We start from the raw sequence: 288,358 nt of genomic DNA on the forward strand, positions 1-288,358 counted from the left end.
CAACATAGCATAATTTATCTTTGGTAGGCGTCTACTGGTATTTCATTTGTTAGTTAATCTTTCTTCCAACAGATCTACACAAAGTTCAGTGTCCGTGTATAATAATGCCAAAAAAGGTCAGCTACCCCTAATCTCACTGCTAGAAACAAAGAGCTTAAAAACTTAGCAACATTACTTCATGCAAAAAAAGATACAAGAAACAACTGGCCTTGGAACATGAGCCACTATGTAGATCCATAACAATAAGATCATTTAGAGAGATTGAAAAAAATTGCCATCTCAAAATTATGACACTATTTATCTAGAAACAAAATAAGTTGAAATGTCCCGTCAGCCTTTGATACGTTTTGAAGTTTGTGGCAGGAAGTATCATTGGTCACTATTGTTGAGCTAAGAAAACACAATTTAGTTGCATACAGCTACTTGCCCTGGAGTGTGCAGTGAGGCTATAGCAAAATTTACTGTGTTGTCCTAAATCATCTTTAACTTTCCCTCAGCAAATCCCAGGTTCCAGCCCCTCTCTAGTTATGACCTTTTGTTCTGCAGGATAGTAACTTCAAAATTACAAACATGCGCTGGGGCCATGCTGCTATGGGCAGTCTGCTATTTTCAGTCTGCTACTCATGATGTTAATGGAAGCATAATAATATGGACAACTGGCTGAAAATTACATTCCTTTGTGAACTCCACACTCTCACCAGGTCAATTTAATTATTCAGATAAGATTAGCAAAGAGAGAAAAAAGTCCCATCACTAGAACCGAAACCATGTACCAACCCCATCCTTCTGTCAGGAGAGAGGACGACTTTGACTAAAACAGAGCAGACAGGCTTACAGTGGGACTCTGGACGTCCTTCATGACATTGGGTAAGTCATTTGAGTGCTTTGGGCCTCAGTTTCCCCACCGGTAAAGTCTCCATCATGATAGTACACACAATCACAGACTCATTCTGAGACTCTTAGATCCTTAGGTGAGTGTTGCTAGAAACTATTATTGACTCAGTAAATATGTTAAGAAGCAACAATTCTGATTTTCAGCTGAGTCAATAAGGCTGCCCCTCATATAAAGCTCTCAGCATAGTTCCTGAGTTCCCAAGGGTTCCCACAGTTCCTAAGGACTTAAAGAGCCTGAGTTACAGCCTTGTTGAGGTAGCTTGGAAAAACAACGGCAATCCATACAATCAGTGTTGACACACTTGTCACTGGAAGCCAGTAGATTTAAGTGAACATGAAGGTGACAGCAGACAGATACCTCAAACCCTGACAGAACTTAGTGGTAGGAAATGTTTCAGTAAAGATCTAGCATTTGCCTACAGGCCCAACACTATGGAATGCAGGGCACCATTTCTATGACAGGCATTCAGCTAACCCTCAGTACTGATTCACTCAAAGCTGCCTGAACAGTCTAAAACATTATCCCTACAGCTATACAATTTCTTTAGTAAATTTCTCAGGCCTGAGCTCATATGAAATCCAAGAGAAGTCACCAAAAACTTGGCATGTAACCTGCAGACCAATGCAATATGTTTGACTGTCTTCCTGCTAGGCATGCATAACTCCTGTTGTCCAGTCTTCTCTAGAGAAAGAGGGCAAGAGGAAAGTTCACTGTTTCCTCAACAATTTGCAAGAATATCTGAATCAAAAAATGAAGTTTTGTCATTTGCATGGCAAAGAGAGCAGGGAAAGAGAGGAAGTATTGTTAGGTATTGGTAATGTAAAAACATAAGTATGCTGTTATTTATGTAATTAGTTATTGCTTTCATTATGGGTGCAGTCTTAATGGTTATAGTATTTATGTATAATTACCTTAATATTCACTGAAATTTCCAAGTAGCTCCCTAATTAACTGTCTCAAATATATAATTACATTGCATCTTTACGCAAGACTTGCCTAATTAATGTAGTTACACCACTTCTTTGTGAATGTGCATTATTAAATGCTCTTCGCATCATTCTTCTGACTTCTTGTAATTCACTCTTTACAAAAATTAAGACCCTGAATTAGAAACCTTCGTGAGCAACCAGCTCCAAAAGCAAGCGCCAGATGATCTTTTCTTAACAAAAACAAATCTTACTAAGCCTCATTACCACTCCTTTTATCAAAAGCTTTCCATCTGGATCTGAAAGAAGTCCCAGGTACCATTGTCTTTTAAGAGGGCATAGAAAACATGTTACACATACATTTAAAGAGAAGAAGACTTTGCTGCCATCAAGGGTCCAAACCCCTGGACTTCCTAACTCATCCAACAAGCCCATCTAGCAAAGGGATCAGGTGACTGTTTGATAGCGCCCCAATCACTTGGCAGCATCAGGTGGCATTTTCAAAATACAAAAAGGTAACAAGAGATTTTGGGAGACTGCCATTATCCTCCAAATCTATGTGTGACATGGTTCAAATCAAGAAGTTTGAAATCCTTTTCCTCAGGTGTTCCACCTCTGTGCTTGGCACACCGCAAGCCACTCTGAATTGCCTTGCATGTCACAAGTTACCAGTGTCTCACAGCTTGGGGGCTCTTCTCTTGAATTCAGCTCATAGCTCCAAGGGTAAAGGACTGAATCCCACCATCAAACCACAACGCATGTGAAGGAAAAGTTTCTGCTGTGAAGAATTTAATTGCATCTATAGATTTAATTCCTCTGATCCTCTGCATCTTGGGTAGCCCAGGTAGTGACCAGAGAAGATGATTAAGAAGAAATTCTGGGATCTTTTTCTGTGGCAAGGTTTTTCTCAGGAGTCATTTATGCCCATGTTCAGTTGAGCACATTCCCAAGCTACTGATGTGACCAAGAGGTTAGGCCAGACACAGTTTCTCTAGCCAGGAGTAGGTGCACTGGTAAGTGGCAGAGCCATGGGTCAAACTTTGGATTTACTGCACGCAGAGAATCTAGTTGGCAATAAGAACATGACAAGCCTTGCAATGTCCTCCAGTAGCAATGGACTCAACCTTGTTCAGCTTGTTCAAAGGCAGCACATTTTTCACACCCTGGGTCTTTTGAAGAACAATAGGGTATTTGCAACATTTTTCAAGTCTGTACGTACTAGTTAAAGTGTTACTCCAACAGTTGGGATATGGAGAAAGTCTTCCCAAGTGTACTTGTAGACACAAGTGCTTCAGCAAGTGACATCCACCCGTAAAGTGAGTGAGGTGGGGGAAGAAACGTGCTTCAAGGACATTTAATACGAAATGTTCACTTGCAGAACTGAGGGGAAGGCTGACAGAACTATGACAAAGATAGTTGCTGTCAGTTTCAAATAACCTGGTTTTTACATTAGTTATCCCTTTCCAATGTGAAATTTGATTTGACACATATTCATGGCAATTAAATCTCAGAGGCAAACTGGCAAAACCTCTGGAGATTAGGACCCAGGCTTATACGTACTTACCTTTGCAGAGTTTTCAGCAACAGGCTGTCAAATACAAGCATTACAGGTATGTAAAACTAAGCAGCTCATCTCTTTTCAGCTCCAGGCAGTCACTACATACTAGCAGCAGGATATACCACATATAAACTATGCCATACAGGAAGAGAACCTGACCCTGATAAGTCTGCTTGGATATGGGTATAATTATTTTGGTAAGCAAAGAGCTGGCATGGCTGAGCTTTACAAGGCAGGCTGATACTTTCAAGTGTAGAAATACATAATTAGTCACCTTAATAGATAAGCTGACTTTCAGAAGTTAAAATAAGAGTTGCTGTGTGCATCTTCAAATATCCTGCCCTACGCCTGTGTATTTTGGCCATTTAATAAGTACATCTTGTTTTTCCATAGAAGTCTACAGTCCTAAACTACTTATATCAAACAAACCTGTGCCTAAACAGGTTCAAGCACTGAACAAATACTAAATCCATCATTGCCAGCAAATCGTGGCTATTTTAAAAGGGCCTTTTGCTTTTCAGAATAGCAGATGCCAACTCATACCCTAAATGGATACAATAATTAAGCCCTTTGTAGAGCAGTATTTTAGATAGATGTTTAACGTATCAGTCGAACACGTTTCAGCCAGCGTGTGACACGCGCATGGAAAATGTGCTATCATTCCAATGTGGGGTTTTTCCACTTGCCTTTTTTTTTTCAGTTCTGTAGTACACAAAGAGTTACTGAAATAGCCAGTCATACAACATCTGGGAGAAAAAAACACACACAGGAAAATGCAGCAGAAGGGCAAGATTCATGAAAACAGGAAACATTAAGAGGAGAGTGAAAATATGTCAAAACAAAGGAGGCAATAGACTGTCAAAACGAATGAGTTCACCAATCGGCAGAAGTTCCTCAAGAGCCTTCAGAGACCAGCCAGGTGACGTCTGCCACTCCTGACACAACAGGACAGCAACCTTTTTAACCTCCATTTTGCACATATACGAAGGATGGCGGTCTGCCTATAGACATGCTCATTCCACACAAAGATCCATTTTCTAAGCCTGTGCCTCTGATGGGAAACAGTGGCATTTAAAGAGTACTGCTAACAGCAAATTCAAATGGTCACAGGTGCCCAGCATAGGTGTTTAGACCTAGTTAAAGCACCATTTACAACATGCACATTGCAGAGGCCTTTTGCTTCCGACTGTGTCCATACCCTTTTCACCAGTGTTGGCACAAATAGCCTTTTATTTGCCCAAAGTTTTGCCAGTGCTTCTTGCCTTCCAGGCACACAAGAGTATTCATTTGCATCCTTCATCTTCCCTCCTGTTTCCATTCAGAACAGCTTAGTCACTCACTCAGATGCTATCAATAGTACTCTGTGCATTGGGATAGTTTCACAACAGAATAAAAAGTGGTAAATACCCAAAGTGAGCAGCCCTCACTCAGACTGAGCACTGTTCACCCAAGTTCAGGCAATGTTTCATTGACAAATACAAGTGTAGAAATCAGGACATGGTGCAACATGAGGAGCTGTGAAAGCAGAGGCCATTCTGGAAGAGATTACACAGACTTTAAAGCCTGTCAAAGGAAATCTCCCCCCGCCTTTCTAAGGGGACCCTCGGATAGAGGGAGCCTTTGTAAGACATCATCAGCTCTTGAATCTCTATAACTTTAGACAGAAAAGCAGACAGGTATCATCTGTACAAAGACAAGTTCCTTGTGTGGATTTTCTCAGTCTTCTTATCACAAAACTATCTAGGAGGATTTGGACTGAGGAGATGAGGTATCTCAGTGCTTTGTAACAAACCAATTCCTAGCCTGTGAGAAATGAAGGATGTGAAGGCAATTTAAAAAACAAAAAAAGACAAAAAAAACCCACAAAAAAACAGTTCAGTGTAGCCTCACCCACTGGCTTTCTTTATCACTTGCAACAGATATGTGGTGTGGGCTCTACCCATTTCACAGTATTTCCCTCACACACAAAGGCCATTTAGATGTGTAACTCCTGTTGACTTTCAAAAGAGAGTAAGCACTTAAATGCAATTGTGCCTTCAGAAATCTCCCCCTAGTGACACAGCAGTAAAATTAAGCCTTAAGACTTGCAATAAAATCTGTTCACCGGTGCCCTATGAAACACCCCAAATAAAAACCACACTTGATCATGGGAATGAAAGCAGTGCATGGAACAGAGCATTACTTTTGGTTTTCCAGCATAACTAGCCCTCTGTCTTCACTGACAGGAAGGAGAAATGATCCTGGCACAGGATTTGCCCTGCCCAGGACAAGGGGCACCATTGTTTGGGCCCCACTTCTCCCCAGGGGCATGGTTCTCCTTCCTCTCTGGCACAGGGGGAGGAGTGGGGAATCCTTGGGACCAAAGCCACAGTGAGCCATGGGCACTGTTGGGGGACTGAGGGGAGGGCAAGGAGGACAAGATGGACACTGGCAGTTGTGCAACAGAGGTTCTGGCCTAAAAATTTCATCAGCTTCAGTCACAAAAGTTGCCATCTGAAGGGTTCACCATCTCCATGAACCTCTATCATGAGTCTCTAAAAAGACTACAGGAGATAGGTTCTTTGGAATAGCTGCCCCCAGGGGCAATGCAAACCGTTGTTAGATGCCAGCCTTGGCAAGAGGTGTGTCTCCAGTTTATCTCCTTGGAAATTTTGAGCTTGAGCTCTCTCTCCAGCATTGCAGCTACACTGCCATTGCCATGGATGTTTCATTTTACTTTGAAAAATATTGAAGACTTTCACAATCTCCAATTTTGGCTTCAAAGGTACCCAAAAATTCTGTGCTGTAGTCTCAAGACATAAACATGATTGCAGAGTAAAGTATTCCTGGGCATCTGTCAGGTTGCAGCAGATGTTGGGCCAAAAGATAAATGGCTACAGACCCTGAAAGTTCATTGTAATCCAGGACCATGTCGTATTACATAAAGACCTGCCCCTCTCTAACCACAGATCCCCACAATTATCAGGCAAACAAGGGATACCCCAACTGCCCCAGATGAAAGGCCAATAGCAGCTGCCAAGGCTGCCCTACAAATGCACAGAGAGCAGCACACACTTCAGACCCAGCCATCAGGAGGATGTGTGACCTCACTCCAGCCCCTGCGAGTGAGCAGTACTGCGGTGCAAGACTGTGCTCAGCAGGGCATTGGGAAGTGAATCCCTAACCACACATTTCATTTTTACAAAGTTAATGTTAACCATTACCTGAAAGACAACTCTTCCACAAAGTGTTGATCATTCACAACAACAATGAATTCAGGAAACATACAGGGGGTTAGGGGGGAAAAAAAAAAAAAAAAAAAAAAAAAAAAAAAAAAAAAACCACAGAAAAAAAAAAAGCCTCTTAATTACATACAGTGCTGCATGACTTCACAGAGCAAAGCTTTTCTTTAAGATCTTAAGACCACCCACAAGCAGAACACATGGCCTGGAACCTGAAGAGAATATCTGAACAGGGGTCTCAGCATAAGGATGGGAGGGGGGTAGTTTTGCTTGGGCATATGCAAATGTTTGCTTCTATGGGATCAAATAAAAATTAACTATTTGTTGTGTCTGGTTATCATTTGTCAGAGCTGGGAGCTGCTTGGTAAAACGGGGGAGAAATAAACCTTTAAAACCTGTGACACAGGAGGATTATTTGTCTGTGCAAGGCTTTAGTCACGGGTTTTGGTGTTTTATGTATGGATGTTGTGCGGGAACAGGACAACAAGGGCTTTGTTCAACTTGATCATCTCATCAAACAAGGCTAAAAGAATAAAAGTTGGGATGCAAGACTAAATGGATATGATCTGAATGCATATTTGTGTAACATCTAATACAACTAGCATCATAGATGAACAAGATCAAATAAATGGTAAAACCTGACAAAGAGAAGAATAGATGGTGTGTGGAGCCATCTGTTTTGGAGGACACCCAAATCTGTCTGAATCAGGAAGGCCAAACTACCAGCTATTCTAAGATCCTCCATTCCAAGAGTGGCCTAATACGCAACTACACAATCAGCTTCTCTCACCATCACTTTGGCTGCAACTTTTTTGTGCAATTAAGTAATTTATTCCTTTCTTCATCCTCCTGATTCTAATGAATCCAAGCCACAAACAAGCCCCAGTTGCTCCTATTCAAGGAGTCTGATTGCATCTGGCAGTAATTGCTGAAAATCCTGAAGAGGAAACAGGGAAGGAAAGCATATTGTTTGTGGGGGTAATAGGTGAAGACCTGCCTCTCTTGACCTATAATACATTAGTGTCAGTGAACATTTGGCAGCCTTCAGATGATTAGCAATGAAGATGAATCAAGCAAAAAAAGAGGTAGAAATCTGCCTCATCTGAATCGCCAGAACTGCATAAATTTGCATGTTGATTAGCTGTTCTTTTGTCTGTGTTCCTAATTATTATGACACATTATGTCTTCATCATGCAAGATTCTGATCTGTCTTGTTCAAAATGCATGTAGAAAAAAGTGCTGTTTATTGATTCAACATGTAACTTTAATTTTTATGTTTGCTTTAATTAAATACATATTTGATTGCCTTTGACTGGTGTCTCCGATTTTTTTAACTCTTATTTACTTCATCCTGTTGACAAACAAACAGGTAACCTTTCTTTATTCTCAGATCACTTGCTGATTGAAAACCTCCCCGCCCCCACCCTTGTCTTCACTCACAACAACCTTTGCTTCCTTGTTTGAGCAAAGATTACCAAAAAAACTCCTTAGGTGGCGAAGTGTGATATCTACAGCACAGAGCAGGATTGCAAGGACCTTAAAAGCGTTGCAATAGGAAAGAAGTGCACACACCACAGGGTCAAGGTAATTTTCTTATACCACAGATTCATTAGCAACAAGCCCAGGAAAGTACCTCAGTCTGCAGACTTTCTGATTCCCAAGATTAGCTACAACAGGACAGATCCTGCACACATATTTTTCCACTGACTTTCATGGCAGCCAGCTTAAACTCCAAAGCTCCTGAGCCCAGAGACATTGAAGCCCCCACCATTCCATTGGCTCTCCTACCTGGTTCCAATAATCAGAACGTTTTACCTGTTTCTGGGAACTGGGAAACTTGAAATTGACATTTCTTCCTTCAAGCTTTATTCAAGGGGCTATAAGCAGCGAAATCTAATCAAAGACAAATCAAAAGGTAATATGTAATCATTAATTGCTTTGGCCCAAAATAAGTTTCCAGAAGTTTTCCTTTGTTTAAAAAAAAAAAAAAAAAATTAGCAAATTATACCATTCCAGCAAAAAATTTTATTCACTCAGAATAGTTTAATTTATATTTAATCTCTTTTATTTCATTTTTTTTAATAAACTGGAAGTAATTTTGAAAATTAGATAACATTTGTAGTTGTGAAATCAAAGTATTTCATTGTAGAACATATTGGAATATTTAGAAATGCTGAAATGAAACAGGTTTTTTGGCCATTTTTTAAACTTTTTTCCCCAAATTGAAACAATTCCCTGCAAGCAGCAAAAATTCATTACTCTCTTTGTTTGACAGAAAACTGCATGTTTTAACGAAGAAATCAGTTTCAGATCAAACATTTGACCCTCTCTTCTGCTGGCTAATATTAGTTTACCTTCATTACATGTGTGCTCATTGTGAGCTCTGACCTGTTTGTAATGGGGCAAACAATACTTCGTTGGAATTTTTGTTTGTTAAATAAAAATAAACATAGTATTGTAATTTAGAAAACTAAATAGCTCACAGATCTTTTCAAATAATTCTTCAGATTCTGGGTCAGATATGACGATCACCAACATTGACTGACTTCTAAATATAAACATTAGGTAATTTGAAAAAAAAAAAAAGTCCAAAATTCACCCCTTGGAGAAAAATAGTGAACAACCCATGAAATTTTCTCTAATGGCAATAGGAAAATGCCAGTCAGTGTACAGATATTAATCAAAGCTGTGCTGATAAAGATGCCTGAAGGTGAAAAAACCTGTATATTCAAGCAATTGATTTAGCTGTTATTTTTTACCATCATACCCTTGCCAAAGCAAATGAGATTTGAAACAACAGTGCCTGCCATTTTTCACTGTTAATGGCACAGGATTGGCTGCAAGTGTAATCAGTTGCTTGGTACCCACTAATCATCTTGAAACACAGGTAAATGTAAATCCACATTTAAAAGAATACAAACACATAATTAACGTGTAGCTGCAGAAAAATTACTCAGACATAAAGACTTAAAAGTTTCGACAATGATCCTTAAGGTAGGAAGGAAAAAGTTGTTCCATATTCAGGCTCTTCAAGTTTATTTTTGTTCAGTGCCAAGTGCATTTAGTCCCAACCTGATGGTACACAGTAACCACCCCCATGGACCTCCATTACAGGACCAATAGCCAGAAGGAACCAAGCAGCCAAAAGAAATCTTACACATAGACACAAACAATCACAGGGAGCTCAAATGAGACAGAAAATAGACTTTCCCTTTTCTGTAATTCTCTTCTTGAGGCACTTTAGCAACACTGATCTGCACAGAGGCATGACAGCTCTGGGCTTACCCAGCCTCCACAGCAACCAAGCAGAGCCAGAACAGCTCAGTGTGCTGCAAGTTGGGGCAAAGTGCAGTGGACCAGTGGGCGCTCTTTTACATATGGCCAAAGTTACCTTCATTTTAAAATCCTGGAAAATGCTCCCACCCTCTTGATCAGAGGAAAAAGTGTTTACCAGTGTGTTGACAGGATAGGGCTTTTGGGGGCAGCGACTACATCTCAGAACTCATTCTTGTCCTGGATTTAACCCAGCAATGTTGCCTGGCTTCCTCGTGCTACCATCTGCCCAAGACTGTTCCACACCCCAACCCAGAAGGTCAAAGTCTTGAAAGAGAAGATGGGGAATTACCAACATGTTGGGAATTGACAGTCACCTAGCCTTGAGAAAATCTACCCTGTGGACATGTCTTCTTCCTAACCAATATCCAAGAGGGTTCCCAATTACCAGGAAATTTCCTATGGTTTCTAGCAAGAGGTGGAACTAAACCTGCTAAAGGTGAATCTTTTAGATCTGTCACAGTCTGGACTGAAGCCAGGACATGGAACCGGAGCTGTATAAGTGACATTGATGGATGACACCCTCCTGTCAGTGGGGAGAGGGCAGGCATCCATCCTCACCCTCCTTGACTTCAGCATTTAGTCTGAGATATTGTTGTCTCACCTGATGTGTGGCAGAAGTCCAGGGTAATTTACTAAAATTATTTTGTATCATTCCTGTTGGTACACATCTCCTGACTTATGAAGAAGTAATATCACCAGCACTACACTCCTCTCTCCCGTGGACTACATGAAGCTGCTGAATGATACAGCGCTGACTGAATTGCCAGAAATGGGCAGGTGAAATACAGCTATACCTAAATTTCTCTGTATATACACACACTGCTACCACCAATGTGGCAATGAAAGAAAAACAGCTGGTTAAATCCAAGCAAAACAAAGGTAATACAGAAGGGAGACAGGAAAGCTTCTCTAAGAGCTTGTCAATTGAGTACACTATGCCTGGATGGATGGTGTATTTCACCAAGTGATGTGTTGGTTTCATAATTTAGGTGTGCTCTTGGATTTGCTACTGATGCTAAGTTTTCCCATGGCAACCTTGCAAGAAACACTCCTTTTCCATTGGTTAGAAGGCTCTGTGCCACCCTGGCAGGTGATGACCCTGTCTCCGTTATTCATGGCTATGTCACTTTTCAGCTGGACGGTAGTCATTTGGAATATGCAAACATGCAGCATTCATGCTTAGAAAACTTCATTTACTGCTGCAACGCATCTCTTCAGTGACAAAGGCATATCAAACCTGGCATTGGGCCTGGCACCAGCTTCCTGTGGAATTCCTAATTGAGTTCATGGTCTTCATTCTTATCATCCTCATCACATCTAGCACTGCATGAAGCTGCAGTGAAGGAAACATTTGACAGATTAACTCCACCAGTCCTATGAGCTCTCTGCAGAAAGAATCACACACATCTGTCCAGAGCCCTCAGCTTGTAGACTGAACACCTTCAGGGAATGTAAACCCTCACCAAACTTCCCCTTCATAACATGGCAGATTTGACTTGCATATATAATAACATCAGAAATACAGAAACAAGATGCTCCATTTCATCCACTTCTCCCTTGGCAGGAAGGTGGGAGAGAGAATCAGTGAGCAACTGATGAATGGGTACAAGGCTCACTGTATGGTGCAGGGAGCTGGTTGTTATGAGCATGACCCATATGAGCTCATTCCCCACCAGTACTAGTGACCTCAGCCACCAACAACAATTTCATAGGCCTCTCTCCCTGTAAAAGTCTCCTTCTTGTGCTGCGTGATTCTGCCAGAATATCTTTTCCCACAATGCTTGTTCCCCATGAAAGACTCTCTCTCTGCAGGTAGCATCAGTCCCACCAGCCAGGCCAAAGCTTGGTGGGCATGATACAGCTGGCTTGGTGTGACCCAGGCATGTGCTCACCCTCACAGGGAAAGGTGGGCACTCAGGGGGAGCCAGTGTGCAGGGCACACACTCGGGTCAGGAGTCCCTGTTGGGCCTGTCGTGCCTGGGATTTAGCTTGGATCTGACTGGAAGAAACCAGATCTGTCTCGCTCACAGTACATTCACTATTTCTATTTCTATTGGAAATATTGTTCTAGTTCAAATAAGGAGTTAGCATTAATTCCATACTTTGCCAGTTCCTTGGGATGGATATTGTAATTGTTTAAACTGAGAGTTTGTACATTCTTCTCAGCATATTAAACATGGTTTTAAATGAGGTTGGCAGGTTATTTGGCCTTTAAAAATGATGTGTTCTTCTCTGAACCTTAATCCAAATAAGGCCTTTTAAAATTAATTTTTCAAGTGCTGCAGTATTTTTAAAGCAGTATTGTAAATCCCATCGTCAAATACTGAGCTATCTCTGAGTCCTGAAATCTAAAAAAGTCACGGCAGATGATGGTAAGATGGCAGTTACCCTATCAAGAAGCACATGGAAATTTTTTACAGTACAAAAACTTGTAAATATAACGAAGACCTGCATAAGGGCTGGAAGCACTTTGCTTAAAAGCACTTTTCACTGAAATTCACACTGATTAAATTATTGTGGCAACAGTCCTTTGTTCTCCCCCACAGGCTTCTTCCCCACAGCTAACTTACAAGTCACACATAATATGGTTTTTCCTAAATATGTTTATATCTGGGAAACTGAGTGTTATATTGCACCTACTTTTTTTCTGCTGTAAATACTCTTTACCTTCAAGAAAGATTGACACTTGTTCCACGCTGAGATTTCTACCAATGTAATGGTCAGTCAGACATACTTATTTTGCCAGTGTATTCGAACTGGTACAGTTCCTAATGTACACCAGAAGAGAGTATTTACACAGTACAGATCTACTTGTGTTGTAAGTAAGAAATCGCTACCATAAAGCATCTTTCTATCTACTAAATTGCACTCAAACAATAGAGGTTGTTTTAATTTAATGATCTAAGACTGATTATGCAAGGCTTGCCCAAAGTCACTGCAGCTACCTACTTGTGGTCGTCTTAGGGGAAAGGTTCAGGTTAGCTGGAGCAATTTCAACTATTCTTGTTAGTGTGGCTTGCCTGTATTTCAAAATCAGATGGGGAGGAAGACCAAAGGATCTCTCCTCTCAAAGGTGAAGAGACCTGTGTCAAAACTTTGGGAAGCAGGAGTTGGCCAGAAAGTTTGCCAGATATGATCTACCCACTCAGCAGAAGACAGCTCAGGGTCTGGGGTCTTCCTGACCTTCCCGTATGCCTGCGTAAGGGCCTTACCTGATTTTATCCACCATTGTGCTGACAGAATCCCACCACCTCCTGCTCCATTCCTTTCCCAAAACCTCAAACAGATCAAAGAGCACATGGCTGTTTCATTCTCCTTATAATCTTACTATTTTTTTCCTGAGGTGAGACCTCCAAAAATCCGCACCATAGTCCATGCCCTGCCGCCCCTGGCCCTCAGGCAGCTGGAGGGGCCCTCATCTCCACCAGGGTCCATGGCCCCACTGGGGTGGGGACAAGTCAACAGGTTCACTCAACCCCACCCTCCTTTTCTGAAGTTTTGGAAGGAAAGGGAGAAGTATAAACCTGAATCTGCTCAGGAGCTGATGAGCGCAATTGCCCCAGGCAACTGTGCAGGTGTTGCCTCCAGAGTCGGGGCAGTTAAACATTCTGAGAGAAAGAGTTACAGACAGAAATATACACCAATAGGTGGTTGGCAAATTCCTTGAAAGTGAGGATTTGCAGGGCACTTCGGCTTTTCTGCCCTCACGGGCCCTGGGCAGCCCTGAAGGAAGGTCACCTCAGTGACCCACAGCCATGTCCCCAGACAGGAAAGAGACGGTGACATGGCTTCTGCCATCAGCAGTGGTGAGAGAAACACTGCTTTGGGGTACAGATTATTGTTCCTCATATTCCTTTGTTTGCCATTGTAATCTCGGCAGTCATTCTCCTTGATAAACAAACAAGTGAAAAGATGCAATGAGGTGTAAGAATAGATTTGCACAGGGCAGACAACTGAACATTTAATTTATTTACCTCTCCTAACAGATACCTGGGGTGACATTTATTAATAAACGGCATTATCAGGTGTCTGATATGTAGCTCACAGAAATTAATTACCCAGCCCATGGTAAAACCATAACAAGCCTGCAGTGCTGTAACATTTGTGCTAATTGAAAATGAGATAAGTGCTGTGGGTGCAATTTGCATTCAATGCAGTGTATTAATTATCTTCAGTTCTCTTCATGATAAATGTACCTGACTGAACCACTCTGCTAATTTACTGGGTAATAGAGTCATAAGTGGATTCCCTTAGGTGACCAACTACAGGCATTGGGCTCTTTGGAACATCAAGGCCTTCCCCTTTCCTGAGCACTTATATGGGTTAGCAACCATGAATGACTTTTCTTGCAGGCTGGGCTGGAAATGCGTGGCAGCAAACACTTCTTGTGACCACAGGGCCACTCAGTACAAAATTGGGAAACAACACCCCTCACCCTGAAACTTCTGCCCTGAAGAGGAGGCAGCTTGCCTCTGTCAATAGCACACCATGGTCTCTGATGGCAGCTCCATAAGAGAAGGATTTTCCCACCCTTCTCCTCACTCCCCCCCTCCTCATTTCACAGTCAGGTTATCGTGGGATTTAATTACATTTTGTGTGAAATATAAATTAATTGACTCTTGTAATACCCATAATGATCAGGAAAATTCAGATTTAAAGATACTGTGTAGTTCCAGTAGATTAAGGCACTAATTGTTTTGCTCTCACCAACTATGATTTATGTGGGGATCAGGTTACAAAACCAATATGTGCTCAAGTTAAAGCTCTGTGGTACCATACAATTAGGGCTAAAGCTTTTTGTAAATGGGCCCAATAATGCAAAAAAGCTCTTTGCTAATCCTGGTCTTTTAATTCAGAGGTCACGCATTGTCTAAGGCAACCGCTTATACAGTACACAACCACTGTCCTTTATTCACCCTCCCCGTGTAGCTTGGGTATCTGAATTTGCCACTAACCTTGGACGTACTGTTACTAATTTCAGGGTAGGTGATGGCTATGCAAGAAGATCAGGGCCAGCGCTTTGCTGTGCTGCCCCCGGAGCAGCCTGGGCACGTTGTGACTGAGAGGTGATATCTGCCTCCCCCAGCTCCCCTTCAGTGCTCAGGCTGCAGATGGGGTCAGCTTTTGGGCTCTGCTGTCAGGCAGGGAGACATCCGGGGCAGCAGACGGATGGAGGTGACAGTCACTCTCGCAGCTGAAGGGGGCAGGAGGTGGTGCAGGCAAGGAGAAGGGGCAGCAACCGAGGAGGGGGCACAGGCCCTGCTCCTCTTCAACCCGCCTACCCCACAGCCAGCGGCACTTTGTTGTCTTCGTGCAGACGAGTGCTTTTCCATCATTTTGTCCTTGTCTGTGGGGTGCTAAAATCCAGCTTAGTTTTCCCTGCTGAGCATTACTGGGACAGCTCTCCACCACTGTCCATCAAGTACTGGATACCCGTGTAGTGAACGTGTGCTCACAGGGCAGGAGGTGGCATGGGATGAGCACGTGGTCAGTGTGCCAGAGGAATTAAAAGGTGAGAAAGATCAATTCAGTGCCAGAAGAATCGGTTTGCTTTTTCAAAAGATAATCTAAGTATGAGCAAAAGAACTGGAGGGAAGACAAAGACAGGTTCGCATGTTCCAGTTTAAGACAGAGAAAGCTCTCTCAGCTCTTACTCTGTCCGTTTCTAAACACAACAACAAACACAACTTACTTTCCCAAAACATTTTGTGTGGCTGCCCAAATACTTCTTGCTTCTTGAGTTTGGTCAATTTAATATGAAAGGAGCACTGTAATATTTTGAAACTACTTTTAAGGTGCTGATAATATCTATGCCAGGGACCTTAGCAGTGACATCTACAAAGGAGGCATCAAATATATCTCCTCATCCCTTTCTCATTCTTTAGTAAGGAATTCTTCGAAAAGATACAATCAAAGAAATCTTATTTCTTTGAAAACTCTGTGTGTTAGCTTAGCAGTATCACTTGGTTCAAATGGTAGCCCAAAACCAGATTTCTTATTTTTCCCTTCACTGGGCAGAGAAAAGGAAAACCTGGTGGAGTACTGGTTCTCCCAGTCCAAAACTTTCATAATTATCTCACTACAAGGACAAGGGATGAAGAGGGATCTTGTAAGGATGGAGTACTGGGGTAGTCCCCAACCCAGAGCAAGGGCAGGGTTATCCCACTGTCAGCAGAGCTGTCTGACATCACTGACTTGTGGAAACAAGCAGGCATGGGACAACAATCGTTGCAGCCACCCTTGCTTTACCATCCACTCCTTATTATCACCCAGGTCCAAGCTAAGTTCTTCTCAGCTGTAATTCCTCATGTGGATTATACATTCTTTTTCTGGAAGGAGAAAAAAGCTCAGAGGGGAAGGAGAACCACAGCACATCTGCACTGCCCAAGGACCCCCAACACAGATGTCTGAGCTGGCATCCCTTCCTGAAATGTGCTGCAACACCTGCTTCTCTCAGCACCAAGCAGCCCACCTGCATCTTTACCTCCATGGAGTCCACCAGCAGCTTCAGCAGTGTCACAGCCCCTCCTGGGGCAAGCAGGACAGCTTCTGTGCTGTGCTGGAGGGTGTCAGCATCCTCACCCCTTGGGCAAACAGGACACAGCAGAGTGCAGGCACACAGCTTGCCCAGGGGTGCTTGGAAGGCTGCACCAGGGCTCAGGCAATGCCCTGCCCTGCTTCGTCCTTGTTTTGTTCTCAACATGCCAGGCCTCACTGCCTTTGCACAGGTGCAGTGGATAAAACACTTTCCTGCTCTTTCAGGCAAGCCAGAACTGCACAGAATAGGACATGAGATGCAATCAAAATCATGGCAGGGAAAACATGAACAAAAAAAGTCTTAACTTTTAGTGTGAAGCACACATTTGCTAAATAGAATCCTAATGGCATTATTGTAGCTAAAAACAGAGACTTGAAAATGCTGTATACATTATTATGTTCATTATCTACCAACTGCAAGAATGCTGTACTAAAACTAACTCAAAACACCTCAGGTAAGGTAATTGCTACTAATGGATTTGAAGTGTGCAAAATTGAGCATTATTACACAGACATCACATTCTCAACTTGGTGAAGCCGTTGGATATTGCAGCTACCAGCTCACTCATCCCTCGATCAGGGAGAGATTTGAGGAAAAGGGCAAGCTCTCTTTCATTCGGCACTGGAAGGAAAATTCAACAACATGATATTGCAGCAGCCTGTTTGTACCTCTGTGGTTAAGAGGGGGTCAGTGCTTGCTTTCTGAATTAAGGCTTCAGAAAAACATCTACAAAAATTTGCTCCAGGATTCAATATATCAGGAAAGACCTGAAAGTAGACTTTGCATTTATAAACTTTTGCAACTTGTAGGTCAAAAGAAAAGAATGGAAGAGGAGCCTGCAAAATTATGAGGGGATCCATAAATCCTATGTCACATTCTGATGCAAATTAAGGGCTGGCTCTTCCAGATATTCCAAGATATCCCAAGCCACTATAAAGACCTCCTGCCTATGGACAGAAGACAGAAAACAATTTTAGTAGATTCCCTCCTATGCTGGGATATCTTAGTGGGTCAATCACAGCCAATCTAAACTTCAGCAAAGTCCGGGTGTGTTTGAAACAAGATACTTGATTCACCTGCTGGAAAAGTTACATACAATAATAATAAATAATAACACATACAATAACTAATACATTTAGTTTGTTTGATATCTTTGCTTTCAGGAAGAGTAAGATTAATTTTTTAAATTAGTGACTCTGTATAAAAATCCATGATTCCAATTTAACTGTTTGTAGCTCCATCAGTAGTCCCCAGGTTATCCTCAAAAAGGGCCTCCCAGGAGTTTATCTCTCTTTCATGAAAACAAAAATTGAACCCTACAAGAACAGATGCTTTTCTAATCTTTGAGAAGCTAAGTTACTCTTCTTATAAATTATTTTATAATTTTATAATAATTTATAAATAATTTAATAATTATGTGTGAATTGGTGTTTGGATAAAATTATTTAAACCATTGTCATTTCAGTTAATATGTAGAAAAAATATGTGGCCAGGACCTAGTAAGTTCAATTCCTTCTGATTATATTGAAGAAAAGAAATTAAAAGGGCCATGCATGTTCAAGATTAAAGCAGTCTCTATCCGAGTACAGAAAGCACAAAGAAATTTGAACTCACAGCTGCAACCGAAGGCAATGGGAGCTGTGCTTTGAACAGATAACAAACTAAGTCCTCTGAAAAATCAGACCATGCATCTCAGATGGGGAACTTAAAATTAGTGAATACTTTTGTACTTAATCTCTTTCTGCCTCAGTTCTTCATCATGAAATGGGGATAATACTACCACCCAATGCCTCACTGCAGTGCAGTGAAAATAAGTTCATTAATGTTTATGAAACATTCAGTTACCATAGTGATGAGTTCTATAGAAAAGCCCATGTGGAAATTAATATTTCTGTCTTCAGAGCAGGGTTTGAATAGAACACATTTAGTAAGGCCTGGGGCCACACAATGGGGAGAAAAGTAAACAGTAAATAACTTGCCATTGAAAGATAAAAACAATAATCAAATCAAAATGGCCTGTTAAACAAAATATTTTTAAAGAGAATTTTTATTTCTATAAAGTGAAATTTTATTTCCAAGTTATTACCAGTTTCGTGGTAAAAAATCCAAATTGTTTTGCTTTTCAGTTTCACTGCTCTAGTGTTCTGCTTTTGTCTTCCTAGCCTGGGATAGAGAGTTTTTTTAAAGAAGATTATTTAACCACTATCTTCCACTTTTCACCACTCAAAACTTTTACCAATTTGCTTTGGCAAAATATCTGAAAAAGTAGAGTGTCATTGGTGGCCTCAAGATTGCCAAGATGGGTTCCTGAACAATCCTGACCCATTCAATCCAGCAATTCTTCTCATCAAGTCAGTTTGCAAAGTGGAGGCCATGGGGTTTATATTTTGAACCAGAAACCCAGGTACTTGGTTTGGGTTGGTTGCTGGCATATCAGGTGCTGATTGGGATAGTGAAGCTATCATGGCAGTCAACACAACTATCTCTGAATTTGAGTCATTAATGTCTTGGTGATAAGTATATCACAGGCAAGGACAAACTGACTCTATATAACCGGTACAGATAATTATGGAGATGAGAAGACACCCCATTTTAAGAAGAGAGTTGGCTCTGTCAGGTGAAAAGTCTAACCAAGAAACTGTCCCCCTGGCCAATGGCAAGTTCCTATGACAGGTGCTGGGTGGCCCACAGGAAGCACAGATCAGGGATAAGTTTGTCCAGGAGTACACTTTCCATTATTTCATGAGCTGCTTTTGAAACTAGATCCCCATTTTTCCCTTCAAGCTGTTTTGCACTCAAAGGCATTGTCTTTCCTTAATAGGAGCACATTTGCCAAAAAGCAAAGAAGAAAAAACTGAATACACCTACCATTCATTGAAATCAATTATTCAAGTCTTTCTCCCACTTGTGTGCTTTAGTCATTGCCTCCTCACACATTTCTGCCATTGTGTCCAATAGACATATCACAGAATTGTAGAATGCTTTGGGTCAGAAAGGGCCTTTGAAGGTCATCTGATCCAACAGCCCTGCAATAAGCAGGGACATCTTCAGCAAGACCAGGTTACTCAGAGCCCCATCCAATGGAATCTTGGATGTTTCCAGGGGTGGGATACCCGCCACCTCTCCAGGCAACCTGTTTCACCATTCTCATTGTAAAAAAGTCTTCCTTCTATCTAATCTGAAGCTCTTTTAGTTTAAAACCTCTACACCTTGACCTATCACTACATGTCTTTTCAGAAAGTTTGGCCCCTTTTCTCTTGTAGCCCCTTAAGGTACTGGAAGGTGCTATAAAGTCTCCCCAGAACCTTCTCTTCCCCAGGCTGAACCCCAACTCTCTCAGCTTGTCTGCACAGCAGAGATGTTCCAGCCCCATGAAAATTTTCATGACCCTCCTCTGGACCTCCTCCAACAGTTCCGTGCTTTTCCTGTGCTGAATATATTGGTAGAGCCTTCAGCCACAGCATTACTTTCATTTAGCAACAATGCTTTTTTCTCGAAAATGAAGTTTCAAAATGTTGTAGAGTGACAAGATTGAGGAAGGGATAATAAACTGCTGGAATTATTTATTGTGCTCCTTTATTGAATTTGATACCAAGCTGGGTTGCTCACCTGCTTTTTTCTTTCTGATGAGTAACACTGTTGTCCTGTTAATTACCAGTTATTTTAAAGCTATGATTAATAGTTTTTAAATATGTAATAATGGAATTAATAGAATATATTTCTATTGTTCCTATGTAGGAAACAAAGGAACCTGTTCACTCATGCAGAGCTTCCACAAAGCCGAAACTCCAAGGTGTGTGGCTGCAACTGCTCTGAAATCCTTGTTGTCCTTAGCTGTGGTGGGAGGTGCTTCTGTCCCCTTCATTAGCACAGGGTGACTCTCCTACCACACAGGAATTGCTGTGGAGCTGAGCCTGGGAGGCAGTGCTCCAGGCAAAAGACAGCATTTCTAGTTAAGCACAGCATCAAATGGGCTTGTGCAATCCACAGTCACAAAATCCCCCTAAAACCAAGACATTAATGGGATTTTAAAAACAATAAATAAATATTTAAAACCCAATAAATTTTAACAACAGTTCAAGCAGATCTAGTTAAAGCTGTTCAAGTAAACAAAGGTAAGACGGGTATAATCTTTTACATTTCAAAGCGAAGTCTGAAACTAATTGGACTTTGCAGGGAACTCCACCTACAAGAAAGTTATGTCACGGTTCCTTATTAGAGAAATGCAATTCTCAGGCAGGGCTAGTGCTGAAAAAGCAAAGAGAAGGCACTCAGGGCAGTGAGTACTGATTTTATTTCAGAATGCCTGTGTTTCTATATGGCACCTAAAGCTGGGGATGCCGCAGCATCACTGGTGCTGCGTGTTTGCTGGGACGTGCAGGGGGAGAAAGAGCAGCTGTGCCTGGAGCCTTCAGTATCCTGTTACAGGAGTGGCCCTGCCTCACAGGCAAGGACCAAACCAGCCCACTGTTATGAACCTGTCCCTCTGCGACAGAGAATCATGTTCTCCTTTTTCACACACTTTAGGGAGCTGCACCAGGATTACAGAAGTTTTCAGGTTTCCTTTAGGAAAAGCTCTTCTAAACTGAGGTAGTCTGATTATGAGACCTGAGTCTGCTACACAGACCTCTCCTACCAGAAATGATGTGAGGGCCAATTGCCAGGACTAAACATTTACTGCATCAACAGGTGTTACATGTTATGCATCAATGAAGTGTACATCACCGAAACATAAAGACCCAGCAAGCCAACAGCACAGCTATCAACCAAAACAACACAGCTATAAAATCCTAATTAGCCTCATACATGCGTTATGGACATTTTTATTTATTGACATGGTCAAATTAACAGGCAGCAGCATTTATTTTTAATGATAGCCTTGAAATCAGCCCAGGAAGAAAGTTAGCATTAATGTTCAGAATATTGTATGCCATCTACATTTTTTCAGATGAAGGTATATTTTAAAATAATAACTAAATATTGTCACCCTAATTAAGTTACCTTGAGCAGGTGAGAGAAATCCAGTTGTCAATCAATGCAAATCATATTTGTCCTATTTTCAAGCTGTACAGGAAAACTACCCTGGAGGAGAAACTCAGCAAGCTCCGTGGTTTTAAGTGTGCACTTAATTTAGTTGAATGATAAGCTGTGTCTGCAAAGATTTGTGTTGGTCACCACGGAGTGGAAGATTCCTGTGAAGCAGACGAGATGTAATTACCAGGAAATATCAGTGCTAGCTTGGCCACACAACAGTTACAAAGCAGGAGGGAATATCTTGGGGGGGGATTTTGATAGTCACCCTAATCACTCTTTGAGACAGGTAAAGAGAAAGGAACTGGGCAGCAGTACAGTTATCAGCTGGGTAGGGAAAGCACAGAGAGCAAAGGAGAACGAAGAGCATTTCACAAGGTATTTTAAACATGTTTACATTTGGATGAAGATATTAGGTGATTTTGGAAATTATGTACTTGTGGAAATTAAATCGTTGCTTCATGCATTTAAAATTTACTCGCTGGAAGTACCTTCACAAACCGGACTGCCCACTTTAAAACTTCTGATTTACCCATCTTAAACAAGAATATTCCATAAATTGCAAAGAAAGACTGGTAAATGATCTGTGTGTAATAGCTGAACCAAGCAATTTGCATATTTTCATGAATTACTGTAATGTGCTCTGCTTGTTGGTAATTTCACTTGTATACAAAGGATTACAGTGGCAAAAAGTACCAACATCTCATGTTCAAAAGCAATTCAGGAGTCTAATTTCATAGTCCAAACTGCTGAGACACTTAAAAATCAAAAGTTGAAATCATTGTTCTCTTCATTGCACTTTAGAGTTTTGCACTAAATCCTGCTCAGTGGCTTAGATATGGGCTGAAAATTGCAGGAAGAGGAAAGCACCATTACAGGCTCCTTGGTTCTTTTGACTTGGCATTCACACATGTGCATGCAGACAAACCCGTCTCAATCTATTTAAAAAAAAAAAAAAAGAAAGAAAGAAAGAAAGAAAAACCCAAAACCAAAACAAAAGAACTAGAAAAATCAATTTTTGCTGAAAGACTCTGTTTTTTTCAGGGAAGAAAATGTCTATAAGCTTACCTGAGTAAAAGTTTCCACAACAATTTTATTTAAAAAAAAAAAAAAAAAAAAGAAAAAAAAAAAAAAAAAAAAGGTGATGAACGACCCACAGTGAAGGTGGGAGAAGGATCCAATTTCTGCCCACAAGGGAGAAGAGTGAGGGCATGGTAGGCATCTAGATAGCAAGAACAGGCACAGGACAGGCCATGGGCACGCCGGGCAGCTGCCTGTGACTCCTAGCCAGTCTCAGCCTCTCAGGGGTCTCTGAGAGGGCCTGAATTATTGTTCCCAGGGAACCCCCCTCCCATCCTGGCCAAGTCGGGATACATTTTTATAGCCATTCTTCAAGTGATAGAAATATGGGGGGGGAAGGCAAAAAAATAGGGGAGGGGGGAAAGGGAGACAGTTTCCAGTATTTGTCATTATTATAGGTTATATATACAGGAAGAAAGTTAATTAAGCTTTAAAAAATCCATCACACATCAATGGGTGCATTTTAATGAGTACAAAAAGTTGAGATGTTTACTGCCAATTAAAGTGGTTTTTAAATAAGCATTAATTAACACGGAAATTCAGAAGAAAGTTATACCTTGTCAAAGAAAGGCCAGTGCAGTCTATGCCCACTTCTGCTCCCATTCATACTCAGATAGTAATTACCACCAACCCTATATTTTCCATAATAATGAGGAGAGGCTGTCATGGCTGTCAAACAAAAACAAAACAAAAAAAAAAAAGGTGCTGCACAAAAATACCCTCAATCTGAAGTAAACTTTTTTTTAGTGCCAAAGCCACAGGAGACAGCAGTGTGGAGCAAGGCAGTGAGTAGGGAAGTCAGGCAGCCGTGCCAGGGGCAGCTGCACACACGTGGCTCCTTCCCAGGAAGCAGGGACTTTGGAGCATAGGAGGAAGCTTTCCCAGCTGAAGAAAGACTGAAGAAAAGCCAAAGAGCAAGCAGTTGTTTCATCCCTAGCACTATAACTCATGGAGGAGCTGATTCCCCTGTGAAAGCCAGAGGAGTAGGTTTTTCCACAAACAAGTGCTGACAGACCCACTCCGTGCTTCCCAAAGTCAGGTCAAAGCAGCCACTTGAAATAAGTTCAGCTTGCATGTGCACTTCCAGCTGGTGCCACTGGTGACATGGAAAACGGTATGACCATCAATTCTGTCACTCCTCCATTCTTAAAGGATTTCTTAATAATTTGCAGGAGTTTCAACTCTACTTCAGCTAGTATCAAATCCTGAGTGGAGAGGAGAGGAAAGGAAGTGAATTCTCCCACTGTTAGTCAGGTGAACATTTAAATATATTAGGAAAACCTTCCCTTCCCCAAATGCATCTTAGGCACCAAGTGAGATTTTCAAACTACCTTACAGAGAATGGCTTCTCTCCTCACTTCCCCAGCTGTGGAGGGATAAAAACCCCACTGCCTTTCCAGCCAACAGAAGAGGCAGATCCCATTCACAGCAGCCTAACAAATTTTGGACAAATCTTTAGTGTAGTGTTTTTAAAGTTAATTTAAAAACACAAAAACAAAACCCAAAAAAACCAACAAAACACAGAAAAGAAGGCTGTAGATATGCACAGACTCCTGTTCCTAACCCTTGGCATGTCACTCACTCAGTGTGCAACCTCTCTGTAGAGTCCATAACTTGTGTTTATCGGGTAGTATCTGAGAGTCTTTTTCCTACTCCATGTCCACAGGCAGTGAAATAAAAAAGGAGAGCATTAAAGGCCATGGAAGTTTTGTTGAATTCACCTGGACAGGGCCTTCAGATCTTGCACTAATCTTTCTAACACATCTGATGGCACTACAGAGGAATATTTTATTGCTAGAAATAGTTGAGCGATTACTTCAGAGAAAGGACGGACGTAACACAAAAGAGTTTCCAAGTGCCGACAGGAAGGAGTGTTGCTCATGCAAAATTCCACATTAGGTGTTACAAAAATAATAAAAAAAACCACCGGCCCTTGTGAAGTCGGAACTCCCTGACACTGATATATGGACAGGGGAACAGTGGAGGAAAAAGACAGGGAGAGAAAGCAAATACACTGGGATGCTTACGAGCAGAATACAGGAGCCAAGTGTCACAAGTTGACCCTCTGTGTTCGCACTGAAATTTGACCACTGCAGACAAAATTCCTATAGTGGTTTTTACCTGGTTTGAGTTCAGTTGATAATGGCTATTTCTTACAGTATTGTGACATTAATGCTGTTGAATCAAGACTTCAGAGAAGGAGTTACCACTTTAATTCCTACAAAAACCATTGTAAGACTTTTATGTTTTCCTTAGAGAGATTTGACCCAGCTCTGATTAAGGGCTGGAATAAATAAGCATTGTGCATAGAGTGGCACACCAGGAACACAGATTGCTTTGTAACAAATGAGCTACACACGTCTAAGGAAAACACTCTCTCCATGACGACTGCAGAAAAAAAACAATTGAAATTGTTGTATTCCATGCTAGAAAATCTCTGACTTCCTGCAGCAGAGCTGCCCAGTGCTCAGGGTGGATGTGCTGAACACCATCCTCTGGGTCTCCCGTGGACGCAACACCTGGACACCAGAACAGGGGGTGCTCATCGTTCAGAAGCAAGGAAAACAAGCAAGAAAATTGTGGTGGATATAAATCATCTACCCCTTTCTTACTAGGGTGACCATGGTACTGTGGGCTGGGGAGCATCTGGGAAATATCAGGCAGCCAAAGAGAGACTGAAGAGCTCAGTCCCTGCTCCTGCTGGTACCAAGCACTGTGGCTTCAGCCCCATTTTTTCCACATCATTCTGATGTGAGGCCATTTGAACAATAAGTTCTCTGGGGCTGAGGATGTTCCCTCCTTCAGGCTTCCACATGGGTTGTATGCAACGACAGCATAAAGACAGAATAGTGCTACCTCACTGAACACAGGAATTTTTTTCTCTCATCCATCAGACTTTTGGGTTGGTGTCCTTCTCCAGCTGGTCCAATTCACTCTTAGTTGGAATGGGGACTTAACCAGCCCCACTACTGGCAGAAATTCTTGGTGCTTTGAGTTTTGCATAATAAAAAAAAAGTTAGCCTCCAGCCAAAAATCTTGCTATCAATACTATCAACAGCAGGGTTAAAAGGTGGAAACCTGAAGAAACCTGATCTGCTTTCAGTCATCTTCTGGAAGCTGTACTGACCCAGCTCTGAAGGTGGACTCCGAATTCAACTGACTATGTCAGAGCTCTGCAGTTAGTCTCTCAAAATGATGAAAGATGAAGGACAGAAAGAAAGCTTTTGTTTAAAAAGGCCTCTAGCTGAAGGTTGACTTATGCTCTAAGCCAAAAGTGCTTCTAATTCTTCCAAAGCTCCTAATGTAATTCACAGTTTGGGGATTTTTTTTTTAATATTTCTCATTCATCTAGAAATATTTTAATAGCCACATAAACTTGTACAGCTCTCAACATATAAGCTATAAAGATGTACTAAAAAGAAGGGAGTATGCTTTTAAAATGTTAGAATGGAATGGAAGCCAACATTTCTGCAGCAAACCACCCTTTTGGTGGCTAGGAGACGAGTCAGGACCAAGTCCATCTAGAAAAAGACTGAAAAATAAATGAAAGTCAAAACTGCTGTCATGTCAATGATAAAAACATTCAATGAATAACTTGGTTGTAAATGGAATCCCTTCAGGAAGCGCATTTATGGAGAGAGGAGGAGGAGGAATTCCCTTGGAAGTAATATACGAGCTGTCCAGGCTCCTAAGGCTTCAAGTGAGGGTGCCTGGTCTAGCAAATAAGAAAAGCTGTGCTATACTCCTAAGACTGTATAATTTTTTTTTTTTAGCTGGGTTGTTGGGGTTTTTTTAGTTAAATCAATGAAAAAAAAAACAAAACAACCTGGACTCTCTGAAATCAGTGGAAACCTGATTTCTTCGCATGCTGATCTCTGCAGCCTCATCAGACACAGCTGGCCAGGTAAAGTGTCCTTCCATAGGGCACAAGCATCATGACACAAGTGTAAATCTCAATATAACCAATGTCTTGCACCAACACCAAGACTTAAAGAAATGAAAACATCAGACAATGTTGACTTTGCCTGCACTTGCCAGGAAAGTGATAAAAAGTCTCAAAATCCAGCAGCACCACCAGGTTCCAGCTCCATAAGTAGTTACAGCCACAGGACAGACAGCTTGCCTGTGCCAATCACTTCAAGCATGCACAGCTTTGTGATCCTGAAAGAAATGCACATCTCCTTCACTGCCACATAAACAAACAGTGACCCATCCCTCTAAAAACCAACTTGACAGTTTTACGTTTTTTGTATAACTGAACAATAGGTTCCCATTTCAGTGAGGCTTTCTCTTTTGGTCACCACTCAATAATACACCTTTTGATCAGAAAATCACTCACACACCAGAAACATTTTGAAAGGACTAAAGAGATGCTACACTGCAAAGAGGGTCCAAAGAAAATCTCAAAAGACATCTCTCTTTTTTCCCATGGACTGTGTGTCAAGAGCCCTGATTTACACCTCTCTACCTTGTTCAAGTGGCAAAGGTCAACAAAAAATTTCCAAAACGGAAACAAATCTTTAATTTTAGATACTACATTTCCAGAGATGAGGCCAACAATGTGACAAGATGGTATACTGGTATGAAGGGGGATATTATTGTGAAATGGGTGGGAGGTCAAAAAGCTACGGACAGGAGGTGACCAGTAGCACAGGTTCCATATCCCTGTGCCAGAAAAGCCAAACCAAAACACAAATCCTCACGTGCCTTTGCACACATGCTGCAAATCAAGGTGTGGGACTTCTAAAGGGGCCGTGCCAGTGCTGGTGTCATATCGCAGACAGGACCTAAGGTCTGCCAAGAGAGCTGCTACCTCCATTGTAAAGACAGCTTGCCAGATTTTTTTTATTTGAAAACTAAAAGATTACACATTTTCGAGAGAGAGGAAAAAAAAAAAAAAAAAAAAAGAGGAGAAAAAGAGAAAAAACTAATCGACATAACAAAAACAAAAACCAAAAAAAAAGAAGAGTACTGTGTTTCCAAGAGGGTCTAAATAAAAAAACACCCTGAAAACCTCACGTGAAACAGCTCTGACCATTTAGAGGTTTCTCATGCATTGTATTGTAAAACAGCAGCTCATTCTTTTCAGAGCAGCAGAGGTAAGAGCACACAAATGATTAAACAAGCAGGTTTAACTATCTTGCACTGACGAGGAATTTGTCAACACGGGCTCGGTATTTATGCAGCTCTGCAGCAAATACTGTATGGCTGCAGGAGTCAAACAGCTGTCTGTCAATAAAGCTATTCTCCTCTCTGGAACATAATAGCACAGACTCAACATGACCCTCAGAGGCCTCTTTAAGCTGCCTGGCTGTCTCCTCCTTCCCCATCCCTCCAGAGTCCTTCACCAGCAAGCTCTGAATTAAAAGGGGGGGGGGGGGGGGGGTGGGGGAGGAAAGAAAAAAAAAAAAAAGAAAGAAAAAAAAAGTATTAAGAGTCTTTTCTATCCATCTTAATATTAAATGTGACTTAACCCTGGGCAAGTCAGTCTACACACACAAGCCTGAGCTAAAGCAAAGTTAGGGAAAGACAGCTTTGATTCACCGCACATGAAGGGCTACTGACAATCCCTTTTAATAGAGCTTGCAACATTAATGTAGCCAGAGCCACATGTGACACCCATTAGGGCCAGGGAGAGCTCCCACGCATATATTTCAAGGAAGCAGTAGATTCCTCGGTCCCAGAAGCTGTCTTCATTACAAAAGTCTAATGCATTTTTTATTATTCAGCCTTCAGTGGAAATGTCACCTTTCTAAAGCAAGCTGTTATCGTGTGTTTCCCATGCCAAACACATGGCCTCAAAGGAGAGGGTTTTATCTCTACATTTTTAGTGATTTGTATTTCTCTTTCAAGGAGCTCCATGCCTTAAGGCACCTGAAACGCTCACAGCACAAGAAGGTGAGGTTACACGGGATGCTGCCGACGAGGACAAAAAAACACCCAGGGCCGGGAGCCGGGGCAGCTTCCAACAGTAGCCGCCCTAGCCGATAGTTCACGTCCTTTAGCAGATTTAATTATTATCCCTGCTCTTGGTTGGGACCACATCCTCAAAGAAGCAGGGCGCCCACCAAGCGCCGCCACCGCCGCCTGACAGCACAGCCAGCACCACTGCCCGGCGCCTGCCAACCAGCCAGATGCTGCCACATATTGGCATCTGGGGCCTGGAAAAGCAACTGCGGGCTCCGTTTGGCGGCGAATCCTGACCCCGACAACTGAAGGAGACAAAAGGAAGATAGACGGGAGGGGGGGGGCGGCGGAAATCTCTCCTGACAATTTCACTGGTAAAGATTTAGACAAAAACCTATTGTTTCATTGCTCTCCAAATGAGTAAGTTTCAGAGAGGAGAAGAAAAAAAACACCCACCCAGCATATTCTAAATGCTGTCAGAGTCCAGGGTGCAAGGACAAGGGATTATTTATGAAAAGAAATAATGAGGAAAGCAGATGCCTGCCTTTCTCAGCCCTCTGCGCTCCAGTCACCCTAACGGGGCATGTGCAACCCTGCTCATCAAAGACTTCTCAGCCTTAAAGCACTGGGCAGGCTCTCACTAACTCTTCCCCATCTCTGCCACCATGCAAAATGCCCTCCCCGTTTTATAGGGAGGCCCCCACAGTAAATCAGAGGCACAGCAAAGGCTGAGGGAAGACTAGCAGACCTCACCCCAGCCAGGGAGAGTAACTGAACAGCCAGACTGACTGCACCCACCAGAATAGCAAATAAACCAAAACAACACTAAAAAAAAAACAACCAAACAAAAAACCCCCACGCCTATTTCACTAACACCAGGACTGAAACTTCACGGGTTTGCTTGAAGTAGGAAAGCAAACAAGCTTTCTATACCTGTTTCTATGAAATTGGCTTCTCTCTGTAATTGAAGGGTAAGCTCCCGACCCCAGAAAAGTCAACGGGAAAACTCCCAGTGATACTAATGGGGCTGGGACTTCACACTGTGCAGCTGCTTTACCCTGGAAAGGTGATTGACTCAGGACTCTGCAGTATCCCAGAGCACCTGTCGAGGGGCCTGCAAGGAGTCAGAGCAGCCAGGATCCTTCTCAGGGGAGGTCCCCTCTCACCTCACCCTATTGTGTTTGCTGGGCCTGGCAGAGGCTGGTCACAGGAGAGTTCTCTGGGGCCAAAGAAGACATGAGGCTGGAAAGGACAGAGATCAAGGCAGCAGAGTAGCAAATTTTAAAATCTGGAGAAAGGGTATGTGCCACTTGGCTCGTGATCCATGCTGTTGAAGTAGCTCTTCTCCATGCCTGGTTTGTAAAGGAAGATTATGAGCTGGCAAATGTCAGACCATAGAGCATAAGCAAGACCCCAAGTGGAGCATAACTGGCCAGAGCCATGCTGTAAATCATGGCACACCACCAGTCCCTCTCAGGGAGGCTCCTTCCTCGTTATCCTACCACTGCGTGAGGTGCTATAAAACTCTTGTTAATCACACACTTCTTGGGGACCAATTTCCTAACGCTTTTCCAATCCCTGTACTTTCATATTGTGGGAGTAATCCTCTCTCTTTGCTTCACCAGTATTTGGGGATAACAGCTGCATTTAATAATCTGCTCCTGTGTACCAGCATTTTGGGGCAGCATTTCAGAATCAAGGGCACAGAAAGAGCAAGAAAATCTGTGACCGAAGCTGAAGGATGTAACATAGGACATGGATGGAGAGAGCTGAGCAAACCTAGAAAATACCCTGGAAATAAATGGCTCTGCTCACAGAAGGGGATGGGAGAAACTGGCACAAGTGAGGTTTTAGCAGGGCAAAACGTCTCCTCTCCAAGGCAAAGCAAAAAGAGGTTGGCAAGGCTCTGCTAAGGAAGATCTCTGACCTCAACAACTGCTCGTTCCTTGTCTGGTCCATCTTCATCCAGCTCCACCACTTGGCAACAGCCTAGCCTGTCTTATTACCCTGAAAGGACTTCTCTCAAACTTGCCACCCTTAGGATCTCAACAGCAAAGCATCAAGGTGACCACCCACACCCTACCCAAGACAACACCCGTTCCCCACTGCCCAGAGCTGCACGTGTCCCCAGCTCTCCTTTGCATTACAGAGCCACTGCAGTCCTCTGGCAGCAGCACTAATCCCTCCTGATGGGTCTCTGGGCCAAGAAGATGGAGACAGAGCGGCCTTTGGAGAAGGAGAGACTCTGATCTGCCAAGAGACAGTGAGGTCCTGTTGGGGCAGCACATCAAGCTGTCACCCACTGCCAGGAGTCTGGAGCATCCTCTCTGCTGTACCCTGATTAGCCTCCTGTGCCCCGCAGCGGGGGTGCTGGAGATTTCACTGCACAGCACTGGCAGGCAGCGGGATCACTTCCACAGCTTTGCCACTCACAAGTTGGGATTTTCTTGAGGACACAACAACCTTTGGGCCAGGGCTCCCCAGCTCTGCTCACGCAGATGGCTCAGGCAGCAACCAGCCTTCCACCGGCCCCGCGGCGCAGCAGCCAGCCCTGTGCTGCCAGTCTCAACCCCTGCTGCCAGCAGCAGCTGCTCGGCACCTTTAAAGCAAGTCCCATTCCCCCTCTGGGAGTTGGCTCTGCCACCCCTTCCCAAATGGCAGCTGGAGCCACACGAGGCACCCTGTCCTGGGGGCTGCCAGCAGCCCTGCTCCTGCTTGGCCCAGTCCCTCACTCCCCCCTCGCCCCTAGACCCATTCCCCAGAGCAGGAACTACGCCCCAGCCTGGTGACCTTCCACAGTCCTGGTCCCCACGCAGCGCCACGGTGTGACACCCACAGGGGGCCCAGCCCTGTAGGCACAACCATATGGAAGGTCCTCGGGCACCAGGGTGGCCAAAGCCCCAGATCTGGTCCTCACCACGCCCCAACCTACCCTTTGTTGGTGGGCACATGCCAAACTGCCACTATTAATGCACGTGGTGCCACGAACCAGGGCAGAGCAGAGCCCACGGGAGGCTGCTGGGCCGGAGCATGGCTGAGGGAAACAACGGGCCCTGGCCACAGGAGGGGCCTCTCCAGCAGCATCTCCCAACAGTCCCCCCAGGACACCACGCAGCAAGCGCAGCACTCCTCAGGGAACAAGTCACTGAGGGGAGGGAATGGGCAACATCCAACAGGGTGCTGCTACAGGCAAACAAATCCCACACACCAAACTTCTTGGGGCCTGCAAAAGGCTGTGGGGCTCTGACTCGGAAGCCACGGGCGGCTCAGCAGACGCTCAGAGCTGAGGGCCGGCTGCCAGAGGTGCTGCCGACTGGAGGAGGACATTGGGGTGCCCAGCCACAGGACGGCACATGCCAGGCCCAGGAAAAGGCCCCTCACATGGAGCACAGGACCGGGCAGCAGCCAGGACCCACAGCACTCAGCTCACAGCACAGCCCTCACAGAAAGCACAAATCCAAAGAAACAACAATTGTACCTTTTAATTTTATTGCTAAAATCCCGACCATAAATCTCACCACGGAGAAAGTTTCTGTTTCTCCAGCTTCCTACTCAGTGTCCTTGAGAAAACAAATGACACCACATGTTAAAAAAAAAAAAAAAAAAAATTCCCACAGTGGTTTACTTTGCACTTCTCTGTACCTTGTTATGCTGAGTGCTTCGTTTAGAGAGGGCTGACCTCCCTATCCTTCTTCATCCCAGTGCCCTTCGCTGCGGGGACACACCAAGGAACAGGTTAGCACTGGAGAGAGGAGCCGGGTGGATGTTCCGGCACAGGTAACCCTGCCAACTCAGCATCCCAAAGGTGCGCCCAGAGTCAGCGTGACAGTGCCTGCTGTCTGTGAGGTGATTTTCACAGGAGACACAGGAGCTGTGCTACAAGAACAGAAGCTGTGAATACAGCCATTCAAAGTTATGCCCCTTGTATTTCATAAGATGCAGTTTCTCCTGTAGGTCTGGGCAGAGGCCCAGGCTCACCTCATAGCAATTCTACCGAGGGCAAGCCTTCAACATTCTGTATCTCAGTTTTTCTTAGTAGGACACAAGTGCTACAGGGCAGTTCAACAGGGTGCAATGAATTACCACTTTGAAGCGCCCCAAGTGTGTAATCTGCTGTACCTGAACAGCCACAGGAGAACAGGAACATCTATAGGTTTATTTTACTGTGTTTTACATAGACCGTCACTAATTCCTGCGGGGGAAAAAAAAAAAAAAAAGGCACTGATTTGTTCTGCTGTTAGCCATTAGGTGTAACAGAAGGAAGTGGGAATGAACAGTCATCCAAATGGAGATGTGCATCACAGAGCTTTGTAACAGGCACCAAAAAGAAGGTATTTAGAGCATTTCAACTCATTAAAGCAAAGGACAAAAAGCACTGATCAGGTAAGGTCAGTCATCAAGAACTACATGAGAAGTTCAGAAAGGCAAGGTCTGAATTAGGTTTGAAAGGTTTTGTTTATTAAAGGAATACATGTAAACACCAATACAACATAATACATGTTCAAGGGAAAAAAACAAAGATAGAAGCAGGATGGGTTCTGTGCAATTAACTCCAGACCGTGCTTCCCTTGACAAAACAATTATCTGAGTCAATGGTAATGTTACAAATACTTGTAGCATCTCAAAGGCTCATTTCTGGCAAGTCATACTGCCAGTCCTTCCACTCTCCAAGATCGAGATTTCCTTACTCATAACATACTTGAAAAAAAAATATTTTGGTGTCATTAACTAAACCGAATGCTTTGCAGTGAGAGTGACTGATCATCTGGTTTCTGCCAGAACAGGGTTTTCCTTCTGCTGCTCACAGAAACCAGCTTGTGCTCCCGTGCTATCTTATCCTGCCTTTGCTTACAGCCAGCACATGGGCACAACCTGAACACAACAGCATTTCAAAGCAACATGGAAAATACCTTTTTGTACAGCTATCGCCAGGCAAATGCAATGCAACAGATCAACACAGGCAGTGCATTATCTGGTGGCTGGGCTAGAGAGCCCCAGGGAGGGAGTCAGGTGGCCAAGGGGAGGGAGGCTTTCCTTGAGCAACGAGCCCTCTCCAAAGTCACAGCCAGGGCAGTGCTGGAAGGAAGCTCGGGATCAGCTTGGTCTCTGCATTAGAGATTTCCGACCCGCTCGGCACAGGAAGTTGTTCCTGTGGCTCACCTGAGGGAGTTCCTGTTATGAAGCCAGAGGGTGGCGGGTTGAAACGCAGTTTCTGCAAGTGATGTAATCTTGGACGGCACCGGGTAGGCAGTGATACTAGTGACCTGGTTACAACCTGCAGTGTTGTGACAGCCCCTCTGCTGGTCTGGCTATCACAAGAAAGGGAAGAAAAAAAAAAAAAAAAAAAAAAGAGGGGAGTGGAATAATTTTAAAAGGAAAAAAAAAAAGTTTCCAGATTTCCTTTGTTTAAGTGAAGCATTTTCCTTTTCCACTTTATTTGAATACATCGACCTGGTGTCTAACAGATGGAGACTGTACAGATGCACTTTTGGGAGTGCCCATAAAATACACTGCTAAAGTACAAATGGAAGGATACTTTTTTTTTTTTTTTTGAGTTGTAAATTCAATAATCGTTCCTGTCACCTCACTTTCCCAAAGGAATTTGCCCTTTGTTCTCCGGATAAAGCTGGACAGAAGAAGAAAAGGGGGGGAAAAAAAGAGTGGAAGCAAAGGGACTATTTAGGAAAAAACCATGGATCCATAATCTGTACATTGCAGTGTACAGCATTTGTACATCAGGAGCCCATACAGGCATGGCTGCTCAGCAGCACTCAGCAAAATATTCTGCATGTCTTATATTCTACTCCCATTCTCCAGACGTTTCTAGCAAACAAACAGGTCAGCTAATTGGCTCCTGTCCAAGTCTTACCCACTAGGGTTTGCTCAGAGATGTCACTTAGTCATTTGGCATGAGTAAATCCTAGGCTTCTTCCTGTTCAAGCAGCAGAGTGGGTGAAGGCTTTCTTTGATTTATTAAGACTATTAACAAACAAACAGGGCAGTTCAGAAGCTTCCTTAAGCACAAGAACACGAGCAGAAAGGCTTTTTTCCTGAAGTAGCAGCTAAAAATAGGACACTTAGAGGAAGTAAAGTTCATTAAGTGATAAAGCAGTAGCTGCGGCGATGAGAGAAGAGTTTTTCCTTTTTTATCTATATATGTATTTAGTGTTATGTGTTCTTGCTCCTTATTAGAGTGCTAAAGCAGTGTTTATCCAGCTGAGGAAAAGAAGATTTCCCTTTCTGTAGTGACTTTAACATGTAGCTCATCAAATACAACAAAGTCAAGAGTTTTAAAAAGACATTGCCAGCCAACAAAGTACATTTGACAGCATTATTTGCGTTTTATATGCTCTTTCCAGAATGGGAAATGATATGCTATTTTCAAGACACATTCCACAGTATTATGCAACAGCTTTCTTAATTTTTAATGGATATATTATTTTTAATGTGTCAACTTTTGCATAAAGCATTTTAGTATTTTATTTAGTATTTTCTTTAGCATATACCATGAATAAATTATTTGCTTTTTCCTTCCCTTTTTATGCTCCAAAAGCTGCACTTAGCATAGGGAAATGGTCCATTGACACAGTAAAAAAGTACTTTCGACTGGCACAGTCTATAGACATTTCCATCACCAGACAAAGCACCAGGAGGACATTCCTGCCCCTGCTTATCTGGAGAGCTGGCAGTGCCAAACAGGGTGCCCAGGAGTTGCCTCACAAACCTTCCTTTGATGAAAGGACTCACACACACGTAGCAACCAGCTGTGGTAAAAATAAGCCAGCACCCTGTACAATCAGTGACTCCTGTTAAAAGTGTTCACTTTTGGCTCTGTTGCTCCAGCATCCTTCAGCCATTACGTCCAAGTGGTTTGAGACATCCAAAGGACGCAAGTCAAGGTGCTCCTGTGCCAGCGAAACTTGTCCAGTTGACCTGAGTTTGTTCAGAGGGCACATGTCTCTCATCTCTGCAGATCTGCCCATTCTATAAGGGCAAAAAATGGATGAGATTTGATGTCTTCAACACCAGCAACGCCAGCACCAAGACGCTCCGCAGGATTAAACTGCAAAAGCTTGACATAAAAGAAAAATACACATGATTCAGTGAGTAAGAACAAAAACAACCGCTTAAAAGTTCCAGAAAGGTCTAAGGTAAGGGACATCCTACCGTTTTCCTGCTCTATGAATTACTTTCAAGAGTGCAAAAGCATACTTGAAATTCCTAAAATCCAGTAAATGGAAGAAGACTCTCCTTTCCTTGAGTCTCAGTCTTACAGTCTTCAGAGACTACTGATCACAGCATGCAATTCCCTAAAGCACTGCACACTGGGACTTCATTTTAAGTGTAACCTCATTTTAAAAAGAGACAGCAGCAGCCAGAGCCTGCATCAGTAGAACTCTGGACGCTGCATTTGCTTCATGTTAACCTTTGCTCATACCACTGTGTTATGGCTACATCAGGGATAGTGGTCTGTAACTTTCCGTTTCATAAATTTTGAGTTGGTCCCAAAAAATATCAGGATAACATAGCCCGCTCTCCATTTCCTTAAAAAAAAAAAAAAAAAAAAAAAAAAAAAAAAAGTTTTAAAGAGTCTTACAAATGGCCTAAAACTGAAGAATAAAAACCCCAGTGAAAGAAACAAAACAGCCTAATGGCTTCATGGAAATTTCCTAAAATTCAGCACCTCATTTGCTTTTTAGTTGTACATCACATGCTGAATTCATGTGAAAAGGAAATCACAATATTTACATCTGTTTAAAGATACCAATCCATATAAAAGGGAATGCGAAGGTAAACTCCAAAGAGACTAATAAAGACACACAAACTTATTTTGCAGTTTTCAAGAACTGTTTATACTCTATTCAATTACAGCCAGTACAAAGGCATGATCTCATGCTTGCTTTTTCTGCAACAGCTAATAGGGTAACTTCTCCCAGTTGTCACTTGGAAAACTGTGTATTCATATCTTGATGCAGTCAACATCTAAGTGAGCCCACATCCATAAACATAGGAATTTACACATTTTAAGATGGCTCTGCTATTTGCAGTCATAGTGTCACACAGTAAATGTAGCTTGCTGACAGTGAATGGTGCTGCCCTGGAATCTCCCACAAGCCACAGATGCAGCCAGGGTGTCTTTGGCTTCCCTGGAAATACAGGCAGCACCAGCAGAGGGAAATCACACATGGTCACTTATTTTCTGGAGTTTGTCCTTCCAGAATAACTTTTAATCTCAGAAAACAAAGGTAAACTGAAGCAGACACCTATTGAAAAGTCACACTGCCTATTTTGTTGGTAGTAGAACTTGAAAGTTCCTGAATAAAACCTGAGTGCAAAATACCAAACCAACATCAAAAAACAACTTTATCTTTCAGCAGAAATAAACAGATCTGTTTTTTCAATGCTGGCTAAATGAAGAAGATGTTTACAACGAAGTCACCTGGACTGGAAGCCACAGCAGGAGACAACGCCTGACAGAATTTTCTCTATAGCTGAACACTGATCCCAGAGAGTTACTCTGTGATGTTTTGACCTGTTTACCCTTGGCAGTGGGGGGAAGGAAAGTCACAATGACAAATTGCTATCCATGCCAAGAGAGCTCTCTTCCTTTTCCTGACAAGGCTTCCTCAACAATGAATGGCAGCTTCCTTGGATAGTCACACAACAAAAATGTGATTTACTGCTTCATATAGACAAACCTCCACCAGATAAGTCACCACCCTACACCAGACAGCTTGACCTAACAGGCACTGGGGAGACTGTTCTCTGAACAGACATGGCCTTGTAACACAGCTGAGAGTGGCAGAAATACATTTGCCACTTAAACCCACCAGTGGCAAAAGAGACATTCTTTGGCATATTTGAAAATAGGCAATACATTAGTCTACACCAAGAAAACAATCCTGCACTGGCAAGGACACATGGACTGGATGACTTCATTTGTCTTCCAGTCTTAATGGGAAGAATTCCCTTCATTAAATGTGATTTTGCTTTCCCTCAGTTATTTGTCTCTTACGGCATCTGTAGGTGAGGATAAAAATTTGCTACCATCCAACTACATAAGTGCAGATTATATAAAAATCGGATTTTTCTTCAGTCATTTCCCTTTCTGCCTTTGACAGAAATACATAGATGTGTACTTTCACCTTCAGTGACTTCACGTCACTCAGTCAAAATAGGTGGTATCCACACATACAGTAGCATTTCCACTAATCATTTCACAGTAACAGCACAGGAATCAATCTGTCCCTGGGTCTTTTCACTCACTGAATTTTCAAAATCTGTTTTCTTTGTTTTCTTCAAGAAATACTTTGTCCATTCTTCTCTGTTGAAAACTACATCTAAGTCCTGCCATTATTTATACATCCACTAGCAATATCCTCTTCAAAGCTGAACAGCACAATTCACATATATCACTTATTCTTCTCAAGTGGAACAGGTCAGATCTAGGCACCACTTCCACAGTTACGTCAAAATTAACTAGAAGGAAGATTGCATTAATTGAATTTCAAGACCCTCTTGTAAGTTTAGTTATGACTACCTAAAGTTAAGAGTAAACTAAAACCATCAAACAGTACTATTCCCATTAATTTAAAAATGGTGTATCAGTCTGGAAGCTTGTCTATATTTTACAATTTTGCCTTTTGTCCAACCTACCACTTATCTTCTGACTACAAAAGCCATTGGATTCACCATTTAAAGTACTTTTCTTAACAAATGGCATCCAGAAGGTTTCCTGGAGGACAGCTACAGACTTTCAACCACAGCGAGGTCATAGCTTCTAATCAGTGCGTTACAGGTTTCATAGTACTTTGAGCTATCTTGCTGAATTGGCATCAGCATTTTTTACTTCAGTTCATTACAAATGTTTCCATGAACATTTAGGGCAGAATTCCTAAAATGTTCATGCATCACCAGCAGGTATTTCCAAAGCATTTGCCAAACTTGTACTCTGAAGAAATGGCAAAGCACTCCAGTTTTCTACAGACCCAGCCGGCAGCAAAAGTCAAAGTTTGCAAATGCAACAAGACAACAGGGCAAAATTCAAAATTCATCAGTGCTGACAAAAGAGCCATCCACATTCCTACCAGCAGCTTCCTGGTTTTACATTTACTTCACCAGAACAAGTTAGGTGGGTAAGTATTTGTCCCATTCACACATGCACATTGAGAAAACAACTTCTCCCCTCACCTACCTGCTGAATCAGTGATCTGGCCTCCTTCGATACATGGTCTGGTATACTCAAAGAAGTGTGAGTGTTTATTCCTGATGGATGGCACTCAACCAGAGACTGGAGGAGAAAAGGACAACAGGAAAAAAATAAATCAAAGCAGGAAGCCATATTTATTCATTTCAAAATTGCAGTGTTGGATTATGTCCTAATATCCACGCAAATTTAACGCACAAAACCAAAATTCAGTGCTTCCTAGTATGAAGTACTGGTTCTGGGAGGAATGTCTACAGGTGTTGATGAACACCCGGAGGTAGAGCTTTAGGACATTTACATCTTAAAGCTTCTGTTCTGTTGCTCAAATTTGGGAAAAGAGCCTGGGAATTTGGTGGACTTCACTTTCTTCATGCAGAGCGGTCAACCAATCAGCAGTTTGATTTGGCCGAGCACCCTTTGTCTCAAAATACTGAATTAATGTGTAACAGCAACATATAGCTTCTATACAGTCTCAGGAAATAATACTGGAAGTATTGGGGCAAAAGTTTGGCACATGTAGCAATAGAATGTTTAGAGAACTTGGACTTCACTGTAGCTAAGAGGGCAGCATAGTTTTGATTTTTAGTCCTTAGCTTGGTACAGCTCTATTAAGTTGTTCTGCTGAAGGCTGAGCATGTTTTCTTTCTCTGGTCCCATGCAGACTAAGCAAATTGAGAGGGCTCAGGTTGACAAAGCTCATCTGAGAAAGACAATCAAGGGAATATCACCTGGGCACACCACTGGTGAGTGACTACTGGCCAAGAAGTCACTCTTATCAAGTCACTTGCCCCCAGCCCTACCTTCCCAGTGAGGAGTTCAAAAAGAATGGCACCCAGGCTCCACCAGTCACAGGCTTCTGTCTCTTCTAGGATAGCACCAACCTCTAAACATGAGACATTTCAATTAATATTAAAAAGGTCAGTTACACCTTCAAAATTAACATATATTTACAAGGTGACTGTTTAATGCTGACAGAACATATACTAAATACCACAGAGCTTTCATTATGCCTGCAATTTAGTTAGCCCTTTAGCCACCTACAGATTGCATTGTTCAAGCACAGCAACACCATACTTTCATGCATAATTTGTCTTTTCCATGCACACATAGGCACTTTCGAGACTTGTAGGCTTCACAGGTATGATTTTTCTATACTGGAAAAAACTGGACAATGACAGTCAGTAAAGCAAATTGTATTTAGAGAATTTACCCTGGCCAGAAGAGCAGGAGAGATCAGAGTGGCCTAAAACATCCAGAAAAGCAGCACAAGGCAGGGTGCAGTAGTCTACTGCATTCCTCAGTTTTGTCTTAGAGGGCAGGACTTGTCTCATGGTTAACCCACGCCCTTTACTGGGAATACCATAGGAGGCTTTTCACAATGGTCTCACAGAGAGATATCAAATCTACTTCCCACAGCATAACCACAGTCAGTAACTGTGTATTGCTCCAGCCCAGCCCAAACTGTACACTGGGATGAAAATTTGTTTCCCCTTGCATCCAACCCAACACTGGTATTGCTGCACAGGCACAAAGGACAGCAGGGAGGGGAGATGGGGGTGACAGTCCCTGGCCATACACACACACATATTAAGTAGTATGATGCACGCAGAAAATCTGGCCTTCACTGACTCAGGCTTTAAACTACAAAAATTATTAAACACAAACAGACCACGCTGTCTGCTCTAAAACAGGCAGAAAACCAGATTGCAATGAAGATGAAATCTTCATTTTCACTGTCAAAAAAATGCAGAAGCTGCACTAAAATAGCTTTGGTGGCAAAAGCCACACCAGCTCCCCAGCAGAGGACAACAATTAGCATACAGTCACATAGCTGTTGCTGTGAAAAGCAGTGCAGCATGGGCGGAAAAATCCTGCTCATCATTTTATGGAGCTTAGCATGAGCATGGCCAAGGAGAGCTCCAGATGAATCCCAGCTCAGGGTCAGGGAGAGGGAGGCAACACCCCAGAGCTCCCCAGAGGCAGGGAAGCACAGCCACACTGAGCTCAGGGATATGCAGAGGGCTGCCCCTCAGGCAGCTGCCAAACAAGCTGGAAGAGGCTCAGCACCTCACAGAACTAAGCTCAGGCTGCTGCTGTTGCAAGAGCGACAAGGAAGGATTGCTCAGACATCGTTTCCTGAGGTAGCACATCCTTCACACTGAAAAGCTTACTACACTTAATGGCCTTGGAATGACCAATACATCACTATATACCACACATCAGAATTTATTTCACTCCTTACAGATTAATACTCCCACCAGCACCAAGAAACTTTTACAAAGATGCAACAGCAACCACATGAGGAGTTGTGTCGGGATAATTACATGCATTTTTAAAATGTTTTAAGATCCCATGCAAGCAGCCGGATGAAGCTGAAATTACAGTAAATCGAGAGAATTTGTGTAAAAATCAAAATTTGTTCTTGCAATTTAATTTTAAAGCCCTTCAGAAAGGTAGACCTTCTAGGTAACTATCCTTTAAAAAAAAAAAAAAAAAAAAAAAAAAAAAAAAAAAAAAAACCCAAAGTTGGGCCTTTCCACACAAGCCAACTGGTGAAAGGTTTTCACAGCATTTCTCAGTGAAACCTACTAAATGGAAATGCCTTTTCAGTTCAAGGGAGCTTTCTCCCCAACAAGTAAAGATTTTACTTTTCAATTAAATTACACACTTATTACAAAATAAGGACAGCAAAGCCAAGAATTAATATGATTGACTACTACATCCTCACTTCCACTAACTATCCCATATTGACACACCTTAAATTTTAGAATAATGCCACAGAAGGAAAAATTCCATTTTTCCCAAAGGCATTCAGTGGGAATGGGCCTCATGAGTTACAGCCCAACAGAAAAAAAAATTACCTAAATGTGGAAAAAATGCATCATTCAAAGCACAGGGAAAAGAAATTCTACCAAAAACAATTTTTTGCTCAGTTTTGGTGTTGGCAATCAGAGATGGCTATCCAATTCTCAAAAGAACCAAAGTTACACTGTCTTCTTTCACAGAACTGTTCATTACAGGAAGCAGTACTGATGAAGAAAATGGACATATATAGGATAAGAGTCAAAATGCAAACCAGAGTCCACTTCCTCAAAATCCAAGCTCATATTTTCAATTGGAAGAACACTTTCAATATATGCCAAGCCAAAACAAATGTTACTGCAGTTCTCTGACAAGAGCAGCACGGAACTCTTCCACCCACTTTTGGCCACAACCAAAATGACACGAGTGGAATAAATTAAGAACAGGCAAGTAACACAGATTTCTCCCAGGGCTGAAGGGCTCTGCCTGGGTTCTCATGCACAAGCAGAAGCTGCATGACAAGTCATCTGAACCAACACAGAGCAGAAAATGTAAAACTCAGCTGAGGGCAACACCTGAGTCCCCTTTTTTACAAAATCTAAATTTTAGCTCAACTTTTTTCCTGTTATGCAATGTCTGTCTTCTGGCTGATTTCCCTAGGTTCCAAAGTTTCCTTATTTCAGGTTTAAATAAATGTCTTCCTTAAAAAAGAAAGAAAGAAAATTTTAAAATCACTGTGTATACTACAAATAAACATGTGTTGTTTACATTTCCTTACTTTGAACAGGTCACATGACTTCTGATGCAATACTAATCATAATAAGTCCAGGATACCACATCAATATTACTGCATTTTATTTTGACTAAACATCATGGGAAAATTTAGAAACTGTAGATTATGAAGTGCTTTTGAGGGACACAGAGTAGCTGGCTAATGTAATATACCACACAGGGCATATGCTTTTTTTTAAAGCTTCAATATTGCAATAAATCTGAACTACAATATCTGCCTTCCCTAAGAAAACATTTTCATCTCAATCCATCAGCAAAGTAATTTAGACAATAAATGGTAGTGACACATAAGCTTAAGTGAATAACATGGGGATATTTGTGCCAAATCTTTCCTTCATGAACCTTGAAATCAAGGACCTTACCCGGATTTGTACGAAAATAAACATGTGTACACATGCACACAGTGTTGGTGCCTCTAGGACTGGCAGAAAAACATTTTCAGAAAATAACATTCATATCACCGTCAAATAGAGAATCAGAGAAATAATAAGGTAGGGTGAAAAAAAGTCAATAGCTCTTCCAACTCTACTGCAATTTCATTCAAGAGAGAGCTTTCCTCTTTCCCCCTTCCCAAAGCATGGCCACGACATCCAGCACCAAGTAGCACAAGTCACTGCTGAATTCCAGCACAAAGCAATTCCAACAGCAGCCGCTGGGATAACTGAAGGGAAGGAGATTTGTAAAATGCTATCAGGTTTAGACAGAGACAGATGGTGTGGGTAAACACCTTCACCACCCTACACTGTCCTCCTTCCAGAGCAGCTGGTCTCAACTGAAAGGCCATTTCTTTACGGTTTCCATACTTATCTCAATATTTGCATTATACACAGCAATACTTTACTTCCTGATAAGGGAGACATAGCTGACAACACTCTGTATTTTAAACAGAGGTGCCAGTTCCAAAGAAAAAGCAGAATTTCCCCTCTCCTGTACACACAGTCTCAATAAAGCTATCAATGGCAAACCAAGGCTTATTCTCTCATTCTTCACAAACCACCTTAACTTGAAATATATACCCTTCCCGCTGAAGGATTTCAAAGGCTTTTAGTACCACACCTGTCACATTTTCTTCCAAAAACAGTTTCCTCCAGGGCTGACAATAATGCCTCATGACCAGCACACAGAAACAGCAGTTAACATGGAAGAAGCCAGGTTTACAGAAGGCCTTAGACATTCACTGTGCAACTCAGGCCAGATGGCTTGTGAATCACCAAGAACAAAAACTTAATCAAAAATTTTGTAGGACAAACTGTATTACCAAAATAAAAATGCATCTCCAGCCAGCTCACAGGAAAACTGGCTCCAGGTGGATGTAGTGCTTCCCCAGACACCTAGGAGTCAGGAAAAGCTTTGCACTGAGATGGCTTCTCGGAATTAAGAAGGGCAGATTGATAAGAATTTCAAAACCTGAGGAAGCCCATTCCCTTACCCCAAACTCCAAGCAGAAACAGCATACTCCCAAGTATCATATCTGTACTGATAAGAACATAAAGAGACCCATCTGAACAACCATCAGGTGTCGTAAACTGTTCATGAGAAATTGGACTTGTTCAACATCCTGAAAAGAAACACCATATTTTCCCCTTCTGTGGCCATTAAGATAAACATTGCATGAAAAACCATTAGAAATTCTGTTTACTTTACACTCACTTAATTTTAAAAGATTACTCTTTTATCATATTTTAATATCTACATATGTAAAGAAACATTTGCAGAGAATCAAATAAAGTAACTTCAACCTAATTCACTCTCATCAGACTCAGTCAGCCAAGATACCGTAAGATACAGTCACTAAATAAAGCATCCCACAAGCAATCTGGCAATAATGCTTTGCCTAAAATGCTTCAGCAATTTATAAAGCACAGTACTGAACCATCTATATTGAAGTATAGGAAGTTTATCATGGTCTTTAAACAATAAAGTAGTGAGGCAAGTCCAATGAACATTTGCTAAGATCAAACGGAGTATGAAAATAGGAAGTTTCATTTAAAAATTATTCAAAAACATATGAACATCTATGTTTCTCTTTGCAAAAAAAAAAAAATAGAGTGAACTATGTTCTTTTTCTTCTAGCAGCCCAAGATGGAATCAAAACTTCCTCTAAAATAATCATATGACAAAAGAGACAAAGTTTTATTACTGTTCTGTTATCAAAACAAAGCAAACATTATTTAACCTCACAGCTAGCACCATTTATTTTCACAAAGCATCTTGTATACTATCTTCAAGGTTTAGTCCCATCTGTAATAATAATAATAACACTAATAATAATAGACATAAACAAACACAGGTAAAGTACAGTTCCTTCTGGAGTTAACAACTGGCTTTTATGACAGCCAGATTAAAACATCAGATTTTTCCAAATCAACAGCTTGGGTACATATTATTGTTTATTCTAGTTACAGAGACTAAGAAAAACCACAAGACCATGTACTTTACCTGAAACACGCAGTGAGTTACAACAAGCCTGAGATCAGATTTTTTTTTCAGAAAGTATCTGATGCTCTCCCCAAACCTATGCTTTCAATTATCAACTCCAAGTTCATGACATTTTGCTCTTCTGGGAGCAGTCAGTTGTCACTGTTTCCTGTGGGACACTCTGGGGTCTTTAGAGAGCTGTCCCACTCCAAATGGTTGTTGTAAGACTGTTACTCCCGGCCTCACACGAATCAGTACTTTTTCTGCACCTCCAGACCTTATTCACACTTGCCATGTATTTTTCATGTTAATGTTTGATCCTGTTTCCTATTGCCAGGGCTTTTCAAATAAAGCTAGCCCATCCCTCTGATTTTGATGTCCAAAGTTCCTTCACCTATCCAGATTTTTTCTTTTCTCTTTAGGATAATCCTGAGACATTAATGTCACACAAAAATCTAGGACAGAGTCAGAGATAAAAAGCAGGAAGTCCAGTCATACACTATAACCATGAGACCAGCCCACCCCTCGACACCTCTCAGGGTCAATGGCACTTTAATCTACCACAGTTATTTTGCTTCTTAAACAATCTACTCAAATTCAATTACTAGAATACAGAATAGCAGATTTAATGAGTGCCTGCAAACTCCTACTGAAAAACACATACATGAATAATATGCAGGTTTTCCTGCATCAAATGTCTATTTGGTAAACAGAGGCAAAGAATCTTTTTCCTTATTCTGTAAATAAAAATTATAGCATGCAGGCTAAAAATATCAACTAGCAATTTTTATTTTCATGCCATATATTTTAGGTGACCAGCTGCACTTTGCATCTGTATTTTCAATTGTGTAAGAGAAAAAGTGACATCTTCATTTGGGAGTACAAAAATCAGGTTGCACATTGAAACATTTTTGTCTTTTTTTTTAACCAAAATCCTTTACACACAAAACCTTTTTTTTGCTTAGGTTTTGCACTATGCACAAGTAAAAGCAGGTTACATAAAACCAAATTTACCATATATTTATGTGTAGGCTTCTGTGAATGCTAGTTTGTGTAAATAAGGCTTGATTATAGCACACAGCTTATGAAAGCATCAGAATAATACGATGCATTACTGATGGCCAGTTTCCTACTTACATTTTCTATGAAGCTAAGCTCCCTTTGGCTTTAGGATCTCAAGCAGCAAATCTCCAGTTTTTAGTAAACACAGTCTGGTGAAAACTTGTTGTTTAAACAAGAAAGAAAAAAGACTCTAAAGGCAGCCCAGTTCTGAAACCTCGTCCTCCAAAAACACTACAGGGATGCAACAGAAAGCATCCCCACTGCTGGAACAAGAACTCGGGGAGTGTAAATAAAACATCTCATTCACACATCATATTTACACAAGATGTCAGACCAGCAAGCTGCTTCTACAACATGACACTTCACAGGTTAGACTGAAAAAGTACCCTAAAGATTTCTCTTCATGAGATAATCCTTGACTTAAAACTATTTTACCCTTGACTAGGCAATGGCTGTAGACAACTCTGTCTTTCTCACAGGTATTAAGCATACTGAAAAGGGTTTTTAAAAAAAAAGTTACCAATTTTATTTTTAAAATTGTGACTGTCAAGAATGGAATACAATTATTACTGTATTTAAAAGTTAACTCTTTATATTTAAGATCACAAATGTTGGCAAAGCCAATACCTAAAATAACAGAAGGTGATAATTTGCATTTCAAAATTCATCTATCTTGCTTTTCTCTCAATTAGACCAAAACATGTTGATTCACAGGTTTGTGTGTGTGTGTGTGTGTGTTTCTTTTTTAAACTTATTTATAGAGCAGAATAATGGCCCCCCTGCTAGGCTGGCATTTGCTCAAGTTTCTGTCCATGTAAATTGAATCTGTTACTGGAATTTTCCCCCCTTCAGAATACCAAGGCACATTAACCAAGAGATAAAGAGATACATTGCTGATACTATCAGCCACCAGGCAGGTGGATAAAGCAAGGGATTTTTTTGTTAGTTTTTGTGGGGATTTTTTGGACAAATATGTGATAAGAGTTCTCAGGGGGCATGGAGAGCAAAGGGCTGTATAAACAGAAGTGAATCATTCTCATCTGATCTGCTAATAACTTTGTATTCAGACATCAGCTGCTCAGCACACTTTAAAACGTACAGAAAACAGAATTACTATAAAGAGGACGAAAGTTAAAGGAAACAAAACTCATAAACCTCACAATAATCACCTTAGCCATATTAACACAGGAGAAACTCTCAGTTACAAGTGTTTAGTTTTTTCTTTAAAAGCAAACAGGTTGTTCTTGGCTAAACCCCCCACAGTTTTACTTGGTGTTGAGTTTATATGGTATGATTTATAATCCAACGTTTCCCTTGTGAATTAAAGAAACAACATTTGACTTATCATAGGTTAACAGCAAAGATTTTGTTTGGCCATTAAACAAAGTATAGCACAAGCACTACTTTTAAGCATCTGCAGACAGCTTTGTTGGTGCCAAAGTTGGTTCAGGAACTTTTGGTTTTTTAAACTGAGCAGAACTACACAGCAGCAAAGAGTTACCCAGCCATGCCAAGAGATTCAACAGCACCGTAACACACCACGAGCTTGCGAGCACAATTCCTGATGTGCAAATCATCACAAACGAGCCGCATCTTCCGTCTCCAGTTCTTAGGAGAAGTTAAGCAAATTAGGGGCAGCCAGTGCGACAGCAACATCCATTAATGGTACAATGCCACCTCCCGTCGGCAGCCGGGAAGTGCCACTCCTGCAGCAGATGCAGCCCTGCTCGCAACTTACGCACGATGTAAAATGACAATTGCTATTTCATACAAAACGAATTATACTGCTCGCTGGGAGCGGGATGCAGCTTTTTAAGCCATTCCCTTCCTTCGTCTTTTTGACACTTCTGCATTTATAATCGTTGCAGTTGTTCTCCTACTTTATGCATGCACTGCATAATGTCTTTTTGACAGATGCAGTCAAATTGCCTCTACTTTTCGTAGGACATGAGCTGAACAAGTCCCTGTACTTCACCAGCGCAGGGACCTGATCACTGTTGCTGTACCGACACTGCCTTGCATTACCTTAATACAAGGTTACACTCTGGTGTACAGAAAGCCTTAAACGCAAAATCCTACATCCCACAGGCGAGTTCCACATAGGTGGACCTCTGTTCTCCCTCGGCTCCGAAAAGCTTCTACACTAATACATTACTATCCCTAGCCCATCCAGCAATTAGTTTCCAATATATAAATTGTAGAATTTAGATGTCATGTTTTTCTTCAACAAAGAAAACAGATTAAGATTTTTTACATCTTCATGCATTTCACTGCGAATCACTTTATAACTTACACTGTAGAAAAGCAACATCTGAAACCTCAACAACTAGAAAAACACAACTGTTTCAAATTCATGTTTAAAGTTTTTATATAACCCTGCAATACGATTTCCTACATATTTGAAGCTGAAGCTATCCTGCAATGTGTTTACATTTCCCATTCATCCTCCCCTTTTTCTGCCTCCAAAATTTGTTCCTCAAAAATCAATGCAGAAAAAGAATTGCAGTGCTGAACTCATTATCTGTTCTCAGTTTCCAAGACCAGACCCCAAAAAGCGATGTTTATTGATAGACACCTTCCATTTCTTGCATACATTCAAAGAGTGCACTAAATTGCTGAAATCAGGTAGCATATAAATTATCATATACAAATCTATTCTACCTTGAACTCTATTAAAAACACACAGCGAGCTAAACACAAAATTTTTACAAGCCAAGTTCCACTGCATCCTTCAGCCAGGAGAGAAAAGGAGAAGAAAGGCTGACTACCCAGAGGCAGGGCAACACAGCACATAATCCTGAAAACACCAGGAAAATTCAAAACAAGATAAAGACTCACTTTGAGTCACTTATTTTAGACACTGTGTTTTATAATGGTAAGAAATCGTAAGACCTGATACAATTTTGTGAAGATAATTGTTCACCTCTACAAAACTACAGCATTTCCCTCAGCAGGAAAAAAAAAAAAAAAGAAAAAAAAAAAGTTGTAAGAAACACATTAAAAAGAAACTTAAAAATAATATTAAAACCTCAAAACTTGTTCCTAGTGTACTGAACTGAAGCACAAATATCATTTCAAAATCCTTACTCCAAGAAGCAGGTTGAGGAGCAATGCTTTCATCATAAAGGGGTTCCAGGGACATGGTATACTCCTCAAAATGAAAAAAAAAAAAAAATCATCCAAATGTAGCTTTCCACCACCCCCCCCCCCCCCCCGTAATATTGGAACCTGGAGAAAGCTTATTAATGTGATTATTTTTTTTAACACTGGTCAAAAGTTCTAAAGCAACATTTACCAGCAGCAGTAGCCCTAAGAAAGCTGCTGTGGACTCGGCTACACACCATTACTGAATCATTCGTCATAACAGAATGGCACTTGACTCCAAAATATATTTTGTGCTGCTAAGTTATACCAGGTATTACTCTCCTACAAAAGATTAACACGTAACAGCTACACTGAAGGACAAACATGCTTCACAGAGGTAACACTAAGATCAAGAAATATGAAAGGCAAGAATCATGAAGCAGTACCAGCTTATCCGCCTTGAATATATCTAATACTTGCATTTGCAAATCTTCACCTTGCAGCTCACCAGTTGCAGACACACAAAGCAAATGCAGCCTGGGGTAGGGCAGAGAGGGCAGAGAGGAGAGGGCAACTTCAGCAAAAGAAGCCCGGATGGGTACCACACCTGTGCTGTGAGGTGGAAATAACGACGGTGTGGAAAACTTTATTCTTGCATTCGGGGACTTCTAAAAATTACTTCAACTGCTCCCTAAACACTTAATTACTGCAGGAGTTGACTGGTTGGGGCTTAGGGGGCAAAAAAAGCCTCTCTTTGGATCCTCATTAAAGTACAGAAAAATTAAGCTTTGACTTTCACAGCTCATTAATGATGACAGGGTGGGAAAAGGCTGCACTTCCATCTTTGCTAGAACTCAGCCGGGGAGTGCTTTGTTCGAGGCTGGCTTAGGGAGGCAGGAAAACACCTCTCTCTAACAGGTTGTCACACATGTTGGCAACGAGGACAACCATCTATTTAACAAACACAGTAATTGCTGGGATTCCCCAATTATCTTGCTCTTGAATGAAAGTGGCATCAGGGTAGAACGAAGGTGTTGGATTTACTTTGATAGGTGAAAAGAATTATTTTCTGTAGTACCTGCCCTTTTGACTTGCATAGAAAAGATTTTTTTTATTTATCTCAAGAAGCTGACATTCAAAGTTTGTTGAGACCCTATCACCTTTATTCACAGAGGCAGTTCCTTGCTGCATTTCACTTGCACAACAAAAACACAGAAGAAACACCTGTTGCCAAACTAAATTCAGAACTTCTACGGCTGGTAAATCTTATTCTAATTTTTTCTAAGCACATTTGCAGACTCTGAGCTTGAGGACTACCTGTATGCCAAGTTGCAATGTCTGGCCAGACCACGCACTAAGCAGAAAGTTATGCTGGCGTTTCAAAGTCGGAATAAAAATGTAGTAATTTCAACTCCAAACGTAGTTTTCATAAGTTAACTATGAAATTTTTAAAATATGAAGCTGTATGTGAAACACCTGAACTTCGGCTGTCACTGCCAAAAACCACACACCAGTATATTAGCAAAAAATAAACTGGATAAAGGAAAAGAGGGAGGACTCAGTTTCAAGTGCCATCCTTGCTATAAAAACCCAAGGGATATTGATTTTATCACCCTCACAATTGATGAAAGCGGTTCTAAGGAAAGAGCTCTCTAAACTATTTCAAAGCCCACTGTAGCTCATCAAAAATGTCAGAGGCATCTCTGAGCCTGTTAGGCTTGTATTTTTCGAACCTCTGTGGTTCTCCCCCCACCATCCATGTTCTTTGCATGTATAAATTATTGTATTTTTAAGGGTCTTAGTGCCACCTTTTCAGTCTCATTTGCTCTCTTCATTTACCAAGATGTACTCGCACACAGGAAATAACTGGAAGAAAACAGAACATTCCTAACCTGTTTAAACAAGACATTCAGTACAATTACACGTTATGGAAATGACATAACAAACACCACCACAGTTAAACAATAAAGCAGTTATGAGCCCTGTAGCTTTTTAAGACATTAAGGAAAAGAAGCAAAGAAAACTCAGATATTGCATGGTCTCAAGCTGTATGCTACAGAGACTAGATGAGAAAATGAAATCTGCTAATCTACTTTCCAAGTGAAACATTGTAGGTGATTGCTCTAACCTGGGGCACAGTACATTCTCTCTATGGCATCGTTGTCACAGGAATCTTCAACCTCCCTCCACCTGCTAAAATACGTTAGCTGAATGTGTCCTAAAAACAAAACGACAGGAGAAATCAAAACATTTTTCCCTTCCATTTTCTGCAGAAGTGAACTGTAATTACTCCTTTTGTAGCTAAAAACAGTATCATTAAGAATAATGGCATCATTAAGTACTAGAAGCTATTACTGGGGGTGAATTTGCTGCACTGATAATGAAGCTCTAGACAGGAAATGAAGATACTAATTACAAGATAAAACGCCTACTCAGTTAATTGGAAGCAACAGCGAATAAAAAGAAATGCATTTGCAAAAGTTCCTGACCTCTATCATTCAATAAGATGTTGTTTGGGTTCAAATCGCGGCACACAATTCCTTCTCTATGTAAAGCATCAAGGGCTACCACCATTTCAGCTGCCCATCTTTGAATGCAATCCTCTGGGATGTTAAACCTGGAGGTTAGCGCTAATCTTTCGTCGAGGTCCTGAAAAATTTGATGTATTTCCTTCTGCCCTGCTCCTGCTATTTTGTTTTCCTTCTTTGGTGCAGTCTTTTTACTTTCAGCTGCTGGTGACACAGCCCAGTCTGTCTCCTCTTTCCCGCTGTCTTCAGCTTGATTGGAAAACAGCGACACTCCTTCCTTCCTTAGCTCGTCTGTGTCCAAGCTAACCTCGTGAGCACCTGAGAGCTGGTTGGAAATACATGAACTTTCCTCTTTGCTCGCCATGCTTAAGGAGCAGGCCCCAAGTTCTTGGAACAGAGCCCCATCTTCTGAAGCACCTGCCTCTTGGTCAGAGGTGAAGAGGGTCCCAAGTGCTCCCTGAGTGACACTGCTTTGCTCATTCGCTTCCTTGTCGGCAGGATCGCCCACTGCTGGTGCCACGTGATTTGGCTCTTGATCGAATGCTTTGCATGGCTCTGCAGAATTATTTAATTGCAAGACATCAGGTGTTTCTAACAACTTAACTTCTGATATGTCCCTATCAGATTTTGTAAACTTGGCTGGCCTTGACACGGCTGGTTCCTCTGCTTCATCAGACATGCCTGGTAAGTTTATTAGGAGATCAGGCCTTCCTTCATCAATGCTATTCACATCATCAAAAGCAGCATCCTTAAAGGAGATAACTGGCACAGAGTCATTTGAACCCCTGCTCACGGTGTCATGAGCTTTCACACCCATTTTGCTCTCCAGGGCATCCAAGCTTCTGTCATGATCTGGGACAGAAAACAATGGCTTTAAAGGCTCTGATTTCAGGCTATGTAATTTTTCTCCAAACTCAAGCCCCAGGAGCTCACTGGTGCTATCTTTGCTGTCTATCCTGAAGAGCTCCATAGGGCTGTTCTTGGATCTAGTTAACGAGTCCAATATCCTAGTAGGGCTGGCTATTTCCGGCTCGGCATCGTCGATGAACAGCTTTCGTTCCTGAGGCGCAATCTGGGAGGTGAAGCTGTCACTACCAACAACACCGCACTTCTGCAAGGAACTCCTCTCTTTGGTATGCAGCCCTTCACTCTCTGCTTTAGCCACTGGTTCCTCATTTAGGGAGCCAGAGTCAATTTTTTCCTGCCCGTATTCATTGCACAACGTTAAATAACTAGTGGTGCACTCTTCTTCTGAGCTGGATGCCGAGTCCATCCACTTGGAACTCTCCTGACCATCTTCCTGGATGCTGCTGTCATCCTGAGAGCTTGGTGTCAGGCTGCTCCTCAGTGGGACCACCTTCAGCATGCTCTCCCCATAGCTTTCTCTGGAATCAGTGCTGCTACCAGTTTCTTTAGGACTAGGCGTTGGTTGCTCCAGGTAAATTTTAGTTGAACTGGGTGTTCTGGATTCAGGGATTTCAAAGCTCTCTTCAGGACTTCTGTTTAGGAACTTACTGACATAAGACCACAGTTTCCCTCCTGAAAAAAAAAAAAAAAGAAAAAAGGGAGGGGATCTCTTAATTTCACTCAAAATAGAATTCTTTTTTATGAAGCAGGAAAATATCCTCACTGTCACTATAAACTCTACCTTTATGTCCACAGAGTTATTTGGATCCGCTGCCTCAGCAGGAACTAATTACAGAGACCACAACTTGCCTTTCACGTAGATTTGTATTATTACATAAATATTTAAAGAGCTGAGATTAAGTTGCTGCTTGTTTTTAAACCTCAGTAAAGTCTCATTTCAGAGTGTGTCTCAAGTTGCACAGTGGTCACTACTCTCCACCTGCTGCCTCAAAAGAAGCTAACACTAGGGAAGATCAAATTGTTTAGTGCCCATCACCACTTCTGCCTACACTGAGTAATTCTGTATCACAGCTCTAAACTCATCAGCAACATTAGTGGAAATGGACTGAAAACTAAACAGCAAGTTCAGTAAGGGAAATTACCATATTAGCAGGATATTTATTTTAAGGGTCTGTGTATGTCTTTGAAGAAGTTTTTAGTTAAATATTGGTATATTTCTTCCATTAACTTTAGGATTCAAAAAAAAACTTTTTATGCTCTGCTGCGCCACACAAGAATTTATCAATACTTTAAGTTACACAGGCAAACAGCTCCTCCACAGCATCTAAGAAAACTGTATCTCCAAAAATAAGTTACATTTTAAAAATACAAACGAGGACTCTTCATGTTTCCTAATGCTGCACATATTAAAAAAAGCTCACAGATTTCAAAACACAATTTTAGCAAAATAAATCAGGAAGTTACTGTACCTCTTATATGTGCTAAAGAATTTGGCTTAAAGCTAGAAAGTCTCCTTTGATAACTTAGGGAGAAATGCAATGTCAAGACATTTCAACTTAAAAGACTGTACAGAAACTCTGGAAAATGCAGGAGTTTGAACAAAATCTTTGTAAAAGAAAAAATAAGTATCCATCCCACCGGGCATCTGCAAAGTTGGTGGGTCTTTTGTTGGGTTTTTTTTTTTACTCATTTGGATAAAACAGAGTTTTATATTTTTCCAAAATACATTCTTTATTAGTTTGGGGTTTTTGTACTCTCTTCATCGGGAAAAATTCCTTTAAAAAGTACAATAAAAGAGGAAACTATTTATCATTGCCTAGGAACAGATTTTCTATACTCTCAGGTATTTCAAATAAAACTTATCAAAGACAGAAAAACCTTGACACTTTAAAAAATTAATTTGAATAATATAATGTGAAGTTTTCCTGCCCTCCATCCCCCTGGCTAAGACAAGTCTTGTTTTTCAAGGGGAAAAAAATATCTCACTGGTTGTGGTATAAGTAAGTATTAAAAACACTAAGAGGGAATTCTAGCAGCTTGAGTCCAATGGTAAAAATGAAAATTTAGGTCTGTTAATCCACATGGTTTCTGCCACAAGCACAAACACAGTTAGCACCAGGTCAGGGTAACCCTTGCCACCTTCTAGAATGTGATGAGAAAGGATGCCAGGTAAACCAACAGGAGCAAAGGGAAGCAACGCTCACAGAGAAAGGAACAAGAACTGCTATATTGACCACTGTATGGCATAATCACTTTAAATTCTTACCCAGAGGTGCATTCAAAACATGCACCCCAAAGTGTGCCCTGCCACAGCAGCAAGGCACAACCCCTGTGTGGGAGTCCCCCCCCAGCAAAGCAGCAGCCCCTCAGCCCAGTGAGGCATGGCAGGGACTGACTCTGTGCCTGCCTGGGCACAAGTGACCCCAGGCCTTGTGCTGGTGACACCAGGGGCCCTGGCCCTGCCAGACCTGCCTCAGGAGTAGGATTTCACCCCTGTGAGAAGCAGGGAGTCCCTGCAGGCTCTTCAGGTGGGGCCACTTGCTTTCAACACAACATGTCACACAGCAGTGCAGCAGGGCAAAGGCACTCTGCCCTCTGAGCCCTGCAGCTTGCACTGCACTTCAGGATTACTGCTCTGCAGCTGATTCGGTGAAAATAAAAGCTGTCGATCCCATAACCACCAGTAATTCTTTTCTAGTGTTATACTTCTACATTTATTCACATTTTTGCTCTGAAATGGCTGGGAGATAAAAAAAAAAAAAAGAATAATAAAAACATACATATTTTTTACATATGTATGAAAGAGGCTATGTTATTCTCTTTTCCACACTTTTATCCATAACAATTAATTTCCTTTCCTAAAAATTCAATTAAATTACTTTAAGTACTATAATAAAACAACAAACCTTGCCCAGTTTATTAACTAGCCATGGAATGATTCAGGTCCATTTCATACCAAACAGCAAAATCTAATTTGAGAACCACACCCTTACTGCATTTAATAAAACACATAATTTAATAAAAAACATTACATAGTCTCCTCATCTCACTTGCATTAAGATTAATTAGTACAAGTTAAATATTTTCATCTACATATTATTAGAGTTTATTACCTGTGCTTCACAAACTTCTTATGAAAACACAAATCTCAGGTGTCAAAGCGTGCTCACAGACCATGACCCATGAAGATTCACATAAGATTTCTGGAGCTTTGGGAAGTGCCTGGCACAACATCACCTCAGCCTCCAGGCTTGGCTTTAATGCAAGTATGAGCACCATCAGCGCTTCCTCTGAAGGAAGTTGTAAGGAAAGGTCTTTCTCACAGAGGCCTGCCTTGAGCTTTGACCCAGGGAGGCAGAAAGCTCAAAACCTTCTTCCTGTGATCTTTTGTCACGTCTTTTTTCCCTGTGCCATTACTGGACACCAGGTGTGCTTTTACATGTGACACCTGAACAGCTCTCACTGACCCAGATGTTTTGTACCCCTACACTAAGGTAAGAAAGGGGTTGGGCTGTCCAGCAATATGAAAAATGCAAGAATTATCCTTGCACAACTTCAGTTTTTCACCTATTGACATGTCAAGCTGCAATCAGGACAACTCCTGTCTTCTGCTCCCTCCACCTCACTTCATGCAAGATTTCATGCAGCCTCCACTAGATTTGGGATTCTGTTTGGTTTACTGCAGCTTAAGAAGGGAGACCCAAGAAAGATTAAGGAAGGAAAAAAAGACATGTTGGGATCAATACTTCAAAAATCCACAGAAAAATCACTGGCAGATTTGAGAGGTTCAGTAAACACTAAAGTTGCAAGAGACAAAAAAAAGAAATTAATTTATTCTTCCAGTGTTCAGGAATTCACCACTGTCCACTTGTGAACACAGGGACAACTGCAACGATTCATTAGTTTTTGCAAATCTATTATCTTAAGTTTTCAAATAGAAGTTATTCATTATTAATGACTTGTATTTAAAAACCACAGTGGAAATGACTACTTACTGCAACTTCAACTTAAGAGTTAAACACAAGTAAACAAAATGAAAAAATTATGTCCAAATATGTTAACATACAAATATTTCAAGACTGGCCTCCTGGTCAAGTGGAAATACGTAAATAAATGCCATGCAATAATTGTGTTCTATAGTGAAAAACAACAATTTTATTCCTTTTTGAAAACGTCCAATCCAGGGTCAAACAAAAGTGATATTTGTATCTGCGTATGTAATTATGCCTTTATGAATGACATACTAATAATCTTTCCCCCTCTCCCCATGTGTTGTGTAAGATCAAGAAAACCCATTAGCAAGCCACACTAATATAGTATCAGGAATCCATAAAAACTAAAATTACAGAAATCAATCCAAACAAGTAAGCTTCAGTCATTGTCAAATAGCCCAACAGACTAAATAACTATAAAAGCTACGGTATTAAGCTAAACTTTATTAGTGTGTAATACAATTTCAGAACTATATTATTAATGTAATTAATTATTAAGTTTGTTTTCTTCTACCATCATCTGATTCTACAGTCAGCCTAGTTGAATCTTTCTGGTTTTATAAGCACATGAAAATCATCAAGTTCCACAATCTTCTGCAGTTATTCAATGAAAAACTTCTTATTAGCAGTGCCACACTTGGCCACATTTCCAGCATTCTGGAGCTTATACCTCTGCTTCTAGAGGTAGAATCTAAAAAGTTAGTGTCCAAAATAATCAACAGGTAATTCAGTATAAAGTGACCAAGTGATGAAGCTGACTAGGAGTCTTTCACGTTCTTTCAAACATTGCTGCAGCTTTTTTATTAACAGCACTTGATGTAGAAACACCAAAAAAAACCCAGAGGCTACATAGTATATATGACAGGCTAAAATGAAACCTAAGTGATCAGCAAATTTAGTCTCCTAAGCATGTTTTTGTTCCAGCTGACCAGAAAAATTCATGACCAGATGGATTCTTCCTCACCCAGTGCTCAGGCACTTCCCATTTCAGCTTCACATCCTGACAGACTGGCTGACTAAGGAGACATATTCCAAAATAAATCAAAAGCTCTTGCTAGCTTGGCCCATGAGATAATTCCCAAGGATGAAGTACGACAATTCTCACAGAACTGGAATGCAGCTAAGAATGCAGCAGTCACTGTATTTAGGAAATCCCAAACAAAGTCAAAGTGAACAACCCGGGCTTCCAAATAACTGTAACGTGATAGGGAAGAAAAACAGAGTACTGAAAGACATATGCTTGAATTATTCTCCAAAACTGGGCCCAACTCTCTACATCACTGCATAAGAATTTGTGTATGGCCCAGACTTCCAATCCTAAACCATGCACCTCATGAGAATTAATAGCCTTCCTTGCTAGAAAAGGAACGATTTCATGGTTTTCAAAGAACCACTGTCCTCCTTTTGAACAGAGACATGCCTACTGGTAAACTTCACTTCAATGCAATGGCTACAAAAAATGAGGCTTGCACAGCTCCTAGGCCAAAAGCAAAACAGACACACAGGCACTGCCATGGTACAACAACAATATTCCACAGCACTCACAGTAGAGTTGCAGCTCCACGTGAACGGGAAGCTGACCTCCTGCCTAATCTCTAACATGACAGTAGTTACAAGCACCAGAGTCCTGCATCTGCAGTCCTGTATTTCCAGTGCTGCTGGTGAACCTCTGCTGCAAAGTTTGCTAGTTTAGGCAAAGCTCCCACTTCCCAATGCACTTGGAGCCAAAGCTATTATTCCAAAGCAGCCTCCTGAAAAAGTCACTTGCCAAGGAGCGTATCACCTTCCCTACATTTTCTGATTGCTGTCAAATATTTACAGCTAGAATTATCTCCTCTCCTAACAACAAATCCCCAGCTTTGCAAGCCAGAGTGCTACTGTGGTGTTGTCTATCAATTGCTGCGTGCAACAAGCCTCTTCAGCAGGAAGTTTCTTGAGTGCTCTCCAGATTGATAGGAACTCCAGCTTGTTTATGCTTAAAGAGATTTGACAGCTTCTAACAGCCACTTAAACTTTGATGTCCCATGGAAGCCCCCCAGCCTATTTTTGAAGCATCTGTTTCTAAAATTTCTGTAGGTAGTAGTGCCAGGAAGAAGCGAGGCCTTATTAACATCAGATTGGCTCTCTCCCACACTAGAACTTGCCAAGTGCTTTCCAACAAAGCTACAAGATAACTTTATGGACTTTTGTGCTTCTGATGCATCCTTGAAGCCCCTCACTGTGGCCAGGAGAAAAATCTCTAAGAGAACCCCAAGACCTCACTCACCAATTCTAGGCATGTGATTATGATTTACCAAAACAACCAACCAACCAAAACCGTCTTCTTGAGTCTGTGGTCAAGCTTGCAGAATTCCACAGAAAACCTAATAGTGCTGCACTTAATAACACAGTTAAAATCTACTATGAGCAGGAAACAGTGAGCAGCTTAGCAAACATACACTGTCCATTCATAACATCAAAACCTCTGAATTTGCTACAATACAAGCCACTGCCCATTTAAATTAATATTTTACCCTTCAAACTCACAATGGTATAGCTAACATACCTAACATCACAAATCAGCCCCACTTAAAAATTTGACTGGAACAATCTTTCTTTCTTATTGGAATACAACTACTTGGAGTAGGAATATTTAGAGCATTCATAAGTCATGAAATAAAATCTCAAAACACTTATTAAAAAGTACTGTCTTGGAAATTTTTATCCTTTCCCAACATCAACTACAAGCACCTTCTCTATTCATTATCTGGTCTGAGATGGTCAAAATTTTAAGATAGGTTTGTCTATAGGGATTCCTGGTATTACTATCCTTCTAATTCTTCTAATACTACTAACATAAGACTGATCTGATCAAGACCATTGTCAGTGGGCTGAGCAAGCCTAGTCTGTATATGGCGCAGCATAATTTTAGCCCTATTTTTATTTATCCTTTATTCACATATATTTAAAAATATTTCTCCTGAATCACTTTTCAGCATCAGTCTCATAGCGGGCTGGGGTACAGAGGCCATAGCCCCAGCTCAGGATTTGGGATCAAGCTCCACACCTGCACTACACTTATTGAATACATTCTCCAGCAATTTATTCATCACTGTGTACCCCAGCTATCCCTCTTTACAACAGAATATATCACTCTCCTTCTCCCTTTGTGTGTTCTGAGCCCACGCAGTAGGTTCATGAAAACGAGAGAGCTCTGATCATGCAATGTCTCTATTTTTCTCACTGTTACCACAATAAAATTAACACTTCCAGAAGACTGTCTTTGTCGGCTGCTCACATTAGGCCTTCCTTAAAATTTCTGTTCTTACATCTGACCACTACTGCCAAGAAATTCCACTACTACTCCACGCACTTTTCCATCTGTCTCAAGGAAGAACATTCTTCCTAAAGAGAATAGCAAAACCATAGGACTTCAGAAACTGCAGAAATATTAGAAAGAGATTTTTAAATTATGTAATTATGCTAGCCTTAAGGGCAGCTGGTATCTGACGAGGGTTGTGGGTGGGTTTTGTGTTTCATTTGGGGTTTCTTTGGTTGTGGGATTTTAAAAATACTTTTTCTCCCAACAAAATCTAACAGCTTATGTGGACACTGCAGCTCAGGTGAGAATCTACCAATTATCCTGTGCATTATTATATACACACCTCAAGGAAAAGTGCTGCACTGTATAGAGCAGCACTGTAAACTCCCAAGATCACCATCAGGCACTGCTGTAACGTGAGGCTTTTCTTCCTGCATCACTGCTCATGGCAAAACCAAGTCACATATTGCAGAAATATTCATTCCTGTTGCAAAGCTAACTTTAACTGGCCTCAAATGACAAATTATTCATGAAAAAGCCAAAATCTAAGTTATCAGGGGGAAAAAAGAAATAATATTTCATGTAATAAAATTATCTTCTCTATCAGTCAGCTTAGTTCCTTCACATCATCCATTCTGTCTGAGTTATTAACACTTCTGAAAAAAAAAAGAACTATTAGCAATCCCAAAATTTATATTCTGCACTCATTCTAAACAAATATGGGTAATTACATTTAGGGGATATTTAAATCCAGGTGTTGGACAAAAAAAATCAAAATGCAATTATTTTGTGCCACCTGTTCCCTGTGCATTTAACAGGAATTTTATAAATAGTTTGAAGGCACAACTCTGTGGTTCTGCTTTGAACCCCTGTGTGATGCCACTAGCTATTTTCTTAAAAATCTAGATCAGTGCAATATTAACCAACAGGAAAATGTTCTTGGTTTTTAGCAGAGCTATTGAATTCTTGTGCAAATGCTTGACATTTTAACTAGAAGATGATGAAAAGATTTACTAGTCAAAGTTTACAAAAGTAGCCAAAGACTTTATCTCTGAGAGATAACTGTAAATAATGCAGATAGTTGTTGCAGTCAAAGCACTCCTCTCCAGCAGAAAATAAACAGTTGGAAGCTTTCAGTATTGCTACAGTTCAAGCAACCCATCAGGATTTGAGGCCATTAGAAGCAGGAATCAGACCCACCGCAAAATGAGAGGGGAAAAAGGACAGGGACAGAGGAACGGAGTGGGGTGTCTTACATGACATCTCTCTGGCACACTAAAAATATTTTAACTGGACGTATGAGAGATTAATTTGACAATGAAGTGCACCATTGATTCAAACTGAAAACCTTTGGCTCTTTTCAACAATATGCTTAAAGGAGAGACAAACCTTCAGCGTGCTGCAGCACGAGGAAGACAGACTCCTCGGAGATGATGTACTTGTGCAGACACACCATGTTGGGCACGCAGCGGGGGATGATGGTCGTTCTGCTCCTGCTGCACTCACTACTTTTCCTTAGACCCTGACAGAGAACAAAAAGGTCAGTTGTACCCTCAGTTGCCTTTGGAGCCTGCTGTGCTCTGTGTTTATCAACCAAACTAATCTATCCGAGTTACTCTGGGCTTCAGAGAAACCACTCATCTGCTGCTCTATGCCCCTCGGTCCCCCGAGGCTGTGCTGATGGCATCTGGCGCGTTTCCAGAGAACAGAAGATGGCACAAAGCTGCCATTAAAATCAATTACATGGGTCAATGTTTTTATTAGAATCTCTCTCAAACTAAGTCATCAGGATGACACTCACTTATTTCCCTGTGACCCTTTTTTAAAATTTTATTTTTGCGTGTGACCAAAAGACACTATTAAAAAAATTCAGTTCAAGTCTTAAAGACAAAAGGATGCCTTTGCCTCACAGGTAATCCTCACATTTCCATTTTACTTTACAAAAGACAGCAACCACCTCAATAAAAAGGAAAGGAAAGGATTAGTCTCCTTGAGAGGCAATGATTTTTGGGAGGTAGTGCAGGGATGAAGTTGCCAGAAGTGAAAAAATTGATGTGGGAGGGTGGAAGGGAGGGGAGAGAGAAAGAGAAAAAAAAAATTATGTCAATAGTGTGACCTATTACAATATTGATAAACATAGGCAGTTACATGGGAAATTCAATGTTACCCTATCTGCCAGTAGATAATGTGAGGTTCTAATACACAATATTCACAAATGAACCTTTATGAGAAACAAACAGGTTTGCTGTATCCTGCACATAGAATTTCAAAGGCCAATGCACAAAGTTAAGGTGGGTTGTAAGCCAGATCTGAAGCAAAGTTACGAAGTATTAACAAGTAATTAAAGCTTCATGTTTGGGACACAGCTTTTTTTTTTTTTTTTCTATCCTTCCTGCCACTAGCAGTGGAATTCATGCCAAGGGGAGCCTGAAGTAAATGGCCACAAAAACAATACTCATAACTAAACCAATTCTCAGCATCACAGATGCTCTAAGCATAGTGGGGGGTCTTAATCGGAACACTTTCTGAAACATAAAAGAGTAATGCAAAAAATTTTATTCTGATCAAATAACTGTTCATAAATGTAACGGGTTAGTAACATTAAACTCATTTATCTCAGACTATTGATGTAAAACGTAAGGAAACAAATTTGAAGAAGGCCAGTTGTGCATTTCATCCAGAACCCACTTTGGCCAGCAGGATATTCCTCAGCTAAAGAAGACTAAACACGAAGTGCAGTGGATGTGTTTAGACTAAGGAGAGTTTTCACCTTTGTCAGAAGTCCTGAGTCACCAGGGTGTTATAGATGTTTTAAGCAGCCCATTAAAAGTGTGACTCTTTACCAAAGCCCACAAAGGTGTTGGCCTCAATAACAGAGGCATCTCAGCTGACTAAACCAGCACATCTAAGCATTAGGAATATTAGAGAGAAAGGAATGCAACCAAATACTGACAAAAAGAATTCCAGAGCACTTAATATACGTACTACCACAATAACAATATGTTGCAGGGATATCTCTATAAATTACATACAAATTGATCTTTGTGTGGTGGTGTAATTCAGGAGGCCAAATAATAAAAGATTATTAATAAATAATAAAATATTTTACTCACCTTCAATATAAAAGTCTGCTGTGTTCTAGTGTCCATTACAAGCAAAACCTAAGCAAGAAGTAATCAGAATTTATTTAAGATTCACATGAGTAAGCTAACAAAACATTAAAAAAAAGCTGACTATTCTTATAAAGAAAGTGATATAATAAACTTAAAAATTAAACCCCTGCAGTATACAGACTTGACAACCAGTCTCTTTTAGCAAAGAAATGACTGTGGATATAGATCTCTAAAATTAGGGTAGCAATGAGAAAAAAAGAGTATTTTCTTAGAGGGAAAAGTGTGGATGGGTTTGCTGCAGAGAGAACACCTACAGCTGCAAAGAGCAGCTCTGTTAGCAGTGCATCACCTCTACTGAAAGCACTTTAAACACAGCAATGAGAGAAGCGCTAAATAGCAACTACACTCCTAGCAAGTTCCATTTGTTCATGTGTTGAAAACAAAACAAAAAAACAAAAAGATACATGTGTATATACTTTTAGGAAACGGCATCTTCAGAAAGCTGGAACCCTCAGCCTTTAACTCACCCTGCTCAGGGAGTGTTTCCAAACTAAGAACACAGATGTGCTTGAAAAGCACCAGCTGCAAGACAGCCACATGAGCAGCACAAGCTCAACCCTCCTCTAGAAACAAGAGTGTGCCCCCATTGTTTATTTACAGCAGACATTGTAAGCTTCCAGTATAAATATTCACACACAGTTACACCAAAATATTTAGGCTGCAAAATCAAACTCCTAAAGGGCTTCTTTCCCATGCCAGCCCTGGGGTTACCTAACACTGGGTTTAATAGACAAGATGCAGCAACTCCGAGTGAACAGACAAGGTGCAGTGAAGATCAAGTCAGCTTGCATCCAAAAAGACTTCTTGCAGAGGAATGACATGTTAGGAGCAACAGGGTTCATCTGGTGGCAGAAGGAGACCACCACACAGCCTTCCTTAGTTCCCTGCTGTGAGGGGTAGCAATGCAGCCATGCTCTGCTGTCTCTGGATGGCAGCATGCAAAACCTACTGCTCTCCCCATTGCATCTCGAACACGAGAAGAACTGAAGTCTTTCCTAATCATTTCTCTCTCGCCACATTTCACCAAAATAAATGAAGTCACAGACTCTCTCCCATGTCAAAGACCTCCTCTTTTTTGCTAGGGTTGCAGACAATTTTAAAAGCTTTTCTGTATCTTTGGGAGGAGGCGGGGGAAATCAACAGAAGCTGGTGCTACTGAGATTATTTTGACAAAGGAATGACACACAGTTTCCATGTCAAGGGCACGGTAAGGAAAGGCAAATATTCCCAGACTATTGCGTTTGCCAAACAACTTTTCAGCCTCTTACATAAGGCTTCCAGAAACAGTGGAAACCAATTCAACAAGTAACAACTGTAAAACTGGTTTTGTTATCCTTGCTTAACCAAAAGGTGTAAAATTAAAATTAAAGAAAAACCCCAAACAACACCAACCAACTGAAGAAAATCAAGAGAACATGAGAAAAATAAAAGCCCCTTTACAGGAGGTGCCAAAAGAAGATAAAAATGGTTTGGAAACATCTATGTGTTTACAATCACTCTCCTTCCTCTTCTCCCAAGTTTGTTTGCAACTAGACACTGTTCACATTGAGGCAATAAATACGAGAACATATGTGATTTTTTTTTTTAAATGTGCCCTTTGACTGTCAATATCTCCCAAACAGGTGTTGGCTAAATGATTATAAATTGGCCTCTGGATACACCTCTTCAACTGAGCCGTACAGGACTGGCGATAATATAATTAGACCTAAAAACATCAGGCTGGTGAATGCTTTCCATCTGTTTGGCAATAATGTTTAGTTAACAATAGTCTTTAAAAGAAGCACCTTCAACTTCAGTTCTTAAAGTTATTTATAGGGCCATTCTTAACACACCAGCACTCTTGCTAACAAGAGCTTTAGCCACTTGGAAATTATTAGCCATACGGCTGTATACGAAAAGGAATGGCAGCATTTAACATCTGCATCTCTCCAGATTTACAAGCATCAACCTCATTTAAAGTCATTTCTTAATGAACAGTTCCGTGGTCTGTATTAATATTATAGTAGCATGCACAAAGATCATAAGGAGCCAAACATTTTTTTAATACCAACAGTAGGCCAATCAGTAATGAAGCTGTCAGCATAAAGGACAGAATAATGGCTTCTTTAACCCTCAAACAGGATTTGTTCATTTGTAGAGTAGAAGACACCAATTTAAAAACTGCTCATGGGTTTGCTCACCTTTATAAAGACAAAAATCTAATTTGGTACTAATTTGATACAATTGTCTTTCCAATAAAAGGCTCCTAAAGCCATCTTTTATTCCATGATAAAACAACTGCTATTCCTAAAACTGTCATGAAATAATTACCTTTGATAGCATACCTTATTGCACAAATACAATTAATGTATTCCTCCCTTTCATTTTTCACACTTGCTTATCAGCACTGTATTAGCATATGGTGCAACAGAAGAGATGACTGAGCCCTCTCCCCGTAAGTTGAGGTACAGAACCACGACCACTAACGCCAATAAAGCAGGCAGCGGGTCCCTGTAGGGTAACTTCATCTGCTGTTATATTGCAGCATCAACATGAAAGCAGCAGCCACAGTTTTACGCCTGCAATAACAACAACTAATATCCCTGTGCCTTTGAGGTTAACTACCGTACATGGACTACCCAGTCCAACTAACCAGCTCCTTTCTTTTTGCTTCCCTTTAAGCCTAGTACCTTCCCCGAGTGATTAACACCTCCTTTACAGCTCCACTTCATTTTAGGGACAATTATTTCTTTGTTGATTCAGTACCAACCTTTTGGAAAGACTGTTTACTTCAAAAGGGACTCCAAGAAGCCCAGGAAGAGCCTTGGAAGTAACTTCAGAAATTGATGTACGGATGGTCCATTTGGCCCTGGCAGACTGCAGACTTTACATGGGCCCACCAAAACAATAACTTGTTTCAAGGGAAAGCAGCCTGCATGCATTATTACAAAGATGTGGTTTAACCAGATTCTCCCAAATAATTAAAGGACAACATGAATGGGTAAGTCACTATCAGAAAGCTATTTCAGGAAGGGATAAGTCTAGGCAAGAGAGGGTCACAAGTATATTTGCTTGACTTTTTATCACTCACACAGAGCAGAGAAAGGTCAGCAGCTCTTGGATGCATTACAACGCTGCTGCAGAAGGGCAGAACTGACCCAGGTGCCAACTTACTCTCCTCATCTCATGCTTTTCAGCCAACTTATAGACAGCAGTGCACCAAGTCTCCTGTTCGCATCCCTTCACACTTCTCTCCCGTGGCAAAAGTGGTTTTGTAACTCTAAGACTCCTCTTTTTAAAATGCAAAATGACAAGCCCTCACCCTAAAGGCACAATGGGGCAAAACAGGGCTCCGAAGAGCATTCCCGAGGACAGAACTCTGCTATTCTCCGGAGCAGACCACACAGAAATGCTGGCATTAGCCTAGGCTGCTTCTAGCTCACATGAGCTGACAGAACCTCTTCCACCATGTAAGCTGTAATATTTAACATCTAACAACGAGCTGGAACACCCAGCATCCTCTCTAAGAGAGGAGGGAGAAGAAGGCACAGCAGGGCACTCCTGGGCACTGAGCAACTAGACTGTGACACAAAAGGAGACAAGGCAAAAATCCTATTTGGAATACTAATGGACCAACAGAATCAAGGTCCACATATCACGCTGGCTCTTACGGCTCTGTTGCCTACTCATTCTTTCTCTATTTTTTTTGCACTGATGACAACCACAACATGGCCAAAACCACTGACACACAAATAGCAATTACCACAAATAAATATCTAATGTAAATAAGTGCCTTCAGCAGCACAGATATCCTAATTTTGTACAAGCACTGGAGCTCGCAGGAGCATCCCAAAAAACAAGTGAACGCAGCAGCAGTGCATGGCAGCGTTTTAGTAAAGTGCAGATAGCAATTCCCCTCCATGACGCCAAACAGGATTTCTTACTTGCGAATTCTTTTTTTCTTTTCTTAAGTCAAGGGTTAATTCTGATGCTGACAGCAGCTACTTAAAAAAATTAGCTTCTTAGATTTGATTTACAGTGTATCCAGCAGCTTAGAGGGAAATAAATTAAATTCAATTCAATATAGTAGGTACAATTAATTGGAGAAAAATAAAATAAAACCTGCTTGGTAAATAACCATAGTCTAGCTTTAAGAAAACAGTTAATTTTAAGATCCCTTAAATGCACAGGAATTAGCAAATGTTTCGGTATGCTAATTTTTTTTAATTAAAAGATATTTCTGCAGTAAAAGCTCTTTTATATGCACTACTGATTCTTCATCAAACGTTAAGTTTCCAACTTAACACCAGTATAGCCGGTGGCAGCCTGAAGGTTTACCATCTGCTGCCACCCAAAGTCACGGTGGCCACCTTCAGAACATATGCATCAAAGCCCTGAGATAAGAGACTGAAGGAATACTGCAGAAGTCAGCATAAGGGGGAGCACAGACCCAGGGGCAGGCAACAGGCAAGTCACCAGGAAAAAAGAACATGGTGAACCAGCAGCCACCCCACGGAGCAGCCAGCCAAGGTCACGGGGGACAGCCCTGGGAGAAGCGAGGGCTGTTCTGAACCGCGCTGCTCTCCTGCGGGCAGCTGTAACACCAACACACAGATCCTGTCACGCTGCAGACGTTTGCGTCCACAGTTCCCCTTCCTTTTCTGGGATTATTTTCCCTCCTCCCTTCTCCCCTGCCCAGCATCTCAATACTGATTTTTTTCCTAGTTTCTGTTCTTTCAGGACATAGCACAGAACATACCTGTGGTTTTTATTTACTAGAGCAGCTTTTAACACTAATCAAAACAAACACATCAACACTTTTGCTTACAAAAATGTGACTTTAAGTTCACTATCACAAGTGAAAAATAGCTCGTGCCTGATCAAAGAAAATGGAATAAGATCTCTTACTGCACTACCAGACAGCAGAAAGGCTTCCAAGACAAACCACAGCTAAGGGATTACTTTAAAACCAGCTCCATTCTGCTATTAAATTGCTGCTTTACACTGAAAATACATCATGTATATATTGTCACCAGTGGGACACCTATTAACTCTGGTCCTTATCTGCTCAACAAATGTACCCTTATCATAGAATAGATACTACAGCAAAAGTCCTACAAACTTGAATTTATGATCACCTGGGATTTTTTTTCTTGTGTTTACCCGACCAGCTTGAAAATGCTGTAGTGACAGATGACAAGGAACAAGAGAAGTCGTCCACCTGATCCCTGGCACAAGTACTTGGGACTGCAAGAAAACCTCAGCCGGGGCTGGAGCTCAGCTGGGTGCTGCACTCAAGACACGGCTCTGTTGATGGGCAGGAGCAGGGGTGCAATTCCTCCTGCTCCCCTCAGCTGTGCCGGCTGTCACAAGGCTATCAGGATTAAAAGATCTACTTAACACAGATTTATTCTTGTCACTTTTCAGATTACACCACCCGCACTCTCACTCGTCTCCCTCTGTCGTTACAGAAAGAGATTACATTTGGCTAATATGTATGAAAAATGTGATTATTCCTTATCCTTGTACCTGTGCAATATGAATTATCTTCGGTTTGCAATTATTCCCCTTTTCAAACCATTATTCTAAGGAACTTACAGCCTGTATATTCTATGACTTGGAATGATAGTGTACTTAGAAGACAAACGAGGCAGCTTTAAATAATGAAAATGCTAAGAAAGCGGCATAAATTCAAATTCGAATTTTTAAATACTTTGAGTTGGTTGGTAACAGAGAGGAAAGTCCATTTTCTTAAAGTAAAGTAAAAACTGGCCAGTAAATTACAAATGGTGAAATATTAACCTAGAAAATATAACTGGCAGGTTTTACTTGTGAAAGCATTTTACAATATGAAATGCCACTGGCATCCCAGAGTAATTGCCTGGTACAAATTATGTACTAAGCAACTTAGTTAGGAAGACAAACTTAAATGATTTTGTCTTAAAAGAAAATATCTCAATAATTTTTTTCTTTCTGAAGGCCAGAAGACATACAGTACAGCCTGCAGAAGAATGTTCAACAAGATAACTTCTCTTTTCTAAAGGCAAAGGCAAAATCTGCATTACTTTATCAAATCTCACTCAAGTCAAAAGAAATTTTAGCGAGACAAGAAAGAAGCTACAGAGAAACTAAGGGTTACAACAACAAACACTCAGAAATGTTCAGATTTGCATAAATGGGAAGATTTCAGGAAAACAAGTGGCAGGTGTTTGGGGACAGGGAAGAAGGGACAGGACACTTTCTAGCTGGCAGAGAGACTAGGTTTTAAAGTTGAGTAAGCTTTGTTACTTGGGGCTTGAAACCTGACAATAGCTTAGGAATAACCCCACAGCAGTAGGGAAAGGAAGGTAGTGAGCCAAGAAATCAGTTTCGACAATAACTCTGTAGTTGGTTTGATTTTCTAGGAATTGTCAAGCCACTTAAGAAACTAAAAGGTTATCGAAACATAAAACCAACTCTTAAAAGTTTATTTGTATGAATAGTTACTATTATTACTCAGTTTCAGATTTTCAACGTTCTTGCCACTCCTATTCTCCATTATGCCCCGTTTGTACGTACATTCCGGCTCCCTTTCCCTTTCCCCTTTCTTAGGCACACGCAGCCACTCATTCAAATCCGTAAGATGATCTAAAGATGCTCAAAAGAGTGCACCTGAGAGCCAGGGGAGAGAGAACATCTGCTGTAGTCAACTCAGTTTCACAGCTGCAACAGTCTTTAATCTCACCTCACAATAAAAGGCTGAATATTTAAGTTCCTAACAAACACTAACAGGACACAGTTAGCTATGTCTGTTGGTCATGCACAACAACACACATGCTGCCAGAAGGGCCTATTCCTCCTACCCCTCTGATTAAATTTCATTAGAAGAAGCCATAACCTGTTTGAATTCAACTCTGGGTCTGCAGATTATGCATGTGAAGTTGACATATATTCTACCTATTTCTGTTTTTTGGCACTTTCCCTCATTAAGCAGACAAGTAGTAATCACACTTTATAACTAATCAGTAATATTAATTTGGTTCTCCTGCCTATTTTTAAAGTTGCTTCACCAAAAGGTACTGTCACTAGAGTTAGGACTTCTCAGGACAGCATGGGAGACACAAAAAAACCCCTGTATTCACAATCAACAGAATTGCTTCTATTTTCTAAAAAAAACTATCTATCTCAGAAACTACACAAATAATTTCACCACAAGACCCTGATGAGAGCATGTGATTTTATTAGGTTTCATACTAAAGCTTAACAAACAAAACAATGCATGGACAGCTGCGGAAGAACTGAACACAGCCAGTGCCAGAACTGAGAGTATGCCTTGATGGGGGACCAGGGGAGGGGACAGAAGAGACATAAAAGACAGCCATTGGTTACAGAGGCACGGTTATTACTTAATGCACTCTGCTTTCAAGATGAATCTTTAAACTGAATGAATCTAAATAACAGAAGGTTCTAAAGAATAAGAAATTGGGTTTGAAACAGCATTGTGAAGGTATCCAGCAGCACCATAACAAAGTCGTTTCTTTAGGGGCCAGTTGTAGCTTCAAAGGAAAGATTTGCCTAGGGCAGAAACTCAGCACAGAACCTGCAACCTTGATTTTTAATTAGGCAAATTTTGAAAGCAAAACTCTTCCCTACTGAAAAAAAAAAAAAAAAAAAAAAAAAAAAAAAAAAAAAAAAAGTTTTCCACTTTAAGGTACATGAGCTGATAAAATAATTGATAATTCGTAGTTGGTGATAACAACAGCTACAATATTTAGGTATTTGTTTTCAATGCAGTATCTCTGGTAACATTAATAAGAGCTTTGTTGCCCAAACAGCAGCACCTCACATTCCACAACCTTTGCAGGACAAAAGCCACCTTTACAATTAGATTACACCTATATTTTCAGAAACCTACTCACAGGCAGGCTCTTCACATATTAAACATATAAAATACCACCTCGTTAACTTTTGACACCATGAAGTGAGCAAACACACCAGCAGAACTCAAAAAAAAAAAAAAGGCTTCTTCAAGAAAAACCTAAGTCCCCTTTGGTCTACTAAAATAGTCAGATTTATACTACAGCCTTTGCATGAGAGCAAAAGCAGAACGATGGGAGGCAAGATACGGGCATTCTTCCCTGAATTTTCACAATAATTCAAGGAGTTTAGTAACTTAAATTAGTAGTAATTTAGTAATGCTAAGATCTCTAACTCTCTCAGATTTAGCAGGAAAGGGTCAAGGCAACAAAAATTATTGAGGTGACAAGGAAGGTGAAAGGGCAGACAGGGAAAGAAAGATTGTACATTGGGAATAAACTAGGTTAAAATTAAATATGTAATCATGCTGCCTTAGTCTAAAATAGTTTGAAAAACCCAGAGTTTCAGGTAGCAACAAGCATTTTGTCCGTGAAAATGAAGCCAATTCAAAACACTTGAAGAGGCTTCAAAAGAAGAACAAAGAGTGACATTACTCTAAGGGAAAGCACTGAACCTTTCAGCATTTGAATGAGGGAAGGTTAACAGCTGGTTTTCTCGAGGCAGCACTGTAGCAGGCAGACACCACTCTGGGCTTCAGCAGTGGGAGAACAAGTCTGCAAACCAACCAACACCATTTTTAAGTCAGTGTGTTTAAGCCAGCATTGCACAGGGTTAGTCAAGCCAGCAGCTACAATGCCAGTGGCTCATTACTACCCACACACCCATTTTCTGCTGAAACCAAAGCAGCTACCTTAGGGTTAGAATGGAAGATTATTTTCAGGCAAAACTCTGCATGGTGCTGAATCAGTTACAGCCTTGTGCCCAAAAGCATAGCATCTTCAATGCTGGCCCTGAAAACCAAAATCCATTTTCAGGAACAAGCAAGCTTTGTCATCTGCTTGGCTGCATCAAGGATACTTACACATTGATTGGATTTCTCCATGATGTGAGCTTTAGGGCATGGAAGCAGAGAAGGAGGGAAATGACAGCGATGGTGAGGAAGGAAGGGAGATGGTGCTTTAAACCAAAGGTAGGGACATCATCTCCAGCCCACAGATGCATCTGCACACTTTTGTTTCATATTCACACGCGTTTTGTGTACGCATCATAAAACCAAATAAAATATTTTCTAGGCTTAGAGCAGGTGTTCATTTCCCTCACAACTTTACAAGCACCTAGACATATATGCTAAAAAGCAGCATACTCAGAATAAGGCTAAGATTGTGACGAAAGAATCTGGAAGTAGGAACGCAGAGTACAAAGACACCTGAAAGAACCCGGCTCCCTTTTCTACACAGTAACTAAACATGAACTCTGAGACCTATGTTTACACAGGAGCATTCCAGCTGTATGCACACGCCCGCTACTCCTTGCATGCATCTCCAGCTCTAAGAATCTTGTATTTTTGTCATCATGAGAACCCTGATTTTCCCCAGCTATGCTTCAAAGCATATTCAGCTCACACCTGGGACGCTTATTGAAACTGCTCACAGAGAGCTAAGGAGATCTGGTTACCAGCAAGGACTGGTATCACCAAAAGCTTCATTCTGATCAAGCATCTTTTCCAGTAGCTGTTCATTAGCATTACACAAGAACGGAGATCCTGAGAAAGTCTTTCTTGATCCATTTCCAGCATTTCTGCAGGCTCACTCTGTCAGCGTAACTCACAAACCCCACGCACATTGCATCCATTTAGTGGCTACTAATTTAGTTAGCACCTACTAACGTGCTACAGATTGGTGGTCTTTCCAACATGTCTCTCTGATATGCATACAGAGTGGAATACAGGCTAAATTCTGCACTTACAACTGAGGAGAGAAGATACAATGAACATGAAGTCAGAGCTCAGAAAACCTTCTGTGCTATAAAAACAACCATACCTAATGTATACAGCCCTCTAAGGAGAAGTTATCAACTTATGCACACAATTACAACAAAACAAAGAAAAACAAAAACCAGTCCCAATAGCTAAGTTCAGTCCAACAAGAAAAAGAAACCACGAAACACAGACCTCAAGGGATGAGCCACAGGGTTTTGGTGCACGTTACAAATGCATAAATTGACCATGCATCGGTGGCTCATGCACAAACCAGGGACTACATAAGGAACTATCAAAAGGCACAAGGGATTTGGCACAGCAAAAAGGAAACGAGCCGTTACAGTCTGCATTAGCCACTGTCACACTGCTGAATAATGCATCATCTTAAAAGTATTTGGTAAGGTGGTAACTAATCAGCATTATCAAAACAACCCAACAATTCTTCTGGTCTCCTAATTAGGCTTGCAGAAAAATCCGTATGGTCCTTTACTGTTTACAGACGGGTATTATCCTGGGATTTTGGAAGACATTATTTGCATGACTCAAAAATAAGCTTGGCTCTATTGAATCTCTGTCTTGGCAAGGGATTTCAAGTCTGAATTCTCAGGGAAGGAAAACAGTTGTGTGTGTCCCCAGTTCCCATTTCAAGTAAGAGTTCAAAAGTAAGAATTTCTAACCTTCTATTTTTCCAATATCCACCAGATTGTTCAACTGAAAACACATCAACTTGTCCTTACCCCAGAACAGCAATCATGATTTCATTTTTGAAAAACAGGCCTCATCCTATTGAATACTACCAAACATGTACCTTATTCTTTAGCTCAAATACATTTTGCATGACCTTACATGAATTGCTTAGATAAAAGCCTTTTTTACTTCTACTTTTGTTATTTTAAAGTGCAGATGCATTTGAGTCATTTTCCCCTTTTGTTTCATATCCTTAAGATCCACAGCTTCAAAGACAAAATGTCAGCATGCAGTCGATTTATGACTGAATTCTTGAAGAGACACTGAAGAATTACCTTGTCAATCACCCCAAGGACTCTGAAGGTCTTCAGTTCCTCGGCAGGGCTCCTTAGGTTCCAAGAGGGCCTTGAACTTAGTGATCCTGGAGGCTAATGGAAGATATCAAAGATTATACATCAATCAGGGTGGTACTTGAAGGAAGACTGCCTGCTGAAGCAAATGCCAGGCCGAAGGAAACTAAATTTATCATAAATCAGAGAGACTGAAGATGAAAGGAGAAGTTTTCTGTTTGTCCTTAGTGGGGGGGAAAAAAACCAACTTGCAAGTAAATAAAAGTCAAGATAACACTGAAAACAAAAATTTAAAAAACAAAAAAGCAATGAATTTTTATTCTTTCTATGCTTAATGGAACCCAGCAATTGATTACTTAGTTCTTACCACATAATAATAATCAATCAAAGCCTTACAGGTATTCTGGGTACAAAATAATTCAAAGATCACTGAGGAGGAGAAAGCAAATTAGAGGCTTTTTAAGTCTGAAGAACATATAATATAGAATTATAAACAGGCTTCTCTTGCTCTCTGGTGGGCTTTATGAAATCCTTTTAATAATAACGTGCACAACAGAAATGATTCCTGAAACTGCCTTAGAAAAAAGTAGCTAGCTATATATCATTAAAGTAGAAATTAACACCACAGCAAGAAAATTGGAAGGTGCTAACTATTCAAGTAGTTAATACGCTAATATACATAGATGTTTGTCCACACTATGTTTCGTAGTTTCTCAGAGCAAACTCGAAGCTTGAATGTCAGAGAGGGGAACAACGTTTCAACTGGAAGTCTTTTGGGACAAAGATCAACCTTTTAAGCAACCCAGATACCTCTGGCACATGAACAAATATTTTCAGCAGTTTCTAGTGGCCAACTGAGAGAATTCATTAGATCTTCCTCCAAAAATTCAACACGTAGCTTCTAGTAGAGCCACAGACCTGTATTTCTTCCTCACAAATAAGGTAACTTCATTTGCAGAGCTACTGAATGCCAATCTCCTTTTAAGCACAACCTGGCCTCCCCAAATAGATTTCTATCACACAAAGGTGCAAAGGAAGAGGAAGGTCAGCATTCTGAGGCAATATATAGCACCTATGTCACAAAGGAAAATGGTTGGCAAGCAAATTTGCTGTGGATGAAATCCTTAACTATCAGGAAAAATCAAAACTTTCTCCCTTGTGATGAGAAACTCCAAGATCCTGAACTAGGCAGAGCAATTTCCTGCCCCGCCTATTTTTGCCCCCCCTAGACATCCTTACTGTGCTATCCTCAAAGGCCAAAGCAACTCCCCGAAGCCTTTCTCAAAACTGGGCCAGTTCACTCAACAACATTCTCTCCTTCCAAATTCCTTCCTAAAAATCAGTACTTATTTAAGTACTGATTGCAGACAAAATCCAAAAGAAAAGGCCATAAATACATGTGGAAGCTTGGAGAAAAGTGTGCTTTTCTGGGCTCAGTGTTTAGGAGTTTATTAGTTTTCTTCATTTTTTTTGTATGGATGTGATAATTGTTTTGTCACGTAAACCCTGCCAAGCAGGAATACCAACAGCAGTTAAGAGAAAACAGCCCAGATTCTACAACCTAAAACTAAAGGCTTTAACAGGAAGAAGAATCTAAAAAAAAGGGAAACTCTACATGAACTTTTTTCTCCAAACCTAATTTCTGTTCCACATTCCAGCAAGCTGTTGAAAGTATTGCAATTTTGCTGCAATAATGGAATACTTCCTTTGAAACAAAGAGTTGTGCTAACACAGTTTATTCATGACAAGATTTCAAAAGCGTTCTAAGGAATACATTTAAAGGAAGAGAACATTTCCTAATCCTCTAGACTACTAGAAAAGATTTTCACTTCTATCTGCTTGCTATTACATTTTATAATCATTCCTCAATAATAACGCTTTTAAAATGTTCTCTTATGAATAACATTTCAACCATGAATTCAGTTCATACATCTCTACAGAAGTTAATAGTTGTCTAATAATGCTATACAATCAGATTTCTGCACCCATCCTGTCCAAAGAGCCAAAAAAACTCAGTATATATATTTCAGGTCCCTCTCTAAAATGTGACCAGTGGCGGCACAGTTGGTAATACTATGGATACACACTGGTTTTTATACGTGTGCTCTACAGTCACTTCTTACCTTAAAGGGATTTACAATCACATCCACAGCTCCCAGCAGGCTCTCCATTTTTATCAGTTTTGCTCTTTACAGTACTTTGGTTTCACAGTTTCAAAGTCTAATAGAAGAGCCCAATGATGGGGAGGCATCACATTCTGTTGTGAAGCAGGCTGGAAGCAAACTCTAAATTCCCAGAACAATTCCCAAAACTACAGCAATTAAGCACTCTATGAAACAGCCTGCTCCTCTGAATAGATTAAAAATCCAAGCTCAGCATCTAGGCAACAATAAGAAAAATAACTAAAAACCCTCGCTCTCATCAAAAAACAGAGGAACAAAAAAAAATACAGGAAGGAGGATAACAAAAAAAAAAAAAAATCAAAAGCTTCATTTGCCTTTAGAAATGAGGCAAATATTCTGAACAAAGTGTCAGGCTACCTCTGCCTGCAGAATGCCTTCAGCAGCCTGTCCAAATGCTCAGCATGCTGTTCAGGTATCCCAGGATCTTCTCTGTTGTGGTCAAGCCCTCTCTATTTCCAGACTACAACAGCTGGATTTATCCAGAGTCAGGATAGGCACCACTAGTTCCTTTCCCACATCACCTTTTACCACGGGTAAATTTCAATTAGAAAAGGCTGATGCTGATTGTGATGCTTCTGTGAAGACCCAGCAGCCTGTGGCCTCTGCTTGCCTTTGGAAAGCTCTGGTTTTGCAAGCTACACAAGGAATATGGCAATAGCCCTTGCCTCAGCTTTGGCAACACTGCCAGCACGTAGAAGAGCAGAGGGAGACATAGGAGTACTCCACCAGTCAGGTAAGAGAAAGGGCATTTCATATTAACCTCATTCAAGGCAAGAGCACTATCCCTAGCCCAGTGACACAAATACCATTTGATGGGAAATCACAGAATATCCTGAATTAGAAGGGACCCACAAGGATCCAGCTCCTGGCCTCGCACAGGGAAACCCCAAAAACCACACCATGTGTACATCTCAGGCTGGGGGCACCCCAGCTTCTGTTGTGGGGGTTCCTTGCACCCCTTTACTTCCTGGGATGCAGTGAAACATGAGGAATGCTGGAGTCCTGGCCCTTTCTTGGCTGCTCAAAGCAGTCCACGTGCTCAAGCAGTGATGCCCCTCACACTGGTCTCTCAAAGCTTACCCAGCACAACTGCTATTTTCCCTGGATTTCCCTCTAATTAAATATTTGATCTTTACTTTCCCCTCTTCATTCTTTCACCCAGAAAGCTCTGCTAATATAACTACTGCTAATGTTGCCACCTTTGACATCAGTCACCACAGATCCTCAGGATAAGAAAAGAGAATTTTCATGAACACCAGTGCAGATGTGCACATCAAAATGCCATTTCCCCTTGCCACTCAGAGGTCTGAATCTGATGATTTCAGTAACTGTCTACCTGCAGCATAGACAGAGCTTCACTTGCAGCAAGGAGATGCCTTGTTTTGATGCAGCTACACTGGTTTGTGCCTCATGGGTGTGCCAGTGCTTACAGCTCTCCTGGTCTGGCAAACATCCTGCCTCCTTCCTCTCTCTGCGCCAGGAGAAAACCAGGTTGGATTTCTGCCTGCATCTGAACCAGACAGAACTACAGTGTGCTTCAGAAGGCCCTCAGTGAGCCCCACCTGGGGAATGCACCTTTCCTGAAGCTGGGACACACCTTGGATGTGATCCTAGAAGTTGAGACTGAATCTCTTATTTTATGTTAAATTTATATCTCACAGAACTACAGCAGTGCATTTTATTTATACTTCATGTAATTTTTATGCACATTTAATGAGAATTTTAGGAAGATATCTTATGGAAACCACAAAGACTGCTCCTTGTGTTTGGGCATCAGGCTTGCATGTACCTCTTGTTACTAAATTGCTTTGAAAATCAAAAATAATTGACATTTTAAAAGACAACCGCTTTCATAACGGTGCAAAAAGAAACAACTCTGAATATACGAAGTTAGGTGCAGTAAGTAGAATCAGAACTAATTTCAAAGAGGGAAAAAAGTGCTTTATAAAAACTACCGAAGTTAAAACAGCCTCACAGCCTGTACAAGCAGCTGTGCTGGGCTTTGCAGCTGACAGCTATGCAAGACTCCAGCCTTCTGATGGTCAGTCCAATGTGATTCAGAGGCTGTTGCTGCAGCTCCCACTCAGGCTTGGAGGTGGCTCCCCAGAGATGCTACAGAGGAGAAAATGCAGCTTGAGAGTCTCCAAAATGACCCAGTGCTGCTCTTCCACAGCGCTCTGCAGCACTTGTCCAAGAGACAGTCCTCAAGGCTGCTGTGCTAGACCAAAGGAAGAAGAAAAGGACAGCATTTGCTGCAGTTTGTTTTTCCAGAAGGTCCACATGCCTGCTTAAAAGCTCCAGAAGCTGTCTCCACATCTCCTACTCTTATGGGTCACAGCAAGGTTTTCTTCAATGTTTACAAGACACTCAGATGAGTTCTCAGCCCAAGGTCACAGTTGTGTCAGTTCCCTATTTTTTTTTAAGCCCTCTCCCCAAAACCTTTCTTTAACAATGCCAAGGATTCTCCAACCATCACCTTCTTGTGTTCCTCTCTTCAACGCCTGCACTTGAAAGCAGCAGGGCGGTTGCTAAGGATGCTATCCTTGAGAGTTACCCTGCTGAAAAGTAACAAAGTAGTTGTTCTTCATTTGGTTTCCATGACATCAAAGACAATTTTGCTTCTCAGCTCTCAAATACCAGACTTCTGCCTCTTCAGGGAAATCTGGTCTTGGAGGAAGTGAGGGCCTAGCATCTCCAGCCATGAAAGAATGGCTCACTTCCTCCTGCCCAGGGCCCCCAGAGAAAAGCCAGCCTCTACTGTTACCTTCATGAGGTGTTCAGATGGCACAGGGGCAGCTTGGAGCACATTTAGTGGGCAGTGTCTTTTGAGACTGCTGCAGGTGGCTCAGCACATGGCTGGCACCCCAAGAGGCTGAGAAGTGCAGGACAATATCTGAACCTGCACTTCTGAGCTTACCCCTTCCCTTGCTGGACAGTTCTCTGGTCTGGTGGAGGAGAAGGAAGTAAAATTCCATGTGGAAGAAGGACAGATCAGTCTAGTTCTGATGCTGCTGCCCATGACTGCTCCTTTTAAGGGTACAATAGGAAACACAAAGCCACCTACAGCAGACAGAGATGACAAACCTGTCCTGCCCAGGCCATGAACAAGAAAGAACACTTTGCCTTAAATGCTCACACCCACTTAGTAGCCAGACCTGTTCCTCCAAGGTGCAAATGGTCTCAGCACCACCACTGTCCATGACATTCCCTGCACTGAACCATGCTTTCCATAACAAACCTGCACTCTGCCAGCCCTAACAGGGGCCCAGGTACTGCACTAACCCTGCCCATCATGCACTTAATATCTTGAGGAGAAGGACACAAAGTATCTGCAAGTTGCTACTGGTATCTCCCAAGAATCACACTGTATATAGATGTATATATTCTTTCAGTGCAGTTATCGCGGCCCATATGGGGTGGGATAATTCATGCAAACTCCAATATAAACTATCTTGGGCTGCAAAAATAATAAGCAGTAATTAAGGTGCAAGAATTCAGGTCTGCTTAGCAGCCAACATACAAGAACAGTGACATTCCTCATTTTTCTTAGTACATTAAGCAAAAGCACAGAGCATGCCAATTCCTTGTTGTCCCTACCATTACCCTCACAATAATTTTGGGAGTTAAGTCCTTCTCCCAGGTAACTTTCAGCTATGAACAATAGACAAGCTGTTCGTCACTACAACCATCATAAGCACCATCCACCCTCGATATCAGCAAATTCCAAAGTTCTAAGATAAAAGTAAAATTTATGCATTATGAAGAGCAGCAAATAAAGGACATTAAAATACATGTACTAATTTAGGAAAAAAAAAAAGGCTATATCATGGCTGCATGGCCTTTTTTTTTGTAAACAGGAGAATCAGCCATGCGCAACACTTTGTACAAAACAAGATTTGCCATAATTTGTCAATTCTGAGCTGGAAGGAAACAGAAGGAAAATGTTTTTTTATTCTGTCCGCCTTTTTTTTTCTTTGTCTTATCCCAATTAAATCTACTTTTCCTCGGATCTGCAAAGAAGGCATGTCTTATTCAGTATAGCATAAAAGAGGAAATACTTTACCTCTCAAGTTCACACAGAAAAAGCAACCTATTTCTTCCTCCTTCCCAACCACAGTTAGTTTTTAAACTTATAAAAAGGCAAAAATAGGTTGTTCGTGGATTTTTTTTCTCTTGTTCTTCAGTTTCCAAACACACTGAGGATTCAATTCAATATAGCTTCTTCCCCATTTTCAGGGGTGTTTGACCCAAAGAAAGAATACCTAGTAGGAGCTCGTATCTGTCCAAAATATTAAATTGTTCAAAGTACAGTTCATAGCAACAGCAAGACTCCAAGCCTCACAAAATATATCCCATTTGGAACATCCTCAAAATTGTACTTGTGGGCTCTCAACATGAAAAAAATCTACCCTTAAAAAATCACTGTCTTTGCTTTTTAAAGTTACTTATTAGATGGAAAGCTTTTAGAAGGCTTCCAATTTTTGCAGCAGTTGTCTCCTTAAAGCATTTTTAGATCTGTGCAAAGTAAGAAGCAATAATCTTCTATCCCTTTTGTTATCCCTTGATATTAGAGAGTCAGGAAGTTCGTAGCTTTTATACTTACTGCAATAGGACAGTCATTGACAATAACACAGTTTAACAGGACTGCAGTAAAAGTCTAAAGTAGAAACAGATAAATCCCAAAGGAACTGTTTAAGGAAGGGCAAGTTACATGTTTATTGAGGGTATCTTAGAACAAGCTCTGTTTGTCTTTGGTACAAGCACAGAAAAGGGTATTCTGTTCAAGAAAGTGGAAATTAACACAGAAACTTCTCAAAAATCAGGAAGGAGCTGATCCCACATATCCAAGAGAGACATTTGAAAGGACCAGGGAGAACCTTTGCTCTATTAAGAACTTGTTCTGTGGAAAATTAATCTGATCCCCTCTACCCTGCGCTTGACTCACTTGTAATACATCACTATGTGCTCGGCTAAAGAAACCAACAGGTTTCTCACTCCCTACAGGACAAACCAAGAATCTTATGGAAAAGTCAAATGAAATGTTACATTCTAGTATGCTTTTTTGCTTTACCTTTAGCTTCTTCAGCATGATGAAAAATGTCTACATTATCAATCACAAGCAGTAGGAAAGCATGTGAAAAGCTGTCCTGTATCAAACGAGGTACTCCTCATAACATTATGAAGAATCAGAAAGAATGGCAACTTAACGGAAACACAACATCAAAATACTCTACAGGGCTCCCAAAAGAGAAATTCTAGACAGCTTTTCAACCTTAAGCTTGAATATGCTTTGCTACTTAATTATACCAAATACTGAAAAAAATTAATTCAGAAAAATATTAATTAAAGCCTACCATAGAAACAGATGCATCTTCAGCGGTTTTATGGTAGAGACTGGAAATTTTTTCAGCACGCATAAGGTATTCTGCAGTCTTCCTTTTCACTGCTTCTCGACGAGTTGGACTTGATTCACCTCAATGGAGAAAAAAAAAGTTATGTTTTCTATAAAGAGAGATACTAAGTAATCAAAGCACACAACTACTTTGATTCTACCTTTTTGATTTCCTTTGGGTTATTCATAATCAAACCAAAAGATATGCATCTTCTAAAAATCCAGTGCTATGACCTCAGAGTTCTACAAAAATAACAAATTAAGCCTTGCTATAGACTAAGGCAAATAAAAAGCCTATCCCAACATTTCTGTGATTTGGTATATGTTCCTATGGTAACATAAGTAAAAACTGAGAAAAACCACTGATCCAAACCCTGTACCAAAATGCAAAATCATTTAGGAAAGGCAGAATGAAATGTTTACAACAAAACAACAAACTTATTTTTTCCTCAGGTTTTCAGTATCGATTCTCCTAGTTATAGATGAAGTCTAGAAATGCTATTAAAATCAAGAAGGCAACTGAGGAGAGACACTAAGAACTCCTGCTCACAGCTTTTCAATGCTAGACATTCCTAGCCTCTTGTCTTGGGGTAACATGGAAAGAAAGCAATAAGCACTTGCACCAACTACTTCACTTCCCAGATGGCTAAACGGCCACTGTATTACTTCTGATCTACCCAAACTCTCGGTGAGAACCACAAGACACCACACAAGCTCTGAATTCACTCTCAAGTTTTCAGTTTGGTTTAGGCATTCGCCCCCTGAGCAATATGAATATGTACTGTTGTAACAGACTCAACCTGTGACGGCAACACCCAACCAGTCAACCGCCAAGCAAAGATACGAGACTGTGAGACACAACTGTTGATAACAGAGAAATGAGATTACTATGCTGAAAAAAGGACAGAGACAACTGTCCCAGAAGAAGACTGAATGACAGCAAAGACTTAATATGGCCCTGACAGTCTCCCCCAGCCCTAAGTGAGGCCATCCAAGGCTTGCAGAAACAAAGACTTGACTGTGACAGGCTCTGCCCTGCCAGGTGCCAGCCAGCACCTCTCAAACCAATGCTCAAACAGGGCAAGGAACTGCAAGGATATCTGCCCAACAGCTACTCGGCATGAAAGACAAGGCAAGGAACAGGAGAGGCAATAAATAAAGCACACAAATACACAAGTCCCAACCAACGGCAGATAACAGACATTAATGAGGACTGAAACTCATAAGACACAGATCACTGGGCCTTGAAAGGAACCCGAGTGTAACCTTGAAGAAGTTCAACCAGAAACTTTGTAACTGATAAGGAAAAAAACAGGATTACTGTGGGTTATCAAGAACGAGTCTCATAAAAAAAGGGCAAGCTTATTATGGAATTTCTGATAGAGAAGTTACCGTGTGAATGCTGCAGGAGCTTTTCAGGGGGCAATTATGGCAATGTGTAAGACATAGTGAGATTTTCAAGGGCAGAATTAAAGGTAGGGGTCAAGGTGGATTGTTTTAAAACAGAGACTCCCATTCCTTTCATACCATGACTAGAGACTACTCAAACACACAACCATCACACCCAGACTCCATCAAAAGTAAGCAGAAGAGACTTTGGGTCTACTCCAAGTTCTGTAAGTGATCTCTTGTAAATTCTACTATCCACCTCACAGCAGGAGGGAAAAGTGTTTGTCCCCTCCTTGGATATAGACACAAGACTGCTCTACAAAAATCTTTGTCTACATTCGGTTTGAGACAGACAGAAATTCAGTGCACTTTCAGCATACAATACTGTGGATATTTATCAATATCTCAGTAATTTCTCTCATTCTAAAAATGTAGGGGAATCTTTGTAAAAAGATCCCTTGATAAGACTGCCAGTCTTACTCACATCTAGGATAAAAAAAATAACATCACTCAACTCTTTGAAGTTGAAGTTGGCATTATCAAAAGACAGTAGATACACAGTTGGTTTTTTTGTTGTTTTTTTTTTTTATAAGCGTGTGTTGCAATTTCCTAACACACCGCTAACTCTTGCTTTCATCTCTGCACATAGTGTTAAAGCACCACGAGACTTCCTCGTGCCAATGCACTGGTGAGCACCCACGTTCCCTCAGACACACCATGTGGCAGCCACCCAGGGAAAACAAGACATCTGCACTGCAACAATAAATTCTGCAGCCAGCATTTCCTTCAAGCTGGCTGCTAGAAAACTGCTAGGTTAGTGGCTAAGGCTATCATAAAAGTCAAGTTTACTGCTTAATTGTTAGTTATGCGTATTTAGTTTGGATGTTTCTTGCTTTTTTCCAATGCTTCAGTAATTTTACAGTAATTAACAAAAACCATCCAGGATGTCCCCTTAGAGCTCTCTTTGTTCTCCCTACATTCACAAGACATTAATTTCAGTTTTCCTTCTACTTTTCCTTCCCGAATAATTTGTTAAAAAACCTTTGTAAACTGCTCCCCTCATTAAAATCTTCAGCCATAAAAAGGGTGCGGATTCACAAAATAAAATTTATTCAAGTTTTCACATCATATTCATGGATAAGATCGTGAACAGTTCAGTCTCCAAATACTTTGACAGGTGGATGATTGAAAATTAGGTTTATGGAAATAGTATTTTGGCTTTTTATTTTTAGCGCATTAGTTTAACCAAGAAAATGTAAAAAACTACATTGCAATACAAATTCCCATTTAAACAGCCAATATCTCACAAAAATCTGTAAATAAATACAGGATATAAATTTAACAAACAAATAAATGCTACTTAAAAAGCCTCAAACACCGAGAGTAACAATAAAGACCCCATTAAGCTAAAAATAATCTTTGGCATTTATGCCAAATTCGAGGTCATAGAACTGTTCACTTAAAACCAAATAAATCACTAAAAGAGAGTACTAGAACAAATCCTTATATCTGACAGATGTCAAAGCTGTGATTCAGACTTCATGGATTTTTTTAAATGCAATGTTACATTTTGCCATGAAATATTGGTTTTAGTTATGCAAAATGTGTATTTTCAAAGACATCAATTTTATTTTATAATAAATTAGGAATAATCATTTATTCCTAGTTAAGAACTTTTGATTTAAATATTGTGTGAGCATATTGAGTTCCTATTTCCATTCTGCGGTTAGCCCATAATAATCTAAAGAGGTATCTCTCTAATTACAATTTAAACTTGAAAGGCATTTTTCTTTAAATGGCAGCAAACAGGAAATGTTTAAACTGTGTCAAAGCCTTTGATGAATCTTTACAACTGCTCATAAAAGATCATCCTGCTTAAAATAATATTGATTTTTCATTTATTTTCCTAGATACTAGAAGATTTATGTTGCATCTGATCAGGATCAAAGCTTCTCCCCCCTCCTGATCACTGGGATTAAATCAGCAATGTCATTTTACACTTTTAAAAACTACGCTGCTAAAGCAAGATATAAAAGTGCAGCAAGGCTGATCATAGAGACCTCAGAATAAAAACCCCTCAAGATTCCCCGTCTCTCTTTCTCCCTCTGCGTTTGCTGCAGAGCAGCTGTGCCTCACACAGATTCACATGAATGAAAATATTAAGGCGAGAAACCACCCACTTAGTTTATTTTCCATATGACTTTCCTGTAATTATTTTGTAAACTGTTCACACAACAATATATAAAAACATCTGCAAAAACAGGTAATTAATGTGTCAAGCCAAACTAATGCATTTTTTATGGTGTCCATGCTTCGTCAACTGTAATTATAACTCTTTTTAAGCAAATGATGATGTGTTTGTTGCAATGTGCAAGTGGTTATTTTAGATGCTCTGTTTACTATTACTGCAAACAGAATATAAAAACTCTAGAGCTACTTTGTTGCACATATAAGCCTTCATCCACACGCACAAGCATAAGCAGGCTGCTCCCTCTTTTTCCAAAGGCTTTGCCTGTTTCAAAAGAAATAAAAAAATATCTTAAAATGAAAATTGGCTTTGGAAAGGCTGACCAGGCCACCCGCTGACCAAAGTAACAGTAAGCCAGGACATTAGGACAGCAGCCAATGATTTAGAATTTGTTCTTTAATTTACTTTTCGAAAGACAGCTCAGCTACAATATATTTACAAAGATGAATATTCTTAACAACATTCAAATGATTTTGAGGGTTGGATATAAGAAAACCACAAATATCAGAATAATTGTGCCATTGAGTTCTTCTGTCACTTGTCTGATTGTCTGCCCACAGTGCACTGATTTGCATGAAAAACAGAAAGAAGCAGCACTTCCACAACACACAGCAGTGGCATCTGGAAAACAAGCAATATTTTTGTTTGTCTTCTACTCAGAGTCTTCACTCACACTTCACAGTACCTCAGAAGAGGACACACCTTTGAGAGATCAGCTAACTCAATGCTGAACTGTTCAGCTCAGTAAACTGCTTATTCACACATCAAGTCTTCTGCAATTCTATCCTATAGGAAAATTATTTATGTTTAGGTAGTAACAACAAAAAGCTATTGAAAGGGAGCCATATTCAACAAACCTAGACAGATTTTTTAAAATGGTCAGTAAAGACCATGGACAAAAACCTGTCCTTTTTCCTCAAATAATCTGGGATATTACAAAGATAACACATCTCAGATGCTGAGAAGTGCTGTCAAACTTGTACTGGTGTGTAACTGTTCTCCTCCAAGGATTCAGGATGAAGTCATGGTGAAGCTCTGTTTCTCTCTGGATGATAAAGATAGTTCTAGTTGCCACTTGCTACTAAGATATTTTAAAAATAAAAATAAAAATAAAAAATCAGTAAATCATGACATGCAGCACCCACTCAGAAATTCTTGATATCCCTTCCTTTGTTTGTGCCTGACCACTTCCAAATCATCCCCCTTAAGGTGGTAAGAGGTTTTCCTCAGCAAGAGTTAATCTGTCAGAGCAACACAGGTGTGCTCCATACCAAGTAGGTGCTTGGCCAGGACAGGGAGATTTTCACAGAAAAAGTAAGGCCATAAACTTAGTATTACCTGTCCCAATCCTCTGTGACCTCTTCTTCCTGCTTTTCTCTCAGACTCACTAAAAATATATGTGGGCTGCCTTCCTTTAAAGAAGATATCAGAAGAGATTTGTTCCAGGAAGGAATATCCTCTTGCAGAACAAGCTACAAGGAACTTGTGCGAGACTGCCTGTTGTGCCAGCCCCAAACTCCATGTTCTTAACAATTTAAACAGTAAAACTTTCTCTAAATACTGAAATCTTCAATGAAACATTTATAATTGCCAAATCTAACAGCTATAATACCATTTTTTATTTTTAAAAGTTTCTTTATCTTCTTCACAGTCTTCCTGCACGTATCACCCAGCTGGATTGCTGAATTTTTCAAAGAATTGCTCTCTATAAAAATGCAAGGGAGTAAGCCTTAAAAGATTTATTTCTTCTCACAATGAAAAGAGGTTTAGCAGCACCTTCCTTATTAGTGGGTAGCCCAGCTGTTATTTTTGCCTAATTGGTTCAAGAGGACCTCTGTTCTTCTTAGGGCAAACACTTCTTACATCATGTGAAGCAGACTCCTTTGTCCATATTAGCCAAACAAAAGCTCAGGCACACCGTAAGTGACAATGCACTCATAATCCAGCACAGGTTTGTGATGACTTTGGAGACTGTTTTATAACCCCAAAATTTATTTCAGGAAGGGGAAAAGCTGCTGATTTTGGAACGAGCCTCCACCAACTTTCACAGGAGGGTGGGTAACCTTTAATTTTCAAACAATTACTTAAGTGAAATGTGGCAGGTGCTGGGGTAGACAGATACTGCAGCATTAAGGAAAGAGCTATAGATTTTAGCAGCAGGTGGGGGTTTGGAATTGTGAAATAAGACCACCACTTCATCAGCTCTAGTATGCTTTACATTATATTAACAGCGAGTTCCTTTGAGGTGCTGATCAAATTCTGCAGCTGAAAAAAAAACCTGTAAATATTTAAAAATAAGACAAAGGTTAAGCCCATTATGATAAAATAGCTTGAAGTGATCTTTTTCCCTCTTTTTTTTTTTTTCTTAACATTCTGAGAGAGCTGAAATTTACTAAGACGCAACACATGTGTCAGAACCCTTCTTTCTTGCTTTTCTGAAGATTCAGGACAGTACTGCACTCTATCAACCAAGAAGAAAAGCCACTAAGAAGTTAAGCCTACGAATTCTTCTTCCAATTTTCCAGTGTGCTGGTTAACTGCTATGTCCATATGTTACATACATCATCTTCATTGCGGGTCGCCTGACACCATTAGAAATCTTCATTTCCTATGAAGTAGCCAGTTCTGCATCCTGTAGAAAATCTATACATACACACCTGTCGTGTAAGTGTCTGGGTAAACATCTCACTGGGGGGAAAAAAAATCTTGGTGTATTTGCCAAAGTTAAGATTACACAGAAGAATGGTGTGGGTGAAATGTCTGAGTGACCAGTAAAACAGGAGTCAATAACTGAAGATAAGAAAGGTAACTTGCCAGAAATGTTAACCAACAAACATCTGCTTCTAAAGAAACTCTCATGTTAAATACACAAGGGGGTGGTAGCTTTTCATGTGCATGTGCAACTACCCGGAAAAAAATGAAATGAATGGTCACAGCACCCAGTATTTCAGGGAGGAAAGTCTTAACTTCCCATCTATCTGCTAATACTTGTAAGTCTTAACTGTAAGATATTTCACCAAAATAAGACTTAATATGACAAATATTCTTGAACATTTTTCTACTGAACTACTTCAGAAGGCAATAAACACAGTAAGTGTTTCAAGACAGAAGGACAAGCAGTGACATTCTAGCACAGAGGGAGCAACATGGTCACAGCAGCAGCAAGCCCTCCAACACAAGCACTATGGGAAGAGGGGAAGAGCACTGAGAGTCACAGCAAGGAAAGAAGTTATACAGACCACCAGCACAGGAGCAAGGAAATTTCCAAGCTCTCTGCACTCTTGACTACCTCTCTGCACTCCTTGACTAAAAGGACAAGTTTAAATTAGAATTTGCATCCACAAACATCCCTTGCTTCAGAGAAGAGGGAACCTAGGCACACAGACCCCTACCCCTTCAAGTAAAAACAGTTTGAAGTAAAGTACTGCAGGGAAAAAAAAAGAAAAAGGCAGATTTAAAAAACCCAATTATGAGATTCATAAATTCTGACAGTCTAATACTATTCATATTTATGTATTAAATGCAATTCATATGTACTTTTATATACTACTATGGGAAATGGTATTTTTCCCCGAGCAATCACAAAAATCTCTAAAACAGAAGAGCCAGCAGCAGACCTTGTAGAGATCAAACCTACACTAGTCCTTCTACAGAGCTCTGAACCTAAAGAGGCTATTTTAAGATACTGGAAGAGTTAAGAGGGGAAAAGGACAGGAAAAGAGAAAAGGAGAATGTGAAAAGAGAGAAGCTGTATATGCAAGAACTGTTTGGGAGAGAATGAGAGCACTGATTATCATGCAGCTTCATGCCCTTAAACCTATCAATGCAGTTTTTCTATCCCAGCTAGTAATTTGCCTCAATTCACCTACAGTGCCTAAGGCATTGAATTCTGCAGCCAGAGACTTCAAATTTCTCACCTGCGGACAGCAGCGGCACTGTAACCTAGATCAGTCTGCCCTGTCTACCCTGCATGCTGCCAGAAGTGTGGCAGCCCTACTGGGTCTTCTGATGGGAGGCAGAAACCCCACACAGCTACAGTCAAAAAAAGATTCCTGCACTTTGCAGCTGAGTGTTATGGCTAACAACAGCGGAGATAAAAGGCAGCGCAGGCTGGAAGAGGTGTCTGTCAAAGAGGCCAGGCACAGGCAGCAACCTGGCAAGGAACTGCTATGAGGAAAGACTCAAATCTTGGAAAGGTCAGAACACGACCAAGTCAATGGAGCTAGCTGTGTCCCAAGAGGGGAAAAAAAAAGAGATTTCTAAGGCTGACCTGGTCGTGTATTTATTAATTATTTAACAGCCACACACTAAGTAACCACATTCAGAGTCATCTCTGCATCACACCCTACACACTGACTTGCAGGTACTGCTACAATTCACATCCACATGTATTACAAGGCTCTAAGCTCTGCAGCATGTACTAAACCTCAGACCTTTATCAGCCTCCTGGTGCAGAGAAACCTTACAGTCTGAATGGAACTCTGCCTTGAGTGCTTCTTTACATAGCTGAATCTGGCTCTATTTATACAGTAACCAGCTTCTGGCAGTAACTACATACATTAACCACACTTTACTGGCACACGCTGTATTTTACTGCTTTACCACAACAAGGTGTCTAAATCCAGCACTTTCACATAGGGAATGACATCACTCAGGGTAGTCCATCCAGCATCTACTGCACAGTGAAGGATCCTACAGCACTAATCTGCTCTGAAGCTCTGTATGGTCTGCAATGGGCTTGGAAGACAACACATTCCAATTATGAACAGTTCATAGTCCATACTAGCATGTGCTTCAGCATCACTGGCAACACGGTGAGATATGACTTTTTTTTCCTAACTAACCACAGTACTGCCACCATCCATTCTTAATCCAGCTGCTGATCAACAGACAAAGTCTGTCACACACTTTTCTTCGGAAGCAGCAGCTGATTTCAAGGTTGTATGAAGCACTAGGAGAGAGGGAGTACTTTGTATCATTGTACAGAAAGCTCAGCCCAGACAGTTCTACAGCATCCTCACAGTCCAAGAGTAGGAAACAGAAATGGTTTTCAGCTCCTTTGGTAGGAACCAGGCCAGGAAGTTTTTGCCTTGACTGGTTCTAGCCTTAGTGGAAGTATAACACTACAACAGCAAATGGGTTGAGTGATAATACACCAAAGGAACACAGAAGCCTAAGATCAGGGCAGGGAGACTTACAGTTCCATCAGTCACCCCATCACCAACCTTTCATCACCAACTCTGTGGAGTCCAGCAAAACTCTGAGGGTTTCCCTGCAGACATCAGCTCACACCCCAATTCACCTTCTCAGAAAACAGGTCTGTTGTTTCCTTAAAGACATTGCCACAACCAGACACATCTGTTGGATAGCTCAGAAACTGTTAACATCAATGAGGAGGCCTTCATGAGTGAAAGGAATTTAAAATAGCTACTGTGTGGTAACAGAAGTTGTCTTCATAAGTGCCATTCAACAAACAAGCAAAGGAAGCCAGAAATACGCTGGTGGAACGCCATGGCTGTTTCCCGTTTCATAAAGTACTGTCTTCTTGGCACTCTGTCAAGCATGCTCCTGTTTGCATCCCTGGCTTCATCACAAGTTCAAATCATAGCCCATCATAATCCCAGTAATTAGCCACAAGTTGGTTTGTTTTCAGTATATCCAAAAATATCATCTAGTTGTCCAAAGTATTCCCAGCATTTCATTGTATATGCATTTCTGGGTTAAAAGTCAAAGTCATTTTAGCAAGGTTCCAGTAATTTGTGTAATTTTTGTTCCAGCTCTGTTTACTGGATAAACATTAAAATAGCACAGAGCAGTGCAAAACTGACATTCACAGCCTGCTTACAAAGACACCAGCAGCTTATTCAGAACTTGTAGACCCCTAACACAAAACAGAAATACCTGGAAAACAGTTTGTGGCTGCTGACACTCCAGAGGCATCATATACTTCATGCAACAAGGTTCATGCTGCCTAAACTAAATCAGTATTCATTCTGCCCAGCCACAGATGCTACATGTGTGAAAATAAACATCCCAGAACTCCAACAAAGTAAATGGATCACCTCCCTTCAGATGTTAACGTGCAACATGGACAGACCAGCAATGAACGCATTTGGTTTCTAAAACACATGGAAGAGATCCTGTACTTTTCTACATTAATTAGGCCGGCCAGGTTGTGCAGCATTCTTGCTTCTTCACATGCCTGAAGTTACTGAAACACAGCAATAAGCAGCAGCATTAACTCTGTTTATCACACACCTCAGACTGCCCAGATCCATAATGGATATAACTGAAGAATGGTTGCAGTTGTATACAGAGAAGCAGTTTATACAAACAGGACTCCTTTATTACAAAAAACCTCTCCATAATTTCAGCCTCATGATCTGCTTGTTCCTAACATAAACGATGCCCTATACCAAAGTCAGAGAATGCACTACTTTGCATAAAACAGAGTTAACTTCCAGCTAGAAGTTGGTGGCTTGCTATTGATTAGTGCATTTTTTTCCATCACTGGGCCTGAAGCAATGCACTGACCTCAAAGTGCTCTGACATGCTAACAAAACAAAGGAACAGCTGTAATTGTGAGCCAAAGTTTCTATTAGTTAGCATACTCAGTATGCTTAAAAAGGCAGAAAACCTTGAATTCTAGGTTTCAGCTCCTAGAGAATCATTGAACCATCCTGCACAACCCTTACAGACCTGTACTCCAAAAGCTTCCAAACCCATCACGCAGCAATGCCCAGAAAAGACAAGAGAAGCAGCAGAATTGCTACATATTCAGAAAAAAAATAAAATTATGGCAGCTACTCCCTGTCACTACAAGCAAGGCAGCTCTTAAATAAATGGAACAGGAAGACACAAAAGGTGCAGTCCAAGGGCTACACTACAAGTCCAAGATTACATTCTTCTTCCCACTGACAACTGGTTAATATTAAAGATATGTATGGAGCAGAAGTAGGCCAAACACGTATAAGGAGCAGATGCCCAGAGTCCAAGGTATACATCAGTCTCTGAGCACACAGGCAGCAGTCATTCCCCAAGGGACAAAAATTGGGTCTCTTGGTAGGACTACCAATAGGACATGAAAGGATTTAGCAGTAACCTCTGCAAGAGACTAGCAAAGAAAATACATATGCACCTTGCCTGGAATAATTATCACCACTGCACATCTGAGAGCACATGCATACAACTGAAAACAAAGTCAAGGTGGCCATTTCTCAAACATACAACACCTGCCTTGCCCAACACTAGTGCCAGCAGCTCAGAGAGGTGATCAGGAATGTAACAGGCTCAAGTGTGCTCAAAGTGCCTTTAGGGAAGCCACCTACTTCAAACTAACCGGCACGGGTCTATAAACCTGCAGCACTGAACTTTCTCACCCATGGTTTTGACGAGCCTTGAGCAGCAGATCTTGTGCCGAGCCCAAAGGAGCGACTGGTACCAGATCCAGCCTCACCCTTCCCACCCACCCAAGCAGCTCACAGAGGAAGTGCAGTGTCTCAAACCCCAGGCTGGAAGCACAGAGGATGGGTGGCATTCCTTCCCCCATCTCCGCGCGCTGCTGCTACAACGGCCCGATGCCAAGACTCGGGTGGCAATTTCTGTTTCCTTGGCGCCACCTCGTGGCCAAAGCCTGCATTCCCGTACTTACTGTGTTTCCCAGGGATAAAGCCACCTGCGGCCCGTTCCAGAGGCCACGCGGTCTGCAGGGGCTGCGCACAGAGACAAGGGCACTGCACAGGCGTGTAAGGATCGGTGAACACTGTGCTTCACTCTCAGCTGTCACGGAGTCTTATTTACACTGAATAGGTGCAAAAGAATCAGTGGCAGAAGACCAGAAGCGTTTTGTAATAATTGCACCACCCTTATCTTTGAAAGGAGTATGTTATTATCCATGTGAAATAGGTAACTAGGGGTGTTTAAATAACTGAAGTGATTATGGAGAAGATTTGTGGTTTTTTACTGCAATACACATTAAATGTTCACATATTAACACTAAACACACTACCTTCACAAAGCAGCCACATTAAAAATTTTTGTTTGGGGGTTTTTGGGGGGTTTTTTTGTCTTTTTTTACTGTCCTCATAGATCATGAGATGGCACATTTTTAGGAAGACACTTGGACTAGCCCAGTCATCATGAAGAGGGCAACAGTGTCTCTTTGCCAGCTTTCAGGAGCTTCAAGGAGAATGGGACACAAAACGAGCTGGATCTACCCAAATCTACTGTGAAAGCCCAGAAGAGAATGAGCATTCCTTCACAGCCATGCAGAGTAACAGAGATAACTGAAAAAAGAGCTGACTGCTAGGAACCACCCTGTGTACAATTATCCCAAGGGATAAGATGCCACCTAAAATGCAACTCATTCCCATTACTCCCTCTTGTGTGCTATACAGTTGCAATGCCAGGGACTGCAAAGAAGAAGGTGCCAATGCTGATTACTTGTTTCTTTGTCTATCAGGTACGCTGACACACACCACACAAGTACCAACACTAAAAATTTATTAGTACTTCCCACTGCACTGAGTGGCATCAAGAAAATCGGGCAGAATATCACAATTTTCTACAAAATTCCTTTAATTTCTTCCTAGCCTGAAAAGCAGGGATAAGTGGATGAGAGAAAAGGATTAACAGTTATCTGAGGCTGCTGGAAGAGTGGCTAGTCAACAGCAAAAAAGAAAAAATCCTTGGAGGAAATTTTGGCAAATATAAGAAGTTGAACCCACTCTGGTTTAACAAGTTTGTAAGCGTGAGTTGAGCGAGTCACCTACATGCAATAAAAGTCTTTCACAACTTTAAAGCAAATGTATTACCCTAAGGATTACCATGAATTCAAAGCCAACATGTTTAACCACTGCCACAACTCAAGTATACATGATAATTACCACAGCAAAACTGATGTGCAATAGACTGACTTGTTTTCATGCCCTAACAGTTTGAAACTGTTTAATAAAGAAAGCTTTTGAAGTTGAAGTTTGAACTGTCAGTTCAAAACAGCATCATGGCAGCCTTGCATCATGGCTGGCAGACCGAAGTATTTCTGACAAAATAGGATATCCTTCAGAAGATCACAACTGAATGGCCCACAGGTCTATGAAGAAGTGTGCTTGCAAAGAAAGAATAGCTGGGCTCTCCAACAGAAAACTGCCAGCACATTCAACACTAAGAATGAAAAACATTTTGACAACACAGGCAAGGAAAGGTAGGATGCTATTGAAAAGCCACAAGCAGCAAAGCAGCAACCCTACTGACATCACTGAGACTTGAAAAGAGGCGGATTTACTTTTGCCAAAAAGTGTAAGACATTTTAAGCAAAGACTATGCACACATCTTGACTCACACCTCTAGTTCGCATCAGTAACCTACCCATTATTTTTTGCCAGGTCCCATTAAATCAGCTCAGCAGATAACTTCCATTGCTAGAGCTGTTCAGAAGCTCTGGACCACTGCTGTGCATCCCACTGGGATGCAGCAAAGGCTTCTTGCTTGTGTGTGTTTGGTACATTCATGTCCAAGTCCAGATCTGGAGCAGCAAAATGCACCTGTGCTGTACACTGTCAGACAAAGGCACAATTCTAATCTCACTCATTTGATCTGTGTGGGACTGAAGCACAATACACAGATCCTTAATTCACTCCGGGGAAGAACAAATCTTCCCCTGTACTTTTTAGTTTTAAGCCACTGTTGGACAAAATGCAAATTTTATGAGGTAGAAAAGGGAATGAGCTAGAGAAGGGAAGAAATTTTCTCCCTTACTGACAAGGTGCAAGGAGGCAGAAATTTGCATGTAGTTGCATCCAGTCTATTAACAACAGCTTTTGCAGATATATACTGACAGACTAAAGTCTTTTGAAGATGAAAAAAAACCTGGTTCTTCTCTAGCAATGCAAGCATGTAAATTTCTATGCATCCTTTAGCTAGAAAAGGAGAATAGTTTAGTGGAAGAAGCCAGAGACTGCGAGGCAAGAGCAGTTCTAATCCTGTTGTGATTGGGAAGTTAACCTGAGTCTGCCTCTCCCCATGCGTAAAATGGGGATAATTAATCCTCACTTAACCATGTAAATTAAATAATGTTTCAACAGTGCTGCAAGTGCCACATATTAATTAATGTCTAGGCAATAAAAAGGAAAGAGGCAAAAGTGAAGCACTTTGCTACTTACCTGCAAGTTGAAGGTTGTGCTGCAATTTTAACAAAGGAGATATTGGGCACTTGGAAGATGAGACCCTAAATTATCATTCAGTCTTACAGAGAAAGGCTTTGCTCTCTCTCACATGCACACAGCTATCAAGTACATGAAAGCCAAGCACATGTAATTCTGCATTTCAGATAACTTCTTTGCAATGCAGTAAGCTGATGCTAACCACGTATATGCCATAAACAAACACACATAACCAAGGAGAAAACAAACATCATGGGAAGATCCATACCTTGAACACCTTCCAGAAGCAGATCAACTCCCTTTCTATAAAAGCTTAAGGCAGTTTCATAATCTTCCTCCTCCTCCTTCTTCAAGGCCAGTTTTATTAACTCGCCTGCTTTCTCCAAGTAATCTTGTTTGCCTGGCTTGGATTTTAAGCTTTCAGTAAACAAGCCATGGCTTTCCTTTTCTCCTTCGGGTTTGCTCCACTCCTGCTCAGACGCCAGCGTGCTTTGGACTAGGGCTTCAGAAGTAGCACAAAGGCCAGCAGCTCTACTGGGAGAACTTTGGTTGGATGCCATTCCATCATCTACCTCAGCAAGAGAATCTACATCGACTGTCAGAGAGATCAGGTCGCTGTCACTGGAGAAGCCTGGAAGTCAGAACGACATCCATTACTATAGATTGCTCATATACCTTAGGAGCCTTCAAAATTCCTCATCCCATTCAAAGATTTAGCTCTTTTTTCCCTTATGCACTTTCCTAAGAATACCCACAGAAACTCCGATTGCAACGCTGCCTCTAAAAAATTTTAGTACCTATAGAAACATATTTTTAAAAACTAACTATGAACTCTGCAGAACAAACTGGTCTTCATTTCAGAACTGGGAATGAAGAGACCAACATCTAACATCCAACTTAAAACTTCCAAAGCAGCTAATCATTGGGCTCCAGGAAATTACTGAACTAAACCTGTGTGAGTGCCATTAGAAAATTCAACCACCAGGAGCCAAATTACTGTTGCAAGAAAACTCAACATACTGTTTAAAATCAGTAAGATGAAGCATGCTCAAAACAGTAAATTAGGAGTTTGAATTAACACGGAGTTATTGTCATCTTATGTATCATGCAGCACTCAGTTCACACATAAGACATATAATCTTTCTTCATTGCTAGCACGTCGTAAAATAAATTACTTAACACCTCTTTCATCAATCAAATCTGAGCTAACACATTTTATTTTACATTTGCCATAAGTCACTACACCCTTACTGCAAGCTGACCTTCAGTAACTAAACCACAGGAACTTTTCATGGTTATTTGGGAATAAATGACAACGAAGGTATTTTACATATATAACTATTTCAATCCATAAGGATTATCATGTACAAAAGGCTTTCACTCAATTATGATTTTCTAATGATTTAATTTCCAGAAATGTAATGGAAACAACTTCTAGTTCTCACCTCCACATTCCGTGGATTGGCTCGTAAGTGTCACATCATCAAGCCCACTTAAATCCTTTCGAACTGAAAAGGAGAAAGACAAAAATGTTTCTGACATCCATGTGTACAACAGATTACAAGTCCCCTTGCCATCAGAATGAAAAAGCATGACCCTCCTACAGGTAAAAGTATATAATATGAAACTGCTCTTTGACTGGCTATCACATATATCCATTTGTTAACACTCCATTAAATTTGGGACAGTGGAATTAGGTTTGCCATTTCTCAATGCTTCCAAGATTTGAAAACAAAACATCACACTCCAATCCACCTCATTTCAACAGCCGCAGGACTATGGAGATAGCTCCTATCTCTCTCTGCTAAGTTTTCTGGCTAAGGAGACATAAAACAGGAAAGTTTTCAAAGCTGAGACCTACACACCAAGGGAAAAAAACAAAGCCAGCTTTCAGTCTCAAAAACGTCATTCCAGAATAGTACCCTGCACGAGACATATGGAGCAAGCCACAAATTTGGCAGTGCCACCTGGATATCAAGTAGCAGTTTGTTTTATCACCTTGGCACATGTACCCACTGAGGTAATAAAACGGGCAACAAGGTCAAGACATTTAGCTGTTTGCATGCACAGAGAAAGTAAATTCTGAGCTAAAACCTGGTGTCTGCTTTCTCCTATACTATTGTCAGAGTGAAGAGTTTAACCACATTTCCAGGTAACATGTTCTGACTCATTTTCAAAAAGCATGTGGCAGCAGTAAGAAGCTGACTCCAAGGCAACTAGCTTAAACTTTTTTTTACGTTTTGCAGCTGTCGAATTATGGGAGTTTACAATTTATGGAAGAAGAGTAAGAACGCACTGTAGAAACTGTGCTTTTCTAAAAGCCAGCAGTTTTTTAACACAAGTGAGATGAAAAAGACATGAAGGAGAACAAATTACCAGCCACTCTGTCTGAAAAGCAAGGGACAGTGATATTTATGACCTAGACTACATGAGAGGAAGGGACAGGGTGCATAGATGACAATGCTCCCGATCTTCTCATGGAAGGGACATAAATGAAGTGTTCATGCATAGAAGAAAACCGCCTCTGTAGCCCCCAGTTCTGCAAGAAAGAAGGAAAACTTGCAACAGAAAAGTTGGAGGAAGACAGAGGATTCATTAACTAGCATAATAATAACGGGCCATTCACCTACTCAATTTAGGGGCAGCAATATCAAATTTGGGGTGGAGAACTGAGCATTTATTAAACACCGTTTAGAGGTATCAGGTGGTGGAAGCAGACCTGATTGAAGGACAAAAGGTGCAGAGAGAAAGCATGAATGGAAAGCTGGGGGTTTTGGAAGAGTATTCTGGCCACCCAGACGAGATGAATTAGAGCCCATCCACACAGCAGACTACACACAGATTCAAGTTCCCCTCCCTACAGGCCAAACAAAACCAGATTTGCCCTTGTCTTGTAGCCAACTGGACCAAAAGCTGTAGGAACACAGCTAACATGGCACACAGCCTGAGCTAATAAACTTTTCTTTAGGTCAGGTCTAGAGCCCAGAGGTGGCACCACACAACAGCCATGGGGTTTCCAGTCAGCTTATGGGGTAGGAAGCATCCCAAGTGCACAAGGCTTATTTCTGGGAAGATAATGTGTACATGGAAAAACAGAAGGAGAGAGGAAAAAAGAGAATGAAAAAAAAATTATTTCCTGATGAAATTCTCTAAACAATCTGCTAAGATAATTGATATAGAAACACTTATGATAAGAAAGTTGGACATATGAACATCATCCCATGTACTCAGAGAAGATAACAAAGTAACTGCTTGTGAGGAATACAAGATGACAACAATGATGCTGAAATTGAACACAAATCTCTGTACTTGTCTCTGCCTTGTGCAATTTCACCAGGTATCTGAAAAGTAAATACAGTTTCCAAAAATCAGTGAAAAGCATGGGTAACCTGGCCTCTTGAAAGGCAGATTCCTATGAAAGGATCAACAGCCAAACTGCTTTCACAAGCAAGATACGTGTCGCATATTTTGGTACAAAACATTTCTATTACTGTCAGTTTGCACCTTCCACCATTAACGTGCACACCTTCCGCAAAATGAACTTTGTCTGGAAAGAACAGATAAAAGTGAGAAAACACAACCCACCCTTAAAGGCAAACAGCAGCACCTGCGGAGGGATGAATTTGCTACTTCTCAGCACAACAGCCTGAAGGAGCAGTGCCCAGCTGGAGGCCCTTGGATGCCCACAGAAAGAAACACAGTGACCCAGCCACAGTTAACTGCCATAATCAGACTGGGAGAAATCAGAGGCAGGCAGGAGGATGTGAGGAGAGCCAGGGAGAGGACTCAAGGCTGAGTATTGCCACTGCCATCTAGAGGTTTTAAAGACAGATGTTTCCTTCTATCCATAGCCTCCCCCCCACCAAAATCTGCTTTCAAACATAAGAAGATATGAGCTGGAAGACACACAGGATTTCAGAAAATGTAACTCCATAAAATTCACATTCAGCATCTCCAAATCCTGTGCTCACAGGTTCCAAGTATCCGGTAAAAGCCCTCCAGCCGATTCAGAAGGCTATCAAAGAATTTTTCTACTTTACAGCGTTTTTTTCTTTTTAGTATTTTATCTGACATAAAGGAAGTGGTTTTCTTCTGCTAAAAATGAGGCCCTTGTGAATAATGAATAGAAACGTTCACATTAAGCACTTTTAGAAGCACTCTTTATTTTATAGGGCACAGTGTAAAGTGAGTGCATTGTCAGAATCTGAAATGTTAAATTTTACAGAAATCATTAAAACCGTTTAAAACTAGTTAGTGGTATTTATCATAATTCCCCTCTTCAACTAAACAACTACATATAAACATATGTTATATATAAAAACAACAACTTGTGTACCTTTCCCTTCCCAGAACAAAATACTGTGGGGACATTAGTTCATTAACATCATAGAAGGTCCTACAAAATAAAATGTAAAGCTCCCTTCCTATGTAGAATATATTGTACAACTAAGCACAAAGTTATTGACATAGAGAGATCCCAGTGACAAGTCATACAACCTCAAGAAGAAACAATTAACCTGTTAGAAGAGAAAATCCATTTTATGTTATGCAAGGATTGTTTTATCAAAGCAAATTCTATGCCAGAAAGATCAGATCCCTTCCAAAACTTGGGAATTCCTAAATAAGCTTAATAAGTGTTTGTATAATAACATATTTATACATGAGTGCTAAGCTATTCCAAAGGAAAACTTAAAAGTTGGAGAAGAGTTCCCTAGAAATCACAAGGACCAAGCATAACTCAGAAATACATAAATATCTAAAAGATTGCACGGTTCACAGAAATGCTTAAGCTGATTCAGCCTAGAGGCAGGCAAGAAGCTCTAGTACAGAATTTTTTTGGGCTGGCTGACCCTTCCTTACAGCTATAGTATTATTTAGTGCAAGTGGAGTGCCACTAGAAGTGCCACTAAAATTACACCACATGTGGGATCCAAGCCAGCACGCATACCTTTAGAAGAAAACTTCCAGAAGTGCAGACAGCTCTGCTGAGCCAAATTTCTCTCTTGCCAATCGCAGCTCAGCACTTTTGCCACAACAAGCAAACAGAAACTGGAGGGCAATGCTCCATGAAGAAACCTGTCGCTTGTCATTTACTAGCTGCTTTAAAACAGATCATGCTATGAGGTTATGTGGGAAGAGAAAGCAAACCTTCAGAGCTGCAGTCAGACAGGTTGTCAGTCAGAGCGTCAGACAGAGGCTCAACAGGACCAATCAATTCAGAGCCATCATGCACCTCTGCACCCTGAAAAGAAAGAAGGAAAGGAATTACTCAGCTGTTGTGCTCTATGGAACTTCTCATTGTACAGAAGTGATACCCAAAATGATATTTCCTAATTGGTGAGTGCTCCATTATCTTAATGAATTGAATTAAACCATATAAACCTGCAAAATTAAACAAGGACTTTCGGTTAAGCCATGTTTGGTTGCCACAGTCTGCCTAGATATCTGAATGTTTAGCCTTCTGCAGATTCAGAATTTTGAACCACTGACCTGCACACCCGAGTCTAACAGGGAGAGAACAATAATCCTCCTGATCTCTTGTGTCACATATAGTCTGTGCCTTCCAGTGGTGCTCCCAAGCACAGGACTGTCCCACTCATGACCCACAATCTTGAGTTCAGTCAAGGTGAGACTTAAATATACATGGAGGATATTCCTAGCCAGGCCTGAAAGGAATCAAAGCTAAGACAAGTAACAATAGCAGTAGAAACCACCCAAATGTTTTTGGTGTTTTTTCAATTCCTGCTTCACATCTCAGGTGCACACTTTCCATGCCACTTTAACAGAAAGTGTACCCCTTTCAAGGCCGTATTACAAACGGGCATTGCTAACCTGTCTTGAACCAGCCCAGCACATTTTCACACAAGCCAGCTCATTCTTCTGGAGTTTATAACACACAGATGCAGAGAACACTCCCTTCAGATGTTTCTAAGAATTCATTGTCCAAGTCTCTCTCTCCACAGCTATTTGCACAAAAATCTGAAAAGGAACAAAACCACTCATGGGCAGAGCTAAAAGCACACAGGCTGAGCTGGTGACAGACCAAACCTAAGGCTCTCTTACAGGAAAGCATGACACCACATCAGCTAACAAATGAGCCTAAATTATTGCATTTGCATAACCTCCCATTGAAGACGCAGTTTGTCCTAAAAAAAACATTGTTTTCTTGTTTTATTCATTTCCCTGCAGAGCTAGAAAAGGTCCATTGGGAGACTAAAACTAATACTTTTATTAAGCAAAAGAGGGAAAGAGATGTCTGAAAAAGTACCCAAAACCACAGAAGTATTTCCAAAGAACTGAAAAAATGCAAATGCAAATAAACCAAAAAGTAGAGCAGTCCAACTCGGTCTCCCATTCATTTATTGACACCAAAGCTTAAAGAAAATTATTTTCAGTAAAGAACACTGCTATAACTTTATCATGAAAACAGGTGAAGAATTTTAAGCTTTGATAAAATTTTGCTCTTGCATACATATACATATATATCATTAAAATATACTAAACACGTTAATATGCTTAAGTCCCATCTCAGCCAGATGAACATTTCCTTAATTTCAAAGAGTTACTCTCATGGGTACATGTAAATTTATGCTTATGAGTTTGCAGAACGTTAGACTAGCTACTGAAAATAAAGAGGTTTGAAGGAACTATTGAAAAGAAACTGCTTCAGCTGTAATAAAGAGGAAGTCCGTATCAATGTACTGTCCTAAAATTTGTTATGGAGACTGGTTCTTACAACACTGTACAAGCAGCACGTTGGACTAGTTACATGCCAAATTGGTTGCCGAGGACCTGAGTCCACAAAAGACCCTAAGAAAAGTGTAAACAGTCTTCACTCCTTTGGTTTGAAACTACAAACACCTACTGAAAATATAGGAACATTGATAATATTTTTATTACTTCCCATTGGAATTTATCATCACAAGTTTTGCTCATCACTCAATTAAAAAAAATTCAAATCCCTTCACCTGAAGTTCCTGGAAAACTTTCTGCCTTGTAGAGGTGTGGCATGGGGTTTTTTTTAAAGCCACATTTCCAGAGTGAGCGGAAAACCCCCAGTCCCTCCACAAAGCATATCAGACCAGCTCACTGTCATTTCGTGGTTTACAAAGTAAAGCAGAATCAGCACTAAACTTCAGGTGTGTCGGTAAGAAGCAAATACTTCTGCAAATACTAACCAACCTTAAAAAATTCTTCCAGCTGTTTGCTGTTATAGAGAGCAGGGATATTGGCAGAAAACTGCAAGAGATCTTCAGCACATTGCCTTCTTTCTTCAATCACAGTTTCATCAAATCGCCCTGGAACAGACACGTAGATTGACAGTTTTAGAAATAACTACACATTTATTTAGCAACAGTAACTACAACGAAAGAAAACAAACGAGACAAAAGCAACCTTCTGGAGACAATGCCCTGAGTCTATGAAAGTCACTCCAACGCTTCAGGAGAACATAGCAAATCTTCAAACTTCCTATTCTCAATTCTCCCTAGAGTCCCGTCTTCTGCAATCCGCTCGGATGATGAAAGCTGGCAGCTACGACAAGAATCCTTCGCCCTCTCATCGTAAGAATATGTGAGGCAACACTCTTGATTAGCCAAGAGACACTAACGGATGTCCAGTGTTATCTGACAATAAATGATACATGCACAATTTGACAATATGCCAGTCAGTGTCAGCCTTGATTATGGCCCAAATCCTGTAAGGAGCTGAGCAATCTTCACATATTCTCAAGAACAATGCACAATATGAGCGGGTAGTAAACAAAGTATTGCTAAAAGCCCCCAAACAGATCTTCAATTCCAAGGTGCCATTTATGGAGGAGACAAAGTGTAGGGGAGATGGTGAAGCCCTGCTACCAGGCACTGAAGCTTTCCTCTGAAGTAGCTCCATGCAGACAGGGTCTCATCTCCTTCCGGATTCAAGAGGTAAACAGAGCTGGGAAGCAGCTCATTTACTAAAATGTATAAACCTTCCTTTTTCTCTACCCAGCACCCAAAACATTCCAATTAGAAAAAACATACTTAAAAAACAATCCCACAGTTCACCTGAAGAGATTTGCTTCTCAGGAGAAAACCCTTGGATTGCTACCTTAAATTCACGTCCTTCACAATTGCACGCAACTTATTTTAGCTTTTTATATCAACATCACTTTGTTGTTGAAATAGTTACAAGTTTACAAAAGAAAAAGGGCAGAGGTTAACAGTAATAATTGGAGGAGAATGGAACAGATATTGCAACAGCTATACAGAGGGGAAAAAAGGACTGGGAAGACAAGTTCAAGAAACAGTACTGCTATAACAGCATGACCAGAAAAATAAGAACCACCTGTGACAGCTCTGTGGCATTAACCTTTGAAGAGGACAAAAGAAACATTGAATACAAAAGCAAAATTCATTTATACTTAGAGCAAGCAAAAAAATAATCCCAGAAGAAAGTATCAAAGCAGGATTCTTTCCAGAAATTCTTCAAGTAAATAGCTCCTGCCCATGCGGTATCAGAAAAAAGAAAATAAAACTAAAAAGACACACACATACTCATAAGATCACAAACAAAGCTTTTGGGGCTTATTTTTCCCATGAAAGAAAAGAAAAGACACCATTGGGCTAATTTTCAGCTGGACTGGTTCCGTGCCTTGCTCACCCTGCCGTTTCAGCTGTACAAACAGGAGCAGCTGTACAAAGGAGTGAGCAACAAGCAAGCAGAAAGAAGGCAAAAGCAATGCTGCCACGGTGAGTGGTCACATTGAAATCAGGCCCTATTAAACTGCTCACCAAACTTCCTAAGTCTTCAGAGCAACACTGGGGGTGCATTAGGGCTCTTGGTTCATTCCATGCAAAATTGGACACCATGGAAAGAAAACAACTTCCCTCAGCAAAGCGCAGCAGCATGGGCCAGCTAAATGAATCTACAAACTCACACAACTGCTGTTACAATGCAGTAGAAAATCAATTGTGAAGAAGCAAACACCTAACAATACCAGAAACAGAAAACTTTTGCAAGAAAGAAATTCTGTAAGATTTTTTTTTCCTCACTTCTCAAGAATCTCTCCCTATTTCATTTCATCAAACTCAATAAAAACTTATTTTCGTCATCCACATCTTCTCAGTATCTCCACTGGGCACCAGATAGGACACATCAGGACCAGCCCTGCCAGGCTGACCAGCGTGTATTCACTGATTGCCAGGCAGCTGCAAACCTCACAGGTATGAGGCGAGCCTGCCTGGCCCCCAGCAGCACCAAAACACATGCTCTCTTCTTACTCAGCTGCCATTTCACAGACTTTGCAGAAGCATAATTACATTTGCAACCACCTTCACTCTCAAATTTAGCTGATATTAGCCACATCAGTAAGGGGTTCGACTTTCTAACGGCACAATTACACAAGCCCTAGGTTCTTAGGAAGCTGAGCTAAAAAAAAAATAAAAATACATGTTTGAACAGAGCTGTTGAAACATTAGTCACTGTGGCATTTTCCAGCCCATTAGCATCATGATACACTATCAGGAAAACTGCTTCTAGAACTAGAGGGCTTTAGGGGAAGGCAGAACATTATTCAGTACTGGTTCAGTTCACAGACCTCCTGGCATCTTGCTGGCAGTTTAATTCCCAGGCAACCCTGACTAACTCCTTCCTCCTTTTCCCTTTCTCGTACTTTCAAGCAATGTTGCATTGCTCAACACTTTCCTTCTCGCTCTTCTCAAGGAAACGCTCAAAAGTGCTTACACAGCCAGCTGACTCTTCAAACATTGCTATCAGGATGTCATTCTGCATCTAAATCTACATTAGTTCTTTACAATTCTCAGACATATACAAACTTCATTATAGGGACCACGTCTTTCTGGCATTTTTAAGAAGTGTCAACTACAGCATGCAACACAGTTGATACTCCTCCAGTGATGATCCATCCAAAATTTCCTATTAACATAAAAACCAAATGTAAATTCCTGTAAAAAGAATCCACAATTAATTTTGTGGAGCAGACCTGAACAACTGAACACCCAGCAAAGTGCATGTTCATGTTTCAGTTAGTTTCTCACAAGACTTCCTACTGTACAGGACACAAAACTCATAAATAGGTTATTTCATTCAGTGTCTTCAAATACAAAGGGCATCCTTATGTGAGCTTTATTATGTAAATCATTATTCTGACTCACTACTAGCAAGTTTTCAATATCTGGAGGGGTTTTGTTTCTTTTTTGGTGGGTTGGGGGGTGTAGTATTTTTTATACTACAGTACATCTCTGCAGTTGCTAGACACAACACATGCAGATTTACCCATATTTTGGTAAAATGCGTGGATGGTCAACATATGGAAATACTTACAAATGTCCAACAACAACAAAAACAAAGTAGCCTGAAAGTACTGAAGAAAATTATGTGGATGCATTCTAGAATAGGGCAGTAATCATGTCCCAGATATAGGTATCATAATTCTAGCAGCTGGATATGTTAGGGCATTTTAGATTTCCACTATCACTGAGGTTTTTCCTACAAAGCAAATGGAAAATGTTCAAGTGAAGTGCAGAGAAAGTCAGATGATTTCTTTTTCCCATCCACAGCAAGTTTTCTGCTTTGATACAAGCAGCTCTACTGCAACAGCATAAAAATACACACCCTTTGTGGGAAGTCTTTAGTTGCACGAAATATGGAAGCACAGCATGACACATTTGTTTTTAAATACACCTCACTTCTCCACACCATCTCCTGAAACTCTGAATGCTGAACTGGAGATGCTCCTCAGGTTTAACACTTCTACTACAACTAAGTTCAACAGAACCACCAACGCCCATTTTGCAAACCGCACCCTCTGCAAATAATAGGTACAGAGATTATTTAAAGCATAGGTATCCAAAAAAAATTAAAATAAAATAAGAAACCCACCAGTTGCCAGCAATTCTACTCACGGTGTAATTAGAAACTAGTCTAAAAGTTGCAACAATTGTAACATCACCACAGGGAAGGAACACTGCAGAAATGGTTCATCAAAGCGGCATGGAAACAAAAGATCCGGAGAGAGATGGACCTTGCAGGTCATCACTAACAGAATGAGACTGAAAACGAGTTTGTACCAAAACCCTGTTATCTACTAAGACTGTATTTTTCCTCTAGTACAAAGAAAATTAGTATTTTTATTTTAAATTAAAATTAATTATACGGCAGTTACTATGTGTAGAATTGCAATGGAAGGATACACAGTAAAATTTTATGTCCTAAGTACAAAAATAATTCTTAAATTGGAGACTCAGATAGGGCTGTTCCTTTCAGCTATGCACCAATCATTTAAAATTTGTTTTTACATTACCTCCACTTTTCTGTATTCTTCTGTGTCTCAGTTTCATTTAAATGTAGTGGGTTTGTTTCCGTCCAGTTTTAATTTCAAAGAGCCTTTAAATAAATAACTGCATCAAATGTTTCTGTGGATTTCCTTCTCTCACAATGTACATTTCAGTCACTTTTGTTCACGAAATACAATAGAAGGAGGATGTTTCTCAGAAGGGATTTCACTCAATTCTTCCCTTGTTTACAGAGCTAGTGTAAAAACAGTCAATTTGCATTTATAGCAATTTTAAATTATTTAAGATATTAGACACCTACACTCTCTTCTACCCTGATTTTCTTTTACGCTTCTCTTTTCTCCCCAATGAATAGCTATCATATCTTCTACCTGAAATTAAATTATGCTTTGCAAATACTAACTTTGTAAATAATTTGTCCAGTGAGAACTCTACTCTGTAAATCAGATTTAAAATAATCTCAGAATGAAACTAATACTACGTGCTTTATTTTAACCATTCTTGCCCATGCTCTGGCATAGCACCAAAACTTACCCCACTTCCAACTTCACAAAGAAGCAAAAATGAAATTACATAAAACTTGGATACAATTTGGCGGATGTGAAATACAATTTAAATCGGGAATTTCAACCAGCTCTGTGCAGAGAACCACAAAATCTGCATCAGAATTTAGCTTCACAGATGCAGGCCAACAAATGTGAAACATACTGGATGCTAAAACATACCAATCTGAGACACACAGAAAATTTGGGGAAATAGCCTCTCAATGACTGCCCAACACTGCTAAAAAATGCCACACAAAGAAAACCTGCAAAAATCAGCACCAGATATGCACCAGAAACCACCACATACTGTCTAGGTGCTAAAATGTGCACAGCACATCCAAACCATGCAAAAACATGTATGGCAATAAAAAAAACAGACACAACACATGGAAACTGCAAATACACATAAAGCATGCACTAGAGGTGTGGCAAAAAATGCCAAACAAGCTCAACACTAAAAATATGGGGGGAAAGAAAGAAAAAAGGATGTGGTAGCAGGATGCAAAAGGAAAAAAACAAAAGGCAAATCCACGCTGAAGTGTGCTGTATGTTTAAAAAGCCACCAAAACATTTTTATTTGAAACACATAGCAATGGAAAGCAACACTGCAGCAATGCCTAAGAAACAAAAAGCGTTTTTTAAAAAGTGCAAAAAGCTTAGCAAAAAGAACAAGCACACTGGAAATTCATGCCAAAAGATGCCAAAACATACTGGACACTGAAAACATCACTGCAGTATGCCAAACATATTGGGACAACACGGTGAGAACCAAAACCCACACCAAAAAACACATGGGAAGCCCAGACCAGAAACAAGAGCATATGGCAGATGCACCTAAAAAACGCCAAACATCCTGGACACTAAACCCCAGACAAGGTGCATGGAGAAACCATAAACACAAACTGAATGCAAATTGAAAGAAAAAACAAAAAAAAACAACCACTAAACTAAACCAACTTGTAAGCACCGTCAAAAGGCTTTAGTAACCCCAAAAGGCCTTAGGCTCTGACAAGCCTGCCCAAAAACACCTCAGAAACCAAAAACTTTGCCAAAAAAGCACAGGGAGAGAAAAGAAAAATCTTGCAGGCACATGCCCAAAAAAATCCCAAATGTTCAAAGATTAAAAACCATTAAAATGCCCAAAGGTAAACTGCACGTGGTAAATTCATGTGAAAAAGGCCCAGCAAATATACTGGATACACAAAAAAGCCCACTGGATAACTCATAAAATAACACACTGAAAAATAACACTGTGTATGTGTGCAAAAAAAACCATTAAAGAAATCTTGGACAGAAATAACACCATAGCCATGCCCTAGGGACCAAAACCACACCTAAAAACAGCCCAAATCCACACTGGAAACCTTGCCAAAAAAGAGAGCACGTGCCAAAAAGCACCAATCATGCTGGATACTAAACATCACACAAAGTTTGTACAAAACCAACACAGGCCAGATGCTTATGAAAAACATTACCCCAAACCAATTTGAAAACTCCCTGGAAATGCCTTAGTAACCCCAAAAACACCTGATAAACCAACAAGTCCAACAAAAATGCCTTAGAAGACAAAAAGCCTGACAAAAACCACACCAAAAACACTGTGTTGTAGATTCATCCCAATAAAACACCAAACACATTGGAGACTTAGAACCTGTTAAAATTCCCAATAATTCTCTCTTGTAGATGCACACAAAGCCCAAACTCATGTTGGACACTAAAAAAAGCCCATCAAAAGACAGCTCCCAAAACCCAACAAATTAAAAAGCACCATCAAAACCATTCCAGAGTTAGAAATGCCTCAGAAACACTTGCAAAGCACACAGTAGGTGTATGCCAAAGCAAAGCACACAGTAGGTGTATGCCAAAAGAACGTCAGGCATACTGGACTCACTAAAAAAATGCTAAAAACTGCTTAACAACCTGCAGTACATGCATGAAAAAGAAAAAGCTACACCTAAGAAATGCTGGATCCAACAAAATAATCCCACACCAAAATGCTGCAGCAATGCATTAGGAACCAAACACCTTGCCAAAAGAACAAAGAATTCACACCAAAAACCTTGCCAAAGATGTGAGTACATGGTAGATATTTACCAAAAAACACTTAACATGCTAGATGCTCAGAGCTATGCAAAAAAACCCAAAACAAAACCAACACACTACAACCACCACAGACTGGGTGCTTCAAAAAAACAAAACACACTAAAACAACAAATAACTGCCATGGCAATGCCTTAGCAACTCCAAAAGCACTTCAGAAACCAAAATGCTCATCCTAAACCAGACCAAATGCACATGATAGATACATGTAAACAAATGTCAAACACTTGCTGGACACTTTAAAAAGGCAACTTTAAAATTCTTGGGAAAAAGGTTCAAAAGCAGGTGGCGAATGCACACTAAAAATCAACAGTCAGCAACACCTCAGAAATGCCTCAGAAACACTCTGAGGAGATGCATGCAAAAAAGATGCCAAACATGCTGAACACACTAAAAATTTGTTGAAAAATGCCTAAAAATGCAGTGGATATTGTGTGATATACACGTACCCCAAAAACATAGCACCAGTTTGTGCTGAACACAAAGAACACACACTAAAAAAAGGTGATGTCATAAACACAACACTGGTAAAAAAGGTGTGGTAGGTGAAATTCTACACACTCACACCACTGCAAGTCCACCAACACCTCATTCATGAGGACATACACATCAGGATGAAGTTAAGACCTGTAAGAGGTAATTCTTTCGTGTCACCTGTTTCTCCTGTAGAGTCACAATTCTCTTGCAGTTGTTCAGTGAAATATGTAAAACTGATCTCAAAAGTCTAGTTAGATAAAACTGACAATTGCAATCAAATTCCCATAATAATTTTTTTTCTGTAACAACCATTTAATACTTTAACACAGCTCATCACTAAAAATCAGACTGCTCATATATAAAATAATTTGTTTACTGTTCAAAAAGCTAGTATAGACTTTATACTCCTGAAAAGAGGGAATGCATGTTGTAAAGATACAGAACATATGCATCAATAAATATCTCAACTATTATGTCTAACATGGAGGCAAGGACATAAATAACTCCTAAATATTACAAAAATAAAGAAACATATCAAGTTATGATACCAGCACACCTACAAGTTGAGTAATAAAAGCACAAGGAAAATTTTCCATCCAGCTACAAAACAAGATGCATTTATAGATACTGAGTTATCAAAGAATTTCAGCAGGTCAGGAGGAAATTATGCTTACCAAACACTATTGCTTTGGCAAAAGGTGGAAAGAGCTCTGTGTGTCTGCATAAGTTTTTATGAATTTGCCAAAGATCTTTGTGCAGTTTCTTAAAGTCACTGTATCTCTTCCAAACGACTATCTGAAGCAAAGAAACCAGAGAGAAGTATTAGTGAGGTTCATTGTTTGTATTACATCACACCACAAATCCACTGGTTTAATCACATCAGACCATTAACTCCAGAAAACTTGTTTAATAAAAATATGCAGTCTGAACTGCCATCTGTAACAAGCATAAAATAATGGTCATTATCTGTCCCCAACCCACATTTTGGTGAACACAACAGTGCATAGAAAAAAATTAAGTAAAAGCTGGAAGGAGGGCAAAGGCAGGACTGCTTCAGTCACTCTAAGAACCAGACCTACACAGGGAGCCAGTAAGAGAGAAAAAAATGCTGACCAGGAGCGTTGCAGTATCCAACATTCAACAGCACACTGTGCCTGGTGCAGCTCAGGTGTGGGGAAGAGACACAACAGCAAAAGAGAAAAACAGGGAAGAGAAATCAATACAAGCAAGGGATTTTTAGGGATGTTACATTAAGCACTCAGGCCTACAAAACAGCTCCTAAGCTGTGTTTGCAAAGTGTTGATCAGATATAAATGCAAGTCCCCATCTTAAATGATTTTTTTGTAATAACACAGGAAAAAAAAGTATGTTCCTTTTGTAATCTAGACAAAAACTCCATCTTAGGAATACAAAGATGTCATTGGTTCATTGTACCAGCTATTCCTGATCTATCCTTTCCAGAAAGTAGTCATCTCCCAGTCAGGTATCTACCTTATACTTCTACCATCCCATCTTTCCATTCAAGAAAGGAGGAGAACCCAGGAGGAAAATCAAACCAATGAAAGGAGTAAACAATAAAATTTACACTTGACTGCTACTGGATTTCTTATCAGGATGAAAAGATATTAACAAAGATTTTTTTATATCCTGACCTCATTTTTTGTTAGACTCGCTAATCCATCACAATAAACCTCAACACTAATGTAAAGTGATTAATGTAGAACAGTACGGAAAAAAACAAGGAGAGAGAGTGAATACATTCAGCAGTTGATTCCATAGTTACACCAGCCAAATGTCTCAGTTAACTTAACACAACTAACCATAACTTTAGGTATTCCACATATTTCTGAATGATTTACCAGGTTGCCTTCTCATGAGCAATTGTAATTGAAAAGGTTGAATTGTTTTTTCAAGCAAACAAGATTTAGAGCTAAGCAAAAGGTTTAGATTTAGAGCATTTTTGTGTTTGGGTTTGGTTTTTTTTATACTGCAATCAGAGGCCTTCTAAGTTTCAGCAGATGCAAGTCCTACCTACAGAACGATAGAGATACAAGGTAAGAGGATTGTTAACAATGGATATGCAAAGCTTTAGTGTGGCAACACTCTACCCACCTATAAATTTAGCTTCAATGGAACCAGCAGTCCTGATTCAGACTCCCTTATTGGCACACATTTTCATGACTTAATTACAGCTGGTACTCAGTGAAGTGTAACACACAAGTGAGGAATCTCAAGAAGGCAAACTAGTCATTTTGCTATCAGAAATAATAATTTTTCAATGCTATACTTTTATCTAAGCCAATAGCCAGAGAGTGGATGATTAGCACTTCTTGAGCACTGTGCATACAGAACATAAAATTGCTTAAGATGGTGAATTCTTTAAATATTAAGTTACTGTACTGTCAGTACTTGGAGACAACATGAAAAGCTGCCAGAAAATAAGAGCATGAGATTTCATTCCACTAAAAAAGCATCATTTTTCACTGCTACAAGCGATCACTCAATAGTCAAGAGGAAAAAAATAAATACCCCTAAGTAACTTGCATAGCAAAAGCAGTCAAGGTGATCCTAAAACCTTTCAGAAGCTCATGGAAAACATGCCTTTGCATGCATGTGGCCCAGCAAAGTTAGCAAAGTTCCCACTCTAACATCCTCATTAGAAATTAGATTTGGAGGAAGGACACATTGTACTTTGAGGCCCAATGAAGCACAGCAAGTATATCGTAAAACATATGTTAGACTGGTAATGCAATAAGGTGCCTGTCATGGCGAGAGCCAGTAGATCTCTATTAACTCATGCAACTCATCTGTTCCACAATGAATAAGCCTTTCTCCTAAATGAAAAGGAAAAGAACCCACAGGACTACCTTACACACCACATTGCCACCATCAGTCCCCAGAAGCAAGGACATTAAAGAAAGGTCCACTGGCCTTTCTGTATCTACTATCCCCACACAAAACTTCAGATTGATTTCTTTCATTCTTTTGAGAGGGAAGCCCTTACAAGGTTCTCTTCCTTCCTGCCCCAGCAACAACAGCTGTGACTACATTGAGTTCTAGCTGGCTGCAGTGGGAGAGGTGCTGTAATGAAGACTTGTATCCCAAAGGGCAGCCAAAAGATGTGACAGAAAACTGGCAAGAGGAGTTGAGGTCACAGCACACAGCCTCATGAGCAGCTGTACATATGTAAAGAATGTACTAACATCACAGCAGTGGCATTAAGAGATACCTGGAGGAGGAGGCAGGCACAGCTACATGGATGTGGGAAGGGGTCGCACGAGACAGATCCTAAAGCAACGGGGTGGCTATGTGCACAAAATTTCCCACGGAATTCCCCACTGAGCATTCTGGAAAACTGAGGAGAATTTATTTTCAGTGGGAACAGGTTAGGGGCATATTCTTTTTCTTTCAAAGGCTCCCCACAGTTCATTTTTTACTGTAAGAAGCCATGTAACAGAAAAGCTCTCAACATAGGGGGGCTTCTGACTACAATTCCCCCTTACGGCAACTACCACCTCGGATATTTCTTGTAATAACCAACTATTTTCAGATAATGCTTATAACAGAATCACCCTGCACCTAACATGCTATCACATGCAGAATAACTAATATGGTACAATGCAGGGTGGAAAAGGGCAACTATCAAGAAGTTCATCTCATATTTATATCCTTTTATTGTCTAGAGCATGTGAAACTCTGCATGGGTAACCTACAGCCACAAATCAAAGCAACAACTAAAAGATATGGTTTTGCTATTGTGTCAAAACTACTTAACACATATTCATGCAATGCTCTAGCTGAAAGACACTTACAATATATTTTTCTGATGAATGGACACATCAACAGCTCTTATAAAGTGCTTTTCCTCACAAATGAAGACTAAGGTAATGGCAGAATGTGCTCACGGATAGGTTCAATTCAGGAGTCTCCCTGGAAAAGGTGAATATCAAGCTAGAAACTACAGTAATGAAGTTCTAAACTAGATCCGTTATGATCTCTGATTCTGATAGATTATTTTAATCTCCTAGAGATTTTAAAAAAAAATTGCAAAAAACACAAATGCTCATGCTTGCCTGATTCTCAAGATTTCAAAGAAGGATGCAGTAAAGGGGTGTTAGACGTACTAGCCAATTCTCACCTCTGCCAAGCCACTAATCAGCAGCTCATGTTTGACCATACAGAGATGCAACTGAATTCAGTTATGAGCTCTTCTTTCACCAACTATGCAGGTTCTCCTCAACTGTAGTAAGTGACTGCGCCAGAAACTGAACACATGCATGTATTACACAATGCCTGAAAAGCCATAAGGTTGTGCTTTTAAGGAAAGATTTTGCAGGTACATAGTATAATAGTAACCATGTCAAGTCATTAGTCCAGAAAAAAAATCAAGGGGGGGGGAGGGGGGGGGAGGTTTCTTAATTAAGAAGAAAAAAAATCCACAATGCATGCAGACGTGGTGTATTTTTCTCTCTCGATAAATGACTCCTGTGACAGATTTTTGAGGTATTTAAGAGGCACAAGAATTATTCATAGACTTATTCATAGACTCCTCAGAAGAAGCAAAGAATAAGCAATTTTAAAATGCATATCACTGGAAAATACTAAAGGAGCCTCAGAGAGATAGGCATAATATATATGACTTGCAGTGTAATCTCTCTCAATGACTCCTAAACTTCTCCATTCTCCCTCTTCACTAACAGACAGTAATGGTGTTGTAGGCTTTGCAGTGAAGTATTGGTTAAAGAGGAAAGGGTACCTACAGCTGAGACCTAAGACTTGAATTGTGGACTGATCTCCAATTTTACCAGTAGGAGTTAAGTAACCATCAATTTGCCAATTCCAGCCCCGAGAAAAGAGCCTGCAAAGTTATCAAAGCAGTTTTGTCATCAAAAGACACTTCACTCCCTAAGACTTTGTTTCAAGTCACCATTCATCACTGAGGGATGAAATGCATCATGTTACACTAGCTACTGTTTTTAACGATGAAAGGTAAAGACAAATGGAAACATACGAAAATTGTTAGCTCAATTACAATGACAAAACACACAGAAACTGCTAAATTACACCAAAGATGCTTCAAAAGGTGTAGTGTGATACATAAAGACATTTGCAGAAGTTTAAACTGTTACCTCCTGGACATCCTCTGGATTTTTTCTTGAAACAATCTGAAAAGCAAAACAAAAATGAAACCAAGTAAGTCCTTGGATTTTTCAGTTTGGAAGTTAAAGAGTAACAAACAATGATTTGTTGCTTAAGAGAAAAATCTGGAAAAAGGCAAACAGCTGCACGGTCCTGTGCACTCAGAAAGTTTTCAGGTACTTTTAGAGAAGTCTAATACCCAAAGACAACACAGTGAGTGATTTCAGCAGCAGTCAGCTGCGATCACACACAAAGACAGACGTACATTCCAGGATGGGTGGCACAAAAGGTATCTCTCAAAACAAAGCTATGTAGAGCACATCTCCTATCATCTTTCCAGTCTCTTCCTATTAATTCATATTAGGGCCACATTACTCTCAATAAGAGGAGCTCACTAAGGCTACTTGGCTTAATATAAGCTGCACACAATCTCACTGAGATTGTGAGGATTTGTATTTAGTAAGACAGTATTTCCACTTTACTTACAATCACCAGAGCGCAGACACGTCTGACTATCCTTGCGTGTTTGTTTCTCCTTAAAAACTCTTGGCCTAATTAATTATAAATGACTTTGTCCAGGGGAAATTGCAGTGAAAATCAGGCTTGGCTGCACACCATAAAGAAGCCTGTATTTCGTCAAGATTTTTTAATTTTTTCTTTCAATAAATATTGATCACAGAAGCCTTTGTAATCCAAGTTTTGTACTGGTCTTATAAACAGCAGTAAGAGCATATCCCCACAAACACACAAACCAAATAGATACATCTTTAATTCATAACTACAATTATCTTGTGCAAGTCAGTAAATCCTTCATCGTTAGAGCCAAAGCTGTTTAACAAAATAATTAGCCTATTGTTACCTAAAGCAAAATAGGGCATTCTTAATCCAACTGGGACTGTCCTCATCGACACACCCCGGAATAATTGATACCCTGAAGAGATGATGCGTGTAAGGAAGCTCAGGGAGCCCTGAGTACTTTGCACCCCAGGGACACGCACACTGTCCCACCGCACCGCAAGCACCATGCAGCTGCTTCTCTGAGATGGAAGCCATCAAATCCACACTTTCCTCTTGCTAAGTGACAATAGCACAGCCCTTACATTTCCCACAAACTTTAGCTCTCTTCCTCCCTTCCATCTTGCAAGAATCCTTGCCAAAGCCTCCCAGATTTTGTACCATCCATTTACTACAGCCCAGCCACTCATCTTCTCACACATTTTGGAGGAGACTAGATGGAAAAGAGAAGCGTTTCCTTCTCTAGCAATCTCCCAAAAGACCTGAAACATCTCCTTCACAGCTCAATGTTCTTTTTCTCACCTTGCACACCAAAGTCCTCTTCTTCCAGCGTAGTCTACATTGATAAAACCTTTCCCAACTTTTTCTCACTCTCGAGTAATCAAACATTTGGCAACTTTACCAGATGTTAACCTTGGTGGCTGTTCGTCTTTCACTCACTACCAGTTTATAAGTACAGTTGGTGAAATAATTCTAACCTCCTTTTCTAAAGGCTGGCATACTTGATGCAAGGAGTCTGTAGAGCTGGGGGAAGAAAATATCACAGGCATGGCTACACATCACAGAGAACACCAAAGGGCAGACACCAACTGCTCTGCTTTGCAGTTCACCTTTAGTTAAAGCCTTGCATCAGTTTTGGCAGCTAGGTAAATTACCAGATGGGCAGAAGGAGACCCAGAGAGATGAGTAATTACCCAGCCAGTTAGTAAGAATCTGGAATAAAACCCAGAGGCCCTGTTTCACACTTGTTCTTATGTTACACCGCCTTCTATATCTCCCAGCCATGCCAACTTTAAGTCAGTATGTAATAATTTATGTGTTGTCCTACTTTGTTCTTCATATCCTTTTCTGAAGGTCAACAGCATAAGAGGTCTGCCCCTTCCATCCAACCCACAGCCAACCCAGAGACTTAGCAAAGATGACCCAACCCCAAAGCAGATTTTCCATGTACTTTTCTTAATCCTTCCACAAGGATCAATGCAGTCAGTTCCTTCTGCAAATCTGTAACACGAGCAACTTTAACCTATTTTCAAAAATATTAGGATACCCACCAATGAGCTAAGCAGTGGGTAATTACTACACTAGACTCTGAAAACAGAGATCCTACAAGGATCCTCAACATCGAGAAAAGTATTTCAGATTATCCCATTCTTCATCTGACCTGCAGATATCCAATATAATTCATTAGAATTTTAATTATCATTAATAATTGAAATCTTTCAAATTCTCTAAACTTTTATTAGTGGCCTATATTTTCGGGTATTATTAAAGAACACTCCTCATACCACAACTTGCTAACATCTATCTGTTTCTTAGCACTTGAAATGGGTATTAAAAAGCCAATATTCATTTAATCTTGCCTGCATTTACGATTATGTTACAGTTTAGAAGTAAATAAAATGCATATTCTCTGCTATACAAACAAAATTTTTAAGAAAAAAGCAGCAATAATGATAGACCCCCTTAGCACTCAGGAGAGACTGCATGGGTAGTTATGCCTCGGGACAGATGTCTAGGACACATTAAACAAGTGCTTTCTTATCCATGATTATTTATCTACACTACACTGAAACAGAAAGTTCCTTTAACTTAATTTCACAAAGATTCACTGTCATACTGCAGTGAGGAAGCACAAATCTCCACTAACACGTACTGACTACCCTAGATCTCAGACAGAGTGATATTCAACACAACGGGAAGGTCCACCTCACTTTTTTCCTGGCGGTCCCCCAAAGTTGCTGAGCTGATGCTCAGCAAATACAGCTGGAGTGCTGTGATATCAACCATGGAGCCAGATCACCACAGGAGCAGTAGGGAGGAATAGAAGGAAAGAAACAGAAAGGGTACCTGATATGCACACTGAATCCTTTTTAAATCATTCTTTTCAATTTCCCAAGTCCTCACTTCAATTACTACACAACAGATTACCAGACAGAGCCCTGCTGAAACAAAAGTTATTTATATTTCTGCGCCTGTGAGTCCAAAGCATACTTTACTGGAAAAAAAAAAAATCACTTTGAGGATTTTAGCTATCAAAACACTGTAAAGAACTAATGATCTCAGTTTAGGTCAGTTGAATTTGGACAGCTCACAGACTGATGAGCTCCTTGCTCTCTGCTAAATCAAGGGCACCATCTGATTCTGCACTGCCTCACGTGGAAAGGCACCAGAGCACCCACAGTTTATGGGACAAGGAGAGAATGGCATCCTCAACTAGTGAGCCTCAACTTGATTTTGAACAATTCTACAGAAACCAAAACATCACAGGGAAATGTAACTGGCTTTAGCCAATAAGAACAAAGCACCAGAGCAAAACAAGCGGCAGAGGTCTTGGCTCATTCCTATTAGTCCTTATTTCACTGACACAGCTCTTCAGTACACACACACACTTGGGCCATCAAGAGCAACTGCAGAAAGATGTGATGGCACTGTTTTCCTCTCTGCATCTATTTCAGGAAAGGCTTTTTTAAATTGCAGCATCAGAGGAAAAGGCAACTCTTTTTTTCCTCTTCACAAATACTAAGTTGTGCTGGACTAAAAAGAACAGCTTAAACATATTTGTTCCATATTTGTGTTTGGTTTTACAAGTCATACAAACTAGGCTAACAACCTGACATTATAATCTCCATACCTATACAGAATGCTGTATTCTTTGAATTAAGAGGAGGGTCTTTATAAGCATACCTTGCTCTTACAGGCAGGGTGTCTACAGCTGCAGTAACTACGAGATCACGGGTCATTTAAAGAAACTCTGTCTCTCTGTGACACTTTCTGATGCTCTCAATATATCCCACCACACCTGCGAGCTAAACTGCCACTCCTCTTGAACCTATCTCCACGTATTTACTTATTCGCCTCCCTTCTTTTGGTTTAATAGGAAAGTGGAAAAGAAAGCAAGGAATTTCCCTAGGAGAACAGACGGAGCTTTCATCACAGCCAGCACCACAGCAGCTCTCCCAACATCTGCAGCGGCTTTCCTGCTTCTCGTGCTAGGCCTGACCGATGCAGGGCGCAGTGCCCGCCCGGGCCGGACCCCCGTGGGCAGGCTCCGGCTCCCTGCGCGGCTCGGGCACCCGGCGCTGCCGGCGTGGGCGGGCACGGCCCCGCACTCCGCTCGGTCCCGGCTCCTCCCGAGCGCGCTGCGCTGCGGGGCTGCCGGCAACGCCGGGCAATCCCACCGCAACCTACCCACCAGAGCTGGGGCGGAAGAACGGGGAAAAAAAAAGAGAAGGAGCTGTTTGTCTTTAAGCTACTCTCGCATGCCCTGCAACGCACAGCAAGGAAATGGAGAGTCAATTGCAAAGCGCGTCTGAGGCCATTACAACGTTGCGAGCCTACAAGTTTGCAGGAGGCGACCGGGGCTCGGCTCGGGAGTGGCCGCCGTGTTCCATCTACGCCCCATCCCTCCCTCTCTCCCACCCGTGTCCCGCACAGTGGCTTCCACGTCGCGGCCGGGCACGGCAGCCGCGGGCGCTATTCCGCACCCAGCGGTGGCTTTACAGCCGGAACGCGGGGCAGGCCGGGCGCGGGGAGCCGCGGGGGCGAGGGGCTGGGCGGCGGCCGCCGACTCACCCGCGCCGTGACCTTGTAGACGGTGTGGCCGCGGGGGTGGCGGCGCGGCTCCGTCACGGTGTAGAAGCGGGCCAGGTCGGCGCCGCGCTCCCGAGGGCTCAGCATCCTGCTGCTGCCCCCGCCGCGCCGCCCGGCACAGGCGGAAGCGGCGCCCGGGAACGCCCCGCCCCGCCCGGGCGGTACCGGGGGCCCGGCCCGGGGAGCCCCGCCCGGCCGCCGCGGGATGCTCGGGTGCGGGGATCCCCGGCTCCCGGTCTTTCCCCGAGGCTGAAGGTCCGCGCCGCAGGGATGAGGCCGAGCTGTCGCGGCCCAGACGTGGCAGCCCCGTTCCAGGTGCTCTGCAAGGGCACGGCCGTGGGGGGTTTACACTTGGCGGGGACTGACCGCCGAGCCCCTCGCTCACACAGGAGCCCGTGGCCTCTACAAATCCGTAATGAGCCCCTGGTACGCCGCTCCCAGCGTCTGCCGTGGGCTATTTTAAGCTATGCTGCCCTAAATCCATAGGCCTGTAACGCAGAAATGACTCACGGATTTTAAAGAGGAACGCTGCCGGAAAGGCAAGATTGATGGTTATCGAGTCACCATGCTCCGTGTGTTGTGTCTCCTCCAGGTTCTTTAAGCTGCACCTGGACTTGTCCCTGCGGATGGGCTCTCGGGCGTGCACAGGTCTGCAGAACACTTCGATGTTAGGAAAACCTCCAGGGTTTGAGGGGCATTGCTTCAGTTCTAAGGAGCATAACTTTGTGCCACAGGACATTGTCCGTTTGTAAGATTACCTTCAGTTTCTCGTCTGTAGCGGGGTCTGTACCAATGAAGATCTCACAGCTCAGATTATATAAACTGTTTCGATTTTTTTTTTTTTAATCACTGTGCTTTCATTCATTTAATTGCAGATGTTAAAAAGATAGCTTTTCCTTACGAGGTTATGAATATCTCTGCTCTCATGCAGGTTTTTGACATAAAGTATTTGACAATACTTAATTGCATGTCTTTGTGAAAGATGAGAGTCTCTTGTACTGAAGTTCATAGTAAGCAAATGCCTCTCCTTTGAGGAACATTTTCTTAAGGAAGAGGGAAGAAAGAGGATATTGGTTGTTAGAAGCTCACTTGTCATTCTCACTTATCTTCTGAGAGGGGAAGAATATGTCTTTTATATCTTGTGCTGGTACATAGAACTTAATGGAAAATCTGTAAGTTAGCAAAAGTTTGCAAATTCAAGTACTGGAGGGAGAGAGTCAGTGAGTAACTAAAGAGACAAACACATCAGGCTTAGGAAATGCATGGAACTGAAAACAGCAAGAGGCAGGGAGAGTGTTCATTTGAAGTTTGCCCAGCCCCTGCACATTTCTAGGCAGCTGCTGCTAACCACGTTTAGAAAGCAGGAAACTGAGCTCAGTGGACCATTGATCTGAGCCACCGTGGCTGTTCTTATGTGCAGCGCAATCAATCAAAGCATCCCTCAGTGAGTCAGGAGCCTTCATTCACTAGGGAGTTTCAAAAGCTCAAATGACTCATAAAATAATTTGGCCTCTACTTACTAACCAGAATTTGAAGATACCTTATTCTGCAAAATATCTTTCCACATGGTATAGCCAACATAAAATAGTAATTAGACGGGAATAAAAAATCCACAAATAAGTGTTAACTGGCTCATTAAGACTTCTCTAGGTCAAGGAAAATCTAGCAACACTGAGATGTGAAACGATTTGCCTCATATTAATAGTTTAGTCTTTTTCTTCTGTTTTGTCTATTACGCAACTTCCATGCTTTTCAGCACATCTTCATTTTCATTGAAACCCAAAGCTTCTGTGATTTCTTCTTTTCCAGCATCACTGCTGAGATTACTACTATGTAAAAACCTTTGAAGTGACAGATCAATTTGGGTGTCCCTGTGCAGGTCAAAATACAGAAAATAACTGCATGTTATGTGTAGATTCTGCTCCTAGAAATAACAGCAGTTGTTGTTGCTATAGCTATGGCTTACTGTCGTCTGTCCTAGAAATACATCTAAAACACAAGAATACAAAAATTCAGAAAAGAACAAACTACCAAAACAAGATGGTTTTGAAAATGCAGTTGGGAGATCCTTTACTTCACATGTGTTATGGGGCTAGTAGTTTCACTCTCATATGCTGAAGAAACAAAGAGAAAATGGATGGGTATTTTTACCTTTCACCAGTAAGTTCTGTCCAAGAAATGGAAAACCCAAAGTGGGTCTGACACGTTGCCTCACTAGCGTACTCATCACTGCATTATTTCAATTCCAGTCTTCCCTACCACTCCTGGGAAAACTTCAAATGTTATTTAATGTCACTTTTATGACTGATATAAAAGGAATGCAGAGAAACAGTGTTTTACTTGATTACAGTTCCTGCACAGCATCTGCACTATTTAGCATTATAATTTTTCATATGCATTGAGCTACATTTCCTTACAGTAAACAGGGCCAGCATTTCCCCTGTCCTGAGAAGACCTCAAGAAAGCGTTCTCTAAGTGCTCATTCAAGCAACATCGGCAGAGGCAGAGGATTTTTTCTACAGCTGGTAAGCAGCCGTGGGTCTGTCAGCAGGGTCTGCAGGGTGGGCAGGTCTCCCCAGCAGAGCACCCTCAGCTGCATTTTAAAACCTGTCAATGTTGGAATATTTGCTTGGGTGAGTGGGGTTTGGTTTTTTTCTGCAAACACAAAGCAAGGTGCTGCTGCCTTTGAAATATACTACGGCACCTTGAAACGTATGACAGCTCTTTCTCAGCCCCTCTGAGCGTGCAGGAACACGCGGTGATCCCAGGGTGAAGACCACGTATGGAAACTATCACCGAATATGCTGAGTCGGAAGGGACCCACAAGGATCATCAGAGTCCATCTCCTGGCCCAGCAAAGGACATCCTCGAGGCTCACACCATGTGCCTGAGAGCGCTGTCCAAAAGCCTCTTGAATTCCGCCAGGCTTGGTGCTGTGACCGCTGCCCTGGGGAGCCTTTTGCAGTGCCCGACCACTCTCTGGGTGCAGGCGCTAGTGCACGAACCCAGTGTTCCCGGCATTTAAACGCTCCCAACGCCCGCAATCGGGCCGCCGCCGTGCCGCAGTTGCGGCGCTCCGCAGCGGGCGCGGCCCCGGCGGGCTGCGCGGGCTCGGGGGCGTCACCCGCCCGGGGCCGAGATGGCGGCCGGGCCGCGGCGGCGGCTGCCCGCACTAGACATGGCCGCGGGCCCGGCCCTCGGACTACAAGTCCCAGGAGCGAGCGGGAAGGCGCGGCGCGGCCGCAGCCCGTGCGGGGTATGAGGCGGCGGCGGGGCGGCCGGAGCGCGGCGGCCGGAGCTGGCGCTGCCCTGGGCTGACCCCCTCGGGGGGCGCCGGGGCTGCGCGGGGCCGGTAGCGGGGCCCGGGCCCGCCGGGAGGTAACCGGGGCCGGGGGAGCTGCTGTTGAATGCCGCCATTAGGCCGAGCAGGGCCGCGGTAAAGAGAGCACGGCGCGGCGTGCGGCGTTCTGCTGCCGGGGCTGCGGGGCCGGGGGCTTAGGAGGGAGCAGCTTCTCAGTGCTTTTCTGCAAAGCAAGGGTTTCGGGGGGTTTTTGTAAAGGAGCGATGCCTCTTTTTGCTCCATAGTAATGCCGTGGTGTCCGCGGGAGTGTTTTGTTTTTGTGTCTGCCGGGCTACATCTGGTGCGCTGTGGCGGAAGAGGGTCATGTCAGGACAAGCGGGTTTTGCTCAAAGGTGTATTAGCGATTAGAGGGTGTCCAAAGGAGGGCAGTGAGGATGGTGAAGGGCCTTGAGGGGAATCCACGTGGGGAGCAGTCGAGGTAATTTTCATCCTAAAGGAGAGTGAGGGGAGACCTCATGGCGGTCTACAACTTCCTTGTGAAGGGAAGAGGAGGGGCCGGCACTGATCTCTTCTGCGTGGTGCCCAGTTACAGGACCTGAGGGAATGCTCTGAAGTTGTCTCAGGGCAGGTTTAGGCTGGATATTAGAAAAAGGCTCTTCACCCAGAGGGTGGTTGGGCACCAGAACAGGCTCCCCAGAGAAGTGGTCACAGCACCAGCCTGACAGTTCCGGGAGCCTTTGGACAATGTTCTCAGGCACATGGTGTGACTCCTGGGGTGTCCTGTGCAGGGCCAGGAATTGGACTTGATGATCCTTGTGGGTCCCTTCCAGCTCAGCATGTTCTGTGATTCAATGATTCTGTATTTCGGTGTATTTGCTTGGCTGAATGGCAGCTGGAAGGTTCACACTTCAGTGCAACTTCAGGCGTAGCAAGCTTTGTTATCTTTTGCTTATAAGCTCAAAATACACCTTATTTAAACAGGGAGGAAGCTGAGATATTATTGTCACGCAGCCTTTCTTCCCGTGATTTTGTTGAGAAACAGATTTCTTTCTTCTTCTAAAGGAAAAGAAAAAAAACAAACATGTTTTTTTCATGGCTTTAGTTGCTGAACTGTGGTTTGCTCTCCTGGAAAAGAAATAAGAATACAGATTTAATCTTAAGCTGATGCGAGTGATGCCTTGAGATTTAGTACCTTTATTTCCCTGTTGTGTTGGCACTGGGATTTGAGCCAAATCAATGGCTTTCCAAACAAAGTTCTGACTGCTTGCAGGAAAGTGATCTTCTCATTCCTTACAAATAGCCTTATGATAAAGTTAATGCAGCGTGCGAAAATGACCTTTTGTAAAGGTCCTTCCTCTGAGTGCTTGAAAGATCTGACACTTGAATTGAACAAGGCAGAAAATAATTTGTAAATAGTTATGAGATGGATAGGGTTTGGACACTAAATGGCACTTGTAAATCTGAGGGGGGGAGGAGGATGCAAGAGCCCTTTGCAAAGTCCCATTTTGCATATCATTTAGATAAACATTTAAATACCTTGTTTGAATATCTTGTACGCATTTACTTGTAGAGAGGGAGTATCTTGTGTAAGTCCTGACCAGGATGACTTTGCCTTCAAAGTCACAGCTTTCTATAGGCAGATGTGGTTGTATGCCAGTAATGAAACTTGTGCTCTTTTTGACAGACACTCCATGCTGCCCCGCCATGTGCAGAGGCTGGGCAGAGACTGGATCGCTCACTGGAGTGGCTCCCAGATACTCACCTTCAACAGCTCAGTTTCCAGCTGTGTGAGATGGGCCGGACACTTTCCTCCCTGGGCCTCATTTCCACTCCCTGTTTCAGCTGATTTTTCAGCAAACTGGAGATTCCCTCCATTTTTTGGACCTTGGAGGCAATTTCAGAACTCTAATTGGTATCTTGATAGCTACACACAAAGTTGTTGCTTTCACCTACCCAACCCCAGTATGAAATCTGAGGGAGAAGAACCATTGACAAAGAAGAGGAGACTCAGTGGCCAGGATGATACTTCAACTCCTGAACAAGAAACAAACTTGTCTAATCAGAAGGAAGAATCTTGTCTTTCTGTAGCACAGAATGAAGAAAAATGTGGCAGCAAGAAAGGTAGAAGATGCTCTTTGCTCATTTTCTGTGTTTATTTGTAATGCTAAATACACCAAATGAGTTAGACTTGTGAGCAGTAGTGCTTGCTCCTTTTGAGTTACTGCTTTTCTTGGCACCCCTCTCAGGAAAATGTGTCTTAAAAATAGTCCAGTTTTGTAATGCTGTTTAGTCTGCACACTTGTGTTTTGTGCTGTCAAACAGTCTACCAGAACTAGGTTCACTGCACTTGGCAGTAGAACACAGTCAGTTGTGTGAGGGATTGCCCAACCTGGGGAGTCCTGAGCTTGTTTCAGACAACACTCTCTCATGTCTCTGTCACCAGGTCATGTCTGTTAACTTGGAAGCTCTAAAAAGCAAAAAGATTTGGCTGACTTGCTGCAGGGCTGAGCTGGGCTGGCAATTGTATAACTTCATTCCTTGTGCTCTGCCTGAGCTCATAAACCCTAGTGGACATGAACTGGTTTCTTTCCAGACCAGTTGAGTTATCTGTGACCTAGAAAACTGAGAATTACTGGACTGAGGTTTTAATGGTGCTTGCTTCCAGTGTGATTTTGTTCTCACAGCTGTATTCTGCCACTGGCATGTTAGCAAGTTTTGTGTCAGATCACCTCAGAGAGCAAGCAGCACGTGTGCTTATCCAGATAAATACAGGAAGAAGTGCAGATTTGTCTGCTGGACTCAGTAACAAACTTGCATGAAACTTCAAAGTGTCTGTGTTAGCTTAATAGAGATACAATCTTGTACATAGTATCCAAATATTTCACTGAGTCTTGTGTATATTTACAGTTTTGTCTAGTGTGAGACAAATAGAGAGACACAGTCAAAATTGTTGCCCTCTTGCATAAATCACTTCCTTAGCAAAATAAACTGGAAATTCTATTATGACTAAAAAGGGCAATGGATGCTATCAGCATCCCAAAGGGATTTTTGGACACAAATACCCATAAGGCTTAGAAACATCATACTCATCTTCAGGAGCCAAAAGAATGGCCTTTGCTTCATGCCTTTATTACTGAGTCCTCTCTTTACTCTGCTCGACAACCCTTTATCTGAGAGTGTGGTTGGCATTGTGGTCCCTCCCAGCCACCCTTTGTAAGGTGATGCTAATTAATGATACTGCTGAGGAGCAATGTGGCTCCTCTCCCACCACAGAAACAGAGCTTAAAGCCTTGCTGTATTCACTGCAAACACTGTAAAGTCCTGAATAATCTAAGCACAGCAATGACAATTACTACCCAAACAGGACAGATGGTGACAGCTGTAGCTGCAGTCTGCCACTGGTTGTTAGCACAGGTAACTGGACCTCAGCTTGCTCTCACATGAGGTCAGATATAAAGGGTGAAAAGCATCTTTGTGAGTTTTTAAGTGGAAAAATATATTTCTTAAAAAGTAATTGGATGCTGAATGATGGGCAGATATGTTATTATGAATTTTCCTACTAACAGTAAGTACAAAATTAAAAATGGCAGAAAGGTGAAGGAAGCTTTTTCAGAAGTTCTTGGTAATTCTGAGACTTAATAATTTCTTGATTTCTCAACTCACTGAGGAAAATTGGGTTCATTATTTGTTTTGGGTCTCCTGTAGTTTTTTGGGTCTCCTGCTCTGTTGCAGCTGATGGCTGAGTTTTACAGACTGTACATGGGCTGGAGGTGACTGATGGGTTCCTAACCCTTTGTTAGTCGTGGATACGGAGATCAACAAGGTGCCCATATGCTGCCCGAAGGAGCGTGTCGCAGACTGGCATGCACCATCTCTGCTGAGGAGGCAGTGGCACAAGGCACCGTAAGACTCCCAACAGACTGGATTTGGCTCACCAGTTTGGCAGCCCTTCTACACGAGCAGAGGGTGCAGTCTGATTGCAACAATCTCCTTAGAACATGCCAGTTCCCCAGTTTCAAACCAGTTGAAGTCCAGGGCATATAATGGTTTTGTGCTGTTTGTTTTGAGGTTGTTTGTTTGATTTTCTTTTTACCGATTTTTATATAAAATCCATCTTAAACAGAGGGTGTGAATCTTGGCTAATTGAATAAGCCTTTAGAATTATTTAAGAGATTTGAAAGACAAACAGCTGTCAGTAGAATGATTTCTAAGAGCAGTAAGAAGTCATGTGATCCATAACATAACTTTTTTCTGCTTCTTGTGCTTTTCACAGGAACCATCAAAAGACACTGGGAATATTTCTGTCAGCAGAGTAAAACAATGAAAAGCGCTAAAAATAAAGGGTCTGACCAAAGCAGTACAGGAATTGAGGCAACATTTGATTTTACAGTCATGTCCTACAATATTCTCTCACAGAGTTTGTTGGAAGGCAACTCTCACCTGTACAAACATTGCAGGCAGCGGTTGCTGTTCTGGACATACAGATTTCCCAACATCCTACAAGAAATCAAAGAGCTGGATGCAGATGTGAGTAGAAAATGAGCGTGTGGATATTTCTTAAGATCTGATAAACTGAAGTAGCAAATTCTGCTACTCTCTACTGGGGTCTGAAAAAACACTGCTGTGGTTTTGGTTGGCTGGAGAGTTTATTGTTTGTTTTTGAGGACACATATTATTGTAAATCTTAATCAGGAAGTCAAGTCAGTAAAACTTTGCTTCAGTCCTTGTTCAGACCAACAAAAATTCAGTGATAGAATCCATCCTGTTTGTGTCAGAAAACAGTACTGAAAAAAAAAGTAGTTCTATTACAGAAGCCACAGAAAAATAGCCTTGTACTGGTTGAAAAATGCAGTTATGTTAGTACCTAGCCAGGAATCTGGAAATTAAAGTACCCTTCAAGCTCTTCCTTTTTTCCTAATAAATGTATACATATATATGCATATATCTTTACAGTGAGATACCTTGGATAGCTTTCTGAGAAGAGCAGCTGCTGTCATACCCTGGTAGATGCAGGTGCCCTTTCCACAGAGAAATTTCTTGCTAAAGGACATAGATTTTTAACTATTTCATTGGTTGGAAGTGTAACCTTAAGTGAAGCAGAGATTTCAGAATGTTGCTTGAGATTTGACTCTCCCTTGAGACCTTGAATGAGCTAATGTCAGCTGGGCCAGTGGAATGTGTTGCTGCAGTTCAGTGAGCAGGGGTAACTTGTTCCCCTTTGGGAACTCAGTCCTTTACCCAGTGGTGGTTGTAAATCTGTGTTACTGCAGTGTGCTGGAGGAAGGCTAGACATGCTCACAGCTAGAGCTGAACTCAGTGGTTCTTGTGGGTCCATTCCACCTCAAAATATTCAGTGATTCTGTGAACCCTCTTAAATTAGTATTTTGAGTTTGATCTTTGATTCAGGTTCTTATAATACGGAAGCCTGATTTCCACCCTGTAGTAGGCCATTTGCCTCTTCATCCCTTCCCCCTGAGCCTTCCCCTGAACTGCTGACAATGTAGTAGCAAGTTACTATTTTGATCGAATTTAATCTCACCTCTGAACATGTCTATCTGAAAAAGGGTGGGAAGTGGGAAGAATTGGGGCCTTCTTCATAATCTTATGGAGCGTTTTCTCTGGAAGAGTGAATTTTTTTGTGGGATTATGGAGGCAAAAAGCTTCAGAGTGTGGTTTTTTTCAATGTACAGACTGGCCAACAGAAATGTGCTGTGGTAACATTTTCATGTACTTACTAATATATTTTAATTGTAAACCTTTGCCTTAGGTGCTCTGCTTACAAGAAGTCCAAGAAGACCACTATAGGACAGAGATCAAGTCAAGTTTGGAATCCCTGGGTATGATGAAACTCTTAGGACCAATATATTGTCTTCTCCCCTGCAAGGGTAACTTCTTACCCTTTGGGAGCTCAGTACTAGTTTCCTCAAAAAAAAACTCTCATACATCAGAGAATCAAGTCTTTTGCCATCACATGCAACAGTGTTGTGTATCCTCTTTTATAAATTCATCAAGTGCTGTCTCCAAATTACCTTCATCTTTTTTACCAATATTCCTGTTGGGTAGCTCTTCAAGGGCATGTTTTTTCTGCCTTGAAACCTTCCAAATATCAGCACGAAATTTATCCATGGTCAGTATATATTCATTAGGTTTTTAGACAAGTGCTGTCAGTCAGTCTGAATAGACTATCTTGTCACTATCCCTCATGTGATTTTATGGAAGGAACATGTTGCTAAGAGTTGATTCCATGGTGATTCAAGCTGATCTAAATCTTTTGTGCCCTGCATCACCTGCCAGTCCCAGGGCTCCACTTCTATCCTGGCACTGGTTCTTATCTGATGCCAGGAGGACATGGTAAAGGAGCAGCACTGGACTGATACTTTTTTCTTTTTTGGTTAGTTGAGGTAGTCTAGAATTGAGTGTTTGCAGAGAAGAGAGTAATGGCAGTACTGACTGAAATCCACTTGAAACATAAAACAACACTGTGAGGCCAGGCTTGTGGGGGCAAGTGTGCCTGTAGCTACTGTACAGGAGGATCTGGAGCTTGCTTTAGCTCTTCCTTTCCCCATCCATAGCTCCCAGATGTGTGTCCTGCCCCTTATCCTGGGCTAGTTCTGGCACTCACTGGTGAAATCCACCAGTGCAGCAGAATACTGTCCAGACTAATTTTATTTTTCTGGGTTAGTTTTCTGTTGGCTTACTGAGTTAGCAGTAAGTGTCACAACAAGTGGCAGGAACAATATGGTCCGAATCTGGGAGAGGGGAGTTGGAATCCCCTGTTCCAGCACTGGTGTGAGCTCACTACTTCACTAAGGCTGTGCTTCATGAATTCATGTGGTCTGGGCAGGGCAGAGAACATTTTAAAATGGCAAAAACTAGATACTGCTTCAAGATCAATTTTTTTCTCCTTACATAGATAAGGTCTTGTTTAAATTTTGATTAAATCACCTCTACCTAAAATGAGGAAATTGGCAAATCACTGTTTTTAGATGGACTTGTTTGAACTGCAGCACTGTCATTTGAGAAGTGTCTCTGTTTCCTTGGTGAAAGCTTGCCACTTGCTGCTCACTGGGTAATTGCATAATTATGTAAATATGGTTGAGACCTTTGTTCCTTGAATCATTTTAGACATTGACTAATGACTTAGCGTGATTAAGGCTTTTGATTGGTAATGCTTCACTGGTATTACTCCTAAACCATTCTTGTAACATCCAGAAAAAACTTAAATGCACAAGGCCACTTTTTATGTGCCTTGTGGGGGTTTCTTTGTTGTTTTTTTTGGGTTTTTTTTCCCAGATGAGGAGATAAGAACATGACTGGTATCTTAAGAGTATGTAGGTGTTTACACATTGCAAAAGGTATTGGACCAAGCTTCCTGTCCTGCCTCACTTCAGCTCAGATTAGGGCAGAAAGAAAAGTGCACACGAGTCTCCGTGAACTCCATACAGACTTTGGGACTTCAGGCTGGGGGTTGACTGTCATGTGAGAAAAGCAGCATGAGATTTTTCTGATTTTTATTGTTTTAAAATCTCTATTTATACAATAGTATTTTATGTTCTTAATTGCCTTTCTTGCAGGGTATCACTGTGAGTATAAAATGAGGACAGGCAGAAAACCTGATGGCTGTGCCATTTGCTTCAAAACTTCCAAATTTAGCCTGATTTCCTCAAACCCTGTGGAATTTTTTCGCCGTGATATCCCACTCTTGGACAGGGACAACGTTGGACTGGTGTTGCTGCTGCAGCCCAGATTTCACTGTAAAGCCAGTGCTGCCATCTGTATCGCCAACACACACCTGCTGTACAACCCAAGGAGAGGGGACATCAAACTGACCCAGCTTGCAATGCTCCTGGCAGAGATTGCCAGTGTTGCCCCTCAGAAGGATGGCTCCTTCTGCCCAGTTATCATCTGTGGGGACTTCAATTCTGTTCCTGGCTCTCCATTGTACAGATTTATAAAGGAAGGAAAGTTAAATTATGAAGGACTTGCTATAGGGAAGGTAGGCTGTGCTTCTCATTTCTCACCAAAAAAATGGTTAATGCTGATTAAAGAGAAATATATGAGTGCTGCTGTGATTGTTTCCGTTGCAGTGCCTCTCTAAGTGCCCTCTCTGCAGCCTGCAAAGCAGAAGTTACTGCAATTAAATAAGCTTGGATATATTAGCTGTGCCTTAGGGAATATTGTATCCTCTCCCAGCATTCTGAAAGGAACAACTCACCAACAATCATTCCTGAAATGTAGTGAATCCACAGGATGATTGCATCACTGTGTTTGGATGATTTTATCACTGTGTTTAAGTGTCCCAGTTTTTAAGTAGGATAAAATAACCACTTAATCAAAAACCTACTGTGTGCTCTGTGGGAAGGTGACTCTTACTGTAGATAAACTTGGTGGCTACAGTAGTTGTAAAAGCAAAGCTGCAATTAGATGCTGAACCTCAACTGTTTCATGTTAAAAGATGTCTTGTTGTGAGCTCTTGTATGCAGCTCTTGGATGTGTCACATGCTGTGTAATAGGAGTGACTGAACTACATAAAATGAGAAAACATGACAACAAAATAGTCCTGCTGGGTGTTCTTTGCTAGTGGGGACTTGGTTCAAGTCCCCATTTGACTTGGCTTGCTCCCAGAAGGATCAGCATCCTGAAGCTGTGCTGGGTAGCTCTCTGTGCTGAGCCAGTGCTGTCAGGTTGATAAAAGTGTCCTTGGAAGTGTCTCAGTGTCACAAGAACCATCTGGAAAAATTTGGTACCCGCAAAGAACTTGCTAAGGGTAAACACAGTGGATGTACATGAAGGGTGTTATTTTTACAGGGATTTGACTCATTATAAAAGAGTTATTCCAAGGGGTTGAGCCTTTTTCTTTAAACTTTACAAAAATACTTATTTCAGGTTGGTTTGGTGTAATTTTTCTTGGTTTTTATAATCAGATTTCTGCCTGAAAAAAGCTTGTCTTGTCTTTCTCAGGTCTCTGGACAAGAACAGTTTCCAAGGGGACAAAGAATTTTGTCTATTCCAATTTGGCCAAAAAAATTAGGTATTTCACAAAACTGTGTATATGAAATAAAACAGCAACAAAAGGAAGAAAATGCAGGTCAGTTTTTGGATTAATTCATTTGTGTGAGCCTTTGAAGGTATCATTCAGCTAATACTGAAAACCATACTTTCTGTTTTAGTGGGGGAAAAACAGTGAGTCTTGAGCTTACAAAACTTCCTTGTTGGGCTCATTAGAGTGTACAGTGATTTATTCACATAAACTTTGCAAATTTGAATCTTTACAAGACAATAGTTAGAAATTTCCCTTCAGGAGAGATGGGGTGTAATGTTTAAACTCCTGTGTTTGCATCCTAAAAGCCAGCTGTGCTGTGACTGGGAAGAGGGAGGTGAAGGAATGCAGCACATGGACAACCTGCATTCTGCCCCACTGTTTATGAATTATAGTGTTGGCACTTGATGGAACAGTTGGGAAAGGCAACTGGTTCCTTGCTGAGTATGGCTACATCTTTCATCCACTGTTTTTTTCTTTGACAGAAAAAACAATTTTTAGTGAATGGGACATAATATAAAAGAGTCTTTAGAGGGGATGTTACTAATGGAACAAGAATTTAATCCAGCTTGGTGAATTGTATCTTGCCTGCTGCAAAAAATAAGTGTACTTAAAGACACTTTTTTTTTTTTTCTCTTGTAGCTCTTCAGTAGTGGTCTCAGTTGTATCCTATTTTAAATGTAAATTCAATTTCTTTTTATTTTGCAGGAGAAAAATTGGGAACAGCGAAACTGGACAACTCTCAGGAGATTGTAATAGCATCTGAAAAGTATGTATTGAGGGAAAATATGGAAGCCCTTGGCTGGTTACTGGGGGTTTGGTTTTGGTTTTAGACCAAATTTATATCTGATTCCAGCTGTGGATACCTGGTGATCGCCTAACCCAGTCTGCCCTTTTGGCAAAAACATCATTGTTCATGTAAACATGAAAAGGATGATCAGACAGCAAAAGACTAGAACTGGCAATAATGGAATGTATGTCCTTTCAGGAACTTGCAGATATTTTTTCAGAATGCAAAGCTGAGGTGTCAGTGATGTTTAGAGGGTACTTTCTGCCTGCTTATTGTAAGAATGCTTCTGGCATTTTTTTTGTCACTTCTTGACATAAACAGAACATCATGCTCTGTAGGGACATTGCAAAAAATACATGAACTTCAGTCCAAATGCAGAAGGCATGTTTCTAAAAGAGGGAGAGGAAAAAAATAAACCAGTGTTGTCCAGCTGCTAAAGTATTGGCACTTCTCTCTTTTTATTGTTTTTGATACAATGGTTTATGGATGTAGTAAAATCCTATAATGCAGTGTGAAACTGGGATGCAGGAGGGAAAGGAACTGGAAAGGTCATAAAATCTTCCTTGTCATGAGTTCTGTGGGAGAATTTAAGTTCTTTGAGTCTGAGAAATGGGGAGTATTATGAATTTGGTAATACAATTTCCACCCAGAAGGAGGAAGCCATGGCTAGAACGCTGAGGATGAAAATGTAACTGCTTTTTGAAAGCAAGAATATATTTGCATTTGCCAAACTGGTAAAGGCATATAAAGTAAGGCATAGAAGGAAATTGCCCTAAATGTACGTATGGGATGTCAGGCTCCAAGTCAGCCATTTCTTACCAGAAATGAGATCTTGGTATCACTGTAGATAGTCATATTATAACTCTTGGTGATTCTTGGTGATGAAAAAGGTGTCATGGTATTTCTGTGGAAAGAAGTATATAACAAACATGAAGCCTTATGCTGTGGTTTAAATCCGTAGCATGCTGAATGCTTCTTGCAGGGCTTTTTCCCCTCATAAAGGATGTCATGTAACAAAAGCAGAAATTACTACTTGTCTGTGTTGTACGAACTGCCATGTTTGTCTCTGCTCTGAATCAGGCAATGTAACATGCTGATTTTTTTTTAATTGCTTGGGTGTCAACTAGAACACATTGCAGCCCAGGTTTAAAATACAAGATAAGGCAGGTAGAGCTGAGGCATGGATGATTTGCAGAGATGATGGAAGCAAATGTCTGAGAGACAGTTCTTTTGCTGAAAGGTGCAGTTTTGCAGTTTGCTTTCAAGATTGAAAAGACAGGTGAGACAAGTTGAGCTGAACTGAAGAGGAACAGACAAATGATGGGGAGACAGAAAATGGGAGCCTGAGTGGAGGAAAGACGTAAGCATAGCTAACTTGGAAACTTGACACCTCTAGCTTGGGGGAGGAAAAAACCTCTAAAAATCTGAAATTCTCTTTCTGCTGAAGGGCCTGGTTAGATGAGTTTGTGTTTGGCTGCTTTCATGTGAGCTGCTTGCATGGACATTTCTGCCTGCGTGTCAGGGGGAGATTGCTGAGTAAGGACATATGAATGCTTACAGAAGGAATATGGAATTGAAAGCTATCTATAATTAAAGTGTCAGCTAAGCCAGTTCTAATCAGCTCTTTTACTTGAGAATGCTGCCTGCATTTTGCCTTTAGAGTTTTAGGCCTCTCACACAAAAGCTGCGGGATGGCTTGCAGGAGAGTTTACATATCCAGATAATTCATTTTGTTTGTAACCAGGAACTACTTGGTATTTCTTCATTGCTTATTCCCTCTTGGTAATGCAAGAAAATAAAATTCTTTTCTTTGATGTCTCTTTAGGTTGTCTTCGAAGCTGCGGCACCATTTTAAATTGTCTTCAGTCTATTCCCATTACTTCCCTGAAACTGGGGTACCAGAAGTGACAACTTGTCACTCCCGAAGTGCTGTCACCGTGGATTATATTTTCTATTCTGCAGCAAATGATGATACTGCTGCCCAGCCAGGTAAAAAAAGCAACTTTTAATTTTCATAAACGCTAAACAAGCATAGTTGTTGGCTGTTGTAAGAGAAGTGTAGTGATAACTTCACCCATGTGAAGTGCCTCAGAGGTTCCTGGTAGTGCTTTGAATGTCAGCTGTTACCTGAGAAATGTGGCTGGCCTTGTCAGCTCACCACAACTGGAATTGTAGTGCCACACAGGGCAAACTTTTTCATCTGACTGAACATTTCTGTAGCTCCTGTCTCAGGAAAGCTGCAGTGGAAGTAGCACTTCAGAAATATTGCTGTCAGTGATGCAGCCCAGACCTACAGCAAGGCAGTGTTCCCGATCAACACAATGGGGAAGGGCAACTTATGATGTGCATTAAAATTGATAAACAAACCGTTTCCTGACAATCTACTTCTCAGCTTGTCTTGCAGTAATTTCTGCCAAGTAAGAGACTCTTGGCCTTTACTCTGAGCACCGTCACTGGCACAGGCCAGCTGTCACTCTCGGGTTTGCAGTTGCAGCTAAAAGTCACCAGATGGTGCAAGAAAGTCACGGTACCTCTGTGGGAATTTCATTATGGGTATCACAGTGTTTCTCCGTGCTTTACTGCTCTGGGACTCATTCCGTGGGTGCTTCTGAGCTGTTTGCTTTCCACGCTCTCACGAGTTCTGTGTTTAAGCCATCAACAAACATCAGTGCAGTGCTAGCACATAAATGTCTCTGCAGAACTTGGAGCAGATAAACCTGGATTCCATTTCTGCTCCCACTGTAGAGTGCAACTGATTTTTCTAAATTAATATTGTTTTCAGTATGTGGAATGAAAACACGACTTTCATCTCTCGTAACTTGAGACTAGATTGTTAAAATTCATTGAGTCAATCCACAAAAGTCTCATTTGTCATATAACATGCACAGTAAATGCTGCCTTTATGTAAAATGGCAAATACAAAAGCTTTGACTGAAAAACCACAATATGGGAAACATTTAAGTGACTTCTGAATGCCATGTGATAATAGAGTGCTGTGTAATTGCAGAGTGCATCCCTGCACAAAATTTAATCCTAATTTGATAGGATTAAATATTGATATATTTTTTTGCACCATCATTACTCCAGCAGAGATACAGGACTTTTTTTCTTTTGCACTTACTTTTCAAATAGATTGTTCCCACATCAGAGCACAGAATGGAACCAAACTTGAATTTTCCAACTACTTTAAACTAGTAAAGTTTTTATTAATGAGCTCAGAAATAAGGCTATGGTTTGGATTTTCAGTTTTCTAATGACCTGGACCTCTGTATTTAAAGTTGCCAAAGTCTGTACAAGTGAATTTTAAATGTGGTCTAGGCTCACTGGTTTTTTTTTCCATTTAAAGAGTTTTATTTTAAAATATTCATGGTTTATTCTGCTATGTTTAGCCAAATATTTAGGTTGGTATTCAGGATTTCCTGTAATCAGGGTTCAGTATCTACCTGAGTCCTGCAGGGCACAGTTTTACTGAGTGTTCTGAGTGACACTAATCACTACATGCAGACCAAACTCTCTGTGACAACAAACTGCTCCTTTGTAGATATGCAGGTGCTGTCCCAAATGATAAATTTGTCTCAAGACGTGGTGGACATGTGCTCTAGACCTCCCAAGAGATCTTTGCAGTAAAAAAGCTTTTCTTTAGAGCAGCAAACAGCTGCTGGGTTGTTAAAGGGCTGGAAAGCTGGCAGATGGCAAAGGATGAAGATGTTGAACTCCCTGAGTTCAGCAATTGCTGGGTAGTCCTTTAAAGTATCTCTTGGGAAGCCAGTACCAGCTTCAGCTGGGAAGTTCTGAATTTGTTGAGAACTTTCACACAGAAAGTATTTCTGTCAAAAGTTACAGCTGCAGTTTGTGCTGGTCCCGAAAGCACTCAATTTGCCCAGTATCATCTCTGCACTCTGAAAGCAGTAGGCAGGATTGCTGAGCAGTTGTCTAACTTGGATATATAGCTCAGGAAATCTAAATTTTACACATCATGGAAGGATCTCAGTGAAATTTCTCCACTTGAGCTGAAAAAGGGGGTTGCTCTATGATGATGGGCAAATTGTGCCTGACAAATCTAATGGCCTTTAGTGGCAGGATTACAGCAATTGTGGAAAAGGAAGAACTGATGCCATCTACCTGGACTTGTGCAAGGCATTTGACAAGGTCCTGCCCAACAGCTGGAGAGATGGATTTGGTGGATGCACCACTTCATGATTTGGCTGGAAACAAACAGTTACTATCAGTGGCTCAATGTCCAGGTGGAGACAAGTGGCATCCCTCAGGGAACATCACTGGGACCAGTACTGCCCCCCTGGAAGCATCCAAGGTCAGACTGGATGGAGCTCCGAGCAACCTGATCTAGTGGAAAGTGTGCCTTGCCCAGGGCAAGGGGGTTGGAACTAGATGGTCCCTAAGATCCCTTCCAACCCAAACCATCCTGTGTAATTGTGTGGTAATTGCAAGGCTTGAGCTGTGTTCCACTCTGGCATGAGCAGTGTGGTGTTTCATTTGGGGAAGGAGGTGGGGGTGGGTTTCTTAGGTAGTTACAGGAATAGGTAGCAGGCAATAATGGAGATCCCTTTCTTATGATGAATAGTTAGAAAGGGAATAGAAAGCTAGGAATACCTTCATCCTTATGAACAAAAGTGTCTGTATGTCCTGCCTGCTGGGGAACTGTGTGCTTGAGGATACAGAAATAAAATGTTATGTGAACCAGTAACTCTAAAGAGCTACTTAACTTTGCAAGTGTCAGCCCTGTTTAGCAATGCTGTTGTCTAATGTAATGGACTGGATTATGTGAGGCTTTTTCAGAGAAGTTATAATGAACAAATAAATGCATTTTCCTTTTTACTTCTATTTACCCCTCTGCTATATAGTGTCCTTCTGAATACTCTGAGCTCTACTGGTGAAACTACTCTGAGAGCCGTAAAAGAATTTCTGAACTGTCTTATTGGTGATTTTGCAGGGAACAGGAACAGCTTTGGATTATTGCTACCATACTGTTTTCCTCCCTCTACAGCTGTATGAATGTGTGATATTTAGCCCACAATGATAAACATTTCCTTTCGGTTTGTCTATTCTAACAGGAGCAGAGGATTCCTTTTGTGGAGGTCTGAAACTTCTTGGCAGGTTGGCACTTCTAACAGAGAAAGACCTTTGGACTGTTAATGGTCTTCCCAATGAAAAGAACTCTTCTGACCACCTGCCACTGCTAGCAGAGTTCAGGCTCATTGAACGGTAATATCCAAAGGACTTTTGGTGTAGGTAAAGTTCCCTTTACCTTCTCTCTTCATGGGATGATTATTATTATTTTTTTAAAGGTTAATTCAAGCACTGCTGGTCCGGTTTAAATAAGCTTACCTGCATGCTGATTTGTTAGTGTTGTGTAAAGTAGACTTTCTAGAGGGACTTTCCTTTTTTTAAAAAAACCAACAAACTGTTTCATTTACTTTATGAAGTCTTCTAGGGAGAAAAAGAGAAGATTTTACATTAGCTTCCTCTTTGATAAAGGAAAACATCTTTGCCAGACTCAAAATAGCATTATTTTTCATGGATATGTTGTTAATGATTTTTATTGTAAATCACAGTAAAAAGGACTATTCTGAGAACTGTGTGTTTCTTCAAGCAAAGGGGAACGTGTTTGTGTGCCTGCAGCATTTTATAATAAGTTGAAAATAATGTTTTATTACAAATGTGCTCTGTGGACACTTCCATCTTAACACTTCTGCAAAGGAATTTACTCAGTGTTCTTGGTGCAGAAGCTGCAAGATGGAACTTTCAAAGGAAGAAAGGCATGTAGGCAAATATTTATGCTTTAAGAATTTGCTGCTTAATATTCTAAGGGCTGAAATAGAGGTATTATTCACGGAAATATTTTTTTAAATATATGAAATAAAGCTAAGCTTAATGAGCACATCACAGGAAACTTAATTGATCTATTACAGGAAGAAAAAAAATTAGCCCTTGACATCTTGAGGTTTTATACATCTTGAACAACCAGTGACAGGGTGGGGTTTTTTCCATTTTGTTATTAAAAATGCCAGGTCCTGAGGTACTGAATGATCAAGATTGTATATTTACTCTCACTGTGCACTCAGGCATCCTGTGTAAAATGTGGTTTACAAAGGAATTAAAAAACCACCAGACTGCCTGAATAGGAAACATAAAGGGGCTGGAAACAAACCTTGGAACTTGGTCAAACTACACATGGATGTGGATGTAGAACCAACTTTGAAGTAACAGAATTGTCCTTCACTGAAGTGCTGGAATACCTGCATCCCTTCAGACACATCTGTCTCCCAGAAGCAGTTATAGAATTTTCATCTGTGTTCCCTTTCCCTGACTGCAGGTAACTGCAATTACTTTGTTCTTGGAGAATAATGCAGGAAGTAGAGTGGTAGTAAGCACAGAACCCCACTGAATCGAAGGAGTTCCTCAGTGCTCCATTACAAAATATGACCACCTGCCAAAACATTCAGAATTTGGAGGGGGCAACTTTTGTCACAGTAACTACAGATCTTTCTTCTACCTGTTAACACTCAGGTTGATGCTGAGGATGCTGGATGCTGTCTGGTTTTAAGCATCTGAGTAATCTCATAGATGCCAGCATACTTAGATAGAGGCAACAGATTTCTGGGTCCATCTAGGTTACTGCTAAAAATATTGTTCAGTTGTAGCAACCCTTGTTAAGAGCAAGGACAAAAAGACAAGTAAGTCATTTTAAAAAAAAAGACTACCATGATACTTTTATTGATGTTTCATGCTGTGCCTATACAAGTGATGAGAAAAAGCCCAAAAAGTCATGCATGTTTTTCTATACTATTTGAGCACTTCGCTGTCACTTGAACCACACTTAGGACAAATGTCATCATAAGCAAGTTTCAAGAGAATATTTCAGCAGAACTTTAAACAAGAACCAAAAGCAATTTGTCAACACACCTCTACATCATTAAAAAGCTTCAGTATCAGTTAAGAGAAAATAAATTGTGCTGGACAAGGGTGGAAACTATATACAACCATTATTTAAGCTGAAGTAAACCATGGTTTCATAGAAAAAACTTGCAACATATCAGATAACATTGTGCTATACAATACAGCTGATCAGAAGTTTGGTTTTTTTCCACATCATTTTATCCATAAGAAGTTATAAAAAAAATTGTTTAGGTCACAAGACACTGGGCAGCACAAAGTTTAAAACCAAAACTCTGCAGCTGATGTCAAATTACACAGAAATTTTTACCAAAAGAGTATTTCCCTCTCTTCAGCTTCACTCCTTAACCAAAAAAAACCTTACCATGAATACAGGAGTTGAAAAGTTTTAGAGAAAGAGGGATGGGAAAGGCCTTCCTGATATAGTAAACTTGGATAAAGAAGTGTCACGCTTCTGAAAAGTTTTCTTTCCAGAGCTTCTGAAGTCTTAATTAGTAGAAAGCCTTTCACTGGCTGTAGAAGGTTGCAGGGTCTTGGCCTTTTCTTCCTGGCCTAGGCAGGTGAAATTCAGGTTTTTGAGCAATGAGGTTTGTGTACAGGCAGTTCTTTCCTTCTGTATTCATTTATTTTCTGGCTGATAGAAGTATTCTAGGAGCTTAAATGATTCAGTTTGAAAAAGCATTACTGTCAGTCAGTAACAGCATTCATCTTCATCGAGATCCCAAAAAATAAGTGCCCAGGAGGGGAAGTCCACCAGGCCCATGGCAGCATCATCTATGAGCACAGCACAAAAGGTAGAGGCTGGACATGTACAATAATCCAGTTTATATTTAGGCACCTAATGAAACATTTCCAGGAATGCAGCACTCAAATGTTTCCAGAGAACTTCACAAAGTCGAATGGTGGACCCCAGCAAGTCTTACTGCATCACTTGAGAACACTGCTGTCCATCACAGGTCCTTAGCCAAGTCTTACAACAAAACTGAGCAGGGAGGAAACAGACAAGCTGGATTTTCATCTATTTCAGTGATACTTCCTTATTCAAGGCTGACTAAACAGTTATTACTACATCATATGTAGGAAAACTCCCTGCACAGCACAGCAGAACTTCAGCCTGCCGTGCCTGATTTAATACAAGGTGTCAAGGCATCACCATCAGAGACTGCTCAGCCTTTCCAAGACATGGTTCAAATTTGCACATAAATGTGGAGAGAAAAAGCACACAGACTCAGGTTAGCAATTCCCACAGTTTTTCCATTATTCCAGGTTCTACACGTATGAGAAAAAAGCTGACTTGTCTCTACAAAACAGCAATCTTTATGTTTTGTGCTTCAGCGGAGTAGTTCAGAAAGACTAAAAGCTTGTGACAAAAGTATAAAAAAAATTATGAAAGTTTAAAAATTCATTATTCATTAATTATCTTCATTTAAAAAACCTCAAACCCCGTATCTTGCCTAACAAGATGTCAGTGTTAAGAATACACTTGCAAATTACTATTACTTAACATCTTTTGGCAACATGCAGAAAATAATAATACAGGTGGCAGTAAAACATCCAGTGCTGTTTTAATACTCCCAGTAATGCTGGGAAACAGTACAAATTAGTTAGAAAATAATAATACTGAAAGTTTTGCATATCTATTAAGTCTAGTGAGGTAATATTGATACTTTAAAAACTTATGCCACTTCTGCACTGCTTGCTTTTATTGCTGAATTAAAGATTATTAGTGAATATGATTTCTTTTAATTGCACTGCACCCCAGCACATCTTAATACTAAGAATATGATGCGTTAGTTATTCCAATGCTACCACCTAGCACAAGGCCAAGTTCAATTAACACTTGTACAGGGAAATTATATTTGAAGAAACTCACACCGCTGGAGTCACCTGCTACATGATGGGAGAGAAAAAAAAGAAAATCTCGTATCCTGGCAAATCTAATTTTAGGTTCTCTTCACTGATGCCTTTTCTATAAATTGAAATAAATACTGCCACCAAAAAAAAATTACCCCCTATATTCTAGGTCAAAACTTTTAGTGTGAGAGTATATAAGTTAATAAACAGTCCCATTCCTTTTTCCTTCGGAGGGAGTGCAGGTAAAGTGCAGCGGCAGCAGCGGGAAGCCCTCTGGAGTCGGTGCCGTGGCTGTGTCAGATACGGAGCTGGTAGCCCACCTCGTTGAGTGTCGCCAGGTCTCCTTTCTTGTCGCGCACCGCCGGCCTGCGCACAGGGGAGGGAAGAGGGCGCTGCTGACCAGCGATCCCGCACGGCACAGCGAGCAAGGAAAAGCTCGCCTCAGAGCAGGGCTGGACAGAGATAATGTTGGCTTCTTAACACAGCCCTGGTAAATCTGCTGCAGGAACTACTGGGATAGAGCTATCTGTGTGTTGCCTCTGAAGCCACACGCCAGTGAAGGACAAGCTGTGCCATGCTGGGATCCAGGATGGGAGCCTGAAGCAGCCCCTTCTCCTGACTTGAGGGAGGGCCTAAATGAGTAGCTAAGACTAGACACACCCCACCTGTCATCTACCCTGGAGCAGGACTCCAGCTTTTGGAATAAAGCTGAGACAGCTGAGTGCAAACAGGTAGGGCCTCTTACATGGCCACTGCCTGTTGGCTCTCCCAGCCTCCTCCTTCCTCCTGGCTGGGTCTGTGTGAAGGGCTGCAGCCCACCATACAAAATACAGGGTGGACTTCCTTCAGTCTCCTGGCACCCAACATTCTGATACCATTCACCTGAGTAATCACACACACGGATGCTGTTAGGCCATTTAAGTATTCCAACAGCTTGAACCAAAGAAAATCTTGAGCAATCGGTCCCTCTCTTTTTAGCAAGCAAAAGAAAAGCTCCTGCAACAAAGCTGTCAAACCAAAATTATCCAGCTGATTTATAGTCTGTGGAAGTGTCTGAGAGGTTATTGCAGGCTCTTGGCTGTTTTCACACAAAGCCGTCTGTTTGCTTTTCTAAAGACAGACATTGTTTAAAGTACACATTTCTCTAGTACTCTATAGCATGTCTGCTTCCCTGCAGAAACACAGCTAAAGCCCAGTAGTACAATGGAAGGCTGATCATGGCTCCAGTGCTTTCAGCTCCTCAGCCCTGGTTTCCAGCTCTGTTTGCTTACTCTTTGCTCACTCTGCAGCAGATATGACCCCCTGAGTTTGCACAGCCAGGCTGACACTTATCTCCCTGCTGCAGGCTGCCAGCCCCTTCCTGCTGGAGCAGCTCAGGGCAGGCAGCAGTGCCACAGGCAGGCTGGAAACGAGGGAAAGCCCAGCCCTGCCTGTGGCACACACCAGGGAAGAGCTGTACTGCTGCAGCCCCAAGAACTGGGGGTGTATAGCTCACACATACAACATGTGCAACAGAGCCTTTGAAATATTCTTTAATTCTTTGATTCAATAAAGATTTTTATTTTTTCTTTTTAAGAGCAGAACTGCTAACACCAGATCCCTGCTGAGAATCTGCACAGCATTTGAGAGCTGGGGACATTGCTTTGGACAGCTAATGCTCTTCTGCCTAGCAGCACATTGAATGAAACCTGTTGCTTTGCCATTTATCTAAGCACCTCCCATAGTAACCTCACCATCCTCACTGCAGCACTGCCCTGCACCATGCCTCGTATTTGTGTCAGTTTAAGTACTTCACAGAAGCGAAGGAGTCTTTGCTGGTCTCTCTCACTTGCAGGAAGGCATCACACTTAAAGAAATCACTGTAAGATAGTTTGCATTTTTCCACATTAGTCCTTCAGAGCAGATGGGATTTGACTAACCAGTAAACAAGCTACAAGCTGCATCCCTGAGAGCTTGTGTAGGAGTCAGACCAGAAAGAGATGCACCATATGAAATTTCCAGTATCCTTCCCTTCTCCCTCTCTCCAATTTAGGGATCCTCTTCACACATTTTTAACCCTCCCTTTAATTAAGGTCACAATATGGTCTTAATTAAAGCATGCCTGGATGGTAGTACCTTCTCTGATTATCCAAGACAGATGGGGAGCCACTGTAACACCCATGGTGACATGCCCATTTCCACCCATCCACAATTGTCTGTAGCTTTTAGCTACAAACAGACTGTCCTCCATAAGTTTCAGGAAAAGACAAGACTTAGACCAGAGGCACCACAGATCCCATTCTCCTTGGCTGGCAAATGACCTTATGCCAAACATGCTCTCTGAGGAGAGGGGCCTCTGCTTTACTGGCCCATCAGATCACACCTCCTGTCCAAAGCACCCGGGCCGTGAGCAGGTGAGCAAGCTGTGTCCACACAGTATTCATGAACTGTCTGTACTGGAGCTGCCTGATTTTACATATCCTAATGTAATCCTGCCCCCTTGCATATCCTGGTAAAACAGACTAGCAGAATTTCCCTTTCAGCAGCTACACTGGGCTGAAGGCACACAAGGCCAGTGTTGCCATGCCATTCACAGAGCATGCATGTTAAGCCTCAACATGAAATTGAAAGGAAATAGATCTGGTAAGCCAACATTTAGGGGCAGAGATTCTCCAGCCAACTGCATGACCCTCCCTTCTAAATTCAAAGCAACTCTTCCAAACCCCTCCAGCTCCAAGCACCCCTGGAGAGAATGAAACACTGCATTGCCTGTTCCAGCACAGGTCTGCACTTTACTGCACCCTTCTGCTTTGGGACTTCAGAGGATGGGCAAGTGGACACAGTAAAGCTTCAGATTTACAAGATTCACTCTACCCTATCTATATCCTCTGTATTCATGCAGGATCACACCAGCTGTCGGCTAAGAGCACATGGACTGCTGCATAGCTCAGAGTTAACAAGCTGCAATTTGACTACACACCAGCTCATAGGCAGGCATGTACTGGGTATTGCATTGCCACCTGTCCTGCAATGTGCCCCACCTGCCTTGCAGCTGCATTTTCTTTCAGCTAAAAGGCTGTCATGGGCTTGCTGGCAGCCACCACTAAGGTTTACCTAATAAACCTGAAGCAACAAGGATGAGAAGTTAAAGGTTTATGGCTGTGAAATCCTCTTCTGTATTTAAGCACAGTTTCAGCCTTTGTCCTTCAGAAACAATCCAGCCAAGACACTCTAGTTCACCATTCCACATATCCTTCAGTGGGAGATTTCTCCTAGCAGGCCCATATAATTTTAGTGTTGATGAAACCCAGACTGTAATAACAACTTGCCATCAGCAGGTGAAGCCTTTCTAATGAATGTGTTACTCAGCCCCTGCCAGCTCACGCTGGAGCAAAATACTTCTGTCCCCCTCCCCAGCAAGAAAGCTGTAATTACAGCACATGAATAAGAGATCCACAAAAAAACAAAACAGTGTTAATAAGCACAGCCATTCTTTAGCTAGGATTCTAGCCTAAAGCCCAGTAAACCTGACTCTCTCTTATTCTCTGTGTAACACAAAGGCCTCTCACTCCACCAGGTTCTCAGAGATCCATCAATATGGAGAACAGAATACCCCATTTCTCCTGTTGTGTTTCTCACCTTATGTCAACTGCTGCATGTGCTGGGATGTGTCATTGAGCTCATCCCTGAGCAGGGGATGCCATTCCCCTTTCAGGGCTCACAGCTCATCACACTGTGTCTGGGTCCTGCATCTTCTATCATGGTGACCCAGGGTTTATTAAGTTACATACAATTTGTCCTTGATACAGAGCAACAGAGCAGAACCACTGAGCAGGTAACAGGTGCTGAAGCCACTGCAAGGCCATCTGTACACTCCCTGTCTTTCTGTCCTGGAAAAGCAAAGCTGCCAAGGTGAGATCAGTCACTGCAGAGCAGCGCAGACATGCCCAGTAGGTCTTCCAGGAAACCACCTCAACTGGAGAGTCCCCAGGCCCAGTGACACTCACTCCTCTCCAGAAATACTTGATCCACTCCAGCAACTGCAGAAACACTACCAAAAACTCGAAAATGAAACTGTTCCTCAAAGAGAATCTAGGTGGTGAAGAAGCCTGAAGCAGCTGAGCCCATTACAACTATAATTATCTATGCACTAAACAAGGAGCTCTCAGTGACGAAGCCCAAAGCACAGCATCGTGGACTGAGTGTGAATGAACGTGTAAAAACAAAAGCTTGCTGCAAAATCATCTGCTGCTAATGTATCTTAAAGTTATCTTTAGAAGGTTAGTCTAATGTCTTTGTTAGCTGCTTTAAAATAAGTAAGTGCTGAGACAGTAGTCTGGGAACCTATTTAAAAAGCAATGATCATAAATATGTGACTAATCTGGGTTACGTATAGGCTTTCACAGTTGTCAGCTTCCTGGCATGGAGCACTACAGCTAGAACTCAGCTCTTCCACATCTAAGGTAGGGGAGTCTGAATTGCCAGTGGCTGTAAAAGGCCTGTGGATCTGGAAGCAGAGTTTTATCCATTTAGAGGTATTGCATCCATCCTTCCCCACATAGCTAAAGAACAACTCTTAGCTACGACACACATGCAAAGTGGCACAGCGTTTTTTTAAGCCAATTAAAATCAAAGAATACAATTCAAGTGATGTTGTCACTTTGGAAAGACGAGTTTACTTTTCCACTGTCTCTGTAAGCTGCACAGTCCAAGGACCCTGAAAGGAGGGGCCATCAGGCAGCAGGAAGCACAGCAATGCCAGGACATCAGCAGTGCCAGCAGCTTCTGGAGCCTCTCTGGTAACTAAGGCACCTGCTGCAGTTTTCCTGTATGAGCCAGTGAGCAGGGAAGTTTTGTACAGCGAAGTAACCCCACCAACCTCCCCTTGTGCCCCAGCAGGGCCAGTGGCAGGAATACTCACGATTTATCTCTCCTGCAGGCCCGTCTCTGGGGGCTGCCTTGCCTCCGGCGAGGGGACAGCGACTTACCCCGGGGTCTCTCCTTCATCGGAGAATGGGCACTTGAGGGTTTCAGAATCTGTGAGAGAGGGGGCAGGGAAGGAAGCAGCCTTCAATAAAGGCAATGATTCACTGCAAATAAAAGTTTAAAATAAAGGGCCTCCTACAGTAGCAGGGATGGCACACAAAGAGCCTTCAGTCCCTTGGGGCTTATTCAAACCCTGCCCAGGTTAAGAGGAACTCAAAGCTGTTATCATGTGATAGCTGTTCAGGGGCCCCTTGCAAAAATTAGTTGGTGTCACCAGTTCAGCTCCCAGATGAATACTGTCTCATCCATGGCTTTCTTCAGAGCTGGCAACAGCAAGAGATAGGAAAAATGGCTTTGAGCCTCAGCTGAAAGAAATTCAAGCAGCCAAATCACCCTCTCCAGCTTTTCTCTCAACAGAGCTGACCATCTCTCAGGCTGGCAGCTGAACTCTGACAGTGAGGCTTTTCAGTAGGTCTCCAAGTTGCCCCCATCCTCCAGGCCCTCCAGTATTACACTCACACTCCAGACTGCTTTAAAGACCTGATCTTCCAAACTCAGCCCACTCACAATGGAAGACCTCTGAATTCTGTAGTAACTAGAGGGAAAGGTCAGATGCAGGGCCTTCAGCCTTCAAGGGTTCAGGGCTGTGGTCCTGGCCCTGAGGCACTCACCAGGACTAGACCCAGTGTCACAGCTCAGTGCACACAGAGAGCTGGTCCCTCTATCAAAAGCAAATACAAAACTCAGTAAGTCACCCACCCATATGGACTTCTTCAACTCATGCCTGCTTCAGCTGTTTGCTCTCTGGATAGTCTTAAAAGCATATGAATAGAGGAGAAGGAAAAAACCCAAACTTAATTATATCACTAATCAAGCCCGTATGCTTAAGGTGATAACATGGTACAAGGTGGCCCTCAAAACTCCTTGGCAGGGCAGGAGAGATGGCAGCCGAACATAGGGGCTACAATGGCCCTGGCAAGGCTCACCTCAAGGTCAGGGCAAGGGGGCAGGTGCCTCAGCCAAAAGGGCACGTGGCTGCTACGTAGGAGCCGTTCTTTAGCAGGGAAGGGGACGAGAGCCCAGAATAACTTGGACACAAGGCCACATACCTCTCCACAAGAGCCAGACCCATACTTAGCAACACACCTGCTCTGCTCCCACTGCTGGCAGCCAGCTGGACAGGCACCAAATCTGCTTCCACCATGACCACAAACAGCTCCTGTCCATGCCAGGCTCAGAGGCACGGTCAGGGACACCCCTCTTGCCCAAGGGCAGCCAAACTCTCCAGGCCCCTGGCAGCCTGCCCTGTCTCCTCGTTGTTTCCCAATGAGCTCTTCAGTCCAACCAGCCAGCAGGGAAGCACCAGTCTGTCAGGGAGTTGCTTCACTCGCCTTTCCCACATAACCTACTTTGTGATTTAGTTGAGGGTGGTGGACATCAGCCCCCTGGCATGTCCTGCAAGGAGAGGCAATCACTGACACAGATGTGCCATGGCACCTCCTGCAGCTCAGGTGAAAAACGCAGACACCCCTACCTGCAACTGGGCCACTCTTCCTAGTAGTTCCAGCCCCAGCCATGCTGATTCTTCCCAACCACCTTCTTCTGGAGTCATTGAGGAATGCAAACTGGGCAACAGCTCCCTGATAGCCAGGGACAAGCATGGGTACAAGTGTCTCCCAGGCTAAAGGAGAGATCCTTCAACTAAACAGCTGTAAGCAGTGGAAAGCACACCAAATCCTGGGGAAGCAGCACTGGGACAGATGCAAGGACCCCCCCCTTAGTACACCTGATACCAGCATGATCTCAGGCTGACACAGAGCAAGACCCATCTCTGCAGGATGGGACAAGGCACAGCTGCCTCCTGAGCCCAACCCCACGAGCACAGACCTACCTTCATCCTCATATCCCTGGCAAACTTCTCCAGCTCCTTTCTGACTTCTGTGCGCATCATTTTGGACACGTTGAGGACCAGCTGCTTCCACTCGATGGGCTGGAAGCTGTGCGGCTCGTGCGGGACGTACAACCCGATTTTGACTTTTTTGACTGAATGCAAGTACTTTTTATAGGAGTCTTCAAAGTCGAAGATGAGGTCGCTCAGAGTTCGGTACGTGAGAGGTTTGTCCATCAGATCCGATCGCCTGCTCATGCCCAGCGAGCCATAGCGGCCGTTGCAGTAAATCCCAAGCACCACGTGATGAAAATAGTTCCCTGAGAAGTGGGTTTTAAAGCTGATGGGGAATCGTTCCACGGAGGGCTGCCCGTTTGTTAAGTAGCTGGGGTGCACTGCATCAAGGCAACAACGGTGCTGGGAAAGCAGCAGGTACAATCACACCTGCAAGACACCTTCAGCAGGTTTGGGGTTTTTAACTGCCAGGGCAAAGGGCTTTCTTGTAAAGACAAACTTGTCCTCACTGTGCCCAGATACAGCCAATGCTGCCAAAGCCCATTTCACTGCTTGGAAAATAAGATGCAATGGTTCAGATGGGGAAGGGCATGACTCTGAATCACACTTAGGGGAAAAATAAAAACCACAACACTGTTCAAGTCAGCACACCTGAAGAGAGGCCACCCTCCCTAGATCTGTGGAAGTTCCCCATCTGATACCAACATCAAACTCCCAGGTTTCCAAAAGGAAAAGTGTTTACCTCCCTTTCTTAAGGGTTTGATACAACTTAGTTTACTGAGCCTTATTTTCTCATGTCTTCAAATAGTACCAAGAATTTTGGATTTATTCCTCTCCAAGGTGAGAGTCTGCCTTTCCTTCTGTAAACTGGCCCTCAGCATTGCCACTCCTCATACAGAATGTTTTAGCATGTTACCCTTGTGCCACATTGCTGAGAGGAACCAAAGGTCCAAGATGAATAATTAATTAGATAAACACAGAGGCATGGTCAGAAACAACACTCTTAACAAGCAAACCCTGTCCCTGGAATCACTGACTGGCCATTTCAAAGGCACCACGTGCAGAGGCCAGGACCAAGCTCAATGCAGTGTAGTGTATGATCTCAGAGGGGAGCTACGTGCAGATCACCTCCCTGGGAAGCTGCTGGCCCGTGCCAGGGAAAGGACAGGCTGAGAATCCCTCACACAAGCAGCTTTGCGTCAGCACCTACGTTGCACGCAGCTCCCTGCTGCTAATGCTGGGACAGCTGAAACTCACCCTGGCTCCACGTGCTGGCACCTGGCCCCTGGGACAGCAGGTGCCCTTCCCCTCTGCAGCTGAGGGCCCCACCCATGCCTGGGGGATGGAGGAGGGATGACCAGAAAAGGCTGTAGCAAAACGCTCCAGCCTGGCATTACTCCAGCCAGAGGCACCTGCTGTAACCTTGGAGCCATCCCTTGAGTCAGTTGGTCATGGTGCTGCCACTACAGAACACACCAGCCCAAAAGGCAGCACTGCCAAGATAGTGTCAGGGCATCCTGACAGATGGAGGAGTGGGCTCAGTTCCCACTGAAGTTGCAGGAACCTGCTCTGTCCAGGATTCTGCTCTGGGAATCACCAGCACCCCCTCCCCTCCCTAGCCCATGCCCAAAAAGGAGGCTTTTAACAGCAGTGAAACAAGAGCCACCGCACAGCTGAGATATCCTGGGATGTTACTGTGACCAGCCTTCCTCCTCTGCCTGCATAGCACGGCTGCCTGACAGCTGCTGGGAAACTGAGAGCACAAAAAAGCCTTTGTATCAAGACTGTAAAACACAATTTGGGCTCAGTTCTGGTTCTGCCCAGCCTGACATGTCACCACCTCACCATCAGTGTGACTCCCTGGGACGCTAACCCCTGCCTGCACCCCACATTTCACCTATTTGTTCTACCGGGAGGCATGCAAAGCATCCAGTGGCTCTCATCTCTCTCTAAACCATTTTCTCAGGGGGATATTTCACGCAGTGTTTGTTGAATTTCACAAATTCAAACTTTTGACTTCTGGGTAAATGCAGAAACCAATTAATAAGAGATTCATGAACTGCACAGAATCTGAGGTCAAGAGCAAGGAGTTTCACAAACAAAGAAAAAAAAAACAGGCAAGAAAAACACATTGGCACAGAACTTTCAGAACAGCCACAGGGAAGCCTTTCAGTTCCATGTCAAACATGTTTAGCTGCATTCAGTGCTAGATGTCATCAGCTTTAGCAGCCTGGAGAAAATGTGTTAGAGGGTAAAGGAACAGACAACACTGGGCTCAGCTCATGGTGCACGTCACTGGCTGTACGACCATGAGTCTGGAAGACTGTGCCCAGCAGAGCACAGACCTCCCTACCACACACACGTGTCACCCAGCCAAGGCCACGTGCAGCTACCCCCTGCCCCACTGCCATCAAACACAGACACCCTGCAGCGACTGGCAAAGTCCACCCTGACATCACCTACGCAGAACAGAAACAGCTCTATTTGCCATAGGTGGTCTCACTGGATCACTGCTGCCTTAGGACTAGCTTCTCCAAGAAAAATACCTCCACCCCACCACCAGTAGATGATTTATAATTAAAGATTATAAATACACTGCAAGGGCAGAATGGGGCCCAGTCCCATTGTGTCAACTGGAAAACTCAGCACACACTCACCTCATTTAAAAGGTCACCTTGCTTCAGGCCTTAAAAGGTGCATCCTGTGAACATCAAAGTCACGTTACAATAATTTGTGTCCTACAGATCGATTCTTGCAAAAGCCCATTGTATTTATCACTCTGTGTAACTGAAAAAGCACTATCTTTTATTAACACCTATGAAGCTTTCAAACATCACCACTATTTTTCCCCCTCATTATGAAAGGGTTTTCACTCTGCTCCCCAAGTGCCTTTCTGTTAAGTCCATACAAAGCTTTGGTGGACACCTGCCACACATACACACTTCTGCCACAAGGGCTCAGAGAAGTTGCAATTTAATCTCATTAAATACTTAGTAGGAGTAAAAGAATCTTTTGAGGGCAGAAATTACCCACCATCAAATAACCCAGCAACAACCGCTGTGGAAATTAACCTTTAGGTACAGGTTGCTTCTGCTGAGGGACTGTTAATGAGAGTCCCCACCCGAGATGAAATACACAGCAAATGGGCTGGAAAGGCACATCAGATCTTCCCCTCTGTCCATGCATCATTATTAGAGCTTTTCCTTTCTGCTCTGCCCAAGGAGAGCTGTATTGTGGCAAACAAAAGGCAAGCACACAGCAATGCTGCAGCTGTAATCACACTTCTGGGCTGGGACTGTAACTGCAGGACGGAGAGTCAGGGAGTGAATTACATGTCACAATAGAGAAGCAGTGCAGAGCAGGAGAGGGCAAAAGCAGCTGCAGCAGAGCTCAGTGGCCTCCTAATTCCTGGGTCTTCAGGACAATCAGGATGATGGAGCCAGGCTCTTCTCAGTGGTGCCAACCAACAGGACAAGAAGCAACAGGCAGAAACTGAAGAACAAGGAGCTCACAGGTCAGGCACTGAAGAGTCCTAGCAAGTTGGTAACATCAGCCCCAAGTCCAGTCACTAGAGGGGCTCTGCAGGGCTCCATCCTCAGCCCAGGTCTCTTCAACATCTTCATTAACAACGTGGACACAAAACTCAAAGGAATAAATAAGTCTGAGGACAGCGCCAAACTGAGAAGAGTTGTGGACTCCTACAAGGGCAGAGAGACCTCAACAAACCGGAGGGATGGGCAACCACCAACCACACAAAGTTTAACAAGAGCAAGTGCTGGAATCTATACCTGAAAAGGGGCAGTGATTCATGTCTTAAGAGCCCAGTAAGGGTATTTTTGCTGAAGTCTGGTCAAGATGAGCACAGAAAACTACAGAGTGTCTAGTGCTCCTTTCTTCTGCCACTCCCATGGGCTGGGGCCATGAGCAAATGCCACTGGGCAGCACCAAGTTGGAGGGATGGCAGCAGGCTGGAGAGCAAGGAAGCAGCTCTAGTTACATCAGCAATGCTGAAGCTGCTAGCACAGGGCAGCATGTGGAGCAGGAGGAAAATAAATCTCGCACTTCAAAACCATCAATAAGACTTCAGTAAAACCGGAAGAGTTGTTCTTCCCAGCAACTGCTCAGAGGGCCCCCAACCACCAACAATAAACACTCAGAGAGGTTTCCAGCTGGAGTCAGACAGCCTTTCCCATGGGCTTGGGATTGCTTACTGTGAGGCAGAGTGCTACTGAGCCCACATCTGGATGTTGTCTACACAGAGGGCCCAGAGTTCCCCCTGGCAGCTCCAGGGTCCATGCAGGAAAGGCTCAAGCAGCTGGTTCAGCTTCCCAAAGCGGGACTGCCAGGGTGACATCCCTTAGATTGAGAAACCTTCTCTCCAGTGCTTGGCTACAGTGAGAGGTGACTATCTAAAGATTAGACCATGACAATGTAAGCAATTAAAAGCTCTCTCCCAGCTCTTCACAGCCACCACAGGGGCTGTAGATATTCAGCACAATCTTCCCTTCCCATATTTCAGTTAGCAAGTGGGTCAAGGTACAGACAAGCACGCAGGAGGCAAGGAGCACTACACAGACATCAATATCCTGCAATGACTGCAAGAAACTCTCCCCCTAATTGAAAACAATCGCTCCCAGCCCAGAAATGTACCTGCTGGTCTGAGAGAGATGGATGGACCCAGGTTTCCAGTGGTGATAAACATCTTCCACTGACTGCATCCACACAAGGAACAGTGCATAAGCTACTAAATAATTCCTTGCTCCTGAGGCACTTCTGCTCTTCTCTTCCTTGTTTAATGATACTATTGGCCAGGGGCTCTAATACCCTGCCCAGGTCCAAGTGTTACCTCACATGAACTGGGAGGGGGGTGCTGAAGGCAACAGGAGTGATTTATGCTCAGCCAATGCAGACGTGCCCCACAAAACTCCCCAAGGAGGGATGCAGTGTGCAGCTTCCCTCTCCCCCTCTGATATTTTGCTCTCCACATTTTAATAAGTGAATGCAGTGCAGACAAAATTCCCCTGGCACTTTTTGTTTTACTATTCCCTTTCATGGGCTCAAATCAATTGGATCTTTGCTCAGAAAGAGTGGGCTGAACGCACCATTACTCAGCTGATTTACAAGTGAACTGAGAAATGCCCTGGGGAAGACAGCAGGAGGAATGCTTCTGGTTAGGCACTGACAAGCAGATCATGTAAGCAGAGAGATATGAAGCCAGTTCAGACAGCTACACAGAGAAAAAGAGCTGTGCAGACTGCTGCAAAATAATGCTGAAAGATCTGTTTGAGCTTTTGGTCATCTCAGAGCAGCTGCTTCCTTGGCATTTGCAGACAGGGTAGCTCAGTACTTCACCTCTCTGCCCTATAAAAACGCTTCAAGATCAAGTGCATAGGCAATTATGCAAAACTTAATTCTGCACCAAGAGGGATTATAGAGGCATTTTATAAGAAGTCACACAGTAAAAGGCAATTGCACAAGCCAGGGAGCAGCTCAATTAAAGTGACATCTCGCTAAGCCGCTCTGTGCGAGCCGGCCTTTGAAGGAAGGCTCACACCGAGGGTCTGTGGTTTTTCAGTATCCAAGCAACACCCAAGGCCTGCCAGCACACAAAACACACCAGTACCTTATTTCCAGATACATGGAATGGAACCAGAGGTTAACACACGCACAGGGCTGCTCAGCTCAGGCCTGTGGGAAGGCACTGGCTGGAGGGAGACTCAGGAGAGGTAAGCACATCTTCTCTGGAAAGCACCTGACCTTGGAACGCTGCTGGCCTCACCGTGTCTGCATCCAGAGGGCAATGCTGAAGATCAACATCTCACAGCTGACAAAAACCAGCAAACTTCCCCACATGCCATGACAAAGATGCCTCCCCAAAGCCCCTCATGCTACACATGCACCACAGCACTACAAGGTTCCATATGGGCACAGGCTCTGTATCAGCCACTTCCCAGACACACAAATCCAGGTGGCCCATCCACCCACCACTGCTACACTCTTTGTGGACCCACACCTCAAGCAAAATACCTGGGGTTTATAGTGAATGGATCTCGTAAACGTAAATGCATCTGTTACTGGACCACCAGCTAGCAGACAGTCCCTGCTCTCAGACAGAGACTTCCAAGGCAGGAAGCAGAAGTCCTAGAAAGACATGCCTGCCCCATACTCTCCCCTGGCTAAACCTTCTCAATTTAAAAAAAAAGTTGGTCCTAAGTTTGGATTTTTTAAATTATCATCTAGAGACAGAAAAATTCATACACATCTTAATTCTGAAGAAACTTCAAATGACAAGAAACAGTACAAAATACAGCTTTCGACTATTTTGCTTCCCTCTCTTCTCAAAAAAAAAAAAAAAAACCAACCCAAAACCACCAAAATGAACCCACAAGTCAGGTTTGAGGCAAGCAAAAAACCAGCAACAACACTTTTAGGTTATCATGGTTATCTGTAGGCCACTAATCACCCTTTGCTCCTGTGATATATGGAATAATCAGTTCACTGCTAGAAATACAGCACTGCAAGCCACACTGACACTGCAGAGCAGCATCAGCTCCACCTGGGGATTATTTACCCTATTCCTTTCATCCTCAAATAGTTTGGGACACAGCCCTGACACAAGGGCAAGCATAACAGATCCACTGACATCACTTAAAGGGAATTCAGTTAATGTAAATTTTTGGGCTTCAGGAAAGCTTTAAATACTGTTACTCCCAGTATTCTCTTGGACAAAATATCCAGAACACAGCTAGAGAAATACACAACACAATGGGTGAGCAACAGGCTCAAGGGTCAGACACAAAGGGTTCAGCAAATGGGGTTGCATCAGGCTGACAACCACTCACTAGTGGGGTTCTACAGGGCTTCATTTTAAGGCTTGTCCAACATCTTCACAAATTACTTGGATGCAAGCCTCAAAGGTATGCTTAGTAAGTTTGCTGATGACACAAAACTGGGAGGAGCTGCTGACTCCCTCAAGGGCAGAGAGGCCCTGCAGACAGACCTTGACAAATGGGAAAGTTGGGCAATCACCGGCCTATGAAGTTTAACAAAGGAAGTGCCAGATTCTGCATCTGGGACAGGGCACACCCAGTTGTGTGGACAGACTAGGGAATGAGAGGCTGGAGAGTACCACCACAGAGAGGGAACATGAGCCAGCAGTGCCCTGGCAGCCAGGAGGGACATCCCTGTCCTGCGGGGCATCAGGCCCAGGATGGCCAGCAGGGAAAGGGAGGGGATTGTCCCGCTCTGCTCTGCACTGGGGTGGCCTCACCTCACAAAAGAGGGCAATGAAGATGGTCCTTGAGGGGAAGCCATACAAGGAGTGGCTCGGGTCACCTGGCTTGTTCAGCATGGAAGAGACTGAGGGGAAACCTCATTGCAGTTACAACTTTCTCATGAGGGGAAGATGAGGGGCAGGCACCGATCCCTTCTCTGTGGTGCCCAGTGACAGCACCTGAGGGAATGTCCTGAAGCTGTGTCAGGAGAGGTTTAGGTTGGATATTAGGAAAGGGTTCTTCACCCAGAGGATGGCTGGGCACTGGAACAGGCTCCCCAGGGAAGTGGTGACAGCACCAGGCAGCCTGACAGAGCTCAAGAAGCATTTGGACAACACACGGCCTGAACTTTGATGGTTCTTGTGGGTTCCTTCCAACTCAGGACATTCCACGATTTCTCCACCTGGAAGGGCTTTGAAGGGGATTTGAGTCTCTTGTTGACATCAAGCCCCCAAGACGCCGATCCCTCCAGCTGCAGGCAGAGCCTGTCAGCATTCCCAGGGGAAACCCTGTCAGCCAGAGCCACCTCTCAGACCCAAACCCGAGGCCCATCCCCTTCCCTCCACCCAGCAGCCATCAATTCCTACAGGCACTACCTGCCAGGCTCTGCCAGCCCCTTTTCCCACGGGAGGGGGCAGCAGCAGCCAGCAAAACGCGGCAGAGACATCCCAGGAGATGGTTTGCTTCCGAGCTTATTTTTAGCTGGGATTTGTTTTAAATGAAACTCGATAATTTCTGACAAGATGTGTCTGGCAACCTGTTCCTGCAGCCCTGCCCTGCCCTCCTCCAGTGTTTTAGGATGGAGCAGGTTGATCTATCAGTGACAGCACCAGAGGGCGGAGAAGCAAGTCAGTGTCTAAACGACTGAAGACTGAGTAGGAAGCAAGCATTATGTTAAGGGGAAGCTCAGATGTTTAACTGTAATGCAGACGTCTCTGCACAAAGCACAGCTGCGGGTTCAGAGACAAAAGCTAACGCGACTTGGCCATGTAAACATCAGACAAACCCAGAACGGAACCCATGCTCCTCGGGTGTTACAAGGCTCCAACAACAACCATCAGAGAAACGTTAACAAAGAAAACAAGGATTGTGTAGGCAGGTACTTTTCTGGGCACTTTGGGTCAGATCCTGACATTATGCAGGTTACCAGGGCAGGAGGCAGTCTGTTTATGGACCACACCACTTGTGAACCGGCACACAGCATCCCAACTCCCACCTACAAGCCCAGGCAATTCAGCAACTTGGTGATGAATACCAGGGCAGCTCCCCAAGCTGCTGGCACTCACCTTTGGCTGCAACCCTCTCAAACACCATCCGTGAGGGGCAATGTGTTAATCAGAGCTGCAGTGGCAAAAGTCACAGGCATGTGAAAGGATACATCCCCAGGATAACTGCTTCAAGGCATTTGATAGGTAAGGACTCCCTGGTCATTTCTTTTGCTGTCTCCATTAACCTAGAACAGAAACAAAACAGTTTTCAGTCCTTCCAGCTAGAGCAATGGTCAGGAATCAAAAGGTCTTCTCATAGACCAAGAGCCAGGCACCTCCAGTTCTTATCTCAGCAAGAGCTGGTGAACTTGATTCTCCCCTTCAGTGACTTGTTGGAGTCCTGTTACCTTCTGGAGGATGACTGGGGGGAAAAAAATATATATATCTGGCATCCCAGTGCCTTCCAGCCTCTGAAGGTGGATGGGAGGAATGCAGTCCTCTCTGCCTCTTGCAGCAACTCCCTGAGCATCACTTCAGACTGGAACACAAAGCCCCGATGAACTGCAGGAGCCGGCAATCATGGCAATCCCAGAGCAAGATCGAGTTTAGCTTATTTTCAAAATAACCCTGGCTCTCCTCTGGAGGAAAAACGAACAAACAAACAAACCAGGAGAGAGAGGATGGTTACATGGCCCCCTAAAAGCCACAAATGCCTCCATAATCCCATAGCTATGGTTGCAGACAAGAATTGACTGCCTTTTTATCAAAGCCTGCTCCGTAGAAAGCTCTACCAACACAGACACTTCACACCCCTGCAAACTGAGTTATTGTCTTGCTGCTGCTCTACATCTCCTTTGGACAGGAAAAGTGGCAAAATCCGCACAATTTCCTGCAGGAGTGCAGGAAACGAGGATTTTGCATGCCCAGGATTCTGCAAGTTCCCAAAGTTTAGTTACAATCTAGACACTACCTCTGGAGTACAGTTATTTGGCAAGGACAGCACTGAGACAAGCAACAAGCAACCTCAGGTCAGCTGAAAAAGCTATAAAAGCAGACTGGCACTGCACTATTAACCTAGTAGGTAACCTACCCCCTTCCACAAACAGATCCCGAAATCCTGGAAAAAAAATACTGGAAGCAGCCAGCCTAAAAAAGGCCAAAACAGTCACATCCAATGCCACACCAAAAAAAACACCCCACACCCCCCAAAAAAGTGCAGCTGAAAACTAAGCCAAAGGATAACTTTTCTTTTGCAGTCTTCTCTGTCCATATCCTTTCTCTGGGAAGAGCTTTGTAAACAGATCCCTACTCTAAGGAAATACAACATTAAATGATAAAAATATTTGTATTAGAGAAGATTATGAAAATATGCATCTGAAACCATCAGAGTCTGTTTCCCCCACTTTCTGATTCACCCACCTCATGCATTTTAAACCTTGTGTTGAATGCGACAACAGAGCTTCCAGTGCTATTACAGCCTGTCACAGCCATTTCATGTCCCATTTATCCAAGTTAGAAATTATCTTTTCATTTGTAAACAACCACCCCTTACACTCTGCCTGCAGTACAGAAGACTAATTAGAGTTTGCCTGCCTCCTCCACACTCACAATCAGCCACAGAAGCCCAGAGAACTGCTGGAAGCACAGAGCAGCCCCGGGGAGGGCACACAATGGGGCTCCTTCATCCCCCACAGAGGGTGGCCACTGCAAAGCCCTGTCTCTGTCTCAGAAGTGTTAGGTGCAGATGAGGCATGGGAGGTATCCATAAACAAGATAATCCATTGAATTTCCTATCTTCTAACTACATGGGAGTAACAAAAAAAAAAGGGGGGGGGGCTGATTATGAATATGCATCATGAAGAAAAATGTGAAGTCATGAAACCATTTATCTGCAAGCCATTTGGTGTGACCTATGCTTGGTTAACACGGTCTGAGGGGCAGGGGCAGCATCTCCCCCTCAGGCACACACAGTAACCTGCACCTGGACCCAGGAGCTGCAGCAGGACCTGGCAGCTCAGAGGTACCAATGGAGCAGGACAGTGATGAGGGTCTGTGCGAGGGCAGCCTCGCCCAGGAGGCACCACCAGTGGTCAGCAAACCAGCACCCACCTGCACTCCTGGGGCAGGCTGTGCCCCCACACACACCCACCCTGGAATCCTGGGGAGTGCTCTGCAACAGTTTGCTTCCTCTCTGCATTTACAGCACGGACCGCAGGGTTTATGTGCATGACCCAGTTCAAGAGCCACTGAGTTTTTCTTCCACTTTTAACAAGCTTGAGTCAAAGCATGGCCTCAAACCCTGTGTTTGCATTGGAAGCAGAGGCCCTGGAGAATCCCCAAGCCACTGCTCTGCCCAAGGCAGCATAAGCCAAATCTAAATCACTCCCTACAGATTATTTTTCAGTCTACTTTCAACTGGCTTCTCAAAAGCCTGGGAACCCACCAACTAATCTATCCTATACTTAACCTTGCATCTAAGAAGGTCCCCTGATGTTTAAACTAAATCCTTCCCTTTTTGCAAATTAAACCAGGATCTATTTCTGCTCTCCACAGTGGGCATGGAGACCATTCATCATCTCTCCTCTTGCTACAGACATTTGTATATGCAAAAGACTGTAATTGACCCTCTCCTCTGTAAAAATGAGAAAGCAGACACCGATTTTGATTTAATTCTTCCCTCACTCCCCCTGAAAGCTTCCCCCTTAGGTTTTGATTTAAGGACAGTGTTTGTTCCTTTCAATTTTGCAATCCCTTCAACCAACTCATTTCTTACTGTCCTTTGGCTAAGCCCACAACAGTACAAACAGACAAATTTCCTTCTGAATCCAACTTTCACTGCATATTTGCAACCAAGCCAGTGTGCTGTTAGCTTTTCCCTGTTGGCCCACACTGAATCAGCTTCTGGTGGTTTTTTGTGGGGTTTTTTTGTGGGTTGGCTGGGAAGTTTTTTTGTTAGAGGTGGGGATTTTTTGGCTGGGATTTTCTGGTGAATTTTGTTTGGTTTTATTCTTTTAAGCTCAGCCTCCTCTTTGCAAAACTAGTCTTTTGCTCTCCACAGCTGGCTATTCCCAAAACCTTCTATGCATTGGCCCTCACTAAATTATCCCCTGTTTGCTCCAGCCCAAGAGATCACTCTGAATATCCCAGTTTCACTTTTCAAAGCCTTGTCACCTTGTCCAGCCTGGACTGCAAACCATCCATCAGCACACAACTAGTCTTACCCAACCTAAGGAAAAACTGAGCTGGGGCAGACACTGTACACACCTCAACTCACAATCTCAGCTAGGCAAGATTGGCAAAGTGCCACTTTCTGCGTGCTGCCTTTCACCAAGTTGGGCCCTTACATTAAATAGTTGTATTTAGACTCAAGGTCCCTGCCTTATCTGCAGAGATAAGATGTGGCCTTATCAAAAGCCACACTAAAACAAGGAGTTATTACATCCACGTCTTCTCCCTTGTTGACAAAAGCTCTCACACGCTCATTCTCAGAAACAAACTGTGCCCAACAATATTAATGTTGCCTTTCCCTTCCCTTGAACTGCAGATAAACTCAAAGTTCCTCAACTTATCTTTTCTCTTATTCTTTTTAAAGGCTGCTACCTTTGCCTTCCTCAGCACCCACCCTCCCCACATTCTCTAACACAATTATTAAGGGTTGGAGGCTGCTTGTCAGTTCTCTAAGGGATCAATGGCAAATGACAGAGCATTCAGCTCATTTGAAAACAGCTCATTACAGGTGCTCTTTGATTTATCCTTTCCCTCTTTTCCCTCACTCCTAAATCCTTATCACACTGTCTCAGACATTAAGAGTGACCAGAAAGTCTGCAGTTAAACTTGTGAACGGAGATTCAAGGAAGGTAGAAAAGAATTAAAAACCAGCACCAAGCATTTCAGTCCCCTGCCTTAGCAAGGTTTGCTTCTGGGATTTTCTTTAAATCTTGACAGTTACCTAAGACAAGTCCACATCTATAGGTATTCTTTACAGTCTTATATCAGACAGCTGGGAATTAGCCCACAGTCTACCTCTCCCCACGCTCCAGTGAGCACTGGGGGCAGCTCATCTCTTCCAGGAACTCTCAGGGGAGACTGCTACAGTCAAAGACAAGCACCTTGCAGGCCCCCTCTCTGTGGCATTTACACCACCACCTGATGTCTGCCAGGCAGATCTCTATTCCAGACCACAGTGAACACTTCTGCCTCTAACAAATGTAGCCAACAGGAACAGGCTGCTTGTTCCTCCCTCAAGACCCTAGTCCTTGGCAGATAGTGATACTTCCTTGTTAATTGATTCAAATTTCTTTCAGTGTTTTCAGGAGGATCTCACCAGCTGGCACCGACCACACTGGAGTCCCTTCAGGGATGACCGTGCTCAGCGAGAGGCTCCCCATTACCTTCACCAAAAAGACTTCTACAAGACTGAATAATTTTTTTATTATTGAGAACCTCCAGCACATTCTCCCACAAAATTCTCCTTGCACAGACCCATGAATTTTGCATGAGGTCCATAAAATCTTCTCCCAAGTTTTTCTAAGGCTCCTGGCAGTTTCATTCATGACAACGAAGCCAAGAGAGAAGCGAAAGGCACCAGCAGGGACAAAAGGAGATAAAAGAGCAGAGGAAATACGAGTCTTGTGAATCTTCTCAAAAACAGTGTTTCAACAGCAAAAGCACTTCCACCACATGCTGAACACCACACCGTATCTGTAACATTCCCCTTTTGTGCCAGAGAGAAGCAGATGTTCAAATGCCTTCTGCAGTCTATTGTCTGGAATTGGTATGAGCCCATTTTTCTTGACAGCCCCATCAGTGTTCCTTAATAACATGGTGTGTGGAAACAGTATTATTCCCAGTCTCCCCTTCCCTGTCATTTGGTTGCACTGCTGCCACGTGACAGCTCCTATTGCACTCCTTTACTGCAATCGATTACACATTACATCTGCAGCCACCGAATGTCTCTCCCTCCTCACAGAGCAGCTTCTGGGCTCTAATTTCTCAGAGACCACAGAACCTACCTAAACATCAATTTCTGCTTCATTGTAGGTCCCCCTGTTCAGCTGGCACGTAACTGGTGGGAACAGTACAACACTGCACCTCCCCAGATCCTCTGGGGAGGACAAAGAGATTTGTTTCTCATTGTGACTCACACCTGCATCCTAGAGCAGAAGCTTCCAGAGGGCTTATCTCTCCTTGTAAACCCAGTAGTAACAGCTTGTTGACATTGAATTCATAGTTACAGATATTGCTAGATATCCAGACACACGCTTTTTTCCTAAAGCTCTTACATGATCTAACCCTGGAACTTTTAAAAAGAACAGCTGTGTCAGTCAAAAGTACCATTTTTTATCAGACTGGTCATACCAACAACAGTGTAATATAATTTTAGCCAGCATAATCCTGTATGGGAAAAGGAAAACCGGTCCTACTGGTGTCTGAAACATTCATATCACATGCATACACACATGGATCAGGAGAGCTGAACTTCACAGGGTGCCCTTTACCTATTTAGTACAAAAAGGTACATCATGAAGCCCATGAAGGGCACTGTCCCAGGATACCTGCATTAGCAAAGCACTCCTTCGGTGGATGCAGCTACTCCCATAAACTTGGATTTTCTGCAAATACAGCCAACTCAGGAGAGGTGAAACCCGGGCACATTTTCAGACACAGTTTGCCAGTACAACAAGAACAGCACACAAAGTTTACAGGTTCACAGCTCTGCCACCCCGGCTCACACAGCTATGCCAACAGAAATCTAGCATTTCCAAAAGTGCTATCTGTAGTCTAGACAAATCCACGTGGTGTCTGGCACTCTAAAAGTTAAGTTGATAGTAAGAGTGACTTTTTCTTAAAGAGATTGTAAATACTGAGTTATAGCAAGACTATATCCCTTAATGAGTTCCTATAGATAATTTATGCTCTTCTTCCTACACTCAGCCACGCATTTTTATTTTCTCATACATCACACTGATGCTGGCAGTAAATCTCTACAATATCTAGTCCTCCCTCCGTAACAGAAAAACTCATTAATATGCCCCAGCTGCTTTAGGACACTTTCACATGAATTTATGAATATTCAAATTCCATCTAGTACTCAGCTTCTTTGTGTCCAGCCACTGCTGTCATAAAGAGCGGCTGCCAAAGATCTTGCAATACTTTCATTAGCTTTGAGCCCTCACATTATGAAATCAGCAATATATTTAGTGTCAATAAAGCTCTGGGAACAGCCTCATTTTTCAAGAGCCAGTGGCAATTGGAGGCTTTCAGCATCTTGCCTGACCAACTTGCAAATGCTGTGTTGCAGCAAGTGAGGCCTTTCACACCACGGAAATTTCTCAGAGCAGCTCCTGTCACCTCAGCACAAGACACCTGTCATTGCCATGCTGGGGGCAGATTTCTTGCAAAGTACAACACACTTCCCAGGAAGAAAAAACTTGGAGGGATAGGTGATTTTTCAGCTTTGATGGAAACTGGCCTCACACTAGGTGAAGGAAAGGGAAGCTTTCCTGCACACCTCAACATTACAGGGGAATCAACACATTGTTCACACAGAGAACGAGACCGTATGCCCAACCCTCCTGCTAAAGCAGGTTCATTTGGAGCAGGTTGCACAGGTAGGTTTTGAATATCTCCACAGAAGGGGACTCCATAACCTCTATGGGCAGCCCATTCCAGTGCTCTGCCAGCCCTAAAGTAAAAATTCTTTTCCTCATACTTAGATGAAACTTTTGAGTTTCTGCCCATTGCTCCTTGTCCTGTCACTGGGCACCACTGAAAATTGTGTCTGGTCTCATCCTCCTGACTTGGCCATGTAAATTTTAAAAGGTCTGAAATCTAAACCAGAAACTGTAAGTTTCATAAAAACAACTGGAATTTTGGTTTCATAAAAATGACAGGAACTTCAGACAGCTTTGCACACGTTCTCTTTCTCAAAACTGGAGAAGCCAAGACCAGGCAAGTGTTAGAGCTCTACAGCAGTACAACAGGATCTGGGCAGCAACACATGCTCCTGACAGCTCCACTCCTCCCAGCAGTCCCATCTACCCAATCCAGGAGCAAAGCAGCACACATCTTAGGACTCTACACTGTTCAAGTCCAGAACACACCACATTCAAGCAACTGTGCCTGGAAAGCTGGCAGCCCCTGAGGGGTTGGACCATTTCCAGGGGCACCATCCTTAACCACACAGAAGTCCTGCCACCCCATTCCAAGAAGTTCCAAGCAGCAAAAAGGAGAGGAGTCAGACCCCAAGCAAACTCTAAGGCAGATAAACAGAGAAAAGGGCTCCACTTGGGAGATGCCTCAAAACCACAGGCACATCTCCAGCTGTGAGCATTGTATCTGTTCCCTTCTAGGAAAGGGAAGGCCTCATAAGCCAGGCTTTTATCCAGCCCAGGAAGACAACGACCTTTTAAGTGGTAAGTGCTGAGCATAATTCATTTTCATCCTTTGAAAAAAGTAATGGGACAAATTTCAAAATGAGCGAGCAGCTTGAAAATTGGTTTAAGCTTCTGTAAACCCATCTATCATTCAAGGCACAAGATTTGTTTTAAACTAGCTCCACCAGAGCAGTGAACATTAGATAAAGGAGGTGAGAAAGATTGCTGTCAGCAAGACGAAAACCTGAAACACAAAGCTGAGATGAGAACTGGAATTTTAGAGTGAGGGACCATTAGTTTAATGACAGAGAGCTGGGAAGAACTAGAGACAGACCAGTCTATGTGAGTAATTATATTCTGCTTATCTAAATTTCACCTAAAATAAAAGCATAATGTTGTCAACACCCTTCCTGCCCTAACCTGCTAATTTATTAGGTTCTGTTAAAGAGCTGTCCTAAGCATGATGCGCTTCTAACATGCAAGAGACCCCAGTTCTCTGCTGCCAGGCTCCCTGAGCACACATTCATACTTGCCCTGCACAACTCACCACCAGCCAGCACAAGTACACCACATGGACAGAACAGCAAGACAAGCAGCAAGGCAGAAGCGTGGACACATCTTAAACAGTCCATTGCGAGCCTCCAGGGAAAACTATTGCGCCCAGGATATCAAAGCTCCTGCTGCATTTTGCACAGCTAATCCCTTCCTACCACCCGCAAAGGGTATTTCAGCATAACCAGAATATCAGGACTTACTTAGTTTACAGAAAAACAGCCCAGCCCTCCCAGCCCAACACCAACAAGCAGAGTTTCCCCACCCCTGTGCATGCAGCTCTGGCCTGCAGCCAGGCAGCTCCCACACAGCTGAGCAAGAACAGCCCTTCCACTCCTTGGTCTCAATGGTCATTTGCCACCCATCGGCAAGCTGGGACACTCCTCACAAAGGCAGCAACAGAGGCAGCTGTGGCCCTGCCAGAGGAGCTGTGGCACAGAGGAGACAGCCCTCCCATGCCATGGTGCTGCAGTGCTTAAATACCAGGTGATCAGGGACAAGGGCACTGGACCAATTCCAGTGACACTTACCCACTTAGAGGTCTGGTTTTTCTGATCTCGAAGAACTGTGTTCCTGTGTGATTGTATCTGTATTTTGTCTGTTAAAGGAAAGTAACTTGAACAGTCAAGCAATAAAATAACACTGCTCAAAAGGCAAATTTCAGCATTCCTGATGAAACACAAAACAGGTGGTAAAAGCCGTTGACTCTCAGATATGAAACACAAAGCAAAACTTTTCACTTGTCGTTTTATGGGACCTATGAACAGCACTAGGTGCAGAGTCAAGTATTAAGGCTGACCATTTAAAATAACACTAGGTCCCACTCACTACTAGGTTGCAAGTTTGAAAAGAAGTCTCCCACTTGGGCAAGAGAAAGCTTTCATAACCTACACAAACCAATCAACATAACCCATGGACTGAAAAAAATTATTTCCTTTAGAAATCTTTTAATTCCATCATCCACATGGCTCACCTATGACCTGTCAGCCAAAACTATTGCAGGTGCATCCATTCACACTTAGAAAATACAAACCATTCTCTAAAAAAATACAATGCTCTTGAAATGAAAACAACCAGCTAAGTGCAAGTCAAGGTCATCAGCTAACACTAATAGTAGAAAAGTTCATCACAAATGATGCCAGCAGACAGTCAAACAAATCTCAGCACCACTTGCCTAGAAGCATCACCAGAAGCAGCCTCTCCCTGCTCCTTGAGCATTACCGTTCAAGCAGCAATGCAATAACTCAGACCAGGAAAAAAATCTGTACAGTAAAAACCAAACCAAAACAAAAAACCCAATAAAGCTCTGTAAAAAAAAAAAAATCACACTGCCCTTACTTTTGCTAGGGTACTTTTCCAGTTGAATCTCTTTCCTAACCTAGTACCCAAATTCTATTTCCACCAAAATGTTCATGCCAGTAAAACTGGTGATACCAAGGCAGATACCATGGCACAAGCAGGTGACCCCATGGAACAAAGAGTTGCTTGCAAGGCATAAACAGCACAGCTGCTGGATGTATAACTATAGCCTAAATAAAAACTCCAGCTCTCACCAGGATGCCCTGAACTGGCTTCAATTAGAGTTCAGAAAGCTCAACAAACAAGGCTTTACTTCCCTCCTGCCTTCAAAACCTAACTCATGAGGCCCTTTCAGGGTGCTCTGCACAAAGCATACATCCTCTTTCAGCCCTCAAAGGAAGCTCACTCCCCAGCCCGCTCTGAAGCTTTTCTGAACACAGATCCAAATCCTGTGCCTAAGGCCAGCTCCTGCTACGTAGCAGAACGCAGGATTTCAAAATCACTATGGGGTGAGGTGGGGGATAATGTAATTTTTGGAGCTCTATATATATAGACACAGTATCCTCCCTAGCACAATCCCAGCAAGAAACAAGCCTCTTGTCCTGGCCAAGTGGCCGCCATAAAGAAGGGAAATGCACCATCCCCCTGCAGAGCAGGCAGGCCCCAGCCTCCCACCCCACAACAGCTGCTGCAGCCTTGATCCCAACCACAACTCCCCACCAAGATAACCATGCCTGCTATTTTTGGATGTTCTTCCAGCTGCCACCCATATCCTTTCTTAATCCTTACCAGGACTTTACACTCATTCCTCATCCCCACAGTTTCCCCCCCACCCCCACAGACAAGAAGGCAGAGTTTAGGAAAAAAAGGGAAACAGAAGAGCAGCATCTGGGCCAGCAATGTTCTCTGGAATTATCTCTCAGCAACGGAAAGTCAGGAATTGGGCATGGGGCAGTGGCAGAGAGGCCAGATAAATGTGTTGATCCCTGATGAATCCCCCAAGCAAGGTGGGACATCTGGAAGGGAGATTCCTTTGGTCAGTTCCTGCATCACAGGCAAGCCTGCCCACCTGGGGATCATGACAGCTGCTTGTGCCCCCCAAGCACTCCCTGCAGGCTGAGTGCACAGGCAATCCTCAGGGAACCTACAGGGCCTGCCAAGGCAGAGGGAGAAAGGGTTTGCCACAACACTGGTTCTCTCTTAGTCACTTTATGACGAGATGCCATATTATTTCTCCAGGCATCATGATCCGATCATAATATCCTCATAAATCAACTTCAAAATAAGCACTTCTATTCCTACCAATGACACTTCAGTTAAATTTTTCAGTATAATTTAAAGTTAATTACATCTCCCAGAGGATTGCTATGACAAGCTCAGTGCTGCTACCACAAATCCCTGGAGGCATCCTTTTACCCCCAAATGATCCCAAGCCCTTGCAACCAGCTAAAGCTTCAGTAAAGCTCTGTTAAATCACACCAGGCGTAAGTCAGCCTTCTTTCCGGAGACCACACGCTGGAGAAGGATACTGCAGCATCTTCATGTAGGTCTGTATTGCCTGGAGCCATTCTGGGATTGACATGGAGAGCTTGTAGTTTGGCACTGGCGGCACTGAGGGCTGGACACAAGAAAAAAGATAAAGAGGTTAGACAGCCACGGCTCCCTGCAGAGCAGATAAGTGATTTATTCGAGCAGAGCCATGTGCTTAGTGCAACACAACGCAGCAGCACAGATGGCTTAAGCCCCACGTGAACTCAAGCATCAGGCAAAGTCATCCTGCTGACCACAGGGGCTGCCCCAGCAGCAGAGCCAGCCATGTCCCTGCACAGAGAAGCCATGGCAGGCGGATCATCAGAGCTGCCAACATCCCTCAAACATCATCCTATGCAGGTAGGCAGCCCAGCACAGAAAGCCTATGCTTCCCATTTTGCCCCCAGCACAGGGCAGTTTGGATGAGCAGAGTCCCAGCACTGACTCTGCTGTTCTTCCTCCCCTAGGAAGTCATTTCAGGTCTAATTTTTGGCCTCCTTCACCGCAAGAGAAAGATAAAAGGAGACAAGGATCCCGGGCTGCATAATTTCCCATCTGCCATGTGTCTGCAGCACGCTTGCTGGGGAGGGAGAGCACAGCACCTAGAAGACCACCTGGGACCCAAATATTTAATGACATTAAGACACTTAAAGATATAGACTGGCAACATAATGGGATTTTTCCAAAATCTCATAAGACATCTGCTTGTGCCTAAGCATTTTAAGAAGGCAGGCCCTCAATCCATGTTTAATCCCCACAGCTATTTGGTTCCTGAGCCTGCAGCCAAGCAGGAAGGGGGCACAGCCTTGTTCCAAGTCCACTTATTTCATGGGTGAGACCACAAAACATGGGGTCAGCAGATATTAAAGTGGACAGCATGGATAAAAAGAAGTTACCACAATTCTCACAGTGGCGGAAGCAGTTTATTTGAATATTAATACAGATTTGAATTCAGGAACCAGCAATTTGGGCAGCTGCAACAAGGTGCAAAGAAAAGCGTCTGTGGGCCCACATCGCCGTAACCATAGTTTAAAGCTCATAAAGTGACATATCACCATCCTTAATACACTTCAAGTCAGCAATTACTGATAAGAATAGCAAGTTCAGGTGCTATGGGACCATCTCTGCCACATAGACTTTCCTCTCCAATTCCCACCTCCGTTAAGATTGCGTGTTTGCTTTTAGAGAACGAGCACCAGTAATCCCAAGGCAACAAAACCCAGCATTTACTACACACAGTGAGTTACTACAGTCAAGCAGTAAGTACACCTTGGAGAAGGGGGGAAAAAACACCAAACCAGAGATTCCTACACCACTGGCACACAGAGACACTGTAAGTGGCAAGCAGATGGCAAGGCTTCCAGCTCGCCCCCGCCATCCCAGTGCTACACAGGCATGCCTGCACACATGAGCTTTCTCCTCTCACCACTGGGAGTTATGAGCAAGACTCATTAGCGTTTCTTAATCATGATTTTCATGCCTAAGCTCTTCATTAGAGGCATTTTTTGGTTCCACAGGTTCCTTTCTCACGCAGCCCCTTTGGGCTGGATGAATTATTCACCTGTCCCTTCCAGCACGAAGGCAGACCTGGACTCAACACACCAGAGAAGGTTCAAGTTTCAGAAGCAGCAAGGAGCTGACAAAGGGAATTATGGCAGGGCTGTCACACCTTCCCAGGGTGGCCATTTCTGCTCCAACATACTCAGTCCTTTGCTTCAAAGATACAGAAGCTCTAGCTGCTTGCATTGCACTTACACAACACCCTGAGGCAATGGGAGCCCCAGCCAGTGAGGGGCCTGGCAGCTGCAGAAGTGGGGATTTCATCCTTTTCCCAGCCCTCACACTCCTGTGGGACCCAGGACGGCACCCCATAGGGATAGAGCACCTGTGTGACAGACACAGCCCTTCCTGAAACCCACAGTGGCCTCCCTCAGCAGAGGGTTCAGACCTCCAAGTGAGGTGCTCCCCATCTCCAAGGTAAGGGGATCACATTATCCAAGGAAGATGATCGTGTCAGATACCAGAGCATAGCCTAGGAAAGAGAACCAGGGTTTTCCCACTGACTAGAACATATTCCAGTTACCTCAGCAGGCCTGCTGAGCCAGGAGGCCCAAGCCCCTCCAGATCTCAGCAAGAAGGGAGGAGCATCCATAAGCCTGAGCCCACGTAGGGCAGCACTGCTCTCCTCTCTCCAGTGCAGGGCAGGCAGTACACACACACAAACCATGCTGCCAGCCAGGCCAGGCAGTGGGGAGCCACATGCCACTCCCACTACTTCCTAACATTTTCCCCCTCCTGATCCCTGCCCCAGCTGCAGGAGGACTGATCCTGGGCACCCACCCAGCATGAACAGAAGCCAGGGCTGCATAATACAACAAGGGAAGGAAAGCACAGCTTTGTTGTGATTGAGAATGCAGCCCTCCAGCTCCTGGTATGCATCCACAGCAGCAAGGAGCAGGCAAGGGTTTGTAGCAGGAGGTAATGGATGGCAAGAGGAAATGCAGACACAGCACTGCAGATCATGAATTTGTAAAGCAAGTGAGATTCAGAGACGAGTCAGATGAAAAGCCTTGACCTTATATCAGTCTTTCCAAGGAACAGCAGCTCCAGACAGTGGAGCTGCTGCAGTGCAAGACCACGTGGCAGAGCTGGAGACTCATCCCATGGCTGGAAATGCTGTAGTCTCAGTTCACCACAGACATCCTGTGTGAAACTCATTTTGCTCCATTCCACTGTCTCACTTAATCACCAGAAAGTCATTTTCTACTAGCTCCCCCTGCAAGCACACTGTTACTCAGCACGGATGAAGTTGACAGGCAAGAGTCCTCAAAGCTGCTGAGAGGTTTAATTTATAACAATCGCAAAATATTTCAAAGATCACAGTACAGGTAAAGGACTGCACAGCCCTTCCAAACTGTGAGCCTGCACTGTTCCCAGAGCTCAAGCCAACAGTCAGAGGTGGGGACCCCACAGGTTCCGAAACTGCCCTTGCAGACAAGCCAGCTTTTTGTAAGGACTCTGCCTCCCGAGAGAGACATAGCCCTGCACCTCTGCAGTTTGCATCTGTTCCAGTAAGGACATCCTCACTGACACAGCCAGAAGCTACTTACCACCCTGCGTGTATGATTGCTGAGACTAATGCCAAGATGATTAGAGCAATCAAGTGGAGCTTCTTGGAGAGGGGATGAAAACTCTCTCCCATCACTAGGGATTAAGAACAGATCAGATGCAGAAATGGAGCAGTTGCACACGCCACTCATTCAGCCTGAACCAACTATCAATGCAAGCAGATTACAAATCATCTTCTCATAGGCACAAGTTTCCCTCATCACCCCCAAACAGCAGTACCTGATCTTTTGCAGGGTGACACATACCCAGCAGCATAAGCCAATTAAGAAAATTTGTACCACCATTTAAGGAACAGGTCTTCACTCACATTCCTACTCTGATCCAGAAATTACCACTACAGCTTCGGTAATCCACTACCACTTTGTAGGAAAAAAAAAAAAAAAAAAAAAAAAAAAAAAACCAAAAAAAAAAAACCACAAACAAACAAACAAACAAACAAAAAAAAAACCCTTCTCCTAACCTTCATTTGCTCACCTGAGCTGTGTTGGCCCTAATAAGGCCCAGGTAGTCCTCAAACTACTCTCTGACCCCAGAGGTCCCACACTTAGCCAGCAAGAGTTAATCACAGAGGGCACCACATCCTCCTGCCCCTGAAGAAATTAATCACTGTAACAGAGATTTTGCTTCTGGGCAGTGCTGGAGGAGTACAACTCCTATAGCATTGGGCACTGACCATCACCATCAAATGGTTTGGCCAGGGAGATTTCAAAACAATTTTTATTCTGCCCAGCTTACACGCATGCTACAGAGAGTCAGCCCAGGGCTGTGGCACTGAGGAAGAAACCATGGGCAATGCTCTCTGGGACAATCCCACAGGAATACAGTGTACAGGCCAGCATACTGGAGCCACTGGCATGTCTCTCACTAGATGCTTTGTCAGTCACCACGGCTGTCACCAGTAAAAGTTACATGCTCCGGAGCTGGGAAGTAAAGGATGAAAGTCAAGTCTAGCAAGTGCTTTGCCATCTCTTAACACCAAATGGGCTTGCAGGCCATCTAGACTGGCCTAAGCTGGTCAGGCTGCTGAAACAAGAAGTTCTGCCCTCTCCCTGCCCCTTCATTTCCACCTCAAGTGCTTGTGTAAGTACAAGATGAACCACACCAAGGAACCACAAACTCAGCATAACCTGATCATTCTTTAGCTGGATATGCTCCCCCATCCAAACAAAGGCTGGTTCCAGCACAAGGAGAGCCGAGTGGAAAGAGATCGTCCCTTTTGCACTTGCACTGGACTAAACATTGCAGAAGAGAGATGAAAGGCCTTTTCACCCCACATCTTATTTGACAAGCACCTTCTCAATACAGCCTTACACAATTAGCTTTCAACTTCCCTGTGCACAGAATTTCCTTTCTACTCCAAGAAAAGAACAGGCATATGGTTCATGTCAGTATCACTGACAGCTTGGACCATGACAACAGCAGTACAACCGTCTCACCCCAGAGCTCAGAGGGGTGCATGAATCAACCCAGACTTCAGCTCACATTACTGCTGCTTGATGCGAGGAGTGAATCAAGCTCAAAGTCTGCCAAAGGAGAGAGTGTTAAAGACATTGTGAGCAGTAATACAGCACAGTGTCGAAAAGCTTTGGAACAACAGCAGACATCAACAATTTATTTGGTGGCTGGAGGAAAAAAGATTTGGGTGAGGCAGCGCTGTTTGGGGCTTGTACTGAGGAACGTACCAGACAAAAGCATTTGGAATCTTTCCACATACTGGAAATGAAATGTCTGAGTTTTAAATCCCTTGTTACACTTGAGGAGCAACGCTGCGTTTAAGGAAATGCCTGTGTTCCAAATGGAAAAGAAAAACCTGCTTTAAATTGCACAAAGTGCTTCACTCAGCCCCTGAAGATTTCTTTTAACTCTCGTTTTCTGCTTTTTTCTTCCCAAGCTAAAAGGAGTAATTTTCTTCCCTTCTTCCCCAGGACACCAACTGCATCCCCTAAGCACCCCGCAGCCCCCGTGCCCCGTTCCGGGGACGGCAGACGCCCCATCCTTCTCCCCGCTGCGCCGAGAGCATCCTCCGGGCTGCGGTGTCACACCCTCCCGCCGGCCCCGGCGCCTCTCGAGGCGCACAGAACGCGGCCGCCGCCGGACCTCGGGCTCCGCGTCACCGGCTCCTCCCGCACGAGGGGACACACGGGGGCTTCGCCTTACCCGAGCCAGGCGGGTGGCGCTCCGGATGGCCGCCGCCACGGCACCGCCGTCGGGATGCACCCGCTCCACGTGCCCCCACATCCGCTCCCAGGTCTGCCCGTCCATGGGGAAGCCGCTCTTGTTCACCAGGAAGAGCGAGCCGCCGTCCCGCTGCTGCTCCTGCTCCTCCTCCTCCGAGCCCCCGCCGCTCCCGCCGCCGCCCGCCGCCCGCGGCTGGGCGCTCCGCGACCGGCCCCCCTCCTTGCCGGCCGCCGCACGCCGGCTGCTCCCGCGGCCGCCGCCGCCGCCCGCCATGCCCGTCATGGCCCCGCGGCCATGCCCGGGACCGGGACCGCTGCCGGGATGTGCCCCGCGGCCTCGCCGCCGCTCGGCCGCTCCGTATGTGTATGTCTGTGTGTGCGCCTGTGACCGGCGTGCGGAGGAGCCTGCCGGGGGCGCTCCCTCGCTAGCCGCGTTATCCCGCTCGCTCCGGGCGCCCCGTCCCGACCCCGGTACCGGCCGCGGCCGCGCTGGGGGCGCGCCCCGCGCCGCGCGCCATGCCGCGCGTTACCGCGCGACCGGCCGCCCGCCCGCCCGCGGCGCGCCCCCATTGGCCGCCGCAACAAAGAGGGGCGGGGCCAGCGGGGCGGGGCGGGCCGCCACTGGCGGAGACGCCGCCGGGAGGCGCCCCCTGCTGGACGGCCCGAGACACCACAACCGGGCGGCGCAGTTGGAGCGCCTTCGCCCGCAGCCGAACAGAACCGAACCGAACCGAGCCAGGTCCAGGTCGAGCCCGGCCCGGCCCAGCCCAGCCGAACCCAGAAGAGCCGAGCCCGGCTCCTCCGAGCCGAGGAGATGCCTTCAAGCCAAACACAGCCCAGCCCGAGCCCAGCCGTGCGTGATGGACGCCGGAGGGTGAAACTCCTCATCGGAGAGAGCCGGGCTGTTCCGTCCTTCCCAACGGAGCTGGAAGATCCCCTGCTAAGCACTCAGCGTTACGGCGGTAGCAGTGAGAGCCCATCCGGAAGGCAGAGCGCTGCGAGAGAGGCACCGGGCGCTTGTGAGGGGTGGGCAGAGGAGCGCCCCGGGCCCGGGCAGAGAACTGGCCGTGCTGCCCTCTCCAGCGCCCACCGTGCCTTGATGGCTACGGCCACCCTCGGACGGGAATTTTCAGCTCTTCATATCAAGCACAACAGTTTAATGCATCTCCTAGAGCTCCGAGTGACCCCCCCATCGGATACAAATATTCTGAAAAACGTTGCTCGCGTCCCCTGCCCATGCACTCAGAATCTGCTGCCACTCTGATCTCCCCTGCTCCCAGACAGGAATACATTTCTGCGGTGCCCTAATCAGCTTCCCGAAGGCTCTCAGCAGCCAGGAGTGTATGTTGAGTTGCTAATCACTCTCCACAGGAGCCGATGTCTCTGTGAGTCCTACCCGTAATCCTCCCTGCTGTCCCCTGGCCACATGGTATGCCAGAATCTCATCAGGGGGTTTAACAGGAGGGAGGACAGCGAAAAGCTGTTCCATCAGCTAAAGCAAATCAAGGGCTTCAGTTTACATGGTTTGCCCAGTGTCAGGTTTCAGCCCAAGAGATTTTGGTGTAGGAAACCCCCCGAGCTGAATGTGGGGGCTCTGTGTGTAAATGGCAACACAATCCGGGGGAAAGGGGTAAAGGTCAGAGTGGATTTAGAGCTGCTGTGAAGTCTTCACCCTCTCCACTATGTCCTGCATTTCCCTAATTATCAAGCAAATGCAGCATTTGGAGGGAAAATGTGCATCCATGCTGGGCTGAGATGATACACACACACCCACACGCACACACGCACCCTGCTGGGTCTGGAAGCAGGAGCAGGATCCCAGGGGAAGCACAGTCTCTCCTTCTGGAGCGCAGATGATGCTGAACATCAGCAAGATGTGAGAGCACCAAGATGAGCTCCCAATGGGAGATGATGAAACACAGAGACCCAGAGAGGCTGCAGATGGCTGCAGACACAGAGGAGAGGGCTCTCAAGGAGCCAAGGGAGGCTCAGTGCAAGGAAAGGAAGGCCAAGTAAGTCTGCAAGTTCACTGGGGCAGAGCCAGGGGGAAGCCTGAAAATCATTGAGACCTGGGTCTTAGAACTAATGGGACTGTGCAGGTGGTGGCATCCATGTGTGAGCAGCTGAGGGGCACACTGCATGTGACAGAGCCTGCAGTACTGAGATTACACAGCAGAATGTCATCCTCAAAGATGCTGATACACAAGCTGACAGCCACATATATCCCAGAGCCTTGTTCCCTGTTGGAACAGGCAACCATGTTGAGGCTGTCACAGCCTTGCTCAGTGCTTCTTCACTGCCCAGAGCAGCCAGGAACCTTCAGATTGTGTTTTCTTACACCCACCCACTTCTTAGCCGCCCTGGAAGGGTGAAGATTAGAGTGATGCTATGCGCTTTGCAGTTCAAAGCCTCCTGCATCCACCATGTCAGGGCATGCTCCATGCTGGAGGGAAGGACTCTCCCTGACCGGACAGGTAAGGGGGCATGGCAAGGTTTGGACACCACAGCTCTGTTCATAGCAGCCTGCAGCATTCAGACCACTTCCAATCAGGACTGAAAGAAAGAAAATTCTTACCAGCTCCTCCCTGATGCTCAGACAGAAGAGTGACATGTTGAACTCCCAGAGGTCAGTCAGTGTGTCCAAGGCCAGCTGTGGGGCTGGAGAGGCAGGGCAGAAGTTAGCTGAGGTCCTGGAGCTAAAGGCAACTTTGAAACAGCCTAAGGAAATAAGAGTCCCCTAAGTCTCTCCAACTAAGGGAAAGTCTTAATAACCCTCTCACCAGCTACAAATTAAGCATAAAAATAGAATAATGCTGCTTTGGATTAGCCAAAGCCCTCCCTGGTATTAGTTATGAACAGACATTCAAGATGAGTAAAAGCAGGATGGGGTATGCATCATGCCCCCAGTATCCAATGGCTTTCACCTCGTGGGGTCACCTAATTTGGATACCGTGACTCTCAGCAGAGCTTCCTTTCTCCCTGCTCTGTTTGCAGGTCTTCCTCTCACACCAGGTTCCTGCCCAACCTCTGTCCCAGTGTTCCAGACCTGATTGACGTTGAAATTCAGTCACTTTGTGTGGATGTACCTTTCTAAAGCTAGCTCTGAACAGCACCTCAAATCAAGTCTTATTCCTAATGCAGAGCTCATTGCTACCACAGCTGCTTTCTGGGTCAAAGGAACTAATTTGATCATACAATCATCATGTAAGAGGGTTTTAACCTTCATTATTTCCAATTGCAGACTCATTTAAATGCAGCATTCAAAAGGCCCTGCAGTGCAATTACACAACCGAGTGCAGGAAAATTAATAGCTCTTAATTTGCACCATGGCAGCAAGGTGATATCAGCATTGGCACTTTTTTCCAAGCAGACTTCTTCTCCAAAGTGCCATCCCCACACTCCCACAAGGAGTCCCAGTGTCCTCCTCCTCTGAAAGCATCCTCTTGCAAACAGCAATGAATTCAGCCCAGCCACACAGCAAACCCTTACTGCCCTGTGATATTGAGCAGAGGAAGTTCATTCACGTATTTATTTGGGCTTGTCTGGGAAAACACTTCCTCTATTACCCATTGTTTCCAAACAGCCCTTCTTGGGCAAGGAGCCAGCAGCAGCAAGCTTTCCTGGGCAGCAGCTCCAGGCTGACCTGGCCTCAGGAGAGGGAGCTGCAGCCAGGCTGGTGTCATTTGCTGCCTCATGGCCTGCGAGGTCTCATGCTCCTGCTTTGCTGCTTTGAAATTCGGTGGTTTTCTGATCTGCAGATCTTTCTACTCTGCTATCAACAAACCTTGTTATGTGAAAATACTTCTCACTGTGAACAGGAATGCCACCCTGTGCTACCAGGGCCGCAAGGGGGGCAACAAACCCAGAAGTGAAACAAGAGCAGCAGCAGCACTGCAGCAAAAGATGGGCTGGTCAGCCGATTGCCCTTGCAGATCCCCTGCTCTGCCTGGGCAGCCCTCGCTCTGCAACCTTGGACCTCTCCAAGCCAGGCCACGTGGCAATTCCCCGGGTCCCAGTCTACAATACCACCCTTCTCGGAGCCACAGCCATGCCACAAAGCTGACCCTGGTGCATTTGCTTTGATGCCTCTGCAGGCAGGCAGAGGCAAGCTGCTCCAGCAGCCCAGCCAGCAGGGGCAGGAGACACGTTTTGTTCCAACCCTCCTAGGAACAGATGAAGTTTTCTTTTGTGCAAGAAGGGGGTGTTTAAATCTGCTGCCATGCAAGGCAGTGCTGGGAAGCAAAAGCTTGTTCATCTTTTTCCTTCTATCAGATGGTAACAGGACAGATCTGGACCTTGGTTGTTTCCCAGGTCAGTAAAAGTGGACACTAAGTGCTCTGCACTCACTGAAGGTATCAGTATCAGCTACTGGTGGAGCAAGAAATGTGCCCAGTATCTCCAGCTGGCAGCAGTCAGTGCAAAAGCCTGAAGCTTGGGTACGTTCCCGGTGAGAGGAAAGCTGATGTCTTTACAAACAATTTGATGGGTGAAGATCTGGGTGTTAACATCTTTGAAATGGGCTTTAATGTTTCTGCTAACTCTGGGCAGCACATTCGTTGCAGAGCCCAGACAGCTCAGCTCTTTAAACAAACAAGGAGGGGTCTGCACAGGCCTGAGTTTCTGAACTTTGGGGTAAACTAGTAGGTTCAAGGGGGGAATATGTGGTAGGCAGTTCGGGAAGGCTATACCGTCCTAATATCTCGGTCAATGGCGAAAGGAAGAGGGCAAGGTGAAGCCGGGAGTTTAGGATAAAAGGAGACTGCACCCTCTGAAACCTCGAGAGAGAAAACCCCGCGGGTGCGTGCCCTGGCGGACTCCCTTTATTCCAATAAAGTTGCAGGACACCTCTGGTGTTTGTGGATTTGCCTGACACCAGCTTAGGCACACTATTCTGCTAAAGTCAGGCCAAGTGATCTTAATGGCCTTTTCTGCATTTAGGAGCCAGCAAAGCAGTTGCAGTCCAGAATAGTTAATCCTACAGAGGTGCTTCAGCTTTGCAGAGGCAGCAGAAAAACACAGGTCAAGAAAATTTGCCTGCTGTAAGTAAATTGCATTTTTTCAATGCAAATATTGGCCCATTTCCTGAAAAGACCATAGTGACCTCATTTGATCCTTTGAAAGGAATATAAAATTTATTTGTTTGGGGCTTTTTTTCCTAAATTGAACGTTATGCTGGAATGGGATTTTTTTAGTAATGAAATTAAAGGTCAAACTGTGATAAGGATGCAACCATGGCAATATGGGCATGGCCATTGGTACAAGTTTACAGAAGTAGTTTGCATAACCAATGAGAACAACTTTCTGTATTCATAAAACTTCCCTGTGGTCACTGGGAAAATAAATATGTAATGCAGACTTTAAAAAAAACCCAAGCTATAAAAGAAATGCTCGAGGGTGTGCTTCCTTGGAGCTTTCTGAGAACTCTTAACACACTGTTTATTTTGCAATGGTCTAGCAGAAAAAACAGCCATCAGCTGCTTTAGCTGCACCAATGAAGACCTTCAGCAGCATGTTTTGTTTTCTGCCTGAGCAAGTCCTGGAAGTCCTGCAATAATTCTACTGCAACAAATCATTATGGTGTTTATTTTATATGGGACTCAATGGACTCCAGTTGTTCTCAGACTAGTCCAACAGGCGAGATTTCCTTGCACTAAAAAATGTTTTTAAAAGCATTCAGAAAACTCCAAAGTGTCATGAAAAGCCTATAAATCAGACCTTCCTCAAAACTGCTTTGCAGATTTTAACTTTCCACTCCCCATTGCAGGTCAGCATGTCCTAGTAACCTGACTGAGCCTTTGCTGACAGTGAAATAGCCTTTCCCATACTTCGTATCACCTCACTCTGGTCTACAACTGATGGCATCAGATACAGGTGAAACTCTTGTTTCTGAGTGCTACAACATCAGCATCCCAATTAGCCTGCCTTACTCCTGTCTTGTTCCAAAGTTTCAGTCTCAAACCTTGCAGTACCTTGGGAAAGTAATTACATCCATAGTTTGCTGTGAAGGTCTTATGTGACACCATATCACATGATTTGTTCTCTGCAGCAAGCTCTGTTTGCAAAAACAAGAACACACTCATCTAACCTTCCATAAATATTGGCATTATTTTTATTTTTTTTTACTAATTACGTATTTAACCTTTAGTCAGAGGGTAAACTACGCAGCACAATCACTTTTTTTTTTTTTCCCCAGGGGAACTGCATAATAAAAATACAGGTAGTAGACAAAGGCAATGGCTGAAAAAAATCTGCTACCTGGAAATGAAATTTCTTTTCAGCAATCGTCAGCACCCACAGGCCTTGTCACAAGGAACCTGCCAGTGGTGGCACCAAAGGTGAGAGTCAGGACTTACTTCCACTGCCAAGTGAGCACATGAGTCATCCCTGCCTGTGTGAAGAGAGGAATGTACTGCAATAAACCCTTGCCTGATTGAGGTTAGAAGCACAATTGTTGCTGCTGATCAGAAATAAATTAAGCAGTCTAGTTCTGCTATGGGATAACCTGTGCCCTCTAGGAATTACATGATGCTGGTTAGGAAACACTGACCAAATGTTGTCCTTATGTAATAAAGTTCCTCAAATGCCTTTTCTTTCCAGGAAGAAAGAAAAGTGGACTGGAAAAGTTATTTAGCCTAGCAATAGAATGTGCCACAAGCCCAAACACCAAAAGCCTTTGAGCTGAGATGCTGTGTGAAACCTGCAAAGAGAAATGTGTGATTTAGTGTTCTCAATGCCATGGTGCTACAAGGTGTCATCATGACACTGATGATTTCATCAAACAATTTTTGATCTGAAGCATCACTTCAAGCATCCCTGGGAGACAGTGTTCTGCAGATTAAGAGTCCCCCTCTCCAGAGAATGATGGAAGAGTAATCAAAATGCTGCAGAAGCACCTGAAGGTGACAGTAAAATTCAAAAGCCGTAGTAATTTTAAAAATAAAGCTCTTAAAGGAAATAGAGTAATCTGGAGCAAAATTACTTTTTTTCAGCCATCTTTATTATTTGCCATGAATGATAGTAATTTTCAGAGCAAACTGAAGCCTACAGAGCACCTTCTGGGTTTGGAATCAAACCCAGAACCCAGGAATGCTGTGTAATCATGCAAGCTGCAGACTTCAAGGAGACTTCCGAATGCTCTCGGTGCATACAGACATTTCAACCCTCATTTGTTTCTCACATTCTGAGCAGATGGAGTAGGTCACAGAAAAATCACACTGATCATGGGATATTCTGTTCCCCAAAAGCTGGGGGACCTCTGTATCTCCCCTGATGACAGTCTGGTTTGGACAACATCAAGCTTCCGAGCCTCTGAGGGCTTCCCTACCCTTTTGACGCTTCAGTGGGGCAGTGACAAGATGAGAAATCATGGTATTTCTAGGCTTTAGGCATTAGCCTCTAAGTGAATTTCAGGCTTTTAGCATGAGGGCCCGAAGAAAATTCAGTTGTTCATTGGGAGCAGAAGATAACACAAATTCAAGTCCGCTGGAGCCAGTTAATGATCCCTGGGTGAGTCATTCTCACTCCTGTGGGACAGTGCCTCTTCATTCCACACAGGATGTACATTCTGTCCAATGCCTGCAGGGTTGTTCAGAACCAGCTGATGAATTATTCTGAAAAAATCAAGTTGCCTTCCAATATTTAATGAAGAAAAAGCTATGCACAGCCTTGGAAACCGCGCTGTTATATTTTAACTTCTTTTTCTCTTGGCAACAAGCTGGACAATTTGATTTCTAAAAGAATAACGACTGCAGTCATCTGCAGTCCCTCTATTACCTTAACCAAACTAGTGATCAACATTTAAAAAAACCTTAGAGGACTGCCCCATTCTGAAAAAAGAAAGTGGGAACTCTCTGGTTCAGCCTAGCGCAGGCTAGAAAAACTTCTGAAGCCTTCAATACTTCCCCGTGATTTTTCCATCTGCATGGAGTTTATAGCTTTTGTACAATCTTGTGTCTATTTCTGGAAATTCGTCACACAAGGCCACAATACTGGCAATGCCCTTTAGATACTATTTACTGCCTCTTTAATGGTCTAAACACTGTTACAAGCAGAAACAGTTTACTGAGGAAACACTGAAAATTAGCATCCTCGTGGCTGAATTTTGATCCCTGATATTAAGCAGATATTAGCTCGTTATTCACAAATAAATAATTACTCCCAAATCAGTAATTATGCCTAACCAATGCCAATACTTAGCCTTTGTGACATATCTGCCGAAGTTCCTTCTACAAAGTTCAGGATATCATTGTTTTGTTTTCTGAAAAGTTGTTTAATAGAGCTGTAAATATTGATTTAGAACATGGTCAGATAGGGTTAGTTCATTGTGAAGCACAGACAGAAGGAAATCCAGCAGACTTCTAAGAAACCTTTCCAGCCCAGGAAGCAGCTGGACTGTTGGCATCTGCCTATTTTATCAATACACAAACCACATTACTTTCTGGAAGGGATAATACTTGTTAGCTTTGGATCACAGAACCTCTTCCCAGCTATAGAAATGATTATCTGATTAATCATAATTGGGACGGTTTCACATCTCCCATTTACCTGATGAGGTTTCTAGTGTTTTCTTTGAAGGACTGAGAATCTAACCAGAAAAAAAAAAAAAAACAAACTACCAACCCCAAAACTCCAATGCCAAAGAAACTTTAAGGCAATAATAATTTTCTGGGATTGTTCCTTCCTAGCTGTGGGAATGTTTAAATTACAGTGCTAAATGGGGATATTGCCTGCAGCTTTCATAGAGGTACCATAAGAGGAAACATGACCTTGTAGTCCTGGCTGTAAAACGAAGAACCCACCTGAAAGCTCAACCCAGTGTTGAACTGCATAGTGTTGCTTTATGACACAAGGCTTGTGTTTGCTGTGCTCTGCAGCATGTACAACCTCCTTCTGTGAAGAATCTCCTATACCAAAATAGCTGAGAGAATCCCAGCTTTGTGGAGAAATGAGATTAAAAAAATTAAAACATTTTCTTATCACGACTCTATTTACTTTCAAGCAGATTCCTCAAATTTGCCTGATTCACACCTGGGCTAAATGCCTGAAGGTAGGTGACAGAACCCTTGCAGAGTGTTCACAGGGGTTCTGCTGTGCTCTCACTGAAGACAACTCTTGATTTTAGCCATAACTGAATATAATGTCTCACTTTTATCCTGTCTCAGAAGTTATCCTGCCCTCTGTCCCCAGATAATCTCTCTGAAATCAATTGCTTTATTGCAATAATATCTGCACCACCCTCAAGAAGCTGCCTTTTGATTGCTCTCTTTAGGGGTTAACTTGCACTTTCTTTTCCTCACAGACCTTTTCCAAAGCAAAGCAGAAATCTCTGTGCTGGAGCAGTACAACTTGACTACCAATACTAGTGCTTTAATTCCATGCCCTGGGAAAATTTCTCTGGATGCCAATACTCTTGTGTAGAATAAACTTCTATACCCTGCATACATGCACTCTGCATGTACATATATGTTTGTTAATGACACAGTAAGTCATACACTTACACATTTTCCTACATTAAAAGGCAGGTTCTAAGGGGAAAAAAAAACATAATCACTTTTAGATTAGCAGCTGTATTAACAGCTGTCAAAAATGTTACTCTTGGCTCCAATCAATTTAGGCATTATACACTTTATTAGTAACATATAATGGTAAGAAATGATGCCATCCAATATACACATACATACAGTATTGCAATCAGAGAATATTCATTAAGAACTTTTAATTTTCTCTTGAAATAAAGAATTGGACACTAACAAAACCAAAATATTACAGCAAAACATATTTCTTATCTTCATGAGTAGAACAAAGACATAAGCAACATGGGTCTTACACAGAAGTACATTTCTCTTAGGAAATTTTTTTGCTTAATCCATTCTAGTTCCTGCATTAACATCACTTCCCCCTTTTCATAGACTTCAGACCGAATGGTGGGGCTGGGGCAATCACATATTATTGTGCACAATGACAACTTGTGCTCCATGAAACATTAATAGCCTGTAACACTTGAGAAGGAGGTACATACATGTACTGAAAGACAACAACTGTAAAGGTCACACACTCCCATTCACACAGGAAAACTAGTGAGTTCACAAAATGGAAAACAATAAATGTTTACAGCTCAACCCAATTTCACTTGGTTGTAGATGCACAAGGTAGTCCAAATATTTATCAAAAATCATTTTTTCATTAGGCAACCTGGGCTGGCAGCTCTAATTACACACTCCACTGATTGTCTCTGAAACAACAGATTGCCCTGAACAAAAGAGGCAAGAGGCTGAAGTTAGAAAAGTCCTATTAATCTGAAATTATTCATATGTATTTTTTCTACTTCTTCCCTTGTTCTTTCCTCCTTGTAAAACATGGGCCTTTAGCAACAGAAAGAGATCTTACTAAAGACAAGCACCCATCTACAAATACTTTTTCTGAGGGACTTACCTACCAGCAATTCCAGACTATGCCCTACCGGACTGGTATTTTCACACCCAGCCAATAGAAATGAGGGGTTTAAGGCTGTGATAGGAATCCTGAATAAAAATACATCAGTGTGTTCTCCAAGTCTCTTCCACTGAAGTTACCAAAAGTTTAACATGGCTGGGAAGAAGCACAAAGATAAGAACTAATTTTAAGGCTAATCTCTGAATTTTGTAGCTGAAAGTTGACAATTGCACAACCTGCTGGGCTCCTGGGAACTTGTGGGCAGGCCCCTTGGTCCGCACTGTGTGTTCTCTTGCATCCTCTAGAGTTCTCCTGAAACACTTGAAAAAAATGCAAATTGAAAAGCAAAAGCTGATGCATAGGATTGGGATGCCTCTCCTCACTTGGTTTCTTACACCATCCTCTCCTAATTGATGTGCAATTCCATTCACGATACAACCACCTCTTTTAAAAAGTTAGGATTTTTAGCCCCCAGTTCTACTCTTGCTGGGGGGCTGAGCCAGGATCTCAAGGCTAAGAGTCAGAAACCCTGACTTCGAATTTCCAATTCGAGATGCAGGTGGGGTTTCCAGGCTAAGAAGGTTGCATGGAGAACTCACAGCAACCTTCCAGTATCTGTAGAGGGACTACAGGGAAGTGGGAGGGACTCTTTGTCAGGAATTGTAGTGATAGGACAAGAGGACATGGGTACAAAGTGAAAGACAGGAAATTTAATTTAGATATCAGGAATAAATTTTTTACTGTGAGTATGGTAAGACACTGGAGCAGGTTGCCCAGGCAGGCTGTGGACACTTCCCATCCCTGTAAGTGTTCAAGGCCAGGCCGGATAGAGCTTTGAGCAACCTGGTCCAGTGGGAGGTGTCCCTGCCTGTGGCTGGTGGGTTGGGACCACATGATCTTTAAGGTCCCTTCCAACCTCTCAACATTCTATGATTCTATGTTTGATTAAGTGGAAGCTGTCTGCTAAAACCCAAAAATTAAAAGCAAAAATAACAAAGCCTCAAGTACTCCAAATTTATTTCTGCCATGAGCTAGAACCTCAATTTCTTGATGAATGATAAGGCTATCACATAAAAAAATACTGATTTGCTCTTTATTCTGCTGCTGAGCTTTTCATTTCAATACTTTATCATTGCCTGAAAATAGCTCATGGGTTTCCAGCTTTCAAGCTCCTTTTAGAAGGGGAATATTAAATCCAGGATGTAATTAAACCTTCATTATTAGGAATATTTTCTTTTCAGGGACCCAGTAGGGTATCTAAGAAGCCAAAATCTTGTTTCAACCTTTTCAGAAGGTAGTCAAGTAATTTGGCAGAAGATAAAAAACACAAAGAGCCAGAACTATAATATTTTTTCAATAATCAGCTGAACATAACTAAAGAAACTGGAAATTAGTAGTGAAGAAAGGAATTGAAAAATAAATATTAAGAAAGAAAGAAAAAGCTCAATCTTTGATTTTGAACAGTGTGTACTGAACAGGTCAGCAAACATCCTGGACACTGACAAAGACTTTCCACTGGATATTTGAAAACAATTCCCCAAAACGACAAAAATATTATCTTGTTAAGATTTTGCAACACCGAAAATCAAAACAACCACGGGCTATGAACATAAATATATTCTGTACCTTGCTGAAAAACATATATATTTTTTGGTACATGTTGTTATCATTTTTCCAAAGGGAAAAGCCACCCACATACGCCACAAGGCAGAAACTTTCACTTTTCTCACTAGGACTGAAAATGTGTACATCCCTTGATGGGGCAGCTTCCACATAAAGGACTGACATAATGAAAGCATCTCTACTTTCACTCCTATACCCTTATCTGCCATTTGAATAGCCAAGAGGTGCTTTTCTATATTCAGCTACTTCAGCAGCAGACTCTTCAAGAGCTCACCTCTCCAGGAGCAGCAAGGCCTGGCCATTTCTTTTCTCCCTAGCACTGGACCTGGCAAAGAGACGTGAACCCCTTTGGCAAGGCAAGTGTTCCAAGCCTGCTTAATTTATTCTGATAGGTCTTCCCCTGTCTAAAGCATTTATCATACAAAGTGTTTAAATCAAGATCATCACATTTAGAGGCTAAGCTTAGAAAAATAAGTTTTCAGGGCCCTTTTTATACAAAAGGGTTTTCCTGAGTCTGCAGCAAAATAAGGGGGGAAAAAAGCTTTTAATGATATTTATTGTACATAGAGACTATCTTGGAGTTTGTTGCTGTTTACCCCAGCCATTCACCAAGCCCCAAACAGCTGCTTGCTGGCTCCCTTCCCCACCAATGGGATTGAGGACAGAATCAGAAGGGTAAAAGCTGGAAAACTTACGAGTTGAGATAAAGGCAGGGAAAGCAGAAGCCCCACACACAAACAAAGAAAAACAAGGAATTAATTCGCTGCCTCAATGGGCAGGCAGGTGCTCAGACATCCCCATCAAGTGCAATGGCTACTTGGGAAGAAAACACCACCACTCCAAACATCCCTCCCTTCCTCCTTCTGCCCCGCCCTGTATACACTGAACACGATGTCACATGGTGTGGAATATCCCTTTGGGCAGTCAGGGTCACCTGTCCTGGCTGTGTCTCCTCCCAACCTCCCACACACTCCCAACTTCCTTGCCTTTTCTGACGTATGAAAAGGCCTTGGCTCTGTGTAAGCCATGCTCAGCAATGATAGAAACATCTCTGTATTATCAACCCTGTGTTCAGCACAAATCCAAAACAGAGCCCCATGCCAGCCACTGTGAAGAAAATTAACTAGCCCAGCAGAAACCAGCCCAGAGTTAAATAATTCCCCCTCCCCAACTGTAACAATCTGGGGAAAACTTGGAGTAGGATTCCACCTTCTGGATGGCATTGCATCTGTGGGAACTCAAAGACCCAGCATCATGGATGGCACTGAACTTGCATGGTCAGTTTGCTGAGCTAAAAATTAAATATTTCCAAACAGTCCACTAACCCAGGTCTGACTTTCCCAGCAGTAGTATTATTGTAGTGCTGTCAGTTCTGTGGGTGTGTAGATAGAGCACAAGGTAAAAGAGAAAATTTTCAAAAGCACTGTAGTGAGAAACCTCCATCCCAAATACAGATAAATGAAGTAACAAAAAGTTACTGTTAATGAAGTCTGCTCATTCTGCAGCTAAGATGGTATAAAAGAAATTTTTTGATCAGAGAAAGTGAAAATATCGCTATTTTCCTTTCAGTCATCCTTACAGCTTTTAACAAACTGCAAAAGACATGATTTAAGTTACACAAGCACAGGAATTTCACATGCGACAAGTGATACAATTCATAAAAAGGACAGCACACATTTTCTGATAGTCCACAAATATTTAGAGGTTTAACACATAAAATGGAATTTCTTCAGCAGCACTGATTAAACTCAAGATGAGGCAGGGATCTTCTTTACAAAGTAAAGGCACTGGCTCTTTGTAAACACGTACTCCGCTCTCTTTAACTGAGAAAGCACTCAAAATATTCCATGGAGGAAACTTGTGTGGTAGTGTTCCATTGCTTGTAAATATTTCACAACAGAGATATCAAAGGCCTTTGTCCTCCTTTTTACTGCATTTAATAAGAAATGTTTTTTCTCCAATTTATCTAGTGAGAAACTTTTTCAATCTCCCCAGAAATGCTACAATGAAGCTATAGCAAGAACAGTGTTCTCTCTTGTCTGCCTTCTGATATCTATAAAGAAGTTTCAAGGCAAAAGAAATGTCAGATGCCAGTATGAAACACACACATCATCTCTTGTTTTCGGTATTGTGCTATCACTTTCCCAGAAGGAATCATTGGCTTATATTCAAATACAGATACATTTAAAATAAAAAATTAACTTGTGAACATCCTCCTGCTGTGCATCTCCCTCCTCTTTGACTTACGAAATGCACCAGCAAGACTGAACAAGAAAAGAAGATTATATATTTGTGATCCTAACAACTATGCTTCAAGATTCCTGATTTTTTTCAAGTATGCATCCTGAATGCACATGTCTCCCTACTGTGGAGAGTGTTCACACCATTCTTTACTAATGAAACTGCAAAACTTGAAAATGCCAAAAGAAATATTCCATACAAAGGCGAATTGTTTGCACCTTGGGCAAAATGAACTGAGCATCTTCATAGCTTCCAACATACAACTATCACCAATATCAACAAACACAATTTACTACTCATACACACAAATCCAGTGATTACACTAGCTCACGTTGTTCTGTTTTTAACCAAACTTGTGCGTTTCTAAGTCATCTTCCTGCAGCTTTATAAAGCTGACTGAATCTTTAATGTAGTGCTTTCAGGTTCTACAGGACTGTCAACTGGTACCTGAAGAGGGAGAGAAAAAATCAAAACACAACAGGAATTAAGCTGTTATTCAACAGAATTATTCTCACTCAGTATTCTATTTGGTTTGACTCCAACAGTATATGTAGTTCATTAGCCCAATTAAGCCATTATACAAAACCTTATTTTCCCTTCTTTTTGTAATAAAGAGACCAAACACAGAATTTAGTTCCTTAGGAAACTCTAAAGTATAGATTTACTGCATATAAATATTTGTCACGTGAAGATTAACTTCCCATTTTTTTCTCCATTACATTTACCACAGTAGAATCTTGATCAAGGTTCAGTATCAAAGGGATACTGAACATTATTAACACAGGCAGGTCTCAATCATGCATGGCAACATCAGGGCAAGGACTGCAGCTTTTCTTACACCCTGGCTAATACGAATGAATGAAGCCGTGTGTCCATCCAGGCTAATTACGGAGGTTGATAATGGAAAGCAGATGAGTCATGCACAGCCCCCAGAGAGCCCCAGCCCCGCTGGGAAACCCACAGTGAAATGCCACCGTGGCTGGGAAATGCCACACTGAGCACACACAGCTGCACAGGTTTCAGGTTCAAGTTAGCTCAGACAGCACCGGCTAGGAAGTTTCTGAACCTCATACAGACAACTAACAGTGTGCAGTTGGTCACAGGTGATCAAAAGCTGCTGATCATGCAAGACACCTACACAAAAAGAAGCGTGGCAGAGGATCTTGCAATGTCTGACTCCAAAAAGCTGTCTCTTATCTTGATCCAAACAATCAAAAACCCGAAGCACTGAAAACATTTTCCACTGAGAGCTTTATTTCTACTAGTAACTGTAGTAGTTTGGAAAAGCTGCTGAAACATGCTACCCTATGGTCATCAGAAAATGCTATGCTCACTCTTCATTTAAATTAAGAGTGTCAGCAGAAGAACAAACCCAGCTCTTTATGCAGCACTGTAAAGAAACTCCAGCATGGCTTCTGTGTATCAGACACTGACTTCATCTGAAGGTACTGCAAGTATTTTAAATAAAATACATGGTCTACAGGATGGCCTCGTAACCCAATGAACAAAAAGGCTTCACAATTTACAGTGCTACCCTGCTATTATGAAAAAGTAAGATTCAAGCAACAAAATAATATTATTAGTCACTTAAAATCCAAATATTCAAAAAATTCAAAGATTAAAAAAAAAATCTGAGAGCAGAAGTTTTTTCAGGTTTTTTCACGGAAGTTAAGGAGAGAAACAGATATGTGAGGGCAGCATCCCATGTGGCTCTGTTGTTCAAAAGCAGCATGGAATCAGTCATAAGATTTTGTCAATTACTCTTTTGCAGCTGATATTGCTATGCCAGTAGAAGTCAAGCATTCAAGTAGGTAACACAGTCGTGGTAAAAGAGTCGTCACTTACAGCTTTAACGTCCAAGTTCATAATCCCCGAATTGACATTGTGTCTTCGCAAATCTGATTTTATTAAGGCTGAAAAAGAAGGCAAAAGGAAAGCTGGTTCACACCTTTGCAGTGACATGCACTTCAAGGGAAATGTTTGCACGGTGCAAGCACACAGAAGTTGCTTCCAGCACACTGTCAAAACACCCGTATTCGCTCTTTGCAATTTGAACTCGCTGACAATTTGAACTTGCTCCTCACAAAGCACACAAAGCAGGAGATGATGAAGTATATTAAACTCAAGAACTTAGAGAAAAGCTTGATAGTTTCAGCACTTCCAGCACATTTGTGAGTCAACATGTGTAAACACTGGCACAGTTCCAGAGTGCATCAGCAATTTCCTGCATTTGGAAAAGTGCAAACTTCCTCCATTTGTTTCCACTTCTCACCCCACTCTGGAGACAAACATCTGTCTCAAATTCAAGACATGGGGGTCAGATGGCTGTCCATATATTAGCAACATCATGCTAAAAGCATCTATGTTTTTACATTAAAGAGAAACCATTACTTGCACTTGTAATTACCTGTTAAAATAATGCCCACAAAAATCCAAGCACAAAGAAAGATGTTTCCTGCACGAGGACTGTAGTCTGTTGTGAGCTTTCCTTGAACAAGTGTAAAGAGAATTCCAAATATCTATAAACAAACAAGTAACTTCATCAGGATCACACAGAAAAGAGTCATCATTTTACCTTTAAAAGTTCCAGGTCACATCTTATAGAAATCAAATTTTTAAAAAGCCAGGACTGTAACAGCTAAACAGAGACTTAGCTAAGTCTAAGAGAGCCTTCCTAGACTCAAGCATAGTGGCCTTCCTGAGAATTACTTCACTTGAAGGAATAAAATGCTGTTACCTGTGCTGATGCATTAAGGAGACCTGAGGAAGTGCCTTCAGACTCTGGATATGTAATTTCCACAGCAAATTCAAACCCAAGTGGAAGATAGCCAGTCATGAAGAACCTGTTGAAGAGGAGATCCATACTTGAAGCCAATTACTTTCAAATGAAAGGCATACACAAACATCATCATTTGATCAGCCCAAATATCCATGCTGGAGGAGAAAAAGAGACCATAAAAAGGGAGTGAAGGTGTGCACTGGAACACCTGCTGGAAGCTGCTATGGAAGAAGCTGAGGGATCTGATGAATGAAGGGAAGAGAAGGGGCTTAATGCAGCTGAGGTTGGTTGATGGGTTTTTAAACGGAAACTCTCAAGACATTTCTGGTTTTATCTTGACTTCTGTGTCTGAATACAGCAACATTCCCTGAGCACTTCTTGAGGCTTTTAGATGGGCACAGCGAACAAAGCAACGAGCATGGTGTTTGGGCTATCAAAGTATAGATTAATGAAAATGCAGAGAAGCCAGTCTTCCTAGATCTGCTCAGTTAAACTCTAATCACCTACACACTGGTCAACAGAAAGCTTCAACTTCACTGCAGATAGTTTTTTTAATTGGAACCAAACAAATTGACCACAATAGAGACCTCTCGTAGGTCCCTAAAAAATGGTAAATGAAATTTATTCAAAAGTGAGTGACTTTAGATTTATTCTGATGTAACAGAAGGTGAAACCCAATCTGTACTGTCTAAGGCATAGGCTGAGATCATGGTGACAGAATACACAGCAGAATTATCTAGGTAAAACATTTAAATATGTTTCAGAACAGAACTGCAGTAAGTCTTGTAGTGCTCTTTAATTGCTCACCCAAGCACTCCTCCAGTCACGAACACTACTATAAGGTATCCAAGGTCCAGGGTGAAGGTAAATACCAGCAACCCAATGAAAGAGAGAATGTAAACAATCAAAGTAGTTTGCCTGCAACCCAACAACAACAAAAAATTAACATTGTTAATGGAAGGCCGTAGCACAGTGCTGAAGCATGGAAGGATAACATGAACATTACATAAACCATTCTAAAGCTATATAATTTGCTTCATGTAATTCTGCCTCAAACTTAGCATGCAGCGAGCACATGTCCCTTCCTGAACTCTTCATTGTCTTGGTCATCTGGCTCCTTCACTCAAGGCTAAGGACACTTACTCAGACTCTCAAATAATGGACAATCACAGCACACGCTACTACCTTAAGACTATTTTAGTTCTCTGCTAGGTTGTACCTCTTGGCCATTCTGCAGTGCTGCCCATTACACTATATATCAACACAGGAGCAGCTGAGTCCAGCACCATTAGCAATAAAAGTCAGCCTCAATAAAAGAGGCAAGTCAAACAAATCTCATTAGAGTGTTCTATTTATTTTGAATCTGGAAGAAGGGGTGTCTTCCAAATTCTTAAAGCACATATTTATAAGCCAAAACACATGCAGAAACAAAGCCAGTCTACAGCATTAACATCCATTAGGCGTGTAGAGGCACATAAAGTAGTGAGTCACAGGGGAGAACTACTCCATCACAAACAGTGCTCCAGGGCAGTGCTCGCTCCTGGGGGCACCACACCATGGATGATGGACCCAGGAGCTCCTACCCCACAACAGAGGTCTGCTCCATGGTCATCCCCTGAATTAAAGGAAACCTTACACTTACTAATAGGATCAGGAGTAGCATAAAAAAAATTGAGAATCTATCAGCTGGCCATCCTATGAAACAATGCAGGGTAGGCTTTGAGACTTTATGCTTTCCTAGGAGAAGCAGCCCACTGGGCCACCTGGCCACTGTATGTAGGACCTACAGTGCTTTCCTTGTTAGCCTTTTACTTCTGAAGAGACAGGAGTAGATGACAAATCCCTTCCATCTTTGCATTCTGCTCCCTCATTTTAATTTCTTTTGGCCAATAACCAGTAACAGTCTCAAGCTTTTGCTGTAGCCTCAAGAAACTTGTTTCCAACAAGGCCACTAAAAGATCAGGGACAAACTGCATTTCATCAGCAGTTCGTTTCAGCCCTTAGGTTGGAGTATTTTCCTAATGCAATTGCACCACTCTCCTACCCCTAGCCCCACACATGCCTACCCACACTTACTTGTATGTTTTAGTGTAATCCAGCCACAAACCACAAATAATCGAACCCACCATTCCTGCCACCACCAGTGTCAAGCCAATTCTCCCAGCGTTCACTTCTTCTCCCTTTCAACAAATATTTATATGGTGCTCATTAATAACTTGCTTCCACTCAGAGTCAAGTTCAGACCTCTTGGCAGTCATAAGTGCAAACAAACATTCCTATGACTTCCACAGCTGTATGGTACAAGAAACTGTACAGAGGTACAAAAGAAACCAAACGTCTGAGCACACATAGCACCTAAAAAATAAATAAAACCTCTGCAAATGTACAATGAAAAAGAGAAAGATAAGATCCAAGAAACTTACCTCATAATGAGTTACTATCATCTGGTTTAATAATGTGGAGACAGAATAAAATGCCCCAGTCATTATACCTGCAGTACCAAGGAAAAAGCTTCAGTCATTCCAGGTGCAGCCATGAAGATTTGTTACCCTTAAGAATTCATCTTCTGACACAAAACCTTTTATGTACTAGGTAAAATCTCTTTACTGGACCTATAAATGGTATTTTGCATCCTTACAGATTTGCCAGCACTGGCATCAGAATAAATAAAAGTTTGACACTCCCTCCCCCATAAAGAAAAACCCCACAATTAAAATTCTGTGTCCTTCTGGCCTGCATTTGAACCTTTCTGCCAGATTACAAGCAGATAGCACCACTTACCATAACTAATTAGCAAAAGTATAAATGGGATATTTTTGAATAAATTAATAATGGACTGCTTGTAGGAGTAATCCTCAGGAGGTTTACTTTGCAGGACTGCTTGAGAGTGGCTGGGAGGGTATTTGGGCTTTTCTTCAAACACTGGGGAAAAAGAAGAAGGAACATTTTTTGATTCATCTCCACCAAATTAATGTGCCTTTTTTTTCCTCTCTCATTTCCTTTTTTTTTTTTTTTTTTTGGAAGTGTTTCACCTTGATGAATTTCATAGGATCAACTTGTAGTTTTAACGACTCCATGAAAAAAATTCTAGATTTTCTCATGGAAGAACTAAGTCACAACCACAAAAGGATGCGTTATTTGGTCACATCTGATTGCTACCAAAATATGGTCAAAGACAGACTTCATCTGCAATACATCAAGACATTTGTATATAAATTAGAAGATGAACAGAGCTTTATAATTCATTTTATATCATAGGTCCTTACAGCAAAGAAACTACGAGAACTAAATATTCTGAAAGAAATCACTCCATGTGAAGCACAACATAAGGTGAAATGGTTGTTGCTTAACCCTGGCACAACAGGTAAGTGAACACAAACTGGAAAAATTGTAACCTCAACTACTTTGAGCAGTCAGCTGCTTTAAGTGAGACATTGCAAACACTCACTATGGCCAGCATGTAAATTCCAGTAACTTAAACGCTTACCAACTCCTGTTAAGAAGAACAAAAGTGTGGACACTATCGCTGTTCCGTAGAACATGATGCCGATGTTATGCGCCATAAGATCAATATCATTTGGTGTATTTGGGACCAAAACAGGCGGCAACAAAAAGCCAATGGCAGTACCAAGCTGTAAAGCAAGAAAACAAAACCAAAAATCATTTCCCTCTGAACATAAAAATTAACAGAAGTGAAAAGTCTTATCAGGTAGAATTCAGAACTGTTATCATAATAATCATTAATGAAACTTTAGTATTGCACTTCTGAGCCACTTGGTCTCCATGTTGTTTTACAACCTGGTCTTCCATAACTCAGGCCTTAACCTTTTCATTTCTCAACTGAGCTACAATACCACACTTAAGTGTATATATTTACACTACACATAGTACTTATACAAGAATCTTTGTACTTATACAAGAATCTTTCACAGGAAAGTGAAAGTACCACGCATGAACATAAATTTGTATCAGTCATCCTGCAACTGAAGGGCTAGAAATGGCACAAGATTCCAGCTACTCTTGTAGAAATGTTCTTCATTTGATGTCATGCTTCTGCCACTACATTAGCAAAGCCTGACTGCAAGGTTTACTGCAGAACAGATAGAGCAGAGAAAAGCAAGAGAAAAGGAATATCCTTATTAAGGCCAAACTCAACAATTATTGCTAAGGAAATAAATAAAAACCACAAAATGAAGCAGTAGTGGGTTTGTATGTGGAGTAAATTCCAACATAACAACTGATGCTGCATTAAAGAGACATAAAACAGAGACTGAAGTCTTGGGTATATTTATAAAGCTTTTTAAAACATAAAGGAACAAGTCCTGCACTATTCTCCAATTTCTCTCTTCGGCTCCCTCCAAACTAAATGACATTTTTAAGTGTTGGAACACTTATTTTAGGTAAAATTCAATGAAAAAAGAGCACCAAAGACTGTTAGAGCAGCAAGTCCAACAATCAGAAAGCATGCACATTAGAGGTGTGCCACTGTGCTTACAAAGCACCCTTTGTGCATAACCTGATGAGGGTTTTGCTACCTTTTATTCCCCCAGGCCATCAGATTGACACAGTATCCAGTAGTCACAGGAAGAATTTGTCTCCTTTTGTCCTCACGCTCCAGTATATGAACCCTACAAACATAAACTGAGCACACAGTTACTTTTTTTCTTCGGGTATATTTTTTTCCTACCCCAATAGGAGCCAATACAGTACCCATAATGTTCCAACGAATTCGAGTTTCCTTATCCATTGTTTACATCTAGAGAGGTTAAGGCCAGAATAAAGTGTTCCAATGAGTTTGGTGAGCCTCATTTCAAGTGCTAAATACTTGTGGAGATCTGGCACTCCAAACAACCCTTGACAGGTACATCGCTGCATTCTCAGTGATTTGTGCTCCAGCTGCAAACGATCAGCATCTCAAAGAGATGAGATCTAATTTCTGATAACTGCGCTGTTCCTCCCCTGCCTGCTGTCCAGCCGTGTTTGCTGCAGCTCTGAAGTTACACACAGTATCTGATAAGCAATCAGATGGCCAATAGCTGAGTGGGTTATAGCAACCTGTTCTGTTACATAGTTCACCTTGTGCAATTATCCAGTACAGTGAGACCCAACGGGAATGCGTATGCAGGAGGGAACCGCAGTGGGATACACTGACAACATTACTTCTAACTTCCAAGTGCCTAACTCCGCATCTCGCTACTCTTTCAAACTAGCTTTTGAGAGTTTTTAGGGTTTTTTTTTTTAAGGAAGCAAGATGTGAGAATTGAGAAATTCTGTCGTTTGATGGACAGAGTACCAGCAAGCACTTCAGCAGACACACTGAGATCAGTCCTAGCTTCTGGAGGGGAATACACTCCAGAAATAACCACGGCTTATTCTGCTCACATCCTGATCCTGTTTCCCTTGTCCATCTCTCTCGTGATTCCCAACCACACAAGCCCTGTTCTCCTGCTCCTGTCTTGCACCACTTTAACCCCACATCTCAGCATCCAAGTGAAGCATCAGTTTCAGGCTCCAAGCTGGACACTTGACACTCTACTGCAGAACTGAAAACCCGGTAACTCCTTGCTGCAGGGAGGACTCGTGCATGTAAGGAAGAGTGGAAATTCAGCTGCCAAAGAAACCTTTAACCTGATACCAGGATGCAGATCCAAAATTTTTGCCTCACTGCTGAAACAACCAACAGTTTCTGAAATCTTCAGTCCAAAAGGGACAGTTGACTTGTCCACTGGAAAACTTTGATTTAAAAAAAAAAAAAGTTTGGGAAAACCTGTGAACAGCCAGGTGTCAGCTCATGAAGAATCAGCTTGGTAACCACCCTAACTGTAAATATGTAATATCATTGCTGTCATAATCCGAAGTGCACAAGCATAAAATCATTAGGCTCACATGATGAAAGAAAAATCCCCCATTATCTTAACCAAACTCTACCTATGACCTCAGCCTGTACCAGTGATGCTGATTTGAATCTTAGCAATTTTTTGCCACAGGACAGGGGAAAAAAAAAAAAAAAAAAGGGAAAAAAAAAAAGGCTGGGACAGTGGCATGAGGTGAGACCAAGGCTATAGGAGGAAAAACTATCATACTTGCATCTGTGCTTGCAGATGCACCTGTTCCAGCTCTCTGAAACTGGCCAGGACCAGAGAGCTTGAGGAAATCTGTGACTCAGTTATCAGCTCCCAACAGTGATGTTGGAACTACCACAGCGTTACACAAAACTTCACGACTCACCAGGGTATTGACTACTGGCACCTGGCAATTGGAGGCCATAGTTTAAAAAGCAGAAACCAATATATGTTGTCGCTGGTGCTCTTCATGAAAGCTCACGTAGTTCACACCCCTGCAGCTGGGGGTGGATTCAGTCAAATGAATCCAAGTGCCAAAATACAAGAGAAAAAGAAAGTGGAGCAGGACCACTTCTGAAAACGGTCTCGACCGATGTACTGCCGGCAGCTGATGGAAAGGTGTGAGCTGCCACACGGCCCGGCTCCGGCACCGCCAGGCTGGCCGAGGCAGCATCACCTTTCCACTGGCCCCGCTTCCTCACCTGTCTGCTCTCCCATCACCATATCCTGGAGAAAAGCCTTTTCCCACTTAAGCATCTTGTTTTTAACTCGATGCCGAACTCCAAGGAAGCCCACTCCTCCGAAGCCCCCCTGGCTCCCCTGCGGCCCTACCTGGTTGCCCAGCACAGCCACGGCGCAGGCGGTGGAGACCTCGGTGGGGCCGAACCAGACGGAGGCGATGCGAGAGGGCAGCCCCAGGATGAAGACCTGGGCGACGGCGCAGACGGCCTGGGCGGCCAGGGTGAGCGGGTAGCGCTGCGGGGCCAGGCTGCCGCACTTGAGCCAGGCGCCCAGCGCGTTGAGCCCCGCGCCCAGCAGCGCCGTGAGCCGCAGCCCGCGGGCATCCAGCAGCCAGGTGGCCGGCAGGATCAGCGGCACGTAGGCCACCATGTACACCATGGACAGCCAGTCGATCTGCGGGAAGGTGACGCCGTAGAAGCCGGCGAAGACGTTGCTGAGGATGCTGTACTGGATCCACTGGAAGGCGTTCACCAGCGAGTAGCAGCTGAACACAGCCAGCACCGCCAGCCGCCGCCGCGACAGCCGCGTCTCCAGCCGCACCTCCGGCCGCCCGCCGCCCGCCGCCAGCATCGCCTCGGCCTCCGGGGCCGCCGGGGCCGGCTGCTCCCCGCCGCCCGCCGGGGCCGCCCGGCCGCCGTCCGCCGCCTCCTTGCCGGGCAGGAAGCCATTGCAGCGCTGCAGCGGCGCCGCGGCCGCCGGCATCTCCCCGCTCTCGCCCTCCGCCTCCTCCTCGCCGCCGTCCTCCACCATCTCTGCCGTCTCCGCACCCAGCTTCCCCGGCGGCGGCGGCGGGAGCAGCCCGGCTCTGCCTGCCAAGGTCACCTGGCTGTGGCTCCGCTCTCCGCCGCCCCGCCCCGGGGCCGGGCCCTCAGCCTTGCCCGGCGGGAGGAGCGAAGGCGGCCCCGAGGGCGGGCGGGTTCGGCCCCGCGGGGTAGCGCTGGAGCGGCCGCCGTGGCTCCGGTAAGCCGGGACTGCAGCCCGGGCTGCTGGGAAGCGTTGGGAGTGCGTGCATGTGGATATACATGGAGATGGTTGTTTTGTTCACACCTCTGCTTCCGTTTTCTTTGTCCATCTTTCTCGGAGTTCCTTATCTGCACAGTCACTGCACGCCTGCTCATGTCCTGCTCCACCTCAGTCCCCACGTCCCAACATCTGAGTGATACATTTGCACACACACACACACACACACACACACACACAGACTCCTCATACTTCTTTAAGTCTTTTAAACTGACCTTACAAAGGCTGTGTGACTTTTGGTGGCTGCATGAGAACAACATGAGAGCATGTGATGGTAACGATGTAAATAATCCCCACGACATCTCCAAGGAAGGAGCAGCGTCACCTCCTTCCTGTAACCATTTTGACAGCTGGTGTGTCCGGCCCAGGCAAGGCTGGGTGGGCACAGCCTGGTGCTTTGTGGCTCATCACTCACCTTCTTCCTGGGCACAGGCCAGGGCACCTCGGCTGCTGCACCATCTCTGCCAGGGACACATAGGCCACATCACTTCCAGCACATTCTAGGAAAATCCAGGGCCTTCCCCTGCCATAATATGATTTGTGTCTTTGTGGTGGTGATGCAGAGAAATGAACTGAAGTGATGAGAGACAGATGGGCAGAGACAGAGGCCCAATTTGCAGCACAGGGTGGCCAGTACAGTGCATTATGGATGCGTGTGCATCCACCCCAGTCCTTCATTGCCTCCAGAGCCGCAGGCAAAACATTCCTTGTTTCCACTCAACCTCTGCAATTTGATTTGACACATACCCCAGGAAAGTGGCCGTCTGGCTCATGTGCAGAGGCGGGTAGACATCCCTTCAGTAAGCAATCTTCCCCCAAATCCTGCCCCATTCATGTCTGCACAGGAGCAGTGTCTGGTGCCTCCTATCACAGTTTGTAATTCTGCTGCTGCAGGCAGTGCCCCCTAATAAAGAGAGAGATTGTTCTCCAAAGCATAATAAGAAAATACAGAAATATTTAAGTTTGCTAACGATGTTAATAGTATTTTACTGGTTTCTGTAGGAAATCGTTTGGAATGTATTCAGCAAATAACAAACACACTGCACATTGTTCTTGGGTATGTCAGCCTAATCAGATCTGTCTGGGCTGTGGATACACTTGGCCACCAGTCTTAAGTACCCTCACTAATTAGGAGCTGGTATTTTACTCAAGACCAGTTCACCTATGTAACAGCCACACTTCCTGATCTTATTTACAGTATGGATAATAATATGGACACATGCTTCAAATTATTAATTTGGCTGTTTGCTTTCCCTGAGCACTTAGCTGACCAACAGTAGTGATGATTACTGGCACCGTGGAATTTTAGAGACTACTGCAACTTAGTTCTTAATTTGCAGGTAAGAGGTGTGTGCAAGAAATCTGCTCTTTAAAAATAAAGTTACCTGTGTCAGATTCAGGCCCTTCTTGCCTCTCTCATTCATGCCAAAAAAGACGCTGATTTATTTTTAGTTTTCCTCTGTAAGATCAGATGCTTGGTGAATTTCTCTCAGTTCCTCTGCCTGGCTTGCTCTAAGTACTGTAGCAATGCAGGTTTTTTTAAAAAAAAAAAACAGGACCTCAAGAGGAAGCAGTATAGTGGGAACTGGAACAAACATTATCAAAGCAACTGAACAGCTGGCTTCCACTTTAGGAATATCCTCAACATTCAACACTGTATGCTGAAAACACAGCTGAGACTCTGCCAGTATTTGCAGCAGTGGCCCTTCATGATCTCTGGCACAGGCTGTGGGTTGCCCTTGGGGCCAGAGAAAGGACTGTGACACTTTGGCTGGGTGGAATAGATGTAGCGTTAGCATCCTAAATTATTCTTGTTCTGGAAGAACGTACAACACTGACCTACAGCTGACTTCATTTAGCATTTTTTTCCCCTCAAATTTTGGATGATCTCAAAAGTCCACCCAAAGATAGTCCGTCCAAAGAGTTACTCCTTAAAACCAGAGGAAAACAGGCTTTTTTTTCTCCCATTCTTCCTTTCCCTGCTGTTGCACCCTTGCCTGCTTACAGCAGGCGGAGCAAATCCATCCCGTGCTAAGACTGGCTCGCACATCTTGTGTTTCACCGCAGCCGTGCCCACAGAGCATCATCCGTCTTCCCCATCCACCCAATGGCCCGGCACACCCCGTGTCATGTGCTTCCTGCACGCAGGGAGTAACCAGACACCGGGGAGCTGTGGAGAAAAGGAGGGCACTGGAAAGAGGACGTGGATACAGGCTAACTCCCAGGAGGAGACTTTTTCCGGAAAGAAGCAAGTTTATTTACGACAGATCAACACAGAGGCAAATCCGTCTTTGCTACACTGCACTGGTCCCGGTGAAATCAAACCAGTTTGATTCTGATGAGGCACAGCCAATGCATTTGCACCCCGAGGACGTTTATCTCCAGAAGTACCTTCCTAAAAAAGAAAGGAAAAGGCGAACCGAATTGACAGCATGAAGGCAAAGCTTTGATATTTATCTCCTGCTGTGTTTCATAGGCTTCACGAGCATTACTTCTGATTTATACCATTTGTTCCAAAAGCAGGGCCAAGGACAAAGTTGCCCGGCAAGAGAAAGTTAAAAACCATGAGAAACATCGTAGCAGTTCACTTAAATGTGAGTCCCTGGATTTCTACATTTCCGGGACAATTTAAAAAACTGAAACCAGAACTCTGATGTCAAGGTTTACAGCACAGTTTAGCTTAAAATTGCTGCTGTTTTAAATTTACCCTCTAGCTGAAAATTTAGGCTCTCCTGAATACTCCTATTGGTGATAGAGCCAGAAATTTCTCATGTATACCCAAGCATTAACAAAGTTATTTTCCTGAATGCTGTGAAAAGGCCAAAATACCTCTTACATATCAGTCAGTCACTGGGAAGTAAGTGATATTTATTCTACAAAAATTGTTTTCTTGTATCCAAATTCCAGAAGTCAGGCAGGGACCTAACACTTAAATTTTCAGGCTGGAGAAGGTTAGAAAGCAATTAGAAATGCTGAATCCTTACTTGTAGTAGTGTTGTTGTTCCTTCTGTAGCACGTGTGCCATTGAAAGAAGAATATATCTTCACAATTATTTCAAAAATAAAAATCCATCTTGCAGGCACTGCATCTTTGTACAAAAAAATGGCTTAGAAGGAGCCTTTTTGTTTCAATGCAGGGTATTTCACAAAATACAGGAAACTCAGCGTAGAGTGGTGCTTTCAGGGTGTTACTAGCTTTTGGACACCCCTAGCCAGGTTATCTCAGACATATCAATTCCTAGTTATGTCCACCTTCCAAACTTCAAAATGGTATCTAAGCCCCCCATAAAAAAAACCCACAAGTCAATCCATCTTTGGAAAGCATGAGGCCAAGGTTAGGAGTCTGAAATGGAGATTGTAGAATCTTGCCAAAATTCCAGCAATTCTAAAACAACTCTAGAAATTTTATGTACATCAGACACACAGTTAAGACTTCCAGATCTTCTGGTTTTAATGTTTCAGACCGCGTATCTCAGTCTGCAAGAAAAAAGAAATTAAACTTCATTTTATAATGCATTTATCTTTTGGTTATGATTTTCAATGCAAAAGCTGACCTCTCCATGCGGAGAAAACCTACATGACAGGAGTACACCAGGTCCTTGTCTCCCAGATAAGATGTTTAAAAAAGAAAACCACAGCAGCTTAAGAAGGGGATTTCAGAACAAAAGATCTGAAATTCCAATTGAGCTAGAAATGAACTATTTTAGCTGGATATTAAACAAACCTCAATAAGCTGGACTTGAAATAAAGTAGTTGGAGAGTCACATGCTTAAATACCTTGGTAGAAAGTTCAGAGAGAATGCAACAGAAAATGTAAACATCCTTTTCCTCCTATGCAGTCCTCATTCCAGCTACATTTGCCCAGTCTCCCCACGAGATAAAGCCAGAACCCCCAACTGAAGAAAAAGCATTTGCAACTCAAGGCCCTTGCCTGAAATTTTTTTGTAGCTCCAGGATTTTGCCTGGCCACCCCAGTTTGGGAATATGACTGCCCACAGGAGGCATGTTTGCCACTGACCTGGGTTCAATGTTTTGATGTACTGACAAGAAGATAAGTGCACCCTTAAGTATCAGAGAAAATTCTGAATTTTAAAATATAGGTAATTAACTTCTGTACTGTAAACAGTAGAAATTTGTGTTCCTGGGTGTCTCAATCTGTACAAAAGATGCAGAAAGGTACATATGGTACCTCTGCTTGGCTTGCCATCTGCCTTTTTTTTTCTTTTTTTTTTTTTCTTTTTTTTTTTTTTTTTAAGCTAGCTATCAAATTCATATGTAATGGAATTTTACCCCCGAGTTTCCCGCCAAAGCAAGCAGGGGAAAAATTACAGACACAAAATAAATTTTTAATGCAAAAAAAAATCATTCAACAAATATAGTTGGCAAAATTTATTGGGTTCTTATTCTCCAAGATTAACAGGCTCTTCATATATTACAAAAAATGTAACTTCCATCTGAATGCTTTATACACAGTAAGAGAAGTGTATATGCCCACAAAAAAGTTAATAAAATGCATGATCTGTAGAAGGGTTGTCTTAAGTGAACATTCTCATTTTTGATTAGCATTCACTCACTGGAAGGTTATTAAATTTGGGGAAAGACTTGGAGGCATTTTCAGTATCACATCACAGATTCCCTCCACTGATACACCAGCACAGGAATATGCTGTCAGGCAATTCTGAAGTCTTGGGTTCATTTCCTTACTAAAAGATAACCAAAAACTCTTTTGTGAGGAAGATTCAGTGAGACCAACCTGGACCATCGGAGGGGTGTGGAACAGGAGGGGTTGGAGAAGCTGTGCAGGTGCAGCCAGGTGCATCTATGTGTGTTCCCCCTCAGCCCGAGGAACTGCTGGGCTGCAGTTCATATCATCCCAGACAGCACATCCGGGAGGTATGGCAGGATGCCACTAACACACTCCACTTAGAAACTCAGCTGATAATAATTCAGTAACATGAGAGGAATTGCTCCCTAAGGCTTTTCTCTGTTGGATATAGCAGGACTACAAGTGACTAAGTCAGAGGTAGCCTTCTGTGGATGCAGAATGTCCACTGAGAGCCCCTGCTCCCTGCCCATCTACATGGGAATGGTGAGCAATCAGCTGGTGAAACCACCTTTCAGAGCACCAACAATAAAATCTTTACTTCTAGGATGTCTCAGAGTTACAACAAAAAGCACTATGGTCTTGAAAAAAACACCACAGTGTGTAACTCTCTTTCACTGCCTGATTCATTACTCTTTACCTGCCTGGTCCGTGCACACAGATCCTTGGAAAATTAAATGGAAGGGACATTTTGGAGCCACTAAGAGCCTGGTATGAAGATGTGTTTTAGAGACAGATTGCTCCCCCAAGCTTGAGAAACGTTGCTACTTTTACTGTTGAGGAGAATCAAATATTTAATAACAGCTTGAAGTTCCCAGTTTCTCTCTGAAGAGGTTATCAGCAGGAAGAGATCCTTTAAAGGTCTACATGCATTCGATGGGGAAGATGCTGGCTGACCTCAACTTAACTAAAAATCAGCAAGATGTTGTTGTTGTTGTTGTTTTGTTTTATTTAGAGTGAGTAACAATAGAAGATTCCTGCCAAGACCCTGGCTGTGAGAGTGCATTATGGAAAATGCATCGACATTCCAGGAACGTTAATCATTTTAACAGGAAGTCAGACAGACACCAGGCACTCTCCTTGTTGGAGCTCCTGTGTTGGGAAAGCACTCCAAGCGTTGTCCAAAGACCCTTTTGAACAGTAGTCTTTTGCATCACAGCTACAAGATAAAAACTATTTCAGATTAGCTGCAAACCCAGAATCTTTCGCAGAAAATTCTGTCTCTTTTATTGTCAGGGGAGACAAACTTAGTGCCTATATCAACCACTGGACAATGGGCAGCTCCTGTGCCAGGACAACCCCAGAGCATGTAGAACTTTCTGCATGTGAGTAACAATATCTACTTCATCCAGATGTTTAGAGAGCAGGGGAGAGCCTGGCCTTCTGCTCCTGCCTCCAGCCTGCACACTGAACAGCTCAGCACCATGCCTAGCTCCTGGTGGCACCACAGGGAATGAAAGGCAGTCACCCATCACCTGACATCCCTGATTTGGTGTAGTACACCTGTATTTGGTGTCCACAAATACATTAATCAGTGTGTTTTACTGGAGCAGCAGTCATACGATATCAGCCCAACAGCTGTAGTGTCGATCTGAAAATCGTTTCTATATCTTGTGAGTACCCTGTAGCTCTTAAATGTAGGATGACAGAATTCATTTTGGAAAAGACCTTTAAGATCATCAAGTCTAACTGTTAACCCAGCACTGCCAAGTCCACTACTAAACCATGTCCCTCAGTGCCACATCTACATGTCTTTTTAAATACCTCCAGCAATGGCGACTCCATCACTTCTCTGAGCTGCCTTTTCCAACACACAAAAACCCTTTCAGTGAAGACGTTTTTCTTAATATCTAATCTAAACCTCCCCTGGTACATCTTGAGGCCATTTATTCTTACCTGCACCAGTGCAGCCGGGAAAAGAGACAAGAGAGGATGGCCCATGAGAACTCTCACTATAGCAATCCACACAGCAACATGCAAAATACATCCCATCTCTGCCAGAAAGGCATTCAGACTGTTCAAGCCTTTGGAGATAATCCTACATTTCCAATGAACTGCAAACACAGGATGAACAGAGTATTTGTGTCCCTTATGACCTCAGACAGTACCAACAGTTCATAGCTTTTAGAAACCTTAGGAGGGGAATGAAGTGGAAATAACTTGGGTCCGGGGAATAACTGTGCTTTGAGTGCTCTCTCCTCTCTGCTGGCTGTACAACAACCTCAGGAGCTATGCAGAGGACAAAGGTGATGTTGGATGCCAGAAAGCAGACTCACAGAGCTGCTGAAAGACACAGGGCAGTTTCACACGCTGGTGAAAGACCATCACAGCCATGAGCTGACTGGCAGCTTCAGAGTACCCTGCTCAGAAACATCCCTGCATTCCTCCTCCCAGCCTAAGTGAAGGGGTGGGGAGAGCTCAGACTGCCTCCCTTTTCCTAGGCAAACCTGGCAGCCTTGGTGACTCTCCTGTCAGCTCAGTTACTGCCAGGATAGATGTCAGTGCTGGAAGCAAAAGGCCTTGTTCCCCCTCCTCAGGCCAGAGGGAGGTGATAGAGCAGCCAGAGCCTGGGCCAAGAGCAGAGCTGGGTGATGCTGGGATGATGCACGGTGGTGAAGATGGAGCTCCCACTGCTCCCTGACAAGGGGTTGGCTTGGGAGAGGCTGCATTTTTTGAGGAACTGAAGATACCTAGATGTTTGGGAAATTTTCTTTTGTTTACAAACACCAAACCATTTCACTGTGAATGTCATATTGAGCTTTCCCTTAAGAAGTGGGGAAATGTTTGTTTTTATCTGGGGAATACTGAAAAATAAACGTGCCTCTAGTTTCAAAATGGGCAGTTTCATTTCAAAACAACAGCCTTCAGGAGGTTTAGCTTCAAACTGCTAGGTGACTTATCTTTCTCTCTCTCTCTCTCTTTTTTTTTTTTTTTCCCCAAAATAAAAAAAAAATCCCAGTGTCTCATTATCACTCCAAAGGGAGACATGGGCATTGATATGTTTTGTGGCAGTCACAACCAATTCCAGTCACAACCAATTCCTCATCCCTGATAGTATTACTTTTCCTTCTACACTGATTCAGATACTGGAAAATGATAGTTGGAAGAGAGAGCAAAAGGCCAAGGCTCATGCAATCCAATTATAACCCTGCTGAAATGACTTCCAGGTGCTCTGCAAGGACTAACCAGATCAAGCCTTGTAATGGCAAGAGGAAAAGAAAAATAATAACCAGCATGTACCTTTTCTAGGATGAGAGTGTGTCCCAGCAAAGCTGTGGAGCAGCATGTCCTGAACATCCACAGTGTACATATGAAAGCCAGGGAGCTGGGATCAGGATGCAGAATTGAGCAACCCAAACCCTGTGTATCAAATTTTTTTACAGCAGGGTGAGAGCACTCCAAGATTTTAAGCAGTACTACAGCCAGTGAAAAACGCAGAGCTTGGATTTGTTAACCCTGCCCTCCATGTGGTGAAATGGCTGCTGAGATTCCCTCAGCCCACTGGTAGGTAGGCAAGGACCACCAAATCAACTTACCAGTCACCAAAGGACTGGTAATGGGCACGTTTTTCAGTTAGCACCTTCCTAAGTTCCATGATGGGACTTACAAATACAGAAAAAGTCTGCTGCAATTGCTCAGTTGCCTCTCTTCCAGGTCCATGGCACTTTTTTCTGCCCTATTTTGTTCTGTCATGTTTTATTTTAAGATATTGGTTTTTAATGAGTGGAAATGATGTATTCTTCCCCATTAGATGAGTAAAATTTGACATACACATATCTGCTTAAAATAGTCCACAGGGAGAAAAAATACCTCACAAAATCATACTTTCTTCCATAAATCAAAAAAATCCCACTGTATTGGGTAATGCCGTGGCAGTGGCTGTTTTGCTCCACTACCTTCTCCACTTATCCCCCAAAGTTACTTTCCTTGGTCTTTGTTTCACTAATTTTCGGGTGTACTTTGGGATTCCTTATGTTACTAGGTCTGTACTAACTAGCACCCCTGAGCCCCTGAGATGAAGAACCATAAAAAGAAGTCTCCTTTGGGAGAATCTTGAGGAAAAGGCTAGGAAGTCTCCCACATCCTCATCAGAGGCACAGCTGGAAAGGAACAGTTTTCTAGTTCACTTTTGGCAAAGACACCATGCTCCTAGATGTAAGTGCTCACAAGTATGGTTATCTTTTCATCTTAAACCACTGAACACTTCCATAAACTTCAAAACAATCACTAGAGTTCTGTAGGGGGTGCCTGTGATGCTGTGATGCAGGAAACAGGTGTTGAGCCTAGTTAAAGTCCCACCTATGAAGGAGACACTCTGTGACAAAGTTTCTGACCCCTACAGGCAAGACCAGTTATTTTGCTGTGCCAGCTGCTGCACAAAGGGCTCTCTGCTGCTCCTCACGTTGCTGAGGCATGGACACAATCCATGGAGTGAAGTCCAGCCCAATCCCCACAAAAAGTCATCGAAAACTTCATGAAATGTGAGGAACTTCAAAATGGGGGGACCTAATGCCTTTGCTAGCTTCATTTTCTCAGGAGAGTGACAGAAGCTTTTATCAAAGAAGAAACAGAGTAGCACCCTTCAAAAGAAAACAAACCTTGAAATATAGTAACGTATGAATAATAAAAATCAAGAACATGTGATAACAGCTGCAAAAACACACCTAGCACGGATTAAAGTAGCTTCAGTAGCTTCCCTACAACGGCTTCATTGCAGGAAGCCAGCATTTCAGACATCAATCATTATGCCCCCCTTGTGGGATTTTGCAATTTTCATTTTACTCCTGCATGGATGTTTAGCCAAGAAAATGAAGTTTTGGGGTTTAATCTCAACTCATTTCATATCTATCCATGCAGAGGAAAGTAAGCAGTCAGAGGTTACAATGAGCTAGCTTCAGACAGTTTTCACCTAGCCAAATCAAGCACTCTCTGGTTCTACAGAAATCAGAGCAGATTACCCCACCAGTGGCCACCAGTTTTACCTTTTTGTTTCTTGAAGGGCAGAACAGATTCCATGGCCTGTAATAAACCAGCTGAGCCATGGCAAACAAAGCCACAATACAAAACTGTATTATTGTACAACTTGAAAAGCAGACCATGAAAATGACTGTCCAGGACAGAAGCTTCCAGTGTTTTGTGGTGCTGACAGCTTCTAAATAACCTAATTACTCGACCCTTTGAGAACCAAATTAAAAGATACATTCAAAGGGGGTTGGAGGGATGTTAGTCCAGGTAATTCTGCTAGTGAGCAAAGGTCCCATTCTTCATCATTTGGCTGAACTGAGCCTCATCTTTTAGGCGCTGAGAAACCTCTGAGAAACCTTTTAATAGGTCTCTGGCAGCCTGGTCCCGAGTGGTGTCCTTTCCAGAGGAAAGGCAGTTGTCAATGCCAGGGAACAGGTCTTGTTGAACCATTTTTCCAGACCAGTCCCACAAACCACTGCCTTTTCAGCCAAGCCCTTTATCACTTTGGGCTGTTGTGCTGCTTTGGGTTGGGGTTGAGTTAACTTTCCCCAAAGTGGCTGGTACAGGGCTGTGTTTTGGATTTGCTTTCTGCACAGAACTGTAAATAAAACAAATACCTCAACTCTGTGTGTAGATCAGCCTCTTGCACACCAGGTGAAAGAAAGTGAAAGAAACCATTTTGGAGCAACAGCAGCAGCCTATGTGTGCTAGTCAAGAAATAGCATCTTTGGATAAATGTCACACACGTTGATGGTCAATGGATGTGCTGCATTCTCCAGGAGCACAGGAGGGATTATTTTGGACACTGCTGACATCTGCTTGTGCACATTATACACCACAATAGCCCACTGCATGTGCACTCACCAGTGCTTCAACTCAGCACAGAGGTCCTGTGTAGTAGAGAGCTGAGTTTCCACCCTGACTTTTCCAGGTGGGAATACTGGCCCCTAGAGAAATGGGAAGTTATCTGGTGATGTTGTGATTGGAACTCTCCACACAGTGCTCCATTTAACTTGTTCCCACAGCACTCCATTTGTTTGCTTCCTCACCCTTTGTTGTGTGTCCAGAAATGATCTGAGCACAAAAATGCTCTCTCTATATGTTTATATCAGTAAAGCCAGTGCCAATCAGCACTTCAAAGCTGCCCACTCCAGGCAGTGCACTTCACAAAGACAGACCTTCCTGCTAGATAACCCCAAGTCCATTTTACAGGTTCACCAGTGCTCACAACACTGAGTACACTTAAGAGGCTCCAAGCAACAGGTCTATTTCCACCCAGGAGTTGCAGCATCCCATGTACACACATTTCTATGGAATTCACTTAACATAGTCATGCTGACCCTTAGTCCATATCCACAACTCAGAGGTTTTGACAATGGTCAACAAAATTTGGCAAAGAGACAAACGTCTTGGAGGTACAAAGTCCCTAGAAGGTTTGTGGGAGTTTGTGGACAGGTAGATGACACTGTCTCCATTCCCTCTCAAGGCCAGCAAGAGGAGTCACACACCCAGCTGCTGAGTCTGATAGGCAGCAGCTATCCAAACATGATCTGCCCAGACTAATCTTGCCTAAATAAAAATCCAATGGTGCTCGGGGAGGCACCATTGAAGACAGATGGGGAATTACAGGGAGGTCACAGGGACACAGAAGAAAGCCAAGGTACTGTGATGGGCAGAGTCCAGTAGGTACATGGTGGAGCTGGTGGTACCATTACAGAGATTAGAGAGACACACCAGGAGCTGGAAATGCAGCACTGGGACTGCTGGGCTGTAATGGGAGCATCACAGGACATCAGTAGGAGATTGGGATTGCTGTGGTGAGGAGATCATAAATCCTTGGAGCAAAAAAGCATTTTTGGCTGTGTTGCTTGTGAAACAATTTCTAACAGTGTTGCATCATGTACTTGAGAGTGTGATTGGGCACCAACAAGGAAGCCAGCACCCACTTGCATTCTTGGGTGACAAAGCACACAGCCCTGGCACAGCCAAAAGCACGGATGCAAAGTCCACATGGGAACACTAAGCAAGTTAAACTCAGTGTCCACTCTGTCACAGAAATACCAAATACATGTGGGCACCTCACCTGGACTGTGGCACTGCGCTGCCCGTCTGCTCTGCTCCCAGTGGGATGAACCCACCACACACAGTGATGGAGTCAGGATACCTTTGGGGGGCTGAGGAGGCAGGGACACGTCAGCTGCTATTCCCTGGCAGCCAGGGCGGGCCAGGTGCAGGAAGTGCAGGCGGCCACGGGGACCTGGCAGCAGATGGAGACGACAGCGGCCACGGGGAGGGCTCTGCTGCTCCTCGGCACAACCGGCTCGATGGAGAGGGACTGAGCAGGGTGGGGAGCACAAACAGCTCTCCCTGCACTGCGGGCAGGCTTTAACAGCCAGCCCAGGCACGGTCTGTGTGCTCACCCAGCCCGTCTGCCCGGTGATATCTGGGGCAGCAGAGGCTCAGTCGCACTGCCCATACTGTCACTTCTCCATGTCTCACCCACTGCACTTCCAAGGCAGGGGGATGTGGCCCTGCTTCCCCACATGTTGCTGCTGCTTCGTGGTCGTTCAGACAGCTGTAGTTGCCCTTGTACCGGCAGCTGAAGGGTTGCTCAGCCCCAGCACAGCCGGTGCTCTGCCGTGGCAGGCTGGGCTTATCTGGATCCCTGCCCACAGACACCACACAGCCACCTCGCCTGCCCTTGGACACAGGGTACAAGGCGTATTACCTCACCCAGACACTGCAGACAAAATTCCATATATTTGGATTCTGCCACTTCGGTAGAGCATCAGATATGCTCCTGCAGGGTCCTTGTCCTCCATGCCGTGCCTCAGAGGGGCTCCAGAGCCTCATCACCTCTGCTTCCTCGGGGGAACCACACCCCCGTTTTCATCAGCAGACCTGAGCAGGGTAGTGGCACTGACCTCCTGTGCTTGCACCAAGCAGCATCTCTCTGAGCACAGCACTAAGCATTTGGGGAGATGGGTATCAGCTCCTGCCCCAGGGCTCATCAGGACCAGCATTCTCACTAGGGTTTCTCATTGTTTTGTCATTCACAGTAGCTCAAAGGGGCATAAAAATCCACCAGCTCGTGGAGGAGGCACTTCTGCACTCACTGCATGATGGGGCCACCTCCCAGTGCACTCAGGGTTTATATTCCCATGCCCCAAGAGATTCACACTGATAGAAAAGCCAACCCCAGCAGGGAAAATGAACAGATGGATAACCACCTGCTGAAGAGGAAAATGCTGAGACAACTGGGTGCTATGGCAATTCATATCCTTTCTTTGATCTCAGCAGTATCTTTGTACTGCATATAGAAAGCAAAGAGGAGAACAATAAAGCTTTATGCTAAGCCAGTGACTTTCTCAAATTCACTTTCCTGCTCTGTAATGGGAACAGAGGATTGAACCCCAGCCTGCATTAATGAAAAAACAAACAAAAGCAGAACTTCATAAGTGATGAAAGTTGCATTTCCAGGCATTTATTTATTTGCTTTTGCCTCTTAAGAGCCTATCTATGCATTGCATAGGAGTCTGTTGGAAGCACCTCCAGTAAAAGTCTTTAGTCAATTTGTCTAAACTCTTATCATGGTAAACAGCAGGACAAAGCAGCATTTCATCCACTTGGCCTCATCACCATCTCCTCACTTTTTCCCATGCCAAATTCTGGAAAAACTCAGAGCACTCTGCCCAAGAGTTCAGGAGATTCAGGCCCTCTTACTCCATGGCTAAAAATGAATTTCAGAAGAAAGGTCCTGGGAGGGTGGTCCAGCTGCAGCCCTCCAAAGATTAGTTCAGCGAGCACAGATAGAGCCCTTTCTTGGTTTTTTATCACTCCATGTACATCCTGCAAAGTAAAATGACATGGGGAGTCCTGCGAAGTGCAACCAGATCTGTTGTTTGTAGCATCCCAAGGACAGCTGAGGGCTGAATGTATGATGGAGATTGAGACCTACCACTTTCCACACTGCTGCAGACCATCTGTGCCATTCCTCTTCCTGAGATGGAGGTCACCTGGGCTGTGTGTGACCTCCAAAATTGATGGCATGGCTGAAAAGAAAACTTGGGGTCGCCACTAACTTTTCCAAAAACTAAATTTGCACTGTGTCCTTCCTCCAATACATCCTTGTCCACTTCAGCCTCCTGTGTTACCTAAGGGAAGGCATGGTTTATCCAGACACCCTGAGATGCTTGCAACAGGGTTCAACACACACTGATGTTGCAAAGGCCAACCTTTGTGGGGATGAAGGGCTTCACAGTGTGCAGCCATGCAGCTCCCCACAAAGCCACCCTTGCCTTCCCCAACCTCTCCAGGCCAGGTGTTAGCCTGGGAATGCAGGCAGAAACCCAAGCTTTCTGTTCAATTCCCCTTTTGAGGTAAAGTCACGGAACCACTGCTGAGGATCAGCAACGTTTTCCACCTCAGAAACCACACTTCCTCCTCACTGCACAGCAGTACCACCCGTCCTGAGTGAGCACCTTAAAGAGTCTCCTGTGCAGAGCACACCACTTTATTTCCAGTGCCAGCTGCCCACCCCCAGCACTGACTGCAGGGACTGGGGCACAACTCGCACAGCCAAAGCAGCAGCACTGGGAAAAGGGTGCCGCTTCTGACCCTTGTTATATGTCAGGGATGCCAAGGCAGCGTGGGAGTGACACTGCATTTTCCTCTTCTGGAACTCCAGGTCACCTACTCCATGACTTAGCTCGGCGCCACAGGTCTAAGGAGAGGACAAGGCCGGTTTGTTTGGCCATGGGCCCCCGGCCAGGCCTGCCCTGCCCATGGCTGTGCAATGCCAGCTCTCCCTGGCCCTGGGGGAAGCAATTCTGTGCCTTCTTCACCAGCCTCAACCACACTCCTGCACCACCAAAAGCAGCTCCAGGCCTGCTGCTGCAGGGCCCAGGGCTATCCCAGAGCCCCATGGCCCTGGGGGGCTGCCCACCCTCAGCAGGAGCTGCAGGATGGGAGTGTGTGAAAGGTTTCTGCCACAGCAAAAGGGATTCAAACACTCAGGAATCATCCTACTGCAAGGCTAAGACTGAACCAGAGCAATGCCACCCCCCTGCAGACAGGGATTTTCAGGAGACTACTTAATATTCCCCTTTTGCAAAACCAGTGTTTTCATCCAGTGCCAAGGATTCCATAGGGAAAAATAATTAGGTCAAAACTTTGCAAACATTTGGATGCTGCCTGACAACTTACCCAGAGCATCTCCTTGCATTTCCAAGCAATACTGGAAGAATTCCCAACACACAGGCAGCAGGAAACACATGTAAGGCTGCCTGGTATCTATCACATGTTTAGCATCTCCAATGACATGTTTATTAATCATTAAGTGAATCACACTAAAATTCTGTTGCACACCTGTTCCCTAGCACCATCTGGAGGCAAACTCCATCCTTCGCCCCATTTAGTGGAAATGGTGCCTGTAGATCCAGTATAAGGAATGGCTCTAACTCCTCTGGATCAAACAGTCAGCAAAGATCCAGGTGTTTGCTGCTCTAAATACACCTTGTAATAAAGACAAATTATGCTAGTTTGGTTGTTTGCTGCAGGCTGAAAACTATTTAGGAACACATGTTTAAACTTAATAAGCCACCTCTCGTCAAAAGGCAGCACAGAGCTGTTCTGATAAAGACAGCAAAAAAACCCCTCCTGACAATGAGGTTTTAAGAAACTGAGGAAGACAACGTGGAGGAAAACAAAACTTTAGGATGGGGCATCACTTACATTTGCAAGCTTTGGCCCCTTGCCTCCCTGAGGTGGTCATGAATTAAGTTAATACTTGTGTACTTTCTTCATTGACCTGATAAAACCTCCCATAGTGAGAGAAAACCTCCACTTAGTGGCTCTCAGAACAGTTGGGTACCATGTAAAACTCACCTCATTCAATTTCTGGTTTATAATCAACAGAGTTTTGATCAGTATTTCACAGGTCCACATCTACACAGGTGCTGAGAGGGAGGACCAGATTCAGTTTTAGGACACTGGACAACATAGGTGAATCCACAGAGACCACTTCCAAGGTATCACAAAATTGAGCTTGTCTCCCTTTCACATCCTGTATCTCCTGAGCAGTCAGAAGAGTGAGTCCTTGAACTAAGACCAAACCCAGGCTTTTTTCCTTTGAACACAATTAAAAAAAAAATAAAGTATTTTAAAAATCCAAGAAAATCCTTCTCAAAGTAGCCAAGATCTTAGCAACTATTACTTTATACACAGGAAAAGCAGAGGAGTAGAAGGGCTAGAATTCTTTCCCTCCAACTCTGTTTTGAAAAGATGTTTCTTCTGCACCACTCAGAGTCCAGTCAGCACAGAACACAGAGGGTGTCCATCCAGCTGGGTTTTTTAATGGCCCAGAAAAGGATGTGTAGTCTGCCTGTTATAACAGGAGCTTTCTTATCATGACTGGGTCCACAATATGTGACTTTCAGTCGGCAGAAATAAGGAGTGAAGGGGGCATCCAGCACTGTGCAGTAGCCATTTTCAAGATTAGGAGCAGCTGGCAAGCAGTCTGAGAAACTAAACTGACAATTTTATGGTGCTCTTCTTTAAAAATTATTTGTTCAAGGACATGAGAGATGCAAAGGAACAATGTGTCTTTATCACGTTCAAGAGATTATTACGGTGCACACCAAAGGCCTGTGAGAAATTCCCTATTTTCATCGTATCCAGCTATATAATACTCCATGTTTCTTAAACTTCCAACTGCAAAACTCCACCTTAACACAAGATGTACATTGGTTTGATTAATTACACCACAAGTAATACTTTCTGCAGTGTCATGTATTTCAGTTTCAGAATCTATATCCGAAGAAAGTGCTGAAGTTTGGGGAATACTTTTAGTGCATTCTGTGTAGTCACTTCTATAACTTCTCCAACTGGAATTCCTTTAATTTTGGCAATGTATTCAGCAGCAATGTAAATATTTTTGGGTTCATTTCTCACCTGAAAAACAAACAAACCAACCAAATTACAGACCCCTAGAGATCACAAGTGTTTCAGATTCAGTGCTTTCTGACATAACTTCAGTCACATTGTGGCATATGTGGCAGAAAAATGATGTGTATCCACTCCTCTTGGATTAAGTTCCCTTGGTAGTCCCTTTCTTCTCTTGTACCCACGCTTAAGACTTCACTATCCTGTGCCAGTAACTGACCTCCACAAGGTGTGAGTTTGGATACAATTACACAGAATTGCATCCCTCCCTCCCATCATTTACCTGTTTTTCAGGTCCCAGAGCAGGAGAATCAGTTTCCAAGCACATATTTTCCAGAGGCAGCTGTTTCACAAGTTTCTGCTTCTTGAAGAAAATAAGACAGCCATTAGATGCTTTATGTACTTTCTGTGCATATAGTATTTGTCTATCTTTTCCTCCTCTCTGCTTTACTCCTCAACCCCAGTATGCTTTCCTTCCTCCTAAATACCTAACCTCATCCCCATTTATATCCACCCCTCATGCTCCCTCCACTTAAATCAGACTTTTTCCTCTCTCACATTTCCTGAGCCTATCACAGAAAGCAGTCCTGTCACAAAAACTACTCCTTCTCTTTGTGTTATGTCCCTACTGTAAAACAGAACAGTGACAGAACCTTCTGAAGAAAGTTCACCGGAAACCACAATAAAATGAGAAAACTCCCCCTTGTTTCTCAGGAATAGCTGAGCTGTTTTAGCCAGAATTCCCCCTCTGAAGTCCAGCTAAGGCAAAAGCCCCAGGCAGAAATCCAGCCAAAGTAAAAATGTGCAATGCACGGAGAAGGAGCAAACCCCAGCCAGAACCAGGACAGAACATTACCTGTTCACTCCTTACAATGGAAGGAGGAATGGAGAAGTAGTACCCAGCTTTCACTCCTTCCATGGCTACAGAAGGCTTCCCATCAAAGGCGTGGAGCAACACCCTGGTAGCACCTTGGAGAAACAAAGCAAACCACATCACCAGCAGGGTTGCAGCAGGGCTGCCATGTCAGCTTCCAATGGGACCTGGGTCCCATACAGAATTAACACGGAAACTCTGCACTATTGCTCCTGAGTTAAACACACACAAACTGACGTAAGGACATGGCACAACTGGAGAAATCCTGCTGGCAAAAGCCATGGCAGAGGAAATGCATTAAAAGCATACCTTGTTCCTTCAAGAGATTAATGGTTGGCCTTCCAGCTGAGCGGGAATGAACATTTCTGCACAGCAAGGAGAGGCCCAGCATTAGGAAATTTAGCCAAATACCTTTTTACAGCAAATATAAACAAACTAACAGTATCTTGGGATGAAAATAATTAATCTGTATTACAACTTTTATCAAGAAAAAACCCCAGGGATGTATATATGAATCCCTTCAGCTACAGTGAAACTATAGGAACAACATAGCATTGGACAGGGCACATAAGATGTCTGTACAGAAATGCAAATGTAAGAAAAATTCTACAATTAAATCTCAAATTGCAGACTGACAGGACACTTATGCCAGTTTAATCCATCTAAAAAAAGTTCTGTGGGCACTTAATAACCATAAATCTTGGGAAGTATTTCAACATGTTACTGAGATCGGGCAAATTCTCCGTCTGATATAATCAAAACCTACAGTGGCAAATCCAGTCTTCTTGCCAGCTCAATCTGCTTGATCAAAACCTGTCTTTGTCCTTCCTTCTGTTCATCAGTGCTGGCAAATCTGGGAGTGAAATCTAGTCCAACCTACAGTACAAGAGAAGAGAAAAAGTTTTACAGACCTAACACTTAAGAAAACCATCATTAGACATACAAAGGCATAACATGCTTCAAAATTGCAAAGCATTTCAATATCCATATACTAGATACTGCAATTAAAATGAGATCAGCTGCAGCTTAACTCAAAAAAAGAATGCATTCTCAACAATAAGCTTTTCAACTATGAAAGCATTTGTGGGAAGACAGATACTAACAAGGGTATTTAACATTTTAGTCTGTAAGTGGTTTTCTGGGAGTTTATATTCTACTGAATATATAATGACTCTGTCAGATTAAGTCTCTAATATGGACCTCCAGTACAAGTAAAATTTCTGACCCAAACCCATACCTTTAGTCCAATCTCTAGCAAAAACTACCCATTAATTTTATAGTTTTTTGATCTAAAAATGTTCGGGCAAAATTTAAAGTTTGTCAAAGCAGTCCCACTCACTTAGACAAAGAGAAGTCCATCATATACAGTACAACATGGCAAATATAGCTACAAAGGTCTGCCAAAACCTGCTTTTTCTGCAGAACTAGATGTAAATCCCTCTGGTACTAACAGACAAATAGGGGCAGACTTCATCCTAAAGCCTCAATTCATTTATAAACAAATGTAAGACAGGAGACAGCAGATGGATACAGACAGATGAAGGATTAAAAACTAGAACTGTACAAGTCAGTGTGGTGTACTGAAATCACAGCTTAGCCTAACTCTGTCAGAGAAGAAGGCAGGAAGGATCTGCCTTTGGGTATAACACAAGAGAGCATAAGTATGTAATCTTCCAATGACTCCAGCACCATATCTTTCCATCTATTTTCTACCAATAATGAAGGAAAAGAAAGAATCAAGCAAATCTATAAAGGAAAGCACATTAAGAGGACTACCAATCAGATTTAGTGCTTGTTCAGGCTCATAGCAATTCTTATCATATACAGAAAAACAAGCATTGGCTCAGTTTTTGTAATTCCAGGGACAGCTGCTGCTGGAGAGATTTAAACAAGTTATGGAATTCCACTCACTTCTCCAATGCCCACCAATCTGTCTTTGTAAAGTTCTATAAGAGGCAGCGCAGCATCCAGGTCCTGCAAGAATAAAAGATGCAACTCTCACTGCCCTTCCAAGAGGAAAGGGTTATGAACCCAGCATTATGATTAAATTGGAGTTTCCTTCACTGTTCTGAAATTCTGTGCTTTAGAACCTACTGTGAGCTGTGCAGTCAGATTTTAGAAGCCTGAAGGATTTACCTTCTTTACTTAATAACCATTTCATTACATACTACATTCTATATCTATATCTATATCTATATCTATATCTATATCTATATCTATATCTATATCTATATCTATCTGTCTCTATATAAACCTTATTCTAAATACCCCTAAGCTAATTTTTCACAGTAGCAGCAGAGGTAATTAAAACAAGTCCCATAAACAGCTTGGTAACATTAAAAGGCTGCAGACAGCTCCCTGAGATTTTTAGGATAAGGCCACAAACAGTTGCCTCCCAGTTCCCACATTAACAAAGGAACATCTGCACACGCTGTTTACTGTAAGCAAAGCACACTTGGGACTTTTAAAACCATTTCACTGCAGTAATCCTGCCAGATGACTCCAGTGAGCAATTCTGCGTTAAGGACTGACGGACAAATGGATGCACTGAGAGAGCCTGGGATTTGATCCGCTGGGTCTCCTGCATTATGGAACGCAGAAAAACCACTGGGCAGACCTGAAGGTAAATCAGGCAGACCGGAGCATCCTGTCGTCTGTCCTGAAAAGTCCCAGCAGTGTTTTAGAGGCCGTGTTTTACCTTCAAAGTAACGCTGCGCTGCTCCTCTGGAGAAACCTCTTGAACGGGGTGAACTCCCAGGCATGGCAAGACAAACCCTGGGAATCTAGGCGCGGAATAGACAGCGAGAGTGTGAAAGGCCACAGAGAACCCAAGTTTAACGCCAAGCGCCCACAGAGAGCCCAGGTTTAAAGAGAACAAGGGCCGGCCTGACTGAGGAGGGCAGCGCATCCCCCGTCAGTTCCCAAGGCGCGGACCCGCGCCCGCGATCCCCGCCGGCCTCGCACCTCTCAGACAGCTCCACGACGCTCCGGAACTCGCCCGCCCGCTCCGACACGACCACCAGCGCCGACACGGCCGCCTGCGGCACACAGAGACCCCCGGCCCGCTGAGACCGGCGAGGCGGCGGGGGCGCGGGGAGAGGATCCCCTCAGGCCGGCCCCGCCTCACCTGCTCCGCCGCCCGCACCACGGCCGCCACGTCCTGCAAGAGACACGCACCGGCTCAGCGCGGGGCCGCGGCCGGGACTCCCCCCGCCCGCCGCGCCTCACCTGCTGGAAGCAGGGCGCGGCCAGGTGGCAGTGACAGTCCACCGGCCCCGCCATGCCGCGCCCGGCGGGAAGGCACCGGGCGGCCGCGGGTTCCGCTTCCGGGCCGGCATTTTCCCCGCGTCCCAGGCGGGAAATGGCGGCGGCGCCGGGGCCGGGGCCGCAGCCGGGAGCGGGGCCGGGGCCGGGGGAGGCGGGCGCGGCGCGGCGGGACCCGCGGGTGCGCTGCTGCTCCCGGCGCGGGCTGAGCGCGGTGCTGGAGCTGTGCGCGCCCTTCGTGCGGGCCCTGGCGCAGGGACAGCCCGGCGGAGCCGCCGCAGAGGCAGACGCGCTCTGGGTGAGCCGGGAGCGGGAACGTCCTGTGCCGGCACAGGGCCCGGCGGGCCCCGCTGGCAGCGCTCGGCACCCGGGATCAGGGTGCCGCTTGCCCCGGCGGGGCCCCCGGGCAGGGCGGTGAGGCGGGACGGGCTCTTCCTGCCGGTGGGATGGATGGATCCATGGATGCATGGATGGATTCTCATCCTGTCCCGTGCCTTGCAGAACTTCGAGACAGCGGTGCGGGAGAACGTGACCATTAACGGGCAGCCCTGGGAGGAGGCCTCGGATGACTCCCGGCTGCAGAGCGGTAGGCGGCGGTTTCCATTCGCTTCCTGCTGGGTGGGTTTCGTTTGGTTTGGTTTTGTCCAGAGGTAAAAGGGGGCCGATTGAAAGGGGAGGTTCTGAGTTGATGTAAGGAAGTAAAAACTCATTCTTAGGCTAACAGAGCATTGGAAAGGCTGCTCAGAGCTTGTGTCCAGCACTGGAGGCCTCTAAAAACCGTCTGGACAGAAGTGTTCTGAGCAACCTGTTCTGAAATGGGCGTTGACCCTGCTGTGAGCGGGAGGCGCTGGAGTGGAGGGCCCTTCCAGCCTGAGTGTTGGGGGCCGTGACCAAGATCCATCAGAAGACCCTAGGAGACAGTCTGTTGCTGCTATTTAATATACAGAGATTAAGTGTTGAAAATTATTGCTATATAGAGATACAAATATTTAAATATATTGTTTCTATTACATAATTACTGTGTTTTGAATAGCAGTAGTGGAGGTTCTTGGTAGCCTGGTGTCCAAAGAAAATTTCAGTGCGGTTCATTCGCTCACCTGTGTTGGCATTAGGTGCCCTTTGCCTGCAGATTGATGCTTTTTGCGGTTAGACAGAGCTGAAAATACAGATACATTGAGCTCACTCTGGAGCTGTTGAACCCAAAACATTGAACAGTTTTTTGGTCAGGAAGCTCTGAGCAAGCATGGGCTCTGAGCAGTGTGATCTAGTTGAAGATGTACCTGCTCATTGCAGGGGGCCTGGACTGGATCACCTAAAAGGTGATCCACCCTTCCAGCCCAGACTGTTCTCTGATTCTGTGAAGTGTGTGCAGTTGTAGTTCTAGAATGATAAAACTCCAGCTACTTTGGCTGCAAGGTCAGAAATGCACTGATATCGCAATGCAAAATGCAAAACTGAGACACTGTCATCTGCCCACAGCTGACGTAAAGCAGGTGTAAGGACTGTATTGTGCTTTTTAATTTGATGTAGATTTACTCACGTACCTACCTCTGATCCGGTTTGAGTCACCAGGAGATTTGGCATTTGTGCCTTCCATGTTTATGTTGACCAGTGGCTTAAGTCTTTCCTGTCTATATTTAAGTGGTTTCATGGTGATCATAAAACAAACAACCAAAACAAACCCGCAAACTCTTAAAACCTTGACTTTTCCTTTCTGAGTTTTGCAATCACTTGATTCTGCACGGAGTGACCCAGAGAGGGTGCTCAAAATCCATTCTTTACCACTAGATTGAAAACATTGCATGGCTTGCAAGTTATACTCAACACATTAGTGGGAACTGGTTATTTGTGCACTGTGTGATATAAAATCAGTTAAGACTTCCAATTATTGTTTGTACAGTTGGAGTTTGTTTAATGCTGTAAATCACACAGGTAAACCATTTTTCTCTTTAAAAGATAACCATTGCTATCTTTTAAAGTCATAAGACTTTCTTCACAGATTCAGAGTTCATAGAGAAATACATTTTTTATTTTTTTCCCCAGATGGTTCTCTGCCTCCCTCCCCCCAGATCATTTACTGCAAAATAACTGGCCAACATCAGGTTATCTCCACTCTCTATACTGCCTTAGCAAGGAGATTCAAGTCATAAATTTATCTCCATGTTGATAATCATGCATGATTTTTTTAAATTCGAGATCTAAAGCTGCTTTTTCTTGATAAGGTTGTCTTAAAAAAAATAAAAGGTCTGAGGATTCCACAGTAACTGTGTGTGTTTGTCACTTTCAGATTCCAATATTAAAATTCTGGAGGATCAATTTGATGAAATGATAGTAGAGACAGCAACTAGGCGTAAACAGTGGCCTAAAAAGATCCTGGTGCATGCCATCCAAACCATGAAAGCAGAGCAAGAGATGTTGGTGAGTAACTTAAGACTTTCAGAAAACCTTTACATTAAGAAATCAGTCATCCAGTGTTGACCTTTAAGCTCCTTCCCGTGGCTGGTTTTGATTCTTTATCGTAAAATGAAGTTGCTTTTTTTCATTAACTGGTTCTGCAGTAGCTAAGGGTTAAACTTAGTAAGTTTACTAAGTAACTACTAAGGGTTGCTACAAACCCTTGTGACTTATGTCTGAATTGGGTCTGTGGCACAAACTGGAGCAGATTGCTTCAGCCTGGTGACACAGGATTTACAAACCAGTAGGCACCTATTTATCTTCTGAGCTCCTGAAGTCCTTGCCCAAGGCCTGGCTGAGGTACTGAATGTTACACTACGTACAGATAGATAGTATCACCTGCAGTGTATGGCTTAACAAAATGTCAGTGGCTTCCTAAGCACTTCTTTGGAGCTACATGGAGTAAGGGCTTTCAGTAAAACATGGGGAAAAAGGCAGTGTGGATTAATGAATCAGCACAGTAAGTTCTGTGGGATTTTTGACACACAGTGTAATTACTGGCATGAAACAACCCAGTTGTGTCCTCAGCTGCTGGATTTCTTCCCTGAAGTTATGTTAGGCCTCCCTTTTGCTTGCCTGCTGATTAATTAGGATTCCTTTGGCAAAAAAACAAGAGGCTGAGGCAGAGTCAAATACTGGCACAAGTTGCCCATTGAAATTGTGGAGTCTTCATCGTTGGAGAGATTGATGGAGATGCTCAAAAGCTGACTGGATGAGGCTCTGAGCAACCTGCCCTAGTTGGCCCAACTTTCAGGAGGGTGTTTAGGGGTCCTTTCCAACTTCAGCTATTCTATGCTAAAGAAGACAGGGATTTTTTTTGAAAGTTGTGTAGGAGCCTCCATTGCATTTCTGAGGACTAAAATTGATAAATGTTAACTCTCTAGGTTAGCCAGGCAGAGATGATTTATGGTAAGGAAAAGTGCATGAGTACACTTTTACCTTACACGGGATATTTTCTAACATATATTGCCTTTTGTGATCTCTCTTTGTCAGTATATCAAGTATGGAAAACAACAAAATCAAGTAAAATAAATGCTATTTTATAATACCAAGATTTAACAAGACCTTTTAATCTTTCTGCTACCTGAGTCCCCCAGTGGATTAGTTATTTGGAATGCCTCTCATGCTACTTTTTTTCTCTTGCTGATCTCTTCAAAGTTTACACCACTACAACTAGATGATTATTTCAGTTGAAATTGTCTGCAGAAGTTTAGTTTATCCCTGTAAGGACATGTAGAAATATGTATAAGAAATATGGAAAGCTTAGTTTATCTCTGTAAATGTTTATCCCTTTCTTTTATTCATCTCTCAGCTATTTCTGCAAAGGCACCATTGGTTTCTTTGGTTTTGGTTGAGGATTTCTTGTGTTCTTTCATGACCGTAGCATTCATGTGATGCTTTCTGCTTTATAAAGAGCAGCCAAGAAGATGTGATTTATCTGGAGAGAACCACTCATTTATTGTGGTGATCTCCTTGTAATTGCCAAAGCAAGAAATCATCCTGTGGGTTTTCAGTCAATATGTTCTGTAGAGTTTGAGGCTAATTCAAGCCATGTTTGTTCTTCTGCGTGGAGCTGTTACTGCAAACTTGCTAAGAAGCTGTGTGAACTGTGAAAAAATTTCTCTGACAAAACTACAGCGAGGAATAATTAGCTTTCCCCTACTTGCTTTTGCTTGAAGAAGGTTGAGGGACAGCTCCTGAAGTGGAGAACACTAACTTGCACATGATCTAACTTCTGTTCCGTTGGCCTTGCTTTGTTTCCTTCTTCCCTGTTAGCTGCTTCTAATTCCACCTTTAATATAACTAAGTGTGGGTTGCATTCAGTTATTAGTTTACTTCATGTCTCAGTTAACTGATGTGAGGTCACAGGACTCACAGTTTGTGAAGCAGAGTGTTCTTAGCTCTATATAAGTAATTGCAGGGCTAGAGTGTAGTAGTTTAAGTGCTTTTCTTTTTCTTAGCTTTTTGTGCTAAAGTACCCATTTGTTGGAGTTTGTGGCTCCGTGAAAGCGTTCTGGTTCTGAGAATGGCTCCTGAGGAGCTAGAGCACCTCTTTCTCCTCAGTCATGCAGCAGGGGGCAATGCTTCTTCCAAAATGCCTGGATGTCATTTCTCATGCTTTAATAATAAGAATTCTGCAAACTAAAGCAAATTCTGGAGATCTGTTTACAGTAACTGTGTTAACCAGAATACTACTTTCAGTAAGTAAGTATCTATAAACTGCACCTCTAACACATTCTTGTACTAAATAATTCCACCACCATCTCAATTGTTCTGACTACTATAGGTGTGTTAGATATCTACTAAACCAAGGCGGTGTTTAATAATTTAATAGTTTTTCTTCCTTTTTTATTTTATTTTTCGAATATGCAGAAGCTCTACCGGCCTGTGGTAAAACCAGCAGAGATAAGACCTCAGCCTTCTCAAGGTAAAAATTTTGTGGGGAGAGCAGCTGTACTGAGGAAACACCACCTCACTTACTGGCTTATTGTAAATGTTTAAGAAGTTTTATTTCTTTAAGCTTGTTTAGAAATGGCTGTTAATAAATTGACTAAAAAGCTAGAAGTCTGTCATAAGTGAATGTATTGCTGCCTGAGTTTTACCATGTCCATTTCTCCTGTTCTGAGTGCTGCCTGCAGTTAGGCACTGTACTTAAAGGCAGAAAGCTGACAAAGGCCTCTGTGTGTGTGTACTGGGGAAAAATTGTCACACCGCTACCCGCAGAAGGCTTGGATCACTGACATTGTACTGCATCTGTTCTTGTGTTCTTTATACATCTAGAAATGCTTCAGCCTCTCTTCCTAACCAGTCAGTTCCTTCAGGGAATTGAAAGCTGTTGTGTAGGACTGTTGTGTAGGACTCGGTGGCAGTGGTGACTCTCCTAACTTGCTAAGTAGGACACAGATTTCATCTTGTGAGGGTTGATGAAGGAACAGAGCTGCAAACAATGTTTGTTGTAAGTTTGCTGCATACTTTGTAACAGACTTCTTGGAACAAGGTGGTGGATTTTGCAGTGGGTGATTGGGATGTGCTCTCTTAAGATTGGCCTTAAATAAGTGGGATGTTTTGTGTTGGCTGTTGTTAAGTATTGAAAAATGACAGAATTCAGCAGGGCAGTTCTAATTTGAGAAGTGAGAGCCCTCACTATGAATTACTGCACATGATGTAAAGCTGTAAGTGTAACAAGCAGTGGTGCTCAGAGTTTGAGGAGCTGAATCTTCCAGTTCTCACCCTGCTGATCTGACTTCATTCTAATCATCATTTCCTCTTTATAGATGGGAGACATGGCTTTCAGCAGTGCCAGCCTTTGCAGCAAAGCAGCCAGTAGGAGCAGTACAGTGGGTCACTTTGTATCTGAGTTCCTTTTGGTTTCTAATGTCCAAATCCAGGCTTTTCTGATGTCAGTCAACTACTTGCAAGTTAGTAGCAGCTTGCACTATGATATTGTGGGTTTGGTAACAGCAAAGTTGTAGCAACAATACCATGGAGTTTGTGCAGAATTTTGGTATTATGTAGTCTTTGGGAAGTTTATGTATCCCATTTTAGCAAGTACAGTGGCCAGAAACCAAAAATGTTTAGATTACTCAATACCTTTCATTTCCTTGTTTCATTTCCCTATGTTTTGGAAAGCCTTGAACACTGAGGAATATAATGCCATCTATGTCAAGCCGAACTCTTGCAGGCAAATTTCACTTAACTGTGTGTCAGTCTTTCTGTGTAATAATCCAAATAATTATTTCTACTTTTACATAACTCCGTCCTTACCATTTCATAAGGTTACCAGCCTCCTCATCCCAAATGTTCTATTGTAAGAATGCTTCATTACAGACATGTCCTTCTTTTAGAGAGTGGCCTTCCACAGGGCTCTGTGATGGGTTTAAAGAGGTTGCTTCTGGACCGCTTATTCTTCCAAACTGAATGATCGTGCATTTTAGTGTGCGTGTTCACGTAGGGATTGTGTGTTCCTAAACCAGCTCTGACCAGCACATTGGACACATGGACAGTTCAGCAAGCACCATCTCTTGGTGGTTACCACATTTCAGCAGGGAATCACTGTAACCTTGAGCTAGAATGCAGTGGCTGACTTTAAAATGCCTTCAGCAGCACTAATAAGATTGACTTCAAAACAAAATGCCGTGTTTAACCCTGACAGGGTTTAGGGGTGTGTGCACCCGCTGACACCATGTCCTACTGCAGGCACTGGTAAAACCCTACAGAAAACTAATCATGGTGGAGGTGAGGCTCCTTACTTCCCAGAAGCATGCTAGTCTGCTCATTTTAAGTTTTGTGGATGGAGGACATGCAAAACAGTTTCATAATAGCCTAGAGTTTAACTCTTGAATACAGAATTAAAGTATTGGTGATCTTATCATATTGCTACTACGGTTGAATATATGCTGTATTCCCCCTGGTGTTCTGCACCTGCTGCCTGCTTCAGAGTTCCTGAAAGCTGGGGATTTTTTTCTTTCCTTATTAGCACAGCAGGATTAATGCAGTTCATGTTATTTATGCTTATGTTGGTTTTAGTGTTAATGCCTGGTATGTTAAGCCAAAAGAGAAAAAAAAATAGCCTTTATTGTAAAAGCCAACTTGTCAGAGACACAGGATGGTTTATTTGCCCTCCTTAAAATGGGTTTTCTTCATGCCATGTTCTCCACAGTGGTGTTTATTCTCTGTGTTCTGTGTGGTTGTTATCAAATGTAATATGAGCTTAAAGGTTTTGAAAACAAACCTTTTTGTGTAATTATTTATTTTACAACCGTTCTCTTATTTCAAAAACAGGCTTTGTGTTTTCTAGGTAAGAATTTTGGGGCTTTCTGTAGTTGAGACTGCTACTGCAATTTGAGTGATAAAGAATAATACTAGTGAGATAAACCATGCTAGCTGTCATCCTCAGTGTTAGAGTGAAAGGGATCTGCTGCAGGTTTAGGTTTTATACAGGGGCTTTACTGGTTTTCTGTCCATTTTCTGATAGTGAGTGATGGGGGAAAGAGTTCTGTTTCAGGAGTTGATTTTGGCTGTGTTTATCTACAGATGCTTACATCGCAGATCTGAAGCAGGCGACAGAAGTGGCATCCAAACAGATAAGCGAAGCAATACAGGTGAGACCTCTGTGTGCTCCAAGAGAAATATGTTTTTTATCTTCTTGATCTGGTAATATGTCACAAAAGAGGAGTTCTAACTCATCTTCCTTATAGTTTGGTAGAAAAAAGCCTGTGTGTGTCTTTAAGAAGCAGGTAAAGCCTGGTGTTTGTAAAGCATTCCCCCTCACATGGTAGTAAGGGAGATTACCCTGTGGCTGTACTTTCACTGAGATTTTGGGACCTGCAGCATCTGGAAAACATCTTTTGAAGACCTGTATGACTTCATCTGGAGTATGACATTTGTTACTACAGTACCTGCTTAGGCATCAGCTGTGGTATCCCTGTGATACTTCCTGAGCTTAGAGCTGTCTTGAGGGAACACTTCAACTTGGCATACCCTTTGCATGGTTTCTGAGTGCAGACACCTCACTATGGGGGTGGTAGCTCTGCGTTCTCACCCCTCACCCGCCATCCTGAACATCGTCTCTGCAGACACTGAAGCTTTTGTGCCTGTCAGAATCTCATTAGCATATCGCATGCCTTATAACCATTGCTTTTCCCGTGTAACTTGAGATACTTGGGTTTGTTTTTGCAGTCTATTCCAGCACTCATAGAAAAAGCAGAAGGTTTTTCCCAAGCATTAACTTTACAACCAACCTTGGAACTGTGCAAGCTGCAGCAAGAAGTCTTTTCTGGTTGCAAGGTGAAGGAGGAAAACAATGTCCAAAATTCAGTACCACCAGGAGAAGTCACACCAACAGGAACTGTTTCCTGTAAAAATCCTTATGTTTTGCTGAAAAGAAGAAAAGCTGCAGGTTCCCCAGAGAGAAGGCGCTACCCACTGCGGCGGAGGAAGATCACTCTCAGCACGTGAATCTCTTGTTTTGTGTTTTCACATTGGAATCTCAGTTGCACTTTTGTTCCATGTGTTCCATCTTTTTTCTTAAAACTCATCTCCCCTCAGTGCTATGGGAGCTTCTTTAATTAGTCTTTAACTTTTTAAATATTTCTACTTTTACTGTCACGCTGATGGTATATGAAAGCCTGCACGTACCAGTAGCATCCAATATCCTGCAAGTGTATTTGCTATTTAACTCATTTTTTGCTCTTATATTGCAGTTTTTAGCCTGAGTCCTTGTGCTTCTCAGAGTTGGTGTACATGCTTTATGTATGTGGGCAGTCTTCTAGGAAACCACTAACTGCTCAGTTACATTCAGCATGTCTCTAAAGAGGTTGGAGAATATCTAGTTCTCCTAATGCACCTTCATTAGTTACTGAGGCAGGTGGCTTTTAATTTAATGAATTAATTGACAGTGCAGCATATTGAAATCACCAGATTTGATGCGATTTGATTTGATGGAAGTCCATGCACACATGTGACATTAGTCCCTGCTAGTCTACCTTTCCTGAATGTAGGTCATCTAGGCTTATTTATAGTCATGTTTGTTGAAACTTGGATTTTTAATAATTCTATATATTTACTTGCAGTGTGCTCTTCTGAACAGGAATTCAACCATCAATATCTTAGGGTCCAGTATTTCATTTCATGTAATCCAATTATGCAGCCTGGGATTTTCCTGGACAATACGTCTACCCATGAGAGGATCTTGACTTGGGTTGTGTTTGCATTTGTCTTGTCTGACTGAAGATCAGAACAGGTTACCAGTAAATGGTATTCACTTGAGCTAGCTTACTTTTGTTTTCTTTACTCCTTAGTACCTAGAAGATTGCAGATTAGTACTAAATTGAGCATTGTGCCTTAACCATTTATAACTTTTTCTAGTTCATGGTTGTATGTGCCTGCAGTAAGTACTCCCGTGTAGTACGTAACATATTTCTTACACAGTAAATGGAGGGGGGTTTTAGAAGCTTTATTAACGACATGTTTGGTGCTAAGAAGACAGGTCCAACCTAATGTCTAAGAGACTGAGAATTCTCAAGAAAACAGATTTTAGCATCATTTATTTTGTAAAAGTAAGCATCTGTACCAAGACTTTGTATATGACTTGTAATCATATGTAAATATTTTTCCTGTCCCTGTATATACAAATGTGTGTTTTTATATGAAGTAAATTAAATCAATTAAGGAAGATCAAAGCTTCAGATAATATTGTCAGTTCTAATCCTGGAATAGCTGGTGGCTGAGCAGTGAGCGTACTTCAGAGGACATCTGTGTTAAATTCTGGCTTGAGTAACTGAAGGAGTTCCATTTACTGCCTTTGAACTCACAAGTGTTATTAATCTCGGGGCTACAAAGCTCGTGGTGTAAGAGAGGACAGGATGTGAGAGGGACTGGAGCTGCAGAGCTGTGGAACGCGTGGCTCAGGCGCCTTCTCACACAGCCACTTGCTATTTTGAGTGCCCGTGCTCTGTGCAGCGTTGAAAATCCCCGCTACGGCTTTCTTCACACAGGTCCTGGGTGTTGCTGGGCTAAGGTGAGCCCTGCAAGGTTCTGTGTGGCAACTATTACAGCGTTTGGCCATTTCCTCTGTTAATTGGTAGATTCTCTGCTCTTCTCTGCAAATGATAAGCAAGTACAGAAAATAGCTAGGAGTAGGTGTCTCTTTGAAGAACCGTCAGAAGTGGCTGGGGTCGGACAAATGCCATAAGAAATAAAAAGGGAAAGCACTGTGGTTTAAGACTTAATAAATAAATTAATAGATTCACACTACAGTGCATGTTTCTACTTAGAGACTGAGGGATAGTTGGCCTGCACAGAGTTTCAAGTAAGTGGGAATGGATGCCCTGAGTTAGAGCAGTCAGTCTTTGTTCCATAGACTGTGTTGCAACTGGGTGGAAGAAGAAAAATGCATCTGGAAATGCTGGCCAAATGGATTGTGTAAAGAAAAAGATAAAGCAGTCAGGATTCCAGGTGCAGAGTATAAACTAGGAATTTAAAAATCTGATGGCTGCTTTCTGCCAAGCAGCACTGGAGAGAGAACCTCCCCTTAAACGCAAGTTCTATGATGAGCTTAACACTGGAGTGTTCAGCATTTTCAGTTTTTCAAATGGTTATTAAAAAATTCTGCAGCCAGTGATGGCTGCAACTAGCTGTTCTTCCCATTGGCAGAAATATAGGAAACACTTCATTTTTCCCCATTCCAATAGCCTTTTGTCCTTCAGTTAACTTTTCATAGGAATTGGCAATGTTGTGCAAGACATGTCTAATCAGGCTTCTACTGAAATGTCACAACAGCCAAACTTCTTATTTTTAACTTGGGGCAAATTGGTATTGCATCAAGAAATGTCTGGTAGTTTTTCTTTATATAGCCTTTGAATTTTGTAAGACAGCTCCACGGTGATGGATGCTTGGGTTCATTTGCAAACTGAGTTTGAACTTCCTGGCTTTCAGGGGCGAGACAGAACATCTCACTGTTTGTTAGTGTGTCCTGTCTGCAATGTGCTTTTTGCTTATGAGGCTGGGCCATCCCCAGCCAAGAAAAACTTGCAAATTGGAGCAGCATCCACGCATGCTTTTGGTGTGTGTACTTTCTGAACAAAGGGGATTACAAACTAAAGGTGAAGCTCCTTTTCCGGAAATCTTCACATGGACCCTGACATCTCTTTGGAAGCCTGCACGCTTTGAGAGCCAGTTCTGACATGTGCCATTCTCCAGAAGAGCCATGCTGTGCTAAGCTGTGATCAGAGACTAGTCTGCGTGTGTGTAGGCTGCTTCAGTGCAGACAAAAATCATTGATAAACTGCCGTTATAAAATGTAAGCTCAGCTGACTAGGCTGCTTTCTGGGCTGGTTTTTCTCTCCTGCACAGAAACGCTCTGCCTTTACTGCTGCACTACCTGGAATTACTGTGTAGGCATTTCTACAGATGTACCAGAGATAGCTCTAATACTAAGTAGAAACTTGTTCCCACAAGCAAATTTTGACTTGTCATTTCCTTTGTCATTTGTTCTGAACAAGAACAGACTGTTCAGGTTCAAGGGAACTGTCCCCTGACTTGTCCCATGCTTGTGTTATCCTGGAAACCTTATTCTGCAGCTGCTGGGAATGACTCAGTGAAGTGGATATTTATTCAGGGCTAGTAAGTTCGTGGTGAGCTGCTCATGATTTGATGATGTCAGGTAGCTTGTGCAGGTGCCATTTGGGGCAGCATTGCTCCTGGAGCAGGGAGTTCAACGTCCCTCTGTGGAAGGGGACTTTCTTTCCCACAGATCACTCCAGAGGGCTGTTGAGGTGTTTTATCCATGTGGTTCATAGAGTTTATTGCAAGAGAACATACCTGTTCCCTGACCTTGTGAAAATACTGGCTTCTAGTCCTATTTCAACTGAGCTTAAGCTACAAAGGCAGCAAGAACCCGGTGCTCTCTTTTTAAGCAACTGTCCCAACAAAGTCTCTGCTCGTGGCCTCACGTACTGCTTTCCTTTTAACTACATGAGGTGTAGTTAAAGCAAGATGAGGCTGTTTCAAAGGAGCAGTTGAGAACAATTCACACTCTAATAACTCTCTGCCTGGTGGCCAGGGCTGCTTTCCAGGAGGTGCTGGTTTGGATTCCCCTGGAGAGTGGCACTGAACCCACACCTTCTGCTGCCTCCATGAGCAGCCCTCGGTGAACATCCTGCTCTTGGCACATGAGATGACAAAGGGAGAAAGAATCAAGACTACTTTTGAAGAAACCAGGGGCATGTCCTGTGAGATGCTTGGGAGACTCAGCACAGTCTGGGGATGCAGGTTAAGTCAGAGTATATCGGCTTGAGCGTGCTTCCCAGTTGTGGTCACCAGCCACCTTCCCATAGCTGTTAGGATGGGAAGACTCACAAGGACTTGGTCCTTCAGGGTTGGAGAAGCTCTTTGAAAAGTGCAAAATCAAATAAATGCCTGGATAGCCTGGAGGGTGGAGACACAAGTTACTTTGAGGTGGAACAGCTGGGAAGATGTGCTTCAAACCAAGGAAATCACACTCAGGTCTTCTAGTCATAGTCCCAAAGCCTTCCAGGAAACGTGTGACAGAGCACAGACTTCAGTTTGACTCTTGGATTCCCGGGGGACGTGGCTCCCTCACCTTTAGCACGAACTATTAGCCACATCTTCCTGGAAGGATTGTCTGTGTTTACTCAGTTTGCCAACTCTTTAACTTCATCTAAGCTGGATGACTCAAGCTGCTGAGGAAACCAGAAAAATAGGGAAGTATCTGATTTATTGAGATACCTGGGGCTTTATGACAGACTGCACTGCAGTTTGGGGGCATGAACCCTCCTCGAATGGTCATGTGTTCGCCTCTGTGACTTGAGCACAGCCAGGAAGGTACAAGAGTTACAAATTCTTTTGCAGTAGAGCAAGGATGTTGAAGTAGCTGTCGGTGCAAACACCCACTTTCAGAGCATAAGGCCAAGGTAACTGTGCAATTAAAATGCAAGGAAGGTGTTCCAAGAGGTAAAAGAAACAGTGTTCAGTCTGTTAAAATACTCTCGACAGAACAGTGGAACAGAAAGATTTTTGTCTGCAGCAACTGTATTTCCAGCAGTCTTTGTCTGGCTTTGCCTTTACAAGAAGTCTGTCGCATTTCCTTATTATTTAAAGGAACAGGGCGAGTAGCGAAAGTGAAAACCGCTTTATCCCAGCACGGATGCCGTGTCCTCACACCCATGACCCCGGGCTGAGCTGGCTGTCCCCCATGCGGAGCTGCCGCCGCTTCAGAGCGCCGATGTCCCAGGAGCGCGGCGGGCGGGAGCGGCCGGAGGTGAGCGGCGGGAGGCACACGGGGGCACGGCCGGCTCCCGGGGGCAGCATGGAGAGGAGGGAAACCGCGGGGGGTTTATTTCTGCAGGCGAAAGAGCGAGTCGGGCCTCCCGGCGGGGTGTCGAGCCCAGCCGGCCCCCGGGGCTGGGGCTCTCCGGGGGGATTTTCAGGCAGCTCCTGCCCGGCAGCGCCGTGACCCGGACTTTCCCCGGCTCCCGGCGGCTGACGAGAGCCGGCGGTCCCGGGGGGCGGGCACGGCGGGGAAGCAGTGCGGGACGCGGCCGGGTGGTCCCGGGCTCCCGCTGCGGGCGGGCGCCATGTGACGGCCATGTGGGCGGCCCCGGCACCTGGCGGCGGCACCCCCGACCCGGGGCGGCGCGTCCGCTGCCCCGGCCCGCCCCGGCCCGCCCTGCCCTTGTACTGCCTTCCCTGCGCTCCCGTGCAGTCGCACCCCCCGCGGGCCGGGGGAGCCCTGCGGGCGGCTCGGCGGCGCCGGGATGTCGTGCCCCGTCCCGGCGGCGGGGGCCAGCGCGCTGCCCCGGGGCGCGGCGGCCGAGGGCGGCCAGCAGGTAGGGACCGGGCGGGGGTCGGCGCTGCGGGCGGGCACATGGGGCTGAGTCACGCCGGGCAGCGCCGCCTCGGGGTGCCCGCTGCCCCAGGGCATCGGCCCTTCTTTTCCCGGAGGCGGCCGCCGTGCTGGCTCTTCCCAGGCGGGAGAGCGGGCGAATCGCCGGCAGTGTGCGGAAAGCTGCCGGGGCGCGGCGCGGGCAGCGGCTTTTCCCCAGCCGCAGGCGGCCGGGAAGGGAGCGAGGATTTCCTCCCGGCTGCTCGCACTCCGCCCCGCCGGCCGCGCTGCAGAGAGGCAGGTGTAAAGTGCTGCCCGCCGGGCAGGGCGGGAGCGCCGGTCCCCGCTCGGGTACCCAGCTTGCCCCATCGGCAGCATTGCCCCTGCCCGCGGGGCTCTGCGGCATCCCCCGGCAGCCTGCCGGCTTCCACCCCTCCGCTTCGGGTCCACTTGTGCGGTGGGGCAGAGGGATGCGCTGCTCTTTGCAGGGACCATGCGGTCTGTGGGGGACAGAGGATCAGCGCTGTGAAATTGGAAGTGTTCGTTCTCAAAAAGTTATACACCTGACTTCGGGCATCTTCTGTGTGCACCTTGCAAACTAGCTAAGTGTTTCTGGCTGATGTCTTCCAGAGCCATGAAGAAGACGACAGAAAAGTAAGGAGGAGAGAAAAAAATCGAGTTGCTGCACAGAGGAGCCGGAAGAAGCAAACTCAGAAAGCAGATAAACTTCATGAGGTGAATGGGTACTTGGTGCTTTGCAGGCATGGCTTGGGTACCAAGCACGGGACTTTACAATAAACAGGAATTCTTAAGCAGGCATGGGCCTGTCTTCACACTAATCCTGCTCAGAGAGCTGTGGGTGTGAGGCACAGAAAGGTGTGCTGTAGGATGCTTGGTTGGGAACTCACAGACACTGATGCTGCTCTTGGACAGTGCAGCTCTGCCTTCAGTGACACTGCTAGGAAGAGAGAGACGTGGTCCAGCCCTTGCCTCATCCTCCATCTTTTGCTCTTCCTGTGGCCACCCAAAGAATGGTGTCACTGGGCTCCTTTGGGCTAAACCAGAACCATTTTCTACTGTATTCATGTTAAGCTTGTCACATTTGCTATGACAGTGGATGGGTTCTTGCTGTCCTACAAGGTAGGAGGTGATGGAAGAGGAGGGGACCATGCAGTGGCAACTTAAATCAGTTCTAGAACTGTGGTGTCAGCAATGGGGTCCCCAGACATACCCTCTTGAAAAGGCTTCTTAGGAACTTGGGAACCTGCAAGTGTGAGAGCTCAGCTTGGCTAGCTGTTACACTTGCATGCTTTGAAAAGTAACAGTGGGTGTTTAAACAAATAAAATGGAAGTAACTAATTCTTCCAGAAGCTCTTAATATCACAATGTGTTGTGGTTTTCTTGTGTCCCCAGTGCAAACACTTGGAGGACAGGGATCCCTTTTCTCTGGTTTTGGATGTTACCTCACACAAGTGCTCTTGTAGCCAGGAGTCAGCTTTTGGGGTAACTGTCAGTTTTGCAGCACACTGCCATTGTGGCTGAGTCAGTTGTTCAGCTCTGAAGGTTTGTCACAGACTTTTTTCTTTCTCACTGTGGAAGGATCTGCCAGCAGTTAGCAGAGACTAAGAGGGACAATGTGGGGAGTTTTGGGCTTGGTTTTTCCCAGGTCTCCTCTGAGTCAGCGCCTGAGAAAGCCAGGTGCAGGGTACTTCTGAAAAGGGGTAACCCCTGGCTTTGGAATCATTTTTGGGCCCTGTGCCATCCTGCAGTCTATCTGATGTTCCTCCTGAACTTCAGGATCTTCCTCGTGCTGAAAATCTTCATTCTGAGGCACACAGGTTTTGCCAGGTGTAGGCAGATCTGGTTGAATAGACATTTGTTCTTAGCAAGAACAATGTGACAGTCTCACCCCTGAAAATGGGACAGAGCAACAGGACAGCAAGACTTATTCCAAAGCCCAGGACCATGGGGTTTGGGGCAACAAGAGATGAGCAGAATGACAATAGGGGTCGGACAACTTGGCTGGAGTTTGGCTCCAATACTGTGTTGGGAGGATTGTGCCTATTTTACTCTGTGAGAGGTGGCAGGAGGATGTGAGGGTGGGCAGGGAGCCCAGAGTTCTGCAGCAAAGGGGAGTAGAGGCAGTTCCAGGCTGCCCAGAAGAACATTGCATGAGAGGCTCTCCCTGCTGCCTTTTAATGCACGTGTAGGCTTTGAAGTTTGCTCTGAAGCTTTCCCAGGGAGGTGAGATTGAGTGGGTGGATGTTGAGCCTTGGGCCAGCAGAGAGACACCCATCTGCAGTTTTTCAGTGGGCTGGCTCTGAACCTCTAGCTCTCTTCTCTTTGGGGTGAGAAGGCTTAGAAGCAGGGACACTTGGGACACACAGTTATCAAAAAATGTGATGCAGGAGTCTTGCATCCATCACATGTATGCTGCCGAGCAACTCAAAACTCCCCTGCAGTTAACAGCAGCTTATTTATTGCCAGAGAAGCCTTAGCTCAAAAAGAGCTAGGTCAGGGATAACCAAGGCAGTGGTCTGGTCTTCTGATGAAAAAATGAGTCTGGCATCAAGCTGTCATGATGCTTCCCTCCTCCTGAGTTCTCCAGCTTCTGAGCAGGAGGCTACAACCTCTGTCAGGCCTGGAGGAGAGCAGTGGTCGGATTGTGCTAGCCTGAATAAATGGCTTTTCTCTGCACTGCCCTGGAGCAGGGCCTGCCCTCCTCTCACCAGCAGTGCCAGGCTCTGTGTTTTCCCAGCACCTCTCGGCAGTCAGTGCTTTCATTTTCTCTAATCTCGCAGTGCAGAGTCCATTTTGGCCCTTCCCAGCAGAGGCAGCCCAGGGTGGAAGAGGCCACCATGGGGACACAGCCATCCATGCCTGCAGCCCTGGGCTCCTGGGGGAATCCTGAGGGCCAGGGGCACATCCTGGTCTTCAGGGCCGTGACAGGAATCGCAGCATGGTCAGGGCACAGGTCATAATGCACTTGCCCTGTTCCAGCACCCAGGCTGTGTCTGTCTTTCCTCAGCACTTTGTAAGTTGTAGTAAGAAACCACACTGTTCTTCTACAGTTGTGTGAATGTATTCAAGGTGGAAGCACTGAAAGGAATGTTTTGACTGTGAGCTGTTTTTTTTTGTTTTGTTTTGTTTTGTTTTTTTTTTACTTTTCCCCTCCTTCCAGGAATATGAGTCTCTTGAGCAAGAAAATACCTCCCTGAAAAGAGAAATTGGAAAGCTAACAGATGAAATGAAACACTTGAGTGAAGTGTTGAAGGATCATGAAAAGATCTGTCCACTATTGCACTGCACCATGAACTATGTGACCATACCAAGGCCCGATGCACTTGCCAGCTGCCTACCAAGATGAGTGGTCTCCTCAATCACCTCTAAATGTGATGTGTGAAAGTGCCATTAACAGGAGGTTTGAAGAACTGCCTACTTAGTGTGCAGTTCTTCCATCCAAGAGGGCTGGACTCGACCACGCAGCTCTTCTCCACATTGAAATGTTACAGTCTTCTGAATCTCAGGAAAACACCAGTATGGAAAAAAAGACAATTTGAAAAGCAGCTTCTAACTTGGTAGACCCTTCAAGCTATGGTTTTGCCTTTAGAAATGTCCAAGTGCCATGCAGCCCACTATGGAGTGATGGAATGTGGACAGGGAAAAGTACTGACCTCAGACTGGGATGCCTTTCTCCCACACCTCCACTGCCAGTAACCCTTTGTCACTTGTCACCTGTGTATGTCATGATCTGGCTGCAGGGTTTTGTCTCTCTAAACAGGTTTGGTTAATAAAAGTGATGTCTTCATAATGTTCTCCACCTTCTTCAATAATCAATGTCTTTATAGCACCTTTGCTTTTCATTTGCTGGTCAGTGCCAAAGTCTAATGCTAATCTTCCTGTTAGTTGTTCTATTATTTACTTATCGCCTCTTCATTGGTTCCTCTTCTGAAGTGTACGTAACAAAAGAGTTTTCTTAATCTTTAATATTCCAAATCATCAGCCCTGTTGGCATTAGTCCTTGGAGTGTTTTATACCCTAAAATATGGCTTGGCCAGTTTCTGATGATGATTGTCTGCGCTGCGTGGAAGAAAAGCAGAGTTAGATGATTTTAAACGTTGTTTTCAAAAGCAGATTTTAAAAATTACTCTTTTAATGCACCCACTGGAAACGAACAAATATCTTCATCCTTCCTTCGTCTTGCTTATTGCCTCTGGAAGATTATGTCTGTGGATTGAGTTTTGCTAAGCATTTTGTTCTGAAGGCTTTGATAATTGTTTGAAAGAAAAACATTCTGTTTTCTTTAACTTTTTAGTTACAAAAAGGAAGTATGATTGCAATGTTACTGAGAAATACACAGAAAATTGTGTTTACTTTCTCTGAAGATTCCTAGTAGTGTCAGCCTCTAGAAATGTGGTTGCTGTAGCTTGGGATTCAGCAAAGAGTCTTTTTCTCACAGTATTTCCCAGTCAAAGAGCACCTTTGGATAATAAAAATCTCCTTCCCATTGCCAGCTCTCTCACTTCAGCATTTGGATTTTTTTCAGTTAAACTCATGGGATTAATTTTTCCCCTCACCAGGATCACAGTATTTAGGAGCAGAATATGATCTGAAATATCTGAGTTTTAATTTTTTTAACCTTTTTTTCTTTTTAGTTTCTTTAGTAGAGTGGTGCATTGCTGGTCACACCAAGACAGAATTTGGGAAACGATGTAGTCAACTTTGCCTTCTAAAGGTCCCTCTTGTACCATTGTCTTAGGCTAGAAACTCCAGATGAGCTGTTGGTTTTTTCAAATTATTTGTTAGGTTGTTCCCAAGAGAATTTTCAGGATGTGCATCTGCAGCCTAAATGCTGTCTTCAAAGTTCCTTATGGTCCTGTAAGAACTGAGTCATCCCACAAAGAGAACCTATTGCACTCCTTGCCTAGGAAAACAAAAGTCCCAGTATAGTTCAAGATACACATGTTGGGTAATGTCCTTGAAACTATTCTGTGTGTCACCCTTAACAAAGGAAGCTATCTTATGAATATTCATCCACACACCCACATTCCCTCAGGCACTGGAGGCCACTGTGTAATTTGGGCAGAGTGGAGATGTAATGGAGAAGGAGTAGCATGGTGGAAATGAACAACATTCACTCTGGGAAAATCCATCATAATTTAGGATGAAGGGAGAGAGGAAATGTTTCCCATCTCTTAACTAGGTATGTGCAGCTGAGTGGAAAGTATCTAATTGGGGTCAGGACTGTACAAAGCTGGTCTCACATATGGAGCCCTGTGGACCCTCAAAAATGGGAGGAAAGATCAGCTAGTCCAAGACAATCCATCCCAGCAGAATCCTTCTAAAGGTTTTTGTTCCACAGATGCTCTCTTCTAGAAGTAGAAATCTAGTTCCCTGTGTAAAATTCTCCTCCTTACATATTTATTCTAAACATCTGTCTAGAAACTGACTCCAGCTTATCACTTGATTTCATGTGTGAGTTCTGTGGTACACTCCCCATCCGTAAGTGCTGTTCTTGTTCTGCAGTAGAAGTTTTAATCCATGGTTTCTGCACTAGAGTTCATTGCTTTATTAATTTTATAATGTCTATGCAGAGTGTACAGGGGAAGACAGCAGAATTCTCAGCAATGTTGTGTGATGGAGACAACAACCTAAGTCCAAGAATATGTTGCTGTTCCTTGGAAGGGCTGGGAGCTCTGTGGGAGCCCTCACTGTCCCCACTTTTTTTCCACAACCTCAGGGTATAGTTCCAGCTCTTCCTGTGCATCATGTCCATTAGTAACAGTAGGACATGGGTTGCTTCTTTCTCCATCTCTTGCATCACTTTTTTTTCCCAGGAATATTTCCAAAGGGCCTTTTGCGTGGTTCTTCTATTTGATGGGTTACTAAGGCACCTCACCAATCAGTATATTGTGTGACTAGTGTTCAAAGGCAGCTGGGAGCCTTAAGTAAAAGAAGAGAGAAAAATTAGTATCCCAAGCCATTTAAGTCCAACATTTTGATATATTTATAGATTAATGTCATAGCTGATTCATGAGTCAACAAGGACCATGAGCTGCTAAAGCACAGGCTTTAACATGTGTCCCTACACATGTAGTGATTACGCTTTTTGCAGGAGCTGTTCGTAAGGATATTGATTTACAGGAATCTTCAAAACAGAAAGCATGTTCTAGAGCCTGGGATAATTTTTACATGAATAGGGAACCAGAAAGGAGAACAGAAAGGAAAAAGCCCATTTGTTAAGGAAGCAACAGAAAAATCTTTTTCAGATCCAAACCTCTCCTTCTGCAGCAGTGTTACACCATCAAAAAAAAAAAGGTTTCACATCTATATATGGCTAAAATCCCACTTGATGTACTGTAGCTTCAAAAAGCTTCCAGTTGGTTTGACTCATTCCCCACAAAAGTGTGGTCTGTATTACATCCACATGATTTTCAGATGCAGGTAAATAGGGAAGATCTTTTCTATATTCACATCATGGTTCACGTGAGGCACACTGTGAATCACAGCATTTTTTGTGGATGTGTCATGTAGATGAGGGTTGCTAACGAAGCTGGATTTTGCCTCTTAGGTTCACAGTGAAGGTTACAGTTTGTCCAGATTCAGTTAGTGTGGATTTCTTTTTTTGCATTTTCTATGAGTAAAGCGAAGAAGCAAAGTGCTTAGTGCAAACTTACAGACAAAAGTATTTATTCTAGGAACCGACTGGGTCCAACTCAGCTATTTATCTATTAATTTCTCTTGGGTTTAGTTGGGTCAAATTGAAAATTATTATATTTTAAAAAGTTTGTTTTAGCCTCCAAAAAAAAAAATCAACAGAAAGGCAAAGTCAAGCTTCCCAGAACTGCTTGTGTAACAGAGATCAATTGGTATACCTCAAGAGGGCTTATTGGAAAGTCTTGCTCCTTCCCACTGGTATTTTACATTCATGCCTGTGAACATTTATAAGTGCCTTCATGTACTCATCCAGTCTCACCGAAAATACAAATTCAAAAAACTAATTTAAACCAGCCTGTTCTACAGACTTTCCCTTCTTTGCCCTGGTACCAGTGACTGTAATTTAGTGCTCCTTCTGCAATGCCTCTTTATCTCATCTGCATTTGGTGCTTGCACTAGCCTTTGTATTCTCATTATTTCTAATGCCACTTTTTCTTTTCTTTCCTGTTTCCTTCTGTTTCTACATAGCTTGGTGGCAACATCACTTAATGGAATCAGTATTAGAGGATCAAGGCTAATCTGTAGGGCCATATAGAAGTTGCCCTTCACTGGTATACCCTGTATATGATTAAAGGCTTTGATGTGTGCCTTGTTTTGTCCCTTGGGTACTAAGGAAGGTGTCTGTGCAGTCTTTTAAAAAGTACTTAAAGGTGGCAAAACCTTTATTGAAGCCTATCAAACCCATACTTTTTCCTGCCCATAGATGAATGCTTTGCTGCATGGCATTTGGGGTTTCCATCTGTGAATCAGTCTAGAATTTCTGTCTCAGTGAAAGTGATAGATAAAGCAACCATTAAAAAATCCCTTTGCTCTTCTTCCCATCAGAGCAGTGATATAATTCCTGTTACAGGAAGGAAGCGTGTCTGATTAGCAGGAGAAGTGGGGAGTTTATTTACTGTCACAAAGACTAAATGTTATTCTCTTTATAGGAGGGTAGGAATTTTTTGTTTGTAAACCCTGGGTTACTGTCAAGTGGTCACTGGAGAAACATCTTACATGTACATACAGCATGTGGTGTGGGCACACATCCATCACGGAGTGAAAGAATTTGGATTCATTCTTTGCAGAAATGTGGGATTTACATTGATTTCACTGGAAGTAGAAATGGCCCTACAGCTGCCTCAGAGGACATGAAGTACTTTGCTTACTCACTTGGGTAATATTTAACTCAAGAACAGCTACAAGCTCACTGGAAGTGGGTAATTCTTAATAAAGAAACTGTAGTAACAATCATTCCTGGGATTGCATGCTCCATTTCTGGCATTCATTCTGGTGGGTTGTTTTTCCCTACATAGCTCCTATGAAAAAAACCTGTAATGGTAGAGTAGGAATCTTTTCTCACTGCAGAATTTTGAAATCATGACATCAAATGTATTGTGAAAATAACTGGCATAGCTTTTGCAAATAACCTGTTTCCTGCTAATTATGAGTTTGGTCTGCTGTAAAGGAATCATTACTGTTCTCTTTAGAAGTGGAAAAGCTAAACCACAAAGGTCTTGGTGTAGAATGAAAGCATTCATTCGTGGAATCAGTACTGAATGGCTACCATGCTTCAGTGTCACAGCTTATCTCATTCTGAAGCAGCTTCTTCATGGAGCCAAAGAGGAAATGACATCTGTAAAAGGTGTGTTTGCTTTAAATTTGCAGTAGTAGAGCTTTTATTGTATGTGCTTAGGAAGTTCTCCAGACTGCTGGCAGAGCTTGCTACGCCCATCTGGCTGCAGTCCAGTGAAGTCTACCTGTGCCATTCCCCTCAGAGCACAGTATGGATACATTTCTCAGTCAGGTGGAAGAGCTTTCTCCTTAACTGTCTCATAATGAGCTTGCTGTCATGTTTTCACTATTCTAAATTATTAAAATATCAAAGCTCTTGAAATATTAAGCAAGGGTTGTAAGTAGTCTCTCTTGGGATATGCAGATTATTAAAATTTGCCTTCCTATTATAAACTAAATCTTAAGAGTACTAATTTATTCTCTGTCTTAGGTAAATAATTGACAATAAGGAATAGGCAACAAGACTTTGCTTAAATATTTGAAAATAATTGACAGCAAGGAATAGGCATCTAGACTCTGCTTAAATATTTGATGCAATGCCATATAAGATACAATTGCTTCAGCTGGAGAAGTTGTGCAAGGATTGAAAAATGGGACTAGCTATTGAAAAAGTAGAATTAGCTGAAGAAAAATGACAAAAGTTATTTTTGAAAAGCGAGCTATTAGGCTAAGAAATTGTTTATAAGTGGAAGTTCTCAGGGACTGATCCCAGACCTCTCTTGTTTAGTGTCTTTGGTAAAGACTTTGGATACAAAGGGACCATTACTACGGAAGACGATTGAAATATCCTGTAAAAGAGACTGCATGACCTTGAAGAAAGGAATAGAAATGCCATTATTCATAGACTCACAGAGTCATGGGCCTGCCCATGTTGGAAGGAACCCTGAAAAATCATCTGCTCCAGCCTTTTGGGGAGAAGGGAACCTAGATGAGATTATCTAGCATCTTGCCATGATGCAAAGTGTACAGCCACAAACTGGAAGAACAATTCACAAGAATTTCTGTCACAAGGCAGAGACTCCTGAGTTGGAAATGCCAATGGAACAAACCCCAAAAGCATAGTAGCAACTGATGCGGAGGGACCAATGCACTGGAGCAAAAAGAAAGGAAAATAGGCCCTCAGGTGCATAGTGATGGGGTTACTTCTTGATTTGTGTTCTTGAAGAGAGAAATGTCAACGTAATTATGTGAGAGTCTGACGAAACCTCATCTGAAATAATGCATACGTTTCTGCTTAACCATGATAAAGAAAGGTGAACCAAAACTAGTACAGGTACATAGAAGGGCTACTGGGAAGGTTAGGGGAACAAAGAATCTTTTTTTATTTTTTGAGACTTCAGAGACAAAGTCTGGAAAGTGGTGGGATCATTGTCTATGTAATAACATCAGGGTGAAGATCATGTAAGGGAAAGAGCTGCCATAGAGAAGTAATAGCGTAGAAGAATGAATAGGTATAATTTGTGCTTGTTTTTGAGCTATATAGGTGAAGAAGTTTCTACCTTTCAGAAGAAAGACATCAGAAAGCCTTCCAGCAGAAGTAGTGCATATGAGCAATTTTGTGGGTTGGCATGTGTGTGTGCAACCCACTTACTTTTGGGATGAAGGTCAGGTATTTCATGTGGGATGAATTGAGTATACTGGTGATCCAAAATATTCCTCCTGTCCCAATGTCCTTATTTTCTTTGGAGAAGGCTTGCAATTGAACTTTAAAAGAAAGCAGATCTTAAAACAAACAAAACAATCCCCTAAGATTTCATTATCCAGAAACTCATTTTGACTGGAGGTCAGATGTAATGGTATTGTCAGAGGCAGAGTCTCTTACCAAATTGAATTCTTTGATTAGATCCATGTAAGGAAAGAGCAGAAAGAAAGGGAGTTTTCTTTTCTAAATGCCTACCATTGAACCATGATATGTTCCCAGAAAAAAAAAAAATAGAACAGTGTTCACAGAGAAACAGAAACAAAATCTACCAGGAATCTGGGGAATTTCCCAAGCTGTTTAGTTGTTTACTTTAAAAGCTGAGTTACTCCAACTTTGCAAATATGCATTTTTGTTTGTCTTACATCCAGTTCATTGATTAAATATATAAACAGGATGTCTTTAAGAGCAGAAAGTTTTAAAACAGGATTTGATACTAAGCAAGAGCTCTTTTAGTTCCCTTTTAGCTATTTGAGTTTCATCTTTGCTTATCAGAGCTGTTTTAGGGTACAGTAATTTCCAAGTGCACTATTGGGTTGCGAGGTAAATAATCTCTAGAGATGAATTTTTTTTTTCTTTCATTTCTTACAGTAAATGACAATAGTACATAAGCTAGAAATTTCCCTTCTAGATTCTGGTCATCCTATTTGTTTGCTAAGTTCCAGTATGGACTCAGGACCTATTTTGTCAGTGCACTGAGAGGTTAAGCACCCTTGTTCATGCTGTTCTAGGGGTAGGTGATTCATCAGCTCTGTTTAAGGACTTGATTAATAGCCAAGAGCAATCAAATTTGAAAGAGTCTTTTTAATCATATAGGTGAGGAAATTACTGACCACAACTTAGGTATTGTCCTGTTTTCCAGGTGAAAAAAATGTTGAGGGAGCCTTCCTGTGTGTGAACTTTGTCCTGCTCGTGCTTCCACCCTTCTTCCGTCTGGAGTTTCAGATCAAAGAGTCGGTGAAGTCAGCCCACGCAGAGCAGCTTGCAGCAAGAACAGGCTCTTCCTGTGGACACAATTCAAGTGGAGGAGCATAAATGGGAATATGGGCAATTGAGAGCTGTAAAATAAAGTTACATAACCAGTCAGGCTTTTTGTGAGAAATGCTGAATGACACTCACGTGTGAACACACCTATATTTTTACCACTGTGTTAAGAGACTATGTAATCAAAACATTTTCACCCTAAATTATTAGATTATCAGCTTTTTATATAACTTTGATTGGTATTTTGCAAAGCTCCAAACATTCCACTTAATTCACGTGAAAAACAATTCTCACCGTTTCCACTAACTGGTTTTCCATCGTTATTTGGGGCTTTCTTCTGTACACCTCCAACTATAAATTCACAAAACAACATACATTTGTAGATACATTTGACACCAAATTATACATTTTATAATGTTCAGGAAAATTAAATTATTTTACTTTTTAATTATCAGGTATATACATTCAAAAGAAAAACCAGATGATGTGTTTTCAATTTCATTTTTATTTCAATATCTGACATCAGAGGGGTATGCAGAGACTCTTAGATGTCATTTTCCTGGTCTGCTCTTAAAAATTTCGGAATACACTATCACAAATGATACCACAAGGATATTAAACTGTTGCATTTTAAAATTAATATTTGTTAATTATTAATAAGCAATAGTTCTTAATAAAAATCTCATTGCATATCTGCTGCTTGTTTTATACAGAAACAGTGTTTTATACAAAACAGTAACATTTCAAGAGCAGTGATTCAGTTATTGAATGTAAATTAAAAATAGCAGTGAGTGAGAAAGCAAAAATCTATCCCAAGTCGATATGCAGAGTCTTTACTTTTTGCACTCAGGTACATTACAATTTCCCTAACAATACTGACTGGTTTTTCTTTTATGCTATGCATTTTCAGCTGCTGTGTAATAAACAAACGTTCTTCATTTAGGTCCAGCGTGCTTTGCAAGGTACATTTCTGTTTGTCATTTATCAGGTTAGATATATCTCTTCTCAGCACCATCTGCCCATTTTACCTTACCTAATACAAGTTCTTCAAGGCAGGGGAATTGTTGCACTCAGCAATTCCAGGAAATGCTCCAGTACTTTCCTGGTTTTTCCATGCCCTGATACACCTGAACAAAACTCCTCTGCTTTTACTCATGCTTTCTCATGCAATAATGATGGCTGTATTGTGTAACCTTGCCAGGTTGGTTCTGTGTTTCATGGACTGAGGCTTCCTAATAATTCAATGATGCTTTCCAAAGCCTCTTATCTTTTTATCAGCCGTATGTCCTGTCTGTGACAACTGATCCCCTGTATGAGTGTGCTTGGATTTATTTTTCCTTACCCTCCCTTAAGAATACATAGTGTCTGTTCATGCTTGGCTCAGGTTGTGATATTCCAATTGTAATTATGCATTGGGATTTTGTTTTCTCTGTACTGAAATATTTTCTTAGCTACAGCAGAATCAGGCTCATGTTATGCACAAACAGTGCAAATTTCCTCTGCTTTTGATTGGATCCCGTTCACCACTGGGTTCAGCAAGACTCTCATCAGCCACATGGTGCCCAAAAGGCAAGCCATGGAATATGGCATCTCATTTATAGAAATTAGTATGTGTTAAGAAATGTGTCCAGTCCTGCAGCACATTGGAGAAACTCGGCACATCCATAAGGTATTGGCAGAACCTACTGCTCTGCTGTAGGAGCAGAGCCTGGAGGGTTATGCCTTAGTGTGAGAAACAAAAAAAAAGAGTAATTTTCTGCTTTGGGGTTCCTTTTTGTTGTTTAGAGACTGGATTCCTGCATTATATCTCTTCTCTCTCAAATGGTTCTATTGCATGCAATGTTTGCCAGCACAATATTAAACGGTCCCCAGACACGGGTTAAACTCGCTCGTCATGATTTCTACACTATACTTCACTTTGTAATTACTGCCTCCCATTGCCAATAATTCATGCCCTCCAGAAGGCCCTGTTTAGGTCTGAGTAATAAAATACTGAGAGATTAATATTCACTCGATGACAGATCATTTAATGCAACTCCTGACAAAGCTCTCCAGCGTCTAGGAAATTGGCAGAACCCGGCTGATGGCTGCTTTCTGATGTCATTCAGTTAGCAACCCAGGGTTACTTCTCTGAGGTTATTCTCTGGAGTTAAATGGAGCAGACTTCTTTTCAACCTTCAGTCCACTCAGGGAATTGTATGAGGCCAGTTTAATTCACGTATATTTGGCATGAAAATGGACTTTCTTAGATTGCAAAAAAAGATTTGCATTACTGTTACAGCACTGCAGTTAGCAAATTTAAATATTTTAATTTAATTGTGTGCTGATACTCCCAGTGAGGGCAGAAGAGTTTTGCATGCACAGATCCGTGTTCAGGCTGTGAAGCTGCACACTGCAGTCTAGATTTTCTCAGAATCTTGGGGAAAATTGCAAACAGCTGCATTTGTTGTTAAGTGCTTGGATGATTTACCTTGCTGTTTTCAAAACCATGATCCTACCAACTTAACTAATAAAACATCACTCCTGTTTTTTTCCCATACCCCACCTTTATGCCATCTTGGCAGTACAAAGGAATTTTAAATGGGTGTGGATGACAGCTAGTTTACAAACTGATTTCAATAGGGGTGTTTGTGTGGGTACATTCCAGCTGAGTAAGAGCACTGAGGAACAGCTTCTGGTAAACGCAGCAGCCACAGTTTTGACTGCATGGATGTCACTCTGCTCCTCTGCCCATTGATTACCAGAACTGACAAAGGGACAAACCTCTGCTTAACCCACTTCAGTTCTCACTCAAATGTCTTGGTTCACTTGAAAGGCCACTGAGGCTTTAAGGTAAGACATCACAAGTATGCTTACTTGTGGTTTATTACTGGGACAGTCAAAGAGTCAGGAGTTTTGGTTTTAATCTTGTGAGAAACGCCAGAGTGAAACCTGCTCCTCTCCATCCCTCAGGTCAGTGGTATTTGTCATCAGGGAATGCCCTTCTACCAGGGTTTCAGCCAAGATGCTCTGCTCCTACTTAGAGTGGGGAGAGAGAAAGGGAAAGGGCAGAGACTTCAGCCATCCAGAGGAAAAAATGAACTTTGGTTGTCTCTAAACTGCCTAGGCTAGAATTTCAATCCTTTGCATGAGAGAGTGGGTGCACATGCAGTTTTCCAAGTGGCAACAGCAGCTAAAGCAGGTTTTAACCTCTCTCTCCCACCCTTCTCCCAAATTGCTGCTCTCCCTCTGTTGGCAGCACAATGTTTGTAGGCTGTGTAATAAACTCGGTCACTGAACTGTAGATGGCTGAAAAGAAATCTTGTGTGAGAAAAAGAGCCTTTTCTGAGCAACAGTTGCCTGATCCTGTTTGGAATGATGTGGCAAACAACAGACACGGCACAGCTGAAAGAGGGGAGATTGCTGTGGCAGAGAGGCAGAGGTAAAGGCTGGGGAATGCCTTGAATTAGGAGGTCATGCTTGCTACTGAACACGTATTATGAACCCCTCCACCCTCATTTGGCATCCAACATTTGTATACATGAACTGGACAGATCATCTGTCATTTGATAGCTGCATAAATATCTCAGCTGGCTTGTTAACATGCTTTAGTAATAGCTGAACTCTTGGACAGAGCTGATGGGCGGTCGTGGTGCTGTCACTGATCTCCTGAACTGACCACTTTCACACAGATCACAGAATTCCCTAAACTGGAAGGGACCCATCAGGATCATCAAGTCCAATCCCTGGCCCTGCACAGGACACCCCAAAAGTCACACCTATATGCCTAAGAGCATTGTCCAAATCTTTCTTGAACTCTGCCAGGCTTGGTGCTGTGACCACTTTCCTGGGGAGTCTGTTTCAGTGCCCAGCAACCCTCTGGGTGAAGAACCTTGTCCTGTTACCCAGCCTGAACCTCCCCTGACATGTTTTCTTGATTACTGTCACTGGTCAGGAGAGCAAAGAGATTGATGCCTGCCCCTTCACTTCCCCTCATGAGGATGTTGAAGACTGCAATGAGCTCTCCCCTCAGTCTCTTCTCCAGGCTGAACAAGCTGGTTTCTCAGAGCTATGTTCTTCATGGTCCATGTTCCTCTGGAGCTTTTTTGATTCAGATGTAATAATCTGAAAATATTCCTTTCCTTATCCACTTTCCTTTGGAAATAAGCAAGGAGGGACTTTGAAGTTTTCCAGTGATTAAAATGATGACTTCTTTATTTCGTACATGAAGATATTTTTTATGGTCGTGACTTCTCGGGTATGTTGTGAACCTCTGGATGTCACACACATCTTTATTTTCAAAGAAAATTGTGTCTTTAAGAGAGGACATTAAATGATAAACCCCTTTCATCTCTGTATTAATACTTGCCATAGCAGTACAGTTGCAATACTCAGTAAGAGATCACCCTTCATAATTGTTCATGACGTTTCAAAACCCTAAAGTAGCCTTTGCAGTAGTGTGATCACAATATGCACCCTGCATTTGAATCCCATGAATCAGGCAGGATAGGCAGTCCATCCATATGCCACTCTGCAGAAAGGTTTGCCAGCACCAATAAAATGGAATAAGCTCATTTGAAACTGAGAGCTTCTTGTAGTTTCCTCACACCGTTTTTATTACAGAAGAAGCTGCATAACGCAGAGTGGAAAAATCATGTCTTACACAGCATCTGATGTACAGAACAGTGTACCCAAGCAATGAGTCAGGGCTCCCAGGTGAACCATGAGTCTATGTCACACAGGAATATGTTCCACACTATTCCCTTAGGAGCTGCAAAACATGAATGATTTTCTCAGGTGATGTTTAGCTTCCCGAAAAGGCACTCAGGATAGTAAGTGCTTTTACAGAATCATGTGTACTTTCCCCTACATATCCCATATTTGAGTTCTCTCTGACTTTTTTCAAGGATACTCATGTTCAAAATAAAACCATTTGGCTAGTATAAATTCCTTTAGGACTTGCCCTCTATAATATTGTGTGTCTGAAACCATTACATGGAAAGCAATGCCTAAGGAATCCTTTCAGAGTTTACACTAAGCTTGCTGCCTTGGGAGACAGTGCTTTAGCCCCTGAGTGTGTGTTATTCTTGCTGAGTAGGTGTCATCAGTGCAGTCCAGGATTTGTGTGTCTCTCTAAGGGAAGCATTGACGGAAAAGCAGTGAATGAAATGTTGGCTACAGATTGTACAAGTAGCTATACAAGTAAAATACTAAAAGCATTAAGATAAAGCTGTTAAAAAGAGAAATTGCACTTGATATGAAATACATTCTGCTTCCAAATGAGAGAGAACGATTTGGGGTAATGTTTTTCTGTTTAACCATTGTGTTAGTGAGTTTACATGTTTACATGTAACTGCTTTTAGAAAGCAGTTACATATTCCTTTGGTCATCATTTCAAAGAAAAGGTGGTTTAAGTTGTGGGAGGCCACTCCTGTCAAGATGACCTTGGAGATGTTTGTTGCTCCCTTCTTGTCAGAAGTTTCCAGTTCTATAGCAGAATCAGCAGACCAGATTATTGTTTAATAATGATCAAACTATTCCTTGAGCTGCCTCCCAATCTCTGTACTAAAGTACAAAGGGACTATGAAGAGATGATGTGATTTGTTACAGATACTCTCTTCTGGGTTGCTTACAGAATCACTGTGCATACTTGCTCTCCGAGTGCACCTCTAAGCCCAAGCTCAAGTGTGTGTGGCACAATGCAGCGTGCAATAAAGGAAAAAACTCTGTGTGGGAAGCAATGCAGATAAATTGACAGGATGGGATACTTAGCCTTGTTCAGCACCAGTGCTAACAATAAAGAATTTTTCTTATTTAGGGCTACACAGTTCTGGGGTGGAAACTTCAGGACTGTGCAGTGTTTTCAGTTTTGTGGCTTTGGCAAGATGGATGTGTAGCAATCCTTGTGCTGATAAAGTCAGTGTTTGCTCTGATGGCCACTCGGGGGATTTGAGCTGGTGCTTCTGTATGTGCTCTGAGGACACACTTTAAAGGTGCTGGCTCAGGGTTAGCAGTTGTTCTGTAATTCTGGTCCACAGCTTCTGTTCAGTGTGTGCCCACAGCACTGGCTGTGCAGCTATCATTGGAGATGCCCGGTATCTCACAGGTCGCTTTGGTATCTTACCCATGCAGTGGAATAGGCTCCATGGACAGAGAGTTTTTTGCTGCCTGTCACCGCTGTCATCTTCACGTTCCACTCTCGTTAGGGAGCTTGCCGGGCAATACGTGAAAGCCTTCAGAAAATCCCAGTGACCCGGTGATCGTTAGTCACAACATACAGCCTATAAATTACCGTCAGGGACTCCCCATCCAGATAACTACCAGGCTCAGAATTTTCATTTACTGGATCCGGGCTCGCTGAGACGAGGGGAACTCCCCGTGCGTGCCAAAGCGCGGCGCAGGTATGACAAGTCTGGAAGTCCCGCGCCGGGACGTGCAGCCCGTGTCCGTGCGCTCCCGCACCGCTCCTACCGGCGTTCCCCGGGCACAGCAGCCTCCGGACACCCGGCCAGAGCCTCTGGCAGGCACAGCCGGGTCACCGGACTCTGGTGTCCCGGGGCAGGAGGCGAGCGGGGCTGGCAGCAGTGCCTCCCACGTCCGCTCTCCCTTCGGGCTGGTGGAGGGGCTGCAGCCGCTGCCCCCGGGCTGCCGGGGCTGTGCGGGACCGCCCCCGCAGTGTCCCCAGCCGTCCCCGCAGTGTCCCCAGCCGCGCCCGCAGTGTCCCCAGCCGCGCCCGCAGTGTCCCCCGGCTGTGCCCGCAGGGTCCCCCAGCTGTGCCCGCAGTGCTCCCCGGCCGTGCCCACAAGTGTCCCCGGCCGTGCCCGCAGTGTCCCCTGGCGGCGGCGGCGCGCCCGGCCCCGCGGCAGCGGAAAGGGAAAGGCTTTCGGTGCACGGAGGGAGTTTCGGTGCCAGGGGGAAGAAATCGACACCGATCCCGGCAGCATCCAAAGCAGTGAGGGCACTCGGGCGAGGGAAGGGATTTTGCCCCTCTGTCTGCTCTGCCTGGACACTTCCTGCAGTGCCGTCCAGCTCTGCCGTCCTCAGCACAGGGAGGATACGGAGCTGTTGGAGAGAGTCCAGCGGAGGCCACCAAGTGGATTAGAGGGATGGAGCATCTCTTTTACGAGGAAAGGCTGAGAGAATTGGGATTGTTCGGCCCGGAAAAAAACCGGCTTTGGGGTAACCAAAATTGCAGCCTTCTGGTACCTGAAGGGAAACGACAAGAACGGTGGAGAGGGACTTTTTACAAGAGCAGGCAGTAACGGGATAAGGGGAAATGTATTCCAGCTAAAACAAGGGATAATGGCTTCAAACGAAAAGAAAGTAGGTTTATATTAGCTGTTCCGAGAAAGTTGTTTGCTGTGAGGGTGGTGAGGCACTGGAACAGGCTGCCCAGAGAAGTTGTGGATGCCCCAACCCTGGAAGTGTTCAAGACCAGGTCAGATGGGGCTCAGAGCAACCTGATCTAGTGGAAGGTGTCCCTGGAATGAGATGATCTTTAAGGTCCCCTCCAGACCAAGCCACTCCATGATTCTATGATCCAAATGCCTCTTCCTGGTGAGGGAAATCTTGAGCCAAGCCCTGGCCCACCCCAACTTATGGGCAGAGGGTCTGCCTGCCAATGAGGGAGGTGTGCACATCCCTGAGCTGCTGTAAGGAAACCTGCTGTGGGATTTGGGCCAAAGTAACCAAGTTTTTATTACTGGATAAAAATAGAAAATATATAAACTGCCTTCCAGCCCAGCCAATTCAGTCTGACTTTTGGGAATGTGTTGAGCTTTAATGATCTGCTTCTGATGATTCTGCCCAGCCTGCTGTAAGCAGCCCAAACCAGTACTGTTACAAGAGAATAATCCTCATTCCAATAGAAATTCCAGCAGCCTTGGTGTGGGCAGACTGAGTATCTGCTTAATGTTGGCTTACCATTAAAGACCCAAACTCCTCACAGAGTACTGCATGCAATGCTGTTTCAAATTAGCTAAAACACTAGAATCACATCCAGATGACGCAAAACAGACTTATATTTTAGTGCCAGAAATACGTAAAGGTCCTGCCCAAGCCATGCATAAGAGCTGCATCTTTTTGGCGCCAGGGCTTGTACTTGCCATTTGCTGACACAGTGCTGAGTTCATCTGAGAAGCAAAACACAGTAAGGTTTCAAAGAATTGTGCTTGTTTGGAGGATGGGAGAGGAAACGGAAAGGCTACTTACACTTGGATATTAAGTGTTAATGTCTCTTTAGTCAGTGGGGGAGAAGGAATGGGGCTGCTATGAGTAAAGTGCATTTGAAAGCTTGTTTCACTTCTGCTTGGTGTTGCCTACTATGCAACCAGCGAGTATCTGGTTACTGTCCTTGAGCTGTTCACACGAGCTGATCTGCCAATGGTTTGATTGAGAAACACATGCTGGAAATACCACATTTCATAGAAGGAGACTGTGACAGAAACCCTACATTTGGGTTCTATCTTATTTCTCATTATCCTTACTAGAAATGAAACAGCCCACAGCTTTGTGACTCAGTGTCGGGCTGCTCATTGCATGCTCCCAGCTTGTGTTGAAGCAGTGGAAGCGCTAGGCATGCATACGTGTGAGCTTAAAGGTCTTTGTATGAACTAGGCATTTTTGGGTTTGGGTGACCAAATTATGTACAAGAATCAAGCCACCTGTTGGTGGATCAATAGAAGACTAGATTGCAACAACTGAATTTTGCCCTTTGTTTTATCTCTTGAAATCAGGCGACAGTGTCTTTCATGGAATCTCGTTCACTAGGGGCAGAAACCTTCATCACTCATGTTGCCTATGGAAAGAAGTGATTCCACATTATGTTCTCTCCCTCTAATTGTCCACTGTCCCTAGTACTTCCTTTACCTGTCTTTGTTCCTGTGGATGGTGACTATTTTTCTTTAAAAAGTCCAAGGAGGTACAAGAAATTGTTTTCTTCCACAGACTGTGTATTTTGATCCATGATTTATCAAAAGTGAGGGTATTTCAGGGAAGTGTCTCCGAACCATCTTCTGGGAACGTTAATTTCTGAAGCAGGCCTGAAATAATTGTTCTCTTTTAATACTTTTCTCTTGTATTTCTTTCTGTAGATTATGTTACTGTTTATGTCTGTTCCTATTTAAAAAACAGATGAATATATTTTCCTCTGCCTTAAATCGTCTCATAGCTTCTTGGCACGATTTTCCACGTTTGCCAGCTCAGGATTGTAGGATATAAACCCCTGAGCCAAATTTCAGTTTCTTGACTCATTCAATCCAATAAGTATTTCTGGCATGTCTCTGCAGGGAATGTTTGCCATCATTTGTCTTGTTTTTTATTCTGGTAAAATAATGTTCTCTGGTTTGCTGTATTAGGTAAATGGAAATTCACAACAGCAGAGTCAAAGAGAATCCTCTTGCCTCTCTTTATGAAGAAATGTCTACCTCTGAGTTTTTAATGGAAAACAAATCCAGATTTTCAGGAACTGGGAGAATGAGGAACTGCCTGCCCTAGGAGAAGTTCTGGTTCAAGACCATCTAAGGAACCTGAAGGTGCACAAGTCCATGGGAGCTGATGAGATGCATCTGAAGGAAGTGGTTAAGCACTATTCCCACATTTGAGAAATTGTGGCAGTCCAGTCAAATTCCCACTAGCTGGAAAAGGGGAAGCATAACCCCGATTTTAAAAAGGGAAGATCCAGGAAACTACAGGCCAGTCTGCCTGACCTCTGTCCTTGACTAAATCACGGAGCAGATCTTCCTGGAAAGCTGTGCTAAAGTACATGGAAAATAAGGTGATTTACAACAGCCATCATGACTTCACCAAGGGCAAGTTGTGCCTGACAAGTCTGGGATCCTCCACGCAGACAGGCTGAGAGGGCTAGGTTTGTTCAGCCTGGAGAAGGCTCTGGCTTTCACATTCCAGTACCTAAAGGAGGGCTACAAGACAGCTGGAGAGGGATGTTGTACTGGAGCAGGTAGTGCTAGGACAAATGGCAATGGCTTTAAACTCAAGTACTGTGTTCAGTAAAGGAGGCTGTATTGAGGGGGCGATCAGTCTCTGCTGCTGTACCTACTCTGAGAGGACAACAGGGAATGGCCTTAAACATAAAAATGGGGAGATTCAGGTTAAGTATTAGAAAAATCTTTGCTGTTAGGGTGGTCAGGCATTGGAATATGTTGTCCAGGGAGGTGGTAGAGTCACCATCCCTGGAGGTGCTCATGAGGTGTCTGGATCTGGCACTGTCTGATGTGGTTTTATGGTCACAGAGGTAGTGCTGGGTGGACTAGATGATCTGGAAGCACTCTTCCAACCTTGGTGATTCTATGATTCCATGAAAGAAGATAGCATCAGATAAGATATTAGGAACAAATTCTTTACTGTGAGGGTGGTGAGACACTGGAACAGGTTGCCCAGAGAAGCTGTGAATGGAACACTTCCCATCCCTGGAAGTGTTCAAGGCCAGGCAGGATGGGGCTCTGAGCAACCTGGTCTAGTCGGAAGTGCCTCTGCCCAGGGCACAGGGGTTGGAACTAGATGATCTTTAAGGTCCCTTCTAATCCAAACCATTCCTTGATTCTATGAACCAAATGTTTACTGACCAAAATCTATCACTGGGCTCTCTAGCTGTGTGTCACCATCTAAAAACTTACAGTCAAGAGAAAGGCTCAGATACATACTAGAAAGAAAATGACACCTTTCTGGGAGAAGAACTAAACCACAGATGCTCCAATTAAAAACCAGATTGATAAGAATTTCTTTTTGAAAGGCTGAAGGGCATAACTTTGCTTTGGTTTCTTTCTTAACAGGTTGATAAAAGATGAGGTAATAGGAAGCTTTCTGTCTTTTCCTTGGCTTAAGAAGCTGAGCTCGAGCTCAGTGGGCTGCTTGCTCCTGGTGAGGCCTTGCATTACAGGGGTTTGCTCACCCATGTCCAGTGGGAACATTTATGTGGCAGTTAGAGTTTACTGAAAACTAAAACTGGTATTGTAAAACAATAGTAATGGGTTTTTAGTGCCAGAAGTTTGAAACAGACTTTTTTGCTAATTATTTTTTTTTAGGAGTAACTTTTTTTCCTATTTAAAAACTAAACAGTTTTCACTCTTAGTTATGAGATGTTCTGTTGAATGAGAATGTGTGGAATACTATAGATCTCCCAACAAGCTTCATGGACTGGGCTTCCTGTCCATTTAAAATGGGAAAACTACCTTGTGATCGAACTCCTTGGTCCTCACTCATAAACCAGGAATTGAGGCAACTCCTTGTACCGTGTCTGTTTCTTTCTAGACAGGATTTTAGCACTTCAAAGAATGACCCATTACTTTGTATTTGCCTGCTGTTTGGTGGCATAAGAAAGCAACAAATTTATGTGTGGTTTCTAAGCAGTGTTATTACAATGAAGACTGAGACAAGCTTAACAATGACTTATATCATTCTGTAAGTTTCTCATTGTGTGTAAATTATTCCTAAAAGAGGAACATGAGATAAAATGCAATAACTGCAGCTAATTCAGCCCTCAGCAAGCATGCAAACAAGTGTACTGGAGATGCTTAAAAGGGAGAAGTGAGGGAAGATAACCTATATTTTTGGGGAGAACTGTTAAATCTTAAACTCTTCTGTTAGTTATCAGTGTCACCATAGGCTGGACATGAGGTGCTTTTGAAATAATTGCTGGTAAGCATGAACTCAGCCTTCCTGCAGAACCTGTGGAGCATATGCTGAAGGCAGCACCAGTGGGAAATGTGACCGAGTTTGGAGGAACTGGTTACACACTAGGCTGAGCTGGGAGTCTTGGGAGCTGGAGGAAAGAGAATTGGTTGATAGCTGTGCAGGTGGTTTGTGTTTTGAGTAGGGAGGTAGGGACCCAGAGTAGGAGGGGAAGATACCATAAAGCTAAGGCTGAAAAAGAGCCAGAGAGGGAAAACTGTAGTCTTCTAATTTCTCTTACCCTTTACTGTAATTCTTCCAAGTTCTGCTTCTCCAGAAAGACAAATTGCAAAAGACGTGTTTTATTTCCCTCCTGGCCTCCATCTTTCTCTGCCAGAACAGTTTTTGTGACACTGTTGGAATAAGACAGAATTTGTTTTTCAGCTTCAAACTGTTGTTTCCCTGCTGAGGAGGGCATTTATATATGTATTTTAAAAAATAGAGTTTGAAAGGAAAACCTTCCAGTCCACTGTCACCATGCTTGTTATTGAGGCTGTTATTGCCATGGATATCATTGCTCTTTCTCATCAGGCAGATAATAGTATATTCATTTTATAAGCCTGTACATGTTAAATTTGTGCAGGTCATTCTGCTCAGCACCTATCTGTGAACAGTTTGTTGTCTTAAGTTGATTCTCATCTCACATACTCTGAAGAATAACCACTGAAGTCGATGATTTACATCTCTTGGACACCAGCATTGTAGTTTGTACCACAATTTAGTCGCTGTTAAATGTGACCCATGCAGTTTTTGGAGATGCATATTCCTACCCTGCTTCTGAATTTAGCTCGCTGCACTCTTACTAAGTAGAAGTCTGGAAGGGACAAAAAGAGATCTCCCTCTGAAATTTAATCCAGATCACACATGTGGTGTGGTACAGAACAAGAACCACAGTCCTCTGCCAGCCCTAGATCTTATAAAATCTAAACACACCAATAATCACTGAGGTTATTTTTAAATGTTTAACATGACTCTCCAAGGCACATACACATTTAACATCTGTATCTCTTTAAAGAGTTATTTATTCTAATATATCACAGCTCTGGCAGTAATTTTGTGTTAATTGCTCAGAACAGGCTGAACTTTGGAGGGTTATAAATTTCAGCCTGACATGTACTGTGGGTTTGGTTTTGGTTTGCTTTTTTTCCCCCCAAATTTACATATACTGAATAGCCAACTAACCTGACATCATTGGGAGCTCAGGTTGGTGTCTGTCCATTTCACTCCACAAGTGTGGATTTATGGCCATGAGTCATAGAAGTAGAATTACCTTTTCATGAGGTTAGGTGATCTGTCTTTCCATATAAGATGCTTCTATGGTAATGTTGATCATGTTACTAGGGTGATGTAAAAACATTAACCAAGTGTTTTACACAGAATTCATTTTAAAGGAAACTGGGCATTAACTTCTGTTCCCTTACTAATGCATACGCTTATCCATACTTAGAAATACTCTTCAGTGCTGGAATTTTAGACCAAGCACTAAAGCACCTTAGTGGCACTTAAATCCCCAAAAGGATTTAAGCCATAATTCCAATTCTCTGCTGCCTAACCCCAAATTTCTGTTCTTTTTCTGCCCATGCACAAGCATCAGGATTCATCACTTGCATTTTCGTTCTGCGTGGTTGCACACACCCGTAGCTCTAGGAATGTGCTCTGAGTGGGAATCTGCCTGCCTGCCTGTCCATCAGGACCAGACTTTGGCTTTTATTTTGACCACACACATTTCATGAAGTCATGGAATCGTTTGGATTGGAAGGGACATTTGAGACCACCTATTCCAGTCCCCCTGGCATGGACTGGGATGCCTTCCACCAGACCAGGTTGCTGAAGGACTCAGCCAGCCTGGCCATGAACACTTCCTGGCAGGGACATGGAGCTGTGCCACGGGGGCAGTGTGCTTATTTAGAAGGCTTGCTTAAAAAATTCACACTCCAGTGGTTTTTCCAAAATAACTCTGTGGATGGCATATGCTAGTCTGGGGGCAGTGGGTGTCGAAATCTCTCTTTAAAACTCAAGGTTCTTTATCAACTCTGGCAGGGTTTTTTTTTTGGTAGGATGTCTTATCCAGCCCCCGCATGCATACCCTTCTTTCATTTGCGTGCACAGGAGTAGTACATCAATGCTTTACTACTTAAGGAGCAGTCTGGAATGCCAGACATAGCTGGATAGCCTCTCAGCAGCTACAACACTGATTAAATGTCTGTGAGCAGCAGAACTAGAGGCTTGGCAAAGAGAATAGAATCCTACAGTGCGTTCAGTGTCTGTGAATATTAAGAGTGAAGAATATTCAGTTGCGAAAGAATTTAATTTTTAAATATTTTTCTGCTTTTGCTTGTAACAGGTTGCCTTTCAGAGGGAACCCAGTTCCCATATTTGCATTGCTGTTTCTGAGCAGGTGATGTCCAGAATGATCTTTCCTGTGCTTTAGGAAACTGTTAAACAACAATTGTGAATGCTGATGGGGGACTATGCAAGCAGTTTGGATTATGAGACAATGAAATAAATCTTAAAGTACCTGGAAAAAAACCCCATCAATCTCTAAATCACTTTAAATGATGGCACTACATTTTTAGGAAGAGATAGAAAATGGTCCTCTGTCTATGTTCTGTGTCCTTCTCTGATGCACTTATTGCTGTCCATGGACATTGTACTAGGTTTGTGTGGCTAGGTTTTGGTAGCATTTCCTCCTTTTGAATAAGTGTTTGTGCAATTTAGTATTTGCTTTAGCTTCCTGTAGAATACTTTCCCTTCTCTTTAAGGCAACTACTTTGCTGTGTGCTATAAACCAGTTTTGTAACATTCTGTTCATTTGAGTATCAACTCCTAGAAAGACGGGAAGTGTCGGTGCACAGAAGGTAGGAGGGAAAAAAAGCTTTGAAGAAACTCAGATAAAAGTAACAAGAGATAAATAGAGTGCTTCTTGGTGCTTTTTGCTAGATGCAGAGAAGCATGGTAATACTTGAAAGGTGGGTAATTTTTTTAAAATTATTATCTTCTTCCTTTGGTTACAAATTTTAAAGGTTTCTTTCTTTGAGCCTAATATTGGTAAACTCTTCAGAATTAGAACAAGATAACTGCTTTCTTTAACCACCCTTTCCTCTGTCCGTAGATAGTTTTACTGCTAACAGGGAAATGTGGTGTGGCCAAGGTCAGACATTCAAACAAAGACCACCTCACACACACCCATGCACAAACAAACAAAGCAGAACATTTGATTTTAAGCATGAAATGTGAACAGTCTAATACACTAAATTAATTTTATTTTCTATTGGCTTCTGAAATTAGCATACACAAGTAATTTTTCTAAGTCTTCTTCTACAGTCATGAGGAATGAGGATCTCACACACATCATGTGGGGCGTGGAGAATGTGTGATAAACCCATGGGGGTTAGCTACAAATGTGGGAGTTACAAGCCCTGTGTGATCCAGTTTCGCTGGGTGCAGTAGAATAAAATAAGAGGGGAAGTTCTCACCATGCTAGGATCAGAAGGCTGTGCTTCTCCAAGCCAGGTGAGAAAGGATCCCTGGTTCTAGCCAACAGAAGGTAGCTGCACTTCATTCAGCCAAAGGGTTATTGTACATTTACATGTTCCCAGCTAATTCCTGTTCTTATCTCGCCTCTCAACCAAGCAATTGTCAATGGATTGAGAGTTTGGACTGTGGTAGTGGTTTGGATAACAGCATCCAAGGCACATGTGCTCTTCCCTCACAGAAAAGTGTCTTCTGAGTGTCCTGGAGAACTCTGACCGAACTCTTTTAGTTCTACATGTGGGCAATTCTGCATGTAAAATAAATCCTTTGGAGGCAGGAAAATTAGCCAAATGTACATTTTTCCACTTAGGTTACAAAATAGCCTGTAACTGTACTGCAGCCTGGGTAACTGATGTTCTATTTGTTTTATACAGAGAATTCTTTTATCTTTTAATGCATATTTGATTCATAGGTTGTTTACACTTGTGGTGTTCATATTGCTGTTAAATATAGAAAGTGAAATATATAGAAAGAAATATATCAACACATAAACAACACTCCTCCCCCAAATTCCCAAACTCAAACAAACAAACAAACAAGAATAGTAAAAGAAAACAAACAACTCCCCCCAACACTAACCAAAAAGACCCCAAAACACTGTAGGTTTTCCTGGGGTTGAGTAGAGTACCATTAATTACTGGTGTTTTGGATGGTTACAATGGCAATAAAATTTACTCTTCTGTTCAGGAGCTTTCTAGAGACTTAACACAATTTGTGAATCATCATAAGGCTTGTTCAAAAGACCCAACCTTCAAAATTAAGGGATTTTATTTTCCTTGGGATGAAGAAAGGGTAGAAAGGATTATATTGGTTATTATCCTTGTCTTTCAGATGGAGGAATTGAGGCATTGGGTAGTTTGTGTATTTAAGTCACACAGCATGGCAGGAATTAAAATCTGAAAATTAGATGTATAATGACACCACAGAAAATCTTAGAGTAGCTGACAGACTCTAAAAGCTCCAAATGTGGTTGAGGATGATGAAGACCCCATTGCAGGGGACATCCAGGAGATGGCACTTGGGGCAGAAGCCTGTCAGAGGGAAGCTGGGGGAGTACAGCGGCTAAAGGAACTGAAAAGAACACTAAATCACCCTTCAGATGTATTAGTAATAATTAACCTGCTAGAAAGTCTAGTGAAGACTGATGATCAGGGTACAAAGGGAGCACTCAGAGGGCTGAGAAGCTGAAGAAAGAGAGATCATTCCCCAGCCAGGACCCTCTCCAGGACAGGGCAAAGGGAAGAAAACAAGTAGAGGGTCTGTCTGAAACTGAAGTACAGGTTGAGTTTTTGAGAAGAATCAGCACTAACCAAGTGAGTTTTCAGTAAAAGGTTCAAACAAAATAGAAAACGAAAATTACTGAAATACTAAAAATAATGCATAACACTCTCACTATCACTCTGGCTTAATCTTTGTTGGTATTGAGGAATGGAGCATGGCAAATAAGCCACCAAACTTTATGAAAGGTTCCAGGAGAATCCAAAGAGCTATAGGCCTGTAATCTGAACAGGCAAGTTAATGGGAATTAAGATAAAGGAAGTATCAATTAGTAGGTACCTAGATAAATACTTGAAGAGAGTCAGAATGGATTTTATAAAATTTAGTTCAGGCTCATGGGCACAAATGGAGTTCTTGGAAAGGGTGGGTATATGTGGGTGGATCAGGGAGATTCAGTAGGTGCATTTTATGCACCTCTAAAGAAGTTTCAGTAACTTCACTCAACAAATAATTATTTTAAGAAATGGAATAGTTATGAATAGAAAAAATGCAAATGTATAATTAAAAGGTAGAAAAGAGAGTAAAACTAGGCTATGAACTCTCCCATGAGGGGCAGGTCATGTTCCACAGGAAACCTCACTGGCACCTGCACAGCTCAACACTTTCATAAATTGTCTGGGAAGAGCATGAGTAATGTAGCAAGAAGGTTGCTGATGGCACAACTTTACTCAAGACAGATGGGAGAAAGACAGTTTCAGAAGACTGGAAGGAAGACTTATATTTACATTCTGGAAATGAAAATGGCAGATAGAATTCAATGTAAGTAAACATTAGGTAGTGTATATGGGAAAAATCAGTCTTAGCATCATATATGAAGAGTTGGGCTTGAATTTGTCATTGTTGCTCAGGAAGGAGATCTTGGGATTATGATAGGTTGTTGCATTGTGTGAGACTTAACGCTGGGCAGTCACCTGCAAACCTAATTTCTGGAGTTCTTAGGAAAGGGACAGTGAAGATCAAGATTCTTCTGTATCAATCCATGGCTTGACCACAACTTGAATACTACATGTCGTTACAGTTCTTTAATGTTAAAGGGTGAGGAAGTGGTTAGGGAATGGGCTTCTTTCATGTTAGGAAAAGCAACAATTTTCCCAGAAAAAAAATGGGTAAGAGGAATAATCAAGGATGTAAAATGGCTGCCAAAAATAAAAACAAAAACAAAAACAACAAAAAAATTGCTTAGGCTGGGGCAAGCAGAGTTACTGGGAACAGCGTCAAAAAAAAGGAACTGTCTTCTTCTGAGTGGTGATAGCCCTGTGGAACTTGCTGCCAGAAGTTACTGCAGATGCTGGTACCGTGAATGAGAAACTGGTCAAAACATTTGACAGAAAGATTTGTGGAAGGGTACTACCTAAAGAATTCATGGAAAGCTTGTGTGAGTCACCAGCTGAAAATAGTTGGTGTGGGAAAGCACCCAGGGGAAGCACACTCACCCTGTTCTTATTCTTCCTCGGGCAGCTGCTTTTGATCAGAGCTGTAGGAAGAGAGCTAGGCTGGTGGGCCCTTGGAGTGAGCTGGTGGGGCTGCTCAGCTGGAATGCCGGCAGCTACGTGCCGTGCTAACCTGGGGAACAGAACGAGACCCGAGCTGGCTCGGGATGAGCCACCTCAGACGCCGGCAGCAGCAGCCCCAGCTCCGGCCGCACGGAGAGCTCATCCTCCCGCTGGCATCAATCAGCCTGTGCTGAGATTCTTGCTGTCATCGCTGGGATGTTCCCAGCACTGAGCTAGCTTACATAAAATATTGCCATTCCACACTGCTATTTGCTGCGTGGGCATTCCCACTGAGTGGGCATGGTCGTGCACCAATTATTTCGGTGGAGTCTACAAATATAAAGATGCTAAATTCTCAAAGGAGGTAAAGCATTCCAGCTTTAACTCTCTCAGTTTGTTCCCATTTTCTATTTATTCATATCATAGATCTAATAATTTTTTTCTGAGTGTCAGCTCTAGTACATTTACATTGGGGTCTGAAAATCATTAGGCTGGGGGATTTTGCGGTTAATGGATCACTGTCAGCAATAGTAAATGTTTGCAGCCAGAACTGATGCTGTATTAAGAATAGATTCCAGTGTATTCTCTTTTTAACTGTGATGGCTTTGAAGATCTAATAGCACTGAAAATTAGCAAATAACTATTTTTATCCCCAGAGTCAGCAGTTCTGACTCAGAGTGTCCATTAAGGAAATGAATTTTAAACAACAGGATTCATAAAAAAAATTGTCACTCATTATCTTAACTACACTTATAAAGGAATGGCAACTATTACAGAAATGAAAATTTTCTATTGGTGTAATTACAAACTAATGAAGACTGTTAGAAAGTAATTACGTTAATTAATACTATTGCACATTTAATCTCGGGGTGATTCTCAGGGTCTCCAGCTGGGGGCACTGGGCAAACATGGCAATGGCCAGCGTGAGACTCGCACCTAGACCAGAACAGTGCTGGAGGGGAGGAGGCAGGGAAACCAAAACCACCAAGGAAAATGGATGTGAGATACACCCATTATCCTGGATTTGAGAATTTCCTAAGACAAAGTAGATTTTATTTTCAAAACTCTTTTGCTAGTGAGAAACAATTGCATGCTTTATGCTTTTATTTTTATGAGTCATAAATCATCCTGGGTTTTTTAGCAAAATGATTCCTTTAATCAACAACTTCAAATGCTAATGGGCCCAGACAGAAAAGTTATTGTAAATTTAAATTTGTTGCCATTCAGTTTCATTAAACATTTCCAGCCTTTAATAAATCATTGTCTCTACCTACCTTTAATATTGCTATTTATTAATTTATATCAGGGGAAGAGCTAGAAAAGAAATAGAAGATGCTCTTTGTAAAAGTACAGTGTAAAGCCCAACATGCTCTGAGGTCTACATGGACCTGGAAACAGAGATTTAGTATCTAGAACAAGTCTTGAGGAGAAGGTATGGCATATAATTGTTCAAGGAATACCAACCATGCTATTAGGAATATGTCAGAGACCAATGGTGGTTTCATGCTTTCAACTCATACCATTTAAAAAGAAAAAATATAAAATACCAGTTCAGGAAATTGTAGCCCTAATTTTGTTGATAAGGTTTTCTAAACCAGGCCAGGCAGATAATTTTAGGTTTGCCAATTTAGTGTTGAACTGGGTATTCAAAAGCAAAGTTCGATAGCAGCTATAAGAGAATGCATAAAAGAGTGAATACACTTATGGGGACTGCCCAATTGTAAATGGACGGACCAATAAGGAACATTTCCAAGCTCAGAGTAGCCTCGATCTTCCTTGCAGATATTTTTAACTGGATTTTGCAATAGAGCAGTGGATTTCCTGATCCCTGGAGCTCCTGGCCTTCTATCTGGCCTCTGTATTACAAGTTATGACTGCTTGCAATGGATTGAAGCCAAAAGTTTTTGTCCACATCACCGGCTGTCAAAACACAGGGACTTCTGTCTGGGTGTGTAGATACTCAGTTTTGGAAAAGCAGGAGGGAACATTTTGTTCATCTTTCCTCATGTTTCTCCCCAGACACGCCAATACACAGACACAGAGAAAAAAACCAAAGCCCTAATTGTGCCTTACTTCCTTACTGTCTTCCATGTAATTATAGAAAGCAATAGAAATAGAACTAGAAACATTAAGGCTTCATGGTGGCAAAAGTATTAAACTCATTAGGGAATCAGAAAGTTGAAATAACTATCAGCTGGTTGGTTGCAAGGTTAGAAAAAGTTTAGGAGTTCTGTTTTCCAGTCCTTTTATCTAAGCCCTAGCCCACAAATAAGAAGTTAGCCTGGAATTCACAATCAATCTTGCAATAACAAAATTTTGTTTATAACTTGACAAGCAGTGAACAGTACCAGTTCCACTTTATAAGATGCTTATTGTTGAAAACCTGTAAAGAGTGTTTGCTTTTTAATATCTCAGTGTTGTTCTAAGAGAATGAAATTGCTCTTGGACCTCGAGACGTAGAATGAATTAAATGACACGTGAATAAATATATATTAATTCTTTTTTATTAAAGTATCAAAACAAACTTGAGAATAGAAAACAAACTGCTTTTTAATGCATTTTTAGGGTTCTCCTGAATAAAGTATACTTTGAGAAAATTCATGCAACATCCCATTCCTGTGTAGCTGTTTAAACACTCTTTTCCTGGGCACAGTCAAGTGACCCTGAGTACCATCATTTCCAGAGCAGCGTGCAGGAGCACGCATACACACACACACACACACACACACACACACACATACAAAAGCAGTACAGAGCAGCTGTGGCTGCACATGTAAAGAAATAAAAATAGATTATCTTCTGACAATAGTAGTGGTACCATATTAACATTTGGCATGCGGAGTAAATAAGATTAAGCAACAAAAGCATGACGCCTGCGTCACCGGTGATATGGTTAAAAGCAACCATACAAATTCCCTAAGGGAGACACATGAATTCTGTCATTATAGTCTCTGTGGTAGCACTTTATAACCAATTACGAAACAAATAGCGTTGTCTGCTGGTATTTGAGAGGCAAAAAGCAAAGCCAAGGTGTACGATACCGGGGTGATGCCTTGGTTTTGTATTTCCACGTTACAGAAGTCAAATAATGAGCATTGTTTGACAAGTTTATTGTACACACTCCATGTATATGTGTTGTCTGGTAAACAGATGGCCCAATTACATGTAGAACTTGCCCTTTAAGCCAGAGAGGTTGCCACAGAGGCTCCAAACTCTGCTTACAGTACATGAAAAAACTCTCACTGAAGTCAATGGAACCTCCTTCCAATATACAGAAAGATCATGGATTCTTAAGACAGAATTGGACCTAGAATGTCATCTTTGTAATACATTCACTTTTCAGATACATGAAGTACATACCTTTAACATGTGATACAGGACATTACAATATATCCAGATCTCAGGAAATGATACTAAGTAGTTCTGTTGCAGAATATAACAATCATATGAGGACCAGGTACAATATATGATGGACTCATGCGAGACTTGCAGGGTAAGAAGCTCATGGCTGAGGTATCTTCAAGTTTAGCCTTTAGATCAAACACACAATTTCAACACTGTAGAACTGGTGTAAAATATTATGCACTGTAAGCTCCACTTGTATTCTGCTTTGTTTAAATTGTGACACTGAACAGTCAGACACCATTGATGGAGATACAGAATTTTGGAAGGTACAATATCTGCACCCAATCATTTAAGACACTCAGTGCCTCATCTTCAAAAAAGATGCGGGATAAATGATTTTAATAGTGGTGTCTCAAATACAACTGGTGAAGTTTAAGAATATATAATATTAAACACCAAGAGATAAAAGTAAAAAGACAGCGCAACACTTGTGTTTTCAGTTTTATCTTGCTCGCAGTATTTATTAGCTCTACTCATTATGATATTAGTGATAAATAAAGATAATATTTTCTTTTACAAAAAAATTGTAAGGGTATATTTTATAGAAATAAACAATCTGAGAATTTCACAGAAACATCAGAATTTCAACACTCATAGCTCCAACTGTTTTGTCCAGCAGCTCTTCTACCAGCTCAAAAACATCCAAGGTTAGTATTTAATAAAAAATTAAACAATTATTCACTACATCAAAACTCTTGCTTCCTTTAGATTCTAAGTAACACTTTTGATCGACTGTAGTTGCCACTCAAATGTAAAACAAAAGTACCTACAATCATAATTTTTCCCTCTGAGTCACCTGGCAAAAAGAAGTAATCCTGACCAGGATGGAAAAAGCCTTGCCAAGTTCTTATGCCTGTAAGAGCTATCTGCATGAGCAGACCCACTGAAATCCATGGAACCTTTTCTGTGACTGAGGGGTAATAGCACAAATTAAGGCTTGTAGGATTAGATCCTAGATGAATTTTAAAAAAATATTTATTTTCTTCAAGGTTCAGGAGACTGGGATTCAGTCCTGCAATTTTTTACTTGAGCAAAACCTCTATCAATACCCCTGCACAGATAGTTTCCTCTTTCCAATTCAGTGGGTTCAATTCACCAAGTCAGTATGTGATGGTAGAAGCTGCTCTTCAGCAATTCAAGGAAAAATTGTAGCCCCCAAGGGGTAGTATCTGGGGTGATAGCTCATAAAACACAAGCTAGGCTACATAGAGGTTTTGGAAGAAACATTTCTTTGTCACACTTACTAGACCCTTCAAATTCAGTCACTGAGATGAGTCACAGAAAAAACCCACATGAGCATTGTGAAAAAAAATGACAAAGCTTAGTTGGAACTACAGGGGGTTTTTGTGTGTGTGTGTGTCAGGTTAGAATGCTACATTACACATCAGTACATTCTGCCAGAAACCATCCTCCTGGAAACTCAAAAATACTCAGTCTTCTTTCCCTACCAGCAACAAGGAAGAACAGTGTCCATCCAGCACAGCTGTCTGTACCACGTGCATCGCTGGAAGTCATAGTGTTCTAGCACAAACCTCGTGAGTGCAGATACTGGATACTAGCAGAGAGCTAAAACTTCAGAAGCTGTTGTCTGTAGCTCCTAGGAACAGCAAGTATGACAGGTGCAAACCCTACATTTGAGGCAGAAGGCTCTTCAATTTGATTGAGACCAGATCTTCCAAGGGCAAGAATCGCTGTCAAGCCAAAATGATTCTTTCCACTCATGAAAGCAATCTGCCCTTCCTAAAGGCTCTTGACTAATAGAATCCTACACATTTTGTCAGACTCCCCCATGGATTCTGGTAGCTGTTAAAAACATTATAAATACTTCCATGTTTGCCGTATCACTTAACCTTGTAATGTGCCTTCTTTGATCTGTTGAATAAAAAGATTTCTTTCATCTTCAGGTGTCCTTCCATTCTGTGCACGGACTATACACGTGGGCCTGTGCAGATTTAGCATGTATATCAAATGTTGCTTCTCGTTCTTCAGCTCCTCGATCTGGGCTTTCAACTCTGCATTGATTGTTTCCAGCTTCTCTGACTCCTAGCACAAAGCACAGACACAACTTTTACACTGAGAAGTTCAAATCAGTAAGTCACTGGGTTTTTTTCTTATGGTTGTGGTCTTTTATTGGTGGGAAAGCGTGTGGCTGGCAGACAAATGAATCACATGTACTGAGTGTGCTGTAATGGTAGAACTCTACATTCCCCAGCTAGTAATGGCCTGAAAACCAGATTGAGAGTTACCTCCTTTGGCCTCTAGAGCACATAATGGAAGTTAAAAAGCGAAATTCAAACTTGTATTCACTTAAGGGTGACAGATACTCAAAGCATTATTGCTATCTTCTGCAAAATTATTCTGACCTTTTTGGGTCAAAAATTGACCCAAAATTATCTGTGCTGCTCCTTAACTCCCTGGAACATCAGGTCACATATTTATAAACCCATGTTAAGCCACCAAAGTATAAATGTAGCTTTTTTCCCCCTGCCCCTAGGTATGTGAATATACAGGCCTGTATACCTAGATACAGGTCTGGTGCTACTGAAGTACAGTTTTATATCACAGCACAGGAGGTGAAGATCTGACTGGGCTTCTAGGACAGAGAATTCAAGCTTCCACACCACTCTGTTCATAAAGAAGTCAGAAATTACTCATAGGTGCTTGCAGGCTCCCCATAGTGAATATTTTATGAAACATGATTTTTACTTCTTTTTGTGTTCAGTGCATGCATTCAAATTGCATTATCTCCATAGACAAGACTGGTCACTGAAACAGTAATCTCTTTTCACTCCTACATGTTTTCACTTTATGCCAGTTTCAACCAGGTTTGGATTTAATATATGGCATGTTTCTTTTTCATAACTAATGTTTTTAAGTGTTTACAGAGTTTTGGGTGACATCTTTCTGATTTTCTACTGTGACAGTACCCTATGCTATCTGTTTGGATCCTGGCAAGATGACAGATTAAGAACAATTGTATCTAGTCACTTACTTTTTGCAAACATTCTGTTTTTTCCTTCTTTTTGTTTCGGCACTTTGCTGCAGCAATTTTATTCCTTTCCCTTCTTCTCTTTTTTCTTTCATCCTCTTCAGGAGAAAACTGTCCCACAAAAAACAGGTACACACAATCCATAAGATGTTGTAATTATGAGACCTGATTTTTGATAACTCCTGGATTTTTAAAATCAACATGGATAGTGCTGTCAGTGCTCACATCATGAGTTACATAAAAATGTGAGTCTGACCTTGTTTGTCATACAGTAGAATGGCAGGAACTTCATTAGAATTGTCAATAAAAACCTGACTGGAGCGGGGTTGTATGTAATCTATATGATTGCTCATTTAAAATCAGTGGTACTCAAAAAACCTACTGAATGTCTCCCCAGGCTCCCACACTTCCATCTCTCCATTCCCCAGGGAGGAAAAGGAGGAGGGGCACAGGGAGCAGAGAGGAGGATGTGTCATGAGTGAGGCAGCAAGAAGTGAGTGAATTAAAAGCAGGACCAAAAAGGGAATACTAACACACCTCCTTCTGTTTCCTGTGGAGGCTCAGACCAAGGTGTAACTCTCTCCTTAACCAAAGCTATTTCTCCACTTTCAAAGAGTAATGTTTTTCACGGATAGTATCATCTTTAAGCAAAAGCATAGTGTGGACACAGCAGGTCCATGTCTTAACCCCGACAGGTTCTGCTGGACTGTCCTCAGGGAAGCAGACTTTCAGCAGAGACTTATTCCCAGTTCAGCCACCAGTGGGCAGGGAAACCAGGTTAGCACTTGCTTTAATCACTGCAAAATATTGTCTGTAGTCCATAATTGAAAATAAAATATCCAACTATAAGAAACACCAGAGAGATCGCCCAAGCACTCAACAGAGAGCCAAGCAGCTGGCTTTAAAGGAAACAAGTACGGTGCAGAGGACTTTCTATAGTTAATACAATTACTGGTCTTGTGGCAAAACTTTGTTAGAGAATTAATCATTCACACCAAAATTCTGTTTAAAGAGCCCTACCTCTGTCTTCATCATTGATGTTTCCACTGGCCTTTCAGAAACAGTCACCGTGTCCAAAGTGGAGGACATCTTGTGGAACTGACGCTTGTTCTGAATGGCAAACCTGAGCTCCTCCTTCACCAGGGGGGTTAAATTTGTGAAATCATCAAACCCCAGTGACCCAGCAGGGGACAAAGTGGGAACAATCGCGGAGGCGCTGACTTCTAATGCAGATAGCTGGCCTGAGTGTTGAACCATCATTTTGCTGAAAGAGCAAAAGAGATAATATTGATAGTCTTTCAACAACTTTAGAAAGTTATATCTTTCAAATAATATCTCTCAGTGGTATATTTCATACTGTGAATAACACTGTAGTTCTTACTCTGCTTCAGTCCCCATTCCTAGTCTACCCCAATCTCTCAACAGAGACAAGCAGTTAAGAATTTGGACACTCAAAAAACTTTATGTAAGTCAAAATTAGTATTTAAAGGTATGCATATGTATCAACACATGAAAAAACTTCTAGGTCTTTCTGAAACTTATTATTTTAAAAATTGTGTGCAAGTACGTATACTGTTAAGTTTTAAACTGGTAATGTGTGGCAAATGAGAATTGAATGGATAGGAAGACAAAGAAAATCAGAACAAAAATCAGAAAACAAATGAGCAGTATTATTATTTAAAGCATAGAAGGAGAGTAAGAGTATTTTCATCTTCAGAGCTGTATCACCAAAAATTCCAGCTTCAAATGGACAGAGCATACCTTGATCTCAGCTACACTTAACTCAATGAGTTCTACCAGAAGGTGGAACTTGCTAACCACAACAGGATCTGTCACAAAATTATCACACTCAATTTTACACACAGTTGTAGATTTGACTATAAACTCCTGAAAAATAGTTAACGATAAGAGCTGGAACAAAGACAAAAGTCTCTCCATGCTCTGTGGCTCCACAGCACAAGCTGAGTTGGAGGGATTGACTTGTGAAAAATGTGAAGCTGTTTGTTTCATTCCTTTGGTCTTGTAAAATTCAAAACTGTCCTTATGTGCCCTCTATGAGAGGCTTGAAATTCTTAAATATTTATGGCTGGATCTTCTGCTGACATAAAACAGTGTGACTGAAGAGTCTTTAGGGGAATTATGCAAATGTAGACCCATGGAGAAACCTCATTTCTAGTAGATTTCTGAAGAAAACAAACCTATCCAACAGTACTCTCTACTTTTCTCTTTTTAGTAATCCTTATTATTTTTTTAGTCAATTTTGAAGGGAGAGAGGCCCTTGGTGAAAACTGGTGGCCCCACTGAGGGCGAAAGAGGCAAAACTTAGCAGTCAGCCATCCAAACATAGTGGGCTAGCTGATGCACACATCCCTACAAGTCACAGCCCATCTCTCACTCAGGAGAAGCGAGATAAGAAGTCTAGAAAAAAAAAACTGAGCGCCTTTTGTGTGTACTCCAATGGACAAAAGGTGCAAATCCACAGGAAAACAGATAGTAATACTTCCCTTGTTCATAAAGTAACTTGTGTTAAATTGGATTTTACTATGTTGGTTTTCCAGCTATCTTTGGTGTGTAGACTTTTGTTGTTGTTGTTCTGTTTTTTTTAATAGCTGTATGGATAATTACAGTATGTGTTATCTACTCTGGATTAGAACGACAATAATTACAGAAAAGTCAATTGTAATTAACTAAGTGCAGGTAAGCAAACAGTTGCCTTGGGGTAGCAGTGTGGGTAAGCTAAATTTCCACATGGTCAACCCAGACCTGCACAGTTCCCTGTAGGTTACTTCTGGAACCCAGCAAGAAATGTTTGGGGTCATGTGCCTTGACAAGAAGATAGAATTTGCTCAGAGATATCTAAAAATACACTGTAAATCCACACTGGTGCAAATGAGAATAGAATCTGGTTGATCACTAAGTGAAGTAAACATAAAAATCGGAGGGGAGTGAATTGCCTCTTGCTGGAAAATATCAGGTCCAGCTGCAGTCTTCCTCACTTCTTCCTCACCCAGTCACCACAGAAGAGCTGAACATTTCCCAGAGTCTCAGGTTGAAATCCTGACCCCAGGGAAATCAAAAGGACTTTTTCTGTTGACCTCAATGGGACCAGGATTTCACCCGCAGTTATTCAAGATGGGGAAATGATTTGGAACGATTTGTTATTCAGAAAGACCTTGGGAAATTTATGTAATTCTCTTCAGAAAGCCCCTGCTCATGAGTCACATTTAAAGTACTGATACAGTTTAATCCTATAATCTCAGAAAGCTAGCAGTTACTCTTTTCCAGCAAGTCAGAAATGGCCCTATTAATTTCCAGCTGAAGTCCTCCCAGTATTATTTACCATTTCCCAACGTTCAACCATTCAACTAATTTAAACAGGCTAATTCCAGATGACACTGAACCCCTCACTGCCAGCAGAAATTTCAGTTATTTTCACTGACTCAGTCTCCTTGAATGCTGGTGATAGCTTCATTCAACAAAGTTAATTCTGTATAATTCAATCCAACCAGGAGCCTTAAAGCAACAGTAAAACCGTTTTTCCAGACTCCAAAATAATTAGTTGGGCTAATAATTTTTAAGCTCTGCTGGTTTATTCACTTATTTTTCAGTTTAGGTGAACTTTTAATTAAGGTCAGCAGCAGCACCAGAGGAAACCAAGAACGTGCCCAAGAAATTGTGTTAACTGTGGATTTCTAGCAGTTAGTGCTAAGTGTACCACAAACACCACTAAAACCCTAATATAATGGCTTCAGATCTTCTCACCCACCTGTCACTAGTGTGAAAAAGAGGAGTGGTTGAGTGCCTAGAGCAGGAGAAAGTGTCCTTGACTGTAGGAACTTGCTGCTCTCCTCCCTGAACAGCTCGCTGCCCTCCCAGTCATCCTGAAATGCACCTCTAATTGCTCCAACATTTTTGGGGAGGGAAGGCCTGCCAGGGGCTGAGGTTTCTGCAAGGATTTCTGCTGTGAGCTGAGTTCCATTCTGCAGAGCTGTTTGCCACTGGTTTGCTCCCCTGGGGCTCTTTCCTGGGGCTGCTGTGAAGTGCCTGCTAGGGCAGCGTCCAGTCTGCCTCTGTAGATTGTAGAGTGTCAGGAGCCACCACCATACAAATGACAGAAATAATCAGCCTTGTGTCAAAGCTCCTCAGTAAGCTCAATATGCTCCCTTTTCATAAAAACAAGGTAGATGCTTTGCGGTTTCTGAGGAACAAATCTGTTTTTAGAAATGTTTTACGAACAGGAAAATTAGATTTTACTACTTTAAAAAAATGCAACAAGTTGCCGTTCCTTGTCCCAGTTTTTGTACAAAATGTCCCTCTGTCTATAAGCCATGCAGAGCACTATCTCGTTTCCTCTGGGTTTGTGAAGGCTGGAGAAACAGTAGGAATTGGAATATCAAGCCTTAGAGCGAGATCCCATCGTGGCCCTTCCGATACAATCTCTGTTTACTTTGTTACACCATGCACATGTTCTGGAGTTGCTGCCACTGGAGGTGCTGAACACTTCTCAGCCCTGGGCTGTTACCGGCACAGCCTGTTCCCGGGCTGAGTTAATGCTTCATTACTTTAGCCTTAGTTTTGGAATTCTCAACAGTTTTACTGTTCATGGGACCCTCCCAATTCAGGTACGTTCAAACAACTCTATTCATTAGTTCTCCCCCTGCTTTTGGTTTGTTTTTTGCAGATGATTCTTTTCATCTACAAGGAGCTTTTTCATCTCATCTGCCAAGATTTTAAAATCGGAACATGCTTCCTAACTGTGCACTTCCATTATTTAAGGATATTCTCGTTTAATTTTAATATTGAAAGTGACTACTTTCAGTTTTTTCTTGCTTAACAGCAGATGGCTCACTGGGCTTCTTGGTTTTATTTCTTCATACGAATTCCTTTTCCTTTGGTGCTGATGCAATAAACCCTGATAACCACTGAGGTTAATCTTAAACAGCATTAAGAGCAATTGCAGTTCACAACCTCGGTGCACGCTAGTTGACCTTAAGCTTTCTGACATCCCACATCGCTCCCAAACCATTTTCTGCTGCCTTCCAGCTTCTCAAGTGCTGTTACTAGGAGGAAAATCGATTTCCAACAGGAAACTCGTTCTCAGAAAGAAGTTGGCTGTTGTGTCACGCCCGATTTGCTTGGGCAACAGTTTAGGAACTGATCTACTTCACGTCAAGACACCGAGACAGAAAGGAAAGTGAATATCCCTGGCTGCCACGAGAAGTTCCCCCTCGGTTTGCGGGAATATCAGAGATAACTCCACGCGCGGCACTGCGGGTTTGTCATAGCCTGGGCTGTCCCGCCACGGCTTCCCCGTCCCTGTCCCCGCGGTGCCGCCGCCGCCGCTGTCCCCAGCTCCGGGCGCGGCCGCCCGGGCATCCCGCGGCTCCCGGGTGCCGGTGCCGGGTCCCCGCCGCGGCCGCCACCGCGCGGTGCCGAGCGGCGCTGCCGGCCCGGGGCCGGCCGGGGCTGGGCGGGCTCCTCCCGGCGCTCACATCTGGCGGCAGCCCGGGCAGGGGGTTCCCCCAGATGTGAGCGCCGGCACGAAGCCGGCGCCGCCGGGCGGGCGAGGGGCTCCGGAGGAGCACGGCGGGGCCGGGGGCTCTCCCGGCGCTCACGGCCGGCGGAGGCACCGCCGCGCCCGACTTCGCCCGGGGCGCCGAAACTTTTGCCGGCGGCGCGCCGCGGGTCCTCCGGCGGGCATCCATCCCTCCGCGGCGGGACAGCCTCCCCGGAGCTCAGACCCTCGTCCCGCCGGCACGGGCAGTCCCGGCCGCTTCTCTCCTGCTTCCACCTACCTTCCTCCCGCCGCCGCCGCTCTCCCGGCAGGAGGGAAGGGGCTCCGCAGCCCCGCCGCGCTGCCGTCCGCTCTGCTCCGCCGCCTGCTGCGGGAGAGGGAAAGCAGCTCCCTCGGCTCCCCGCTCCTCTGCCGCTCACCCGGGTTGCATCACCCCCCTTTTATAGCCGAGCGGGCAGCGCTGGTATTTACTCTGGCGGCGAGTCCCCGGCTGATGTCATGCTATTAATAGCCTCTCCGAAAGAGAGGGAGGAGGGAAGCGGGCTCGCGGCGGTGATGCAAGGCTTCCCCGCCGGCACGGCACGGCACGGCTCGGCTCGGCACCGCACGGCACGGAGCGACACCACCGCGCCCAATCGGGCCGGGCCAGGCAGCATCCCTCCCTCGGCACCCCGACAGACCCCTTCTCCTTCTCTCTTCACTCTCCCTTTTATTTATTTATTTATTCATTTAATTTATTTATTTTTATTGAGAGTCCGGGAGTTTCTTTCTCCGGGCCATTTTGATTCTGACAATAAATCAAAGTCCCTCTCGCGGCCGAAAACAGAAAAAAAAAATAAAAAAGAAAAAAAAAGAAACAAGAAAAAAAAAGAGTGGCAATTGTGTATTTTTCGAAAGGATTGAAAAGTGTGATCTTTCTCTAGAGGAAAAAAAGTCCTTTCTTCCCCAACCCCAGCCCGCCCGTCCCGGTCCTACCTTCCCCCCCCCCCCCCCCCCCCCCCCTCCGCTACTTTAGATGATAGCTAAAAGTTCATTTCACATAAAGGAGAAGGCTTCATTTTTTACTCTGAGAAGGAAAGACCCGTTTAATGAAATTATAGAAGGCTAAAAATAACACTGTTTGGGGCTTTTGTTTGTTTTGTTAGGGTATTTTTTAAACTTTTCTTAAAACACAGCAGCATGCTATTTCCTTATGATCTCATGAAAAAACAGGGAGTTCCTAGAGCAGAGAGGGAAATACGGTTGTGGCTGTGGTAAAGGGGGTTTTGTCTAGTTCATTTTTTTTCTTTGGTTTGTGTAACAGACAGAAATTTCCTCCTAACGGCCTTCAAAGTTCTAGAAAATAAGATGTTAAAAAAAAAAAAACCAACAAAACACCAAAAAAAAGTTTACCCGGGGGAGGCACAGAAAGCTTACAAAGACAGATGCATGGAATTATCCAGTACAATAATATTTCATATATAATACATGCAAAAGTGTTATTATGCCAGTTTTCAAGTCTCTGTACTTGGCATGGAAACACCAGGACATTTCATGCTTGAGAACATTGTAACTAAACCAAAATAAAATGTATACCATCATGTATAAAATGTATATTCCAATCAAGTGCTCAAAATGGTTGATTAATTTTATAAGGTTCAATACATCGGTTTTGATAATAGGTAATATGTCTCGAGTGGTATATTCTGGGATACTTTAATTACTTGCAATGTTTTGTCAAGGATACAGGTTTCTAAGAGTAGTTTGGAAGTCCCTCTGTATCTCCCTTCTGTGTGCATGTGGTTGTCTGGATGGATATATACATACACACATACATGCATATATATATACATATAAAATATTGGCCACATAGAGAGGAGTAGTAATCTTAGACTTTTTTAACGTCCAGGTGCTGGTAACTTTGCAAAACTACCATTCTTATTTCGGATTTAGTTGCCTGCTCTTGAAAGAAAAATACTGATCTGGTGGGAAAGGAAGGAGTCTGGAGCAGTGACGTTGGCTTCCCTCCTGTGGAAGGTGCAGTCGCACCCTGTTCTCTGCAAACAAAGAAGTGCACTTTGTGAGGGCAGGAGAGATCTCCTCTGACCTACCTGGCAGCTCTCCATTCACAGCTCCTGTGAGCCACAAGATTTTCTTTTTCACTCACCTATAGAAAAATCATTCTTAGCTCTATCAAAATATAGTTATTGCTGCATTTTTATTAATCTAGGTAAATCAATGTCAAGTATAATGCCAGGAAAAAACCTTGCTCTTCACAAGAGTCTAGAGGAAGCTTTTTTGTACTTTGGTACAGCCTAAGAAGTTCTTTTTCCTTCAGACGCACAATTTTATAATTCATGCTGTGCTCAAGGACAGCTGGCACCATTTTTCTTCAGCCTAGAAGAAAAAAAACTTCCTCTCAAGCAGAAGCCAAATGTGGAAAATTTCTTCCCAAAAGATAGTTGGTTGGAAAATTTTAAGCACTATGGAAATGTGTTAGAAAATCGGTTTTAGTGGCCAAGACAGGTGCCTGCTGCAATTATGATAGAAATTTAGCAACTGTCCTTATTTAGGTAGCTGCATCAGAACTGGGAAGGTATTTAGAGTATTTTCAGTTAAGCAGAGCAGTGTTGGAGAATAATGGAAAAAAAACCCAACAGTTCCCTCATTCCATGTGGGTAGAAGTACCTTGGAAATCCAAGTGTTGTTATCCAGTTGTGGATGGTCACTGACATGTACATGTTTGCTACACAGTGCTGGTACCATTATTACCCACGAGCTGCAGCCAGCAATAAAATCTGACAGCAAAGCAGTTGTGTTCATTCTTGAACTTCTCCTGAAGGGAGCCAGCTCCTCCCTGCAAAGCAAACAGAGAAACTGTTCCTGTGCGTGTTTGAGATTAGGCCACTGAAACATGTCCTGGCTTGAAATTCTTCAGTGAAAAAAGAAAACGAAACCACAATGAAAAATAAACCCAGCTCCACTGTGTCACATAGGTTTTATCCAGATCCCTATTGAAACCAAAGCTAAGTTAATCTCAGTAAAGACATTGGATCACACCTCAGTTAAAAAAAAAAAAAAATAAAAAAAATTAAGACAATCAGGAAGGTAAAGTAACACCCAGTGCAGCCACCAGATGCTCTGATGTTCTTGCCAGTTTAATTTTCCATCTCACAAAATATCTTTCCTTTGCCTCCCCCTGAACACTGTCCAATTTATTTCTCTCTTTCGTCACAAACTGCAGGGAACAGTTCCCCTGAAACATCATTTTGTTGACAGAGGTAACACCCATGTTCTTAACTCCTGTTTCCCTTAAGCCAGGTACAGCAGCTCATCACTCAGACTGATTTGTACTGGGTTCTTTTCCCTCTGCAGAGAAATCAGGCTGAATACCACTCCACAGTGTTGTCCTTGCAGCCCTCCAGGAGTCTCCAGTGTGGAGTAAAGAATTCTCTCCTTTACCTCTTTCTGACCAAGTCCTGCCTCCACATCCCTTGATAATATTCACACACTATGGATATTTGATTAAAATTAAAACATGTCTGTCTCATTACTAAAAAGAGCTACAGACACCATCATACAGAGCAACAGACTCCCAGACTCACAGCAGAAACTTTCTCCTGTCCTAACATTTATGCCACTGAAGCACGTCAGTCAGAGCAACACATTTTAAATCTCCATGTCCCATCCAGATCCTATGCTGGTTTCTGGTCACACAGTTCCATTAAACCTGTTCAGTTTGATGAAAATATAATGAGATGTTAATAAATCAAATGTGTAGTGATAACATGAGTAAAACCTGCCTCTCTGTGTGTTTTATGGTTTGAATTGTTTTAAGTTTTGAAATTACTGTAACCCTCACAACACAAATCTTTTCCTGCACAGCACACATAAGAGAAATAGGCTTCCATAATTCAGAGTTATCATGGGGTAAAATTTGCACAGAATCAGGTTTTCTGACTCTGGTGAAATATTGTTCTCTACTTCTGTGATGGGAACTAACCTTCACATTGTAATTTTTGCTATGTGGTACATTCAGGTCTGAATCTATGTGGCAAGACTCCCCTCTTCACCAAAACATGGACTAATTTTGAGATAATTTTCCCATCTGACTGGACTAACAGCAGCGTTGAAACTGGGGACTAGTTTTTCCAGCATTTAGGTTTGCTTGAACTATGGGAGCAATCAGCAGCAGGAGTAGTATCAGCCACCTCCACCCAGCCCAGAGTTTTTCCAGCAGCAGTATGGGGACTCTTTGGGCATCTGGAGGTACTTCCAAGAGTTTCTCCAAAAAGTGAATAAAAAGCCTCCAAAACTCCAGCAGCAAGGACAAATTTCACTCTGGAAGGATTTGATCTCTATGGACCTAAAAGGTCCCAAAATGGGAGTTAAAAACCACAGGGTTAGAGAACTGACTCTCACTGAGACTGTATGGCAAACCCTGCTACTCACTTACATTTAATACCTCTCAAGCAGATGAGCAGATGAATATGTGTTTTGTGGAGGGAAATAGGTGCTCTGTTTTAACTGCTTTTATTCTTTAACACTGAAGATAAAATTATTTTGCTCTTTGTTTTTCTCTCCTCAGCTTTTCTTTCCTTACTGCCTTCTCCCATCACAATCCCTCTAAATCCATTCTCTTAATTCATTCTCTCCTTCTAAAATCCCATTCCCTACTCTCTTTTGCTTTATTTCTGGAAATTACCTTTCCCATTTCTTTAAAACAGCAGCTTCTCCTTTTCTTTTGCCACTTCCCTGTTTCTACTCTTCTCACTTCTCTTTTCCCTCCCTGTATCCCTGGATTTCATCATCCCCCTTTTTTCTGTTCCTTTTTTTCCCAGAATTTTTTCTCCCATTGGTCCTCCTGGTTCTGCCTGGAAGCTTCCTAAATTTAAATGATTTTAATTTTCAATTTCTCTTTTGTTTCTGTCATTTTCCTTTTTGTTTCTCCCTTCATGAGATGGAGGCACTGATTAAAAAATGACCACTGGGTGCAACGCGTACATTTCAGGACCAGATTCTCATGCACAACATTACCACGAATTTTACTAAATTAATGTTCCAGAAGGTTGTCAGTCATTGTTACAGGGAGTGTTTCAGAAGTGTGGGGTGGAGGTGCAAGTTATACAAATATCCCTTCTCTCTAGCTGAGAGACAGCCCTGACACTGGCCCAGTCAAGTATATCTTTAGTTTCCTTTTGCTGAAGATTTTCAAGGCTTTTTAAAATCAGATGGACTCTGTGCACCAGCCTAGAAGCTGGCCAAGCACAATAACCTGCAATTAAAATCTGTTATCTCTTTGGATACATCCAGGTAATAAACAACAAGAAAACTAGATCCCACTAGATCCCATATGGAAGAATCACATCTTAAGCCAGACTGAACACAGCAAACTCACTGGTTTCACTGAACAAGCAAAATGATAGGTCAGGTATATTAACTGCCCTCAGGCAAGTGTAAATTATATTTCCTCAAAGTGCCTTTATAGTCCCATCCATTTCATGGCAAGAAAACTACTTGTTCACAGATCCTGCCCTTCATCTCCCTCTCCCCATCCCTTCCACCTTGTAAAAGCATCCCAGGGTTTGTCTGAGATCAGTTGCAGGCTCATCCTGAACTTCACTGATGTCTTTACACGTAAAAAAATGATCACTAATGAAAGTCCTAAGACCTGATCCAACTGTTATTTACGTCAATGGAAAGATTCCCATTGGCTTCAATGAGAGATAAATTTAGCCCCCAGGCACTATGAAAAACCAGCATTTAGTCACACTGGTTCTCAGTCTACAAAACTCTCCTCTTGAAGTAACTTGGAAGAAAGGCTAGGAATACCTTTCTGAAGGTGTATTCTTCCCCTTGGGTGGAGTAATGTAATTATGGTTTGTGTCCTTGTTGTCTTCCAGGTGAACACCAAGGACGACAGGAAGCAAGAGAGAGAATCTATTTTTACTGTGTTAAGTTACAAGCATTTTGGACACATTATGGAATTAACCATGCTCCTACACACAAATACAAACACACACACACATACCCCCTAGAAAAACCAGCTCTTCTTATTGATTGTCCTTGGAACTGTGCACATATATAAAGAACACTCTGGAATTTAATATCACTTACGATACCTTAAACAAGTCTTCTCATCTGTCTGGTACATATGCAAATTACAATTTGTCATAATAATTACAAATGCACATTTCCAATTATTAAACGTTGATTCCTACATAAATACCATTTCAGATAAAAATGCTGCATGGCACAGATTGCAGCCTACAGAATATTAAAACAAGGCTGCCACTGCAGCTTTCACTGTGCTTATCATTTGTCCTCTCACCTACTTCACATGTGCTTTGCCATGAAAGGAGCACATGAATGATCACAACTTTCATTCAGCCTCTAATCTTCCTTGGTTTACTTTTTTGACTTTGACTGTACAGTAAGTTGCCCAGATAATGAGAACAAAGTGTAAATAAAATTAAACTGATAGAGCTGCACACAGTTTTAAAATGACACTGCCTTGATTGCTATCACAAAAGCACTCCCTGAACCCAAATCCTGAGTGGTCTGTGGGCACGGGAGGCTGTTCCTAAGGCAACCTCAGCAACAGGGGAAGGTGCAGGGTGCCACTACACCCACCTGGGCTTCCCAAGTGACACCAGTCTGGCAGGGAATGCTATCCATGGTGGGGTAGGGTCCATCTTCTCTGCAGTGACTCTTAGAAGCAGAATGGCTACAGAGAGAGAAAAGCAGACTGCAGGATGCCCCTTGTCCAGGGCATGTCCTCACCACGGGGCTGAAAAGTCAGGCACCATCTGGTTTACTGTCTAATCGGCTCGAAACTTCAGGTTAGGACAGCTTGAGTGAGAGACATGCAGAGTAAGGCTCCCCAGACAGCACAGATGATCAGTGTGTGGTTAGATCATCTCTCCTCAGAAAGAGGAGACACAAGTTTCACCTCACTCAGCCAGCCGTGAGAACCTAAATCAAGTCTTTCTCTCCAGACCCAGTGTTCTTGCTGATGGGGTTTTATTAAAAGGCCAAGTCCAAGTTTAGAAGGGAAGTTTGGGGCCATGAATGTACTGATTCACAGCAATGCTCGACTCCACATTGCAGGTTACATAGTTAAGTGGAAGAGATGGGAATTTATTTTCACCATGCACTGCCTCTTTCTGTGGAGCTGGGCTTTAGTCCTACCCTGGAAATAACATGAGGATAGCTGGGAATTGAGAGGGCTCCTTATTCACCATCTTTGTGAAGATAACCTGAAGATCTTCCTTTTGTTCTGTTTCCCAGTCTGCTGAAATGGGCATTATTTTACGCTTTAGGTAGCTGAGATTCCCAAATGGAAATAATGGATAAGGCTGCTGTATTTTATTTTCATGTCTAATTTTAATTAGCACCCGTATGGGCTTTTTTGCTTTCTTGATGCATTATTATCTACCCTTACTACTGAATGTGTGCATGGCAGTAGTATTGAGCAGCCCCAGTAAAGATTCTCAGTGTGTTTTTGTTATATATACAAGAGTTTTATTTTGTACACAAGAGTTTTATAGTGAGCTCTTAAAATGATGACAATATTTCAACTGCCAAATAGAAGCCCAGATTCAGCACAGCAATTAAATACAAAGCTAAATATTGTCTGTCCAAAAGCATAGCCTAACTTAAGACTTGCCATTAACAAAGATATCACATAGCCTCTATAAATATTATTTCTGTGGAAACATATTTATTCTAACATATTTGGGATGAGAGCACCTGGCAAGGTCTAATATTGTGGTCTCTTGTTAGAGAGACATTTTCTTAAATGTATGGGCTGATCAATTAATTCATTGCAGATCTTTAAAGAAGAATAATTACTGTTATTTTTCTAAAAACCCAAATGTTTTGAATTTTGGTAGATCCTGATTTTTTTCCCACAAATGGAAAGTGTAGTTCGATGCTATTTAAATTTAGTGGGTTTTTTTTCCCTCATAAATTCAAAGCTGATCAAAGGAAAACATGCTCTACTGTCCCATTTTGAAGAGATGTTCTGGAGGGAAAGGTAGTTTCTTTGTTAGTGAAGAAATATTTCTTGCCCTTGCATAAGCCAAAATGTTCTACATTGTAGCAGAAAAAACGTCTGATAAATCATCAGCTTTGTGGCTGCAGCAGAAAGTACAGATATGACAGAGAACCCAAAGCAAGTCATGAATTCCTCACAGATATAAATTGGCATAACTAATTTAATTTCATCACCCAAAGATTTGGCTTGGGATGGTCTAGCTTGATATTTTTTGTTGATGATTTGTTTTGTGATTAAAGTGGAAAGAACATGTAACCTAGCAGGCAACACTTAAATTCACCAGGTCTTTTTTTACAGGTGATTCGTGCTTTGGGCAAAAGTGGATGTTTAGGCTCCAAAATCTTCTCCAAAATTTCCCTAGTGATCTGTGAAATCTCTTGAACTCAGACTGTAAATCAGCCACGTGTTATGCAGTGAGTGCTTGCAGGGAAAAAAGGTTCTCACTGCAAATGTGAGGTGCACACTGTTTTCTTTGCAGAGCAGGGGCATTAAACTTGGACTCAAGTTGCTGGGGGTTGGTTTACAATCATTAAATGTCACTATAATAAAAATATATAAGTTATGTCATATTATGTTATAAATAATGTAATATGTAAATTCATTTTCCCATAAATGTTCTGGATTCATGCAGATGTCTACGCATTTGTAGGGTTTGTAGGTTTCAACACCAGCTTGAATAATATGTTCAAACAACAGCCCTTTTCTTATTTTAAAATGCCTGCTGTACATATTTTTACTAATAAATAAGGGGCTGTAAAAGCAGCATTCCTGGCCACAGTCCTGATCTCCAGGATGTCCCAGAGCACTGATGCAGCTTTTCCCCTGTCATGGGTTCTCCTACCACAGGGTATTGGGAGGACAGACCTCTAATGCACCTTCTCTCTAAACTCATTCCCATGTAACAGAGGGACTTCAGCACCCTTTGGTTTCCTGACAAAATCTATTCATTGAGTCTTACTTATCTGTGCATGTGCCTGCCCTAAAGGGACTCTTACAAAACTCAGCGGGTTATGACCACCTTTCTTCTATGATCTACCCCAGCCAAGACCCATCTGTGTCTCTCCCAGCATCTGCTGCACACCTCCCAGAGCTCCACAGCAGGCTTATTGGGTGAAATTCAGCAGACACAGGAGATGAGATAATATAAGCTAATCATCACCAACTTTTATCATCATGGTGACTGTTAGCACCGTGATTGCCTACCAGCAGAGTCATCATCTATTCTTCAAATTCCCTCTTTGGTCAATATTAGAGCCTTGGCCCTCAACTTCCAATTTCAATTCATTTTGTTCCCAATTCCCTTTTCACTGCCTTATGTGAATTCTCGGACTCCAGTTCAGCTGCAGGTCAACTGCAACTATGAAAAAAGTTGAGCTTTGACTCCAAGTTTTCAAAGACCTTTGGCCTAATATATGTATAATCCATATACACTTATGTGATAAGACATCTAATATCCTGCAAGGTAGGAGAGATAAGCATTTTCTCATGGCTAGCCTTCCTTCAGCTATGGCCTGGATTATTTTAGAGTTTACATGTATACCTTATTCTCTCTATGATCTGTGAGGCCACATTTCCATCGATGTAAGCATGAAATCAGTGGCAGGGTTAGAACAAGCCCTAATTATATTACAGTTTAATAGGGAAACAGATCATGTCAAGTGGGAGGTCAGCAGCATATTTTTGGAGCACATCTCAAAGTTCATGCAGTGCACATCCTTTCCTTATACTGGAATATTTATAGTTTGTTTGTTTTACACTGGAAATATTCCTTGTGTGAACTCCTCCTGAGAGACTCCTCCTCCTCCTTTTCAAACTCTCCTGTGATGGATTAGAACGGGCGCTTTGGAATGGACTAGCTGCAGTAACCCAAGGCAACTAAGTCCCAAGCTCCTTTATACAAAACTCCTTCCTAGGGCTATCAAACACCCTGGTACCCAGACCCCACATGCGCTGCAATGAGCAACCTTCATCTTCCTGAGCACTCAAAATCTCATTTCTGCATGGGTGCTCAAATAAAATACATCTGCTACCTAGTTAGGAGCCTTTCTCAGGACAATGCCTAGTGGGCTCCCGATATTAAATCTTTCCCTAGGTCCTCCAAAGTACGTGTTTTCTGATGGTTCCTATCCTACGAAGCGGGAGTGAGGAACTGCGTGGTGCAGTCATGCCTTCCAAAGACCAGGTGCCTTTTCACGCACCTGTTTTAAAGGACTGACAACAGGGCTATGTTTCTGCTCCTGAAAAATGCTTGTGTAAAATCTTGAAGCAGCCCTGGGAGCGAGAATCAGAAAAAGACTCTCCTCCTCCTGAGCCAACTGTCCTCTCTCTATTTTCTGTATGGCCTCAGCAAGAAGCATGGAGGGTGCTCCTGTCCCCATTTAGAGCCTGATAGCTCAGGTCACCTCCCAGATCAATGGAAGTAAGAGATTAAACCTTGTCAGTCAGCCACTGGAATAGTACCTGGCTTTTACATATCCCTACTGGATGCTTAAAGGAAGCAGCATCGCCTCATCCTTCCACCAGCATTTACAAGAGAGATGCCTTGCTAAACTAAAAAGAGGCCAAGGCACAGGCAGGGATCTCAGGTCTGTGTCTCTCATGAGGACAGAGATGCCTCCCCTACAACACGAGGGGCAAGTGTACCCCCATCTCCTGCTGGGGAGGCTGAGCTGCTCCCTGCACAACTTGCTGGCTGATTTGGGAGCCACTTCAAGGGGCTGAAGTCTTCCAGCTGAGAATCAAGTCATGTAAAGCAGGGGATGTAGAGTCAAGTATTGCTGTGACTGGATTTTGGGTGGCTGAGGTTTTACAGTAACTCTATTGGGTCCTGAGCCTCTTCAGTTAGTTTCCACCATACAGTTAAAGACGGCAATTACTAACAAAGTGTGAGAAATCAATTTGTTTTCTACTGTGATGATCCAAGTGCACCATGACCAGGTACAACTCTCTTTTATAAAGAGGTGGGGAAATGTTCAGAGAGCAGAAAGTCTCAATACTTTCCAAACCATCTATTTTGAACTTGCAATGTTATCATGTGAACATTTTATATGAGTAATTTAGCAAAGCTCAGTACTACTGGTAAACAAAAAGCATATTTCCATAGCAAAGTAAAATACTGTTCAGAGTTTTCCTGAAAACATTAAACTCGTGTTGACAGAAGAATGAAATGTACACATTAAAAAAAAAAAAAGTTCATCTCTTCTTAGAAACATGCCACCTTATTCTAAAATAACTATATTTATCTCAGCTGATACTCAAAATGTTAAAGCTTCAATTTCTCTTCCCCACTAGAAAAGATAGTCACTCAGGCAGGTAATCACAGTGTTGCAGGGTTTCATTTTGTTGAGTAAAAATTTGTTTTATAAGCTCCTTTGCCTATCAAACGACAGTAAGTCCCTTGACATAAACACCACTGCAATTTTACTACATGAACGAGTGGTTACAAGTTTGGGTTTTCCCTTTACTCTAAACAAGTGAAAGAATTTGGAAATCCTGACCTGAAAGGGTTTCACACATGTTTAATTTTAATTGTGCACGTAATTCCAGTGAGTTTGGTACTACTCATATGCTTAAATTCAAGAACGTGCATAGGTGTCAGCAGGATGGTGCTTTAATATAGCACAATAATCTGGCTTTTCAGTGTTAAAATTTATGCTATGAACTGATAAATTCATTTTTCTATGAGAAGTCATTCTGTGAAATAAATTATAAACATAAATCTGTATATACCATATATTTAAACCAAGACATATATTAATATATTTAACATTTCTAAGTATAACTATTATAATATATAATATTTCTGAAAAGTACTGAGTCACATGAGGGACCTGACATGTAATATCATAGAATAAACCCTAGGGGAGAAGGTTACTGAGAGCCACGTAAGCATGGGATGAAATTATTTTCATTGCTGTTGGCATGGGTATGTACTTCCAACTGTTTTCTGCTGCTGCTTCAGAGTAACATATTACCAGTTATCACCAAAATAGCTATTTGCATTACAGAAACCTTGAGCCTTGTAAATATATATATATACATATACTCTGAAAACCCACAAAAAATGACTATCCACTAATTTTCCTATATTTTAGAAAATAAGCCACATCTTGATAGACCTGTTTACTTTTATATGCTTTCTAGAGCCATAACGACTTTCTGTACCGAATAATTGTCTGTGAACTTTTGTTTTGGGAGCTCAGCTTGAACAACAACAAGGTAACAACAACAAAAGCCAACCAACCAGCAAGGGCAAGCAGTTAACTTGCAAGATGTTATCAGTCACTTCCAGGAAATGCCCCTTGGTGCCCATTTCACTCTGCTATTTTAAGTTAATTTGCAAAGCTTTGACAAGGAACAAAGGTTAAATAGTTGGAATTTGCACAGGTTGTATGTTCACCGCAGAATGCGAATTAAATGTTACAAATAAATGGTAGCTCCCCCAAGAAGAAAAAAGGTGGGGCATGGGTACAGCTGCTCTGAACATCATCAAAAGACAACAATACTTCTAGAGCCAAGTGGGAAAGGAAGAGGTAGAAATGCAGAGTATGCCAGAGGTGGTGTTTTCAAGGCTGCTTTATTAAGGGATTCCAGGTAGGTATGGAGCTGAGCCGAACTGTGTTACAAACATCTCCTGTTGTGTTAGTCCAAGGTATAACACCTGAAGCACAGGAACCTGCTCTGGTAATACTGGAATACATTTTAGTAACCTGAGCTGAGGGCTGAGCTTTGGTATTTAGGGCTGTTGGTAATGAAAAGCAGTGAAAACAGATGTAAATCCAGTGGCACTACATGCTATGGAGGTAGATGTTTGTAGTTATAAAACTGCAGTCTTGGATGAGCTTACAGCAAATCAGATTAAATTTAAGACTGCCAAATTTTGCTGTGGGAATTTATTTCTGTTGATAGGGCTTGGATTGTTCTGTTTATGTTTTGTTTGGGTTCTGCTGGCTGATTTTATCAACATTGTTAAATACATTCATGGTGGTGGTCATTGTAGTAGCAGCCGGAGTGCAAATTCATCTCCACCAAGCCATCCCTTAGTAAGTAAGATATGGCCAAACTGAAGGAAACAGATTTAGAATTTGCCCATTGTCATGCAGCATGAAAACCATAGCAGAGAAAACAGAAACCCTACAAGTCCTGACTCTCCTGGCAAATGGGGAATGTTGTAAGTACAAGTTATTGTGGCAAACCTTTCCTTGTCCAGCCTTCCCCAGCCATGAAAATTTTTTTTCCCATTTCTGGTCCTCATCCAGCTCTGAGAGTCAGTGACGATAATCAGAGCATGCCAAGCATCTGACCTCAGCAGATTTTCTTGTGAAATAAAGAACGCAGTGTGATGTGCAATTTTCTTCTGAATTCTTCAGAAATATCTCCTGGAATACATTCTTTCTGCCAACAGTTCTGCTATCAGCACTGTTTCCTTCATTTGACCCTCTCCCCTACTTGTATTACTGTGGTATTTTATAAGAAAGCTGTTAACAGGTTATTTTCCACCCTAGTACTCTAGCAAATTGTAGTGGCTTTGAGTTGGTATTTCAAAATTAGCTTTCTACTTTCAAAGCTAATCCTCGTGGGACATACAAAACCACTGATATTTTGGGTGCTCAGCACATTACTAAATTAGGCCTTATTGGAAGGACATCCAGTCAAAGTTGACAAACTGATAAATACAAAGTGATCCAGTTTCAATTAAGCATCCACTTGTATGCAAACAAACAAACCAAGTCAGAAAAAACAACCTCTTTCTTAAATAAATTACTTTTAAAACTCCAGAGAAGTCAGTGATTTCTATAAATTCCAGGAAACACTTGAAACAAGTCTTGATCACTAAGATTTTTGTTTTACTTTTAGTTTCTTCATATAGCTAATACATTCTGTAGTTACTGTTTCTGCTATTTATCCAGAATATATTCATTGTAATTCTTCTCTGTACTTTTTATCACTAGCCTGCACAGATACTTTAATTACAGAGAAAAGATATCTCATTGTGGTAACAGCACTCAATTTTGCTTTATCCTTACTGGTTTTCTTCTTTTGTGCTATTCCCATACACATGGTTTAAAGCTCTTGCGAGATGATCTCATTTCTTTTTGTTGTTGTTTCATTTTGATCTTGTTTTCCTGGCTGAGAGGATGTGTGTCACTTGTGTTTTGAAATGAACTCTGGTAACTACAGCCGCTTCTTGAAAAGATCACTGCTCCCCTTTGAGCACGACTCTGCCATAAATATGCAAGTGGGAAGAAAACTATGAAGAACTTGTTGTGTGAACTACCCACGGGCTTGGTCTTCTCCTCGTTACAGCTTCTGGATCCTTCCCGGCAGGGCACACGACACCTCCCAGCCGCGTGTGACACCGAGTGCCAAAAGAGGGTAATTGTTTTATAAGACTTTATAATTCCCCAACTTACTTCAGCTGTTATCAGCAGCTGGTTACTTCAGCTGGCTGATATGCCTCGGTGTCCTGTAAACATTCGGTCTAGTGCCGTGCATTACTCATAGTTGGAAAATCACTTTGACTCCTGTAGTATAATAATGTTAATGTCAAATGAGTCACAGGGAAACAGAAAACGTTTATCAGAGCTGCACCTCAGTGCCACTTTCTGAAAGCTCCTGTTGGCATGACAGAAGTAGGCTAGGGGATTTAGGGGAAAAAACAACTTTCATTCAATGAGTGATATGAAATTATGATAATAATTACTCACAAGGAAGCTTAAGTGACAAACAAACCTAGAGTCACTTAGAAACATAAAATTGCTAAGAGAATAGCCTGCCTGATTATTTAGAAGAGCAAAAATGAAAAATACTGAATTTTTAAACAATTATTTTTCCAAGAAAACTTCAAATCTCTTTCGCACATAAACAGCTTTTCACATTCGTTATTTAGTTTCAACAGCAGTAAGTGATTATTTAAATGGACATCTTAATTAGATTACATTTTGGAGCCAACCTCTTCTGATATTTTATTAATTTTACCTCTTTCTCGGTTTATTTAATGCTAGTGATCAGCTAGGAAAAAAACCAAACCAATACCCTTTCAGCTCATGTTTGGATCATAATGCAAAAAGCCAGAAGTCCTTCAACAAGCTAAAAGTTCTTGTAACATATCTTGTCCCAGCTTAAAGCAGACAAATGGCCAATGAGAGCAGAATTTGTTCCAGAGTTTAAAGACAAGAGGACAAACATCTGTGACACACTGGATAACTCGGGGCTAAACTGCAGCACTTATTTTTCTGTGGTATTTTGTGGTATTTGCCTACCAGGATTTTACATGCTCAGACATATATCAATATTTCCACGTGCCATCCTGATGAATAGGATATGCCATCAGCTTGTAAAGGGAAGCTTTTTTTTTTTTTTACCCCAGGTGGCTGAAAGATCATTCTCAGAACACAAGAGTTTTAGCATTCTGTCAGATTCCACCGTGCTATTCAACAAAAAGGCTCAACAGTAAGCAAAAGGCAAAAGCTGAATTGAAAATCACAGCCACATAATTTTAGTCAGGAAGAAAAAAATCACCTTGGGCAACGTAATAAAAATCTCTTATTGATAAATAACTGCATTTTCATTAATGTTCTATTTGAGAGGGAGACAACTTACATTTTTCTGGGAGCTCCATCCCTCTGAGCAGTTCCCCTTCAACTGCTGACTTCTCATCTCATGCCTTTTCTGAGTTCCCTTCACTTATCCTAGAAACCGTTAATAAATTAAATCTCACATGTCCTATAAGAAACCAACTGTTGTTACTAAATTGAGTGGGAATATAAGGTCATGCCATAGGTGACTAAGTATCCCCCAGATTTCTCTACGAGCCATGATCTAAATATGATGGTACAGCATCATCTCGACCTTATAATGAGTGAGGGGCTTTATTTCAGAGCACATCCCCGACCCAGAGATAACCTACTATGGACAACACCTGTAGTTTGAAGCCTTCAGCTCCCGGCTGAGTTAAAATTGTGCTTTATTACATAAAAGTGTCCATGCCTAACACATCAGCAGAAAA

General features: G+C 42.8%; 8 protein-coding genes across 25 annotated transcripts; 3 read left to right on the forward strand and 5 right to left on the reverse strand.

Moving 5' to 3' along the window:
• Positions 1-32,928: 32,928 nt before the first annotated feature.
• On the reverse strand, positions 32,929-119,128 carry RPS6KC1 (ribosomal protein S6 kinase C1). 4 transcript variants are annotated; one of them, XM_066178289.1, is made up of 16 exons: positions 119,024-119,128; positions 114,427-114,462; positions 109,972-110,092; positions 102,064-102,179; positions 100,030-100,123; positions 96,327-96,389; positions 95,150-95,512; positions 81,047-81,165; positions 73,495-73,587; positions 62,659-62,706; positions 60,935-61,067; positions 51,347-52,924; positions 50,986-51,075; positions 39,500-39,582; positions 38,688-38,783; positions 32,929-35,564 (listed from the first exon to the last, which is right to left on the reverse strand). In XM_066178289.1, exons 1-16 carry the CDS (start codon positions 119,126-119,128, stop codon positions 35,454-35,456), a joined length of 3,249 nt encoding a protein of 1,082 aa, XP_066034386.1. In that variant the 3' UTR covers positions 32,929-35,453. The 4 variants fall into 4 exon arrangements, with proteins under 4 accessions (XP_066034386.1, XP_066034388.1, XP_066034389.1 ...); XM_066178291.1 differs by lacking the exon at positions 50,986-51,075; XM_066178292.1 differs by lacking the exons at positions 114,427-114,462; positions 119,024-119,128 and adding an exon at positions 113,436-113,490.
• A 3,066-nt stretch (positions 119,129-122,194) lies between these two features.
• ANGEL2 (angel homolog 2) lies at positions 122,195-138,145 on the forward strand. Of its 3 annotated transcripts, none has more exons than XM_066178295.1 (9): positions 122,195-122,419; positions 124,027-124,463; positions 126,616-126,869; positions 128,110-128,179; positions 129,917-130,338; positions 131,304-131,430; positions 132,091-132,151; positions 133,998-134,161; positions 137,245-138,145. In XM_066178295.1, exons 2-9 carry the CDS (start codon positions 124,034-124,036, stop codon positions 137,397-137,399), a joined length of 1,683 nt encoding a protein of 560 aa, XP_066034392.1. In that variant the 5' UTR covers positions 122,195-122,419; positions 124,027-124,033; the 3' UTR covers positions 137,400-138,145. The 3 variants fall into 3 exon arrangements, with proteins under 3 accessions (XP_066034392.1, XP_066034393.1, XP_066034391.1); XM_066178296.1 differs by having other exon boundaries at positions 122,198-122,297; XM_066178294.1 differs by lacking the exon at positions 122,195-122,419 and having other exon boundaries at positions 123,503-124,463.
• A 730-nt stretch (positions 138,146-138,875) lies between these two features.
• On the reverse strand, positions 138,876-172,829 carry VASH2 (vasohibin 2). Of its 2 annotated transcripts, none has more exons than XM_066178297.1 (7): positions 172,335-172,829; positions 167,048-167,136; positions 164,750-164,806; positions 156,462-156,536; positions 147,798-148,179; positions 145,842-145,957; positions 138,876-141,307 (listed from the first exon to the last, which is right to left on the reverse strand). In XM_066178297.1, exons 1-7 carry the CDS (start codon positions 172,635-172,637, stop codon positions 141,238-141,240), a joined length of 1,092 nt encoding a protein of 363 aa, XP_066034394.1. In that variant the 5' UTR covers positions 172,638-172,829; the 3' UTR covers positions 138,876-141,237. The 2 variants fall into 2 exon arrangements, with proteins under 2 accessions (XP_066034394.1, XP_066034395.1); XM_066178298.1 differs by lacking the exon at positions 172,335-172,829 and adding an exon at positions 170,159-170,234.
• A 9,142-nt stretch (positions 172,830-181,971) lies between these two features.
• FLVCR1 (FLVCR choline and heme transporter 1) lies at positions 181,972-196,762 on the reverse strand. The gene is made up of 10 exons (XM_066178299.1): positions 196,103-196,762; positions 192,916-193,060; positions 192,210-192,350; positions 191,852-191,919; positions 191,505-191,608; positions 190,236-190,346; positions 189,387-189,492; positions 189,057-189,168; positions 188,495-188,562; positions 181,972-187,096 (listed from the first exon to the last, which is right to left on the reverse strand). The coding sequence occupies exons 1-10, from the start codon at positions 196,760-196,762 to the stop codon at positions 187,034-187,036; spliced, it is 1,578 nt and encodes a 525-aa protein (XP_066034396.1). The 3' UTR covers positions 181,972-187,033.
• Positions 196,763-199,341: 2,579 nt separating this feature from the next.
• On the reverse strand, positions 199,342-217,810 carry TATDN3 (TatD DNase domain containing 3). 11 transcript variants are annotated; one of them, XR_010719949.1, is made up of 12 exons: positions 217,644-217,742; positions 217,543-217,575; positions 217,380-217,453; positions 217,114-217,198; positions 216,327-216,389; positions 215,182-215,291; positions 214,725-214,780; positions 214,398-214,510; positions 213,825-213,905; positions 212,486-212,726; positions 200,017-200,508; positions 199,342-199,427 (listed from the first exon to the last, which is right to left on the reverse strand). XR_010719949.1 is itself a non-coding variant. In XM_066178304.1 (11 exons), the coding sequence occupies exons 1-10, from the start codon at positions 217,695-217,697 to the stop codon at positions 212,532-212,534; spliced, it is 864 nt and encodes a 287-aa protein (XP_066034401.1). In that variant the 5' UTR covers positions 217,698-217,742; the 3' UTR covers positions 199,942-200,508; positions 212,486-212,531. The 11 variants fall into 11 exon arrangements, 9 of the variants coding, with proteins under 9 accessions (XP_066034401.1, XP_066034399.1, XP_066034398.1 ...); XM_066178304.1 differs by lacking the exon at positions 199,342-199,427 and having other exon boundaries at positions 199,942-200,508; XR_010719948.1 differs by lacking the exons at positions 199,342-199,427; positions 200,017-200,508 and adding an exon at positions 210,073-210,448 and having other exon boundaries at positions 210,558-212,726.
• Positions 217,696-229,050, forward strand: NSL1 (NSL1 component of MIS12 kinetochore complex). Its single transcript, XM_066178300.1, has 6 exons — positions 217,696-217,977; positions 218,181-218,265; positions 219,967-220,097; positions 222,507-222,561; positions 225,168-225,235; positions 225,813-229,050. The coding sequence occupies exons 1-6, from the start codon at positions 217,696-217,698 to the stop codon at positions 226,089-226,091; spliced, it is 900 nt and encodes a 299-aa protein (XP_066034397.1). The 3' UTR covers positions 226,092-229,050.
• Positions 229,051-230,128: 1,078 nt separating this feature from the next.
• BATF3 (basic leucine zipper ATF-like transcription factor 3) lies at positions 230,129-237,211 on the forward strand. 2 transcript variants are annotated; one of them, XM_066178311.1, is made up of 3 exons: positions 230,129-230,913; positions 232,108-232,212; positions 234,659-237,211. In XM_066178311.1, the coding sequence occupies exons 1-3, from the start codon at positions 230,800-230,802 to the stop codon at positions 234,842-234,844; spliced, it is 405 nt and encodes a 134-aa protein (XP_066034408.1). In that variant the 5' UTR covers positions 230,129-230,799; the 3' UTR covers positions 234,845-237,211. The 2 variants fall into 2 exon arrangements, with proteins under 2 accessions (XP_066034408.1, XP_066034409.1); XM_066178312.1 differs by lacking the exon at positions 230,129-230,913 and adding an exon at positions 231,356-231,481.
• A 27,025-nt stretch (positions 237,212-264,236) lies between these two features.
• Positions 264,237-272,713, reverse strand: ATF3 (activating transcription factor 3). Its single transcript, XM_066178313.1, has 4 exons — positions 272,593-272,713; positions 267,818-268,061; positions 266,801-266,908; positions 264,237-265,851 (listed from the first exon to the last, which is right to left on the reverse strand). The coding sequence occupies exons 2-4, from the start codon at positions 268,055-268,057 to the stop codon at positions 265,654-265,656; spliced, it is 546 nt and encodes a 181-aa protein (XP_066034410.1). The 5' UTR covers positions 268,058-268,061; positions 272,593-272,713; the 3' UTR covers positions 264,237-265,653.
• Positions 272,714-288,358: the final 15,645 nt, after the last annotated feature.

This window comes from Chamaea fasciata, unplaced genomic scaffold (assembly GCF_029207755.1).
Source record: "Chamaea fasciata isolate MVZ Bird 193981 ecotype frontalis unplaced genomic scaffold, bChaFas1.0.hap1 SCAF_3, whole genome shotgun sequence".
In the NCBI taxonomy this organism is placed as follows: domain Eukaryota; kingdom Metazoa; phylum Chordata; class Aves; order Passeriformes; family Sylviidae; genus Chamaea; species Chamaea fasciata.

Excerpts from the sequence above, each read along its gene's own strand:
- RPS6KC1 (XM_066178289.1), bottom strand. The coding sequence starts at position 119,128 with ATGCTGAGCCCTCGGGAGCGCGGCGCCGACCTGGCCCGCTTCTACACC. Across the intron at positions 100,124-102,063 it reads AGCTGGAAGAATTTTTTAAG|GGTGCAGAGGTGCATGATGG; the intron begins GTTGGTTAGTAT and ends CTTTCTTTTCAG. Across the intron at positions 62,707-73,494 it reads TCCTTGGGGTGATTGACAAG|GTTTTGCTTGTAATGGACAC; the intron begins GTAATTCTTCAG and ends CTTCTTGCTTAG.
- ANGEL2 (XM_066178294.1), top strand. The coding sequence starts at position 123,983 with ATGTGGTTGTATGCCAGTAATGAAACTTGTGCTCTTTTTGACAGACAC. Across the intron at positions 130,339-131,303 it reads AAGGACTTGCTATAGGGAAG|GTCTCTGGACAAGAACAGTT; the intron begins GTAGGCTGTGCT and ends TGTCTTTCTCAG. Across the intron at positions 134,162-137,244 it reads TGATACTGCTGCCCAGCCAG|GAGCAGAGGATTCCTTTTGT; the intron begins GTAAAAAAAGCA and ends CTATTCTAACAG.
- VASH2 (XM_066178297.1), bottom strand. The coding sequence starts at position 172,637 with ATGACGGGCATGGCGGGCGGCGGCGGCGGCCGCGGGAGCAGCCGGCGT. Across the intron at positions 167,137-172,334 it reads GCGCCACCCGCCTGGCTCGG|CCCTCAGTGCCGCCAGTGCC; the intron begins GTAAGGCGAAGC and ends TCTTGTGTCCAG. Across the intron at positions 148,180-156,461 it reads GAAGCAGTTATCCTGGGGAT|CTACTTAACAAACGGGCAGC; the intron begins GTATCCTTTCAC and ends AGTGCACCCCAG.
- FLVCR1 (XM_066178299.1), bottom strand. The coding sequence starts at position 196,762 with ATGGTGGAGGACGGCGGCGAGGAGGAGGCGGAGGGCGAGAGCGGGGAG. Across the intron at positions 190,347-191,504 it reads GATTACACTAAAACATACAA|GCAAACTACTTTGATTGTTT; the intron begins GTAAGTGTGGGT and ends GTTGGGTTGCAG. Across the intron at positions 189,169-189,386 it reads TCCTTAATGCATCAGCACAG|ATATTTGGAATTCTCTTTAC; the intron begins GTAACAGCATTT and ends GTTTGTTTATAG.
- NSL1 (XM_066178300.1), top strand. The coding sequence starts at position 217,696 with ATGCCGCGCCCGGCGGGAAGGCACCGGGCGGCCGCGGGTTCCGCTTCC. Across the intron at positions 218,266-219,966 it reads TGACTCCCGGCTGCAGAGCG|ATTCCAATATTAAAATTCTG; the intron begins GTAGGCGGCGGT and ends TGTCACTTTCAG. Across the intron at positions 225,236-225,812 it reads AGATAAGCGAAGCAATACAG|TCTATTCCAGCACTCATAGA; the intron begins GTGAGACCTCTG and ends TTGTTTTTGCAG.
- TATDN3 (XM_066178304.1), bottom strand. The coding sequence starts at position 217,697 with ATGGCGGGGCCGGTGGACTGTCACTGCCACCTGGCCGCGCCCTGCTTC. Across the intron at positions 217,199-217,379 it reads GTCGTGGAGCTGTCTGAGAG|ATTCCCAGGGTTTGTCTTGC; the intron begins GTGCGAGGCCGG and ends TTCCGCGCCTAG. Across the intron at positions 214,781-215,181 it reads AGAAGACTGGATTTGCCACT|AAATGTTCATTCCCGCTCAG; the intron begins GTAGGTTTTGAT and ends CTTGCTGTGCAG.
- BATF3 (XM_066178311.1), top strand. The coding sequence starts at position 230,800 with ATGCCGTGTCCTCACACCCATGACCCCGGGCTGAGCTGGCTGTCCCCC. Across the intron at positions 230,914-232,107 it reads GCGGGCGGGAGCGGCCGGAG|AGCCATGAAGAAGACGACAG; the intron begins GTGAGCGGCGGG and ends GATGTCTTCCAG. Across the intron at positions 232,213-234,658 it reads AAGCAGATAAACTTCATGAG|GAATATGAGTCTCTTGAGCA; the intron begins GTGAATGGGTAC and ends CCCTCCTTCCAG.
- ATF3 (XM_066178313.1), bottom strand. The coding sequence starts at position 268,057 with ATGATGGTTCAACACTCAGGCCAGCTATCTGCATTAGAAGTCAGCGCC. Across the intron at positions 266,909-267,817 it reads CATCAATGATGAAGACAGAG|TTTTCTCCTGAAGAGGATGA; the intron begins GTAGGGCTCTTT and ends TTTGTGGGACAG. Across the intron at positions 265,852-266,800 it reads AAACAGAATGTTTGCAAAAA|GAGTCAGAGAAGCTGGAAAC; the intron begins GTAAGTGACTAG and ends GCTTTGTGCTAG.